Source organism: Eschrichtius robustus, chromosome 20 (genome assembly GCF_028021215.1).
Source record: "Eschrichtius robustus isolate mEscRob2 chromosome 20, mEscRob2.pri, whole genome shotgun sequence".
Classification (NCBI taxonomy): domain Eukaryota; kingdom Metazoa; phylum Chordata; class Mammalia; order Artiodactyla; family Eschrichtiidae; genus Eschrichtius; species Eschrichtius robustus.
This window is the reverse complement of record NC_090843.1, coordinates 37,501,904-37,790,261: the sequence shown is the minus strand read 5'-3', so window position 1 is coordinate 37,790,261 and position 288,358 is coordinate 37,501,904. Positions and strand designations below refer to the sequence as shown.

The 288,358-nt window shown below is 37.4% G+C and overlaps 1 non-coding gene across 1 annotated transcript; it reads right to left on the bottom strand.

The window, feature by feature from the left end:
• Positions 1-24,241: 24,241 nt before the first annotated feature.
• TRNAK-UUU (transfer RNA lysine (anticodon UUU)) lies at positions 24,242-24,313 on the bottom strand. Its single transcript has one exon. It is a non-coding gene; the product is annotated as a tRNA-Lys (tRNA).
• Positions 24,314-288,358: the final 264,045 nt, after the last annotated feature.

Genomic DNA, 288,358 nt, shown 5'->3' with positions numbered 1-288,358 from the left:
TTTTTGAAGGGCTGAATTCTTGGATTTGTTAATGTATCTCTTTTCACAGCTGTGCTGAAGGATATTTTATTTCTCTGATTCATTCTTACTATTAAAAAATATTTAGCCAATCGCCAAACATTGCATAAAACATGGCACCCTGCTTTTGGAAACTATTTCTTACAGATCTAGGAGTACACTGAAGTTATTAATATGAATCTTTTAGCATCCCCTCTTGAGAGCAGGTGAAAACAGACATCATTACTATCATCATTCTGTTAGGGACTAAACTGAATTAATAACATACCTAAGATTTGAAAACTGGCCATGTGCTAGACACCAAGGCACAGAGTATTGGTAACTTGCCCAAGGGCTCACAGTAAGTAGCAGATACATTTGATTCCAGTGTATGTAACCACTGTACTGTCCTGCTTCCACAGCCTTATGCCCATGAGTGCAGACTCCAGAAAACTTAAAAGAACTCTCCAAGCACAGGGTGTTGGAGACCTGAAGAAGAAAACCCAGGTGTGAGCAACAAGATATTTGATCCCTCTAAATTTCCATTTTTTTCTGTAAGCAGGAGAAATAGACTTTTCTGGATTACATTTTAAGTAACAAGTCAGACAGTCAATGCAATGTATTGATGCTGCCATGTGGAGTCTTCCATTAGGCACGTTCACAATGAGGTTACAGGTCAGAAAAAGGCAGTTCAGGGACCAGAGATGGACAGAGGCCTGGGGATCTGGACAGAGGCCTGGGGTACACCCTTGCTTTATATAAAGCTTGTCTTTTCTTTATAGAAAGCTGTGTTCCATGCTGCTCACATAGCTGTTTCCTGTCCTAATTAATTTTTGAGCTCTCTGTTGGATTTTAATTACAGACCTAATAATTCATGAGAAGAGTTGACAGATGTTGTAGGTTGGTCATCGCAATTGAATAGGCAGGTGATGGGTAGAAAGTCCTGAAAACTCTTCAGTAATCGACTCACAGACAAGTTGCTACTTGAAAGTAGGAAGCACAACCAGGAAGATCTTTAGTTACCTGGAGCAGCATTTTTAGAAGGAAAGAAACTGAGGTTGAAAACACAGATCCCAGTTTGGACTTGTGCTTTCCATTGGAGTGGGGAGGGTGAGTTGGGGGTGCTATAAAGAGAAGGAATGGGTTTGATATTGGGCTGAGGCACCCAGAAAGACTTTAGCAGAGTCCCTTGGGAAGATATAAACACAATGGAGGCAAAAGAGAATAAACAGACACCTTATTTTTAGCAGGGTTTGTTCTCCAACCTCAATACAAAACTCTACAGAGTGCTAAACTATAGAAAGTTCCCTTTTTGCCTCTAGTTAAGAGCCTAGAATCAAAGCTTGGAAAATGGCCAAATTGTTTTCCCCTAAGTCCACTTCCAATTTCAGAACTTCGTCCCATTGTCGAGAGAAAAAGCCATGCCAAGGGAGCCAGGGTGCAAAAAAGCCCCCTTGCCCCACTGCAAAAATATCCCTACTCCTGGCTTTGCCCTGGCCCAGCCCTAGTAAAAGGGGACATCAGAAGTGACAAGCTGGTCAGCCTCTTTCCATTTGGAAGCAGCCCTCGATGTTCCTGGTGCCTGAGGGAGATCTACAGAAAGTGGAGAAAGACCACATTAATAAGGTGACCTTTTAACACTTTTAAAAACTCTACCCATAAAAGCACAGCCCTCAGTCTAAGGATGTCATCCTGATCAGCGCTCCTGCCCCCTGAAGACTGAAGTGTCTTCCCCCTCACCGGCCTCATCCTTGGAAAGGTGTAAAATGAGGGTGGGGGACAAGCAAGGCGCCTTGAGTTGCCTGTAGAGGTCAATACCTGTCTCTGTAGGGAAGTCAAACCATCCAATTGCCATGTCCTTAAGGCAGGATTTCTGTCAACCAAAGCATCCTCTTAGGAATGAATTGGAATTACATAGAAAGGGATTAAGAGCATTCAAGAAGAACTTTCTAATTAGTAGAGTGGTGAGATTGTGGAATAAACAAAGATAACTAAAAATCTCTTTAACTCCTAAAAGGTAAAGATAAACAAATGCATTAAGTAGTTTTTCTAACATGCCCCCTACCTTTCCAACATAATTCGTACCAATCTTTTAAGACCCCACCCCACCCCACCCCCAATGTATTTCTAGCATATATTTGCATATTTGCATATTCATTATTATACCTATTCATGGGCAGAGAATGTAGTTTATTCTGCTATTAATTATTAGTTGCATTACTTAAATGTGTTGTTTAAAAAACTGTTAACCAAAACGACTGTTTCAATGGTATCAGATTTTTTTTCCTGAAAATTTTCAATAATGAGGTTTCTATAGGCAAAGTATGTAATTATAAACCCAAATATCACTAAGCAGATCCACATTTAATTGTCTCAAGTGAAATGGCTTCTTTCCCTTTAACCACCAGTATCCTCATTAGCAGAGCATTTCTTATACCCTCTCTTTATGACTTGTTATATCCATTGTTATTGCAAAATAAAGCTCAGAGTCTCTCATACAAAGTAGCTGCAATAGGTCAGCAAAAGCAGTTTTATCATATCAGGTGGATGACAGACTTTTTTCCTTCCTACTGGCATTGTGAGTTCATGGTCAACCCTATATAACCGATACTTGTCCTTGCAATGCAAATAGTGTTCCCCAAGTTTTCAATCTAATAGCCAAGTCATGTTATGAAAACACAAATTAAAAGACAATTCCTGCATCAGTTGTGCTTTTCACAACTGGCTGCACATTAAAATCACCTGGGCATCTTTTACACCGTGCATCTGCATATCAGATCAACAGAATCAGAATCTTGGGGGAATGGGGTCTCGGAATCTACATTTTCTAAAAGCTTCCCCCAGAATTCAGAGGTGCAGCTGGATTTGGAAACCACTGTATGTGAATACTTAATTCTTATAGCCTCTCAAAGTTTAGAAATCCTTCAAATTAAAAAATATTCATTTTTTTCGCCCAGTTAAGATTATTGCAGGTAATAGCTGCCTAATTAATAACTATGGAAGGAACATAATCTACTAATTCATATTCATAAAGTGATCATACAAGGATTAAATATTTCCCAATTAGCACTGAAATAAAGATGGCCAAGGAAGGTTGGTCAAGGATTTGATGACATGATGGACATGAAAGTATCACAACAAATTTGGCATATAATAGCTTAATAGATGCTCAATAATACATTTCTTCCTTTTAGATTTCCAACCCTTCTATTTTCCATAAATGCAGAGAACAAAAATATAAAGATATTTAAAAAGTCAAACATTACATAATGTTAGTTATAATTCTCTGGAATGTAATTGGAGCTAAATATAATATTTCTACTTTTACTGCTTCACTGACCATTTCCTTAGTCTCTAGCAAACTAGCCTCTCTATATTAGAAGTTAGTTCTTTTCTTTTTTTTTTTTTTGCGGCTGCAGGTCATGCTGGATGCAGGATCGTAGTCCCCCGCCTGACCAGGCTTTGAACCATGCCCCCTGCAGTGGAAGCTCTGAATCTTAATCACTGGACCACCAGGGAAGTTCAAGAAATTAGTTATTTTCTACCCGTCAATAAGACAGTCCCAATCCTCTGTTTTTCTTGATTATTAGCAACAGTTCAGACAAAAATCAATCCCTTTTTTCTCTTTGATCCCAAAGCACTTTGTACCTCTGCTGTAGAGTTATCACACATTGGCTTTTGTTTTAATTACCTAATTACCTGTGCATTCATTTTTCTATTTTGATTACTCTTCGTAAATGAATGGGTATCAGATTTTAGGTATAAACAACAATAGCAGCAAAACTGGTTCTTGTCCTCAGATGCTTATTTTTAGAATAGTTGGTGATGAGAAATGGGAGAAAGAAGCATTGGCTAGGGATTGAAGAGAACTTGGTCGTAATACCTACTCTGTCACCAATCGATGTATGATTTGAGACAAGCCACTGGACTTCCCTGGACCTTGATATTCCCAGCATACAATGAAAGGTTTGGCCTAAACTCTTCTCTAAAATACCTTATGGCTCAATAAGTCAATAATCCTAATTGAGGAGACAAGGTATGCACACATAAACAGACATAAGAATGCTTACAAAGTAATTTAGCAGTAAGTACACACAACTGCAGGCAGTGTATATTAAGCATTTAGGTGGGTCAACTGAGAGAGTGACCCCACTTGGGTAGGCCTACTCAAGAGAGATATTGACTTCTTGACTGAAGAGTCCTATGCCACTAAACTGTTTACAATAAAACGTTTAAAAAGAAACGTTCATCACACGAGGCTGGAACTACATGCATTGAAGTCTCCACATCAGATAAACAGATCAAGCGAAATTCTGCTTGGTGTCTGCTAGTGCCAGGCACTTTCATACTCATTATTTCACTTAATTTCAGATTAGTTCAGTAACTTGCTAGAGGTCACCCTGCTAGCAAATGGCAGAATGGAGATCCAAATGTAAATCTTCTGATTCCAAGTCCAGTGTTGTGCTGCTGTATCACTACTGCCTACCTTCCACTTGACCTCATCCATTGCATGCAAAAACCAGGTTTGACTCTAGACCTCAAAGAAGCCAGTCAACTGGCTAATATCTGTCTCCCCTAACCTTTGGCTTAAATAATGCTTTTACATTTTTTAAAATTAAGTAACACTTCTTGTAATTGCCTTGCCATTGTTTTTTCTGTTGATGACATTCCAGGAGCTGGCAGCTGCTGTTTCTACTGATTCCTGTGTATCAAATGGGACAAAAAAACCTCAATGCATATCTGACTTGCTTGAGCCTGTCCTTCAGTTCCCACCATATCCAGCTGATTCTTCCAACAGCGATTCCTTTACTGTGAAGCATTCTTCTCTATTTTGTGGTGGGGGAGAAAACATTATCATTAAGTTTCTTTGTAATGCTTTTCTCCTGTCCATATTGTTAGTCTTTACCATACACCCGCTCTGGCTTGGGCCACTGGAGTATTTCCTTGAGTTGCTACTAATAGATTAATGCATGGTGCTTTATTAAGATGTATGGATGTGTCACCCTAAGTGCCATGCTAAGCATCAGCTGCTCTGGAGGGCAGCTGCAGTTCTTCCCTTGAGCTCTCTGCAAAAAAATTAAATAATATCAGGCCATTCCACCAATGCCTGGAACAGCTTCCTGCATTTCTTCCTCCTGAATCCTCTATGGAAAATATTCCATACAATGAGATGAAAATAAACCAAGAGAGAAGTATATCTATCACGTGCAAGGCCAAATATCCTGTTTCAGAAAGCTCAGAAACAATAATGTGAAGTTACACTCTTTCTCAGTCAGAGGCAATTGCTGGTTTCAGATTGCACACGGCGAGCTGGAATCACCTCGCGGATGGCAGCCTTCATGAGCCTGCATTTGCAGCAGGTATTCACCAAGTTCACCCTTGAAAGCGTGATTCTTCTTTCAATACTGCTCATTAGAGAGTGTGCTACGGACCAGAGGGAACATGTCATGCACTCAGGTTGAAATAATCCTTAAAAATTATGTAAAGGGTGCTCCTACTAATTACTATATTTTGTTCATTGTGAGAAAGCAGAAATGTAACCAGTGGAATCCCTTTGGTTCAGATATCTATATTTTATAATCCTTAGGAGAAGTATATAACTTGGGGATTTTTGAAGCTGACAAAACGTTAGCTAAGAATGATTAACTCCTAAGTGTGTAATAGAAAATCCTACATTCAGTTTAATATACATTCTTTTACAGACGAGGAATTTTTGAGGTTCAGTAACTCATGGTTGATTACTTTTTAAAATAGAAAAACGTTTATTAGTAAATTCAGGTAGTGATTTTGTTTTTACTGTTGAATAAATGATAGTTTATGATTTCCTACATGTGACAATTCTATTTGGGATCCAGATTGTGTAAAATACTTTTCTACTACTAAACTTTAAAGGCAAATGTAATAAGTATTTCATATATGTTCTTTTATTAAAGTCAGGTTTAGGTATAACTTATATACAATAAAATTTATCCTGTTTTGGTATACGGTTCTATGAATTTTGACAGATACATTATATATATATGGTTATGTAACCACCATCACAATCAAGATATACAATACTTCCATCACCCCCAAAACGTCCTTCTAGCTGCTTTGTAGTCAATATCCCCGCATGAAGCCTTGGTAACTACTCATGTGTTTCTTTCACTATGGTTTTGCCTTTTCCAAAATGCCATATGCATGGAATCCACAGCTTGTACCTTTTAATCTGGTGTCTTTCACTCAACATAAAGCTTTTGAGCTTCCTCCTTGTTGTTGCATGTATCAATAGTTGTTCCCTTTTATTGCTAAATAATGTTCCATTGTATGGATACACCACACATTGTTGACTCATTCACAAAGTAATGGACATTCCCTCAATTCCCCCCACCCCCAGTTTTTGGCTATTACAAATAAAGCTGCTATGAACGTTCATGAACAAGCCTTTGTGTGAACATATATTTTTATTTCTCTCAGGTAATTACCTAGTAGTGGAATGGGTGGGTTATGTGGTAAGTGTATATTTAGCTTTTTAAGAAATCACCAAACTGTTTTCCATGGTGGTGGACCATTTTACATTCTCATTAACAGTATGTGAGAGTTGCATTTACTCCACATCCTCACCAACAAGTGCTATGCTCAGATTTGTTAATTTAATCATTCTAACAGGTGTGAAGTAATATCTCAAGTAAATTGTGGTTTTAATTTGAATTTTCCTAACAACTAATGAAGTTATTAGTTATTAGTAGGTACTCAACAAATCAAGATATTGAGCATCTTTCTATGTACTTATTTGCCGTCTGTATATCTTCTTTGAAGAAGTGTCTATTCAAATCTTTTCCATTTTTAATTGTGTTGTTTTTTATTATTGAGTTGTAAGGGTTCTTTTTTTAAATAAATACTTATTTTTTAAAATTAATTAATTAATTTATTTTTGGCTGCGTTGGGTCTTTGTTGCTGCACTGTGGGCTTTCTCTAGTTGCGGTGAGTGGGGGCTACTCTTCGTTGCGATGTGCGGGCTTCTCATTGTGGTGGCTTCCCTTGTTGTGGAGCACAGGCTCTGGGCACTTCAGTAGCTGTGGCTCATGGGCTTCAGTAGTTGTGGCTCGCGGGCTCTAGAGCACAGGCTCAGTAGTTGTGGTGCACGGGCTTAGTTGCTCCGCGGCATGTGGGATCTTCCCGGACCAGGGCTCGAACCATGTCCCCTGCATTGGCAGGCGGATTCTTAACCACTGCACTACTAGGGAAGTCCCAAGAGTTCTTCATATATTCTGGATATCAGTCTATTATCTGATATGCGTTTTACAAATATTTTCTCCCACTTTGTAGGTTTTCTTTTCATTTTCTTAGCAGTGTTCTCAAAGAGAAGTTTTTAATTTTGATGAAATCAGATTTTCTAAATCAATTTTTTTTTTAATACTTTATGCTTTTTGTGCCTATCTAAGAAATCTTTACCTCACCTTCTTTGATAAGGACAACAATTCTCTACAAAACCTGGAGATAAATTCTCCATGGCTTCAAAACTTTCCTAAAATTTATGTCTGTGTAAATGTCTTCAAAATAACTCTTTTACACAGAATAAATCTTTCTAGCTGCATTATTTTAGTTCACAGTGCTCTTTTCCTAATGAGAATTTCTCCATGTTGTTAGAGTCACCTTTAGGTTTTTTTCTTTTTTTTTTTTTTTTTCATCTTTTTTGGCCACGCTGCTTGGCATGTGTGAGGGATCGACCCACCCCCAACTCCACCCCCACCCCCACCCCCAGCCCCCCGCAGTGGAAGCACAACATCTTAACCACTGGACCGCCAAGGAAGTCCCACACCTTTAGGTATTTTTATGCATGTGATTCATCATTAGGTACTAAGGTATCTCATAGTTCTTTTGTTTGCCTAATACCATGAGCATATTATCGGTTGCAAGAAGTTATTAATTAATCTCCTAATACCATGAGCATATTATCGGTTGCAAGAAGTTATTTGATATTCTTTGACCTATATTTCTTTTTTATTACTCAACTATAAGTACGTTAGCTTGTAGTTTAATGACATGATGAAAAATCACAGGCATTTTCTTTTTAAATTTTGAATAAAGGCAGAATCAGGTCACAATGGAGAATGCTGTGTGTATGTATGTCCTCAAATGCTGATTTAGTTAAGTAAAAGGGTGAAATTTCACTGTTAGTAATAATTGTGTCATTGAATATATTCTTGCTTTTCTGCTTCAGTTTTGCAAGGAGGCTTTTCCTACAGCTTCACTTTTGACAAGGTGTATTTCATAAAATATTTCATAATTATATAGAGCTCTGCACAGAAGCAAAGCACAGATAACAGAATTAGAAACTTATCTCATTGGGTGTAACATATTATGCTCACCTCAGTCCTTAATCTTATTGTTGATTATGCCAGTTAAGAAGATCCATAGTTTTTTGACAAAAAAATATTTATTTTGATTTCTTCTCTACACAGGCAGTTACTTCCTCAGTTGTATCACTGTACGGTGCTTGGACCTCTATGTTATACTTCATTGTGCCTGTGTCTATTTCTTATGCTAGATATAAGTTCCTTGAGGACATGAACTATGCTTTATTCACTTTCATATCCCCAGAACCTAGCAGAGGACCTTCACTACAGGCACATCAATATTAAATTCATGTCTGAATTAGTGTAAACTAACAAAATTCTAATTTTCTATATTCATTTTTCTGGAAACAGAATGCAGTGGCTCTTGGAGATCAAAAGCTAGGTTTTGGAGTCAAATGGACTTGTGTTCAACTCTGTCACATCCTGACTATGCCACCCTGGAAAGATACTTCACCTCCTGTACATCGATTTTCTCATTTATAAAATGGAGATAATATTCAGCTTCAGGCTGTTTTAAGTGTTACATGAAATGAGGTCATACAAAGTGCATAGCATAGGTTATTCAATACTTGACAGCTGCTAATAGTGGTAGCATCAAAATGTATTTCTATGTCTGTGTTCACATGATCACAGTATTCTGTCTCATAGAAGTTTAAGATATTGAGTTTTATAGGCTACCATCAAATTGTAAAATTTTTTTGGAGTAAATTTGGCTTTTTGTAGTCTCTGAACCATTCAGAATTTCCCCCTCTTGTCTGAAATTCCACTTTGAGTGTCTCAGACCCTATGGCATCTATTGATGTTTGCTTAGCTTGAATTTTCTTAATGGTGTGTTATAGCTGAGTCTCATGTCAACTAAGGATTGTGACTTCCCAAGTGAAAAACTCACACAGTGGGTATGTATCTTTTCTTTATTCTACTCACAAATTTAAGGCTCTCATCTGGTTTCTGCTTTACTCAGAGAGGGTAGACTCACTACCAAGTACTGAAAAGAGGTCATAATCATCTAAAATGTTTGTAAAAATGTTCTTATAATTTAAAAATATTTTAAAGTTATCTGCCTACACCTGCATGCATCTAGGGTGCTCTAACTGAATGCATATGATACCTTTCATTCATTCACTCACTCATCTATTTTTCTGTTTAAACATTTCTTTTTTATTTATTTATTTATTTTTAGCTGTGTTGGGTCTTCGTTTCTGTGCGAGGGCTTTCTCTAGTTGCGGCGAACGGGGGCCACTCTTCATTGCGGTGCGTGGGCCTCTCACTATCGCGGCCTCTCTTGTTGCGGAGCACAGGCTCCAGACGCGCAGGCTCAGTAGTTATGGCTCACAGGCCCAGTTGCTCCACGGCATGTGGGATCTTCCCAGACCAGGGCTCGAACCCGTGTCCCCTGCATTGGCAGGCAGATTCTCAACCACTGCGCCACCAAGGAAGCCCCTAAACACTTCTTAAGTACCTACTACATACTAGGTACTGAACCCAGTCTTGGGAATTCTTAGTGGTATACAAAAGTGCTTCTTACAAGTGTCTTATATCATAAAATTCTAGTTTAAGTTCACCTAGAAAATCTGTATTTTCTGAAAAATAATAACATCTGATAGCATTTTTACATGTAGATAACTGAAAGGGCATAGTGTATATTTCAAAAGTTTAAAAAATTAATCTCCGGAGAGAGATGGATTTAAACTGGCTTCACAGGCACACAGTAGTTAAGTTCAGCCAGCCTTCAAGATTACCCCCGACCCCTTCCAATTTCACATCCCCTAACCCCCCATGGATATTAAGACATTGTGTCTGGGCCATCAATTTTCAGATTTCTTGTGAACTGAAGAATTCAACATGGCAGAGACAGTCTTCCCTAGAACAGTCTGTTTTTATAATTTCTCTAGTGGGTGTTCATGCCTATTATTAGTTTGGCTCAATAAAACTAAATATATATCTTGTTGCATCTGATAATTTAACACAAGAAAACCATGATTCCTGGAATCATTTGTGTTTTGTTTTCCACGAGCCTTTGTTGTTACCATCAGATGTCCCTACACAGAACAGCCAGGTTATCTTGACCTCAAGTGATACAATTTTGCCCCTATTTCTCCTCCTTTTTACTCTGTGACCCTTTTCTCTGCCTCCCATCTCCTTGAAAACTCCCACACACACTTACAAAACACAAACATCTGGGTCTTCAAATCTCCAATTTTTCTGAAGTCTTAGGCTAATGTTTCTGTTAGTTTGGCTTTGCTTCCTTGAAGCAGGATCATTCATTTGCCTGTATCCAGATCTATACATTATGTTTAGTGGACAAGAAATCACGCACACATGGCAGGACTTGGCAGGAGGCATCAACACAGATTAGCTCTAGCTGATCAAATAATAACCACAAGCCAACTCTGCTCTCTGCTCAATGAGTCTCAAGAGGGAAATCACAGGAATCTTTTCTATTTTTCAGAACAGCTTTCCCTTTCTTGTACTTTTAATAAAAAACATTTATTCCCTGGGCATCCTAGGGTAAAATTTAGTCCTAATCAGTAACAGTCATCATAGCATTAAACATTAAAGAGGAGAAATGCGATGGGGCTGTCAGAGTTCAGGGAATAATGGAGGGAGAACTAAGCTGGTATTAAAGCACCAGTTAAGCACTTCCTGAGCAAAATGTGGAGTTCAGGGAAAGCCAGAAAGAGCTAGATGGCTGGCAGGTTGGTCCTGAGAAGAAAAGTATTGGTGCACCCACTGAATCAACAAACAGAGCCTGAGAAGGAGGAGTTGTGAGTATTTTCTGGCAGAGAGAAAATGTTTTCTCAGTGATGGCCTGGAGGCCAGCAGTGGAAATTTCCACTCAAACATGAATATCTGAGAAGGGTCCTTGCTCTTTTTCTCTGCCACTTAACACATGGAACCTGCATGGGTGTTCAACAAGGCTGATTTGTGGCCTCTTTTGGAACCAAAGAAAAAGTGATGAAGGTTTTTGAACTCACAATCATTAGAATGTCTCCTTAGAACTGGAATGTTTGCTTAGCCCACAGCTTTACTGCTCTTTCAGGACACTGTGACCTCCTGCTTGGGTGTTAACCCCACCCCAGTAGTGGGGTGGGAAGGATGGAGCTGAGGGCCAGCAAGTGAAAGGAAATCAGAGGAGTCAGAGGCAGATCGGTATGCTAAAGTTTCCAACTAGGGTTGGTGGAGTGGATATATTTTATAGCAACTGCCAGGTACACTGAGACTAAGAGAATTTATGGGGTGGAGATTAACATTCTAGATAAGGGAATTTAGAAAGGTCCCTGGACCAATCAAGGGAGACAGGGTATAGGGATCAACTTAAAGGGAGCATGAAGCAGCATGGGAAAGCAAATGAATTGGCAATCCAGAGCAAATTGTCAGATATCATCTTCTAACTTTCTGCCCTTGCACGGAATATTTAAAGTTCAACTGGCAGATGCATTACTTCTACTCTTGACTTTGGCCTCATTGACCCCTCTTATGTCTTTAATTCCCTAGTGTCTGACCTCGTGGGGGTCTGGGCTATGTGGTAGTAAGTACTTAGGCTTAAGCACTGTACATACGGAGTTCAAATCCCACCTCTGACACTTAACAAGCTGTGTTACCTCAGTCAAGTTCATTCACCCCTTGGAGCCTCAACCTTTTTGTCTATGAAGTAGAGAAAATAATTCCTATCTTGCGAAGTGTTGTGAGAATTAAATGGTATGAGGCATGTAAAACCCCTATTATGAGGTCTGACATTGTGAGTAATATGCTATAATTATTAATATGGCTTCTTACCAAGAATCTGACAGCTTCTGACCTAGGTTTGTATCTTGCAAGAGCCCATTAATTTGTTGGCTTCTTTTTAGGAAGGGTCATCCCTGGCCGGTACCAGTTCCCTGGATATTCCTAGCCTAGCATCTTGGCATTCTGCAAGCCAGGAATTATTTGCCATTTCATGGGTTCCACCATGGAGTGCCCTTTAGTTGTCTTAGTCATCCCAACTTTTGGTCTGTCCCTGCGATATTGTGATTTACAATAAGAAATACATATTTGGCTTTCATCCCTGTTTCTGGCACAGAGCTCCTAAAAATCTTGAAATTTCATTAAGTGATGAGAGCCATAAAGGTGTCTTCTGTTATGTTAATGATTAGGTGACTTTTGGACTCCACCTAAGCAAGGGAACTGGTTGCCAGGAAACCCAACCAAGTGATTAGAGTGTTGGAATTTTCAGTCTCCCTCACCTCCACACACCTCTAGGGGAGGGGACAGGAGCTGGAGGTCAAATCAATTGCCAATGACCAGTGATTTAATCAATTGTGCCTTGTAATAAAGCCTCCATAAAAACCCAAAAGGACTGAGTTCAGAAAGCTTCCAGGTTGGTGAACACGTGGAGATGCAGGGAAAGTGGCAGGCCTAGAGAGGGTATGGAAGCTCGGCGCCCTTTCCCCATACTTGCCCTATGCATCTCTTCCATCTGGCTGTTCTTGAGTTATATTCTTTTATAGTAGACCAGTGATCTAGTAAGTGAAATGCTTCTATGAGTCCTGTAAGCCTTTCTAGCAAATTAATCAAATCCAAGGAAAGGGTTTTGGAACCTCTGTCTGTAGCTGGTTGATCAGAAACACAGGTGTAAACCTGATGTTGGCGGGGGAAGCAGTCTTGTAAGACTGAACCCTTAACCTGTGGGATCTGACACTTTCTCCAGGTAGATGGTATCCGAATTGAGTTGAATTGTAGGACACCAAGGTGGTGTCAGAGCATTGCTTTGTTGGTGCAGAGAAACCCCCCTACCCCTTCCACAGTGGAACTGGGTACAGAATTGTTAGTCCCTTTGCCTTTTGTTAATCTTAGTAAAAGATCAAAACTTCCTTCAGGATACCACCTAAGCAGATTCCTAATATTTCTTCTCCACTATTCAATGATTCCTCTACAGTTCAGGAACATGTTAGGCCTTACAGTTGGTCTTCTCTATCCCTGGGTTCCATATTCATTAATTCAACCATACATAGATCAAAAATATTTGGGAAAAAAGTTCCAGAAAGTTCCAAAAGTAAAACTTGAATTTTCTGCACACTGGCAACTATTTATATGGCATTTACATTTATTAGATGTTAAAAGTAATCTAGAGATGACTTAAGGTGTACGGGAGGATGTGCGTAGGTTATGTGCAAATACTACGCCATTTTATATAAGGGACTTGAGAATTCACAGAATTTGGTATCCTTGATGGGTCCTGGAACCAATCCCCTATGGATATCAGGGGTTGACTGTGTTCATATGGTGCTGGATGACCAAGAGTTAACTTAAGAGCTAGTGAAAACGTTCTGACATTACCTATTTTTAAACCTCAGCTGTTAAGTCCCAATACATATATATATATATTTTTCTGGGCATTAAGCATTTGGCTAAGTGTTTCAACATCAACTAAGATATAGGATACTGCACTTTGAATTCAGTATAAACAGCATATTTAAATAGCCAAGCACCATTTAATATTCCCAGGCATAGGTCATAAGAAATGATGTTTCTGCTTTTTTTTTTCCCTTTAGTAGTCTCCCTACATGAGAGAAACCAGGATCCGTAAACACAAATACTAAGGAACTCACTTTAAAACAAATAGTTGGTTGCAACAACTCTGATCTGGGAGGAATACCTGACCTTTGCTGGCATACAGTTTGCTTTGCCTGAGGAGATTCTATTTTTTAAGCTGATCATCTTCTTGGGTACATCTCCTTTTTTGAAAGCATATTCTTTACCCGCGGGGCTGTCAACTCCTTCCTTGTTCCTCCTGCCCTTGTTTTTCTTTCATGGCAAACTGAAAATATCCTACTTTAAGCACATGATTTCTAGTGTCATTACAGCTCACTCTGGTGGAGGCCAGATATGCCCTGAGAATGATGACCACGGGACAAGCTTGAGCCTGCCCTTTGACAAGGGACGCCACTCACTGGGCTTCTAGATTTTTTGGCCATGGTAGAGAGATCAGTGGCAACATTGCCACATTGTCCTCACCATTATAACTCTAATTTTTCCATTTTGTAAAATGTGAGAAGCTACACTTGTTCCAATATTATCATCCCTTTGAAATGAGATGTGTAAAAGTGAGAGAGAATTAAGATGAGATAAAAAATATCAAAGATTTGGTAATATAATAATGTAATGACAGCCATATAAGGTATATGCCTTTTAAATTGTTTCTTTCAATAATTCCTTTTTGTTTACAAACCAAGGCAGTATTGCCATGATTATAGGTACAGTCAGCACATTGAAGGGATATGAGCTAGAGAGAAAGATCTTTTGGAAAAGCAGTTTTTAAGGCCTGGAACACAGGACTAGATAATGGCCAATGATTCTATTAGATTGGGTCCATGTGTAGACACCCATGGCTATCAGGTGACAGACAGTGGTAATGGTACCAGATGCCTTCTACTCTATCAATCACTCTTTGATTCTATTTTTGTTTAACTTGAGAGGTTAGTTATAGGTGTTTGGGTTTAAACACTTTCCTCTTAAGAAAACAGGCCAGATCCCTTATGAAAAATATTTGGGTAGGAGCAAATATGGAAGTTGTATAGACAAAGTCATTCTTTATAGAATGGGTGGGATGAAGGAGCAAACTGGTCCTGTGTTGATCACCCATGCCAGGCACTTTCCATTCAGTATCTCATTTGCTACTCAAGCAAACTTGGAAACATTTAGGCATTTTATCAATAATAAAACAGACTCTCAGAGAGGTTAACTGACTTTGCCTAAGATCCCCTTGTGAGTAATTGGCAGAGATAAGATTTGAACCATGTCTGTCTACAGAGAGCACATACTCTCTCTGTTGAAAGCTACTGTATGTGGTAGATGCTGCAACAGAGGAGGAAATAAATGGAAATGGATGGCAAGACCTGGAGATGCCAACGTGGGCATCTGGGAAAACTTCCTGGAAGAAAGAGAGTTATAGTAAAGGCTTGAAGGATGGGTGGGACTTTGAGTGAAAGAGATGAGGGCCAGGGAGAAGTGGGAGAGAGGTAGGTCGTCGGCTTCAAAATGAGTGAATAAATGATGTGGAGGAAAATGGGTTGTTCAAAAATGACAGAAAATTCAGTGTGACTCAAATATAGGCTGTGGGGGATCAAAAAGAGTGTGCAATGAATGATAAGACTAAAAATGTGGGTGGAGGCTTTAATAACCCAGCCCTGTGTGTGATTACCTTCCAAGTGGCTTACACTGTAAGTGATGTAAGCTCAGAGGAGGAAAAGGCAATGTGAGCATTTGCTCCTTGAGTCATTTTTGTAGTGGAAATTCTATGCTGACAGTGTCTCTCCCTTGCTCTGTCTTCCTGAGTGATCTTTGAAAACACAGACCCTGGATCTGTGTGTAGCAGAGAGCTTAGCAAGTCACCTAGTGGATCAAGGAAAGTTCTGTCATTCCTCAAACCCAGGGTTATCTGTTCCCTCAGCCAGCATAGCTGCCAGAGACCCTGGAGAAGTCTGAAAGGGCTTACCCATTCATGGGCTTATCAGGCAGAGCAGCTCAGAGGCTGTTTGTGAGAAAGATAAGATAGCAGGTCTCCAAAGAGAAGGAGGAAAATGACAGAGCAAAGAAAAAATATGTGTATATATGTGAGTGTGTATACGCATACATGTGTACATGTACTTATGTGTATATGTATGTGTATACATATATGTATATATGTATCTGTCTGCCTATTATCTATCTATCTATCTATCTATCTATCTATCTATCTATCTATCTATCTATCATCTATCTATCTATCTCTCTAATCTCGTCTTCTTGGCTGGGCCTTCTCATTTAACTATGTATCTCTTTTAAGGAAAGGGATTCTTCACTAAAAGAAAATTGAGATTGGATTCAGGTGGGGAATTTCCTGACTCAACCAGGGCTGTTTTCAAAAAACAGTATATGTAGTCTCAAATGAATTTTCAGGGTAAAGTCTGAGCACATAAACAGATGTCTGTGTCAGGGGGTTTCAAGAAAAGTCAAGTAGCAGGCAGCCAGTTTGGTAGACAGGTATGGTAGACAGAAGGAGTGAAGGGGTCACAGCACATGGCACACACAGACAGGTTATTATTTTATTATCTGGTGAGAATTTTGTAGGTTCTAATTTAAGATATCCATGTGCCTGTGTGGCAGTGGGATAGAGCAGAAAGTAGATGGACTTAGTAGTCAGACTTAGGTTAAAATTAATTCATTTATTTAGCACATATTTATTAAGCATTTATTATGTGCTAAGCCCATGTTAGAAGCTGAGGATAGATTAGAACACAAGAGAAAAAATGTATCTCCTGCATGGAGCTTGTGTTACCAAGTCCAATCTTGCACTGCTCGCTGCACGACAGGCTGATAAATCAAGAGACGAGTTGTTGGGGCAGGAATAGCAATTTTATTTGGAAAGCCAGCAGACTGAGAAGGTGGTGGACTACTGTCCCAAAGAACCACCTTACCCAAGTCAGAATTCAGACTTCTTTTATACTAAAAAGGGGAGAGGGTGTGGTTGTTTGGTGCAAACTTCTTGGTATTGGAATCCTTTGTTCTTGCAGCAGCTGTCCACATAGGTCAGGTCACAATGTTCCTATAAACTTCCAACAAGACAAATGCCATTCTCTGTTCTGCAACTTTTTTTCTCTGTATGAATGGAAAAGTATTAGACCCTTAAAGGTCAGAGCCTTGAGAATGGGCTATCCTGTATATTTCAGGCTATAGGCAACATTCTCAACTCAAAGCAAAAGCTGTAGAATACAAAGGTTAAAGTAAAAGAAGCATCCAATATGGAGTCAGATTTGTTCTTCCCTATTATGCTGGCATTCCCTTCTGATCTATAGGTTCCCTGTCATCTACACAACACCATTCACAGAAAACCTTCTCCCAAGAGTAGTTTATTGTAAGAGTTGGCATAGTATGGCCTGCAGTCCAAATCTGGCCTGACGACCATTTTTGTACCGCTCAGGAGCTAAGAATTTCCTATTTGTAAATGGTTGGGGAAAGATCAAAAGAAGAAAAGTATTTTGTGATGTGAAAATTATATGAAATTCAATTTTTATTGTCTATGAATAAAGTTTTATTGGAATACAGCCTTGCCCATTTGCTTATATCTGTGGCTACTGTCACCCTCCAATGGCAGAGTTGAGTAGCTGTGTCAGAGACCATAAGGCCCACAAAGTCTGAAATACTGACCATCTGGCCTTTTGCAGACCCCTGGTCTAAAGTCTCTGCACTTCCTCATAACACATTTTCCTCCCAGTTCACTCTCCTCAGGCTCCTGTATCCGTCCATCCCATGTGACTGCTCTTGTCAAGGAAAACAATATTTTCCATGTTGCCAGGTCCAGGGATTTCCTGTTACTTATCTTTCAACAGCATTGTACACAGGTGGCAGCTCTCTTCTTGTAATACCTTTTCCTCCTGGCTTCCATGACCTGTATTCTCATTTCTTTTTACCTACTGCCCACTGTGCCAACACCCTGTTCTCAGTAAAGCTGAAAGTCTAGAAATGGCCGTTGTACTTATATAGCCTGTACTTGCCTCCCATGAGACATTCTAATGTTATAAACCCCCTCATGGAATTATGCCTACATCTGCCCACAACCACCTTCGGGCTTGTTCCCCACAAGCTCTGGCATCACCTTGCTGTCAGTTACATGGAAAGAGAAACTGCGGTGCATTTTAGGATCACTGGGTCTTGTGGTTGGTGACCACACCCAGATCTCCATTCCCTGTTCCTCTCAGGGCTATATGGTCTAGAGGAGAGATGTAGAGCAGAAAGTCCAGTAGTCGTCCTGCTACAACACAATTTTCCGTAATGTGAATTATCCAATATGTGATTGGTGAGGGAATGTCATCACAGGAGGAGGACACTATGTTAGGTCACATGTGATTTGTCCTAGGCAAACTGAACAAGGATAGTAGAAGAATTATAACCCTCAGCAGGGAAGAAAAAGACATTCAGTCGTCTGAGGCAAAGACAGAAGCTTTTTCAGCCCTATGTCAAGAAAATGAAACATGAGCACTTGTACAGGGGCATCCCTCCCCAGAGCGGGGCTCGCTCAGCCTTGAGCAGATTGCACTTCCCTCTGTTTAGTTCCACCTGCATTGTCTCAGGCCTACAAGTAACATTTTTACTTTTGGGGTGGAAGATATTTTAGTATCCCCCAGAGCATTCTCCATCCCTGCTGACCTGGGGGTTTGGGTTCTCCAAGTTATCTCCTGAGGTTCCAATTATTGTTATCAGTAGCGCTCAGGTTACAGTTACATAAGTCTTGAATAGTTTGCTCTAAAACCACAGGCAAATGCCATACTGATTAATGAATCACCTCTCGAAATGGTTAGGGAGTTCCAGAATCTCTGAACCTGATGACCTTGGGTTGATGAATAGGAGTGCTTTTACTGCAGAGCTGAGAAGACCCCAGATCCCTGTGTCCCACCACTGCCCTATGAGGTCCAGGGCAAAGAACTGACTTCTAACACCAGGTGCTCCTTGGATTCTTCCAGGTGAGCAGCAACCTCCTCTGCTTGCCTGCAGATTGTTCCTGATTATGTTCTCAAGACAGAGCCCTCAGGATTAGCCAGGGGCTTTGTCCTTTATTCGGTTGCCTTCTCTGGGAACAACCAGGTCATTTTGAGCTTTATTGTTTTCTTGTTTGGTTTGCTTATTTCATTTAGGAGGATTTCCTGGAGTTAATACCTCCTTCATATCCTTCTGTCATTTTTGGGAGTGGGTCTCCTTTCTCCCTGCACTGCACCTGTGGGAGGCAGATGCTGTCACAGCATCACCAAATACGGTTGCACCAGGTCTTAGTTGCGGCACGCAGGATCTTTAGTTTTGGCACGCAAACTCTTAGTGGTGGCATGTGGGATCTAGTGCCCTGACCAGGGATTGAACCTGGGCCCCCTGCATTGGGAGCACAGAGTCTTAGCCACTGGACCACCAGGGAAGTCCCTTTACTTCCTTTTCTGTTATGTAGGGAACTGAAGATTCTCTGTGAAATCATGTTACTCAGAAAACATGTCCAGTGGACTTCGGTCACTCACAGCACACGTGGTAATAAAGTGGTGCAGTGTGGAGAGGACTAATAATTGGGGCTTGAGGGAGAAAGGCAAGAAGACAGTGGCATCATCTCAAAGCCCAGAGACTTATCTCAAGTTATGATTTCAAGTGAGCTGCTTAACTCTGAGGTTTATTCTAGAAGAATCCTTAAAGGATCATGTAAAATTTTTAATGTGTTTAAAAGCATATGTTGAGTTCTCCCCAAAGAGCAATTTCATTAATTGCTGGGGTTACTACAAGGTAGAATCATAATCCTTTTCTTATATTACAGAGCATGCTTCAACCGAAGTATGCTCCTTGTATACTCTCATATTAAGGAATATTGTTTTTAAAAACAATAAACCAGAAATATTTTTGAGGATGCTTTTGACATAATTCTTTTCAAATATCATGAGGTTTCCAAATGAGACCAGATTATGATAATACTATCATTCACAGTTACCCAAAACGTTCACTTATTCTTTTTTGAAATAGTCAGATATTAATTAGTAATTCCTCATATTGGAGGGACACTATTATTCCAAACATGGTTACCTGGAATGCTTAAATGACAATCGTATTGATACGGTATCAACAAACGAAGATGATAGGGATTTGTCTCAATTAGGAAGAAACACAGACACCATGCTGTGTCATTATCAGCCGTGTCCTCAAGTTGGGAGTATGTGGTTCCTGGATTCTGTCTTTCCCTTCCTCCTGATAACTTCCTCAACACTTTCAAGACCCCCAAAATCCATCTCTGGCTCCCATTACCTCAAGAACAGTTAAAACGTTTTAATATGGCATCATGATACCAGGCCTTCCATGACCTGCCTCCCCTACTTCCTCTTCTCCAGCTCCCACTGCAGCCTCCCATACATTTTATGCACAAGCCATACAGGACTCTTGTGATTCAGTAAACAAGCTGTGCTATTTTTACGTCTGTGCTTTTGGGCATGTCTCTTGCTTTTTCCTGAATGCCCTTTAACTCCTTGCCTGTCTGGAGAATTCCTTCTCAGTGCTTAAACTTCAGTTCACTTGTCACCTTCTCAGTGAAGCCTTTTCCAACCATCCCTGTCCATTCCCTGCCTCCTGCCATGAAGCTATTATTTCCTTCTTTGCATCTCCCCAAGACCTTGTAAACATGACATAGCAATTAGCGAGTATTTATATGCTTGCCTTTCTTCTTTACTCGACTGTATGTTTCTTGAGAGCAGGGGTTGTATTTTACTAAGTTTGGTCTTCTTAGTGCCTAGAATAATATCCAACATATAGTTGGCACTCCGAAAATAGAAACTATTATTAAGGAATTAGAATAATTTTATCAAACGATACATATTTACTGAAATGCTCTATTTTCTGCACTGTGCTGGTGTCATTGGGGATATAAAAGAGGCAATTATTTCTCTACTCTTGGGGACTTTATGATTTAACCTGAAAGACAAGGCTGGCAGACTTGAAACAATTAGACATTGTTTGCCAAAGAGTGTGCTGCAGAACACTAATTGTGGGAGAGCTGCATCAGAAAGGGTTCTGTGGTCAATTAAATTTGAAATGTTGCAGATTATATCGTCCTTCAGAGATTTCAATGTACTTATGTACCCTAAAGGCTCTGAGAAAACTGATAAAGAATCCTGTGTAAATACCAAATCTCATGTGATCAGGAGCCTTTTCTGTGTGGGTAACACCTATTAACATCCTGTGCTTCCTAGGAATACACTGATTTAAAGAATAGAAGTAAGTGTTAAACTGCATTAAACTACAATTATGTGCAAAGTAGTGCAAAGAAAGGGACATCACTGTGGGTTTGAATAGGTAGGGAAAGATCCAGTATGAGTCTAATTTTGGGGAATTGAATTAAGGAATATTTTATAATCTAGGTCCTTTATGTTGCTTTTATTTTTCTGTTCCGCATGGTGAAAATAGTTACCCTCACCATTACCTGGGCAAAGTTAGATGGCTTCTCCTGCTGATAGTTGTGGAGACCCATCACACAGTGTACCAGGTGCTCTGTCTCCATCATTTCATTGCAACTCTGGGAGTTGATCATTTATAATCTATATTTCACAAATCAGAAACCTTTGGGTAGAAAGTGAATGTGACCTTCCTGTAGTCACAAAGCTAGTAAGTAGAAGAGCCAGGACTCAAAATCAGGTTTGATACCCAAACTCATACATTTAACCATTAGTTATGTATCGTGCTGCATCTCCCAAAAGATTGGGACCTTCCCAGGGAAGGAGCAACATGAAAACGTTTAGAGGCCACCGATTTTCCATCTTTTCCCTAAGTGAGTTTGATGGTTAGTTTTATGTGTCAACTTGGTTGGGCTACGGTGCCTAGGTATTTGGTCTTGCTTCTGTGAGGGTGTTTTTAGATGAGATTAACATTTAAATTGGTAAACTTTGAGTAAAGCAGATTGCCCTCTATAATGTGTGTGGATCTCATCTAATCAGTTGAAGGCCTGAATAGAACAGAAAACTGAGCTCCCCAAAGCAATAAGAAATTCTGCCAGCAGATGGCCTTTGGTCTTAAACCACAACATCAGTTCTTCCTGGGGCTCCAGTTTGCCAATCCACTTTGCGGATTTTGGACTTGCTGCTTCCATAACTGCATGAACCAATTCCTTAAAATAAATCACACACACATATACACATTCACGTACACACACACTCACACACACAACTTATTGGTCCTGTTTCTCTACAGAAACATAATACAGTAAGTCCCCTACATAAGAAACTTCAAGTTGTGAACTTTCAAAGATTCGAACATGCATGCCAGCCCCTGTATGCCAGCTGTTGTACTGTACTACTGTATTGTACTGTAAGATTTATTTTTGTATTCATTTTTTATGTATGTATTATTTGTGTGAAAAGTATTTTAAACCTATTACAGTGCAGTACTATATAGTCGATTGTGTTAGTTGGGTACCTAGGCTAACTTTGTTGGACTTATGAACAAATTGGACTTACAAATGTGCTCTCAGAATGGAACTTGTTCGTATGTAGGGGACTTACTATACAGAGAGGAAAGGAAACTATATAAACATCCTTTTGAGTTGCAGGTTCCACCCATGGAAATACTAACCCAAAGGAGAGGACAGGCACTTTTTCTGTAAGTGGATAAGTCTGCAGCAAATGTAGCTCCAGAGGCCATGATTCACCGTCCTATGCACTGGGCCATCCCGTGGACAATACAGCATTCAGAGCATACCTATTGCTCTGCACAGAGCTCTCCAGGTCTTGAACTTCAAATGGAAGTCATCTGCCTTCCTCGAAATTCTGCTTTCTTTTATGAAAGGCACATTTCCACAGAATTTCTTGATTCACTTGTGGTGAAATGCCAAGCATGTTAGGAACATCATTCACCATTTGTTCTGAGCCAAGGCTTGATGGTTGGTGTGGGTTCTAATTTTAGCTCTGCCACTTCTAACCATATGACTCTGGACAAGTTTGGATACCCTTTGTTTTTGTTTCAGGATCTACCCCATAGGGTTCTGTGAAGATTAGTTGAAACAATACATATAAGGTACCCTAAAATTAATACAAGGTAATCATCCAAATGCTAGTGATTATAATAATAGTTATTAGATCTTAACAAGAATTGGTTTTCCAGCCATGCTAGGTAGTCTATTCAAAGCTCTTTGGTTTACTGACCCCACACCCTCATTAATATAATTTTCTATTCAAGCATGACTCTGTAGTAATCCATACATCTGCAACTACACTCAGTACACTTTAGTTGCTGGACATACCCAAGTATGTATATTCTGCTCCTTCTCTCAGGAAGCTTGGAGTCTTTATTAAACCAGTAAGGACCAACTCCTAAGACTCCTTAGTTTCTAAGGAGTTTGGTGCTGCATTTCTAAGGCTACTAAAGCCTCTTACTTTCATAAAGATCTACATTACTGCTCAAGCCCAGAGTTGAGGCATTTACCTTGATCCCTCCCATTTCTTTACCCCTTATATCTAATCCAGTAGCAAAATCTCATCACTCTCATCTCATTGCTTGTATATGTGTTCTGAATCTACTCCTTCACATCACCACTGCTCACACTTGGGGAATTCAAGCTACAATAAAAATTGTATGTTTCCTTTTGCCCAACTTGACTGAAAAGGGAACATCTAAAACAAAGAATCGTTCACTGAAAGAAAACGCTGTGGAAATTTTGTTTATACAGATGCGGTGCTGTTTATGAAAGACTTTACTTTGATCTGATAAGAAACTGAAACTAAACAGAAGTTTTGACTATCCAGTTATTCAAGCTGAAGGTGGTTTCCAGTAAGACTAAATTTAACTGTTTTTCTCCCTGTCCCAAATGTTAGATTTCCTCTTTTGAGATTTTCTTTCATCTCCTATAAATCAAGTTTTATTGTCAAATTCTTTTTATCTGAGTTTGCCTTTAAGTACTTGCATTGTAACTTTTGTTCTTTTCTTGAAAAAAATGGGTAGAATCATGAAACCCTGAAAAGGTGTTGACTCCTAAAATGTATGTTGCTTTTGTTTATGTTGCATATGACATCATCGATGTACTTTCCCTCCACTTTTTGCTTCCTTTTTTTTTCTCCCAAACATACATGTTATGTTGAAAATTTTCTGAGTGGGGAGAAAGTAGTTCAACCTCTGTTTTTTCCAGCATCCATCAGTTTTAGAATAAAGAATTGACTCTGATGTTTGTGATTCAAAACCAATGTGGTTTATTTTTCCCACACACCCTAGTCTATGTCCCTGCCATTAGTCACCTGGATTACACTATTGCCACCTAACCAGTGTATTTGCCTCATTTGTGTTCCACCATTACCCAGTTTTCACCCAATTTGATATAAAAATACCAGAGTGGTATTTTTTTTTTTTTTTTTTTTGGCCGTATCTCTCAGCTTGTGGGATCTTAGTTCCCTGACCAGGGATTGAACCCAGGCCACGGCAGTAAAACCACCGAGTCCTAACCACTGGACCACCAGGGAATTCCCAGTGTGGTATTTTTAAAACTTAGATAATGCCAACTCCAGCTGAAAACTCTTGAGTCTTCCTACCAGGTCCAGTGGGTTCTGGCTCCTCCTATCCCTTTGACTCAGTCATGAGACTCTAGCCACACTGACCTCTCAATTCTTGGACTATCCCAAGCTGGTATGTACCTTGGGATTTTGAACCCTACTTTGTTTATACCTATTTCCTTCCCATCATTCATGTCTCATCTCATATATCACCTCTTCAGAGAGGCCTTCCCTGACCACCTACCCCAAGTGTGTCCACCCCAGTGCTCCCTATCACCTCACCCTGTTTTGTTTCCATCATGACATTTACCTCAATCTGAAATCAGTGAGTTTATTTATTTGATTTTATGGTATGTTCCTTCTGGTTTCTCAGTATGATTATAAACTTCTGAGGGCAATGATCTTGTTTGTCTGGTTTGCCACTGTATCCTGAACACCTAGAGTAGTCCCTGGAACATAGTAGTTGTTCAATAAATATTTGTTCAGTGAATAACTAGTTACCTAGCCATGTTTTCTAATTATATTTCGGTCATGGACACATGTGTGCCTCTTGATTGGTGGTTTGATATTAATTATAGGTTCATTTGAATATATCAAAACAAGTAATAACAAATATTGTTTGGGTACTCTTATTTTCATGTAATAGGTTGAATTAACCTTAAGTCTGGGCAGTCATAATATATTAGGATGTGTACTGATGAATAAGTCTAGCAGCATCATTTCTTGGACATCAGGGGAAATGCAGGAATGATAGCAGGGTCCAGCAGGGATGCCATTGACTAAAGCCTATAAATGTGTAGGCATCTGAAAATCAGGGAAGAGTATTTCCTATCCCTGCAGCCCTCACCCCTTTCACCACTCACATCTAAAGTATTCCTTAAACATTCTTCAGGACAATCTATCCTTCAGGGTATGGATGTTTCCAGCCTAGGAGAACAAAGGAAATAAGTGACAGATTTTGTCTAGTGGCTCTCCCCAATGTAGCTGGAATTTAATTTCAATAAAGCAGATGACTTCTTGGGAGGGTGAGCTGAGCTACTAATTCATGGGAAGGAAAAGAGGAGGTTAAATGTGGGGCTGTCAATCTGAGCAATGCCCTTGCAAGACAGATGATACCATCTTTCCTTTTCAATAGCCTTCCTGGAATCTAATTTGCATGAGTTGTGAGATAATGCTCAGCTCTGTCTCATTTGCAAATCTGGAAACATAGGGGACAGACACTGAGGCCTTCAACAGTAAATCCAGAAAGTGTAGCAAGGTTAACTCTTTTCATTTAGAGACAGAAATATTGTGCTGCTCACTTCCTGGATGAAAAAGAAGGACCTGAAAAATTTATGGGGATATCTACTTAAGTAAATACTATTACAGCCCCTGAAACAAAAGAGTCAGATGAAGAAATTTACTGTCTCCAAATTGAGGGTGTCTGCAGAATATCACCCCCTAATGAATGAATAAAATTCTTATCAAGAAAAAGAGCAATCAGCAGGGTGGACAGTCATGGCTTCAAGATATTTTTGGAATAGTCACCAAAAAAGGTTTTTGGATTTTTGTTTTGCATTTCCTGTTCCTCATTTGAACTGCTAGATCTATGGCCTTCATTGCCTCAAGTTATAGAGAATGAAAAAGAAAGCCAAGAAAAACTGGAATTTTTAACAAAAGAACAGTAAAGTTGGAAGTATATAAGATGAGTCAGAGCCAGGAATCAGGCCCCAAGAGCAGATGGGGACTTGATAGGTTGGGAGCTGGAAACAAGCTTGAGGAGGAGCATGCAACATGGGCTTAGATATTATAGGTCTCTTAAAAAGCACCTTGACTTACCCCCTCAAGATAATTTAGGCTGGGGAGAGCACTAAAAAGTAGCAGGTGTGTCTGAAGACCCTGCATGCTGTTTCCAGAATAGAATCTTGGAGAGAGGTGGCAAGATCATCCTTAAGGGAAAAAGCTGGAAGCCTGTTCAGATACTTATACCCACGTATTGCAAGGGTGAAACATATCTCTAAAATGTTTTAGCCAATCCACATATCTTAAGTACTTTAGATTTTCCCAAAGAGAGTTCCATATCTAGCATTCATTATGTTATTTAACATGTTACACATTTCAGCAATAAAAACCCATTTCTGCTACTTCCTGTGCCAATTAGCCAAACTTCAAGTGTTGATTAAATTATGAATATAGAAGTGCTTGTGGTTATTTCCTGTGGACCGAGGCTCTTCTGATATAATGTCAGCTGACCACCCTCATTGATATACAGGTTTTTCTGTGCTTTCTTTTTATCACGGCAGGGATGTATTAGCAGAGAGCATAGGGGAAAAATGTGTCTCTCATGGCTTTTGAGTTTCTTAAGTTTAGGTTCTATGAGTCATATTCAGATTGTTAGGGAAAAAGCATGACAAGTATCATCCTTTTCCTCAGTATAGAAAAAATTCTCCAGGTCTGGGGGAGGAGGACAAAGGGAGAGAGGGGAAGTGATGAGAGGAAACGCTTGTTAGGGCTGAAGTCAAGGGAGCCCCCTGAAGGGATTGTTGGGGAGTCAGTGTCCTCATACTTCACAGATTGTACTTGAGCAAGTAGTGTTTGCCCCCAGTGACCAGAGCCCATCAGTGGCGTGGATGATCATCCAGTCTCCCTGCTAGTGACCAGGGTGCATCACCTGTGTCTAGGGTCTCTGTTAGATTTACTTCATGTCTAGCGAGATCTCCTTACTTCATTAGCACAAGGTCTACTGACCACCCAGCAGAAAGATGCTTTTTGTGTTTGGAGACTGCTCTGTCCCTGTCCAACGTATCTGATGTGAACAGCCTACCACCTTCCTCCATCTTGTAAGGTCCCAAATCATTTGTAAGCCCCAGAGGAAAGCAGGATACGGCCCCAGAGGATGAAGGCAGATCCCTGTATCCATCATGGCAGTAATGGTGAGAAAGGGAGTGTTCCCACCTGAGTTTGTGTGGGATGAATTGGAAACAGCTAGAGATCTTCTCTGAAGCAAGAAAGTGATAAACTATCCCCACCCTGACCTAGATTGGCATGTTTAATTCTCTAAATTGGACAAATAAGAATTTAATTATTTGCTAGAAATGCACCTCAAATAGCTCAGGCTGTGACCTGTGGAATATATGCTGTGGACCACATAGCTACTTTTGTTTGACTAAGCTTCTCTTTGTAGGGCCATATGATCAGTCTTGAGCTGATCTTGCCTCACTTTTCCTTCACTGTTGGTCCCTACATTTTGGCCTGATCCTTGCTGGCAATTTGTGTGAACTAATTAATTATGACATACACAAAGCTCTAACTTTTCAAGAAGTTTCACCTTTTTTCCTCAAATAAAATTTACTTTAGTATTTACATTTGGCGAAAATAAATATCCCAGCTTTAACTGCATATAAGGAGAAAGCCTATCTTAGGAAAATATAGTTTTCTTAAGCCTTCATCTCTGGAAAGAAGAAGTAGTTTGGAATAGAATCCAAAGGAAAAGGATGAAGAAAGAGCTAATTGCTCAGGTTTAGGCATTAAAAGACCACGTAGGTAACTCAACAACAGCAAAAAAACAAAGAACTTGATAAAAATATGTGCAAAGGACTTGAATAGATATTTCTCTAAAGAAGATGTACAAGTGGCCAGTAAGCACATGAAAAGATGCTCAACATTGCTAATCATCAGGGAAATGCGAATCAATGAGATACCACCTCACACCCATTAGGATGGCTACTCTCAAAACACCAGAAAAAACATGTGTTGGTGAGGACGTGGAGAAATTGGAACACTTGTACACTGTTGGTAAGAATGTAAAATGGTGCAGACACTGTGGAAACAGTATGGCAGTTCCTTAAAAAATTCAAAACAAAATTACCATATGATCCAGCAACTCCACTTCTGGGGGTTTACCCAAAATAATTGAAGCAGAGTCTTGAAGACACATTTGTACACTGATGTTCATATCAGCATTTTTCACAATAGCTAAAGGGTGGAAGAAACCCAAGTGTCCATTGATGGATGAATGGAGAAAAAAAATGTGGTATATACATACAATGAATATTATTCGGGCTTAAAAAGGAAGGACATTCTGACACATGCTGCAACATGAATGAACTTTGAGGATGCTATGCTAAGTAAAATAAGTCAATCATAAAAAGACAAATGCTATATGATCCACTTATATGAGGTACCTAGACTAGTCGAATTCATAGAGACAGCATGTAGAATGGTGGTTGCCAGGAGGTGGAGGTAGGGGGCATGGAGAGTTATTATTTAATGAATATAGCATTTTAGTTTTGCAAGATAAAAAGAGTTCTAGAGATGGATGGTGGTGATAGTAGCACAACAGTGTGAATGTACTTAACACTACTGAACTGTATACTTAAAAATGGTGAAGGTGAGAAATTTTATGTTACGTGTATTTTACCACAATTAAAAAAACAAGACCATGTGAAGAGTAGGCCATAGAATTTTGCATGTTTTCTAGTCCATCTCATTGGGATAATAGAGCAGAAAGGTATTTGAGGCTGCAATCTGAGTCAAGAATAAAAGGTGAGAATTTTTATGAAGGGTTCTTGAATCACATATTTCACAGGAACTAGTAAGGAGAGAAGAGGCTATGTGATAACAAAATTACCTTTCAAATCTCTGTCAATTATTCAGAGAAAAAGTGTATCAATTAATTTATTTATCAAGTAATTTACCAATTAGTTAATTTACCAATTAATTACCAATTACTCATTGAACCTAATAGTTATCAATTACCAATAGGTACCAATTATTTATCAATTTGTACCAATTAATTTTCCAATTACAATTAATTACAAAAATGGCCAATTAATGAATTTACCAATGAATTTACTAATTATGCTAGATGTTCAACATGGGAGCATAGAGGGCCTCTACTCCATCCACATAGTCACTCAGGGACCCAGGCTGATGGAGGCTGCATCCTCTTATGATGTTCCTTTCTCATCATGGCTTCCAGGGTTGCTGAAGCAGGGGAAGAGAGTGCAAGGAGATAGCATGGAATGGTTTTAAGTGTCATGCTTAGAGTGATATACATTTGTTCTTCTAAATTTCATTGGCCAGAATCCACAGATATAGTACCACCTTAACTGCAGGTTGGGCAAGAAGTGAATTCTTCCTGCATGTCCAGGAAGAGGAAAATGAAATGGAGATTGGTAAATGTATAACATTGTTTCTGCCACAGGGAACTTTCCTAAATATCAGAAATTAATAAATGGATCTAACCATGAGTTGCACACTCATTAAAAAAACAAACCAATAATGAAGCTATAATTATCATTCCACTTTTATTATTTGTATATTTACTTCCAGTATCTATTAATCCTATACTTCCTCTTTCCAAAACTGACTTGAGAGGGCCTCCAATAAGACAGGAGTAGAGTAATACAGAATCAATAATGGAGAAGGTACAAAAATATTAGTTTTGAACTTCCTGGATGTCTTGGTAGAAAACCTCAATGACATCATTTTCTAAAAAAGTTTCTGTTTATTAGGGAATTTAATACTTTCCTTGCACTGATTTTGCTTTTGATATGTTTTATATAGAAAGCATTACACAATGTACTATTTTCAATAGCAATTTTGCAAAAGATGACAAATTTTTGGTCCTTTCAATAAGAAGACATAATATAAAACTGGGTTGTAAAGGCATTTTTATAGGGAACTAATAGAATAATCCTTGCACATAGTTCTTCTGGCTATTTGATTTGATTCAGAGATAAAGCTTAGAGGATTGAGGGAAATGAATATTTAACAAGTCTCTTAGCCTCTTTCTGTAGAATATCAGTTGTCTCAGGGAGAGTTTGTAGATTAGATGGATAGAATATATTATGAAGATCAGTGTCTCCTTTCTTAAGTACAAATATTCTGTGTTATTGATTGAAAGAGATCCATATACTTTAGAAGAAAATGCACAAGGGGAAGAGTTAACGTTTTGATAGGAAGACTAAGGAACCTGACTTGAATTTTTACTCTGAGTATAAATTTTAAAGTAGAGGGTTTAGAACTCAGCTTTTTAAAAATTTTAAAACACTGGTTAAGTTCTGAATTGACAGTGCCTGGAGCCCATTCCTGTGTGATCTATTTTTCACAGGGGTGATTTAACAAAGGCTTGGAAGAATCATTTGGAGTCCCTGACCTATTTTGAGATGACTGACCCATACACTGTTTCCATCTGTGTGATCAAAGGCTTCTGCAGCCTACTTCTGATGTGTTAAGCCAGCTGGTTATGTCTTCCTAGCTGCCCAAATGTAAAAGCACGCCACAGACCCTTGAATGGTCTTTTTAGTTAGGACTTTGGATCTTCCTTGCTTGTTCTTGATGTAATCTTTGTCTGATCTAATCCCCTTCTGACCTTACACTTTTGACTCCTTCCCTCAAATCTTCCATTTCTGGCATTGTGGATTCCTCCCCTCATTTTTTAAATTGCTTCTTTGGCATCTTATTTTCAGCTATCATCAGTATATTTTGACATGTGTGTATGTTCCTGCTTCTTTTCATACTGCCGTGGATTGGTTGCTACCCTCTAGTTTAAGGGTTTTGGAAACTCCTAGCACTGAGTCTTTGCTTATCATGTGGATCAGCCTTACCTCCTAAGGAGAGTGTTTGAACAAAGTTGTAGATAAATCAATTCTTACTTCTAAAAAGTTTAAAATTCTTATCAACATTCTCCATCAGGTAAACTTTGAGGGTACAAATACTCAGTGGTGTACCAGTTGAATCTATAACCTGACAATCCTTTATGAAGGCAATGAGTAGAGAGCTGCTCTGTTAAAAAGTATGGTTTATTGTACATCCATTCCCTAGGGACATATACCTGAGCCATTAATTAGATAAATTGTTTTGCAAGGATTTGAAAATACTTTCTTTAGGAATATTCTTTAATTTAAAGTGGTTGATCAGATACTCAATAATGAGTGGATTTAACATTTCACAATTAGGTAGAGGTTGAATTCTACATACATGCCTTATACAGATTGTAAATTTAGGACATTTAGAGTTAAAAATATTTGTGATTTTTTTTGAACCAGAAAATCACTAAGAGCTCTATGCTTCTGTGTTTATAAGCAGATTCTACAATATCTGGTATTTTGATCTATGTAGATAAGATTATATTAATGCACACCTTAACTTGGATCATAAAATTAACCAGATAACTCCTATGCATCTACATTGTTTTGATGTCTATCTGAGTAGTTTTCACCATCTGCGACTGGCTGAAATAGCTCTGGGTGGCTGGAAGGAAAGAACCATCCTATCTACTGGGCTGATCCTTCTGCTTCAATAGCCATGTCTTCTCCTTTTCTATTAGGTATTATGGGCACAGCTCTAGGGTTATTACTTACCTGGAGGGAAAAGTGATCGGGAAGAAATGAAGAATCAGCCCTTGTTCTTCAGAACAGGGCCCCACTCACAGAATGCTCATGTGTGGCCAGTGCCAAATGCTTCAGATTAGTCCTGTGGGACCCTTGAGTGTAAGCCCTGATGGCCACCAGAGCCAGGTAATCTAGAGGTGGCCCCTAGTGGCAGCCACAAAAATTAGGGTATCAGAGGAGGGTGCAAGTTCCTTTCTGGAGACATATTGAGTTGGATGAGGCAGAGGGAGAGTGGGAAGATGGTACTGTCAGTCCCCTGCCAGGAAAGTATTTCAGCAAATAAGCCTCCTTTCACAGGAAGTCTGGGCACTTTTCAACCAGGTGCCTCTGCACAGGGCCCTGGGATGGGTGAGTCTGAGTACAGGAGTTTTCGGAGCTGTTTCTCAGTTCACTAGAGTCTTGTGAGTCTCATGGACACCAGCCTTGTTGACTTTCAAAGCTAGATGTTTTGAAGGCTTATCTTTCAGGTGCAAGTCTCAAAAGTTGGGGTGCCCAATGTGAGGTTCAAATCCTTTGCTTCTCAGACAGAGGGTTCCCTCCACTTGTGAGTCATCTGCTGGGGGTAGGGTTTATGACAACATTGTGTCTCGGCCTCTCCTACCTGCTTGATTGTGGGTTTTTCTTCATTTGCCTGATGTGTAGTCATCACTCAGCTAGTTTGGGGTGTTTTTCAGAGGAAATTGTTCCACACGTAACTGTAGATTCTGTGTCCATGGGGGGAGGTAAGTTCAGGAACTTCCTACATCACCATCTTGAACGGGATGTAGTTCTTTAACTGAGGTGAGAAACGTGTCCTGAATACTCTGTGTTCCCAGATAAGCAATGGAAAGCTGACATTAACACCGTCCTACAAGGTTCACAAAGATTAATATGCTGCTGAATTATTTAAAAGGATCGACAGTTCTTTATCTTATCCATATGTATTGCTTGGTGATCCAGCAAACTTGGTGCAGTTATGATGAGAAGATATTTTAAAGATAAGGTTAATCAGAATGTCCTTCTTAGTTAAAAATCAGCTCAGTGCTAGATAAAAATGTGTACTCTGTGGGACAAGAATTGATCTCATGAATATATTCCACTCCTCTTCAATAATCTCTCAAAATAACTTTGTTTGAACTGCACCCCCTTCAGGAAGTGCTACTGCTTGTCAATGGATTAGTCACCAGGGATGGAAAGGTAGGAGTCAAAAGAACCAGACGTGGTCAGAAATACTCAGGATAAACAAATGAATGGGACTGGATTGGCTCCATGGTCCTGGGTTAAGCTGCAGCTTTACTGTATTGTTTTCTCCTCTAAAAGGGATGTCCATGAAACCCTGGGGTTGTGTGATGCAAGTTAAGCTGTTTGTTCTCAGCCTCTCAGAGGTAACCCATATAGGCAAAGTCTAGCTGATTTATTGTTTCAGTATCCAATCTTAGTGCTACCTTTTGTCATGGCCAGGCCCTAGTGTTGATTCTGAAACTTTGGTGGGTAGTAAACACCTGAAATGGTGGGAGAGAAAATCAACATGCTTCCCTTCTGGGGTAATTTAGGTTAGACTTTGCATCTGGATCACAGGAGATTAGCTATAAGATATTGGTGAGTGGATTTAGTACTTGGCAAAGGCAAATGCTTAAGAATCCTGGCTAGGGAGAGGCTGTGAGGAGTCTTCACTGGGTCTGTTGGCGGGTCCAGCTTTGACTTGCCATATGCTGCTTTTTAGCTGCAAGGCCTACTGGGAGCAGAGCTGGGTTGTCTCAAAGAACGTTGTGAGTCTGTAGAGTGTATGAAGAAAGTCATTCCAGAAAGAAGGGAGAGCATAATCAGAACCACAAGCATGAAAGCCTTTCTTTTTGGGGGGAGGGGTAGGGGCATCAAAAAGTAAACAGGATTCAGATTACAATGAACCTGTTTGTCATACTCAAGGAGGAATTTGAAATTTATTCTATGGATGTGTTTTAAAAACAGAAGCAACCTGATTACATTTGAGATAAGGATACATTTGACAGCAGTTTTGAGAGTCCTTGCCACTTCTCCTTGGGGGGAGGGGACTTTTGGGGATAGTAGAGTAGATTTGCCCAAGGCATAGACACTGGTGATCCAACAAGACCCCCACTAAGATCAGGAGATTTTTTTTTTTTTTTTTGTCATAAGACAATCAACATTTATTATCTCATACTGTTTATGTGGGTGAGGAATTGGAAGTAGCTTAGGCTGGTGGTTCTGACTCCGTGTCTCTCCTGAGGTTGAATATATATGTCAGTCAGGAATGCAGTTATCTGGAACTTTAAATGGGCCTGGAAGGTCTGCTTACTCTCATCTCCAAGTTAGTGAACCTCAGTTCCTTGCCACATGGATCTCTTCATAGGGCTACTTGAGTGTCTTTGTGAGATGGTAGTTAGCTTCAAGATCAGGAGATTTAAAAAATTTTTTTAGATTGTTTTTTGAAATAACTGTAGATTTACAGGAAATTGTAAAATAAATACAAAGATGTTAGTTGTTCTCAGTAGTAACATTTTACCAACTATATAGTACAAATATCAAACCTATGAAATTGACATTGGTACAATCTACAGAGCTTATTCAGAGTTTACCAAATCACATGTACATTTGTGTGTGTGTGTGTGTGTAGTTCTATGCAATTTTAACACATGTAGATTCTGTTACCATTACCCCAACCAAGATAAAAAACTGCTCCATCACCTCAAAAATTCCTCATAATACCCCTTTATAGTCACATCCATTGCTATCCTGCCTCTCTGCCACTCCCCACCCTCCATTCCTAGCCCTTGGAAAACACTAATCTGTTTTCCATTTCTGTCATTTTGAGAATGTTACAGAAAGGGAATCATACAGTTTCAAAATTGTTTCAAAACAATTTTGAAATTGTTTTTTGTCCCCCACTCAGCATAATGCCCTTAAAATTTATCCAAATTGTCTTCTGTATCAATAATCAGAGGATTTTAAAAGTCCACAAAAGTTTATTTTGTTCCTACAGTGTCTTAGTGGGTAACAATTTAAATATTTAAATAGAGGCCTTAAAATAGAGGCCAAAGAAAGTGAAATGGTGGCCAAGTGCTAAAGGAATTTGCATTCGGTTCTGAAGGATAATTATTACACGTGACATGTCTGAAGGGACTGAGTGACTTTTTCTCAGCCATGATAGTCATAGGTAGAGCTGCCACTGTTTATTTTCCCCTGTGATTTGTGGTTTTCCTGGTCGCCTGTCCATATGCAAAATGGAAGCTGAAGTAATATACCTCTATTTTCTTCAGTGCAGTGTTTTGGGAATCATGAAAAATCATAAAAGTCAGACAACCTGGCTTTGTGTCTAGGCTCTGCCTTACACCAAGTCTCAAACTCACTGGGTCTCATATTTTTCCTCTGTAATGTGAGGGATTTAAAATCTGCCTTCTCTACTCACAGTCATTAGTAGGATTAAATGAGATTATGTATTTTAAAGAAATATTTAAACTATCGAGATTATTTGAATGGAAGGATGGTTTTTAATATTGACATATCCTGGGAGATTAACCAAGATGGCGGAGTAGAAGGACGTGCTCTCACTCCCTCTTGCGAGAGCACCAGCATCACAACTGGCTGCTGGACAATCATTGACAGGAAGACCCTGGACTTCACCAAGGAGGATACCCCACGTCCAAGGACAGAGGAGAAGCCACAGTGAGACGATAGGAGGGGCGCAATCAGAGTAAAATCTAATCCCATAACTGCTGGGTGGGTGACTCACAGACTGGCGAACACTTATACCACAGAAGTCCACCCACTGGAGTGAAGGTTCTGAGCCCCACGTCAGGCTTCCCAACCTGGGGGTCCGGCAATGGGAGGAGGAATTCCTAGAGAATCAGACTTCAAAGCCTAGTGGGAATTGATTGCAGGACTTCGACAGGACTGGGGGAAACAGAGACCCCACTCTTGGAGGGCACACACAAAGTAGTGTGCGCATCGGGACCCAGGGGAAGGAGCAGTGACCCTGAGGGAGACTGAACCAGACCTACCTGCTGGTGTTGGGGGGTCTCCTGCAGAGGCGGGGGGTGGCTCTGTTTCACTGTGGGGACAAGGACTCTGGCAGCAGAGGTTCTGGGAAGTGCTCCTTGGCGTGAGCCCTCCCAGAGTCTGCCATTAACCCCACCAAAGAGCCCAGGTAGGCTCCAGTGTTGGGTTGCCTCAGGCAAAACAACCAACAGGGAGGGAACCCAGCCCCACCCATCAACAGTCAAGTGGATTAAAGTTTTACTGAGCTCTGACCACCACAGCAACAGTCAGCTCTACCCACCACCAGAGCCTCCCATCAAGCCTCTTAGATAGCCTCAACCACCAGAGGGCAGACAGCAGAAGCAAGAAAAACTACAATCCTGCAGCCTGTGGACCAAAAACCACAGTTACAGAAAGATAGAGAAGATGAAAAGGCAGAGGGCTATGTACCAGATGAAGGAACAAGAAAAAACCCCAGAAAAACAACTAAATGAAGTGGAGATAAGCAACCTTCCAGAAAAAGAATTCAGAATAATGATAGTGAAGATGATCCAGGACCTCGGAATAAGAATGGAGGCAAAGATTGAGAAGATGCAAGAAATGATTAACAAAGACCTAGAAGAATTAAAGAACAAACAAACAGAGATGAACAATACAATAACTGAAATGAAAACTACACAAGAAGGAATCAATAGCAGAATAACTGAGGCAGAAGAACGGATAAGTGACCTGGAAGACAGAATGGTGGAATTCACTGCTGCGGAACAGACTAAAGAAAAAAGAATGAAAAGAAATGAAGACAGCCTAAGAGACCTCTGGGACAACATTAAACGCAACAACATTCGCATTATAGGGGTCCCAGAAGGTGAAGAGAGAGAGAAAGGACCAGAGAAAATATTTGAAGAGATTATAGTCGAAAACTTCCCTAACATGGGAAAGGAAATAGCCACCCAAGTCCAGGAAGCACAGAGAGTCCCATACAGGATAAACCCAAGGAGAAACACGCCGAGACACATAGTAATCAAACTGGCAAAAATTAAAGACAAAGAAAAATTATTGAAAGCAGCAAGGGAAAAACGACAAATAACCTACAAGGGAACTCCCATAAGGTTAACAGCTGATTTCTCAGCAGAAACTCTACAAGCCAGAAGGGAGTGGCATGATATACTTAAAGTGATGAAAGGGAGGAAACTACAACCAAGATTACTCTACCCGGCAAGGATCTCATTTAGATTTGATGGAGAAATCAAAAGCTTTACAGACAAGCAAAAGCTAAGAGAATTCAGCACCACCAAACCAGCTCTACAACAAATGCTAAAGGAACTTCTCTAAGTGGGAAACACAAGAGAAGAAAAGGACCTACAAAAACAAACCCAAAACAATTAAGAAAATGGTCATAGGAACATATACATCGATAATTACCTTAAACGTGAATGGATTAAATGCCACAACCAAAAGACATAGACTGGCTGAATGGATACAAAAACGAGACCCATATATATGCTGTCTACAAGAGATCCACTTCAGACCTAAGGACACATACAGACTGAAAGTGAGGGGAAGGAAAAATATATTCCATGCAAATGGAAATCAAAAGAAAGCTGGAGTAGCTATACTCATATCAGATAAAATAGACTTTAAAATAAAGAATGTTACAAGAGACAAGGAAGGACACTACATAATGATCAAGGGATCAATCCAAGAAGAAGATATAACAATTATAAATATATATGCACCCAATATAGGAGCACCTCAATACATAAGGCAACTGCTAACAGCTATAAAAGAGGAAATTGACAGTAACACAATCATAGTGGGGGACTTTAACACCTCACTTACACCAATGGACAGATCATCCAAAATGAATATAAATAAGGAAACAGAAGCTTTAAATGACACAATAGACCAGATAGATTTAATTGATATTTATAGGACATTTTATCCAAAAACAGCAGATTACATGTTCTTCTCAAGTGCGCACGGAACATTCTCCAGGATAGATCACATCTTGGGTCACAAATCAAGCCTCAGTATATTTAAGAAAATTGAAATCATATCAAACATCTTTTCTGACCACAACGGTATGAGATTAGAAATGAATTACAGCGAAAAAAGCGTAAAAAAGACAAACACATGGAGGCTAAACACTACGTTACTAAATAACCAAGAGATCACTGAAGAAATCAAAGAGGAAATAAAAAAATACCTAGAGACAAATGACAATGAAAACACGACGACCCAAAACCTATGGGATGCAGCAAAAGCAGTTCTAAGAGGGAAGTTTATAGCTATACAAGCCTACCTAAAGAAACAAGAAAAATCTCAAGTAAACAATCTCACCTTACACCTAAAGAAACTAGAGAAAGAAGAACAAACAAAACCCAAAGTTAGCAGAAGGAAAGAAATCATAAAGATCAGAGTAGAAATAAATGAAATAGAAACAAAGAAAACAATAGCAAAGATCAATAAAACTAAAAGTTGGTTCTTTGAGAAGATAAACAAAATTGATAAGCCATTAGCCAGACTCATCAAGAAAAAGAGGGAGAGGACTCAAATCAATAAAATCAGAAATGAAAAAGGAGAAGTTACAACAGACACCGCAGAAATACAAAGCATCCTAAGAGACTACTACAAGCAACTTTATGCCAATAAAATGGACAACCTGGAAGAAATGGACAAATTTTTAGAAAGGTATAACCTTCCAAGACTGAACCAGGAAGAAATAGAAAATATGAACAGACCAATCACAAGTAATGAAATTGAAACTGTGATTAAAAATCTTCCAACAAACAAAAGTCCAGGACCAGATGGCTTCAGAGGTGAATTCTATCAAACATTTAGAGAAGAGCTAACACCTGTCCTTCTCAAACTCTTCCAAAAAATTGCAGAGGAAGGAAAACTCCCAAACTCATTCTATGAGGCCACCATCACCCTGATACCAAAACCAGACAAAGACACTACAAAAAAAGAAAATTACAGACCAATATCACTGATGAATATAGATGCAAAAATCCTCAACAAAATACTAGCAAACAGAATCCAACAACACATTAAAAGGATCATACACCATGATCAAGTGGGATTTATCCCAGGGATGCAAGGATTCTTCAATATACTCAAATCAATCAATGTGATACACCATATTAACAAATTGAAGAATAAAAACCATATGATCATCTCAATAGATGCAGAAAAAGCTTTTGACAAAATTCAACACCCATTTATGATAAAAACTCTCCAGAAAGTGGGCATAGAGGGAACCTACTTCAACATAATAAAGGCCATATATGACAAACCCACAGCAAACATCATTCTCAATGGTGAAAAACTGAAAGCATTTCCTCTAAGATCAGGAACAAGACAAGGATGTCCACTCTCACCACTATTATTCAACATAGTTTTGGAAGTCCTAGCCACGGCAATCAGAGAAGAAAAAGAAATAAAAGGAATACAAATTGGAAAAGAAGAAGTAAAACTGTCACTGTTTGCGGATGACATGATACTATACATAGAGAATCCTAAAACTGCCACCAGAAAACTGCTAGAGCTAATTAATGAATATGGTAAAGTTGCAGGATACAAAATGAATGCACAGAAATCTCTTGACTCCTATACACTAATGATGAAAAATCTGAAAGAGAAATTATGGAAACACTCCCATTTACCATTGCAACAAAAAGAATAAAATACCTAGGAATAAACCTACCTAGGGAGACAAAAGACCTGTATGCAGAAAACTATAAGACACTGATGAAAGAAATTCAAGATGATACCAACAGATGGAGAGATATACCATGTTCTGGGATTGGAAGAATCAATAATGTGAAAATGAGTATACTACCCAAAGCAATCTACAGATTCAATGCAATCCCTATCAAATTACCAATGGCATTTTTTACGGAGCTAGAACAAATCATCTTAAAATTTGTATGGAGACACAAAAGACCCCGAATAGCCAAAGCAGTCTTGAGGCAAAAAAGTGGAGCTGGAGGAATCAGACTCCCTGACTTCAGACTATACTACAAAGCTACAGTAATCAAGACAATATGGTCCTGGCACAAAAACAGAAACATAGATCAATGGAACAAGATAGAAAGCCCAGAGATTAACCCACGCACCTATGGTCAACTAATCTATGACAAAGGAGGCAAAGATATACAATGGAGAAAAGACAGTCTCTTCAATAAGTGGTGCTGGGAAAAGTGGACAGCTACATGTAAAAGAATGAAATTAGAAGACTGCCTAACACCATACACAAAAATAAACTCAAAATGGATTAGAGACCTAAATATAAGACTGGGCACTATAAAACTCTTAGGGGAAAACATAGGAAGAACACTCTTTGACATAAATCACAGCAAGATCTTTTTTGATCCACCTCCTAGAGTAATGGAAATAAAAACAAAAATAAACAAATGGGACCTAATGAAACTTCAAAGCTTTTGCACAGCAAAGGAAACCATAAACAAGACGAAAAGACAACCCTCAGAATGGGAGAAAATATTTGCAAACGAATCAATGGACAAAGGATTAATCTCCAAAATATATAAACAGCTCATTCAGCTCAATATTAAAGAAACAAACACCCCAATCCAAAAATGGGCAGAAGACCTAAATAGACATTTCTCCAAAGAAGACATACAGACGGCCACGAAGCACATGAAAAGATGCTCAACATCACTAATTATTAGAGACATGCAAATCAAAACTACAATGAGGTATCACCTCACTCCTGTTAGAATGGGCATCATCAGAAAATCTACAAACAACAAATGCTGGAGAGGGTGTGGAGAAAAGGGAACCCTCTTGCACTGTTGGTGGGAATGTAAATTGATACAGCCACTATGGAGAACAATATGGAGGTTCCCTAAAATCTAAAAATAGAATTACCATATGACCCAGCAATCCCACTACTGGGCATATACCCAGAGAAAACCGTAATTCAAAAAGACACATGCACCCGAATGTTCATTGCAGCAGTACTTACAATAGCCAGGTCATGGAAGCAACCTAAATGCCCATCAACAGACGAATGGATAAAGAAGTTGTGGTACATACATACAATGGAATATTACTCAGCCATAAAAAGGAACGAAATTGAGTCATTTGTTGCGAAGTGGATGGATCTAGAGACTGTCATACAGAGTGAAGTAAGTCAGAAAGAGAAAAACAAATATCGTATATTAATGCATGTATGTGGAACCTAGAAAAATGGTACAGATGAGCCAGTTTGCAGGGCAGAAGTTGAGACACAGATGTAGAGAATGGACATATGGACACCAAGGGGGGAAAACTGCGTTGGGGTGGGGATGGTGTTGTGCTGAACTGGGCGATTGGGATTGACATGTATACACTGATGTGTATAAAATTGATGCCTAATAAGAACCTGCAGTATAAGCAAACAAACAAACAGAACAACTAATACTAAACTTTCATTGGGTTATTTGTATGGAAATATGTTAATATAAATGTTTCAGACATTACATGAAATTTCTAAAAATCTTATATTTGTATTTGTATGGAAATATGTATGGAAATATGTTAATATAAATGTTTCAGACATTATATGAAATTTCTAAAAATCTTATATTTGTATTTGTATGGAAATATGTTAATATAAATGTTTCAGACATTACATGAAATTTCTAAAAATCTTATATGTTCTGGTATAATGTTATAAGTAATAATCCTAGTTATTACTTTAAAATGTATATCTCAAAAATAACAAAAAAAAAAATTGACATATCCTAATGAAGCGATTAAAAATTACTTTTCTATTCTAAAGCCACAGGTTTAAAACATGAGAGGCGGGGCTTCCCTGGTGGCGCAGTGGTTGAGAATCTGCCTGCTAATGCAAAGGACACGGGTTCGAGCCCTGGTCTGGGAAGATCCCACATGCCGCGGGGCAGCTAGGCCCGTGAGCCACAACTACTGAGCCTGCGCGTCTGGAGCTTGTGCTCTGCAACAAGAGAGGCCACGACAGTGAGAGGCCTGCGCACCGCGATAAGGAGTGGCCTCCACTTGCCACAACTAGAGGAAGCCCTCGCACAGAAATGAAGACCCAACACAGCCAAAAATAAATAAATAAATAAATAAATAAATAAATAAATAGATAAATAAATAAAACAAAAAAAACATGAGAGGCAATTTGGTGTAAGAAAGAGCAGGGCAATCAGATTCCAACGATTAAAATTTACCTAACCTTTCTCAGGCTCAGTTTTAGTTTTTAATCTAAAAATGTATTAATACCTATTTTAAAGTGTTGTTGTAGTGACAGAGGATAAATAATGTATAAATAATGTAAAAAGACCTTAGTTCATAGTAAGTATTTAGCAATGGTAGTTCTACCATTTTTACAAGTGCTACTATTTTTATTTTTAAATTTTTTTTAGTACCTGTGAATTGATTCCTTGGAAAATACCTGTTTATTTAACCCTGTCTGGATCAACACAACTACTGAAAATTTTGTTTCTTGCCTACATGTGTTACTTTTGTCACATGAAATGCCACAGCCCTGTGCTCCGGCTGGATAGGACGCTTGCTATAGTGAGAAGAGCCCGGGCTTCAAAGTAGAGAGATCTGAGATCAAACCCCAGCTCTGTTAACTCCTGCCTTGGGCAGGTCAAATAATCTACTATATGTTTCCTTATCTGTAAAATAGAATCTAATAACACTTTGCCTGTGGAGATATTTTTTAAGATTGTGAAAAGTACCTAATGAAATGGCTGGTGTATAACAGGTACAGGGTAATGACATGCATCCTCAAATCATACCCAGGAATGATTTTTTCCATCTTTCTTTATTCCATCTTTCTTTTTTCCATCTTTCTTTTTTCTGTCCTAGGGTGGAGAGGGCAAGTTATGCCTTATAACTGAGACTCTTGCTCTTATTGGTTAATTGAAGGGTGGTTGAGATCAGGAATTGAAAACTGGTGGCCCAAAGGCTGACTCTTCTCTATGAATGTGTCTTGTTTAATCAACAAATCTCTGTCTCTCTGTACCCACCCCCCCACCCCCACCCCCGCTCCCATCACTTGTTTTCAGTACTTTGAACTTGAATGTCTTTAGGAGAGCAAGAATCTTGTTCCACAGCTCACATCACTCCCTGTTGTCTGATACCAGATTGCTTCACACATTTACTTTACACACCTGGACATTGAAAGCATTTGAACTTGACACAGTTGAAATAGACCACCAATCCCAAAATGTGATCTATGGAATGTTAATAAATACTTAAAATAAAATTCATAGCAAAGTACTTTGGAAAATGGCAACCAAACAAATTAAACAGATGTCTTTACTATTGAACTTCACAAGTACCAATGAAGAGAGAAGTATAGAGTTCAGCATTTCCTAAATATATTTGAAACAGAATTCGTATCTTAGAGCATCTCTCAGGATTAGCAGCCATGCAACAGTCTACTTTGGCCTGAACAGAGCCTGCGTTTCCGCAGAGCTGGAACTCCCGGCGCGGGGTATCTTCCCTCCGCCGTCACGGAACTGCCCCGGAGCCCGAGGGGAGGGCGGACTCACTGAGGCTGCCGGCTCTGGAGGGGCCCCGGCGGCCAAAGCTGCGACAGTCGTGGGGATGGCGGGCCGGTTGTTTCAAGTAACTTAAAGACAAAATGGAAAAACAAGGAGGTTTGTGCCTGAGATCATGTTGATGTGAAACCAGGGATGGCCACCTTGTGCCAGATACATCAGAAATACATCTACACGTGGAACTGCTCCTATAGAACACCCACTGAACGCTGGCAGAAGACCTCAGACCTCCCAAAAGGCAAGAAACTCCCCACGTACCTGGGTAGGGCAAAAGAAAAAAGAAATAACAGAGACAAAAGAATAGGGGACCTGCACCAGTGGGAGGGAGCTGTGAAGGAGGAAAGGTTTCCACACACTAGGAAGCCCCTTCCTGGGTGGAGACTGCGGGTGCCAGAGGGGGGAAGCTTTGGAGCCACGGAGGAGAGCGCAGCAACAGGGGTGCGGAGGGCAAAGCAGAGAGATTCCCTCACAGAGGATCAGTGCCGGCCAGCACTCACCAGCCCAAGAGGCTTGTCTGCTCAGCCGCCGGGGCGGGCGGGGCTGGGAGCTGAGGCTTGGGTTTCGGAGGTCAGACCGCAGGGAGAGGACTGGAGTTGGCAGCGTGAACACAGCCTGAAGGGGGCTAGTGCACCACAGCTAGCCGGGACGGAGTCCGGGAAAAGGTCTGGAGCTGCCGAACAGGCAAGAGACTTTTTCTTGCCTCTTTGTTTTGCGGCAAGCAAGGAGAGGGGATTCAGAGCACCGCCTAAATGAGCTCCAGAGACAGGCGCGAGCCGCGGCTATCAGCACGGACCCCAGAGACGGGCATGAGAGGCTAAGGCTGCTGCTGCCGCCACCAAGAAGCCTGTGTGCAAGCACAGGTCACTCTCCACACCTCCCCTCCCGGGAGCCTGTGCAGCCCACCACTGCCAGGCTCCTGTGATCTAGGGACAACTTCCCTGGGAGAACACACGGCGCGCCTCAGGCTGCTGCAACTTCCCGCTGCCCTCTGCCGCCGCAGGCTCGCCCCGCCTCCTCTGTACACTTCCCTACCCCCGGCCTGAGTGAGCCAGAGCCCCCGAAGCAGCTGCTCCTTTAACCTCGTCCTGTGTGAGCGAAGAACAGACGCCCTCAGGTGACCTACATGCAGAGGCGGGTCCAAATCCAAAATTGAACCCAGGAGCTGTACGAACAAAGAAGAGAAAGGGAAATTTCTCCCAGCAGCCTCAGAAGCAGTGGATTAAAGCTCCACAAACAACTTGATGTACCTGCATCTGTTGAATACCTGAATAGACAACGGATCATCCCAAATTGAGGAGGTGGACTTTGGGAGCAGGATATATTATTTTTTCCTCTTTTCCTCTTTTTGTGAGTGTATGTGTATGCTTCTGGGTGACATTTTGTCTGTATAACTTTGCTTTCACCATTTGTCCTAGGGTTCGGTCCGTCCATTTTATTTTGTTTTTTTTTTAACTTAAAATTTTTTTTCTTAAAAAATTTTTTCTTAAAATTTTTTTTCTTATTTTTTATTTTAAAAAATTAAAAAAAATTTTCTTAATAATTGTTTTCTTATTTTTTATTTTAAAAAATTAAGAAAAATTTTTCTTAATAAATTTTTTCTTAATAATTTTTTTCCTATTTTTATTTTAATGGCTTTATTTTATCTTACTTTTTTATTTTATTTTATTTTATCCTCTTTCTTTCTTTCTTTCTTTATATTTTTTCTCCCTTTTATTCGGAGCCGTGTAGATGAAAGGCTCTTGGTGCTCCAGCCAGGCATCAGGGCTGTGCCTCTGAGGTGGGAGACCCAACTGCAGGACACTGGTCCACAAGAGACCTCCCAGTGCCACGTAATACCAAACAGCAAAAATCTCTCAGAGATCTCCATCTCAACATCAAGACCCAGCTTCACTCAACGACCAGCAAGCTACAGTGCTGGACACCCTATACCAAACAACTAGCAAGACAGGAACACAGCCTCATCTATTAGCAGAGAGGCTGCCTAAAATCATAATAAGGCCACAGACACCCCAAAACACACCACCAGACGTGGACGTGCCCACCAGAAAGACAAGATCCAGCCTCATCCACCAGGACACAGGCACTAGTCCCCTCCACCAGGAAGCCTACACAACCCACTGAACCAACCTTAGCCACTGGGGACAGATACAAAAAACAACAAGAAAAACGAACCTGCAGCCTGTGAAAAGAAGACCCCAAACACAGTAAGATGAGCAAAATGAGAAGACAGAAAAACACACAGCAGATGAAGGAGTAAGGAAAAAACACACCAGACCTAACAAATGAAGAGGAAATAGGCAGTCTACCTGAGAATGAATTCAGAATTATGATAGTAAAGATGGTCCAAAATCTTGGAAATAGAATAGACAAAATGCAAGAAACATTTACCAAGGAACTAGAAGAACTAAAGAGGAACCAAGCAATGATGAAAAATACAATAAATGAAATTAAAAATACTCTAGACGGGATCAATAGCAGAATAACTGAGGCAGAAGAACGCATAAGTGACCTGGAAGATAAAATAGTGGAAATAACTACTGCAGAGCAGAATAAAGAAAAAAGAATGAAAAGAACTGAGGACAGTCTCAGAGACCTCTGGTACAACATTAAACAAACCAACATTCAAATTATAGGGGTCTCAGAAGAAGAAGAGAAAAAGAAAGGGACTGAGAAAATATTTGAAGAGATTATAGTTGAAAACTTCCAAAATATGGGAAAGGAAATAGTTAATCAAGTCCTGGAAGCACAGAGAGTCCCATACAGGATAAATCCAAGGAGAAACATGCCAAGACACATATTAACCAAACTATCAAAAATTAAATATAAAGAAAACATATTAAAAGCAGCAAGGGAAAAACAACAAATAACACACAAGGGAATCCCCATAAGGTTAACAGCTGATCTTTCAGCAGAAACTCTGCAAGCCAGAAGGGAGTGGCAGGATATACTTAAGTGATGAAGGAGAAAAACCTACAACCAAGATTACTCTACCCAGCAAGGATCTCATTCAGATTTGATGGAGAAATTAAAACCTTTACAGACAAGCAAAAGCTGAGAGAGTTCAGCACCACCAAACCAGCTTTACAGCAAATGCTAAAGGAACTTCTCTAGGCAAGAAACACAAGAGAAGGAAAACACCTACAATAACAAACCCAAATCATTTAAGAAAATGGGAATAGGAACATACATATCGATAATTACCTTAAATGTAAATGGATTAAATGCTCCCACCAAAAGACACAGACTGGCTGAATGGATACAAAAACAAGACCCATATATATGCTGTCGACAAGAGACCCACTTCAGACCTAGGGACACATACAGACTGAAAGTGAGGGGATGGAAAAAGATATTCCATGCAAATGGAAATCAAAAGGAAGCTGGAGTAGCAATTCTCATATCAGACAAAATAGACTTTAAAATAAAGACTATTACAAGAGACAAAGAAGGACACGATATAATGATCAAGGGATCGATCCAAGAAGAATGTATAACAATTGTAAATATTTATGCACCCAACATAGGAGCACCTCAATACATAAGGCAAATACTAAGAGCCATAAAAGGGGAAATCGACAGTAACACAATCATAGTAGGGGACTTTAACACCCCACTTTCACCAATGGACAGATCATCCAAAATGAAAATAAATAAGGAAACACAAGCTTTAAATGATACATTAAACAAGATGGACTTAATTGATATTTACAGGACATTCCACCCAAAAACAACAGAATACACATTTTTCTCAAGTGCTCATGGAATATTCTCCAGGATAGATCATATCTTGGGTCACAAATCAAGCCTTGGTAAATTTAAGAAAATTGAAATCGTATCAAGTATCTTTTCCGACCACAACGCTATGAGACTAGATATCAATGACAGGAAAAGATCTGTAAAAAATACAAACACATGGAATCTACACAATAGACTACTTAATAACGAAGTGATCACTGCAGAAATCAAGGGGGAAATCAAAAAATATCTGGAAACAAATGACAATGGAAACACGATGACCCAAAACCTATGGGATGCAGCAAAAGCATTTCTAAGAGGGAAGTTTATAGCAATACAAGCTTACATCAAGAAACAGGAAACATCTCGAATAAACAGCCTAACCTTGCACCTAAAGCAATTATAGAAAGAAGAACAAAAAAAACCCCAAAGCTAGCAGAAGGAAAGAAATCATAAAGATCAGATCGGAAATAAATGAAAAAGAAATGAAGGAAACAATAGCAAAGATCAATAAAACTAAAAGCTGGTTCTTTGAGAAGATAAACAAAATTGATAAACCATTAGTCAGACTCATCAAGAGAAAATGGGAGAAGACTCAAATCAATAGAATTAGAAATGAAAAAGGAGAAGTAACCACTGACACTGCAGAAATACAAACGATCATGAGAGATTACTACAAGCAACTCTATGCCATTAAAATGGACAACCTGGAAGAAATGGACAGATTCTTAGAAATGCACAACCTGCCGAGACTGAACCTGGAAGAAATAGAAAATATGAACAGGCCAATCACAAGCACTGAAATTGAACCTGTGATTTAAAATCTTCCAACAAACAAAAGCCCAGGACCAGATGGCTTCACAGGTGAATTCTATCAAACATTTAGAGAAGAGCTAACACCTATCCTTCTCAAACTCTTCCAAAATATTGCAGAGGGACACTCCCCAACTCATTCTACGAGGCCACCATCACCCTGATACCCAAACCAGACAAAGATGTCACAAAGAAAGAAAACTACAGGCCAATATCACTGATGAACATAGATGCAAAAATCCTCAACAAAATACTAGCAAACAGAATCCAACAGCACATTAAAAGGATCATACACCATAATCAAGTGGGTTTATTCCAGGAATGCAAGGATTCTTGAATATACGCAAATCATTCAACGTAATACACCATATTAACAAGTTGAAGGAGAAAAACCATATGATCACCTCAATAGATGCAGAGAAAGCTTTCGACAAAATTCAACACCCATTTATGATAAAAGCCCTGCAGAAAGTAGGCATAGAGGGAACTTTCCGCAACATAATAAAGGCCATATATGAACAAACCCACAGCCAACATTGTCCTCAATAGTGAAAAGCTGAAACCATTTCCACTAAGATCAGGAACAAGACAAGTTTGCCCACTCTCACCACTATTATTCAACATAGTTTTGGAAGTGTTAGCCACAGCAATCAGAGAAGACAAAGAAATAAAAGGAATCCAAATCAGAAAAGAAGATGTAAAGCTGTCACTGTTTGCAGATGATATGATACTATACATAGAGAATCCTAAAGATGCTACCAGAAAACTACTAGAGGTAATCAATGAATTTGGTAAAGTAGCAGGATACAAAATTAATGCACAGAAATCTCTTACATTCCTATACACTAATGATGAAAAATCTGAACGTGAAATTAAGAAAACACTCCCATTTACCATTGCAACAAAAATAATAAAATACCTAGGAATAAACCTACCTAAGGAGACAAAAGACCTGTATGCAGAAAATTATAAGACACTGGCGAAAGAAATTAAAGATGATACAAATAGCTGTAGAGATATACCATGTTCTTGGATTGGAAGAATCAACATTGTGAAAATGACTCTACTACCCAAAGCAATCTACAGATTCAATGCAATCCCTATCAAACTATCACTGGCAGTTTTCACAGAACTAGAACAAAAAATTTCACAATTTGTATGGAAACACAAAAGACCCCAAATAGCCAAAGCAATCTTGAGAAAGAAAAGCAGAGCTGGAGGAATCAGGCTCCATGACTTCAGACTATACTACAAAGTTACAGTGATGAAGTCAGTTTGGTACTGGCACAAAAACAGAAATATAGATTAATGGAAAAGGATAGAAAGCCCAGAGATAAACCCACGCACATATGGTCACCTTATCTTTGATAAAGGAGGCAAGCATATACAGTGGAGAAAAGACAGTCTCTTCAATAAGTGGTGCTGGGAAAACTGGACAGGTACATGTAAAAGTATGAAATTAGAACACTCCCTAACACCATACTCAAAAATAAACTCAAAGTGGATTAAAGACCCAAGTGTAAGGCCAGACACTATCAAACTCTTAGAGGAAAACATAGGCAGAACACTCTATGACATAAATCACAGTAAGATCCTTTTTGACCCAGCTCCTAGAGAAATGGAAATAAAAACACAAATAAACAAATGGGACCTAATGAACCTTAAAAGCTTTTGCACAGCAAAGGAAACCATAAACAAGACCAAAAGACAACCCTCAGAATGGGAGAAAATATTTGCAAATGGAGCAACCGACAAAGGGTTAATCTCCAAGATTTACAAGCAGCTCATGCAGCTCAATAACAAAAAAGCAAACAACCCAGTCCAAAAATGGGCAGAAGACCTAAATAGACATTTCTCCATAGAAGATATACCGATTACCAACAAACACATGAAAGAATGCTCAACATCATTAATCATTAGAGCAATGCAAATCAAAACTACAATGAGCTATCATCTCACACCGGTCAGAATGGCCATCATCAAAAAATCTAGAAACAATAAATGCTGGAGAGGGTGTGGAGAAAAGGGAACACTCTTGCACTGTTGGTGGGAATGTAAATTGATACAGCCACTATTGAGAACAGTATGGAGTTTCCTCAAAAAAGTAAAAATTGAACTACCATACGACCCAGCAATCCCACTACTGGGCATATACCCTGAGAAAACCATAATTCAAAAAGAGTCATGTACCACAATGTTCATTGCAGCTCTATTTACAATAGCCAGGACATGGAAGCAACCTAAGTGTCCATCATCGGATGAATGGATAAAGAAGACTTGGCACACATATACAATGGAATATTACTCAGCTATAAAAAGAAACGAAATGGAGGTATTTGTAATGAGGTGGATGGAGTTAGAGTCTGTCATACAGAGTGAAATAAGTCAGAAAGAGAAAAACAAATACAGTATGCGAACACATATACATGGAATCTAAGGAAAAAAAAAAGGTCATGAAGAACCTAGTGGTAAGACGGGAATAAAGACACAGACCTACTAGAGAATGGACTTGAGGATATGGGGAGGGGGAAGGGTAAGGTGTGACAAAGAGAGAGAGTGGCATGGACATATATACACTACCAAACGTAAAATAGATAGCTAGTGGGAAGAAACCGCATAGCACAGGGAGATCAGCTCTGTACTTTGTGACCACCTAGAGGTGTGGGATAGGGCGGACAGGAGGGAGGAAGATGCAAGAGGGAAGAGATATGGGAACATATGTATACATATAACTGATTCACTTTGTTATAAAGCAGAAACTAACACACCATTGTAAAGCAATTATACTCCAATAAAGATGTTAAAAAACAAAAACAAAAACAAAAACAATCTACTTTGGGAAATTCCAGATGATCTAAGATTGTGCCAAATGATAAATTACTCCCAAATGACTGGGTTTAAGGATTTGAAATAAGTATTTATCTGAAATATGTGCAGAAGATACAAAGGAAACACACAAACATATTTACATACCAAATAGAAATGATACTGAATAGAATTGTCATCAAAGATCATAGTTTCAAAACTTACACATTTATGCAGCATCAATTAAGGAAAAACACCTGAGCCTTTTAAAGACAGCACTCTTTCCAACTAATTGATTTAATTATATTTTGAGAGCCTGAAGTTTAATATGACATTTCTTGAAATATAGCTCATTCTGGGCTAAAAGGAGGTATCAAGATATTCCATTGTTTTGATGTTTTCCCTTTTGAATATTGTTGGGGAAATTTTTTTTCTCACTTTATGAATTTAGAATGCTCCTGATAATTTGTGTTCCAATTCAGTACAATTTTAAGTGCATTAGATGAAGTTAAAGAAAATTAGGGAATTCTGTGTTAAATCAGAGTATCCTTTAATAGTGAGAATATCTTATTTAGATTTATTCATTAGTTTATTTTTTCCATTTTAATTTTGATTAGTGCAATATTTATAACAGATTCATCTACTAAAGACTATTTAACTGGTTTTCTTTCAGATAAAACTCAGTGAATACTGGTTACTGTGATTCAGATATTCTGGAAGTAAAATCTATTATCATCTGGTATGATAAGAATATGTGGCCTTCTGATTGATCACTCATTTCCAGTAAAATTAATTTAACTCCCAGATCATTTAACATGATTCTTTTTTTGTTGTTATTGTTGGTTTCTTCAGCTCTTTAGGTCTACCAGTGCCTCAGGGTCATAACTGTGGACATCAATTATCATTGTACAGACAACTGTATGTGATTCAAAGGGTAGATCTTTCTGGTCATTAAGACACCAAATGAACCTGTATTGCACTTGTTTACCCAATATTGGCCAGGTGAGTTCACTAGATGATACATACTTGACAACTAAAGGAAGATTTGAGCTTTCATCTTTTGACTCTTTTGCTATCCTTTGTCTCCATCTTCTATCTCTTTTTCTTTCCTTCCTTCTTTCTTTTTTCTCTTCCTTTTCCATTCTTCTTTCCATCTTTCTTTTTTCTTTCCTTTCTCATCATTATCATTTCTTAAGAATATATATTTATACATAGTAGCTCCAGTATTACTGAGATATTACTCTTTTACCCCCAGAGAATAGGGAACCTATTTTAGTTAGAGCTTATTAAATAATTTAGTTTTTAAAATCTCAAGATTCAACAGAACCTTAGAAATCATTTGGTATAATCTGGCAGTCATCCTAGCAGGCAGCCCTCCTACACAATTCCCAAGAAACTGAAGCCTCTGCTTAAATACTTTCATGGACAATCCTGTAACATTTTTTAAAAAAAAAATTATTCTTTTTTTAAAATAGATTTTATTTATTTATTTATTTATTTATTTATTTATTGGCTGCATTGGGTCTTCTGCCGCCGGCTCTCTCCAGCTACAGTGAGCGGGCGCCACTCTTCATGGCGGCGTGAGGGACCCTCACTGTGGTGGCCTCCCCCGCAGTGGAGCACAGGTTCCAGGCACGCAGGATCCCGTAGCTGTGGCACACAGGCTTCAGTAGTTGTGGCTCATGGGCTCTAGAGCACAGGCTCAGTAGTTGTGGCGCATGGGCCCAGCTGATCTGCAGCATGTGGGATCCTCCCAGACCAGGGCTCGAACCCGTGTACCCTGCATTGGCAGGCAGACTCCCAATCACTACACCACCAGGGAAGCCCCCATCCTGTAACACTTTTCAACATCACAAACTTCTGACTTTTGCCTTGTCATGGTCTGTGATGGTTTTGTCCAGAGCATCAGTGAGACAGTGCCTGTTTTTCTGGTCCTGGAGGCCAGAGATTTTTGTGGTAAATCTGCTTAAGATGATCAGGAATAGTAAGAACCAGAGAAATGGATCAAAACCATGGTTCTGAAAGACCCTGAGGGCTGGCTTATGGAAACCCCAGAAATCAATAGTTCCAAAGGACAGAAGAAGAGCTGACAATGGGACATAGGTTAAGGATCTGAATCTGAGAAAAAATGGAGTGTAAGAGAAACGTAACCAGAAATGAAGCAAGAGGGGTTCCTTGATGATTGCTTTAAGTGCCGTTGAAGTACCTGGAGCTTGTCACCTTCCACAGTCAGGAGTTGTGCATGGCTAAAGTGGGCATAAAGAGCAGGGGTGGAAGTGAATCACTGGTTATTTTTCCCTGTTGGTTTTCTTCACACTTCCAGAAAGAGCAGAATGGTCTACTACTTCCACCACATGGGACAGTGGACTTCTACAATGAATTGTTCTCTGAGACTAGACCAGCTTTCCACATATTTATATTATATTTATTTGTCTGTTAAAATTTCCTCACCAAATCCCATAGACTGGGAATCTGTGAACCTGGTGAATGTGGAGATGGGGTGAGTCTAGCTTGAGGGTCACAGATCATGGAGTTAAAATGGACCCAGAGACAACATCTAGGAATGAAGCTCAGAGACCCAACAAAAACTCAGTCTGAAGGGGATTGGTGGAGGCATAAATCAGGTAGATATTAAAGAGGCAAATTCTGAAAAAAATAAATACAGAACAGGCAGTTTTGTCTTGGGATATAAATGATAGATTCCAAAGGGAAGAAACCCTGAGATATAGTTCCAAGAATTTTTTAGAGGTCTTTTGGTGGTTGAAGAGGAGCAATTGGTGGGCTTTCACTACAACTTCTTTGCATACAACTTTTTCCTAACTCTGTCTACCCTATGCCCTGCCAAAGATAAGACTTGGCTGGAACTGCCCAGGATAAACCTGGTAGAAGACCCTATGATCTCAGCAGAAAGGAGAAACATGGGAAATGGATTCCTGAAATCAAACTTCTGGGTATAAAAGTTTTATTACTTAATGTTAAAACTTATTAAAGTTTACATACCTAAGAAACAAAAGCAAAAATGGTAACTCTTAATGGACGTGGGTGCTGGTACCCAATTTAGGCTCAAGGCAGTTTTATTTTATTTCAGTGACAAAAGATACATGACAAGGATTTGAATTAAAAGGTGCTGTGTATTTTGGAAAACCTTGATGTTGACATTACATATGAAACACAATTTTAATTGGCTGTGATAGAAAATTTAGATATTTCACTGGTCATTAGTGTAATTTGGGTTGGCAAATGCAGATCTAGAGTGCTTCAATGAAAAAAATGCAGGTGGAAACTGATTTATCCTGAGAAAGGATAAATCCTTTTAACTGATTTAACCTGGGAAAGACATTAGATTCTGCTTTTGAGATGCCCCATGATTTGGAGTATGTTGAGCTAAACTTGAATCCTCTGTTCCAAGGTAATAGTTGTTCATTCTGGAAGTCTGGTGTGGAATTACCATCTATGATGCAGTTCCCTAAAGAGCAATCCTGCCAAAATGGGACTAATAAATCATTAGGAAAAATATGTATCTATAGAATGAGAAAACTAATAAGGTTTCTTAATAGACTTTGAGACAAAATTTTAACACCTCTTGGGGACTGGTTAACTGCCTACTTTGTGCTCGGCACTCTTCTATATCAGGGATCAGCAAACTTTTTCTGTAAAGGACAGACAGCAAATGTTTCAGGCTTTGTGGGCCATCTGGTCTCTGTTGCAACTACTCCACTCTCTCCCTGTAGCACAAAAGCAGCCATAGACAATCTGTAGAAATGCAGGTGTCTGTGTTCTAATAAAACTTTATTTACAAAACAGGCAGTTGGCTGGATTTGGCTGCAGGCTGTAGTTTGCCAAACCCTGTTCTAGGTACTGAGTCCTAGATCAAAACTGGGTATTGATCAAAACAAATGAGGTTCTTATATGGAGCTTGCATTCTGGCACTAGGGTAGGGGTAGGGGAGCAGACAATAAAGAGAGAAACCAATAAGCAAGAAAAATATGACATTGTGGTAAGTGCTGTGCAGAGAACTAAAGCAGGATGCTGTGGCAGATGACTTCTTTAGTGTGGTTGGGATGAAAGGCGACTCTGAAGAATTGGCACTCAGGTTAAACTAAGTGACACTGCAAAGGGAACCGCTGGTGAAGAATTTACTAAGTTGGGATGAGCTTGGTATGTTTCAGGAACCAAAAGAAGGTCAGTGGGAACACAGTGGGTGAGAGAGAGAGAGAATTATTTCTTATGGAAATAACTCCAAAGAAAAATATATGCACAATGGTTTTCAGCTTGGATTTTTTTTTAATAGTGCAAAATTAGAAACACGATCAATTCCTTCATGGGAAGGAACGTATCTTATTTTTTCAATAACACAGAACTGGTACATAGGAGACTATCTGTTAATGTGGTCTAAACAATCTAGATTTCTGGCAAAAGGAAAATGACTGATTTGGTTACAGCTGACCCTTGAACAACACACAGGTTAGGCGATCCAACCTTCTGCACAGTTGAAAATCTGCATATAACTTAGAGTTGGCGCCCTCTGGACTGAGGTTCCTCTGTATCCCTGATGCTGAGTCCGAGAATTGAACCAACTGCAGATTGCATAGTATCATAGCATTTACTGTTCAAAAAAATCCACATGTAAGTGGACCCGCACAGTTCAAACCCATGTTGTTCAACTTCTGTTGAGCGCTTATCCAGGAGTAGCATTGAAGGGTCATAAGGTATATGTATGCTTAGCTTTGGTAGATACTATGGAACATTTTTCCAAGGCAGGGTCATAAGGTATATGTATGCTTAGCTTTGGTAGATACTATGGAACATTTTTCCAAAGTTGTCCCAATTTAGGTGCCTACCAGTAAGGTAAGAAAGTTCCATTGTTCCATATCCTTGCCAATATTTTAGCATTGTTGATCTTTCATTTCAGTCAATTCAGTGGGTATGTGGTAGTTTATTTTTGTTTAATTTTGTATTTTTTTGATAATTAATTAAGGTGAGTATTTTTTCATGTATTAGCTGGCTATTTTGATATCTGATTTTGTGAAATATCCATTCAAGTCTTTTTTGCATTTTAAAATTGAGGATTTCTCTCTTTTTCTTATTGATTTTTCAAGAGTTCTTTTTGTATTCTGTTACACACATACTTCTATCACTTGATTCTCTTTCGTACCATGTATCTTTTAAATGTCACCTGATGCTCTTTTATACTACAGTGACTTTTATGCATCCAAGTCAATATTCCATATTCAATCTTCTTTGGCTAACAACACTTGCTAATCCTGCTCCATATGTGCCACATACTGCCTCATGGTGAACTGTTCCCTTGTCTCTTTTTTTTTTTTTTTTAACTTTTTTTTTTATATTCGAGTATAACCAATTAACAATCTTGTGATAGTTTCAGGTGCACAGACATATATATGCATGCTTCCCTTCTCCCCCCAGACACCTTATCTTTTATTGTCAAGTACCTCAGCTTCTTCAAAATTCAGATGAAAACTTACCTCTTGGATGTCTTTGTGTATAAGCATCCATAATCTATAGTCACCTTAATACTGATTTTCTACTGTAAAGAAGGCTTATACGTTGCTTGTATTGGTCCTAAGTTTGTGTGTATATGTGTGTGTTTGTGTCTTAGCACATAGTTGATGCTCAATAAATGTGAATTTTGTTGTCTAAACTACAAGTAGTTGTAAATAAATATTTATATTATCATAAATTAATAATTATATAACTTAGATGTAATAAATTCTAAATAAATATTTATTTTCTTCTTTGAATAATTTCAGGAATTGCTTCACTTGATTGTCTTCATTTCTTTTTTAATCTCATCTGCAACTTCAGCCTTCTCAGCACCTGAAAATTAAAATGGGAAATTAAGTTGCGGAATTAAGAAGTCAGAGTTTATTGTTGAATAAAATGAAATAACCTCCCAAGAGTTTTATTTTTTAATATTTAATTTTGTAAACATTTTATAATTTTTTAAATACAACAAAAATGCATAATAATGATAGGGTGAATTTTTGTAATCATAACCCAACTCAAGAAATAAGCCATTTCCAGCACTCAGAGGCCCTCTGTGAGGCTCTGCTCCATCAGACTTTCTCTCCCTTCAGAGTATCTTCTATCATTAATTTTATGGTACTTAATCCCTTGAATTTTTAAAAAATTGTCTTACCATATATTCAAACATTCCTGAATACTATAGTTTTATTTTGCATGTTTTTGAACTTTATATAGTTTGAGTCCTACTGTAAGAATTCTTTTAACTTGCTTCTTTGGTTCAACATTGTTTGAAAGATGAATTCATGCTGTGTGTCAAATCAATTTATTTTTATTTTTGCACATATGCCATTGTGTGAATGGAATTTTATGAATTACTATGATTTACTTATCTGTCCTCCTGTTGATAGACTTTTGGATTATCTGCAGTTTGGGGTTACGGCAAAGAGCGGTGTTATCAACATTCTTAAACAGGGAGCTTGTGAACATTTATACGCATTTCTAGAGTAAATACTCAAAAGTGGTATTACTGGTCATATGGTATGTACATCTTTAACGTTCTTAGATAATGACAACACAACACCACACATCAGCTGACAAGTGGATTGAAGTTTTACTGAGCATGGCCCTGCCCACCAGAGGGACAAGACCCAGCTCTACCTACCACCAGTTCCTCCCATCAGGAAGCTTGCACAAGCTTCTTAAATAACCTCATCCACCAGAGGGCAGACAGCAGAAGCAAGAAGAACTACAATCCTGCAGCCTGCAGAATGAGAACCACAATGGCAGATAGTGAGATGAAATGAAAAGGCACAGGATTATGTCCCAGATGAAGGAACAAACTAAAACCCCAGAAAAACAACTAAGTGAAGTGGAGATAGTCAACCCTCCAGAAAAAGAATTCAGAATAATGATAGTGAAGATGATACAGGACCTCAGAAAAAGAATGGAGGCAAGGATAGAGAAGATTCAAGAAAGTTTAACAAAGACCTAGAAGAATTAAAGAACAAACAAACAGAGATGACCAATACAATAACTGAAATGAAAAATACACTAGAAAGAATCAATAGCAGAATAACTGAGGCAGAAGAATGGATAAGTGACCTGGAAGACAGAATGGTGGAAATCAATGCTGCAGAGCAGAATAAAGAAAAAAGAATGAAAAGAAATGAAGGACGTCTAAGAGACTTCTGGGACAACATTAAATGCACCAACATTCACATTATAGGGGTCCCAGAAGGAGAAGAGACAAAGGACCTGAGAAAATATTTGAAGAGATAATAGCTGAAAAATTCCCTAACATGGGAAAAGAAACAGTCACCCAAGTCCAGGAAGCACAGAGAGTCCCAGGCAGGATAAACCCAACAAGGAATACACAGAGACACATAGTAATCAAATTGACAAAAATGAAAGACAACGAAAAAATATTAAAAGCAACAAGGGAAAAATGACAAATAACATACAAGGGAACACCCATAAGGTTATCAGCTGATTTTCAGCAGAAATTCTGCAGGCCAGAGGGAGTGGCATGATATATTTAAAGTGGTAAAAAAGAAGAATCTACAACCAAGAATACTCTAGTCAGCAAGGCTCTCATTCAGATTTGATGAAGAAATCAAAAGCTTTACAGACAAGCAAAAGCTAAGAGAATTCAGCACCACCAGACCAGCTTTGCAACAAATGCTAAAGGAATTCCTCTAGGTGGACAGGAGATCAGCAACTTAAAACAACCTTGTATATATATAGACTGCTATATCGAAACCTCATGGGAACAACAAACCTAAAAACTACAATAGATACACACAAAAAAAGAAAAAGCAACCCAAACAAAACACTAAAAATGGTCATCAAACCACAGGAGAACAAAAGAGGAAGGGAAGAAAAAAGACCTACAAAAACAAACCCAAAACAATTAAGAAAATGGCAATAGGAACAAACATATGGATAATTACCTTAAATGTAAATGGATTAAGTGCTCCAACCAAAAGACAAAGACTGGCTGAATGGATACAAAAACAATACCTGTATATATGCTGTCTACAAGAGACCCACTTCAGACCTAGGGACACATACAGACAGAAAGTGAGGGGATGGAAGAAGGTATTCCATGCAAATGGAAATCAAAAGAAAGATGGAGTAACAATACTCATATCAGACAAAATAGACTTTAAAATAAAGATTGATATAAGAGAAAAAGAAGGACACTACATAATGATAAATGGATCAATCCAAGAAGATATAACAATTGTAAATATACATGCACCCAACATAGGAGCACCTAAATATATAAGGCAAATACTAACAGCCATAAAGGGAGAAATTGACAGTAACACAATAATAACGGGGGATTTAACACCCCACTTTCATCAATGGAGAGATCATCCAGACAGAAAATCAATACGGAAACATAGGCTTTAAATGACATGTTAGACCAGATGGACTTAATTGATATTTATAGAGCATTCCATCCAAAAGCAGCAGAATACTCATTCTTCTCAAGTGCACACAGAATCGTTCCCCAGGATTCACCACATGCTAGGCCACAATGTGCGCCTTGGTAAATTTAAGAAAATTGAAAACATATCAAGCATCTTTTCTGACCACAACACTATGAGATTAGAAATAAACCACAAGAAAAAAAAAACTGTAAAAAACACAAACACGTGGAGGTTAAACAATATGCTACTAAACAACCAGTGGATCACTGAAGAAATCAAGGAGGAAATCAAAAAATACCTAGAGACAAATGAAAATGAAAGCACAATGATCCAAAACCTATGGGATGCAGCAAAATCAGTTCTAAGATGGAAGTTAATAGCAATGCAATCTTACCTCAGGAAATGAGAAAAATCTCAAGTAAACAACCTAACCTTACACCTAAAGCAACTAGAGAAATAAGAACAAACAAAACCTAAAGTTAGTAGAATGAAAGAAATCATAAAGATCAGAGCAGAATAAATGAAATAGAGACAAAGAAAACAATGACAAGATCAATGAAACTAAAACGTGGTTCTTTGAAAAGATAAACAAAATTGATAAACCTTTAGCTAGACTCATCAAGAAAAAAAGGGAGAGGACTCAAATCAATAAAATTAGAAATGAAAAAGGAGAAGTTACAACTGGCACCACAGAAATACAAAGGATCATAAGAGACTACTACACGCAACTGTATGCCAATAAAATGGACAACCTGGAAGAAATGGACAAACCCTTAGAAAGGTACAATCCCCCAAGACTGAACCAGGAAGAAATAGAAAATATGAACAGATCAATCACAAGCACTGAAATTGAAACTGTGATTAAAAAACTCCCAACAAACAAAAGTCCAGGACCTGACGGCTTCACAGGCGAATTCTATCAATATCAAACACTTAGAGAAGAGCTAACACCTATCGTTCTGAAACTGTTCCGAAAAAAATTGCAGAGGAAGGAAAACTCCCAAACTCATTCTATGAGGCCACGATCACCCTGAAACCAAAACCAAAGATACCACAAAAAAAGAAAATTGCAGGCTAATATCACTGATGAACATAGACCCCAAAATCGTCAACAAAATACTAGCAATCCGAATCCAACAGTACATTAAAAGGACCATACCCCATGATCAAGTGGGATTTATCCCAGGGATGCAAGGATTTTTCAATATCTGCAAATCAATCAGTGTGATACACCACATCAACAAATTGAAGAATAAAAACCATATGATCATCTCAATAGATGCAGAAAAAGATTTTGACAAAATTCAACACCCATTTATGATAAAAACTCTCCAGAATGTGGGCATAGAGGGAACCTACCTCAACATAAGAAAGGCCATATATGACAAACCTACAGCTAGCATCATACTCAATGGTGAAAAGTTGAAAGCATTTCCTCTAAGATGAGGAACAAGAGAAGGATGTCCACTCTCACCACTATTATTCAACATAGTTTTGGAAGTCTTAGCTATGGCAGTCAGAGAAGAAAAAGAAAGAAAAGGAATCCAAATTGGAAAAGAAGTTAAACTCTCATTGTCTGCAGATGACATGATACTATACATAGAAAATCCTAAAGATGCTACCAGAAAACTACTAAAGCTCATCAATGAATTTGGTAAAGTTGCAGGTTACAAAATTAATACATAGAAATCTGTTGTATTTCTATACCTTAACAATGAAAGAACAGAAAGAGAAATTCAAGGAACAGTCCCATTTACCATCTCATCAAAAAGAATGAAATACCTAGGAATAAACCTGCCTAAGGAGACAAAAACCTGTACTCTGAAAACTATGACACTGATGAAAGAAATCACAGATGACATGAACAGATGGAAAGATACACCATGTTCTTGGATTGGAAGAATCAATACTGTGAAAATGCCTATACTACCCAAGGCAATCTACAGATTCAAAGCAATCCTTATCAAAGTACCAATGGCATTTTTCACAGAACTAGAACAAAAAATCTTAAAATTTGTGTGGAGACACAAAAGACCCCGAATAGCCAAAGAAATCTTGAGAAAGGAAAATGGAGATGGAGGAATCAGGCTCCTTGACTTCAGAATATACCACAAAGCTGTAGTCATCAAAACAGTATGGTACTTTCACAAAAATAGAAATATAGATCAGTGGAACAGGATAGGAAGCCCAGAAATAAACCCATCACCTGTGGTCAGTTAATCTACAACAAAGGAGGCAAGACTATACAATGAAGGAAAGACAGTCTCTTCAATAAATAGTGCTGTGAAAACTGGACAGCTACATGTAAAAAAATGAAATTAGAACATTTTTTAACACCATACACTAAAATAAGCTCAAAATGGATTAAAGACTTAAATGTTGAGACAGGGCACTATAAAAGTCTTAGAGGAAAACATAGGCATTACACTTTCTGACATAAATCACAGCAATATCTTTTTAGATCCATCTCCCAGAGTAATGGAAATAAAAACAAAAATAAACAAATGGGACCTAATTAATCTCAAAAGCTTTTGCACAGCAAAGGAAACCATAAACAAAACGAAAAGACAACCCCCAGATTGGGAGAAAAATATTTGCAAATGATGTGACCGACAAGATATTAGTCTCCAAAATTCACAAACAGCTCATGTGGCTTAACATCACCAAAACAAACAACCCAATCAAAAAATGGGCAGAAGACCTGAATAGACATTTCTCCAAAGAATAAATACAGATGGGGACTTCCGTGGCAGTCCAATGGTTAAGACTTTGCCTTCCAATGCAGGGAGTGTGGGTTTGATCCCTGGTGGGGAGCTAGGATCCCACATGCCTCACGGTGCTCCCCCCCCCCAAAAAAAACCCCAAAACATGAGACAGAAGCAATATTGGAGCAAATTCCATAAAGACTTTAAAAAAAATCGTCCACATTAAAAAAAAAAAAACCTTTGAAAACCTTTAAAAAAGAAAAAAGAAGACATACAGATGACCAAGAGGCACATGAAAAGATGTTCAACATTGCTAATTATTAGAGAAATGTACATCAAAACTACAATGAGGTATCACCTCACACCAGTCAAAATGGCTTTTATCAAAATATCCACAAACAATAAATGCTGGAGAGGGTGTGGAGAGAAGGAAACCCTCTTACACTGTTGGTGAGAATGTAAACTGGTATAGCCACTATGGAGAACAGTATGGAGGTTCCTTAAGAAACTAAAAACAGAGCTACCATATGATCCTGCAATCCCACTCCTGGGCATATATCCGGAGAAATACATGGTCTGAAAGGATACATGCACCCCAATGTTCATTGCAGCACTGTTTACAATAGCTAAGACATGGAAGTAACCCAAATGTTCATCAATAGAGGAATGGATAAAGAAGATGTGGTACATATATAGAATGGAATATTATTCAGCCATAAAAAAGAATGAAATCATGCCACCTGCAGCAACATGGATGGACCTAGAGGTTGTCATAGTGAGTGAAGTAAGTCAGAGAAAGACAAATATATGTTATCGCTTGTATGTGGAATCTAAAAAAATGATACAAATGAACTTATTTACTAAAGAGAAACAGGCTCACAGACTTAGGGAACAAACATATGGTTACGGGGGGAAGGGTGGGGAGAAGGGATAGTTAGGGAGTTTGGGATTGACATGTATACACTGTTGTATTTAAAATGGATAACCAACAAAGACCTACTGTATAGCACTGGGAACTCTGCTCAGTATTATGTAACAACCTAAATGGGAAAAGAATTTGAAAAAGAATAGGTACATGTATATGTATAACTGAATCTCTTTGCTGTACACCTGAAAATATCACAACTTTGTTAATCAACTATACTGCAATATAAAATAAAAAGTTTAAAAAAATCCAAAAAACAAAAAACAAAGATATCCACCCCATCGGCTGGCCAGGAACCAATAACAAAAAAACAAAAACAAAACCAAAAAACAAACAAACAAACAGAAGCCCTGAGAGTTCAAACACTGCCTCCACTACTGAACTGCTGTTGATTTTCAGCCCAGGTTCAATTTCACTACCTGGAAAATACATTAACACAGACACACAGAGTTGTAACAGAAAATAAATGAAGTATCAAATATAAAGTGTCTAGTGCAGTGCTTTGCACAAGATAGGTTCTTTTTTTTTTTTTAAACATCTTTATTGGAGTATAATTGCTTTACAATGGTGTGTTAGTTTCTGCTTTATAACAAAGTGAATCAGTTATACATATACATATGTTCCCATAGCTCTTCCCTCTTGCGTATCCCTCCCTCCCACCCTCCCTATCCCACCCCGCTAGGTGGTGACAAAGCACTGAGCTGATCTCCCTGTGCTATGCGGCTGCTTCCCACTAGCTATCTATTTTACATTTGGTAGTGTATATATGTCCATGCCACTCTCTCACCCTGTCGCATCTCACTCCTCCCACTCCCCATATCCTCAAGTCCATTCTCTAGTAGGTCTGTGTCTTTATTCCCATCTTGCCACTAGGTTCTTCATGACTTTTTTTTTTTTCCCCTTAGATTCCATATATATGTGTTAGCATACTGTATTTGTTTTTATCTTTCTGACTTACTTCACTCTGTATGACAGACTCTAACTCCATCCACCTCACTACAAATACCTCCATTTCATTTCTTTTTATGGCTGAGTAATATTCCATTGTATATATGTGCCATATCTTCTTTATCCATTCATCTGATGATGGACAATTAGGTTGCTTCCATGTCCTGGCTATTGTAAATAGAGCTGCAATGAACATTGTGGTACATGACTCCTTTTGAATTATGGTTCTCTCAGGGTATATGCCCAGTAGTGGGATTGCTGGGTCGTATGGTAGTTCTATTTTTAGTTTTTTAAGGAACCTCCATACTGTTCTCCATAATGGCTGTATCAATTTACATTCCCACCGACAGTACAAGAGTGTTCCCTTTCCTCCACACCCTCTCCAGCATTTATTGTTTCTAGATTTTTTGATGATGGCCATTCTGACCGGTGTGAGATGATAGCTCATTGTAGTTTTGATTTGCATTGCTCTAATGATTAATGATGTTGAGCATTCTTTCATGTGTCTGTTGGCAATCTGTATATCTTCTTTGGAGAAATGTCTATTTATGTCTTCTGCCCATTTTTGGATTGGGTTGTTTGTTTTTTTGATATTGAGCTGCATGAGCTGCTTGTAAATCTTGGAGATTAATCCTTTGTCAGTTGCTTCATTTGCAAATATTTTCTCCCATTCTGAGGGTGGTCTTTTGGTCTTCTTTATGGTTTCCTTTGCTGTGCAAAAGCTTTTAAGGTTCATTAGGTCCCATTTGTTTATTTGTGTTTTTATTTCCATTTCTCTAGGAGCTGGGTCAAAAAGGATCTTACTGTGATTTATGTCATAGAGTGTTCTGCCTATGTTTTCCTCTAAGAGTTTGATAGTGTCTGGCCTTACACTTAGGTCTTTAATCCATTTTGAGTTTATTTTTGTGCATGGTGTCAGGGAGTGTTCTAATTTCATACTTTTACATGTACCTGTCCAGTTTTCCCAGCACCACTTATTGAAGAGGCTGTCTTTTCTCCACTGTATATGCTTGCCTCCTTTATCAAAGATAAGGTGACCATATGTGTGTGGGTTTATGTCTGGGCTTTGTATCCTGTTCCATTGATCTATGTTTCTGTTTTTGTGCCAGTACCAAACTGTCTTGATTACTGTAGCTTTGTAGTATAGTCTGAAGTCAGGGAGCCTGATTCCTCCAGCTCTGTTTTTCTTTCTCTAGATTGCTTTGGCTAGTCGGGGTCTTTTGTGTTTCCATACAAATTGTGGAATTTTTTGTTCTAGTTCTGTGAAAAATGCCAGTGGTAGATTGATAGGGATTGCATTGCATTTGTAGATTGCTTTGGATAGTAGAGTCATTTTCACAATGTTGATTCTTCCAATCCAAGAACATGGTATATCTCTCCATCTATTTGTATCATCTTTAATTTCTTTCATCAGTGTCTTATAATTTTCTGCATACAGGTCTTTTGTCTCCTTAGGTAGGTTTATTCCTAGGTATTTTATTCTTTTTGTTGCAATGGTAAATGGGAGTGTTTTCTTAATTTCACGTTCAGATTTTTCATCATTAGTGTATAGGAATGCAAGAGATTTCTGTGCATTAATTTTGTATCCTGCTACTTTACCAGATTCATTGATTAGCTCTAGTAGTTTTCTGTTTGCATCTTTAGGATTCTCTATGTATAGCATCATGTCATCTGCAAACAGTGACAGCTTTACGTCTTCTTTTCCGATTTGGATTCCTTTTATTTCTTTTTCTTCTCTGATTGCTGTGGCTAACACTTCCAAAACTATGTTGAATAATAGTGGTGAGAGTGGGCAACCTTGTCTTGTTCCTGATCTTAGTGGAAATGGTTTCAGCTTTTCACTATTGAGGACAATGTTGGCTGTGGGTTTGTCATATACGGCCTTTATTATGTTGAGGAAAGTTCCCTCTATGCCTACTTTCTGCAGGGCTTTTATCATAAATGGGTGTTGAATTTTGTCGAAAGCTTTCTCTGCATCTATTGAGGTGATCATATGGTTTTTCTCCTTCAATTTGTTAATATAATGTATCACGTTGATTGATTTGCATATATTGAAGAATCCTTGCATTCCTGGAATAAAGCCACTTGATCATGGTGTATGATCCTTTTAATGTGCTGTTGGATTCTGTTTGCTAGCATTTTGTTGAGAATTTTTGCATCTATGTTCATCAGTGATATTGGTCTGTAGTTTTCTTTCTTTGTGACATCTTTGTCTGGTTTGGGTATCAGGGTGATGGTGGCCTCGTAGAATGAGTTGGGGAGTGTTCCTCCCTCTGCAATATTTTGGAAGAGTTTGAGAAGGATAGGTGTTAGCTCTTCTCTAAATGTTTGATAGAATTCGCCTGTGAAGCCATCTGGTCCTGGGCTTTTGTTTGTTGGAAGATTTTAAATCACAGTTTCAATTTCAGTGCTTGTGATTGGCCTGTTCATATTTTCTATTTCTTCCAGGTTCAGTCTCGGCAGGTTGTGCATTTCTAAGAATCTGTCCATTTCTTCCAGGTTGTCCATTTTAATGGCATAGAGTTGCTTGTAGTAATCTCTCATGATCGTTTGTATTTCTGCAGTGTCAGTTGTTACTTCTCCTTTTTCATTTCTAATTCTATTGATTTGAGTCTTCTCCCTTTTTCTCTTGATGAGTCTGGCTAATGGTTTATCAATTTTGTTTATCTTCTCAAAGAACCAGCTTTTAGTTTTATTGATCTTTGCTATTGTTTCCTTCATTTCTTTTTCATTTATTTCCGATCTGATCTTTATGATTTCTTTCCTTCTGCTAGCTTTGGGTTTTTTTTTGTTTTTCTTTCTCTAATTGCTTTAGGTGCAAGGTTAGGTTGTTTATTCAAGATGTTTCCTGTTTCTTGATGTAGGCTTGTATTGCTATAAACTTCCCTCTTAGAACTGCTTTTGCTGCATCCCATAGGTTTTGGGTTGTCGTGTCTCCATTGTCATTTGTTTCTAGGTATTTTTTGATTTCCCCTTTGATTTCTTCAGTGATCACTTCGTTATTAAGTAGTGTATTGTGTAGCCTCCATGTGTTTGTATTTTTTACAGATCTTTCCCTGTAATTGATATCTAGTCTCATAGCGTTGTGGTCAGAAAAGATACTTGATACAATTTCAATTTTCTTAAATTTACCAAGGCTTGATTTGTGACCCAAGATATGATCTATCCTGGAGAATGTTCCATGAGCACTGGAGAAAAATGTGTATTCTGTTGTTTTTGGGTGGAACGTCCTATAAATATCAATTAAGTCCATCTTTTTTAATGTATCATTTAAAGCTTGTGTTTCCTTATTTATTTTCATTTTGGATGATCTGTCCATTGGTGAAAGTGGGGTGTTAAAGTCCCCTACTATGATTTTGTTACTGTCGATTTCCCCTCTTATGGCTGTTAGTATTTGCCTTATGTATTGAGGTGCTCCTATGTTGGGTGCATAAATATTTACAATTGTTGTACATTCTTCTTGGATCGATCCCTTGATCATTATATAGTGTCCTTCTTTGTCTCTTGTAATAGTCTTTATTTTAAAGTCTATTTTGTCTGATATGAGAATTGCTACTCCAGCTTTCTTTTGATTTCCATTTGCATGGAATATCTTTTTCCATCCCCTCACTTTCAGTCTGTATGTGTCCCTAGGTCTGAAGTGGGCCTCTTGTAGACAGCATATATATGGGTCTTGCTTTTGTATCCATTCAGCCAGCCTGTGTCTTTTGGTGGGAGCATTTAATCCATTTACATTCAAGGTAATTATCGATATGTATGTTCCTATTCCCATTTTCTTAAATGTTTTGGGTTTGTTATTGTGGGTGTTTTCCTTCTCTTGTGTTTCTTGCCTATAGAAGTTCCTTTAGCATTTGTTGTAAACCTGGTTTGGTGGTGCTGAACTCTCTCAGCTTTTGCTTGTCTGTAAAGGTTTTAATTTCTCCATCAAATCTGAATGAGATCCTTGCTGGGTAGAGTAATCTTGGTTGTAGGTTTTTCTCCTTCATCACTTTAAGTATATCCTGCCACTCCCTTCTGGCTTGCAGAGTTTCTGCTGAAAGATCAGCTGTTAACCTTATGGGGATTCCCTTGTGTGTTATTTGTTTTTTTTTCCCTTGCTGTTTTTAATATGTTTTCTTTATATTTAATTTTTGTTTTCTTTTTAACATGAGTATCTTGAATCAGATGCGTATGTTTGATTGATTGATTGATTGATTGATTGATTGATTGATTTCGCTGTGATGGGTCTTCGTTTCTGTGCGAGGGCTTTCTCCAGTTGTGGCAAGCAGGGGCCACTCTTCATCGCGATGCGCGGGCCTCTCACTATCGCGGCCTCTCTTGTTGCGGAGCACAGGCTCCAGACGCGCCGGCTCAGTAGTTGTGGCTCACGGGCCTAGTTGCTCTGTGGCATGTGGGATCTTCCCAGACCAGGGCTCGAACCCGTGTCCCCTGCATTAGTAGGCAGATTCTCAACCACTGCGCCACCAGGGAAGCCCTATATTTAATTTTTGATAGTTTGATTAATATGTGTCTTGGCATGTTTCTCCTTGGATTTATCTTGTATGGGACTCTCTGTGCTTCCAGAACTTGATTAACTATTTCCTTTCCCATATTTTGGAAGTTTTCAACTATAATCTCTTCAAATATTTTCTCAGTCCCTTTCTTTTTCTCTTCTTCTCTGGGACCCCTATAATTCGAATGTTGGTGCGTTTAATGTTGTCCCAGAGGTCTCTGAGACTGTCCTCAGTTCTTTTCATTCTTTTTTCTTTATTCTGCTCTGCAGTAGTTATTTCCACTATTTTATCTTCCAGGTCACTTATGCGTTCTTCTGCCTCAGTTATTCTGCTATTGATCCCGTCTAGAGTATTTTTAATTTCATTTATTGTGTTTTTCATCATTGCTTGGTTCTTCTTTAGTTCTTCTAGGTCCTTGTTAAATGTTTCTTGCATTTTGTCTATTGTATTTCCAAGATTTTGGACCACCTTTACTATCATTATTCTGAATTCTTTTTCAGGTAGCCTGACTATTTCCTCTTCATTTGTTAGGTCTGGTGTGTTTTGACCCTGCTCCTTCATCTGCTGTGTGTTTTTCTGTCTTCTCATTTTGCTTATCTTACTGTGTTTGGGGTCTCCTTTTCACAGGCTGCAGGTTTGTAGTTCCCATTGTTTTTGGTATCTGTCCCCAGTGGCTAAGGTTGGTTCAGTGGGTTGCGTAGGCTTCCTGGTGGAGGGGACTAGTGCCTGTGTTCTGGTGGATGAGGCTGGATCTTGTCTTTCTGGTGGGCACGTCCACGTCTGGTGGTGTGTTTTGGGGTGTCTGTGGCCTTATTATGATTTTAGGCAGCCTCTCTGCTAATGGATGGGGCTGTGTTCCTGTCTTGCTAGTTGTTTGGCATAGGGTGTCCAGCACTGTAGCTTGTTGGTCATTGAGTGAAGCTGGGTCTTGATGTTGAGATGGAGATCTCAGAGATTTTCGCCATTTGGTATTACGTGGAGCTGGGAGGTCTCTTGTAGACCAGTGTCCTGAAGTTGGCTCTCCCACCTCAGAGGCACAGCCCTGATGCCTGGCTGGAGCATCAAGAGCCTTTCATCCACACGGCTCTGAATAAAAGGGAGAAAAAATAGAAAGAAAGAAAGAAAGAGGATAAAATAAAATAACACAAAGCTATTATAATAAAAAATAAGAAAAAAAATCATGAAGAAAAAGTTTATTAAGAAAAAAATTAAAAAAAATTTTAAAGATAAATTTATTATTTTTTTATAATAAAAATAAGAAAAAAATTATTAAGAAAAATATTTATTAAGAAAAATTTTTTTAAAATTTTTAAAATAAAAAATATGAAAAAACTTATTAAGAAAACATTTTAATATTTAAAAATAGAAAATAAGGAAAAAATTATTAAGAAAAAAAATTTTTTAAGTAAAAAAAAAAACGGATGGACCGAAACCTAGGACAAATGTTGAAAGCAAAGCTATACAGAAAAAATCTCACCCAGAAGTATACACATACACACTCACAAAAAAAGGAAAAGGGGAAAAATTAATATATCCTGCTCCCAAAGTCCATCTCCTGAATTTGGGATGATTCTTTGTCTATTCAGGTATTCCACAGATGCAGGCACATGAAGTTGTCTGTGGAGCTTTAATCCGCTGCTTCTGAGGATGCTGGGAGAGATCTCTCTTTCCCTTCTTTGTTCGTACAGCTCCCGGGGTTCAGCTTTGGATTTGGACCCACCTGTGCGTGTAGGTCGCCTGACGGCGTCTGTTCCCCGCCCAGACAGAATTGGGTTAAAGGAGCAGCTGCTTCGGGGGCTCTGGCTCACTAGGCTGGGGGGAGCGAGCAGTATGGATGCGGGGCGAGCCTGCGGCGGCAGAGGCCGGCGGGAAGTTGCAGCAGCCTGAGGAGCGCTGTGCGTTCTCCCAGGGAAGCTGTCTCTGGATCACGGGACCCTGGCAGTGGCGGGCTGCACAGGCTCCCGGGAGGGGAGGTGTGGAGAGTGACCTGTGCTCTCACACAGGCTCCTTGGTGGCGGCAGCAGCAGCCTTCGCGTCTCATGCCCGTCTCTGGGGTCCGCGCTGATAGCCGCGGCTCGTGCCGTCTCTGGAGCTCGTTTAGGCGGCGCTCTGAATCCCCTCTTCTTGCGCACCGCAAAACAAAGAGGCAAGAAAAAGTCTCTTGCCTGTTCGTCAGCTGCAGACTTTTTCCCGGACTCCCTCCCGACTAGCTGTGGTGCGCTAACCCCTTCAGGCTGTGTTCACGCCGCCAACCCCAGTCCTTTCCCTGCCACCCGACAGAAGCCCGAGTCTCAGCTCCCAGCCCCCGCCCGCCCCGGCGGGTGAGCAGACAAACCTCTCGGGCTGGTGAGTGCTGCTCAGCGCCGATCCTCTGTGCGGGAATCTCTCCGCTTTGCCCTCCGCACCCCTGTGGCTGCACTCTCCTCCACAGCTCCAAAGCTCCCCCCTCTACCACCAGTAGTCTCCACCCGCGAAGGGGCTTCCTAGTGTGTGGGAACCTTTCCTCCTTCACAGCTCCCTCCCACTGGTGCAGGTCCCGTCCCTATTCTTTTGTCTCTGTTATTTCTTTTTTCTTTTGCCCTACCCAAGTACGTGGGGAGTTTCTTGCCTTTTGAGAGGTTTGACGTCTTCTGCCAGAGTTCAGTGGGTGTTCTGTAGGAGCAGTTCCACGTGTAGATGTATTTCTAATGTATCTGTGGGAAGGAAGGTGATCTCTGCGTTTTACTCTTCCGCCATCTTGCCCAGACCCCCATCACAGAAGTCACATGATAGGTTCTTAAATGTTATTTTGTCTTTCTGTTGAAAAAGGAAAGTATTAACCTGTCTTAATGCTCACCCTCTATTTCCTGAAGTATATGAATAAGACTTTAAGATGTGTCTATTTCTAACCTGCCAAAATTTGTGGCTTTCATTTCTTCTGAGAAAAGTAATTTGCAATTTTGTGGAATGAATATTAATTCATAATTCCTACAGGATAACCAGTTTCTGGTGGACTGAAGAAGGACCCTCTCAAGGGAGAAAAAGATTAAACAGTACAGAACAAAGCATGGTGCTTGTGTTAGTCCTTTTGTGTGAACATGTGTGCCAGCATGGACCTACCCTTGCTTCCACAGTCCAAGAAAATTCCAGCTTCACCAGATTATAGTGTGTGCATATGTATGTATGTTTATAACACAGTTTTCTGTGCTTATCACATTGGAGTATGTGTGCCTGGAAGAAATGACACAAAGAGCTAAAGGATAAACACTGCCAATAACCAGCAAGCTTGGAGGAATTTCCTGAAACAGGTAATTTTTCGTTTCTTGGAAATTTTTGTTTGTAAATTAAAATAATCAGTGATAAGTTATTAGCAGCATGCAAATTTTGCATGGATTTTTTACAAACAGTGTTTTAGGGAAACTCTGTACCTGTAGTGGGCTACTTTGGGCTGTTCCCTAACTCCTCTGGGGGAACATATGAACTTTTGCATTAGAGAGATAAGAAAAGATTGAAAATTAACATAATCTGTGGAGTCTTCTTACATGCTCTTAGATCATCTACCATTCTCCTTTTGTGGCTTTATTTCCTAAAACCCTGACAAAACAGTACCTTCTTTTCTTCTTTGGCACAGACAAAGCTGGGGCTGGGGCGAGGGGTGAGGAGGAGGGCTCTGGTAGGGCTTGTTATCTCCCTTGCATGTTGTGGCAAATTCTACCCTAATTTCTAAGTCAATCTACAAAAGCGGAAGTAATTATAAACCCTCCAACAAAATCCTCACACATTCTTAAAAGCAAAGTCACAGGAAATCAGTGGAGCTAGATTCATATATTTTAATGAATTTTCTTTTCTCTGCCTAATTCATATACAGATATTTTACACTTCATATTCTAGTTTGAAACCATCTATCATCATTGTTAAGAGTTTAAATTCTGTATCCCACATTCTACAAGGTAAGATACTGTATTTCACCCTTGTGAAATGAGGGGTTTGGTCTGATTCTGTGATCCCTGTATTTTCTCCCACTTATCAAATTCCAGGATCCCACTCTGATTAAGTGCTTAGTGTGACAAGGGAAAACTGAGTTTAACATAAAGTTGGTTTGCTACAAAGACTCGGGTAATTAAGAAATCTTCATTAACTTGGACAGACCTTTTTAGCTAGCTATGTTTTGCCTTAATTATGGTAATAATAACAAAGTCAATGAACTTACTACCTTTCCATTAAGTGCCTCTAAATGTTTTATTCAGAAGAACAATGATTCTTGGGGGGTTATATATGTCTCTGCATGAAGAACCTTATCATTTGATTAGCTCACTTAAGTTCAAGGTGAAAACTAGGTATGGAAACATTAACATGGCTTTAATTCATTTATGTCATTATGAAAGCCTTTACAAAATACACTGTTAACTTTCTCATAATGATCTAGGCAGTCAGTGTTTTGGCATGTTTCCTTTTAACACTTGTTAGAGGTCAAGTGTCAATTGTATATTTTTCACTTTCTTATGTGTTCAAGCATATGTAAGGTGTTTTTTTAAAAAAAATTGCATGCAAAATTTACTATTCAGTGTATATAATTCTGCGCCCTTTTGACATGTGAATAAAGTTGTGTATCCAACACCATGGTCATGATACTGAACATTTCCATTACACAAAAATTCTCTTGTACTTCTTTGTAGTCAACTCTTTCCCCCAACTCTACCCTCTGGAAATCATGAATCTGTTTTCTGTGCCTATAGCTTTGCCTGATCAGAGTGTCATATGATAAAATACAATGTGTAGTCTTTTGAGACTTAGTCTTTGGCCCAACAAAATGCATTTGAGATTCATTCATGTCTGTGTGAATCAGTAAGTCACTCTTTTTCATTGCTGAGTAGTGTTCCACTGTGTGACTGCATTGCAGTTTGTTTATCCATTTGCAAGTTGAAAGACACTTCATTTATTACTGGTTTTTGGCAATTATGAATAAAGCTGGTCTAAACATTTGAATACATTTTGTGTGCATGGACATAAGTTTTCATATTTCTTGGGCAAATACCTAAGAGTGAGATTGCAGAGTAGTATGGTAAGCATATGTTTAATTATAATAAACCATTAAACTATTTTCCAAATTGGTTGCACCATTTTGCATTTCTACCAGTAATGTATGAGAATTCTTGACACTCCACATCCTCACCAGCATTTTGTTTTGTCAGCTTTTTATATTTTAGCCATTCTAATAGATGTATAATTGTCTTTCATTATATTTTTAATGATGCTGATCATCTTTTTACATGCTTATTTGCCATCCATACATTTTCTTTGGTGAAGTGTCTGTTCAGATCTTATGCACACAACAATGTACATTGTTTTCTTGTTATTGAATTTTGAGAGTTCTTCGTGGATTCTGTTTACAAGTTCTTTGTCAGATACGTGACTTGTAAATATTTTCTCCTAATCTGTGGCTGATATTTTTATTTAATAGTGTCCTTCCTAAGGCAAAGTTCTTACATTTTGATGAAGTCCAATTTATCATGATTTTCCACTTATGGATTACACTTTTGGTGTCATATCTAAGAATTCTTTACACAATCTAAGGCCACAAAGATCTCCTATGTTTTCTTCTAAACTTTTTATAGTTTTACATTTTACATTTAGATCTATTTTCTGTTAATTTTTCAATAAAAAGTAAAATATAGGTTGTGATTCATTTTTATTTCTGCATGTAGAAATCTAATTGTTCCAGCATCATTACTGAAAAAACTCTCCTTTCTCCATTAAATTGCCTTTGAAATTTTGTCAAAAATCAGTTGTTCATACATAAGTAGGCCATTTATGAACTCCCTATTCTGTCCTATTGATCTAAGTGGCTATCCATTCACTATACTCTTAATTAATGTAGCTTTACATTGTCTTGAAATTAGGTAATTTGAGCCTTCTTCATTCTTTTTTTAAATTTATTTGGTTATTTTAGTACCTTTGTCTTCCCATAAATTTTAGAATATTCTTGTCAAAAGTGTTGTGGTGTTCAGAGTGGTATTGTGTTGGCTCTACAGATCAGATTGGAGAGAACTGACAGCAGTATTGACTCTTCCAATTCATTGATATAGCATATTTCTTCATTTCTTCAGATCTTTTTTGCTTTTTCTTTCATCAGTGTTCTGTACTTTTTATCATATTGTCCTGCATGCATTTTGTTAGGTTGATACCTATGTATTTAATTTTTTTGGTGTTATTGTAAATGGTACTATTTCAAGTTTTGAATTCTAATTATTCATTGCTAATGTATAGAAATACTATTGATTTTTGTATATTGAGCTTGAATTCTGACACCTTGTTAAACTCACTTAATATTTCTAGAAGCTCATTTATAGATTCGTTTAGATTTTCTATGTAGACAATCACGTCATCTGGGAACAGAGGAAATTTTATTTCTTTTTTCTAATCTGTATGTCTTTTTAAAATTCCTCCCCCAAAGCACTGGTTGGGTGTTTCAGAATACTATTGAATAGGAATGGTGAAAGCATATCTTATTCTCAATTTTAGGATGAAAGCATTTAGTCTTTCACCATTAAGTATGATATTATCTGTAGTGTTCTTTTGTAAATGACTTTTATCAGGTTAAGGAAGTTCCTGTACATTCATAATTGCTGAGAGGTTTTTTATTTTTAAAATTATTTATGGATATGACTTTTCTCAATTGCCTTTATGCATCTATTGAAGTGATCATGTGGTTTTTTCTTCTTTAGTTGGCTAAGATGATTAATTATATTGATTAACTTTTGAATGTTGAAACAACCTTACATTTCTGGGATAAACCCAAATTGGTCATGATCCATTTCATATACTCTTTGATTTGATTTGCTAATATTTTAACTCTATTTTCATGGATTTTTGAATTTATATTTATGCACTATATTTTTTATTTTGGTAATGTCTTTGGGTTTGGTATCAAGGTAATGCTGGTCACAGAAAATGATTTTGGACATCTTCTCTCCTCTTTTATTTTATGGAAGTAATTGTGTAGAATTCATATACTCTCTTCCTTAAATCTCTTGTGGAATTGGCCAGTGAAAATCACCTAGGACTGGAGTATTTTTGTTAGAAGATTTTAAACCAGAAGTTCAATTTATAGGACTATTCCAGTTATCTAATTTTCTCAAATGAGTTTTGGTAGTTTGTATTTTCCAAGGAATTTGGACCATTTCATTTATGTTGTTGGGGTTATGGGCTGACTGCTGTTTGTAGCACATCCTTATTATTATTTTAATATCTGTGCTGTCTGTAGTGATGTATTGCTTTCATTCCTGATACTGGAAAATTCATCTTCACCCTTTTTTTTCTTGGTCAGTTTTTCTTTAATGATTATATGTTTTATTAATCTTACCAAAGAACCAGCTTTTGGTTTCATTGAATTTTCTCCATTATTTTTTATATTTTAGTTTCATTTATTTGTGCTTTTAGGAAAACTTAAGAGGAGAAAAAGAGTCTATTGTGTTTATCCAGATACATGCCATTGCTGTTGTTTTTCCTTTATTCTTGAAGTTCCAAGTTCCCTCTGGTTTCATTTCCCTTCCACCTGAAGAACTTCTTATTGCATTTACTTTAGAACTGATTTGCTGGTGAAAAATGTCTATTCAGCTGAAACTTCATACATTTTCTCCATTTGAAAGTGGCTTTATTTTGTCTTCATTTTTGAAGGGTATTTTTACTGGATATAGAATTCGCAGTTGACAGTTCTTTTTTTCAACACTCTAAAGATGTTCTTCCACTTTCTTGTGGCTTTAGAAATTTCTGAGGAGAAATTCATAATTCATTTGAATCACTTTTCTCCTTTTATGCAAGATGTCAATTTTCTCTAATTGTATTCAAGATTTTTTATTAAGTGTGAGACACCCAGGGTGCAGAAGTTTAGGAGCTGCTCACTCTGGTATGGTGAATGTACTGAGCTGGCACTTGCACAACCCTGAGAACTAGTGCCCTCCTCAATTTTGCTCCCTAGATGCCTACATTGCCTCACCCTCGTCACAGCCCTGTTTTACTCCCCAGCTCCTCAGGACTTCCTCTCTTACTTTCCCTGGCCAGAACGATGAGTGCTAGCCTCTTGCACTGTCTTATAGTTCCACACAACTAGGGCTGCCTGTGGTGTGATGAGGCAAGAGGACAGAGCGGAAAACTTAACAGGGACATCCCTGTATACTCTTTGGACCACAGACATCCTTTTCCCCATTTTCTCTGGCCAGAGAGATGGGTTTTCTCTCAGGGGTTCTGGTGCCCATACAACCATCCATGCTGTGATGACAATGCAGCTCTGTGACTCGGGCTGCCCTCCAGGCATGTCCAGGAGAGAAAAATGAAAGAGATGGAGATAGAGATAGATAGATAGATAGATAGATAGATAGATAGATAGATAGATAGATAGATATAGAGAGAGAACCCTCTACTTTGCAGGAGTGCCTTTTCTCAGTCCTTTAGCCAGAAAAAAGATGTTTCTTTCAGAGGTTTTGTTGGGCATTTCCACACCTCACTGCCTTGGGGTCAAAGAAGGGGGAAAAAAAGGAACAAAACAAGGAACTCAGAACACTCTGGTTGCTCTTTAAGTTTCCTAATAGTGTTTATTTTTCAAAATTCTCAGGTTCTTGCTTTTTGTATTCTGTGCAGTGTTTAGTTGTAAGCAGTGAGAGAGAAGCTGTGTGGTAAGTTTATTCCATCTTGGCACACACATGTACTCCTAAGGTAATTTTAAAGGTGGAAAACATATATAAAGATGAGTAAATTCCTGACAGACTAAGGAAGTGATGGCCATATTTTTCGAATCATTTATCAGTGTACATAGATTGACACTTTAAAATATATCTATGGAGGCAAATTACTCAAAACTGGGTTTGTTCTGGAAAATGTAGGAGGTGTGTTTAGCAGGTCTTTTCGATCTTAAGACTGGGATGGGTGTCTCTTCTTTACATTGTCAAAATACTGTGACATTGCTTTCTTAGTTTTTTTCTACACCGAATTGCAATAATCCATTTCCTTATCTTCCTCTCACATTAAACCATTCAGTTCTTGAGAAAAAGAGCTATATCTTATTCTCCTGGACATTCTTAGTATCTAGTAATAATGCCTGGTAATTGATAGTCATTGAATAAATATTTGCTGAATAAACGGATAAACCAAGCTATGGAAGGCTCATTCACAGCTTTTCCACATATAGATACTTACATATAAAGGATTCTTCACCCAGACATGTATTATTTACCCAGATGTTGTGAAGTCAACCTGTCCTTTGAGCTAACTCTGATGCTTTTCCACACATTTTTTTTTTTTTTCCAGATTCTCAGGGACTTATGTTCTCATGGTCAATTTTTACTTTGATATTTCAATCCAATTACAACTTACCTTCTTTGACACTGCTTTGGTTGCACAGTGAATCATACATGAGATTTAGCTTTTTTCTTTGTTTATTCCCCATATCCTTTATGCAAGGTGTGTGTGTGCACACTTGCGAGTGCGATCTTCAAGAAAGTACATGATGATGAAGGTTATCACCTTGTAGACAAAAAAACTGAGTAGTAGATGCTTTTAAGAGTCTGTCCACCACATTGCTACACAATTTCCTTTCCCCTCTCTAGTTTCAGTTTCCCTCACATCATTATACAGAACGATGTATCTTTTCATCCTTCTACAGAGTTTGGGTCTACTTTTGCATATCCAAAGACCCATTACTGGGCTCTGCTAAAATAAAGAGTAATCTAAACTCTTTAGTCCAACAGAAGGACTGGCAGAGGCTTTAAAACTTCAGTTTTCTTTTGCCTTTCTCTTAATGAGCATATAGACGTTTATTTTTCAAGTGGTATGATTTAAGCCATACTCTCTACCCTGCTTCCTTACTTTCTCAACAAACACAGAAGAAGTGAAAGTCAGCTTTGAGTTTCAAACGATAATTTAACTATACTGCTACACATCCTGATACACATACATGTTCATTTCCCAAAGACCAAAAAAAGGCATACCTCACTAAGAAGAGTAACCCTACCTGTTTACAAAAGAGCATGAGATTTCGAATTGGAAGACCTGGGCTTGAATCCTGGCAATACATCTTCCCACCTTATTTGAGATAAGTCTTTGTCACAAACTGTGGAGGGCTCATTTATATCTTTTCTACATAAAGATACTTATACATAAATCTGCATATTTTGGTCATCTATTTATTATCTTTTTGAGCTTCAGTTTTATCACCTGTAAAATGAGAATAGTTATATTTTTGGATGCAAAATTGCTGTAGGAATTAAACAAAATAATACATATACCAAGGCATTTTGTAAAATATTATTTGTCCTATAAATCTTAGTTATTATTGTCATTATTATGTATCTGAATTTTAGCGGTGATTATCTCAAGAGGAGTTGTTATTTACTTTTCAACATTGAAGCCAAAGGCTGTCACTCCCAATCAATTCTGAAGCAACTACTTTATGATGGAAGCACCTGGAAGTCAAGTGGTGGCTGAGGGGACTTCTCCATACACAGAGGGTGCCCTGTAATGTGAGGGCACTTCTTTCTATCATATCCCCGTACCTCACTTTCTCTCCTTACTGTACTCCAACATAGGTGAAGAGTTCCAGGTGGTAATGGAGAGGATTAGAGGTAGGGAGGAGAAGACAAAAAAATAAGTGTACAGGACCCTGTAAGTTACTGGCCTCTAGTTATATCCAGGAAATTTGATCTGGGCTGGTAAAGATTCTGTCATCCTTGTAGAACAAATAAGTCTAAAGCAAATATGTTTAGTAGCTTCCCTCATGTCTGTGTGCTCATTAGCTCAATGACCAAATCACCTTTGATGACAATTCTTGGTTGTTTTCAACTGTAGCTAAATTTGATCAAGTAATCTAGATATTACAGTTCAAAATTTATCTCCAGGAATGTTTGGAGTGCAGGCAAATTGTGAAATAGCCTCTTGTTGGGGAACTATAGCTATACCCTATGAACCATAGAACTTATATTAGCCACATCAAATCTCCTATGAGAACAGCACTGGGCCTTTTGGAATTTCTTTGGTTTGTACATGAATTTGATTAAATGAAAAGGAAAAATGTTCTGGAAAATTACTTGTAGTGATGAGCTACTAAGAAGCATATAACTGTGGCCAGATGCCTTGACATTATCGTTAAATAAATCTGTTGGAAGTTTAATGGTCATCTTTCAAATCCACTTACTGTGATAAATATTCACACTAAAGTCATTAGATTTGAAAGACTAGCTTGCATCACTCCTCACTTATTAAACCAATTTTTTGAAAAATTGAAAGGCAATTTTACAATAAAATAAAAGGAAGCTTAAACAATGAAATATAAGTCATTTACTATATATTATCCTAACCCAGTAATTGATTTCCTAGTTTTCAAATGCTCTTTCAATTCCATATGCATTTGTTATTTTGTAGTTGCTGTCTTGGTAGCCAGATTTATAATCTGTTTTTACTTAGCATTATGATATCATTAATACTTTCTATGATGCTCAGTAGTGTTCACATTGTCTATTTTAATAGCTGCTTGATAAGAATATAATATTACATTATTTCATTAACTTAATGTGCCATCATTTACATGGACATTTAAATAGTTTTCAAGTATTTGCTGCTATAGATATTAGGGCACTATCTTCATGGATTTAGCTTTTCATCGTTATTTTGTTCTATTATTTCTTTAGGATCCATTTTCTAGTAGATTGAAAGAATTATTGTACTATCTTACAATACCACAAGCACATAGGAGTATACCAAGGTCAATACAATATTGCCATTTTTCAGAGTGAATATTTTAAACTTTTGAATAGTTCAAATAATTTAATAGGTAAAAATTGTTATCTCAAGATTGACTTTATATTTTTATTAATAGTTAAGTTGAACATTTTCCATATATTTATTCATTAGGGTTTCCTTTTGTGTGACTGAATTGTTGCTATCCCTTGTCCATTTTCTCTATTGGTGGCTTGAGCTATTTTCTTGTAATATATATTAACAACTTGCTGCAAATATTTTCATAACTTTGGTTTTCCTTTTTAACTTATTTTTTTATGCAAATGCCTTTTAATTTTAGATGGTCAAGCAAGTCTTCAATTCTCTTTATGATTTCTTGTATTGCTTTAAATAGAGGAAATAATCATTTCTCCAAAGATCTGGTAAATAATATTTTGATTTTTTTCTATTTTCCTACACTAAAAAAATGTAATTTAACTCTTAATCCTTGAGTTTATTTTGAAGAGTTGTTACTCATTTATATACATCAAATTGGCAGCTTTAATAAAATAATATGCTATCATATTTCTATGTGCAAACATGGAGAAAGAGATAAAGTTGTTAAGCAAACATGAAGAAGAATAAAAAAAAATTTCCAAGGGCAGAGAGTTATTACAAACTGACAAATGTATAACTATTTCTTTTTTTCTTTTTAGAAATTTTAAAAGAATTTTTATTGGAGTATAGTTGCTTTACAATGTTGTATTAGTTTCAGCTGTACAGCAAAATGAATCAGTTGTGTGTATACGTATGTCCCCCTTTTTTAGATTTCCTTCCCATTTAGGTCACCACAGAGCACTGAGTAGAGTTCCCTGTGCTATACAGTAGGTTCTCATTAGTTATCTATTTTATAAATAGTAGTATATATATGTCAATCCCAATCTCCCATTTCATCCCACCCTCCCTTTCCCCCCTTGGTATTCATAAGTTTGTTCTCTACATCCGTGTCTCTATTTCTGCTTTGCATGGATAAAGAAGATGTTGTACATATATACAATGGAAAATTACTCAGCCATAAAAAGGAACGAAATAGTGCCATTTGCAGAGATATGGATAGACCTAAAGAGTGTCATACAGAGTGAAGTAAGTCAGAAAGAGAAAAATAAATATTGTACAATATCGCTTATTTGTGGAATCTAGAAAAATGGTACAGATGAACTTATTTGTAACTATTTCTTATTTCTTTACATGACCATATTGAGAAACTGATGAACACTTGAAAAAATTATATCCTATAAAATATTTCTCATTTTTCTATTTTCTGGAAGATTTTATGTTATGTTGAATTTATATGTATCTTGGAAGTTTGGTGGAAATATTCTGCAGTATTACCTGAGTGTGGATTTTTGTGTGAAAATTTCAAAATAGTTATGAAACTTCCTACTTCTTCCTGACTGTTTTGATGTTATTATTATTTTTTGCTAGTGCATTTTCATTTCATCTAAATTTTCAAAATGTTTGGCATACAGTTGTTCATAGTGCTTTCTTAGCATTTAAAATATCTCTTATGTAACTATATTTATTCCTCTTTTTGATCACATTTTAATTTGTTTCTTCTCTCTGTCTCTTTTTCTGAATTAATTTTCCAGAGAATTATCGAGCTTATCTCTTTAAAGAGTTGAATTTGTCTTTGGTGATGGTCTCTAATGACTTTGTTTTCTATTTCATTTATTTTCTACTTTTAACTTGATTACTTTTTTCCAATTTTATTATGCTTCACTCATTAATTTTAGCTTTTTAATTTTCTAATATAAGCTTATTTTAAAGCTAAAATTTCCCTCTAAAAACCACTTTAGCTATATTCTACAGATTTTGATACACAATATTTTCTTCTAAGTATTTTAACATTTCTATTATGATTTCTTTTTCAACTTTTCAGTTATTTAAAAGAGATATTTACAAATTTCCAAATGTATGGAAATTCTTAATTTTTCTTTTATTATTGATTTTGAATTTAATTGCATTGTGGTAGAAAAACATAATCTGTATGATATCAGTTCTTTGAAGTCTTTTGAGACTTGACTATGGTCTGTATTTGTAAATGCTAATTTTTGTAAATGTCCCTTGTATGCATGGAAAGAAGATACATTTTAAAATTGACAGGTACTGATTTATATATGTTCATTAATCAGTCATGTTATTTATGTTGTTCAAATCTTCAGTATCTGTTTTTATGTGCTTGGCATATTGGTAGTATGGGAGGTGGGTTGAAATATTCCACGATAAGGGTGGTTTTTAATTTTTTGTAATCTTTTGTTTTTGCTGGTATATTCTTTATTAGGATGATACATCTTTAGAATTGTTATATTTTCTGGGTGAGTTGATATTTTATCACTATTAGTGGTAATCACTGATAGAGATTTTCTCTTAAAGTTTATTTTGTGTTATATTAACATCTCTATGCAAACTTATTTTTAAGGTGTTTTCCTTTTTCTATCCTATTTTATTTTATGCCCTTCTTTGAAATAAAACAATTCAATCTGACAATCTGTCTTATAACTGACAAATTTAGTCCATTTAATCCATTGTAATTATTGATATATTAAGACTTCTTTATATCTTATTTTGTGCTTATTATTTTTACCATTTTCCTATGCTTTTTTTTTTTTCTGATGAACAGAACACATGATTTCAATATCCTTTCCAGCTCTAACATTCTATGATATTGTAAAGTAGATAAAACTAAATGAAAACCAGTGTGGTTCAAGCTGTATATTTAGTAGCCACCAATGTGAGGGAGAGAAGTCAGGAATTACTGCACTTGAAATCTTTCTTGAAGGATAGACTCTATCTGAATAAGCAGAAAGACAAAGATTAACAGTAGGAAACAAGATGAAGGATATACATTGCGAAAGAAGTTTACAACTTTGGGAGTAGATAATAAACAGGAGGTCAGGGAAGAGAGATGTTAGGTCATGTCTACCAGAAGAAAAAGACTTGCAACAGAAAAGGAAGGTGAAAGGGGAGAGGAAGACTGGGTGGAAAGCTGATTATAACAAGAAGCACAAGAAATATTACAAACATATCTTGTAGATGTTTACTCCAGAGATTGGAGAAACAGCTTCACATCTTGCAGTGGGCTGTCCATAGTCTCAGAGTGGTCATGCGAAAGAAGCTTTCCTGTCTTTTTGATACAGGAGAAGCAGGTTGGAAGTTAATTGTTTCTGGTAGCCTTGGGTGCAGGGAAACCACAGGTGTTATTTTTGACCATTGAAATCCTGTTTCCATAAGAATGGTGACACATATCATTGGAAGTGACATCCAAGTTGTCACAACACGCCAAGGTCCCCAAATGCTGTCAATCTGTGGACTTTTCCTTTGGGAGAGATGACCTTTTCTGAAATGTTTATTAGAAAGCTCAGAAAGTAAACTTGACTTCCTAGCACCATTCATAGTTTTTGTAAATGTAAGGGCAAAGGCTATCTTACACAGTGTCATAGAAAATGTTTGTAATTTTGGAGGAAGGGAATAGAAAATACTAGTAAATAAATCTCATTGTAAGAGAGCAAGATTTGTGTGCCCTCATTTACATTCCAGCTTAGGAAATGGTCTTTCATTGGATGATAAGAAAAAGGCAGAAGCTTGTTCATGACCCTTCTATTAAAACCAAATTTATGAGTAAAAGGGAAATAATTGAAAATTTTCAAGAATTGTGAGGGAAGAATTGAGGTGTGTGTACTGCAGCTTTCGCTCTTGCTATCTCTAAAAAATCTGCACTGCCCAATTGCTACTCTTATCCCAGGGAGCTGAATGATGATGATAAGATATCTCTCCCACATGAGCAATCTGAACAGTGTAATAAAATGTCACTTTGCTGAAGATTAGATGTCAGCAGGGGGTCAAAAAAGCAAATGCAAGAGTCAGTTCCACAAAAACTCCCCTACTTCTTGTACCAGCTAAAGGAAACATGCTATTAGGGCTGAAATTTGTGTAACCTTCTTTAGGCTGCATTTGGTGTTTTGTCATCAGTGTTTTTAAAAGGTCACAGTAAGGGAAGCTGAACAATTTTGTGATGCTCAGCTGTCAAAACTCTTTTCCATAAAGTCCCAATTATTAAGAGCATGCTACTGGCACAGAGGTAGACAGAATGATCAATGAACAGGCTAGATGACCCAGAACCTCAAATTTGTAAACACTTAATATACAGTTAAATCCTCATTTCACATCATATATCTAAAAAAGTGTTAGATTTTTTTTTTTAATAAATTTATTTATTTATTTATTTATTCATTTTTGGCTGTGTTGGGTCTTCATTTCTGTGCGAGGGCTTTCTCTAGTTGTGGCAAGCGGGGGCCACTCTTCATTGCGGTGCGCGGGCCTCTCACTATCGCGGCCTCTCCTGTTGCGGAGCACAGGCTCCAGACGCGCAGGCTCAGTAATTGTGGCTCACGGACCCAGTTGCTCTGTGGCATGTGGGATCTTCCCAGACCAGGGCTCGAACCCGCGTCCCCTGCATTGGCAGGCAGACTCTCAACCACTGCGCCACCAGGGAAGCCCAAAAAGTGTTAGATTTTAATATAATGAACTACACAGCATTATAAGAAACTGTCATTGATTACTCCCCTAATCTCTGCACTGGAATAAAGTTTGTAGGGTGAATGCAGGCAGTATAGAATACTTTGATTAAGAGCATGGCTCTGGAGTCAGCAACCTGTGATTTAATTCTAGCTAGCAATTTACTAGCTTTTTCACTTAGGCAAATTGCCTAATCTTTCCAAATTCACAGTTCTGCAATCTGTAAAATGGGAGTGACAGTAGAAACTATCTTGGGCAAATTACATTTCCTCATCTCAAATAGTAGTAAAATAATAAAGATCGTCACAGTATATAGTAACTGGAATAATAATAAAACCTAGTTTGTTTTTGCCAGGACAAAATGAAATAGTAAGTAAAACTATAGCATAATAATTGTCTCGTAATCACATCCTTTGTCATCTAGTATCATTGTTAATTTATGCATTGGAACAAAGAAGGGAAAGATATGGCTATGTAAAATAGCAACAATTTTATAAAAGAAACTTAAAGGGAAACAGCAAGCAAAAATATTTTTAAAAATCTGTCTAATATATAAACTTCCTTTGGATCCAATTTTTTTGGTATAATTTCTAGTGGGTCTATTGGCAATAAATTTTCGTGGCTTCCTTTTTTTTTTTCTGAAAGCATCTTTATTTTTTTCATTTTTGAAGGTTATTTTCACTGGATATAGAGCTCCAGGTTGACAATTCTATTCTTTCAGATCTTATGTATATCATTCTATTATTTTCTGGCCTAAATTGTTTTTGATATGAAGTCAACTGTCATTTTTTCATTATTCCCCTGCATGTAATGATTTTTTTCTCCTGGGGTTATTTTTAAGATCTTTATTTTTGTTTTCCAGAAGTTAAACTCTGATGAACATAGGTGTGATTTTCTTTGTATTTATCCTGATTGGAGTTCAATGATATTTTTGGATTTGCTAATATATTTTTGATCAATTTTAGAAAAAAGTTGGCCAAATTTTTTTCTACCCCATTCCCTCTCTTTCCTTCCAAGGCTTCAATTACATGAATATTAAAGTACTTGATACTGATTCAGATGTAACTGAAGTTTTGTTAGCTTTTTTCCCCCCAGTTTTTATTTCTCTTTATGCTTCAGTTTGGATGATTTTCATTGACTTGCCTTCAAGTTCACTGGTCTTTTTTTTTGTTGTGTGTAATTTGCTATCAATCTCATCCAATGATTTTTTTCAAAAAAAAAGTAAAATTTGATTTCAGATATTGTATTATTTAGTTCTTAGATTTACAGTTGCCCCTTGAAAACTTGGATTTGAACTGTGCAGGTCCACTTATACACAGATTTTTTCAATAAATATGTATTAAAGTACTACATGACCCACAGTTGGTTGAATCCAGGGATGCAGAACTGTGGATATGGTGGGCTGACTGTAAAGCTATATGTGGATTTTCAACTGTGTGGGGATTGGTGCCCCAACCCCTGTGTTATTCAAGGGTCAATTGTATTTTTTTATTATAATGTTGAAATCTCTTATTAAATTCTCAATATATACACTTATATCTATATCTTTTTATATAACTGTGTATTATTTTTATCAATATCTTAGTTATTTTAAAATCCTATCTGAAAATAGAAAATCTGGATTGTTCTGAGTATGTTTTTCTTGAATGACATTTCTCTTGACTGTTAGTTACATGTTCCTGTCTTTCCCCTGTGGTCCCTCCTTCCCCGCCAGGCTCGTAAATTTTCATTGACTACTGGATATTTTGAATGACACTTTATAGAGACTGGGTTCTGTTATATTCCACTAGAGGACGTTTAGTTTTGTTTTAGAAGGCAGTTAAATTACTGACTGCTCATCCTGAACCTGTGAAGGCTTAGTTCTATAATCTGCAAGACCAGGTCCCCTTTCTTGCCATAATTCCTAGGGCAAATTCTTTAGTTGTGAAATGTTTCCTTTACCCCTTAAGTGGTTTTTCTATGTTTCCATGAAAAGCTTGAGGCGTTTTCCAAGTTCCTCCAATTTTGAGGTCTAGAATTACACATTTTCCCCTTATTCATCTCTTTTAGGTTTCCAGCTACTGTTTTCACTCTGGTATCCTTGGCATCTCTCTCATGTATGTGCAGTTTGGAGAGTAGACAAGCATTTGAGGGGAAGCTCACATACAAAGTTGGGTCCTTATGGATTTCTTTTTTATCTGCAATTTTCCCCTTTAATTTCCAACCACTCTTGCAGTTCCAAACTCCTTTTCCTGATTCCTTAGGTCAAAACCAAACCAAACCAAAACAATCTGTGCCTTGCTTTGCAAGTTTTAGCCACTCCATGCTATGGAGTGCCCTCATGGAACAAATTATATAAACATATGTGATTTTCAGGAGTCAAATCCCTTCCATTTTCTGTTTGATTTTGGTTGCTTTCCTGTGCCTTCAAGCAGTTATTTAAAGAAATTTTGTCCAGAGTTTGTAATTGTTATTTGCAAGAGGGTTAGTCTGATATAGAAGTTCTTCCATTATTTACTGGAATCCTGCTTATAAATCATTACATATGTCCAAAATATTCAGAGGTGGAAGGATTTAGATAAAAAAAGAAAAAGTTCACTTGTAAAGAGTGCAGGAGAGTCAGACTTCAGGAGGACTGGCTCATGAAATACAGAACACAAAAAGCATTTTAGGGAATCAAAGTGCAAAACTGTATGGTTACCAAGTTTATGTTGGTCTTCTCATAGTGAAAGATGACAACTCTGTCACAATTATGAAATTCAGAAAGTTTATGACATGTTCTCAGACAGCAGCATAGCAAAAACCTAAGAAAATAATTTTGTTAGAGTCCAGATTTATAAGAAATATTCAAGGTTTTATTATTTTAGAGACCAGAATCAGTCAGGGTAACTTTTGCTTGTTTTTTTGTTTGTTTTTTATCTTAGAGTGAAAAGTGTTGGTTATTCTTATTTTCTTTTTTGAATGATATTTGGTTATTGAGACATAGAGATTTGATCTTTGAGAGACAGAGATTTTATGAGTCTGTCTCATTTCTCATCATTAGGCCATATGTAATATTCTTTTTAGGAAATTGAAAATATGCATCAAGTTCCTTAAAGCTGTTCATATTCTTTTGTCAATAATTCTAATATACAAAAAGCTCACACAAATTGTTGAGAAAAACATTAAAATTTGAATGGAAGAATAGGCATACATGAATCAGACAATTAACAGAGGAAATATAAATGAAAAACATGAGAAAATGTTCCAAATCATCAAACATCAAACAAATTTGAAGTAAAAAAATAACATCCAATTTTCCTGGTGTTACATTAATGAAGAATATAATACTTAATATTCACAAGGATACCATTAAATGGATAGTCTCATGTACTACTGGTATAAATATAACTTGACAAAACTTTTTTTTTTTTAATTAATTAATTAATTTATTATTGGCTGTGTTGGGTCTTCGTTTCTGTGCGAGGGCTTTCTCTAGTTGCGGCAAGTGGGGGCCACTCTTCATCACGGTGCGCAAGCCTCTTACTATCGCGGCCTCTCTTGTTGCAGAGAACAAGCTCCAGACGTGCAGGCTCAGTAATTGTGGCTCATGGGCCTAGTTGCTCCGCGGCATGTGGGATCTTCCCAGACCAGGGCTCGAACCCGTGTCCCCTGCATTGGCAGGCAGACTCTCAACCACTGCGCCACCAGGGAAGCCCCGACAAAACGTTTTGAAAACCATTTGTTTATATGTTTGAAAGCCTTAAATATTCATAAATTTTGACCCAGTTATTCTCTTTCCAAAGTGCTATTTTAAGAAAATAATCAAAATTCAGAAAAGAGATATATTTATATGGAAGTTAATTAAGAAATTTTTATTCAGTGCTAGTTAATTATATATATGCTAAAATGTTTGGAGATGAAGCTTATTGTTATCTACAGATAACTCCAAAATGCATCAAAATTTATTGATGGGTGTATAGAGGAAGAATAAATGAATGGATATATTCTAAGCTACATATAGTCAAACATTAATTAGTTAATGTTTAATTAATAGTAAACCTAGGTGGTTGGTATATTGTTGTTCACAGAATGATTCTTTCAACTTTTCTATATATTGAAAGTTTTTAAGTTAAAATGTTGGGATAGGGCTTCCCTGGTGGCACAGTGGTTAAGAATCTGCCTGCCAATGCAGGGGACACAGGTTGGAGCCCTGGTCCGGGAAGATCCCACATGCTGCAGAGCAGCTAAGCCTGTGCACCACAACTACTGAGCTTGCGCTCTGGAGCTCGCTAGCCACAACTACACTACTGAGTCCACGTGCCACAACTACTGAAGCCTGCATGCCTAGAGCCCATGTTCCACAACAAGAGAAGCCACCACAATGAGAAGCCTGCACACCACAACAAAGAGTAGACCCCGCTAGCCGCAACTAGAGAAAGCCTGCATGCAGCAACAAAGACCCAACACAGCCAAAAATAAATAAATAAATTTATAAAAAAAAAAGTTGGGATAAAGAAAAGAATAATTGATAACCACAAATATTTGAAAATAGTCTTATGTATAATTAATTATAGTGCATACAAATGATATATTAATGAAATAGTTATTCAAATAATGTTTTAAGTGAGTTTTTAACAAAGCTTGTTTAATGAGTTTAATATTAGGAGGGAAGTAGAGGATTCAGTGAACCCTTAATTAAAAATAAACTGTATATATTATCATTTTAAAAAAGCTAGCTAGAGAGAAAGGCATCGACATTTTAATGTTTTTAAAAAGTTCTGGATGCTAGTGTTATGCATGCCTACTTTCTTTGTGCCTTTTTCCATATTCCAGATGCTCTGTAGATCACATGTATTCGTTCTTCATTGTTGGTGTAACGTATTACTACAAAGGTAGTGGCCTAAAACAACATACATTTGTTATGTTTCAGTTATCTTACAGTTGTAGACTGTAGACTCTGAGTCTGATGTGGGTCACTATGGGCTAAAATTACTGGGCTGTGTCCCTTTCTGGAGAATCAAAGGGATAATTTATTTTCCCGTCTTTTCCAGCTTCTAGAGGCCACCCCCTAAAACTTGGCATGTGCCTCCTTCCTCCACCTTCAAAGTCAGCAAAGTTGCATCTCTCTGACTCTTCTCCCCTAGTCACATCCTTAGGTGTCATTATTCTGCCTACCACAGCGTGTATTACTCCTGTAAGCAAAAAAAAATATGTACTTAAAGTTAAAAACCACCTTAAATTATTTCTAAAGTAGTTCACTTACAGGACACAATCTTAAGAAATAATAACAAATATAATCCATGGTTTATATAGAAGATTATTCATTGCATTTTTAATAATAATGGTGAAAAATTACAAATAATTACAATTCCCCAAAACAGGTGACAATAAAATAGTTTCATATAGTAGTATACCTCTAGTTGTTATCCTATGCAGTCATTAAAAATGTTTATGACTATTTCTATCTGCTTGGGAAATTCTCAGTTAAAATGTTGTATATAAAAAGCAGAATAAAAAATTTATGTACAGTTTGATTTCTACAGTGGAAATGTAGAATATATTGGATAGATGTACGTGTAATCTTACTCTCTCTCTCAGATGTATATGTATGACAGAGATGGAAGGCAGCACAATACAGCAAAATGTTAACAGTGGTGTCTTTCTTGGTGGTGGGATTGCAGGTGATCAAGACTATCTCCCTCTTAGTTGTGTACTAGAAAATGAATTATTTTAAAAACATATACTTGAGTGTGTGTGTGTGTATACATGCATGTACAGTTGACCCTTGAACATCATAGGTTTGAACTATGCAGGTCCACCTCTATGGGGATTTTTTTCAGTAGTAAATACTACAGTACTATGCGATCCTCAGTTGGTTGAATCCAAGGATGCAAAGGGCCGACTATAAGTTATATGTGAATTTTCGACTGCATGGAGAATTAGCACCCCTAACCCTTACATTGTTCAAGGGTAAACTTTATGTATATATGTGTACATACACACACACACACACATATATATATATATATACCAAATAATATATCAAATAATTAAGGTGGGATTCTCACTGTTCATTTTCTAATGAGGTATTTAGCTTCCCAATAGAGATAGGACTTCTTATTTTCTACTTAAGAATGCTGTGATGTGTTTATCCATTTAGTTTACATTTATAGAGCTCCCATGATGTAAACTACATTGTGAGGGTCCAATAGAGCTGTTAGATTTGTCTTTATCAATTTATGTCTTTGATGAGCAAAGAAAATTCTATGTCTGTTTCTTCTCTCTGTTCTCTTTCTTCTTTTTTATCCTAAAAGTAAATTTTAAAACATTGATATGTTTCTAAACAGAAAGTAACTTTCACACTTCTCAAAATAGCTTTCTACTAGCACTTGAAATTCGGGTGTTTATTGGAATTTTCATAGGATGATCCCCTTAACAACTTCGGCAAGAACACTATATTTTTCAAATAGTTTCTAATGCAAGCCATAATAGCAAGAGGGTATTTCAGAACTCATTCTAAAAGAACTCTATCCCCATTAGAATGAAACACTGTATAACAGTTAAAGATGATGTTTAAAAAAGATTGATTTTATTTTTTGAAGAGAGTATGAAAAGAAAGAAGACAAACACAGAACCTCAGGTGCTTATAATCAAGATAATAAAACCACCCTGATACACATAAACTATTTAGATACTTATGATAATATTTTATTAATATACGTATTATTAACTATGACTGGCTCATCTCTGGGTGATGTAGCTTCATCTCACTAAGGCTGAAAGAGAAGGAGATGAGGCTGTGGGTGGGGAAGAGGAACCCTTTTAATTTATCACAGCTCAATGGATTATTTTAATCCCTTAATGAGGCGTGGGAGTCCTTGAGTTCACGTTGACTTCTTTCCCATATGTCTCCTCTGCTTTTTTCCCTATGTACATTTTAAATTGTTCTAATTTTCTATTGAAAGTATGAAACTCCAAGTGGCCAGTTAACAAGATTCCAACAATTTTTAGAGGAGCAGTTGAGAAGTAGGTTTTGGCATCTGAGAGATCTTTATTCAGATCCAAGCTCTGCTGTTCTGGGCACACGCTTCAAACTTAAATTTCTTCGTCAGTAACAATAGGAATAAAATAACAAAATAATTTAGTATTTTCTTGTGAAATAACAAGTAATAGTTATTTTTACTTGTAAAAGTAAATAAATTAATGAAAGTCTTAGAGTCCATTTACCTATTAGGTTCTGAGCTTTTTCTGAGAAACCAACCTTATGTGGTATGCAAATTTATTTCTTGGGAAGGATAGATATGGGAAGTGAAGCTGTCCATAAAAAAGGATATACATGTGTTCACAGAATTAAGGGTACTATTGATTAGCTGCAAGCATACTCAACAATTTCCAACTACCTGTCCATGTACTCCATGTTAATAGAGCAAGGGTCACACCTTGTCTGTTTTACTGTTGTCTGTATCCCTCTCCTCTCTAAGTCTATCACACCTAATTCCTTTTTGTAGATTTAGGCTTACTCCATCCAATACCAGAAGAAGTTTGATCTGAGGCAGAAGGAATCAACCAGTTCCCACCTCACAGTCTCAGCATAATTTCTTCTAGGTATTGATACATAGGCCTGGGATTGTGTTTTTATCTTTATTTCTTTTTTTTTCAAATCATTTTCCTGTAAGCCATCTATGACAAGGGGCTAATTTTTGACCTTACTTATCCTCCTGTAAACCAGAGTCCTTCTTCTGAAACTTTATCCAATGGCTGTAGCTCTTCTATTCTTAGATGGAACATCCTAATTCTACTTACCTGTTTGGACTTGAGAGTATTGTCTGCCTTGGATACTTTCCTGCTTTGTGCCGTTCACTTGTGGGCAAGCTCGTGCATGATACTAACTTTTCACTTGAATTGATATAGTAGAGCTTACTAAAGAATGTTTGTTAGCCAGACCAAACCTCCTGTGCTATTTTATTCTGAGTTCTTTGAACATATATTTATTGAACTTTCTCTGTATGCCAGGATCCCAGAATATGGAGTAGACTACTACTGAGAAATTCTGATCTATAGCACTGACTACTCACAGCAAGAATAAAACAACTACTTGTTAAAACTTGAATGGGGGAAGGGAGTCTCTAAGGGAAGGAGTGTGTTTGTGTGTGTTTGTGTGCAGGTACTATTTATCATGACCGACCACGGGGAGCCTCGCCAAAATATTTGGCATTGGCTGATGGCCAACATCTCATTTGCTTTCCCCATGAAACAAGAGGACCTTCATTCCTAGGCTGCTAGAGTGACACTTTCTGAGGTCAGCTCATGAGCCCAGTGCTGGGAAATGGCATTTAGCATACCTGGCATGTTCCTGAGGCAACAATTACCTACTGAGAGCAGTGGTGGAGGCAAATTGCTTCTCAGTTTTATGCGACGTTGACTCATCAACCCAGTGTATGCATTTCTTTATCTGGGACTTTGCTGAGGATTAGTCTGGACAGTGTATTGAGGCAAATCTGCCTATCAAAGCAATACTAGAGGGTTTTATTTATTTATTAAATCTTTTTTTCTTCTATCATAAAGAAAGTTAAAAGCAGGAGAAAAAGAAAAAGTACAATTAAAAATGTTGGTAAAAATTAGAAAAAAAAGAGAAAATGTAAACTGTCAGAGCAGTCCATTTTGTAGATATCTAGAACAATTTCAGCAGTCACTCCTTTGCCCTGGGAAGGGATTCATGTGTTATAGAGTGATGAGCTTCCTTATTCTCTTTCCTTCCATTTCCCTCTGGTTATGACTGCAAAGGAAGGATATTTTTGTGATCCATTCCACCATTTTAAGATATCAGGCTTTCTGAATTCTGTACCCGTTTGGTCCCATTCCCTTAAGGATTGTGTCACGTAAGCACCAGGACCTGAACCCTTACAGCACCCTCCTTAATCATTAATCCAAGAATCCAGGAAAAACTGTATTCCTATCACTCATGCACCAGAAGAGGAGGTTTTGGAAACTACTTCAAAAAAGTTTTGCGAACACTCTAAATAATAGTGGTTTTCAACATTTTCTTAGCTCTGGAGCCCTTTGTTAAAATTAAAGTTTTTAAAAATGTGGTGGAAATGGATGGAGACTTAACTCCTCACTTACTAAACTCTAGTCTGGGCCCTTCAAGTAGCTCCTTGAACAAGTGCCTTAAAGCCGTCTGAATATGTTAAATGTAACTCATGCTTATTGTGGAAAATTGGGAACGTTCAAAAAAGGAAATCACGTCACACAATAACTACCTTTAAACATATCATGTATGTGTGCCTGCCTATGTGTGTTTGCTTTTAAAGTTTTGAAAACACATAATTTTATATCCCATACTTTATTTGGATTTTAATATGAATAATATCTATTCTTCAAAAATACATTATTTAGTGTTATATCACGTGGCTCTGCCCTTTCCCTACTGTTGTATATATAGGTTTTTTTGCCCAAATTTTGTCTATTATTATGACTAGTATTATGACAGATGTCTTTTTTTTTTTTACCATCTTTATTGGAGTATAATTGCTTTACAATGGTGTGTTAGTTTCTGCTTTTTAACAAAATGAATCAGTTATACATATACATGTGTTCCCATATCTCTTCCCTCTTGCGTCTCCCTCCCTCCCACCCTCCCTATCCCACCCCTCTAGGTGGTCACAAAGCACCGAGCTGATCTCCCTGTGCTATGCGGCTGCTTCCCACTAGCTATCTATTTTACATTTGGTAGTGTATATATGTCCATGCCACTCTCTCACCCTGTCACATCTTACCCCTCCCACTCCCCATATCCTCAAGTCCATTCTCTAGTAGGTCTGTGTCTTTATTCCCGTCTTGCCACTAGGTTCTTCATGACCTTTTTTTTTTTCTTAGATTCCATATATATGTGTTAGCATACTGTATTTGTTTTTCTCTTTCTGACTTAATTCACTCTGTATGACAGACTCTAACTCCATCCACCTCATTACAAATACCTCCATTTCATTTCTTTTTATGGCTGAGTAATATTCCATTGTATATATGTGCCAAGTCTTCTTTATCCATTCATCCGATGATGGACAATTAGGTTGCTTCCATGTCCTGGCTATTGTAAATAGAGCTGCAATGAACATTTTGGTACATGACTCTTTTTGACCTATGGTTTTCTCAGGGTATATGCCCAGTAGTGGGATTGCTGGGTCGTATGGTAGTTCTATTTGTAGTTTTTTAAGGAACCTCCATACTGTTCTCCATAGTGGCTGTATCAATTTACATTCCCACCAACAGTGCAAGAGTGTTCCCTTTTCTCCACACCCTCTCCAGCATTTATCGTTTCTAGATTTTTTTATGATGGCCATTCTGACTGGTGTGAGATGATATCTCATTGTAGTTTTGATTTGCATTTCTCTAATGATTAATGATGTTGAGCATTCTTTCATGTGTCTGTTGGCAATCTGTATATCTTCTTTGGAGAAATGTCTATTTAGGTCTTCTGCCCATTTTTGGATTGGGTTGTTTGTTTTTTTGTTATTGAGCTGCATGAGGTGCTTGTAAATCTTGGAGATTAATCCTTTGTCAGTTGCTTCATTTGCAAATATTTTCTCCCATTCTGAGGGTTGTCTTTTGGTCTTGTTTATGGTTTCCTTTGCTGTGCAAAAGCTTTTAAGTTTCATTAGGTCCCATTTGTTTATTTGTGTTTTTATTTCCATTTCTCTAGGAGCTGGGTCAAAAAGGATCTTGCTGTGATTTATGTCGTAGAGTGTTCTGCCTATGTTTTCCTCTAAGAGTTTGATAGTGTCTGGCCTTATATTTAGGTCTTTAATCCATTTTGAGTTTATTTTTGTGTATGGTGTTAGGGAGTGTTCTAATTTCATACTTTTACATGTACCTGTCCAGTTTTCCCAGCACCACTTATTGAAGAGGCTGTCTTTTCTCCACTGTATATGCTTGCCTCCTTTATCAAAGATAAGGTGACCATATGTGCGTGGGTTTATGTCTGGGCTTTGTATCCTGTTCCATTGATCTATGTTTCTGTTTTTGTGCCAGTACCAAACTGTCTTGATTACTGTAGCTTTGTAGTATAGTCTGAAGTCAGGGAGCCTGATTCCTCCAGCTCCATTTTTCGTTCTCAAGATTGCTTTGACTATTCGGGGTCTTTTGTGTTTCCATACAAATTGTGAAATTTTTTGTTCTAGTTCTGTGAAAAATGCCAGTGGTAGTTTGATAGGGATTGCATTGAATCTGTAGATTGCTTTGGGTAGTAGAGTCATTTTCACAATGTTGATTCTTCCAATCCAAGAACATGGTATATCTCTCCATCTATTTGTATCATCTTTAATTTCTTTCATCAGTGTCTTATAATTTTCTGCATACAGGTCTTTTGTCTCCTTAGGTAGGTTTATTCCTAGGCATTTTATTCTTTTTGTTGCAATGGTAAACGGGAGTGTTTTCTTAATTTCACTTTCAGATTTTTCATCATTAGTGTATAGAAATGCAAGAGATTTCTGTGCATTAATTTTGTATCCTGCTACAGATGTCTTTTTGTATATGTCCCAAGGATAGATCATAGAAGTGAAAAAATCTGTGGTCTCAGTAAAAACTTTTTATGAGAAAGAAAGAGTAAACGAAGCCTCATGTGTGTCTGTATGTCCAGTGTTCTGGAGGGAGCCTCAGCAACCCCTCTGATTGGATATAGGCTTGATTGTTAAACCCAAGGAGTTTAACAGAAGCAGAAGTGAGCTGGTTGAGTAAGAAGGAAGTGCCCCTGCCTCTCTGCATGCTTCTCAGCCTTTTCCTTGCTTTTCCACAGAGAGGGTAATTAGTAAATCTGAGCGCTCAGAACAGGGCTTAGCAAAATTTTTTTTGTAAATGCCAAAGATAAATATTTCAGGCTTTGAAGGCCAGATGATATTTTTAGCCACTATTCGACTCTGCTGTCATAGAGTCAAAGTAGACATAGATAAGATGTAAGAAAATGGGCACATGCTCATGTAAATCTGTGTTTGCATAAAACTTTATTTACAAAGACAGACAAATAGAAGGTGAGTTGGATTTGGCCTGAAGTCTATAGTTTGCTGACCCATGACTTCAAGCCCGGGGTACTGATTGGAGGTTCACTAGTGGGCAGGTTCACTGTAAATATGAGTACAGGTTACTCAATCTGGTTACCACTTCTCCAGGCCTTGCAACTAGTAAACTGAGAAGGGCCAGCTAACAGGGTTGGCCATCTTCCTTTTTCTTTTTCCCCCTGAACACTGATCATTGTGCTGGGTCCTGGGGTGGTAAAAGTTGGAACCAAGCTTGCATGTGAGAAGCAGGTGACCCTGCATAGGGCTTAAAACTAAGCTGCGTGTTATAACCCAATGTTATCAGTACTTTTCTTTAAGGAGTATTTGGCAAAGCTCAGCTAAATACAAAGAGAGATTGTATAAATCATGTGCTATAATTTCTTCTGTGTGAAGCTCCCTTGGAAATCTTGCTTGGTAAGAGGGTAATAGGGCATGTTTGTGAATTCTTGGGTCCTCTGGTTAGATACCATCAAAAATTCACCCCTTAATTTTCATGGAAGCAATACCTTTTCTGCATGCACTGTTAACAGGACATTTCAGCACAACGGGCTATATTTTCTTCCCTGGCTAAAACTAAAAAATGTCACTCGAGTGTCCATCTGCATGTGCCTGTTGTTCAGAGAACAACATTTAGAGATGGCAGGAGGCCAGATGGACTAATCTGATTGCACGTGGAGCAGGGGCTTCTGGCCTGTCCCATGGGATCTTCTGTGAGGAAACTCTAATGAAAAATAGATTAGATTTTTACCAAGTGGAGCGTCGGGTGTCAAATGACTAAATTGTACCATTTCCCATCCTCATTACAACTACTGTCATAAGAATTGATTCACATTGTGTTATTTTCTTTTTTTGTCCTTATTGCAATTTTACCAGAAAAAAAATAAGACCCAGGAGTGCATTATCTGCATGGCCCTGGGAACCACCGGTCCTTGTAATTATGAGGTTTATTTTCTTGCTCAGGCAATCTGTATGTGGAAGTGTTTTATGAAAACTCATGTTCTCAGCTGGGAAAAACATGCCATGGGATGTGGAAGAGGGAGAACTTGTTCGAAGGAGAGAAAGTAGAGTCAGCAGCAGAAACTGAGGCATAATTTAAACATACAAAATGGTAGAGGTAGTGTGCTGGAGAAGCATTTTAAAAGGAAATAAGGATAACAACTAATAATAATAACCAAGGGAGCAAAAAGCAAAATGGCAAAAGGGTTCTGTAGTTATTTTTTTAAGATCAAAGTATTTGAATAATGCTACCTCCAAGGGAATAATTTCAAAAAAGATGAACATTGAGAAGGATGTGGAGACTTTCTAGTCCATTCTCTGCTTTGTGCAGAAGGGGACAGGGTTACAAAGCTCAGTATGATCAAAATGTGGACCTGACCCCAGATCTCTGACTCTTGAACTCTTGTCTTCCTTTCGTCTATAATTTTCTGTCTTGATGAGCAAATGGTTTTGGGTTCACTTCTCATTCAGATCTGAGCTTTGCGTTACTTTTCCTTGAGTGGAGATGGGTCAGCATTTTATTAGGTATTCTAAAGAGTACTAGTCTTAAGAGGTGATCCATGGAGGAAAAGAGTTTCTCGGTTAAATATATTTGGGAGATAGTTGGGAGAAGCTGCTCCCTACCTCGCTCTCTTGGATGGAAAGACTCACATTAAAGAGCCTGCTTAACTTTATTTAACCCAGAGTGTCGAGAAAGTAGTTTGCTCTGGAGCCCATTTTTGGTGTGTGTGTGTGTTAATAAGACATTACAGAAGACAATTTGGGAAACTGATTTGAATGGGACTGTTCCCGTACTCTTGCTCCATGAGGGGCTCCATGAGGCTTGGCCTCATTAAGAGTGCTAGTAGTAGCACTGATTTAAATTGCTGTTCCAGAAAGAAGAGTGAACTAATAATATTTATTGGGATTCCATGATGTGACTTGCAATGCTCTTTATTTTATAATCATTGTTTCCTTTTTGTCCGCTCATAACCCCATACAGTAGATTTTATATTCTTTACACAAGGAGCTTGAGATTCTGAGAGACAAAGTGGGGTTTCCAAGGTATCTCATAAATTAGTTGTACAAAAGAGATAACCAACCCAGGTTATTTTTCTCCAAAGATCAGACTCCTTGAAATAGACCGTAGAAGGCAAAAGCAGGTAATCATTTCCTGGTAGAGTGAGAAACATCCTAGATTTTCAGTGCTAAAACCAAGAGAATCTCAGGGAAACTGAGGGTGAAACGTTGGTCACTCTACGTTTCTTCCTCTTACCCCCCAGCATAAATATAGATGAGCCATCCCGGCACTCCTTTCTGCTGAGGCTGCGTATGGCCTCAGCATCTTTCTTGACACTGTGTTCCAGGCGGCCACTACCAGTCAACTGAAACAGGGTGTGTGTGGAGGGGTGGGAGGAGGGCTGAGGAGAGGGTATTTTTCATCTCCACCCTATATTACTTTGGCTCATATGAAACCTTTTGCCTCTCAGAAGCCTGAGTGCTAGGGGAGGGCGGCTGCTCTGGTTCTGTATTTCAGACTCTTAAGTTTTATCCACCACAGAATGAGTTAGCATTTAGTGATTTTTATTTCCCTTCAGGCTGGTAGCTTTCATTTGTGACCCAAATCCATCCTTCTCAGTTCCCTAACCCATTAAATCTGGACTAGTCTTGTTCTTGTATTTTGTTTTAGTCTCAGCTCTTGGTCCTCAGAAGGTGCCTTAAGCAAGTGATCTACTCACTTAATATCAAAGAGCGTGATTCTACCAATTTGAAATCAGAGTCAATTTACTGAAGCTTTATTTTGTGTGTGTGGAGTAGAAATATGTTTCTTCTCTCCTTAATCAACACAAAATATTAATTAGTTATATCATAGATCAAAATAAATATTAAAATGTGTGTGACAAACTAAATAACGAAGTCCTTCAAATCCCAGGTTATATGTTCCCTAAGAGAACATTTTCTGGTATTCAAAGCTAAAAACCAACCCTAATCCTCCAGTCCTATACAGTTTTTTTTTTAATAAATTTATTTATTCATTTGTGTTTTTTTGGGTTTTTTTGGGTTTTTTTGGCTGTGTTTGATCTTCATTGCTGTGCATGGGTTTTCTCTAGTTGAGGCAAGCAGTGGCTACTCTTCATGCGGTGCACGGGCTTCTCATTATCATGGCTTCTCTTGTAGCAGAGCACGGGCTCTAGAGCGCAGGCTCAGTAGTTGTGGCACAGGGGCTTAGCTGCTCCGCAGCATGTGGGATCTTCCCGGGCCAGGGATTGAACCCATGTCCCCTGCCTTGGCAGGTGGATTCTGAACCACTGTGCCACCAGGGAAGCCCCCCTACACAGTTTTTAAGTAAGCTTCTAAAATAGAGCATACATGACAAAAAGAAACAAATCATAAATGTACAGCTTGATGCATTTCACAAAGGGAACACATTTTTGTAATCATTACCCAGATTAAGAAATAAAATATTATCAGTACCCTGGAAGTCCTCCCTGTGCTCTCAGCCTCTGCCCTCCTCCCCAAATCAGCCACTCTCCTGATTTGAATCACTGTGGAATAGGTTTATTTGTTTCTGAGCTTTATATAAAGGGAGTCTTCTTTTGTGTCTGGCTTCTTTCATGTACTGTTATGCTTGTCACAGGCATTCAGGTTGTTGCGTGTAGCAATATTTCATTCTTCCTCATTACTGTATAGTATCTATTATTAGGTCACAGTGCATTTATGCATTCTACTGTTGAGGGGCATTTGTTTAAGTTCCAGTTTTGGCTAGTATAAACAGTGTCACAATGAACATTCTCTCACATGCCTTTTTGATGTACACATATAGCATTTCTATTGGGTGTGTACTTAGGAGTAGAATTGCTGAGTTATGATGGTGGGTCCATAGGTTCAGCTTTAGTAGATAATATCAAACAATTTTCCAAAGCAGTTGTGTTCATTTACACTCCTAGCAGCAATTATATGAGAGTCCCAAGCACTCCACAGCTTTCTCAACAGCTAGGAATTATTACAGTAAAGGAAGTATTTTTCTTCAGTGTTAGGAAAATCTTTGTGGAAGTTGATCCCCTCATTGATGCCTCTTGCTTATCTCCTTTTATCTCTTTTTCAGAAAATTCTCTACTGCTTTAAATCTCCCCTTTCTCATTCTGCATTTTCTTTCCTACTCTTGGTTAGAAACATTCTATCTGCCTTTGCAAAGAGGCCAAATGTAATGGTAACAAGAAAAATGAATCACTGGAATTTTAGACATCAGTATTGTGTGTGTATAATTTTTTTAAAGATTTCAGTTTTTAGAGCAGTTTTAGGTTCACAGCAAAATTGAGAGGAAGGTAAGAGAGATCCCATATACTCCCTGCTCCCACTCATGCATCGCCTCCCCATTAGCAACATCCTCCACCAGAGCACTACATGTGTTACATTTGATGAAACTACATCATTATCATCCAAAGTCCATAGTTTACATTAGGGTTCACACTTGGTGTTGAACTTTCTGTGGGTCTGGGCAAATGTGTAATAATGTGTCCACCATTATGGTATCATAGACAGTAATTTCACTACCCTGAAAATCCACTGTGTTCCATCTGTTCATCCTTTCCTCTCCCCAACCCCTGGCAACCACTGATCTTTTCATAGTTTTTGCCTTTTCCAGAATATTTTTTATATATATATATATATATATATATATATATATATAATATATATATATATATATATACATATTATATATATATATACATATTATATATATATATACATATTATATATATATATATAAAATATGTATATATATATATATATATATATATATATAGTCATATGATACGTAGCCTTTTCAGATTGGCTTCTTTCACTTAGTAACATGCATTTAAGTTTCCTCCATGTCTTTTCATGGCTTGTTAACCCCATTTCCTTTCAGTGCTGAATAATATCCCATTGTCTGGATGTACCACAGTTTATCCATTCACCTACTGAAGGACATCTTGATTGCCTCCAAGCTTCGGCAATTATGAATAAAGTTTCTGTGAACATTTGGGTGCAGGTTTTTTGTGTGGACTTAAGTTTTCAGCTCTTTGAGTACCAAGGAGCACAATTGCTAGATCCTATGGTAAGAGTACCTGCAAGACTTTTGATTGTCCTATCCATGGCCTGTTCCACTCACTTCCTGACCCCCCCATCTTTATACCAGATATTTCCACACAAATATTCTTCAAATCCTCTAAACTCAACAAATCTAACGTTGAAATCATTATCTGCCCAGCCCTATGCCTGACAAACTAGCTCAACTTCTGGATTCTTTCTTTTGTTTTTAATAACCTCCATTCTCCCATGGCTACCAGGCTTAGCAATGCCTAGTCATCTTCCTACCTCTCCCTTTCCCTCCGTACACCATTAGTAACCAAGTTCTCCAACTTCTTTCATTCCCAGTTCTCCTTTTCCACTGCCACTGTCCTACTTCAGTACCTCATTTTTTTAGCTTAAGCTATTACAATATCCTCTCCCTTGTTTCTAAGCTTCCAATTATTCCATTAATCTAATCCATTTTGTAAATTCCTATTTGCTAAATAATTCTTCATAAGTAATACTTTGATTTTATTGAAAAATTATCAGTTGTTTCCTAGTCCCTGGTGATTAAATTCAAAACTCACTCATATCTTGTCAGTCAAGACCCTCTATATTCTGGCTTCTACCTTCCTCTCTTGACTGATTTTTCTCTCTCCCTTGATATACTTTGTGACTTCCTGCCTTTGTGCTTAGCTCCACTTGTTCTATTTTAGAATGTTCCCCACACCTACATTTATCTCTTAGTTGTTCCTCAAAACCAGATGAATAGCTATGACTTTCCTAATTGTGTACTGATCATTCCATGTATAAATTGTCTCACTCTCCAACTAAACTACAATCTCTCTAATTGGAGCTCTCTCAAATTTGACTAATTATAAGAATCATCTGAGCTTTGTAAAGATATATAGATTCTTAGGTATACGGCAAGCCTGCTGAATCCTAATCTCTATGGAACATCAGGTAGGTGTGTGAAACATCATCTAATCATATAAAAGACACTGGTGTTCCTTTTCACATGTTGTCTATGGTGCCTTAATGTTTTTTTGTGTATAATATGATATTTTCTACTAGGTTACAAGACTGCTTAGGGCTCAGGACAGATCATTATCTCTGTATGCCTTGCATTTCTCAGCACAGTTATTTGCACACACTAGGTGCTTAATGAGTATAGACTGAATATCTGTTCTTGGCCTTGCCATCTCTTTCTAAAATGTCTTTTATCACACTCTGATCTCTTCTTTTGGCTGACAGGACCTATATTTCCAGGATCAGTCTTAGGTTCAAACATCTTCCAGAAAACTGGAAAAACAATTAATCCTGTGTCAATATCTCTTATGTCTGGGAAACCCTATGCCTGAATCAATGCAGGTACACTATTTTTGATGGGGAAAGGAGAATATTATTCACTCTAACAGAACTATGAGCCCAGAGTATGATATGAAAATCATGAGTATAAAATTATCTTCCCCATATGTGTGAAGACAGAAAGATATCGAAATGCCCTGGGTAGTTTGTTCTTACAGTTGCTCATGGTGATTTTTTCAAATTCAAATCCCTTCTAAGTTTTTCTGAAGAAAGATAAGGCCAAATTACCTGCTGGTGCCTACTCTTTCAGTACAATTACTTAAGAGAACACTTTGGGGCAGTTTTGTGCTTGATGATATTATGGTGCATTCACGATTTAACAATGGTGAGATGATTGTCATTTATGGGACCCATCCTCACTGCACAAGTGTTTCTGATTAGGATAAGACTGAAATTGTTGCTGATTAGAGTAACGCACTGCAGTTGGCTGTTAGTGCCCCATATCTCCTTAGAAAAAGGTGGCACCTGTAACAATCAATAATGCATGGGTTGAGAAAGCTCTGAGATGGCATTTCTGTTAAGTCCAGAAGGAAAGACAGAATCACTTTCTCAGCCTCCAAGTTTCTCATTTTACTCACATCAAAGGGTTTATATGGAACACCTGTGTTGTGCTTTTTACTCTGCCAGCTGTTGTGGGTTAGACAAGAGAAATATGTCATTATTCCTACCCTCAAGTAGTTTATGATTTTATTAGGTGAGACAAGACATTTAAACATATGCAATTAAAAGGCAATGCAAGGCAGTATGTGGACAGGTTGCAAAGCATGTTATGTATGGAGAGAATGGGATCAGATTTAGAAGAGAGAGAAGGAAATGGGCCATCCTTAAGGAGAGCTGGATTTAAGAATGGTCCTGATTTTATGTGAGAGTAAAATGAAATAAGTAAGTAAGGAACAAAACCACTGATAGAGCTGAATATCTTTCATCTTTTAGGCAGGGGGTTGAGCACTAAGTAGGAAATCTAAGAATTTTTAAGTGGACAACTTGGGTAATTCTTAATGTCTTGTATTCATTACCCTTGAAAGTGCCAGAACATAAACAACCTTTTTCTAATGGGGGTGTCTCATTTTGCATTTTAAAGTGATTTTATTTACAGCTGGTCTAATCATTATCTTCATCAGTGGCAGCCTTTGAGCCATTCATTTGCAGTCTTTGCATTCTGGTATTTTCCTGCTATTTCTCTTTGTGAGTGTACTTCTCTTTCTGCAGTGATCTATGGTGCTCAGGAAAGGATTTTTAAACTGACAGCCTGAAACATACCAGCACTGAGAGAGTTTATTAAACCCACAGCCAATGAACTTGGTTCAGCCAATGCCTTTAAAAGAATGAGTGTCTGAGAAACTGCAGGGCACTATATCGTTTTAGCACTGAAAAATGAGACGGAGATTTTGAACAGTGTGAAATGGACATTTTGTTCTGTAGTCGAAAATGTGTGTGAGAGAGGAAAGAGATTTTGCCAGTGGAAGAATGAAGAAAGTATGAACAGGGAAAAATTTATGTAAGTGGCAGTTTTCCAGGGACTCTTGGGAGTCTGTTCTCTCAAGGGTCAGGGCAAGGGAGCAGGATTCTTCTGGATAGAAACCAGAAATTCTGAAAAGGCAATCTTTGCTGCTTCTTTCTTTTCCTGTTTTAAGGGGAAAAAATGAAGCTTTAAATGAAGCCGAAAATGCCATGGATTATTTAGACACTCACTTTTCTGTAGGCATGGATTGTACCAGATGGTCCTGGAGACTTTGTCCAGCCCCTGATTTTGAGAGTCTCTGTCTCCTGAGAAAGCAGTTTGTGTTTAACTTAGACATAAAATATAAACTGTTGAATATTCTAGAACATTGGCCAATCAGCTCAAATAATAATGCAGTGAATTGTGCCCAGTATGTTACCTGGATTACAGCTCCCAATTCCTGCTTTCATCTGTCTGTTCAGTTTCACTTATTAAGCACCTATACATGACAGGAGACCAGGATACAATCAATGAGAGAGAGGCCCCTGACCTTAGGGAGCTTTGAGCCCAATAGGAAAATTACCAAATGTAATTTGTGGTGGAAACACAGACTTGGAGGTCAGAAAATGATTCCAGAACTGAGCTGAGTTTTGATGCCTTTTAAGAGTTAGCTAGGTAAAATGTGGAAAGGCCAATAGATTATGTATCACAGAGCTTTAATTAGAGAGTTAAATTCATATGATATCAGAATATTTTGTAAATTGCACTCGACTGTAATTGCTATACAAAAGTTACCTACATGTATATAATAATAATTATTATAAAAAACTGAAAGAAAATGCCCAAAGGAAAAATGATTCAGTTAGCCATGTATAGTTTGATTATGTCACATATATTCAAAACAACAATTTTATCTGTAATAAGCTAAACTCTGACCGAAAGGATACTGTGTTACATTGTCCTGGCCACTTACAAGAGACTCAGAAAGACTGAATACTAGCTCTACTGATACATATGTTCTCGAATGTTTAGTTGTTTCCTCTGGTTGCCTTTTGGGGTGAGGAGTGGAGCTGCTTGAATTAGTAAGTTTTAGTGGTTATCTGAAACAGGCGTATGAAGAGAAATTATATATTTTGTGGGCTTTTAACACGTGTTCTGGTGGCTTCAAATGTATAACATATTTCTTAATGTGTGACTTTGGTCACAACACTTATTGTACCCTCTCCATCTATTAAATCGGGGAAAATAACATCTTTTCTTCTTTATAGGTTTGCAGTGAGGATCAAAGCCATGTGTGTAAATGTCCTTCATAGACTAAAAACTTGCCACATTCTGTTTTGGGGTCAGAAGTATCAAGTTAAGCCCTCTCTGGAAAATTCTGACCTTTCAAACTATTCCACACTGCTCTTGATTTTCAGTTTTCCATCTTCTTACTTTATATATAAAATTAATAATTCTGGAATTCACTATATATGTATACAAACATGGAAGAGAGCTGGATTTTAGTTATACATTCTCAGAATGTTTTTTTTTTTTCTTTTTCCATCCTCTTATCAAGCCACCTTTCATATAAAATTAAATGACCACTTACGATTAACTGTTCAGGCCTAGCAGGCCACCTTCTCTTCTGAGAATTCTCCTATATAAATTGCTGCTCTGAGATCTCTCTCACTGTCATGTCATTAATTGCAGAGCTAATTTGTTTGCTCCCTTGCCCAAGTTTATTATCATTAAAGACTCTCTGTGGATTGTTGGAGAGTCTGGGAGCTGAATTGCTATAGGGAAAATGTTGTTAAGTGTGAAACCTGCATGAGCTTAGAGTCACCCAAACTCAGATCTGACAATACATCAGGAAAATATAAGGTGCAATTCTAGTTCAATGTCCTTCATGGGAATCATGATGTTTTTAAGCATGGAATGGATCTTAGGGAGAACTTACTTCAGCCATATCTCTTCCTCCTGTTCTGGAAATGATGCTGAAATGAATGAAGTGCTTTGGCCCAGGTTGCACTTCAAGCACCAGAACTCACGTCTCTCAGCTTAGAGCTCTTTCCATGACATGCTTCTCCTTCCCCTTTTTGGTATTGTAAATTTCAGGGCCTAGGTGCTTCATAGTCGGATGCAGGATTTGTCAGGGCTATACAGTGAGAGTGTTGCTTTTGGTTCATATTATTCAATTTAGGGTTTCATCCTAATAGGCAAGAAAATGGATTTTAATTTAATTTTTCAGTATCATAATCTTAAAAAATTGTTTAGATGAAAACATTTAGCTCTTTATGTGGGTATGGTGGGCTCTATTGACATAAGTTAATGTAGCTTATAAATTAAGTACACATATGTGGCGTAGGATTTAGAAAACCTGGATTCTATTTCTCCTCTCTCTACCATTTGGCTGTGAGACTATCAGCATTTCAGTGTTTCAGAATCTTAATTTACTGTTCTGCAAAATGAGAAGACAACTGTCTACTACATAAGATTGCCATCTGGTTTAAAATAATTTGTGAATGTGAAAGCTCATGTTGTCTGTAAGATATAATGCAAATACATTAATATTATTACTTAACTGTGTGCTCCAGAGCCCTCCAGCTTTGCTGCCTCCTATATGTGGTTGAATCAAGTCATATACAATCCCAGCACTAGGTAGCTCCATAGGAAGTATCAAGGGTCTTCCTTAAAGGTTTTTAATTCTGATCATCGATTATCTTCCTTGTTGAATTTTAGTCATATATGAATTCTAATCATTCAGAGCTTTGACTCTGGAAATGAACAATGTCAGGGAAAAGTCATTTATGTTAAAAAAAAATCACAAATTAAGAGAGATAACAAGGAAACTGAGACGATTAAATGATAGAAGGCTTAGTATTCTAAGCCTTAAAAGAAACTATAGTTTATTTTGAATGTTCATTTTGAAGCAGAATTTTTGTGACTTTCCCCCATGCTCCATGTCCCTGCTAATGTTAACAGATGTCCCACCTTCCAAAACAGAGAGGCAAGCTTGGCACCTCTTCTCAGCAACAAATTTAATTATGACTGCAAATATGATAATGGAGCAACCTTTCCAAGTTTTAATTGGATCTGCACTTGGCAGAAGCAACCTTCGTTTTTCCACCATATGGGTAACAGTGGTGAAAGGTGCTGTCTTGTGCCCTTGCTGTGAATTAGTCAACTCTTGATTATCTGCAGAGGAACCAGCCATGTAGTGGATCAGTCATGGCTCTTTTATAATCCCATCCAGTTCTCCCTGAACCTAATAGGTAGCTGGACTGCCTCACCACATTGTCACTTGGTTTAGTCTTGAGAACTGTAAACTTATTTTAATATTTATTTGGCAGAAAACCACATATTAATTCTATGTCAGCTTATTCATCACTCGTTGCCATCAGATTCCATTCTAAATGTAATATTCCCATGATCTTAGATGTGTACTGTGTTTTATGATTTGCAGAATATAGTACAAATTGTGTCATCCAGACACCAGTCCTATGGCTAGGAAGGGTAAACATTGCAGGTGAAGAAACTGACTTTCAGAAAGGTTGAGTGACACCTCCAGGGTCATCTTATAAGTAAGAAGTGTGACTTCAGCCTTATGTCTCTAAAGTCAGGCCTCTTGCTTCTGTATGACACTTTCCCCAAAAGGACAAGAGGGTTATTTAGATGATCTACTATTTGGAACTATGTATACTATAGTTTCCCTTTATTAGTGCAGGTAATGGAGAGTTTGAGCTTGAATAAAGATGGGAAAAGATGGATATGTAGGTAAAGAAGCAGGGAAATCTTGATATGGTTACGATATCCATTATCTTTCTAAACATTCCTCTCTGTCCCCCTTAGAACTATTGTCCTCTCGTAGTTTCAGGCAGGTCTATGGAGGTTCTTGGACATGAGGTACAAATGGAGAAGAAATAAGGTTTTTAGTATAAACAGTGCCCGAGGGCATTGAAATGGTTATCATGGACATGTAAAATTTTAATCCAACAACATATATATTGAGTAACGATTAGGTCCTTGCCAGGTACTTGATTAGGCTTCCGGGATAAAAAGATAACTAAAATATATTGTCTTTAAGACACTTATTGGCTAGAGGGAAAGGAAGACCCAAATGATTTTGACACCTAGTAAACATAAAGTTAAAAGGAAGTTTGAAGTGCTGTGGGAACCCAGAGGGTGGAAAAACTAATTCAGTGTGCTGGTGAATTTCAAGCCTTCCTGGCTTAATTTGCACATATGGGAGAGCTGAGACCTTTAATAATCATGAAATTTAAAAAAATCTCTTGAGTCAAATGAAGCTATAATTCCAAATTAAGGCTGAGTGTATAGAAATACTTAACCTTGTAACGTTAAGGCTAAATCTTTTATCATCAACTCTTTAGAGCCATATCTGGAAGGAGTCTTTTCGCTCATAGCGTGTATAGTCAGCATAAAAGCATGATGCAGAATAAAGCAGAGAAAGCGCTCTCAGTAGCAAAGCAGCATAGATCATTGTGTGAGAGGTGGGGTGCAAACCCAAATAACTGAAGGCCCTCGATTTAAAAATTTTGCTTTGATCACAGCAATGGTCCTGGATGATTTCAAGGCATGTTGAAATAACAATGTTCCAAGGCATCACACGGTTCCAGGGAGGGCTCTCAACCATGTGGTCCAGGCTGGGCTGCGGGGGTGGAAGGAATGAAGCCACTTTACAAAATGCTACGTGCTGTCTAGGTCCAGGGCAAGGAGGTGGTCTCTCCAATTTGTCAAAAACTCATTTTCAAGCCGCTAGGTCTCCTAGCAGCAGAATGGTTTCTGGAGCCTGCTTTCTCTTTCTTGGGCCAAAATAGGAGTATTTAGCCAGATGCAAAAGATGAAAAATAATGACATTAAAAAAGATTGGAGTGCTTAAAAATATGGACTTAATTAAGCATTTCTATCATTTGGGGTGGAGGGGTTCTGATTTGGAGGTACATGTAAGATACAACTTCTGTCTTTTCACTGCCTCTGGAACCATGGTCCTAATAGGCCACTCCTTGGCCTTTCTCTTGGTCAAGTGGGTAGATAACATGGAAATGATCCTCTATTTTTGTTTTTTTGCTAAATATTACTTAGTTAAAACATTCCTGCTCTGGTACAAAAAAGAAGTGTTGTACGTGTGTGTGTGTGTGTGTGTGTGTGTGTGTGTTTGTGCGTGTGCAGAATGCAGCAGAAATAGTGGACGTTGCAGTAATTCAGTTTATTTTTTAATTTAAAAATTTGTTTTAGTAATTCAGTTTAGAGTAATATTCTTTCCCCACAAGTAGCCATTAGGGTGGTATGGGTACAATGTGAAGTAATTTGGCAGAATGATATTCTGAAAAAGGACTGGATCTTAAGACAGAGAAGTGAATTTGAATCCCACTCCTGTTGCTTACTAGGTGGTGAAATGTCCTGCTCCTGCTGAGATTGTTTTCTCCCCTGTTCTCATTTTACAGAATCATAGTCTCTTTCAAAGCTTCCCCTAGTTACCTCTGGGAGTCCTCAGGTTTTGGGCACTTGCACACATGTGCTCAGGGACAAGTTTGACCATGTTCTTTGGCTCTGCTTTCTTGTTGAGTCTCCTGATGTGGCTCTGCAGCTGCCCCACCCCCACACTCATCACAGTACGGCTTCAGCAGGTTAGCTGTCATCCAGGGTGGGAGGGATTCAAAGTACACTGGGTTTGTGGCAGTGGAACATGGGTTTGGGGATGGGCTTGGTGTGATGAAAAATGGCTCTCACTCTGATTCTGTCTCACTTCATAAAATGTCCTGAAGAAGCACAATTTGTTCCCAGAATCTCACATATCCTTGATCAGACCTTACCTTGTAGCTTCTGGCCTTAATTTCTCTCTCTACAGGACTTTGAAACCAGTCCTTCTGGCCAGCAGGGAGATAGATGTCAAGCAATTCCCTCCCAAATCTAATTCTCCCCTCTATCTTTGACTCAAGCCTCCCTGTATTAAATTCTTCCCCCGCACTTCAACCCTGCACCATAAAGTCATACGAATAAATACCCAACAGTGTCACCAGCCTGCCAGATCCACAAACAGCTCAGCTCTGAATCTCAGGTTTGAATCTTTGCAACCCAAAGAAACAGAAAAGAAAACAGTCAAGCTCTGTTGGTAACTGGAAGGTTTCATGACTTAGTAGTCTGTTACAGTAATAATTCAAGAAAGTAGTAATTCTGATACGTATCAGATCCATTTCAATGACAGATGAATATAATGTACTTGGTCAGTGAAAACTGAGTTTTTATAAGTATATATTGGATTCATCCTGTTATAAGGACAGAACAACAAAATTATAATTTGGCAAATAATAATGCTTGGAAATATACAGTACCTTTTAAAACACTTCCAGAACCATCTTGCTTTTAAAAACTATTTTCTAAATGTTTATTTGAAATACACCTTGATTCAGGCATATCACTTACCATATCTTTATTGTACTTGACAATAAAAGTAATAAGTATAATAGATAACATTTATTAGATATTTACTGAGATCAGGCACAGTTCTAAACATTTTACATATATTAATACATTTAATCCTCTTTACAACCCTATGAGACGGCTATTGTTATTATTAAACTTTTACAGATGAGGAAACTGAGGATCAGAGAGGTTAAGTAGTTTGTCAAAGACAGCCAGTGAGTGGTGAAGCTGAGATTTTTTTAAACCTTGGCAGTTTATTAAGTTTCTTCATCTTTCGTCTATACTCCTTTTTCCTTTTATACTCTTTTATAAACTATTGCACTGCTTAGTAGGTATTTGTTTAGTTTATTTCTTTCCCCACTAGATGCTCCCTGATAGAAAGGGCTATAACTTAATGAAGCTCAGTGTTACACCTGGCACATGGTCAGGACTAAAACGTCTGCTGAACATAGAAAGGATTCATCAGTGAACCTCAGGACTATTTATCTATTTCTGTTTTGTGTATGGAAAAGGTTGTTAGAGAGAAATAACAAAGAACACATGGGCCATATTCTCATATTGTTCCCCACCAATTTGAGGAGAAAATCTCTTCCCAGATGAAGAGTGATGTGACAATCTGAAAGATGACACTAATACAAGACAACAAGCTGGTACAGCTAATGTGTGAGAAAGTCCCAAATGAATGACAAGTAAGGAAGGGGGAGCAGCCCTGGGATCTACCAAGTTGCTCAAAAACATAGAGTGAGTTAGCGTTCAATCAAGGACTAACACTGGAGTCTTTCATCTGCCAGGTTATCAGGTTACTAGCTGTTAGATAAAACAGTTGGATCAATGTGGGTCAGTTAGATCTGGGTGGATTAGAGCCCAAAACCTACAAGAGGATAAGAGGATAGAAAAGAACTAAAGTTACTGATTTCCAAATGCTTGAATGATCCAAATAGCAAATTCACTTGATTTATAAAACTCTGTAGCTTGTTAGTTCACTAAGTTATTCACTTATTCATTCATTCACTCACTCACTCACTCTCACTCACTCACCCATCACATTTATAATTAGTGCTTACTATGTTTTAGTCATGGATGTCTCTGGGTTTGAAAGAGAAAAGTAGAAAGCCCTAAGTTTCAGAATAACTTTTCTGGCTAGGCAACCATTTCTTGGCAGCAACGTGGCATTGTGGGAGGCATTTAAGAAACCGCTGCTGATTTTGGACATGAATCAGGTGGAATCAGGCACCTGACTAGTTTTATGAATTCAACTAGCATATTTTGAGTACCCACTATATTTAAGCATTGTGAGAATAAAGTGACAAAAAGTTCCTACAGTTAAGTGGCTTGCAGTGTATTTAATTAGGTTGTACAGAGGGTCTATAAACCAGGAGCTGTGGGAGTACATAGATGAAGAGGATCTTTTCATGTAATATAAGCTGAAGAATTGCCTAAGTTCATTAATGCCTTGGTTGAGTGTCTGTATCTAGTGCTCACAACTATCCATGTTCTGCTCTCCCTCCTGGGTACCAAAGCTTACCATTTCCAGATCCTTTTTGTAGTTAGCTACGACAATGTGATTGGGTGCTGTACAACAGAATGTGAGCAGAAGTGTTGTACATCTGCCCCCTCTGCCCATAAAATTCTCTCCTGGACTGTGCCTACTCTATTTCTTCATCAGCTGGTGGAAAGGAGAGGTCTCTATGAACCTAGAGTTGGGGGGAGTCATGAGATGCAAGAAGCTGGGATGAAAAATCACCTGCTGATGCATGATGGGGTGTGACATGAGTAAGAAATTGTGATAAGCCACGATAAGCCAGTGTGATTTGGGGGCTGTTGCTTGCAGCAGTTAGACTACCTGAATTATTCAGCATCAGTGCTTGACTTGCACAGTGCCAAATCCTAAAAGCCAGGACACTAAGTCCAGGCATAGGAGGGGCAAAAATAAAACCTGTAATCATGAACTGTGTTCAAATTTACAAAACACTTTCATGTACAGTAGTTAGTTTTGTCATTGTGTCACATAATAACCAAAGGAAACAGGGCAAGTAGTATTATGTCTGTTTTTTCAATAGGGAAACTAGGCTGTTTGTGTTAGTTAGGCTACTTGGAAATATAGGACTATCAAAATAAACTTTAGTTCAGTTAGGAAAATGCTGCTCTTTAGGACTATCATCTATGAACTAGGATTTTTTCCTAACACAGAGTTTTACTCAAAAATTTTTCACAGCCTCTGCCTTCCTGCTTTAACCAGATACATGAACATGGGATGAAGGGAGAAGAACATGAGAGAGGTGGGATCATCCCCCTATGGGGGACCCCATTGACTGTCCTGGGACTGCTGTGAACTCCAGGATCACAATTCCCATGGTAGCCTCCATAGTACGGCAGAACTGGGCCTTTTCCCTGCCTGGATCACTATAATTATTTGAGGGCATCCGGATTCTTTAAATATAGCTTCTGACAGAATACCCTTTCTCTTTTCACTCCTTATCCAGTACAGGCAATTCTATCCTCCCCAGAGCATCAAACCTTCCTGCAGCCTTTGGCATACCTTATCTTATTTTAGACTTTGTCGATGTAATTGTGCATTTTATTCTTTCTTATAAAAGGAGAATTTTCTCATGCAACATTTTTACATAGCCTACAGAGACTCTGTACTGGCAATAACTCACTTCAACTCCTCCCACTCAGGGGATTTTTCTAATTCAATTTAACTTCATTATTTTATGCAACTAATACACCTAGCATTTTACTAGGGATGGGGCATATAAAGAGACTACGGTATGATTCCCACTGTTAAGTGGATATTTTTCACAGGAATAGTTTTTTAAAATATTTAAACCAATCAGTATTAATATTCATTTGGAATGACCTTATAAATATATGTTATACACCTTCAATAGACACCTGATTATACTGCGTTGTTCTTGTGAGAATAGAACACATGACAGCAAAGGAGCTCTGAGGATGAAAGAGCAGATTCTACTCAGGCTTGTCTATGTCTGCAAGACTAGATAAACCTACTGTTGTGGGTCAGGTACTGTATTAGTCTAGACTCTTTTGGTAGCAAGTTATAGAAAATGCAATTCAAATTGGTTTGAGCCAAAATGAATTTATTGGCTCCTATGTCTGAAACATCTAGGCCATAAATCAGTGTATTAGTGGGATTAGAAACAAATCTTCCAGTTTCAGAGGTTGGAATTAGAACAAGTTCTTTTCCTTCTAGATAAACAGGCCTTTACACACACAGAAATAGAATCACTTAATGTAGATAAAACAAAAACAAGCTTTAGGGCAACTATCTATCTTTCTTAGATACAGTAGGAAACAAAATAAAGCATTCCAGCAAGAGGACAGTTAAAAGTTAACAGATTCTCACCAATATGGCCAAGTAGATGGTATAGATGTCCTGATAGCCTATGGTCCTAAATCTTCAAAATAGTTGGATCATAAGATGAGAAAACACTTGTCTAGTCAGTGACTTCCAGCAGGTATAGTAGCAGAAGGACAGGCTGGTGTGTGTCCTCCTACCCTGGGCTCCCAGAAGAGATGGACCCTCTTTTTTATAGCCTCATCTCTGTATGAGTTAGATAACTCAAGCACACCAGGTTTTGCCAAGGCATTTAGGCAATGGGGCTGAATGCAAAAAAATTATAAATCTTTTAAATATTTAATTAAAAACCACCTACACACTATCATTTTAAATGTAGCAGTTGTACCTGAATTCAAATTGCCATGGTATTGTCAAATTGGACTAGCCACCTTTGTATCAGTGGCCAAAATCTTTTAGTGATGCTATTGAACTATCTAGATATCAAAGAAAGAAATTCTTTTTACAAAGAATTTAAAGGGCTTCAATGTCTTGTACCAAGATAATACTCAGGCCTGGCTGGATCCAAGTTCTCAAACAAAGGGTCATTCTCCTCATTTCTCAGCTATCCTTTCCTCTGTGTTGATTCCTTCTCAGGCAGATTCTCTGTTTAATGTGCAGATTGCTGCTCCAGTGTTATGTTTCATCCCCTCATTAACCAATAGAAAGAGAGAGTCTTTCTTCCCCAAAATTGAAACAGAAGTCCTAGAGTTGAGTTACTGAATCCGCTTAGGTCATGAGCCTATCCTGAAATAATCACTTCCAATGAATCTCTAGGTTTTGATGATTCAGTTGGCCAGCCTGGGTCACATGCCTCCCAAGCCACATGGATTGGGATAACCAGGAGTTGTTGAATCAACCGCTGAGCATTACATTATAGGCTTCCCAGCTCAGAATCATGGGAGGGCCCTGCTCCTACTTTAGACCAGTTCCTCACTTCAGGAATTTTTACTTGTACCATTCTCCTTCCTAATACCTATTTCTTTTTGATTCAAAATTCTTCTGATTACAAGAAACAGAAAGCAAATTATGGCTACTAAGGCCACACACAAAAAACAGAAAACCCACAGACAATTATTGGAAGGATCCTTGGATATCTCACAGTATCAGGAAGAGTTAAGTATGCCGATGGAGGAGCAAGAAAGAAACAGTCCTTATTTCTCAGATGCAGGAGTTTATGGTATTTTCTCTAGAACAATGATATCAGTGTTACTCCACTCCAAAGACTTTCAATCTTTGTCTCTCAATTAAAAATGTCCAAATTCTCAGAAGAGAGCATTTGATTAGCCCATCTTGTGTCAAATGTAAACCTCTGGATCATTCAGCCATTGCTGGGAGACTGAGCCATGTAATACAACATGAAAAAAAAATACTATCACCTGTTTTTAAAGGTGAGAAAATTAGGTTCATGGAAATGAAATTTTCCGATGTTGCATAGCTAATAACAGCAGAGCCAGTATTTTCATTTAGTTCTGATTAAATGGTTTTTTAAATATTCTGTATGTAGTACCATGCCTGTTAAACTAAGTGTAATAGGATTCTAAGCCTATAATTGTTAAATGTGATGATTCTGTTTTTACATTTGTGTGCCCTCTTTGTGCTTTGTTAATTCTTTAGTTTTAATCGGGTCACACTTAAATATTCCAGTCTTTCCCAATGAGGCAATGTCCCTAGGGAGTGCATATGGCTGGCATCAGGATTAAGAGTAGGATGTGTTCATCAAAGGCAAAACTCCCTTGGACAACTGTCCTTCCTCTTTCAGTGATTCCTTCTCAGAGCTCTTCCCTTCTTACTTGTAGAATTTTGAGTTTAGTTTTTTTTTTAAGAAATAATTCTCTTATCACACTACCCTACCCCCCATGAACATCCGTGATTTGAAAATTCCAAACTCTAACAGTTTCTGCTCACAATATGTGGAAGGAAGAGTCAGAAGCACATTTCACAGTAAGCACAAAACGTGGCAAAACTAGACAGAAAAACACCCAGTGATGGCACAATTCTGTTAAGAGCAATGGGGCTCTTTCCTTTACCAGGCAGCAAAACTTATTTTAGAAGCATACCTATATATCTATAAAACAAATTTAATTCTATACAATGTGGTTTTGTGTGTTTATTTTTTAAGATGTGATTCTAAGGTTAACTTCTAACCCTCCTCACTAAAGAAAAGTTAAAGTGCTTATGGTGACCCTATTTGGCTTCTCTTCTTTCACTATTTTTTTTCATGGATGGGTTTCTCCTGATTTCAGGCAGCTCTTATCCCATACAGTTCATGCTGGGTTAGTCACTTCTTACTATTACAGAATATTACAGTACATAAGATTCAGGGTCTCTCAGATGACAGTTGTTCATATTTCACTATTAAGACACAAAGTCCTTGTCTTTGTCTACACATTCTGGAAGCTTCCCATTGCCACTGTACAATGTTTCAGTTTTCTGCTTGCTCTCTTTGATTTGTAGGACTGAATAAAACCATTTCCAAGTTGGGATAGCTTGAGGAAAGCTCCAATTCTACAGAAGTAAATTGACTCTGGCATAGCATCATCTAATATTCCTTTTTTCATTAAACTCCTTGATCCCCTTCTTTTCCCCCTGTCTCCTCTCTCCTCCTCCCCTGGTTATATGGATAAGTGGAGCGTTGTTGCTCTAAGAATTTCAGGCCAACATCAGTGTAGGCTACAAAAGCACATATGGACGTGGTCTGCAGACAGTACTGTGGAAGGCAAGAAACTTATCAGAATATGTTGAGGATAATACATACCTCTGATGTCTGACCCTATCCAGGGCAATCTGGCTCAAAGGAGAGTAGGGTCATGTTCATGAGATAACTTTCCTTTTCTGTACTGGGAAAGTCATCAGGCCAGCAAATAACAGATTAGCATCTTACAGTCTACAAAGCATTTCTACATGCATTAGCTCCTTTAATCCTCGCAACTCTGAGGTAAGTGTTATTATGATCCCCCTTTTCAGACAAGGCTCAGATTCAAAATTCAGAGCCAGAGTTGTGTCTGAATCAATATCTTTTAGCTCTGAATCTCCTCTCTTTCCCTCATGCTTCATAGCTGTACCAGAAAAGGGTGTAGTTTTTGTGCCTTTTTAACACAGAAACATACCTTGCATTGCCTTTTGTGTGAGTATGGTGAGGTACAGGTCTGTTAAATGATTCACTTAAAGAGGGACCCAACAGGCAAGAAGGGATCTACTTATAGGGCAAATGCAAGGAAATTTGCTTTAGATAAAGGATCAAGAATAAGCTGTAGAAGAAGATCAAATGATCAGGAATGGGGCAAAGAGGGGCTATTTTTTTCTGTAATCTAGGAATCCACGCAACTTGTACTTACTTTAATAAATAGAGGCAAATAAACTGCATTCTTCTGCATGAGAATAGTCTGTTTATTCAAAATTATGAAAATCAGTATTTTAAAAAGAATTGAAATATTACGTCTATTGAAAAAACTCTTGAAATTTTTTAGAATAAGTCAGCTAGCAGAGGTTATGACTAGCAAAGGCAAAACAGAAAAGAGGAGGATTTTTCTTGCCAAGAGAAACTGCTGCAGCAGCCAGAGAAGTCCCTTCACATGCACTGTGAAAGGAAGCCCAGTCTGTGCTTGTCTTAGGTGATAAAGGAGGAGGCTTGCTAAGGCCTTTTCTCCCTTTAAGGTTTTTGATTCTATAGAGGTGAAATAAATTCCGGACATTTAAAGACAAGCCTAAAATATAGAAAGCAGCCAAGGCTCCTTTTCTCAGTGTGAAAGTGTTGCTGACACACAGCTGGAGATTGATTTATCTTCACATTTAAGGAAAGCCTTTAAGAAACTACAACACATATGGACATTAGGCAGTTCCTTTCCCCTGCATAAAACAAAGCGATAAATGGTGTGTGAATTTTTTGTGGGTGTGTGTGTGTGTGAATTTTAAATACATAAATTCTCCAGTAAAAACACTAAAACATGTGAACTAAAATATCTGAGAATTGCTAGTGATTCCTCCATTTCAAATGTACGAGGTGACTCATAGGAGAGGATTGAGAAAATTTAGTTGAAATCTATTAGTCTCTTACTTCAATGCTAGTCTTACATGACCCTTTCCGTGCCTCACATTTATAAAATGCACTGTGATTTTCCTTTAGAAGACTAAGGTGGGTTGGATTTATTGTCAGTCTACCCCCTCTGCATGTCTATGATACCCAGCTCTTATTGTTGACAATTAAATTAGGATGATTTAAAGTCGACCAGATCAGAAGCAGACCTTTAATCTTTTTTTTTTTTTTTTAATTTTTAAATTTATTTTTGGCTGCGTTGGGTTTTCGTTGCTGCGCGTGGGCTTTCTCTAGTTGTGGCGAGTGGGGGCTACTCTTCATTGCTGTGCATGTGCTTCTCATTGAGGTGGCTTTTCTTGTTGTGGAGCACGAGGTCTAGGCACGTGGGCTTCAGTAGTTGTGGCACGTGGTCTCAGTAATTGTGGCTTGTGGCTCTAGAGCGCAGGCTCAGTAGTTGTGGTGCACGGGCTTAGCTGCTCTGCGGCATGTGGGATCTTCCCGGACCAGGGCTCGAACCCGTGTCCCCTGAATTGGCAGGCAGATTCTTAACCACTGTGGCACCACGGAAGCCCCAGACCCTTAATTTTTAAATCTTTGAATTTTATGGGAGTCAAGAAGACCAACTCAAGAGAAAGGTCCAGGAATATGTCAAAGTTTTATATGGCATCTGTCAACAATGCATCTACGGTAACCCAATTACCTCCAATTCACACACGTCTTCTTCTTTGGACATTTCAGTTTGATCCCCTTAGGAGTCTAAGTAGCCAGCTTGGCATCAACATCTAGACCAGGGGTTAGTAAATTAAATTCCTGGCCAAAATCAGCCCACTTCCTGCTTTTATGAATAAAGTTTTATTAGAACACAGCCAAGCCCATTTTTGTTGTCTATGGCTGCTCTCACACCACGATGGCAGAGTTGACTAGTTGTGATAGTTTGAGCCTAAAAAACCTAAAATCATTACTAACTGGCGCTGAACGTAAGTAGTTTGCTGACCCCTGGTCTAGTCCCATTCAGGCAAGTGTTATAGGGCTGCAAAAGGGATTTTTTTCCTTCCTGATTCTTTGATTTATAGAAAACTTAATTTTTTTCAATCAAGTATCTATTATTTGAAAATTCATCAGACCTGGCTGTAGACCAGATTCCATTCTTTACATTCAGATGACCATTAGACCTGGCAGACATTTCTCAGTCTGTGGTTCTCTAGTTTACCATTTAAAAATACTTTCAATAGAAAGTATATTTAATGGAAAGATTAAAAAGCCATTTCTTGTCTACTTAGCTAGCTTACAAATCTCCATACTCCCTGAAAATATCCGCAGAAATCTCCAAGTGATTTTTTCAGTGACTTGAAACCACCGTGTCCACTGCTCTCTGCCCCACCCCCCATCCCCACTCTAACCATGTCTTCAATGGTCAGAGTGCATGGTCCCAACAGAAATACGCAGGAGACACATAGGGCCCTTTCACGTAAAACAGCTTTAATTTTCACAGTTTTCCTTGCTGCAGGAATTGAGATTCCCATAAGGAAATAACACTCTCTCTAGTGGGTTTGAGTTGGATCCTGAAACTATAAAGTTTCCTCCGAACAGTCTGCTCATAAATCCTTTTAAGCATGTAGCCCTTAGCACAAGTTCCTACTAAATTAAATATCAAGCAGAGCTAGGAAAGAACTGGTAGGTACATTTGATTATTTTATAAGGTTGGGAGAGAGAAAGTGGCACAGGAGTTTGAAACTATGATTGCTGCTTTTCCCTTGTCACTTTTCTCATTTCCTGAAGAATCGTAAGAAGTTCCAAGCTCGTGCTCTCCTGGCCATGCGTGTTCAGTCTTGTCCTCAGGTCTGATACCAAGTGCCAAAAGTGCTTACCCAGAGGACATAGGGAATTCAGGGTAGTTTTCCTTTGTATTGTTGAGATTCTTCCTTTAAACAAGGAATATGCATCATTGGGGCACTCCACCACATCATCTGAGGCAATAAAACAATTCACTAGTGACTCAGCAACTTTTAATTTTCTCTCCCATATACCTCAAGTCTCAATAATTCTGCAAGCCAGAAGTGAAATTCTCCAAATTTCCCCTCCTCCTAATATTAAAGAGGAAGATAAAAATCATATTATCAAAAGAGAACTAGAAGCGTGAGTATATACCACAACACGAGGCACTTACGTTATTTGGACAATATGCAATCATTGAGTTCTAATCCTTGGGCTGCCTTTAATTAGTCATACAACCTGAGGGAGTCCTTTCATATCACTGGGTTCGTAAATGTAAAAAAGGAGAGAGATTAGGACATGATTTTTAAAGTCCTTCTGGCTTATATATTCAGATTAAACTCAAATTCTGAACTGTGAGGGCTGTCAATCTCAAACAGTTTTTTAGTGAATGGCAGTCTTGGAAAATTTACTGTCCTATGTCATCCTCTCTCTGGCCCTAAATAAACCTATTTAGAACTCGCACTGAGAAAGTACAAATCCTTGAATACCCTTGGTAAGATAAGTGGGCCTTCTGCTCGGAAGATTGTGCTTCTTGACCAAATGTGCATCTTTGGCAAGGGCCCAAGTAGAATGATGAGAAAAAGAGGAAGTAGCTGCCTTTCCCACCAGATCACCTGAAACCACTGTGACCCTTAGAGATGTGTTACAGATGGCCTCCACATACCAAAGGGAATTGCAGCATTTTACATATTGTCTCATCTAGAGCCAAGGGAATAGAGAATAAGCTATGCAACTTCCTTCCTAGGCCTATAAATTTATGATTTTCTTAAGTCTACAATTGAAACCTTGATAAGCACACGTTTTTATTGAAATGAATCTTGCCTTAAGAGCTGCAGATGGGACATACTTTATTAGGGACCTCTATATTAAGGATTACATGTAATCCTCCCTTAGTTTTTATAGAAAAAGATCTCGACAGTAACACTAATATTTGACCTTAATAACTGCACCTGGAGTCATTCACCAAGAATACCAGAGGAATTTTGCCAACAAATTTAGCTCTGCACATTAACAGTAAATCACATTCATCTGCACTTTTTAGGAGGTTCTAAAGCAACTAAGTTAGCCTTGATGAATTAGTTCTTTCTCTGAAACAGGGAATCACATAACTTATTATTAGCACATTTTATGGAAGCAACGCTAATCCAAATTGTTAGTAATTTAAGATGCATATTTCAAAAGTGCATGATTTAATTCAGTGGAATGAATGAAATTAAGAGTAAATTTCCTCCCACTTCTTGTCATGAAATACACGGAGATGTTATAATGCATAGGAAGCAGATTTGGTAATACAGCATGCTTGGGGACTTAGATCAAAAGATGTCTTTTTACCCTGGCATTCCACTCAGTGGTCCTATGTAGAAGTAGACTGCTGTCTGCCCCTGGAGACCAGTGATTCTTCTACACTCTTTCTTTCTAAGTCTACAAGCACTTAGAATGCATCATCCTTGAGACCATTCAGGAAAGAAATGTCTGTTGAGGAACAGGAAGAAAAAGAAAATCCACATTGTCCAAGCCCTAGAAAAAATGCACAAACACCTTTCTTCTTACACCTTGAACCCTGATATATGAGTAATGTGTTTAAGATCAGTCTTTTAGGAGGTCAGAATAAGACCTTTAACCCAAATGCCTCACCTACGAGAAAGTTGTCCATCTTCACTGCCCTGCCCTAGGTCAAGACCCTTAATATTTTCACCTGGAAATGTACTGCAATAGCACTGTTAACTGATTTCTTTGCAGCCAGTTTTGCCTCTGGCCCACATGCTTTCCACATTGTTAACGGAGTCATCTTGTTGAAATAGAATTTAGATCCAATCACTCCCATGCTTAAAAATCCATCAGTGTCTCCCATGACCCATAACCATCATGATAAAATCCAGATTAGTCAGTACTGGAGCCAGGCTCCTTCCGCATGATCTGGGCTAGATCTGTACCCCCAGAAGGATGCTCTGCTCCAGTCTACTCAATCTAAGTGCAGTCTTCCAAATGGTTCCGGGTTTTCATGCCCTTGATTTTTTTGTACATGCCATTCACTTCTCATTTAAGCTGAAACTGGAAGAATGAGAAATGACAGCCAAATTTGTTGGGCACTTAATTATGAGCCAGATAGAATTCTGAGGGTTTTCATTTATTAATGCATTCAGTACAGTCAGCAACAGCACGAGTAGGTACCCTTATTATCCTCACTTTATAAAGGAAGGACCTGAAGCACTTGCCTGAGTTTACACAGGGAGGAAGAGTCAGATCTGGGAATCCACACCACATGCTCATGACGGCAGTGCTCTGCTGCTTCCAGGTCTCAGGAAGCATTCACTCACCCTTCACCATGCAGATCAGAGGTGATTCTCTGGGAAGCTCCTATGATGCCCCTGATCTGAAGACAGTGTTGTGTATCTGTGCTTTGTATCCTGTCCCCCTGTTGTAACTTGTCACACAACTTGCTAAGTTCCGGGAGAGACAGGCATCTTGACAGTATCTCCTGCCTTTTTATGCTTAGTACTTCATAAATATTTGTGGAATGGAGAAAAACTCATTGTTTCCTACCATAAACTATTTCCTTTTGTTTCAAGATTTTCTATATTTCTAGTGAATAAGTTAGCCCCTAGCAGACAGGAGGTATTCAGTAAATGTTGGGTGATGAAATTAAAGAACAAATGAGTTTATGGGCTATTTCTTGGTGCCCATAGGAAGTAGGAGATCAGCTTCTATAACGGCAGTTCCCTTAGTTTTCTTTATCACTTTTTTGCCACTCCCTTAATTATAAATACCCCTACTCCACACATCTATGAACTGTAAAGAAAATATTCTCTTGTGTAGAAACTAGAAACTTCTCTTGTGTTACCTTTGACTTATAGGGTATAAGTATATTTTTAATTTCAACACAAAAATAAAAAATTACAACAGAATGTTTTCAAGACTGCTATTTGCTATAGCAATTAAAGTGAAGGGAACCCCTACTATATGCCAGGTCCTAGTGTAAACATTTTATATGATTTTATTTAATCATCATAGCATTTTTTAGGATAAACATTATTACTCCCATTTTGCAAATGAGAAAACTGAGGTGGAGAGTGATTAACTATCTTACCAGCAGTGACACTAAGAGTAATCTGCAGAGTATAAACCCAAACCCAGATCTGCCTGACTCCAAAGTATCTCTCCGATTTAAAGTCTATTCAGTGGCCTGGTGTCTGAGGCCAGGGGGTGCCTATGTAACTGGCTACCCTTTGGGATTACAAATTCAAGTAAATTCACCTATGTTACAAACCTATGCACTTCATTCTGCAGTGGCAGGCTCTGCATTGAGTTTGCAGTGTAGTAGGAAGAAGGCATCATTTCCTAGTGATAAAGAGAACAATTCTGGTGCTAGATTGCTGGTTTGAATCCCTGCTCGCTTGTTGTGTGTCTGGGCAAGTGGTTGAACTTCTCTGTACCCAGTTTTTCCACCTGAAAAACAGGTAATAACAATAAATGAAACAGTTTACAATAATAAAACCTACCTTCTGGGGTTGTTGGACTCTGGCTCCTGATCTCTGATTTAAGTTACAACTTCCCTGACAGCATTCCAGTGCCGGATAAGCCGGCATCTCCATGCCTCCTTGGTTTAGTGCTCTGTTGTCTGCTTTTTTCTGACTCTAATATGCCGTTCCTCATTCCAGGCTCTGCCGCAGGAGGGAAGCATGTGGTCATGAATGCAAACAATCCTTTTGCTAATGTATTTTCCCCAAGAAATGATGAAAATTTCTTGCTTCAGCTCTAACAGTCTTGCAGTTTATATATACACTCTGCTATATTAATTGTAGTCAATTACTTAAGGTTAGCACCTGAAATTCCCAGTAGTAGTAAAGAAGCTAGCCATTTGTAAGTCATCTGCAGTAATCTTTAGTAACCGATGATTAGACACTCATTAGCTCATTTGCTTAGTGTTGTTTTTACTTAGTAAGACAGTTAATGAGCTAATTACAAGAAAAAGAATGGTAATTAAATGACAATAAAAGGGTTTTATATGTAAGTAAACTACATTGTTTTAAATAACAACGTTTAAAACTAAAACAATGGGCTAAATGATTTAAGGTAATGTGATAAGAATTGTTCTATCCCTTATTACCGATTTTCATGGTGCATTAGTCTTGCTTGGTGTGCAAAAGACTAAGCAAATCTCAGGTTATCAGAGTTTTTCAACCTCGGCTCTATTGACATTTTGAGCCAGATAGTTCTTTGTTGTGGGGACTGTCTTATGCATCATTGGATGTTTAGCAGCATCCTATTCCTCTACCCACTAGATGTCAGTAGTACTCTCCCATTTGTGACAACAAAAATGTCTCCAGTCATTGCCAAATGTCCCCTGGGGGGCGAAAACGCCCTACTTGAGAAGCACTGGGTTATATTAAATATCTCTTCCTATTTTTTTTTTTTTTTCTTTTCCTCAAAGGTATTTTATTTTCACTACTTACCTGAAGCTGATTTTTTAATGCTCACTGTAACATCTATGGGCTCCACTAAGAATTAACTGATAAAGGGGCAAGAGCACTGAATTTGGTACCTGAAGCCTGACTCATAGTAAGTGTTCTACTTACACAGTGAGTAATGAAGCATTTTTGAATATTAGTTTCCTCATCTGTATAAGAAGGATAAGAGAATCATTTTTAGTTTTCAAATAGGGTTCTAAGAGTTTGAAGCCAAAAAATGCTTTGCAATATGACATTTAACCTTTGGTCCTAAGGATCTTCTAGAACCTTCCCTGACCCACTGTCTATTATTTTCTTTTATTGAAACATACTTATTGAGTGCTTTCTATATGCCAGGCACTGGGGATACAGAAGTGAACAAAACAGACAAATGTATGTTGTGTTAGAGTGAGAGATAGCACGAAGACAAATAAGCAGAGATTGGGGATGGAGAATTCAGTTTTTAGTAGGGTGGTCTGAGAAGTTCCAACTTAGAAGGAGCCAAGACTTGAAGGAGAAGGGGAAGTGAATCATGTGGATATCTGAGGGAAGAGTATTCAAGACAGAGGGAACAGTCAGTACAAAACCTGTTTCTTTTTTTCTTATACAAAATTTGAAAAGTTTATGAAACTAAATAGACATCGTTACTGATCTTGTTGCTTATAAAATTAAAATTGGGCATTTTGTTACAAGCATCTCAGAATTTTTCCTTTTAAAATTTATTAATGTACATTTTCAGGATACTTAAAATATGCATAATTATACCTTTATATTATAATATTGGGATAATTTGAAGAAATAAGTAATATCTTTGTATATTCCAACTAAGGATAGTGAAAGTAAAATTTTATTGAGAGTCAGTTAAAAAATAGACAAGCACTGTTGTGTTACTGTCTTTTAGTAACATTAATTAGTTGCTCTTGTCAATTTGAGTCTATTGACAAGAACTCGGCATGACATTAAGAAGTCTTACTATGACCTATACAATTTGAAATCCTCAGGATACCTATAAAAGCACCTCTCATTTTAATTAGAAAACCTAATAAAGTAGATAAATATTGGTTTTAGAATCTTAACCACACAATACAAATCAGTCATAACTGTAATAAAGACCATGTGCTCTTACTGCTAGATTTTCATATTCTTTGCAGGCCACAAAGTTCAAGGGCAGATCATAGATCTTCATTTCGTATTTGGAAGCATAGAGGTTGATTTTTTAAATTGATATTTCCATCAGTTAACACTATGGTTAATTGTATGTTGGGCTGACAAACTCAGTCATTATCGAGGTCTCATAGGCTATCCGTTCTGGAACTCTACCAGTCTACCAGTCTTTATGTCAGTGATTCTTGGATCATTTAGAATGTATTATTCTCTAGTAATTCTTCAGGAAAAGGCACAAAGAAACTATATAGTCCTCAAATCCTTGCATGCTTATAATAGTTTATATGTGGGCTTTATACTTAAAAGTCAGTTTGCTGGTGTGTAGAATTCTTGGCTCAGATTTTCTTTCCCTTAGTAACTTAACATGTTATTCCATTGTTATCTGGAATAACGCACTGGAGTAAAAATATGGTGACACATATTTTCCTTATAAGTGAATTGGTTGGTTTGCATGAATGTCTAAAGGATTTTTTTTTTTTTTTTTTTTTTTTCCTCAACAGTCCTGTAGCTTTACTAGAATAGATCTCAGTTTGGGTCCTTCTGTGTTGATTTTCCCAGATAGATTGTGTACCCTTACAGAATATAATGTCAACTCTTTTTTTTTTCTTTTAGTTAAAACTTATAGGAAAGTTTTATTCAGGTAAAGTTTGTGTATCTGTTCTGCTCCATTGCTTTGGTTTACTTCCTCAGGGATTCTATTAGAAGTTTTGTGTCAGATTGTAGTTTTCCAAAGATGGTCACACTCACCTACTTATTCCACCCACATGTTCTTCTCCCATTATGGCTGATACACTTCTCACCGAGAGGTGAGTCTCTGTTCCCTCTTCTTGAATCTGGATCATGCCTTGGAACTACCTTGACCAATGGATGATGAAAGAAGTGACACTATATAACTTCTGAGTCTAGGTCATAAGAATAATGCAGCCTCCTCCTGATTGTTTCTTGGGATACTTGCCCTTGGGACACTGCCCTCATGCTGTGAGGAGCCCAGGCCACCTGGAGAGGCCACATTCCAGTGCTCCAGCTGTTACCAACCAGGGTTCTTGGCCTCCTTAATCAATAGAAATTGATCAGAGGCCAGACAAGAAATTCAGGCAAGGCTTTATTGGGGCCCCTGCTGCAGCAGAGGGGAGCGAGAATGAACAACAGGTTCCCTTGCTGGCTTGCTCCCTGAGTGGGGGCAAGCTTGTTCCTTATATGGGGTGAGTGTAGGGGTATGTCCAGGGGTCACCACCCCTTAGGTGGTGGTGTGTGCAGGGGGCATGTGCAGGGGGCATGCACAGTACCTTGCTTTTGCTCCTGACCCCCTGCTTTTGCTCCAGGCTCTTCAAAAGTGGCAGTTTGGTTTTTGGTCTCTTTGTATCTTTTGGGTCCAGAATTTGCCCCAACTGCACATGCGTGCAGTTATTTTTAGTCCCATATAGTTGCTTTGTGTTTTCTTGCTTGAGGAGCGGTGTGTCCATGTGCAAGCATTGCAGCGCTGCAGCAATGGGTCCCAGGTCCCAGCCTGTCTCACAGCCCTAGCCAGGCTCTCAGAAAAGAACCAACAATGACTGCCAGGCATATGAGAGAACAAGGGTTTAGATGATTCCAGCCCCCAAGTCTTCCAGCTGAGGCCCCAGACATCATGGAGTAGGAATAATCTCTCCCACTTATGTTCTGTCTGACGCTCAGAAACCAAGAGAGTAATATATGGTTGTAGGTTTGGGGAATATTTGATACATAGCAACAGAAAGGTAACACAGGTGTGTTGGTTCTTCATTTTTTAAAAAATTTCTATATCTGCTACTTTTTTTCTTTTTCAACTTCCATGGTCTTTTGTGTTTATTCACTTCTGTGTTCCTTCTAGTTTAGTCATTTAGTCTTCATTTCTGAAATGATTTTTAGCAATGTATTTTAAAATTTTCTTGAGCTCTCTTCTCTTATTTCACCTATTTTTATGCTGTACTCTGTGTCTTATATCAAATTCATGTGCTTTATAGCTTATTTGAGGAAGTAGGTCACCGTTTTGATTCGTTTTGTGGACCTGTCTTTCTGGTGTATTTTCATTATTTGTAGTGGTATTAGGTTGTCCCTCTTGTCTATTTTGCTTATGAGAACTTTGTAGGTCATATTACCTCCATCCTTTTTGGTTGCTCACTTTTATGTGAAACTAGTTTTCCTGAATGTTTAGGAGAAAGGGTTGGGTTGAAGTGGTCATTCTGGTTTCCTGTCTCTTGAGCTCCTTCTTTTATTCTTTTTCTTGAAGTTGTTCTGAGAGCTGCCCCTCAGGGATGCCCCCGCCCTACCTCTATCGGTGTCTCTTTCTCCCTGTGTGCCCACCGTCCCTGCCCTGTCCAGTGGGGATTCTCCTTCCAGCAGCTTTTCCTCCGTGAGGGCCTTTGTCCTGGAAGGGGAGTTTATTAGTTTTGAGAGTTCTTAGGGGCATATTTTTCAGCACTTTCAGATCTCTCCACAGATTCCTTGTACCTGGATGGCTACAAGGAGGTGTTCAAACTCCTCCCAGGGTTTGCTGCTGTCCTCATTTGGCTTGCGATGTGTGCTGTCCAGTGTGCCCCTGTTAACAATTTTGGGGTTCCCTGTTCTCAGGTGTGTGTGATGCCCTTTGGCTTCATTCCACATAGATGCTGATATCACAAGGGCTTTTTGGCTCTAAGTGGTCATTCCCCACCTGTTTATATTCTGGGGTTCATAGGAGTACCTTTGTTACCTGGTGTTGTCATGGGTGTTGTCTGTGTGAGTTTTGTTTTGCTATTTTAGTTGCTTTATATGTTTTAATGGGGGAATTCAGGGAGAATCATCACCATTGCTATGGTTCCAGTATTCCATCTATGTATTTTAATCTCACTCTCTTGTATGTGTTTCTGAGGCCACCTCAGAGCTGCTTGTCTATAAAGAGAGGATATAACTGAATTTAGAGAAAAGTCTGTGGCATGCCACCTCTGCCTTCCTAACAGTCAGCCTCCAGGAAGGTGGCAGGCAATGGAGCCATTATTGGCTCCCATTAGAGTGCCCTGTACATGCAGAGTGCCCATTAGAGTGCCCATTAGAGTGCCCTGTACATGCAGAGTTTCTTTCCTTGACACAATTTCTTACAGTCAAAGCACTCTTTGTCGACATTTCCTCTCAAGACTTCAGAAACTTGACAACTATTTGGAATGTGAAGGGATGGGGTAGGAGGTGAAGTGAAGGAAAGGAAAATGGTGGGGATCATGCCAGCACTGGGTTCTTGCATCCCATTATTTTCACAAGAGAACATACTGATAAGTTTCTTCTCTATGTTGACTTTTGCCCAACAGTTTAGCCCTTAACAGCTGGAAATAGCAGATAAATAGAATAACTCCCATCAAGAACTGGTGGGGGGAAAAACCCTGGAGAAAATGAGTGGTAGATGTAATATGAGCCCTTGCCCTTAAGCCCCTATCTTATAGATTCTCCAAAGGCTGGTGGAGTTATCAGAGTCCTCAATTCAAAAATCTGCCCGAGTTTCCTGATCTTCCCAAGCGCATGCTGAGTAGTCAGCTGAAACCCAGCTGCTTTTGACTTCACCTTACATTTAAGGTATTAAGGGAGATTAGACTTAAATTACATTTGGGAAAAAATCTCTACTTTACTACTATGAAGCAAATAAATCTTTAGTGGTATTAGAACAGCACTATAAGGTTTCTTTCTGCCTTTTCTTCCCCCACCAAATCTTACTTTCTAAACAACATATTGCCGACTTAAGTGTAAACCAATCAGTAGCATATGGCTTAATCTTCTCTCAAATCCCCTTTGGGCTCAAGGAATTAATTGACAAACTTAGCAGCAAAAGCTTCCTTGTAGTATTTGGAACCCCAAACTCAGGCAGCATGCCTGGAATCACTTAGAGACTCCAATTTCAGTTAATGTCCTTTTCCCTATTAAAAAGTCTTAGAGGGCTAATGGGAATGCAGCCTTCATAGCTGACTACCTCAAGCTCCTGTGTTACACTTTCCCCTCTGCCTTTCTTTCTCTAAGATCTTATTAGGAAACAAGCATCTGTTAAGTTCAAACCAAAGGGCCTGTTGCTCTTGTGCAGTGAGGTGGTCAAGCAAGGGCAAATGCAGAAGCTGGGAAATTTGAGCTGTGCCGTTTCTTTCCTGTCTACTGTTTCAGAAGTCCCCTGAATTCTAAACATCCCGCAGAGAACTCAGAATGAGATAAAAGGGAGTAGTTCATGTTTAATAACCCAAGATTATTTCTTAAAGTTTCGCACTACAGGCAAATGTTAATTAAGATTCTTCTGTGTTTGCCAGGGCTTAAATAGGAAAGTCAGCTGGTATGCAGGAAAGACTATGGACTTTGGAGTATTGAAAGACTGGAGTTCCAATCTCCTCTCTGCCTCTCACTGGTTACCTGGCTGGTTACAAAACTGAGCTGAAGTGGCAGGTGCATGACGGGGGCTGTTGGGAACCCCAATCAGCTCCTGCCTGAGGTCTGGCTGGGGATGAGCTCTAAGGCTGGGAGAGTTTGGGCTAAGAAGGCAACATCAATTAAGACCACGCGCATTAGATTCTGACCAATGTTAGAGTTGCTTCAGACATGGGGAATGTGTATTAAGAACAATAGAAGTCAGACTATCAGGGACCCAAAGGCAATCTGCATTCTACTTTTTGGTAACCTCACTCCCACCACTTAAGACACAAATAATTGCCCTCAGACCTCTAAAATAATTCATTTTGCTCTTGCCTAATGGAGTACACTCTCCCTGTTAGCAGGAGAAAGGGGAGAAGCTGTTATCTATGCTGTGCATGTGGGGACTCAGAGACATGCTGGACTAGTCTTTTTGGCTACGGGTCTTAACCTCATAGTATCCACTTCTTCATCTGTAACATGGGCATGGTAACATGTACCTCATAGTATTGCAGTGAGAAGTCACTAAAATACTGTCTATAATATGCTTAATGCAGTAAATGCCACATCATAGGGGCTCATTGCTAGATCTCTTACAATCTGCTATCTCCTAGTTTATGAAGTGCTGTACATCAATGGCAAGGATTACCATATCCTGAAGGTGATAGGACAGGTGATTGTGAAGTTCAGGGGGTTCTGCTTGTGTGTAATTTGATTGAAAGTTTTAGGAGTTGGAATGAATCTTGGAAAGGTTATTCCCAAAAGCCCTTTAAAAGACATAGCTATCAAAAGCAAGGTGCCCCTGAAACCTCAAACTGCTGTTTTGTGACACTGTTACATGTGGGAATGGACCATCCCTTCCCCAAATAACCACAAATTCAATCAGTGTAATTACAGAAATCACAGCTGACTCATATTTCTTCTTCTGCTTTTTTATGTTGCCTTATTATGTCTGTCACTAGTTGCTTTATAGCTGTTTTATTACCCTCATAATGTTTTGAGACATCAAACTTCAAATAACTTTTTTTTTTTTAATTTTGGGGAAAAAAATGAAATAGAAAAAAACGTGGAGAATAATATTACTAACACCTATGTACCCACCACAGAAAATGAATAAATGTGAAATTGATAAATTTATTTTTACTTCTGATCTTTCTTTTAGGTTGAAGTCTCTATCTCACTAATCCTGTTCTCCTTACTCAGAGTCAGTCCTTAATATACCTTTTGTGTGAATCCTCCTAGCCCATGTTTTTGAAAATTTTTCACTATATACAAAAGCTTAAAACCTATGTGTATTTTGTATTTTTAAAAAATTATGTGAGTGTTTTGAAACTCCCTATTTCATTCAATGACATTTTAGAGAGTGAGCCACATTGATTGACACATGCAGATCTATTAATTCACAGTAACCACTGAATTATATTTTATTGTGTGACTGTGCCAGGAGACTGTTTATCTCTTATTGATGTCTATTGAGTATTTCTTAACTTTTTGCTATTTATTTCCCAAAATGCTTTAGTAGTTTAACAACATGTAAACTTACAAAGCTGCAAGATAAATAAAGCATTTTTTTTTTTGTAACATAACCAGGAACAAACCATCACTTTCAGGACAGAATTCTGTAAGATGAAGCTTTGCCCACTTGGAGCACCAGAATCTTGACTTTAATGAAATTGGTTCAATATGTTTGTTTTATATCTGTGGTTCTCAAATTTATTTTTTGTTAGAATCACCCAATTTATGTCTTTAAACAAACTCTCTAGCTTTTCCTTGGTTTATATTTCAGGAAACCCTGTCTTTAAAGACACGAGTTGGGTGTCTAGCATACAGAAATACAACTGAGTTTTTTAAATTGTGCTTTTATCCTGAAATTTTGCCAACCTCAGTAGTTCTGGTAGCTTGTTTGCAGACTCTGTATGACTTTCTACATATCATGGCATCTGCAAATAAAGACAATTCTAATTCTTCCATTCCAATCTAGGTGCCTTTATTTCTTGTCTTGACTTATTGCACCAAAGACAAATAAAATGAGTAAAGGGAGGGAGTAAAGATACCATTTGCCATATTCCTGGTCTCAGGGGGAAAACACTCCATATTTCAACACTAAATATGATGATAGCTGTAGGTTTTTCATAGATGACCTTTATCAGGTTGGAGGAAGTATCGTTTATTCCTAGTTTGCTGAGAGTTTTCATTAGGAATGGATGCTGGATTTTGTCAAATGTTTTTCTGCTTCTCTTCAGATGATCATGGTCTTTGTTTTTAACTTGTTAACATGGTTAATGACATTGATTTATCTTTAAATATTAAACCAATCATATTTATGGGATAAATTCACTTGGTCATTATGCATTTTTAAAAAAAAAATATTGTTAGATTTGATTTGCTAATACTTTGTTAAGGTTTTTTGTATTTTTCATGAGGGATATTGTTCTGCGGCTGTCTTTTCTTTTAATGTCTTTATTTCATTTTGGTATAAAGATAATTATGGCCTCATAAAATCAATTAGGAAGTGTTCTCATGTATTCAATTTTCTGGAACAGTTTGCGTAGAATTGTATGATTTTGTTTTAAAGTATTTTATAGAGTTCACGAGTGAAATCATCTGAACTTTGAATTCCTTTTGTGGAGACATTTTTAAACTGCAAATTCAATATGTTTAATAGGTGTAGGGCTCTACAGATTATCTAATTATTCTTGAAGGAGCTTTAGTTATGCTTATCTTTCAAGGAATTTGTCCATTTCATCTAATTCATCAGATTATTTAGACATAAAGTTTCTGACATTCCCTTATTACCCTTTTAATATCTGTTAGGATCTGTAGTTATATCTTCTCTTTCTTTCAGGTGTGTCTCCTCTCTTTGGGCTGGCTAGAGGTTTATTACTTTTATTTACTCAAAGAATAAGATCTTGGTTTTATTGATTCTCACAATTGCTTTTGTGTTTTCTGTTTCACTGATTTCTGCTTGATCTTTATTTCCTTTTCTCTGCTCACTTTGGGCTTAGTTTTGTCTACTCACTAATTTTGATATTTTGTTTTTATTTTTTTTAATTCCAAATACTTTCTAATTTCTCTTTTGATTTCTTCTTTTGGATTTATTTTGGAATGCAGTTACATTACATAGAAACTATTTAATATTTTCTAGCCTTGCTTTAAAATTTTTAAGGTGGAATTAGAGCAGCTGTTAGTCTACAGCTTAGCTTTCTCCATCTTTCACAGTGGAGAAAGATACCCTTCTGAATACCCAAATGTATGATGCATTACAAGGTTCTTCCACTCTGCCTGGTGGGAACACAAACTATTCTTGGTCCCATGTGGGCTCTGGAGACTGTTCCCTCTAGTCCTTTTGAATTGTTCTTTCCCTGACTTTTGGGTAGTGTTCTTAGTTGCGTACACTAAGTTCTCAGCTGGAGCCTGGAGGGGAACTCTCCACAGACCTCCAGAACTTTCTGTCTGTGCAGCTCTTCTCTTTTCTCTGGCACTTTGCTCTGAGAGCTCTTGCCACCTTGACTTGTCTGGACTCCCCCATTCAGCTTCTTGACTCATTGCTCTGGAAACTCTGCAGATGGTAAGCTGGAGCAATTGTAGGGCTCCCCTTATTTGTTTCTCTTCTCTCGAGAAGCATTACCCCGTGCTATCTAACATACAATGTCTGAAAATCTTTGTTTCACATATTTCACCCAGTTTTTAAATTATTTCAAGCAGGAGTCAATCTAGTGATTCTTACTTCATCTTGCCATGCAGTAATTTTTTAAAAAAAGTGAATATGACCCTAGATTTCCTTGCTGTACATACAGTATGCTGAGCAACTGAGGTACATACTCTCATACTACTTGGAACTGGTTAGACAACACCCAAAATATTATGTTTAATATCCATTTGAAGAAATTCATGAGTGACCTAGACTATAGCCCAAAGACTGTGATTAGAATGGAAATGTGTTTAGAGTGGGGGATGATGACTGTCTTCAGGAATCTATTCTCCAGGCAGCAGTCAGAAGTGATTCTGTTAAATCAGAAGTCCAATTATATTTCTAACCTTCTTAAGACCCTCCCATGATTTTTCATTATACGAGAATAAAATCTAAACTCCACACAAAAGCCTATAAGGCCCTGCATGATCTGGCAAGAGCTGCTTTTCTGAGTTTCTCTCCTAACAGTATATCCCACTCCCTCTGAGCGTCACTCATGCTGACTTTCTTGTTGTTCTTCAAGAATATTAGGCTTGTTGCTACCTTAGGGCCTTAATTCTTGCTGTCTCCTCCACCTGGACCATCTTTCTCCGTATGTCTCCAAGGTCAGCATTTTAAAAAATCATTCATATTAGTATTCATATGTTACCTCTTCAGAGAAGCCCTCTCTACTCTATTTAAATAGCCAATCCCCACCCTGCATTATGTTTTTCAGAGCACTCACCACTGTTTTTCTCTGATTATATTTTGTATTTATTTGTTTACTTATTTGTCACTATCTTTTGCCCCCAGCATGTAAGCTTCATGAGGGAAGGGACTTTATTTTTCCTGTTTGCCATTACATGCCGAGTCTCTAGAATGGTATCTGGCATAGTGTAGACATGCAATAAATTCTCATTTAACGTGTGAAGAAATGAAGACTAGATTTTTATGTGTGCTCCAGATTTAATTATATGCTCCAGAATATAATTATATTCTTCTAATTATACCAGAGATAGAAGAGAGAATGATCGTTATTGAGCACCCATTAAACACAAGTCACTTTACATACATCATCTCACTGAATAGGGACAAAATAAAAATCATTTTATAGACCTCAGATAAGGTTCAGAGGGTTACTTTTTTTGTCTAGTTAATAGAGGAGCAGAGATGTAAATCTCAGTCTGATTTTCTCCAAATGCCATCATCTTTCTATCATATTCCAGTACAGATCCTCAGCTTGATCAATAGAACACTAGTGAGTTCATTAACTTCATCTAAAGGAACCGGTCATGTAGGTCACATGGCATACTGTGGGAATGAGACAAGAGATGTTTTTGCTTTGTGGTGGTTGACTCAGTGCAGGTGAAATAACTGAGACCTGCATGGGTAAAGTATGTGCATATCCCCCCTCATTGTTTCTTGTCCCTCTTCTCTCTCTTTTTTTTCATCCTTTATACTCTGAAGACAGATTTAAAATCCCATCTTGAATTCCAAGAGACTGTCTACGGAGAAATCGGTACAGCTAGTAGGAGATATTTGTTGTTGATGTTTAAGACTTTTTTTTCCTGGAAGGCTCTCTAGTGAGGTAGAAAAGCCTTCTAAGAAGAATTACTCCTCAAAGTCTTCAGCTAAAACATTTGTAAAAATTGACAAGCACTGAATTTATCACTGGGGACAGCTGCAGCCCAGTGGATTTTCTTCAGGGTCATGGTTCTTAAGTGCAGAGCAAGTAACATGGCTACATTAGCACAACTTCTCATGTCCTGGATACACAAGTGCAGGAATGCTGTGGATTGATCTTATAGTCAGTGTGGCACCTCCAAATGGGCTGAGTGACCATCCCAGGAGCATTTGAGCAGAAAAATAATGAGGAAGAACGTTGCATAAATATATTGGGCTGGGTAGTGGATATTTGATGCTTGTTCAGCAACTCAGTATCCATTACCCCATCCACCACCTGTTGCTTTGTAATAGTATTGCAAGTAACTTTTGAGCAATAATTTCTCTGTGATTGTGTATCATCCATCCTGGTAGCACTGTACATCAGTATGGTCTCCTCTCCCCTATCCAAGGAGTGGGCATATGTTCTAATGTTGACTAATCAAGTCAATATTAGATAGTGATGTTAGTCAACATTGACTAATATCAGTCAATTAGTGATATTAGTCAACATTGACTAATGTCAGTCAATTAGTGATATTAGTCAACATTGACTAATATCACTATCTTGTGATATTGGAGGTGCTGTGAAGCATGGAAAAATACTTAGAGCTTCTTTATTCTAGCGAGAGCACTTTGATCAATGTCTCACCGAGAATTCCTTCTCAGCGTCTACTTCTCCAGCCTTTCCATGGACTATGTCGCTATTCAAGATCTTTCCAATAAATGATCATGTTCTCTTTAAGCTTGTCAGAGTTCATTTCTTATAATTTATGAAAATAAATAAAGAAAACCTCATATAAAATAGAGTCAGGAAGCCCTGAAGGGGGAGCTCTTACACACTCATTTCAGGAAGAAGGAAGATAAGAATTATTTTGACAAGTGAGGACATGAATCACATGGGAATTTTATTTCCTGCTTTTAAGAAAAAGAAGGAAGAACTCTCCTGCCCCAGCAACAAAGCTTTAACTCCTGAGTGCAGCCAATGAGAAAACATCAAAATCTCAAACTCTTGCTCTTCTCCAAGGAAATTTTGTTCAAAACAACCCTCCCCAGTTTCCTCCTAAAACCTAACAAAAACTGACCTTCCCTTTGTCCCTTTGGACTTGCCTATGTTTCACCATAGCTTGCTTGTCCTGAACTGCAATTTTCTGCTTTTCCCAAATAAATCCATTTTGCTGGTAAAATAACTACTGTTTTAGTTTTAAGGCTGACAAATCAAAGAAGCTGTCTGCAGTGGGTCTGTGAATATGTTTTGGATGTTGAAGGCATTTTCCTAATTATGGCACCCTGATTTTGACAGAGAAATGAATGGAACAGTGAAATAAGTTATTGTGGGTTAGCAAGGAGTTTCCTTATATGGTAGTTGGTAGACCCTTGAGTGATGCTTTGACCTTTCACTAAGCTAATGACTCTGGGTTATTGAAACTTTGTGTGTTTGTAGATCACAAAGCTTTGGGGTCTCCCTGAGGAAAAAGAAAGTATTGTCAAGGTGTCTCCACTTTCTTGCATTTTAATTTCATGTATCCTTTTACACTGATCGTTTGCTGATTTTGTAGCAAACTGAAGTGGTAGCAACCATGAACTAGATCTAAGTTATCATTCTCATACTCTTTGGAATTGAACTAGCCCTTTGTTATGTGACCTGGTTCAGCTTGTTTTCTCCTTGGCAATCAGCTTAAGACACGGCCTTGAGAATGGAGCTTTCATATTAAGAATGTGATTTATGCTATTTCTTCTTCAGCAAGAACACAGGGCACAGGAATCTACCTCAAATTCCAGGAAAGTTACAGACTTCCGGCAATACTTCCTTTACGGAAGTCATTTAGGGACATTCAGATTTCCAGCAAACCAGAAGTAATTTAAAAGCTCAGTACCCTGGGTTGTTTCTCATCAAATCTGGTCTAGGTGTCCCATTCCTTATAAGAACTGAACAGAAAAAGAAAAAAAGATTTTGTATTCTACCTTAATTCTGGGATACCTATTGCTTGAAACTAGATTTATATTTCAAAGTAAAATGGCTCTAGAAGGCAATGGAATCTAAGAAATGCAAATCAGAAACAAAGGAGCACGACTTGTAATTGCATTTCTGAAAGACTTCAGTGTAGTGTGTAGGATCTAGACTCAAAGATCTGGTAAAAGTGGGAACAAAAATGAATCAGGTTAGGTAGAGAGACACATTTGAGACATCATCAAGTGAAAAATATTACTAGATCTTTTCAGGTAACTGGCAGTAAGCAGTGGAGATTGCAATTATTACAAATATTTTTTCTTCCATCCATGCCCATTGTTTATTGGACCATGCTAATGCTATATAATAATATATTCAAAGACTCATAGAATTAAGAACACTCATTCTTGAATGGGGTAGGTGCTGTACTGATACTCAGTCAAGAGACATGGTGTGTGAATTTTCTTTATTTCTGCTCACTGCCCCTTTGAAGAGTGAGTAAATCCTCTTCTCAGATTTACAGCTCAAGGAGAGTTTGAGGTGCACAGCTTCCAGCCCAGCTTCCAGTTTCTATCAGAGATTTATCTGGTTTGGTCTTGCTATACTGAGTTGAGATCTGATCTTACTCCCCAGTGGCTGTTCATGATACTCTGAACTACGAGAGAACATATAAGCAACATCAGCAATAACACAAATGAATCCAGAGAAAAACAAAAAGCTTTATACTCTGGCTTCAGCCTGAAGATTCATGAGTGTTTTCTCTATTCCTTGCTGCCTCTGCTAATGGTTTGCTTGTGGGAATGTAAGGTAAACTGGAAGGCCACTGCTTTTCAACCCTCAAATTCTTTTTCTCTTTCTTCCTCCACTTTCCCCAAAGGATATCAGCCCCAATTTGGACATGGAAAGCTGTCTTCTTCAAATATAAGTACCTGGTCAGGAGCAAGGTAGGTGTTCAGTTTCTGGCTGGCAGCAACCGCAGGTGTCTGAGTAGGAGGGGTAGAGTGGGGTATAAAGAACAATGTGTTTTCTTGCTTTGTTTGAACAGGATTTCATTTGAGGAATCAAAGTATGAGTAAACCATCAGCCTTATTTTTTTTAGGTTTTCGAGACAGTTGTACGGTTTTGATGTTTCCTATGTGTCACAAGTGAATATCTATTCATTAAACAGAAAATCAGGAAAGTCTATTTCAGAGCCCATTAGCCAGAGAAAATCTAAAAGTGTTGGTCAGATTGAAGCAATGGGTATGACCGTCCTTTGGATATTAAAAAGAGAAACCCTATGAAAGGCCCTGGTTCCTCATTTCATCTTTATCCAAAAATATGCACATTTGGGCATGCCTATTATCTTCTGATTTCCAAAAATGGAGTTCAGGAAGGGACCTCTTGATTTTAAATATTAATACATGTATATGCAGTGATTTATTCCTGAGCACATGAGAATTTTTATAGTCTTTTATTCATAAATGGATTAGCTACATTTTACAATCACAAATTGATAACACTCTTCTCCTCAGAAAGCTTTGAGATGCTGTAGCTTCTCTCATGAGTCAGTGTATATCCAGTGTGTCATATGTACATTCATGTCTGCAAATATAATTAAGGAAATTCTGTTCCTTAAAAATGCTAGATCCCAAAACCTTACAGGAATATTTTTGATTATTCCCTTCTTTGCATTAGAGTCTCCACTATACCCCTTTTCAGGGTGAGAGTTAGCTACCTTTACGGGAAGCTTAATCCTTCTATTTTTTAGGCAAATGGGGTCAGAAATAATTTAAATCACCTCAAAGGACCACGTGTTAACTCTTGGGAAATGCTAATCCCTGAGTTTATGAACTGGCTTTTTGATAGTTATGTGAACCAACCCAGCATATTTATTTCTTTTCTTTTCCCAGAACTATTTTAAATATAAAATCTAAGTGATTCTTTGGTGGGGGCCTGGATAGAAAAAAATTAAGCTCTTTTTCATGTTGATTACTTTCTTTTCAGAATGACAGCATCATAGGTTCCAGCTTGACACCAGACGCAATAAGCAAGCTATAAAGTGCTCCCCTTCCCAGCTGCATTTCTTTAGCAGCCCTTCAGACAGCCTTTCTGCTGTTTAAAGGTGTTGGAGATTTTCTGTTGGATTGGCAACTCTGAGGCCTGGTGAGAGTGGAAGGGTAGAAAAAGCTAGTAAAAGGGAAGAGCTTTGTTTACCTGCATCAAACTAATTCTCCAAGGTTTAGTTTACTCACTGCACTTCAGAAAATGCAGTAAGAGAGAAAGAACTCCAAATCCCTTGATTGCCCATCTGTTTCACCTAAAAATCAGGCTATCCTCCCCTGGCCACTATAATATTTCACCTTGCCTTCTGACTTTAGGACTTCAGTTCACATAAAGTAGTCAAGAACAGTATTTATAACAGAAAAGCTTAATAAAACCAAAAGAGGCAGAAAATGGGTCACTGATGGACAGTTACTATTTGTTCATGGATTTTTTCTTTTCTGTTATTGTTGTTGGATTTTGTGTTTTGTTTTGTTTTTAGTTAGAGGGTAAAATTCAAGTCTTAGGAAGTATGTTGTGAAATCTGCTACAGTGGGACCATTAGACTCCTCCCCACAGACATGCTGCCTGAATGACTCACCCACATTTCCTAGATGGAAAACATGGAAAAAAATTATTGAAGCTAAAAGTGACTTTCACTTGGAATTAATCATTTTTTTAGTTACCCATTTTCTTTCTCCCTCTTTAGGATCAACATAAGAAGATAAGCAGGCTGGCTTTGTGGGCATGCAACATATGTAGTCACAAAGTCCCCATGCCCAGAAGGGCCTCTTGATTTGTTTAATGGTCTTCTGCCCCCTTCTTAAAATTCTTAACATTTGTTGTAAATTATGTAATTGGTCCTGAGGCTAAATTAGAGGTAATGCTTATTTTGATGGTGAACTAAGAATAATAACAGAAGCACCAGACTGGAAGGTCTCACCTAGGAGTTATCACTAATTAGCAGTCTAACCACTGGCAGTTAACCTTTTAATCTATCTGGTGAATTCTGTTAGTGAGTGGGCCTAGACTGGTAGTTTAAGGTACATGGTATATTCGCCTTGAGGTATCATGATTTTTGCTGCAGGGCAATGGGAGAGAGTGAGTGGACTGGCCTCTGGGTCCCTGTTCTTGCTTCAATGTGAAGAGTGGGTCTTTAATCTCTTCCATGTTCCAAAGATCTCTTCAGGGTCAAGATTCTATGAATAGTGTTCCCAGAGGTTAGGACTTGTGATTGGGGATGAGGTAAAAACAGAGAAACATAGAGGCCAGTGATTTTCCAGGATGAAAGATTTGGACTGGGAGGGGCCAGATGCCAAGAAAATTATGATGGCAAATTCAACTCCTCTTTATTTGCCAGCTGAAATACTATCTTCACGAGGAATTCTTCCTTGACTCACCTAGCTTCTTGTGACATTTCTTGCTTCTGAACTCCCATAGGCCTTAAGATCTTATCACTCATTTGACACAAACTTATGCTGCTTTAAATAATATTTTGGAATAAAAATGCTAATATTAGCATTGCAGTACCATATATATATATTTTTAAATAAATTTATTTATTTAATTTTTGGCTGTGTTGGGTCTTCGTTTCTGTGCGAGGACTTTCTCTAGTTGCGGCGAGCGGGGGCCACTCTTCATCGCGGTGAGCTGGCCTCTCACCGTCGCGGCCTCTCTTGTTGCGGAGCACAGGCTCCAGACGCGCAGGCTCAGTGGTCGTGGCTCACGGGCCCAGTTGCTCCGCGGCATGTGGGATCTTCCCAAACCAGGGCTCGAACCCGTGTCCCCTGCACTGGCAGGCAGAGTCTCAACCACTGCACCACCAGGGAAGCCTGCAGTACCATATTTTTTGTTTCTGGCAGAAAAAAAGTTTCATTTGTGTGGCCTGCCTCCCCAGCCAGTTATAACTTAGCACATGGTAATCTATCAAAAATAGTTCTGAATGCATTTATGGAATGGATAAATAGATTATCCTTGAAGAGAGACAAAATTAATTTGGAGTTCATGTTTTCCTCTCAAGACCTAGCAGGAGATTATATTCTGCTATATATTCATAACCACTGATACTGGTTATGAAGTGATTTAACAGTTGCTTCCCTGGAATGTTGCCTGGGGAAAGTTTTATGAAGGTACACAGAAAGTATCAGTATACTATAAAATAGCAAGTCTATATTCATTTTAATTGCCTGGAGGAAACTGATTTTTCTTACAAAATATCTCAAATAAATAAACAAATAAGAAAGAAATGTAAAAGAGAAGAAAAGAAAAAAAAGCATTTCCTTCCATTTCCTAGCACAGTGACTTATGTGTACAGAAAACCCTAATCCTTCAGAGGGAAGTTATCCAGATGGAAATTATCCTCTAAAACAGTCCCACCTTCAGTGCTCAGGCTGTAGACACACAGACCAGCAACATCACGAAACCACAGCCAGGATTTTGCAGATCATACTGGAAGAAAAGAAAATTTCCCTTAGAAATCATTTGATTCACATTCAGTCCTTAAAGACCATATTTTGACCGAACATATAAACCAAGAATTAAAGCTTAACACCCATATATACACTACCAAATGTAAAATAGATAGCTAGTGGGAAGCAGCCGCATAGCACAGGGAGATCAGCTCGGTGCTTTGTGACCACCTAGAGGGGTGGAATGGGGAGGGTGGGAGGGAGGGAGACACAAGAGGGAAGAGATATGGGAACATATGTATATGTATAACTGCTTCACTTTGTTATAAAGCAGAAACTAACACACCATCGTAAAGCAATTATACTCCAATAAAGATGTTAAAAAAAAAAAAAGTGCCAAAGGAATGAGTCAACCCACCGTACATTCCATAAAAGCTTCCCTAGGACCAAGAAAAATTTGACCGGAGCTAGGCAATTAGACACCACACTAATTAAGAATTAACAGTTCCAGTTCAAGATGGCCATAAAGGAGGAGCCTACACCCACCTCCTCCCACAGACATCCCGAATCTAGAGCTACATATGGAAAAACGTCCTTTGGAAAAAAAAAAAAAAAAAAAAACACAAAACAAACTAGCTGAGCAACTCCTACACATTGGGTGAAGAAGAAAAAACCACATCCAAGAAGGTAGGAGAGACTGAAACACAATATTGCCAGAAGCCTCACACCTGGTGCACGGTGACCCACAGTTGGGAGGGAAGTCAAATTCCTGAGCTTCTCTGTAAGAAGTGAAGTGATTTCACCCCCACATCTGGAACCCTAGCTTTTAAGACTTGCACCTGGGAAACAAGCCCCCAAAACATCTAGCTTTGAAGCCAACAAGACTATAGCAAACTGAGAAACATTCCATAAAGGGCTTGGGTGGACTCAGCCACCCTCCAACCCAGCACAGAGGCAGTTAACTGAAAAACACCCAGTCTCTGTGGAAGAGGCTTATCTTAAAGCATTGGCCTGAGAGGCAGGCATCTAATTTAACACACATCCAGGGGCCTACGGAAATACTCTCCAAAGACAGAGGCTGATGGGTGCCATCTTTGTGTTCTCCCTATATCTATGAGGTTTTCTTTTTTTTTTTTATTTAATTTTTTTTTGTTGGACAAAAATCTTTTATTTTAACTAGAGATCAAATAAGTATTACCTTAATAAAGACAGACAGGCAGCCAAGTTGTAAAAATAAAACAAAATGAAAAAAGTTTAGTATAAATAAATGTCTATTTTTCTTTGAGAATTTATCTTAGTAATAATTACTGAATGCATTAGTCATGGTGAAAATTATATTCTATTTTACATATACTTCTCTACTGGTACAGAAGAATGAAACTGGCTATGGTCACCACATGATACTGCTTTTGATAGTCCCAAGTTAGACGAGCCACTGGTTTTGTTATTGGCAGGAAATGTCCCATCATAATTGTGAAACTCCTGCTGAAAAAAAGAAACAATAGTGTTTGTAAAGCCACTGCAAAATAGAAATACTAAATAGAAAAAAAAAATCTTATAATTTGGTACCATCTGTTAATGATTTTCTTTTCAATTTCCACAAGACAAGAAATAATTTGATGCTAATTGTTTGAAGAGGTTGAGAGAGGTGTTAATGACCAGTGTCAATTAATTGTCTCTTGGTAAGAAAATCACACACATAATACTTTAGATAAGGGAGAAAATCTCATTGTAAAATTGTGCTGGATGAGAGGACAATTGTTCTACCAGGTTTAAGAGTTTTTGGTCTATGGAGATAGGATTCACTATTGCTATATTAGATGAATTTCTTTTAATAGACTTCAGTAAGTTAACTTAATCAATATGCATCTTATAGCAAAAGACACACTTTCCTTGCTATAGTATTTGGGGCATGGCTCTAGGGACCCCATTTACCTTTTTTTTTAAACATCTTTATTGGAGTATAATTGCTTTACAATGGTGTGTTAGTTTCTGCTTTATAACAAAGTGAATCAGCTATACATATACATATATCCCCATAGTTCTTCCCTCTTGCGTCTCCCTCCCATCCTCCCTATCCGACCCCTCTAGGTGGTCACAAAGCATGGAGCGGATCTCCCTGTGCTATGTGGCTGCTTCCCACTAGCTATCAATTTCACATTTGGTAGTGTATATATTTCCATGCCACTCTCTCACTTCGTCCCAGCTTACCCTTCCTCCTGCCCATGTCCTCAAGTCCATCCTCTACATCTGCGTCTTTATTCCTCTCCTGACCTAGGTTCTTCAGAACCAGTTTATTTTTGTTATTTTTTTTTTAGATTCCATATACATGTGTTAGCATAAGGTATTTGTTTTTCTCTTTCTGACTTACTTCACTCTGTATGACAGTCTCTAAGTCCATCCACCTCACTACAAATAACTCAATTTCGTTTCGTTTTATGGCTGAGTAATATTCCATTGTATATATGTGCCACATCTTCTTTATCCATTCATTTGTGGATGGACACTTAGGTTGTTTCCATGTACTGGCTTTTGTAAATAGAGCTGCAATGAACATTGTGGTACATGACTCTTTGAATTATGGTTTTCTCAGGGTATATGCACAGTAGTGGGATTGCTGGGTCGTATGGTAGTTCTATTTTTACTTTTTTAAGGAACCTCCATACTGTTCTCCATAGTGGCTGTATCAATTTACATTCCCACCAACAGTGCAAGAGGGTTCCCTTTTCTCCACACCCTCTCCAGCATTTATTGTTTGTAGAGTTTCTGATGATGGCCATTCTGACCGGTGTGAGGTGATACCTCATTGTAGTTTTGATTTGCATTTCTCTAATGATTAGTGATGTTGAGCATTCTTTCATGTGTTTGTTGGCAATCTGTATATCTTCTTTGGAGAAACGTCTATTTAGGTCTTCTGCCCATTTTTGGACTAGTTGTTTGTTTTTTTGATATTGAGCTGCATGAGCTGCTTGTAAATTTTGGAGATTAATCCTCTGTCAGTTGCTTCATTTGCAAATATTTTCTCCCACTCTGTGGGTTGTCTTTTTGTCTTGTTTATGGTTTCCTTTGCTGTGCAAAAGATTTTAAGTTTCATTAGGTCTCATTTGTTTATTTTTGTTTTTATTTCCATTTCTCTAGGAGGTGGGTCAAAAAGGATCTTGCTGTGATTTATGTCATAGAGTGTTCTGCCTATGTTTTCCTCTAAGAGTTTTATACTGTCTGCACTTACATTTAGGTCTTTAATCCATTTTGAGTTTATTTTTGAGTATGGTGTTAGGTAGTGTTCTAATTTCATTCTTTTACATGTAGCTGTCCAGTTTTCCAAGCACCACTTATTGAAGAGGCTGTCTTTTCTACATTGTATATTCTTGCTCCTTTATCAAAAATAAGGTGAGTATAGGTGCGTGGGTTTATCTCTGGGCTTTCTATCCTGCTCCATTGATCTATATTTCTGTTTTTGTGTCAGTACCATACTTTTTTGATTACTGTAGCTTTGTAGTATAGTCTGAAGTCCAGGAGCCTGATTCCTCCCACTCCGTTTTTCTTTCTCAAGATTGCATTGGCTAATAGGGGTCTTTTGTGTTTCCATACAAATTGTGAAAATTTTTGTTCTAGTTCTGTGAAAAATGCCATTGGTATTTTGATAGGGATTGCATTGAATCTGTAGATTGTTTTGGGTAATATAGTCATTTTCACAATGTTGGTCTTCCAATCGAGGAACATGGTATATCTCTCCGTCTGTTTGTGTCATCTTTAACTTCTTTCATCAGTGTCTTATAGTTTTCTGCATACAGGTCTTTTGTCTCCTTAGGTAGGTTTATTCCCAGGTTTTTTATTCTTTTTGTTGCAATGCTAAATGGGAGTGTTTCTTTAATTTCTCTTTCAGATTTGTCATCATTAGTGTATAGGAATGCAAGAGATTTCTGTGCATTAATTTTGTATCCTGCTACTTTACCAAATTCATTGATTAGCTCTAGTAGTTTTCTGGTAGCATCTTTAGGTTTCTCTATGTATAGTATCATGTCATCTACAAACAGTGACAGCTTTACGTCTTCTTTTCCGATTTGGATTCCTTTTATTTCTTTTTCTTCTCTGATTGCTGTGGCTAAAACTTCCAAAACTATGTTGAATAATAGTGGTGGGAGTGGGCAACCTTGTCTTGTTCCTGATCTTAGTGGAAATGGTTTCAGTTTTTCACCACTGAGAACGATGTTGGCTGTGGGTTTGTCATATATGGCCTTTATTATGTTGAGGTAAGTTCCTTCAATGCTTACTTTCTGGATGGTTTATATCATAAATGGTTGTTGAATTTTGTCAACACGTTTTCTGCATCTATTGAAATGATCATATGGTTTTTCTCCTTCAATTGGTTAATATGTTTTATCTCATTGATTGATTTGCGTATATTGAAGAATCCTTGCATTACTGGAATAAACCCCACTTGATCATGGTGTATGATCCTTTTAATGTGCTGTTGGATTCTGTTTGCTAGTATTTTGTTGAGGATTTTTGCATCTATGTTCATCAGTGATATTGGCCTGTAGTTTTCTTTCTTTGTGACATCTTTGTCTGGTTTTGGTATCAGGGTGATGGTGGCCTCTTAGAATGAGTTGGGGAGTGTTCCTCCCTCTGCTATATTTTGGAAGAGTTTGAGAAGGATAGGGGTTGGCTATTCTCTAAATGTTTGATAGAATTCACCTGTGAAGCCATCTGGTCCTGGGCTTTTGTTTGTTGGAAGATTTTTATTCACAGTCTTGTGATTGGTCTGTTTATATTTTCTATTTCTTCCTGGTTCAGTCTTGGAAGGTTGTGCTTTTCTAAGAATTTGTCCATTTCTTCCAGGTTGTCCGTTTTATTGGCATATAGTTGCTTGTAGTAATCTCTCATGATCCTTTGTATTTCTGCAGTGTCAGTTGTTACTTCTCCTTTTTCATTTCTAATTCTATTGATTTGAGTCTTCTCCCTTTTTTCTTGATGAGTCTGGCTAATGGTTTATCAATTTTGTTTATCTTCTCAAAGAACCACCTTTTAGTTTTATTGATCTTTGCTCTTGTTTCCTTCATTTCTTTTTCATTTACTTCTGATCTGATCTTTATGATTTCTTTCCTTCTGCTAACTTTGGGGGGTTTTGTTCTTCTTTCTCTAATTCCTTTAGGTGTAAGGTTAGGTTGTTTATTTGAGATGTTTCTTATTTCTTGAGGTAGGTTTGTATTGCTATAAACTTCCCTCTTAGAACTGCTTTTGCTTCATCCTATAGGTTTTGGATCATCGTGTTTTCATTGTCATTTGTCTCTAGGTATTTTTTGATTTCCTCTTTGATTTCTTCAGTGATCTCTTGGTTATTTAGTAGTGTATTGTTTAGCCTTCATGTATTTGTATTTTTTAAAGATTTTTTTCCTGTAATTGATATCTAGTCTCATAGCATTGTGGTCAGAAAAGATACTTGATAAGATTTCAATTCTCTTAAATTTACTGAGGCTTGATTTGTGACCCAATGTCTGTCGCTGTTAGACTGAGGAACAAGTCCTGAGAGCAGGTGAGGGGATTAAGAAGAGACGGGGTCAGAAGGGTGGTGTACAAGCACACACACACTTTATTTACCATCAAACCTCTTTTTATATATTGCAGTAGGCAATACATGTTTTTGTTAAAATCACCAGACAGATTCATCAGACAGTATTTCCTTAATGTTGAAGTTATAGTACAAAACATTCTGTGAACCAGAATATAAACATGCATGAGAACAGACTGTGACTACCGAAGCATGCCAAGGACAAACTATAGTTAGAGAAACCGCAAGCAACCTCACGGCCCAAGACTCATATCTTCTCTAATAACTCTTTCGGGTCCTGTCAAGAATTAAGCAGGACTTTGCCATGCTTTAAGCTGCAAAATCTGTGTCAGCTTGCAGCTGTTTCCTGACAACCCAAGATATGATCTATCCTGGAGAATGTTCCATGAGCACTTGAGAAGAAGTTGTATTCTGTTGTTTTTGGATGGAATGTCTTATAAATATCAATTAAGTCCATCTTGTTTAATATATCATTTAAAGCTCGTATTTCCTTATTTATTTTCATTTTGGATGATCTGTCCATTGGTGAAAGTGGGGTGTTAAAGTTCCCTATGATTGTGTTACTGTCAATTTCCCCTTTATGGCGGTTAGCATTTGCCATATGTATTGTGGTGTTCCTATGTTGGGTGCATATATATTTATAATTGTTATATCTTCTTCTTGGATTGATCCCTTGATCATTATGTAGTGTCCTCTTTTTCTGTTGTAATTGACTTTATTTTAAAGTCTATTTTGTCTGATATGAGAATTGCTACTCCAGCTTTCTTTTGATTTACATTTGCATGGAATATCTTTTTCCATCCCCTCACTTTCAGTCTGTATGTCTCACTAGGTCTGAAGTGGGTCTCTTGTAGACAGCATATATACGGGTCTTATTTTTGTATCCATTCAGGCAGTCTATGTCTTTTGGTTGGAGCATTTAATCCATTTATATTTAAGGCAGTTATCAGTATATATGTTCCTATTACCATTTTCTTAACTGTTTTGGGTTTGCTATTGTAGGTCTTTTCCTTCTCTTGTGTTTCCTGCCTAGAGAAGTTCCTTTAGCATTTGCTGTAAACCTGGTTTGGTGGTGCTGAATTCTCTTAGCTTTTGCTTGTCTGTAAAGGTTTTAATTTCTCCGTTGAATCTGAATGAGATCCTTGCTGGGTAGAGTAATCGTGGTTGTAGGTTTTCCCCTTTCATCACTTTAAATATGTCCTGCCACTCCCTTCTGGTTGCAGAGTTTCTGCTGAAAGATCAGCTGTTAACCTTATGGGGATTCCCTTGTATATTATTTGTTGTTTTTCCCTTGCTGCTTTTAATATTTTTTCTCTGTACTTAATTTTTGATAGTTTGATTAATATGTGTCTTGGTGTGTTTCTCCTTGGATTTATCCTGTATGGGACTCCCTGTACTTCCTGGACTTGATAGACTATTTTCTTTCCCATATTAGGGAAGTTTTCAACTATAATCTCTTCAAATATTTTCTCAGTCCCTTTCTTTTTCTCTTCCTCTTCTGGGACCCCTATAATTCGAATGTTGGTGCATTTAAATGTTTTCCCAGAGGTCTCTGAGACTGTCCTCAATCCTTTTTATTCTTTATTTCTTTATTCTGCTGTGTGGTAGTTATTTCCACTATTTTATCTTCCAGGTCACTTATCCGTTCTTCTGCCTCAGTTATTCTGGTATTGGTCCTTTCTAGAGAATTTTTAATTTCATTTATTGTGTTGTTCGTCATTGTTTGTTTGCTCTTTAGTTCTTCTAGTTCCTTGTTAAACATTTCTTGTATTTTCTCCGTTCTATTTCCAAGATTTTGGATCATCTTTACTAACATTACTCTGAATTCTTTTTCAGGTAGACTGCCTATTTCCTCTTCATTTGTTTGTTCTGGTGGGTTTTTACCTTGCTCCCTCATCTACTGTGTGTTTCTCTGTCTTCTCATTTTGCTTAACTTACTGTGTTTGGGGTCTCCTTTTTGCAGGCTGCAGGTTCGTAGTTCCCGTTGTTTTTGGTGTCTGTCCCCAGTGGCTAAGGTGGGTTCAGTGGGTTGTGTAAGCTTCCTGGTGGAGGGACTGGTGCTTGTGTTCTGGTGGATGAGGCTGGATCTTGTCTTTCTGGTGGGCAGGACCGCTTTCAGTGGTGTGTTTCGGTGTGTCTGTGACCTTATTATGATTTTAGGCAGCCTCTCTGCTAATGGGTGGGTTTGTGTTCCTGTCTTGCTAGTTGTTTGGCATAGGGTGTCCAGTACTGTAGCTTGCTTGTCGTTGAGTGGAGCTGGGTCTTAGCGTTGAGATGGAGATATCTGGGTGAGCTTTCACCGTGTGATATTACATGAAGCCGGGAGGTCTCTGGTGGACTAATGTCTTGAACTTGGCTCTCCCACCTCAGAGTCGCAGGCCTGACACCCAGCTGGAGCACAAAGACCCTGTCAGCCACACGGCTCAGAAGAAAAAGGTGAAAAAAAGAAAGAAAGAAAGAAGAGAGCAACCAAACCAAAAAACAAATCCACCAATGATAACAAGCACTGAAAACTATAGTAAAAAAAAAAAAGGACTGCGAGAACCCTAGGACAAATGGTAAAATCAAAGGTATACAGAGAAAATCACACAAAGAAGCATACACATACACAGTCACAAAAATAGAAAAAGGAAATAAATATATATATCTATATTTAAAAAGAAAGGAAGAGAGCAAGCAAATCAATAAACAAATCTACCAATGAGAATAAACTCTAAATACTTAACTAAGATAAACATAAGCGCAGAAAGAAATTAGATGCAGAAAGCAAACCCCAAGTCTACCGTTGTTCCCAAAGTCCACTGCCTCAATTTTGTGATGATTTGTTGTCTATTCAGGTATTCCAGAGATGCAGGGTACATCAAGTTGATTGTGGCGATTTCATCCGCTGCTTCTGAGGCTGCTGGGAGAGATTTCCCTTTCTCTTCTTTGTTCACCCAGCTCCTGGGGTTCAGCTTTGGATTTGGACCCGCCTCTGCATGTAGGTCACCTGATGGTGTCTTTTCTTTGCTCAGACAGTACGGGGTGAACATAGCAGCTGATTAGGGGGCTCTGGCTCACTCGGGTTGGGGGGAGGGAGGGGTACGGAATGTGGACGAGCCTGCGGCAGCAGAGGCCATCATGACATTGCAACAGCTTGAGGCACACCGTGTGTTCTCCCAGGGAAGTTGTCCCTGGATCACGGGGCCCTGGCAGTGGCAGGCTGTACAGGCTCCCAGGAGGGGAGGTGTGGATAGTGACTTGTGCTTGTGCACAGGTTTCTTGGTGGCTGCAGCAGCAGCCTTAGTGTTTTATGCCTGTCTCTGGTGTCCACGCTGATAGCCACAGCTCGCTTCTGTCTCTGGACCTCGTTTAGGAGGTGCTCTGAATCCTCCCTCCTCATGCATCCCAAAACAATGGTCTCTTGCCTCTTAGGCAGGTTCAGACTTTTTCCCGGACTCCCTCCCCACTAGCTGTGGCGCACTAGGCCCCTTCAGGCTGTGTTCACGCAGCCAACCCCAGTCCTCTCCCTGGGATCTGAACTCCGAAGCCCGAGCCTCAGCTCCCAGTCCCCACCCACACCAGCGGGTGAGCAGACAAGCCTCTCGGGCTGATGAATGCTGGTCCTCACTGATCCTCTGTGCAGGGATCTTTCCACTTTGCCCTCTGCACCCCTATTGCTTCGCTTTTCTCTGTGGCTCTGAAGCTTCCCCCCCACCACTCCCCATCTCCGCCAGTGAAGGGGCTTCCTAGAGTGTGGAAACTTTTCCTCCTTCACAGCTCCCTCCCAGAGGTGCAGGTCCCATCCCTATTCTTTTGTCTCTGTTTTTACTTTTTCCTTTTGCCCTACCCAGGTATGTGGGGAGTTTCTTGCCTTTTGGAAAGTCTGAGGGCTTCTGCCAACATTCAGTAAGTGTTCTGTAGGAGTTGTTCCACATGTAGATGTATTTCTGATGTATTTGTGGGGAGAAAGGTGATCTCCACGTCTTACTCCTCCACCATCTTGAAGGTCTCCCCTTTTTTAATTTTAGATTCCACATATAAATGAGATCACACAGTATTTGTCTTTCTCTGTCTGACTTGTTTTACTCAGCTTGATGCCTTCAAGTTTCACCCATATTGTCACAGTGGCAGAATTTTCTTCTTTCTGTGGCTGAATAATATTCCATTTTATATATATACCACATTTTCTTTATCCATTCATCCATCCATGGGCACTAAGGTTGTTTCCATGTCTTAGTTATTGTAAATAATACTGCAAGGAAAATGCAGGTTCAGATATCTCTTTGAGATAGTTATTTCATTTCCTTCAGATATATATCCAAAAGTAGAATTGCTGGATCATACAGTAATTCTATTTTTAATATTTTTGAGGAAACTCCAAATTTTTTTCCATAGTGTCTGTACCAAGGTATATTCCCACCAACAGTGCACAAGGGTTCCCTTTTCTCTACATCTTTTCCAGCATTTATCTCTTTTCTTTTAGAGAGTACCCATTTTAACAGGTTTTCATTTCTAACTGTGGTTTTCATTTCTGTTTCCCTGATGATTAGTGTAGTTGTGTACCTTTTGGCCATTTGCAAATCCTCTTTGGAGAAATGTCTATTCAAGTCCTTTGTCCATTTTAAAATCAGATTTTTTTTTTTTTTTTTGCTATCATGTTGTCTGAGTTCTTTATATATTTTGGATATTAACCCATTATGACATATATGATTTGCAAATATTTTCTCCCACTTCTCTCAGTTTTATGGAAGAGTTTGAGAGGATCATCTCTGGTTGTACAAGGTCAGGGGTTTGTTCCCTGGCAGGGCTGCAAACTGGGCTCCACAATCACTTCTGGTCAAATAGGGTCTCAGGCTGTGCTCCCAGACTGCATGGTGCTGCTGGCTGAGACTGTAGGTAGGACTTCATGATTGGAAGGGCCTTAGGCTGCACTTCGTGAGCAGGTAGGCTCCTGGCTGTGCCTGGCTGTTAGGTGAGGTCGCTGGCCAGGCTCTTTGGTTGAACAGGGTCACTGGCTGAGCTCCCTGCCTGGGCAAGGCACAGACTGTTTTCAGTAGTCTGGTGGGGCTGTAGGCTGGGCTTTGTGGCTTGGGTGGTACTGAGGCTTTGCAGGGTCACTGTTCAGGCTCCCTGGCTGTGCCGGGCCAGTGGCTATGCTCAACATTTGGGCAGGGCTGTGGGTTTGACATCCTGCACAAGTGGAGCTGTAGAATGGGATCTGTGGCTGCCCATGCGTGACAGGAGGCTATGCTCAGCAGCTGAACAGACCTGCAACTTTGATTGCTTGCTTAAGTTCTGTGGGTTTTGGCAATATTGAATTGACATGCATACTCTAAAATATCTCACTATGGTCAACACAGGCTCAGACAATGTTCCACAACCATTTCAGTTAAAATCTAAGTTAAAATACGAACTTATTTTAATAATTAAAATACTTGATCAAGATCCACACAGCAATTAGACATTGAATCTGGAATTCAAACCTCTTCTATGTCTGATTTTAAACCCTGTTTTACTCCCAGATGTTGAGATATAGTAGTGCATGGAGCATTAATGTGTTTTGTTTGGGTTTCACAGTGTTTTATTAAAAATGTTTTAAATTATATATACCTAGGATATATATATACATAGGATATATATATACGTAGGAGATATATATATATATATATATATATATATATATATATATATATATATATATATATATCCTTTACATAAATATATGGATTTTCAGATTTTGGAAGATGAAAAATAAAATGTCTGAGATGAAATACACACTGGGTGGGTTTAAGGGAAGATTAGATGGAGCAGAAAAATAGATTAATGAACTTGAAAACATATCCAGAATAGAACACAACAGAGAAAAAAGACTAAACAAAAAATAGAGTGTCAGCGAGCGAAGAGATGATGTCAAATGGCCGCATAATTATGAAACTGGAGTCCTTGGGGAGACACACTGGCCATTAACACTATAGCACTATAGCATGTAGCAAGGAACTGTGGAGGGGTGAGGCCACTACGTCTGGTTAGGTGCAGTACAACAGAGGGCCCACATTTGTGTCCATCCTTTAGCAAGGAGGCTTCAGTGGCCATGCCAAGGTTGCAGGTGCTACTTCCATGAGACTAAGCATGAAGGGAAGCTACATGTGGAGGGTCACAGGCTCAGGGCCTTTAAGGGCCTCTGTTTCAAAGAGAACCCAGTATGTAGTCAGCAATTACCACTTAATGGCATATAGTATGGGACCAAGGAAGAGGGCAGCTTCTTATCTGAGAATCCCATGGACAGCTTATGGCCATCATAGGTGGTCCAGAGACTCTGGGACACAGAAAGGAGTTTGCTAAAGTCTCTAGAATGAAGGAGTTTCTGGAGAGCCCTAAGGAGAGTACCTACTGTTTTGTAATTTGGATAGATTCTACAGACTTCCTTTGGAGGGAGCCCCATTCAAAGTGGGAAGATTTGCAAATAATGGCATTAATGGGCTTAAGTAAAAATTTGTATATGCTTCTAGAACCTCCAAAGCCTGAAAGATGTTGGGCTTGTTTTATAGCTGTAGATGCTGAAAGAGTCAATAGCTGTTTCCTGACAGCGTCAGGGATGGAGTGGCCTTTGGTTTACCAAATAATTTTAAGGAATTTAATTGAGGCTTTGAATCATGTTTGGGGCAATGGCTCATCCCCCTTTTTTGAGCTCTTTTATGAGTGTTTGTATGTACTAACAAGTGTATTAAATGAGTCATCTTGGAAGAGAATATTATCAATGTAATGTCATATCTGTGCCCCAGGAGAAAGCTGAATGCAGTTAAGATGTTGCCTGTAAAGATTATGTGTGATTAAAAAGCTGTTGAGGTACCCAATGGCTAGCTGGGTATAGGTCTATTATGTCACTTCAGAAATGATGGCAAACTGCAGTTGAGAGACTGTTGAAAAATGCACTGAACAGAACATAGCCAAATTGATAAATGATGAATATTTACCAGTTCCTGATTAGATAGAGTCAATAATTTCAATAATATGCCTTAATGGTGGGAACATGGCATTAAATTTGAAGTAATCTACTGCGAAGCACCATTCACTCCTACCAAGTTTAAGAATAGACCAAATTGAGCTGTTAAATGGAGAAGCAATGGGGATAATCATCCCTTATGAAATAGATGTCACTCTTTGAAAGCCCTGTTTTAATTTACTCTGGGCCATATTAATTGCACAGTCCCTACTGGGCTTACTTGTTTCCATTTACGTTAGCTGGCTGGATCCTGTAGGCGTTTATATACTATGCTGCTGGAAGCCGGCCATTTGTATGAGTTAAACACCCACCCCCCCCCGCAAACATACTAGCCTTCCTAAAGGAACCTCCATGTCACCTGTTTTTTTCAGATTCTCCATAGCAAACGGGATTCTTCTAGACACATGGCTGGCATGCATTCGATATGTTGAGTTTGAAACATACAGTTCCCTAACATCCTTCTGTGAAGTAAGCCAGTTTGGGAGACACTGTAATATAAAGGTCATAAAGGTTAGTATCTGAACTGGGTTTGGTTTTTGGCTTTTCCGCTTATTAACATTGCAAAAAGAGCAAGTCAGTTCCCTCCCTAAGCTTATTTATAAAATAGAGGTGTAATAACATGTATTCTAAAGTTACCACGTGTATTCAATGAAATCTAGTTTATTGACTACAAAGTGGTTAATCAATGTGTAGTCTCCAGGGCATCCCCCTTTCCACACTATTTCAAAGGAATGTTCTCATCTTAGACATTGTTGTAACCAATTAATTACATTTTGATTGCTTGTGGGATGTCCAGAAGGGGCCTCTCCTCTTTAGGCTGACTCTGTCAGAGCTGTTTATAACTTAGTCGGCTTTACTTATACTGTGTTTAGCTACCTTGATCAGTTATTTCTAGAATTTCCTCTGATTTTCAAGTGGATAGTTTGAAGTAGAAATCTGAACTTGCTTCTACCTTAGGAAATTCATCTCCTGTGACAGTGCATGTGGCAGATGGCATCCTCTGATCCTTCTGCTATACTCTGAAGGGTGAAGGTGGTTTGCAGTTTTTTCTTTCTTGATGATACTATTTCTTGTGAATGAAGAACTTGAAAATAGAATTCACTGCCTACTCTACTTCTGTTTAGAAAACTGTCCTTCAGCTTTGCTCATCTGCATCTGTCCTTTAAACCTTTCCACAGCCCACTTCTCTTCCTCCCCTAAGGCAGCTGTACTCCCGCTTTCCATCTGACAACACATCTCCCACACACCTTATATAATACTGGAAAAGAAGGGACCTTACACATCACTGAGTCTAATTTTTTGAATTATTATTTTTCAGACTAAATTTGCTCAATTTACCTTAGCCATAAGTGAAAAGAAGATTAGAACTCCATAAGCCAGCATTAAAGCAGGCATATATATCTAAATATTAGTCACTTAAATACAAATAATAGATGCAAACTATTATATATGGAATGGATAAACAACAAGGTCCTACTGTATAGTACAGAGAACTATATTCAATATCCTGTGACAAACCATAATGGAAGAGAAGAAAAAATATAAATACAAATAATACATGCCTGATGTAATAATTTAAACGTTATGAAAGTATTTAGATTAAAATTAATAGTGTTTTTTCTCAAGCTCCAATTCTGTCCTCTTCAATGTATCCACTGTTAAACATAAAATTCTTATCATTCTATATATTTTTATTTGTTTATGCAAGATTACATCAATTGTATACATATATAATTTTATTATAAAACCAGGATCACAGTATGTGTTACTCTGGAATTTTTTTCACTTCACTCTATTTCATGAATACTTTTTCAAGTCAGCACTCAAAAATATAACTCAGTTTTTAAAATGAATGCATTATATCCCATATTAAGAATGTACATCATTTACTCAACCATTCTTATATTGAGAGATGCTCCAATTTTCCCAGGATTTTGCTAATAGAATAATGTTTTTATACACATTCATATGTCTATATTTTATTTTTATTTTTAAAATAAATTCCTGGAGGTAGGATTGCTTGGTTAAAGGATGTCTGCATTATAAATTTTAATCCATATTGCCAGAAGGCTATTCAAAAATTGTTGCAAGTTAAGCCCTTCAACAATGCATGAGTAGACTTCTTTACTTACTTCCTTGCTTCATGAAATGTTGTTAAACTTTTCCAATTGGAAGGAAAACTTTTACCTTTAAAAATTTGTATTTATTTTGTGTTTTGTCAACTATTCTGTTTGAGAGTATTTTCATATTGGCCTTTTGCATGTCAGTTTTTGTGATTGCTTCTTCAGATACTTTTACTCATTTTTATTGGTTTATTTATCCTTTCTTAACCAGTTTGAAGGAGCTCTTTGTAAATTAATGATAATTATTCTTTGTCTTCATACATATTGCAAATAGTTTGTATTTTCCCAAGTTTATCTTTTATTCTTTGGTTTTGTATATAGTATCTTTTGCCATAAAAGCTTTTTTAAGTTTTACTGAATTAAATCATTTATAAAACACTCCCAGGCTTTCTGCTTTCCTTTAGAAAACTTTCACAAGGAGTGGGTATTTTAAATAGAAATGCATACAAGTTCTCATATTTTTTTCATTTTTAAGAACTCATTCAGACTTAAAAGCCTTAGGCTAGATTTTCAATGCACATGAAGAATTTTCTTACAGTGCGTTTTAATTTTTCTGGAAGCGTGTCCTCATGAATCACATCTTTAAATTGACTGTACCAGTTATGAATTTATTGCCTCTTAGCCTGAAATATACTCTTCTTCACTGTGCTTTGGATACTGGAGCTGGGCCCTGTAGACATTTCTTCTTTCCAGCTGGCACAATGTTTGTCTTTGATAATAAAGTGTGCTGGAGTGATTCTGCAAGGCCAGAGCAGGAAGAAGGGATTTCTTTTCCTTCTTCCAGTCTGCTGTGATAGCCACATGTTGGGGTGTGTGTGTGTGTGTGTGTGTGTGTGTGCACACACGTGCAGGTAATAGTGGGAAACATGCTCACCCCTGCAGCCCTCATGGTTTGTTTGCAGCCTTCACTCTTCAGCAAATATGTCCTCCATTCAACAGCTGTCTACCCCTGTAATCTAGCTGTAGTGGCTGCCCTTTGGCAAGCTGATTTTCCACTGTTGGCTGGGTGTTCCCGTAGCTGCAATACCTTTCCTTAGAGATCTGAGTCTCAGCTTGTGGGAAGGGCTGCTATAAGTTTCTAAATTCCTTTCTTGTTTGTTCTCCCTTAGTCCTAGGAATAGTGCTGCTTCCTGCCATTGCTGCTTCAATTGCTACTATGTCTTAGAATCCTCTCTTACTGCTTTTAGTATTAACCATTCTTTATTCATTAATAATTCTTTATATTAAATTTTCCTTGTTAAATTACTAGTGTGGTTTTTTTTTGTTTTTTTTAAATATAAATTTATTTATTTATTCATTTATTTAATTTTTGGCTGCATTGGGTCTTCGCTGCTGCACGCGGGCTTTCTCTAGTTGCAGTGAGCGGGGGCTACTCTTTGTTGTGGGGCGCAGGCTTCTCATTGTGGTGGCTTCTCTTGTTGCAGAGCACAGGCTCTAGGAGCGTGGGCTTCAGTAGTTTTGGCACACGGGCTTCAGTAGTTGTGGCTCGCAGGCTCTAGAGCGCAGGCTCAGTAGTTGCGGCGCACGGGCTTAGTTGCTCCACGGCATGTGGGATCTTCCCGGACCAGGGCTTGAACCCGTGTCCCCTGCATTGGCAGGCGGATTCTTAACCACTGTGCCACCAGGGAAGCCCTAGTGTGGTGTTTGTCTCCTGACTTGGTCCTATTTGAAATGTAAGCATAATTTTAAGGTTTCTGGGAGAAAATGTCTACTGTGCATCAATAAGGATTGGTATGTAGATTTACCTTAAAAGATGAAGTTACAAATGTTGACCACAGTGACAAATGAAGGCAACATGATAGGTAGATAAAACTCCCAAATATAGAACCTGTAGTAATTTCCCAATCTGTAGTAGTTTGTGTTTTGCCTTATAGTGTTTGCCATAACTATGGATCACCTGTGCTTTTATTTATTAATATTTTTCCTTCAACCAAACCATATTTAATTGTCTTTATTTTTAATACAGTTTTAGATTTACAGAAAAATTAAGCAGATGGTGCAGATCAACCCATTTTAACTTAAATAACTTGTTTAAAAATTAACTTTATAAAATGGTAGGTAGTAATAATATATATTTGCCATAAAGTGTCAACTGATAAAAAGTATTTAATTATTAAAATAAAGTGTTCACATATGAACTAAAATCATATCTTGTAACATTGTATGTTCTATGTTTGAGAAAGAGTAGACCAGAATATCTCTGAGGGAAGTCTCTGTCTCTAAGCTATGGGCACACTATGTTCATGCACTTTTTGTTTGTTTCAGGAGAGTGTGAAGATCAATTGTTCCAAATACTATCTTTTATAAACAACAAAAATACCTAACCATATATATATATATATATATATATATATATATACATTTGCATTTGTGTATGTATCCACAAATCTTTCTGAATATATGGCTAATATCTATGTCTGAAATATCTTAATCTATATACCATCATTTCCTTTTTCTTTGGAATTTGTTCACTTACTTGATGTACTGGCATAAATCAGACCCATCATTATCCCTCAGGTGTTCTTGACATTTTTATTTAAATCATAACCTTGAAAGGGCAAAAGCAAATTGCTTTCTCTATACTCTGTAACCCTATAGCAATCAAATAGTGCTATTCATGATTCATCAGCCATCAGGAAATGTTTTCAATGAAGATGATAAGGAAGAAATTTCAAGGATTTTCTATTGTTTATTGAGGTCAAACAAAGCACGTGGGGTTGCTGTTGCCACAGTAACAGATCTGTCTGCTCTACTTCATAGCTTTGTCTTTAATAATAAGAAACTGGGTTCTTTGTGTGTGTGTGTATGCATGAATGTTTGTGTACTTCTATTCCACTTTACATTAGATTTGTGACCTTTATTGTAAAGGCATATGCACATACAGATCCATTTAAGGACTAAACAGTCTATTTTTAGACTCCTTCTGAGGCATAGACTGTTCCCTCTTTTTACTAATAGCAATAATATTGCAATGAACATACATGTACATATCTCCTTGAACATGGAAAAAAATCTTTAGAGAGCTTAAAGTGAAATTTCTGAGTTAAGGTTAGTATTATATTATAAATGTACAAGGAATATATGTTTCTATTTTCCCACATTGTTTCCAAAAGTTAATTTCATGAATCTTATTAATTTCATTCAGTTAAATGAATGTGTGAAATTGTATCACATTTTAAATCTACATTTTCTCAGGACTTCCCTGGTGGCACAGTGGTTAAGACTCCTTGCTCCCAATGCAGGGGACCCGGGTTCAATCCCTGATCAGGGGACTAGATCCCACATGCATGCTGCAACTAAGAGTTCGCATGTCACAACTAAGGAGCCTGCAGGCCACAACTAAGGAGCACACCTGCTGCAACTAAGACCTGGTGCAACCAAATAAATAAAAATAAATAAATCTACATTTCTTATTTGGTAGTGAAATATAATATTTTTTCATATATTTATTGTCCATTTGTGTTTTTTTGTTTGTAAACTGCTATTACAATATCCTTTGCTCATTTTTATGATCTCATGTCAGCCTGAGGTATGTCTTTTCTATCTATTTATGGCAGTTCTATTTTTCCTACAAGGAAGTTCATCAGTAAGCCTACGCTGGGTTCTGCTGTATTAACAACCTTCAAATCTCAATGGCTCCATGCAACAAAGATTTATCTTTTTCACAGGAAGTCTACTGTGGGTTCAGATATCTCTTCAGGAAAGCTGTCCTCCACGTAAACACTCAGCAATCTAGACCACTCTGACTTTTCAGCACAAATTCTCCTCCACAGTTCCTGTGCAGGAAAAGAGAGCTGAAAGGTTTCACACTGGCAATTAAGTCCTTATGTCTAGAAATGACACAACTCATTGGCCAGAACCAGTCACATGCCTTAGCTTAATTGCAAGGGGCAGGGAAGTGTAATCCTCCTACATGCCTGAAAGGAGAACAGGGCCACTTAACGATGATCACTAGACATTGTTATCAAAGGAAGATTTAAACCATTGTGGGCATTTATTCTTCCTGATGAACTTTAAAATTATTTTAAGTTCTCTCCCCAGATAGCATTGGAATTTTAATTAATATTGCCATACGACTTCAGAGTAATTGGTGACAAAGAGGGAGGAGGAGAATTGACATCTTCCACTATTAAGCCTTTCTATTCATAAGCATCTTCGTGTCTCCAAATATTTAAACTTTTTATATCTTACAGGGAAGATTTACAGCTTTAGCCATATTTAGTGTCTCTAGTCTTTAGTTAATTTCTAGGCACTTTATATTCTATGTTGCAATTATAAACAAGGTTTTTTTTTTCTAATTGGTTGATTCTCATTTATAAAAGGACATTTAGGTGTATTTATTTTGTATATTACAACCTTAAGAACACTCCTTTTAGTTTGAATAGGTTTTAATGGATTCTTTTAGATTTTTCCAGGTAATAATATTGAATATAATATATTCAATAATAATATTGAAAACAACAATACTTTTACTTTTACCCAGTTCTTTCTCACGTCTATATATTTTTCATATAAATAAATATTATTTTTCTGTTTAAATAACAATAGTTTCAAATAGTAGTAATAATCACATGCAACATTACCTTGCTACTATAAAGAGAATGACTTTAGAATTTTACAATTAAGAATGACATTTATTACCAGCTTGAGCAAGTCTCACTCTTTACATGATTAAGGTACTAACTAAGATGATTAGGAATGGATATTAAGTTTTATCAATCATCTTTTCAGTATCAAGATAATCACATGATTCATCTATTTTGACCTACCAATATGATGAATTATATTTAAAAATTTTCCTATTAAGCTCCTTTGCATTATATAACAAAGCCAACTTGGTCATACTATATTATACTTTTAATTATGTTTATGGACTCATTTTACAATTATTTAGAATTTTCCTGTGTTTTTAAATAATAATTGGCCTAAACTTTAGTTCTCTTTGTGCTATGTTACGTCTTGCTGTCAAGATTATGCTAACTTTGTGTAATGAATTGCAGAGATACATTTTTTTTTTTTTTTTTTTACAATTATCACACTTTAAATTTATTTTTTTACTTATTTATGGCTGTGTTGGGTCTTCGTTTCTGTGCGAGGGCTTTCTCTAGTTGTGGCAAGCAGAGGCCACTCTTCATCGAGGTGCGCGGGCCTCTCACTATCGCGGCCTCTCTTGTTGCGGAGCACAGGCTCCAGACGCGCAGGCTCAGTAATTGTGGCTCACGGACCCAGTTGCTCCGCGGCATGTGGGATCTTCCCAGACCAGGGCTCGAACCCGTGTCCCCTGCATTGGCAGGCAGATTCTCAACCAGTGCGCCACCAGGGAAGCCCTCGAGATACATCTTTTTTATTTGCACTACAATAGTTTAAGTGGCATCTGGATTTTCTGATAATTAAAAATTTGCAAGCAATCACTTATAACAATCTTTGGTACTGGAATTCATTTTTGACTATATTTCTCAATTCCTTCTTCATTCATTTTTTTGTTAAAACATCTTTATTGGAGTATAATTGCTTTACAATGGTGTGTTAGTTTCTGCTTTATAACAAAGTGAATCAGTTATACATATACATATGTTCCCATATCTCTTCCCTCTTGCATCTCCCTCCCTCCCACCCTCCCTATCCCACCCCTCTAGGTGGTCACAAATCACGGAGCTGATCTCCCTGTGCTATGCGGTTGCTTCCCACTAGCTATCTATTTTACGTTGGGTAGTGTATATATGTCCATGCCACTCTCTCACTTTGTCACAGCTTACCCTTCCCCCTCCCCATATCCTCAAGTCCATTGTCTAGTAGGTCTATGTCTTTATTCCAGTCTTGCCACTAGGTTCTTCATGACTTTTTTTTTTTTTCCCCTTAGATTCCATATATATGTGTTAGCATAGTGTATTTGTTTTTCTCTTTCTGACTTACTTCACTCTGTATGACAGACTCTCACTCCATCCACTTCACTACAAATAACTCAATTTTGTTTCTTTTTATGGCTGAGTAATATTCCATTGTATATATGTGCCACATCTTCTTTATCCATTCATCCAATGATGGACACTTAGGTTGCTTCCATGTCCTGGCTATTGTAGATAGAGCTGCAATGAACATTTTGGTACATGACTCTTTATGAATTATGGTTTTCTCAGGGTATATGCCCAGTAGTGGGATTGCTGGGTCGTATGGTAGTTCTATTTTTAGTTTTTTAAGGAACCTCCATACTGTTCTCCATAGTGGCTGTATCAATTTACATTGCCACCAACAGTGCAAGAATGTTCCCTTTTCTCCACACCCTCTCCAGCATTTATTGTTTGCGATTTTCTGATGATGGCCATTCTGACTGGTGTGAGATGATATCTCATTGTAGTTTTGATTCACATTTCTCTAATGATTAATGATGTTGAGCATTCTTTCATGTGTTTGTTGGCAATCTGTATATCTTCTTTGGAGAAATGTCTATTTAGGTCTTCTGCCCATTTTTGGATTGGGTTGTTTGTTTTTTTGTTATTGAGCTGCATGAGCTGCTTGTAAATTTTGGAGATTAATCCTTTGTCAGTTGCTTCATTTGCAAATATTTTCTCCCATTCTGAGGGTTGTCTTTTGGTCATTTTTTTATTAAGTTTTCTTATCCTTCTTGGGACATTTTTGGTCATTTTTGTTTTCTTAGAAAATACCCATTTTATCATAATTTTCAAATACATAAGCACAGAATTGTAGACTATATTCAACTATTTAAAATATACCTCTGCATTGACGGTTACGTTCCTTTCTATACTACTTTTGGGGGTTTATATTCTCTTTATATCATAACCTTATTATTTCTTTCTTCCTGCCACTCTTAGTCTAATTTGATGTTAGTTTTTATAAATTACTGTGCTGAATGCTTAATTTATTTTTAATCTCATTTAATGATAACACCAATTATAGTGTAAAATTTCATCACAATAAATTAGTCCATATCTCATAAGTTTTGACATAAACTATTCCCTTTCCTATTGTTATATATTTTGTCTTATAAAATCAGCTTTAATTTCTGCTCTTGCCCAACTGTTATCTTAAAAAGTCTTTTCTATTTTTAAATAGTTGATTTTTTGGTTGGCAATTTTGTTTTTATTTCAAGTTTATTGCATTATTAATAAAGTCTTTTTATGTTTTTTCTTTTTTTTTACTTTGAAATATTTTGAAGTTTCTTTAGCTTGTTCTAGTATGTGCTGATTTTATTGTGTTCTAGGGAAATTTGAAGTATGTGTTGTTCCTAGGGTACAAGATTGCTATACATCCTTCTAATTTGTGTCCCTATTCCCATTGTTGACCCCATGCAATCCATGCTCCATGCTGCTGTTGGGGAGGATTAAGGAGGAGTGTTGAGTTATAATTAGGCACAAGGATAAGGATCAAATGTCTGTGGTTAACTGAGACATCAGAATTGCCTCAACATATCTCTTTTTTATTTCCTTGTACATGCCTTAGCGTTCTGCACTTTTCATTATATCCTGAATTCCCTTCATCATAGAATGTTTTACATATTAAAAAATAGTGGGTACTAGTTAAAGAGTTGGAGGCATGGTCCTTACTCTTCTTATATTTGTTAGGTTTGTTTTATTTGTTGAAATGTGCATTGAGACATTGGGGAGAACCTTTATACTTCTGAACTGTTTCCCTGATGCCACTGAAGTCAGTGCATTTTCATCAAAATTGGGCTGTTCTTAGTTATGATTGGCCAAGGATATCAGTTTCCTGAAGACAAACACTTGAGAATTAGGAGACTGGTACATAATTAACCATCAACAAATATTTTTTGAGTAGATAAGTTTGGGGGGGTACTTTTTTAATAAATAAAATTAAAATTTAAAGTTCAAGTGAAAGGCTCTTCATTGTAAGGCTCATAAATGGTAAGACTTGGATTTGAGCCTAGGTCTTCTGACATTGGGTCAGATTTTCCCAGTGAAGTGTTTCTTAAAATTTTGCAAATTTCTCTTGCAACCCAGACAAGAACAAGCATAAAGGTAAAATTCTGCAAAATCTGTTTTTTTTTGGGTTTTGCCAGTTTTGTCAGCAGAATATTGTCATTTGGGGTCTATCTCACATACATTAAGTTTTTGTAAAACAATTATACACACACACACACACACACACACACACGTGCATACCTATATGAAATATAAACAGTAATTAACTCAGTATTTTAAAACACAACAAAGGATTAACAAAGAATTACTGAATGGGAGAGAAATATATGCAGGTTACTAGTGAGTTAATCTATGCATGCTTATATAAGAAACAGCCAAAAAATAATGTAAAGTTTTGTTCAAGGATGAACTTTTATTCTGTTCTTACAGAAGAGTTGGTTAAACCAAAAGTAGGAAACAGCAAAAGGCAATGTCTTTCTTGGTTTTATTTGGATAGCTTTAAAAATATTATTCTCATTCTATATTTTCCATTGATTCTTTTCTGCATTCTGTGCTATGTATATCCTATACCAACTTTTTTTTACAACTTCTTTTTTAAAGGGTTCTTAGTACTAAAACTAGAGAATTTTCAATATTTTTTCTCAGTCTGTAATTGCTGAAAGTTCAGACTTTAGAGAGTCATCACTGATTGTATCCCTGGATCTTCCCTTCTCTATTCCTGTTTATAAAGAAGTTGAGGAGATTTTCTCTTCTCTCACATTCACAGCACACACACACACACACACACATTTCTAGAAGCTCTGTGTGGAGAAGCAGAATGTCTGCTTATTCACTGCTGCATATTTCTGCAGGCTCAACACAATGCCTGACACGGAGCCAGTGCTCAACATCTGTCCAAGGTCTCTCTGGCCTATGCTCTCTGTTTCTCTTTCTGAATCTTCTCTCTCTGATCTGGGCTAAAGCAGGAGGTGGGGATGAAAGTAAAGAGTGTTCAGGTTGGATACATCTTGAAAACAGCTTCCTTCTAGAACTCGTTGACTCTCTCTTATTTCCGTTGTATACTATTCAAAATCTCACATGTCTGCAACTGCACAGGGTTTTTCTATTAACCACTCATGTTTTCTGTATGAGAGCCAATGCTTCCATGTGGACACATTGTTTTAGTCTAATTTCTGATACGAAAACACAAAACAATATCACAGTTTGTTTTGAAAAATGGAAACTATCATATAAAATCCCATCACTCTATCACAATGTCCACTTTTGAGTATTCTTTGTTTTCCACATGTATCTCAGTCTTTCCAAAGTAGCCATCATCCTGCACATATTACTTTGTATACTCATTTAACACAACGTTGCAACATTTATTATTATTTTTTAATTGGCATATAATTGCTTTACAATATTGTGTTAGTTTCTGCCACACAGCCAAGTGAATCAGCCCTATGCATACACGCATCCCCTCCCTCTTGGACCTCCCTTCCCCTCCCCATCCCACACAACTAGACCATTACAGAGCACCGAGCTGAGCTCCTTGTGCCGTACAGCATGTTCCCACTAGCTATCTATCTTACACATGGTAGTATATTTATGTCAAACATAATCTCCCATTTCATCCCACCCACCCCTTCCCCACTGTGTCCACACGTCGGTTCTCCATGTCTGCCTTTCTATTCCTGCCCTGCAAATAGGTTCATCTGTACCATTTTTCTAGATTCTACATATATGCTTTAATATACTATATTTGTTTTTCTCTTTCTGACTTACTCCACTCTGTATGACAGACTCTAGGTCCATCCACGTCTCTACAAATGAACCAATTTCGTATCTTTTCATGGCTGAGTAATATTCCATTGTATATATGTACCACATCTTCTTTATCCATTCATCTGTCGATGGACATTTAGGTTGATTCCATGTCCTGGCTATTGCAAATAGTGCTGCAATGAACATTGGGGTACATGTGTCTTTTTGAATTATGGTTTTCTCAGGGTATATGCACGGTAGTGGGATTGCTGGGTCATATGGTATTTCTATTTTTAGTTTTTTAAGGAACCTCCTTACTGTTCTCCACAATGGCTGTATTAATTGCCCATTCCCACCAACAGTGCAAGAGGGTTCCCTTTTCTCCACACCCTCTCCAGCATTTATTGTTTGTAGATTTTCTGATGATGGCCATTCTGACCGCTGTGAGGTGATACCTCATTGTAGTTTTGATTTGCATTTCTCTAATAATTAGTGCTGTTGAGCATCTTTTCATGTGCCTCTTGGCCATCTGTATGTCTTCTTTGCTGAAATGTCTATTTAGGTCTTCTGCCCATTTTTGGATTGGGTTTTTTTTTTTTTTTTGATATTAAGCTGCATGAGCTGTTTGTATATTTTGGAGATTAATCCTTTGTCTGTTGCTTCATTTGCAAATATTTTCTCCCATTCCATGGGTTGGCTTTTCGTCTTGTTTATGGTATCCTTTGCTGTGCAAAATATTTTAAGTTTAATTAGGTCCCATTCACTTATTTTTGTTTTTATTTTCATTACTCTAGGAGGTGGGTCATAAAAGATCTTGCTGTGGTTTATGTCAAAGAGTGTTTTTCCTATGTTTTCCTCTAAGAGTTTTATAGTGTCTGGTCTTACATTTAGGTCTTTTATGTATTTATTTATTTTAAAAATATATTTTATTTATTTATTTATTTTTGGCTGTGTTGGGTCTTCCTTGCTGTGGCTTTCTCTAGTTGTGGCGAGCAGGGGCTACTTTTCACTGTGGTGCGTGGGCTCCTCATTGTGGTGGCTTGCTGTGGAGCATGGGCTCTAGGTGTGTGGGATTCAGTAGTTGTGGCTCACAGGCTCAGTAGTTGCGGCTCGTGGACTCTAGAGCGCAGGTTCAGTAGTTGTGGTGCACAGGCTTAGTTGCTCCATGGCATGTGGAATCTTCCCAGACTAGAGCTCGAACCCATATCCCCTGCACGGGCAGGTGGATTCTTAACCACCTTACCACCAGGGAAGCCCTACGTTTAGGTCTTTAATCCATTCTAATTTCATTATTTTACATATAAACCATGATCAAAGTGGGATTTATCCCAGGGATGCAAGGATTCTTCAGTATACACAAAACAATCAATGTAATACACCATATTAACAAATTAAAGAGTAAAAACCATATGATCATCTCAATAGATGCAGAAAAAGCTTTTGACAAAATTCAACACCCATTCATGATAAAAACTCTCCAGAAGGTGGGAACCTACCTCAACATAAGAAAGGCCATATATGACAAACCCACAGCAAACATCATTCTCAATGGTGAAAAACTGAAAGCATTTCCTTTTAGATGAGGTAGAAGACAAGGATGTCCACTCTTGCCACTATTATTCCACATAGTATTGGAAGTCCTAGCCACAGCAATCAGAGAAGAAAAAGAAATAAAAGGAATACAAATTGGAAAAGAAAAAGTAAAACTGTCACTGTTTGCAGATGACATGATGCTATACATAGAACATCATAAAGGTGCCACCAGAAAACTACTAGAACTAATCAATGAATTTGGTAAGGTTGCAGGATACAAAATTAATGCACAGAAATCTCTTGCATTCCTATACACTAACAATGAAAGATCAGTAAGAGAAATTAAGGAAACAATCCCATTTACCATTACAATAAAAAGAATAAAATACCTAGGAATAAACCTACCTAAGGAGGCAAAAGACCTGTACTCAGAAAACTATAAAACACTGATGAAAGAAATCAAAGATGACACAAATCGACAGAGAGATATACCATGCTCCTGGATTGGAAGAATCAGTATTGTGAAAATGACTATACTACCCAAAGTAATCTACAGGTTCAATGCAATCCCTATCAAATTACCAATCGCATTTTTCACAGAATTAGAACCAAAGATTATACAATTTGTATGGAAACACGAAAGACCCCGAATAGCCAAAGTAATCTTGAGAAAGAAAAATGGAGCTGGAGGAATCAGGCTCCCCGACTTCAGACTACACTGCAAAGCTACAGTAATCAAGACAGTATGGTACTGGCACAAAAACAGAAATATAGATCAGTGGAAAAGGATAGAAAGCCTAGAGATAAACCCACACACCTATGATTACCTAATCTATGACAAAGGAGACAAGAACATACAATGGAGACAAGACAGCCTCTTCAGTAAGTGGTGCTGAGAAAACTAGCAACATTTATTCTTGCATGTACATGGCAGTTATAAGTTTTTACCTTTAAGAATTTATAGTGTTACATCAAAATCAACATGGCTCTGAGCCTTGAAAGAAATGGAGAGGATATTTTCCTAATAAGTAAAATATTCAGTATACATATTGGGACAATATCACAAATTTAGTGTATGACTTAACTAGTTCTCCAACCCATGTTTTCCGACACCAAATCTAGAGCTTACTCCATTATACCACCTAATAGCTTCTCTGGATAAGAGGCATCAAAACACTTGCCTTCCAAACACCACTATATTTGTTTGCCCCTTTAGTTTGTAAGAGTTGTAGCACTTTATCTGCACAGAGTGAGGATATAGAAATGTCTCTGTTCTAGTGCTTAGTTGTTCCGATAATGGCTCCTGAATTTCCTTCAGGAGTGCCTGCTTTGCTTTCTACCTTTCACCTTTAGTCTCCCTAGGTAAGTTGGGTTGGTTAACCACCATCCAAAGTGGGCCATTTTTCTCAGGTGGTCATAGTTGGGAAATTCTCCTTAAACCAATCACTTGTGCCAAAGGCTTCAATACTCTTTTAGCTTGAAGCACATGATTTGCCTGTCACAGAATACTTTTTGAGTATTAGTTTAGCAAGATTTTTTGAGGCTTCTCATCCCTTGCATCCCACCTCCTACCTACCGGGTCATACAGCTTCCTTCATGGTGCTTATACAGCTCCAAGGATGCTCTGTCCTAGCACTGTAAAATGTCCTTGTGTAGCCACTTGAAGTCACATCCAGTTATTCCATCCAGAGGCAATGCTGTAGTCTTCCTTAAAAAAAATGTTTTTGTCTCAAAGTTCACAATATCTCCTGGTTCTCTCATAATTCCATCTTAATATTCCACTCTTCTGTATAATATGGCACACAATCACTAACACTTTCTGATTGTGGAGCAAAATTGCAATATTAGTAAGCTAAGCAAAAAAAATGCAAGTAGAATTCCTCTATAGAATAAAGGTCTACTAAAGATGACAAAAGAAAACAGAGTATATCTCCAATTTAAATACTCTGACAGTGAGCAAGAAAAGGAAATTTAAAACATAGCTTTTATTTGTGTAAGAGATTAGAGTCAGAATAGTTCCTGGAACAAAGCAGATGCTCAGTATATGTGCTGAACAAATGAATGAGTAAACAGCTAGTACATACAGCTTCCCTCCTTGTTCATTGATTCACAGAAGCCTTTAGCCATCAGTCCTAGAAAATGGGTTCTTTTCCTACTGAATGATCCTAACTTTCTTTTCTGAGAGATCTAAGCCCTAATTAGTTTTCTATTTATCTTTGCTGTTGGTTACAGTTTTATAGACGTTTCCTGGGCTCTAAAACCACTGTTCCAGCTCCAAGGAACAACAAAATCCTATCTCCCCTTTAGAATTAAGGTCGTTCCCATTGCATTGAAACCTTTATATTGTCACTTTCTGGATACCTTGTTAGGATGCTTTTTCTGGGCACTAAAACCTCTAAAGAAGCAAGGCCTAGGGGAATGGGTTTGGGGAGCAAAATATATTAAAATGAGTCAATAGATACACTTCTAATTAGATACACCTCCACATTCGTCAGCAGCTTGCTGACCTCTCCCTCACTTCTTATGCAGCTCCCATTTGGAGTTTCTACCAGAGTGTTCTCTGGGGCTAGGTGACATCATTCCTGCTCTTTGACTTACAGGCCAAGTAGGTGTACAAATGAGGCTAAGACCATACATGGCTTAGTTAACAGCACTTAGATGTGTCATTATATCCCTACCCCTTGCCATATTATACATCACTAATTGCAGGAAAGGAGTAGAGTAGGACAGAAAATCCTTATTCAATAATAAAAATTGAAAACATATGCCTTGATGCTCCAGTAGGTCATTCTTTGTATAAAAAAGGGAATCTAAAGATAATGATGACTTTTTCATTGTTTACTATTATATGCCTATCTTTACATAAATTCTGTTTTCAACACAGTTTTGCTTCTTTCTTTTTTTCCCCTTTCTCCCTTCCTTCCTTCCTTCCTTTCTTCTTACTATGTATGGGTCCTAATTTCTCTTTGCAGGGGTTGTAATTCCCGTTCTTCCTGCCATCACCCCTCTCACCTGTCTATGGTAAATACTCAATAACTATGTGCTTCTGTCAATGCTTTCAGGCTGATCTATCTCATTCTCCAAGTGGGGCTACATCATCTCCCAATAACTAGATGGGATGGAATAATTAAACGTCAGACTCGGGCCGTTAGAGAACTGTGTACCTAGACTGCATTATTTTGACTCTTTATAAACTGTCTTTACTGAGCTAGGTTTGGAATGACACCAAGGTTAGTATTGAGGGATGTTGTACAGAAAACAGCTGTGTGAATCTTGCAGCTGCATGTCTTGTAGGCATGGTATTGAGGCTTTACAGTCTGCTGTATTATATAGCTTCTTCTATGTAAGGATGCAGAAGAAATTCCGTTCATGTCCGAAGCCCAGAAAGGCTGGACTTCCCCTCAACAATATTGTAAATCTAGTAATTAATCTTAATATTGTCACTACTTTTTGCCCAGGGAAATCAGATATAAATATGCACCTCCTTTTGCGAAAATGTATCACCTGTTACAAATCTTGTATCAGTCTTATCTTTGACTTATTTTTTGACTTCGTTACCTTTTCACACCAATTAGCTCACTTATTTCAAGATTTTATATTATTCAATTGTTCACTTTTCTGTAAGCTGCCTCAAATTCTTCCCCATTTTTTTTGAATGAGTCAGATAAGCATCTATAATAAAGTTTTTATAAGCACCCATAAATAAATTTTAATATTCAGTAGTTGGTTCAATTAGTTTAAAAAACTTTATAAGAATAAAATTGAATTTAAAACTGATTATAAAACACTTTTGATGTTAAACTCTTAAAAAACATGAAAATTATATTGTTTTAAATGTATATCCTGTTAATCCAAACATATATATTTTTCTACCATTAATTGCTTCTGAATTAATTTTTCCAAGCCATGTATTTTTAAATTATTTTAACTTTTTATCATTGGATTATTATTGCATTTTCAAATTACTTATGGAGATTCATTCTGGAAATATACAGATGAGATTTTATGTTTCTTGTTCACTTTTGATTTTTTATATTTAGGAATTTTCACATCTATATCATCTGTACCTTGAGACGGAAACCTCTTCAAGTTCAGGGCCCAAAATGACTCTATTGTTTATTATTAGTCACTAATAAACTGCCTTCACTACTTACTACCTCTGTGACCTTGAACAAATGGCATCTCAGCTCTGAGCCTCAGTTTCCTCATTGAAAAAACGTGGATAATTATAATAACCATTTCATAATGTTGTTGTGGTTGATTTAAAGGGTTAATCACATCAGGAATTTGTAACTAGCGCTTTGGGTATATTAGTAATGGCAAAGTAGCTCCTTAGCTGACAACTCCCCAAATCTCTGTTGTTTTACAACATAGAAGTTTATTTTTCACTCCCTAAATGAGAGAGGGTACTCCACACAGTAATTCAGGGGCCCAGGCTGATGGAGCTCTGCCATCATCAACATGTAACTTTTAAGTTTTTACTGGGTGATCTATTATCTATCTGCCCTATCTATCTATCTATCTATCTATCTATCTATCTACCTATCGTCTATTTCAGGTGGCAGTGGTGGGATATATGCCTGGAGAGGAGAAGGGTTAATGGAGAATATCAGAAAAACATCACTTCTGCCCACATTCCATATGGTCTTCCTTATATTTGACTGTGACTGGGAAATGTAGTACCTATGTGGGCAGCTTCTTCCCAGCAGTAACTCTTCCCTTCAGAAGAGGAGCATGAATCTTTGATAGACAGCTTGATATGACTACCTCACAGATACATGGGAAGTAATTGGTACATGTTGGGTATTGTTTATATATCTTTATATACCACTCAACACAATGTATCATACTTACAATTTCCTTGTTAGACTCTCCAATTAGGCAGGAGTCCTTTGAAGTCACACAGGGACTATATCTTGCACAGAGTCCCTGATTGTTAGCAGAACTGAAGAACAATATAAGTTCTTAACAAATGTTTGGTGAATGGATGTCTGTGGATGGCACTCACTTAAGAAATAAATAAATATCTGATCTGTTGTTGAATATACAATCATAATCACCATTAGTATTAACTGAAAATTACAAATAGCTCCTCTACATTGGAAGTTTAAAGTTCCAAAAAAGTGAACTAGTCTCATTGCTTGGCTTCACTGAGTATCAACAATCTGAAGAAAAATAAGCCATCTGGGTGTGGATGGATTTGAAGACTAATAGATGCTGTCATGGCAGTTAATGACAACATGGTCACCCCTTTGAAGTATTGTATAATGGTTGCCACTGACTTCCCATTTCTCCACACCTTTTTTGGGAAATACTCAATAAACCTAGATGTGTAGTACAATTTATCAATGATTTTGTAATCTAAAATCAATATCTAGAGTTATGAGAATCTGCTTAGATTGACTAAGCTTTCCTCCACTGCTCCAGTTGTGTTAACACCTGCTTTTCCAATTAGATGACATTTAATCTAATGGGGAATGGGCTGTTGAACACAGTGTCACATTCCCTCACAATTTGGTCCTCATTACTTCTATTAAAATCACAAAAGAGGACTCCAGTAAGAGGTGAGTAACTTGTAATCTAACCTTTGCATTCTCAGAGCCTTATATCCATGTCTCTCATGACGTGCAATACTTTCTCTCCTCTAAGAAGGCGATATCTCAGAATGCTAGAGCTACAGAGGTAAAAATTGGCATGGATGGTTGTGTCACTATTCCTCTGGAACTTTCACATATCCTCCCCCTTTTTCTGGTTCTTCTGAGATCAGGACAAAAGGAGGGTTCTAGTTGGTAGGAGAAAAGTTTTTTTTTTCAGTTGTTTGTATTTCTCTTGTGGTTGTACATGCACTGTCTCATGGCAGGCATCCAGATATTGGCTCTTCTGTGGGTGTATCAATGAGTTCTCTAAAGGGCCCTATGGGTACATCTCTCATGAACAGACCCCTGATATGGATGCACCCTCTGGTTGGACCTGCTGATACCCCCCAAAAGCTTTTGCCTGTAGCAGAAATCCCTATAGCTTCTTACTACTTGCTTGTCCTATGCCAGCAGGGCATCCTCTTTGGTAGAAGCCCAACAAGACAATTCAAACATGGTTACTTGGCCCCTAGGACATACATCCTTATCCTGCCAAATCATGGAAGAGCAGTCTCCCCAAATTCTAATAGACCTCTTTTAAATGTGTAGACAAAGGCTGATCCAGCCAGCCTCTCACCTTCAGATTTCCCCAGTGACTGCTATTTGTGTTCATTTGTGCCCGCAAACTCCTGGGGATACATAGCAGGCTCTTCAAATATCTCTCCCCATAGCTTCACTTTGGCTCCACAGAGACTTGGGACAGGCCTATGAATTTTTCTTGCTCAAAGGGCATTAAACTAGTATTAACCTCACTTCTTTTCTGATATCACCTTAATCTTTAAGCTTTCTTTCTCTTGGCATGATAGAGGGGAGACACCACCCTTCCAAATCTTTTCCTAAGGGGGTAGGAAGAGAAAGAAAAAGAATTCTTCACTTGTATGAAAATTCTTCGACCAATTCTATTTAATAACCATTTGAATTTCTAGTCTTATAAGACGGAAGCAGAAGATGATGGAAGGTTTCATAGTCACTGATTTGATGTGTTTATGTTTTAGCACAGCATGGATTTGTCTTATATACAATAATTATCTGATAAAAATTGCCACAGATCAAGCCATTTCAGGGTCTTTAATTATTTTAAATTCCAAAATCCCATACCAAATTCAACTTTTCAGTTCCCCTGACTCTCTGCTATATTCTTATTTTTGTGTGTTTTTATGTTTTGCTGCACGCTTGGACCATTTTTCTTTTCTTACAAACCATGTCTTGTAAGTCTGTGTTTGGATTTAATTTTCTTGCATAACCCAAGGGATATATATCATGAAAATCTGTTGTTTTGCTACTAAGTGGTTCTGATTCTGAAAATAAATATAGTAACTTGTATAATTATGTGTATATTGGCTAGATTTTTCTGTGTTTATAAGTTAGGTATGTTGTCTTCTGAGGTTGAATGGCAACTATTACCACTTGTCTCTCCTGAATCAGTCAATTCATCATTAATTTCCTAGTCCATTGTGTCATTCATGGTGGTGCTTGGATATTTAGCCCTGCAGGGAGAAAAAAATAATCCAGAAATATGTTTTATTATTTTCTGTGTTAGAGTTTCAGCCAAAATCCTGAGATAATAGCAAATGTTCCATTTAATATACTGTTACTCTAATAGGAAAATTTAATGGCATATTTTCTTTTTTGTAAAGTATGAAAAAAAATCTTAACTAACCTACTTGAGACTTTTGACACATATTATCACTCACATGGCAGTTAGTTGATAACCATAAAGCTGAGTGAGATGCAGTTGCTGGGAGGTTGGGCTAAGTGTTCCTTTTCCCCACACCAGACTGACAGTACACACTTTCCAGCCTTCTCCTCAGCAAAACTGCAAATAGCCACACATCTTGAACCTTCAGAGTGACTTACAAATATTCAAAAATCTCCCATTGTTAAATAGTCAGATGCTGAGGGTCTGCTAAGTGGAAGTAATAGGTTGTTTCAAGGATTAAAAGCAATTAAAATTTTCTGACCCTGGCATCCTAAATATCTTCCCTGCTTGACTGAAACCTTTCTGAGGACTAGGGTTCACTTACTTATCTCTATCCTCTTCCACCATCCCAGTGGGGTTGAACATATGATCTTTAGAGTGTTGCCAACTTGGATTTTGCTCTGGAACTTAATGGGATCCTGAATCACCCTATGGTTCAGGAAACTAGCCAGTGGTTTGATTCCTTTGTCAGGATTTTCTCCCCTTTATAGAGAAATTCCTCAAAACCAGATGTCTATATTTGCTGTTTCCATTTCCTCTACTCTCAGTCTCTTTTGAACCCATATTAATTGGTGTTTTGTTCCCTCTTCCACTGAAAGAGCAATTCTATAGTCCTTGATGATCACCATGGTACCAAATCCAGTAGGTGACTATTATTCTTCATCATATTCGGTCTATCAACAACATTAGGAAGAGTTGATCATTCTCTTCTTCTTGAAACACTTTCTTCACTTTGCTTCCAGGAAGTACCCTGGCTGAGTTTTCCTTCTATTTTGCTTGTTACCCTTCCTCAATCTCCTCTGTTTGTTCTTCCTCATCTCCCTGAAGCGCATTCTTCAGACCTCTTCTCCTCTGGTTCTAGACTCACTCCCTAAGCTCTCTCTCCCAGTTTCAGGGTTTTAAAAGCCATATGAACTCCGAAAACTCCTAAATTTATATCTACAACCCACATGCCTCTCCCGAAATCATTCTCATACATCCAACTGCCTACTCAACACATCCCCCTTGATGTAAAGTTGTCATCTCAGACTTAATATGGCTAAAACATAACTCTTGATTTCTAAGCTCCCAATCTGCTCCTCCCACAGGGTTATCTTAGTGATTGGCAGCTCCATCCCAGTCACCCGAACCAAGAATCTTGGATTCAACTCGAGTTTCCTCTTTCTCTTGTAAAATTCTTTCAGTGGTACCTTCAAAACATATCCTGAATCCAATCATTTCTCAAGAACTTCTTTACTACCTATTTTATCTAAAACAATATTGTCATTCACTTGGATTATTATAACCTCCTAATTTCCCCTGTCCACCCCGACACTTGGCAAAAGTAAGCATTCCAATAATATGAATTAACTAAATTCATATTAAATTTGAATTCAGATTTTTGCTAAGGGAATGAATGAATCGTTGCTTATTGTTACTGGGTGGCTGTTTGGAGGTCATGTCCCCTAGGCTCGCCCTCAGGATTTGAGATCGCTTTGAGACTCCCTCACCAATCAACACATATGTGTGCACGTCTGTGTACACAGTTCTCACTTCTCTTATCTCTTAATAGGCTTTAAAGACTGCCTTTTAACTCTTGGTAAGGTTATTCCAGTAAGGCAGTGAATGCCCCGTTAGGTAGAGGAAGGTGAGCTCCACCTTAGAGCAAATTATGGGGCTAAGCTGGCAAGACATTCCAAAGGGTAGAAGTGAGAGCTTTTTTAATTTGAAGACGAAGATTCTTTTATAATAGATGATGGAGTAGGAAATTAACAATGAGTGGAATCTGGCAAAACTGCCTATCTAGGTGGGATCTTAAATCAGATATAATTGGCCTCTGACTTCCCAGTGACAGGAAAAACTTCAAGATCAATGACCACTGGTAGACATTTTCTTCCTAAAAAGAGCCCAAATCAGCATTTATGCTGCCTTGGTTTGTTTCTCACTCACTCTGACCCATTCCATTATTTATTGCCAGAGGTCTGAGGCTTGAATATTATCTCAGCCCTGATTTTCTCATTGCCCTACTTTTAGGCTTCATGCTATGTGGACTTGCTCTGCCTTTGGCTATTAGGTTCATCAAAAATGTTCAGTTTTCAATAACTTCTAGTTCTTTGTGCCAGGTGCCCTAGGGCCTTTGGATCCACAGCCAAATCACAAAAATGAACAAAAACAACTTTTCTACTTTCACTAATAGGAGTGCAAACTTCTCATCGCATTTTCAGCAGAATTGTCCTTTCATCAAAGTCTCTTATTTGGGGTGATTGGGTCTAAGATTTAATCAAAGGACATTTGGCTCAGACAGAAAGGTGTGGGATTGTTAACACTTCACTTCAACCCTGCTTTGAGTATTCAGATAATAATAATAATTATAGCTACAGTTAATACTGCTTACCTTGTGCTAGGCAATGTGTTGTAATTTTTACTTTTAACTCTACTGACAGCCTTATGAAATATGTACTATTTTTTAATCTCTTTTCTATATATGAAGATATGAGGTTTAGAAAGGTTAAGTGACTTGCCAAAAATCACAGAAGAGACAAATTGCAAAATGGATACTCACAAATGTACTCCTAATGCCAAAGGCTATTATTTTAAAAAACTTCACACTACTATCTCCCTTCGAACAAGGAGTAGTGACTATGAGGCAAGGCATGTTGCTTTCTCCTCTTTCTGTAAGAGAAAAGGCCCAACACGTGAGTCCTCTCCAATTATTTTCATTTCTGTCCTGAAAGAATAAGGTAACAGAGTCATTTAGATGCACCTTTGGTGCCCAAGTTGAGACAAATGATTTCCTAATGTCCCCTACTTGATAGAAGTTTAAGGAAGCTACTTGCTCAATTATGTCATTGAACAAAACATGAGATCAGGATATTTTCTGTCCTGGCAGATTCTGAAAAAAATGGAGCCAGAAACCTTTTGGAGGAAAAAAGCCACATTTGAGAAGCATTCTCTGGCATTATCCTGTCCCAAGGCATCCACTTTCTGTGACTTATTAAAAGTAGCTTTGACTCAAATGTTAATGTTTAAATTAGATTTTTAGTATATCAATTTCACTATTTTTTAGAAAAGGGCTGTAATTCTACCCCGGGCCTTTTTTAGCTACATTAATAAGGCCCAAACCTATATAAATAACTTTTGATTGTCTGAAAGTGAAAATACTTCATGAATCAGACTGACAAAAACAAGGAAACCCAAACTCATTTAAACCAATAATTGGATCATTCCTACTTTTGGCAATTCCTTATATATTTCCGAATAAATTAACATGATTACACTTGAGACCAGAGAACATCAATTTTCACTTTAAATTAAAGAGAAAGTGCTTTGATTGATCGTTTATCTGACCAGCAAGAGGTCTCTATAGACTCCAGGAACTCATTAATGTATTGAGCTTTGAAGTTTTTGATTTGGTAGAATATCTATGTTGAGTCAGTATTAAGTGGTATAATGCTCAAATTCCTTCTCAGCTAGTTAGCTCCATGGGTTAGAAAATGCTGCTAGCAAAGCCATTTATTCTTTGTAGAGTAGAGAAAGTTGCTGGTTCTGAACTATTGGTTGGATTCTTAACTCCAGCTTGTAAATATTTGCAGTGTTTCACAAGGCAGGAACCAGGGACAATCGAACCATGGCATTCATTAGGGCCTTTTGTACTTTGCTAAGCTTGATCTCATCACTAAAGGAAAACAAACAGTGTTGCTTTCCTTCTACCCCCAAGAATCTCATCTTGCTTGGTCAAATCCACACCACTTTTTAAAAGATAAAGCAGAAGGCTCCTTGGGTTATACCTAAGGGCATCAACATTGGGAGTGGCCTAGCCAGGGCAAATTACTTTATATCAAGGACCATTTTGTCAGTTACTCGATTGTATAGGAGAGACTCTTGTGACATCTGAGCAAGCATGGTTAGAGGAAAGAGTGGTTGAACTCTTGGCTTCCACCATCATGTGATTGTTTACTCAACATCTCCACTCAATAAATTCAGACAAGTCTCATATTTAACATGTAAAAATAGAACTCTGGTTTTCCCTTTGTGGACAGTTGAATGGTGCCCTTTCCAAAAGATATTTCTACCTGGAATCTGTGAATATGACTTTATTTGGAAAAAGAACTTTGCAGATGTAATTAGGTTAAGGATCTTGAGATGAGATATTCTGGATTATCCAGGGAGGTCCTAAATCTAATGACAAGTGTTTTTATAAGAGACAGAAGAGAAGATACACAGAGGAGGAGAAGGTCATGTGAAGACAAAGGCAGAGATTGTGGTCATACAGCTCTAAGCCAAGAAATGCCACCAGAAGCTGAAAAGGCAAGGGAAGATGCTCCCCTAGAGCCTTTGGAGGGAGTACGATCTTGCTGACACTTTGATTTTGGACTTCTGTGCTCTAGAACTATGAGAGAGACTAATTTCTGTTGTTTTAAGCCATCAAGTTTGTGGCACTTTGTTACAGTCTACTACCTCCCTCTTCAAATCTGCTTCAGCCCCAGCCTTCAGATGATAGTAGCTCTGGTCTTCCAGCTCAGGCCAAAAACCTGGCAGTAGGGGAGGTCATCCTTGACTCCTTTCCTCTCATCTAATCCATCAGCAAATCCTGTTCCTCTACCTTCAAAATATTCCAAGAAGTCAATTATTTCTTGTTATTTCCAATGCTACAGTCATCATCTCTTGCCTACCGTATTACAAAACCCTACTAACTCATCTCCCTGCTTTGATCGTGTCCTACTACAGTTCATTTTCAACAGAACAGCAGGAGGGAGACTTTAAAAACCAAATCAGATCATGACATTTCTCCATTTAAATAATGTCAGTGGTTTCCTATTTTACTGAGTAAAACCCAAAGTTCTTACAATGTCTCTAAAGCCCCAAGTCAACTGCTCCTTACCCTTAACTCGTTGTAAGAACTGCCCAAAACACCTTTTCAAAATGTGAAACTCCTCCCCTTAAACATGTCCCATTCCCCTTACCCTGATTAATCTCTCCCATGACACTTAACTTTCTAACTATGTGATTAACTTTTTAGTTAAGCATATTGACAGTCTTCTCCCATTAGAATGTAAGCACCATGAGGGCGGTGTTGTTTCTTTGGTTTTTTGTTTTTCCTATTTTTACCACTGCTGTATCCTAAGGTCCTAGAATAGTAGGCAGCAAATTCTTTCTACAAAGGGCCAGGGAGAAAATATTTTATGCTATGTGGTCCATATGGTCTTTGTTGCTGCTATTTAATTTTACCATTGTATCAATAGTATGAAAGCAGCCATAGACTGGGTGTGGCTATGGTCCGATAAAATTTTATTTGCAAAAATAGGCATTGGGCAGGATTTAGCCTGTGACCTATAGCTTGCCAATCTCTGTTCCAGAACAATATCTAGCACATAATATTTGTTGAGTGAGTCAATACATGAAACTCACAAAAGTGGGAGGATTATTAATCCTCTGGGAGCCTCATTATATTTAGCTATCAAATCAGGATATTAATGTAATTCTCCTAGGGGTGTTTTAAGGTTTAGATGAGAAAAGATATGTGAGAAAACCTGGATGAGTGTCATATGCATGAAATTAATAACAGGGCTTTCTCCCTCTGTCATGTAGAGAGTAGGAAAATGTAAAATGGGTTATTAAAAAGCATTGTCTTAGTGCACTTGCCTTCAACAGTAAACAGTTATTTCTCCCACTTCTGAAGGCTGGAAGTCTGAGATCAGGGTGCCAGCCTGGCCGGGTTCTTGGTTTGGGACCTCTTACTGGTTTACAGACCACCATCTTCTCATTGTATCCGCACAGGGCAGAGAGCAGAGAGTAAGGAAGCTCTCTCACTCTCTTATAAGGATGCTAATCCCTTCATGAGGGTTCCGTCCTCATGAAGCAAGCAAGGCTCCACCTCTTAATTCCATCATGTTGGAGATTAAAGTTTCAATATATGAATTTTAGGGGGACACAAACATTTATTTTATAGGAAGCATCTTGTATTTGTACATTATTTTAAATTCTGGGCATTTCACATGTATTACTTTAGTGGATCCTCACAGAAACCCTCTGATGGAGTTGGGACCCTCATACTCATAGAGCTTATGTGATTTCAAAATCCCTCAGTTGGGGGCAGGGCAGCATGAGAATCTTAGCTTGGGATCCTGATCTCTGATCATGTGCTATTCCCATCATGATGGCCTCAATCATTTAAAAGTGATTCTTCTTGAAAATAGTGCAGTTCTTCTAAAATATCAAGTAGTTCAGTTTTGTTCCAGTACCACAGTCTTCCCACCCCATGCCCCAGATCTGAGTTATATAGAACAAAGACTTAGAGGATTCTCTCTATGTGGTGCCTGCAACACATCTAGCTGTACTTATTTGCTAAATAGTTGCCACAGTGGGCTATATTTCTAAGATTTTTTTTCCCTTCACTGTTGATTCAGAGCAATGAGAAATAGAGGGGAATAATCAGCATAGGAAAAGCACCTTGTAAGATGCAGAGGGGGCACTGAGATATGGTAAGAGTGAAAATTTTGATTACATACAGAGCTCTGGCCAGAGGGAGTTGGAGGAAGTTTCTGCTGGGAATCCCCTTCTCCCACTTTTACTTGGCTGCACAGCCCATTTGGATACCAGGCATCAAGAATGTTCTTCCTACTCACTGCGGGGATTTCTGGGAAGTCAGCTTGTCAATATGGGGCAAGAAAAATCATCATGAGGCCTGATGGCACGGAACCAGGAAGACTGCCCCAAAGAATGTATCTGTGGCTGTGTTTCCCTCATCCTTTGTGTGCATCCCATTTCCACAAAGAGAAAGCAAACTCATCACTTTGCTTCTTAGTCTTTTTACTCCTCTGGACAACTGTCAAAAAAAAATCTAACCAATAAGACCTGTGTATTTCTATTTTGCAAGTATTATGTCTTAAGTATTATTTCTTAAGATCATTTCTCTCAACCCCTTTCTTGCTTTGTTCCTTTTTCAACCAAAAGAAATGCTAATTTCATTAGTTTTTGTAACCATAGTGGAGAGGTCCTTCATGATTCATGGATCATTGCTCCAACCCAGCCTCATTAATTTTCTGTGTCACATAAGTCATGAGGTCCATTAATCTCAGGATTATTGAAAAGAGGACGCAGTCACTTTTTAACATATTAATGCTGTTTAAATGGGCCTTTGTTTACTAATTTGGATTTAGTAAACGTAGTTAGGGTTGGGAAGAAAAAGATGAAAGGGACACTGTGACTAAAAAGACAGTGTTAGCCAGGAGCTACATTGGTAATAAGATCATTTGAACATATTTTGATAATGTGCAGGCGCCAAAAATATTTGAAAAGAGGGATGAAGAGAAAGGATAATATTGGAAATGGCAGGGGAATGATTTTCTACTGTATCTCAGCTCTGCCAACAAGGCAACCAGGGAAGAGAAGGGTTGAATAAACACAAAATTTTGGTTGCTGCACAAAATAGGATCAAAGAAAAGGGAAGAATAATCAGAGGTAATGATGGTAAATTGCTTTTTAGTTCAGAGATAATTGACCCACACTGAAGACATAATTACGGTACCTTGAGGAGATTAAAAGAAAGACAAAGGCAAAAGCATGGAGTGACAACAAACATGATTCAAGATCCTATAATTATGATGTTTTTATAACCACAATATTTTGATAGTAGCCTTTCAACCTACAAAATGCAGGAACAGCAGAAAACCAAGCAGATTCCATTTCAGTTGTCAGATACGTTTTCTTTTTTTAAATTTCTATTTCTTCTCCTTTTCAGTTTCTTCTAACAGCTGCCGGTACTTGAATGGTATCTGCTAGTAGTAAAGAGGTAGAAAAGTGGAGAGAAATGATGGTGTATTTAGATGAGAAGGGTGAGTCTGCAATGAGAATTCTCCACTTCTGCCTTTTCATCCAGCTCAAGCTAGGGTATTTTGGGCTCAGTCTGAAATTCTAGCAGCTTTCAGCTGGACTTTCTATTAGATGTGAATTTCCCAAAGTGTGACTTAGGCACATAAGATGAATTTAGGTCATGTGCGAACAATATTTTTGTTGTTGCATCAGTTATGGATTTGAATGAGCATTTAAAAAGTTATTCATCCCTTAAATCTGTGTTACCATGGTTGTTATTTGCTTAGGATGAGGCCAAGTAAACATAGCAAGTCAATTTAAAGGATAATACAATTAAATAATTGTATTAATGGTGCATGACTTTGGTACAAATCATGATAGAGGCTATCATAAATTACTGACATTTGCAAAATGCTGGTTAGTTCCTCCCTTTCCTTCTTCCCACGGAGCTGTCCCATCACTGCCCCATGGTGATACAGTGAGAGAGAGGTGGGATAGCAGTTCTGAAATACCATCAGAATGGAAATTGTACTGTTATATACTGACCACATTGGTGTTAGTCAAGGCAATCTGTAATCTCCAGAAATCTGGACTTGAATTATATAACGAGTCAACTACTCACTGTTGGCAGGTTAGCTTTTTTTTTTTAACATCTTTATTGGAGTATAATTGCTTTACAATGGTGTGTTAGTTTCTGCTTTATAACAAAGTGAATCAGTTATACATATACATATACCCCATATCTCCTCCCTCTTGCATCTCCCTCCCTTCCACCCTCCCTATCCCACCCTTCTAGGTGGTCACAAAGCACAGAGCTGATCTCTCTGTGCTATGCGGTTGCTTCCCACTAGCTATCTATTTTACGCAGGTTAGCTATTAATCTAGAGAGTATGCACAGAGAAACCAATAGATGCCACCAGAGCTGCATGGTGTAGCAGGGGTACATGTGTTTCCTGTCTCAATGTGTGTGTGTACGTGTGTGGTGACAGGTTGACTGCAGGCGGAATGTGCCTCAGTGTGGAACAGGTGGTGTGCTTTCCAGAACCAAGCAGACTCTTCAATCAAAATGGGATCTGTCAAGAATAACATACAGAACCCATTATAAGAAATTCAGTTTTTCCCAACTCAATTCTCTCCTTACCTAGCCTCTCCTATTACACAAATGAAGACACACACCTTTTCTTTGATCCAGGGCTCAATCCATCATTTTTGGAAGTGCAATTCACTGTTTGCTTAGTTTTTTAGGAGGCTAGTATTCACCACTCATTGTACTTTCTAACTGAACTTCTAAAAATCTTTTCAATTACACAAAAACTAGAACTGACACCCAAACTTCTTGCTCAGAAGGAAGTGAGACAACTTTTCTAAGTACACGAGGTGAGCCAAGTGGGTTGCAAAGTCTAGAACAAAAATGGTCTCCAGGTTGGGAAAAATAAGCATAAGAAATACAAGGAAAATTGGTTATGAATTCTTCTTAGATGGAAATATCTTACCAGGTAGACCTCAGAAATGCTATTTAAAATTTTTTCAAGATTAGGTACACAATCCTCACATACCATTCTCTTTATGGCAAAGGTTTCTGTTTTGAAAGTTGCCATCTACTGCTCTCTCTCATTTGGAACATCCTCCAGGACTTGGTGTTCAGCTCACCAAGTCTACCCTTTGCTCATGTCTCCTATTGTGAGTATTCGTCTTCCCTAAAACTCTTGCAGGACATTTTCCTCATCCAATTCCTACATAGTCACCTTTGGTAGGGGGCGTTATTCAGCCTACAACATGTGATTTTCAACTCATTTGCCTTTCAGAACTCATGTCATAGAAATGTTTAAGGTTGAACAAAGGAAAAAGTCACTGGAAGTTTATATTTAACTTCAATTAACCATTTTATTTAATGTCCTTGCAAATTACATAAATTCTTAAATATCTGTCATGTGTAGCACACCTATCTGTCTATCTATCTATCTACCTATCTACCTATCTATCTATATTTGTAGTGTGTGGTATACTGGGTACCAGTTTCTTCACTGCAGTTGTCAGTCATACCCATATTCAGTTATCATTAATTAACAACATTTAGAGTGTCTAACTTGACCTTTCACCTTGAGCATCTTCCTCTCCGTTCTCAGCTTCCATTTCAGGCTTGTGTAAAGGGCTCCCTTCCTCTCTATATCTTTGTCTCATAGAATTTCTCCAGATTCTTACCCTTGAACTCTCTTGCTATTTGCTTGACCAGTGTTATCAATCTTTTGCTTCAGATTCATTTCCTCCATCTTTTTTGACTTGATGCTTCATTTAAAAAATTATTTCTTCCTTACTCAGAATACAATCTTGACTCATCCACTTTGTTCCCATAAGAGTTTTTTTTTTTTTTTTTTTTCTTCCGTATAGTAATATCATTGGACGGGAAGGTGAATTTTGTCTAACAATAAACCTTTCCCTACAAGTATACAACATTTTAACTTATTAACTACACTGAACATGGCCCCACACAGAAACAGATACAACAGATCTCTGCCATACCCAGCAGTTTAGTTTACAGCCAACACCTGGCATTTGTGTTGACATTTTCAACCCACACCTCTCTGGCCAGACTGGATTGTGATACTCTTTAGTTTTAGCCTAGAAATGGCCTCTCAACACGGTGTTTGAGACAACCATCACTAATCGTCAAAGGGAAACTTATATGCATTCTTGGAATAAATCCATGGAAGGAAACTTGGTAGAATCATATGGGCATTTGTAGAAGGAAATAATATATCATGTAATAATTTCACTTGCCCCCTTACTTCACAGGGCATTTTCTGTAGTTTTAATAAGTATTATTTTTCAAGTACTTTGTAACCCAGGTGCAAGTGCCTAGGTACATTAGTCTGTTTGAGGTCTGTAGGGAAAAAGTCAATATTAAACCTTCTAAGCTTGACAGCTCCATTTCAGACATGCCTAATTTACCACACTTCAGCTTTAAGCAACCTGGGTCAGCATGAAGGCTGTGTTCTGCTCCTGTTTGACACCTTCTGAGCATCCATTGTCAGCTTTAACAAGCTGTGTATTGACATTATTCAGTATACCTTATCTGCCAAGATGCATTCTAGCCATTAAACTAGGGTGTACTTTTAAACTGGCAATGGGAATGACTAGTATAATGCTTACAGTGTCAAAACTTGAGCACACAATGTCACTCATTGGCTAATAGGTGTAGGGAAGATGCAAGATGCAACTTTTTAGTTTCCAGGAATTTTACAAGGAAAAGGTAAGGACCTCCAAATCTTTTAATCAGTTCTTTCTTTCAAAAGGAATTACTGGAAAAACAAACTATCTATCTATCTATCCATCTTTTATTTGTACTTATATACTTGTATATATGAATGTGTGTATATGTAGATATATATTGTGTGTGTATATATACATATATTTCTGCTATTCATTCTATTTCTGCACCTCCTCTTGTATTCAGTAGTGAGGGTTAGTTTCATATTATTTTTGAGTCATGGGTTATTCATGGAATCACTGCTCCTTAAGGTCATGTGTTCTATATCTCACTCTGCTGAACACCACTTGTATCTCCCACATACACCCCCTTCCGTAGTGTGCTTGGGCACCAGAAAATCACACTAGCCTTTACTCCCCATTTTTCTTGTTGTCCAAAACACCACTATGCAAGCCTTCATGGGTATAACCAACATTTTTAAAAGATTGGAGTCTAAAGGAAATTACAATATAATAAGGGAAGAACAGTCAATGGGAAATACAACTATTCCCATAGTGGAAAGCATCCAAGAATTTCAACTTTGGAGGGATAATGGTTGATTTTGAGTGTGGGGGATATCTTTGGAATGTTTTTTGTTCCTTACTCTGTGTCACTGTTCTCATATGCATCTCTTTCTGGGACCACCACCTTCTTCTACTTGCTGTGCTTCAGGCTACCCATGCTATTCCCTACCCACATGGAGGACATATGACAACGTTTTAATTATTTGTTTAAGTAATATTTAGAATAATGGTTCTGAGATCTCCAGCACAACAGAACCCCTGGCCCCTTTCACTTCAATCCCACTGAGTAATGTGTTAAAGAGTAATGGGGTCTGGAGGACTTTATTACTCAAAACCCACACAAAAGTACAGGATGGTGTAAGGCAATTCCCTTTGAGTATTTTCCACCAGTGGGAGTTGCAGATTCATTTCTTCATTATTTTGGTTGTCCAGTAGCTAACTATAAAATCAAACAAAGAGAAATACTTACCTTTCAAAAAGAAACAACTTTTAGTATAAGTATATTCTAAAGCAGAGGTAACAAACTCAGTTGCTTAGATGGCCAGGTAAGGAAATTGATTGATTGGGTAGGGTAGGGGTTGTGTCAAACTGAAGACTATGTATTTCTTTTAAAGGTGTATTTCATAGATATCAGGACCTCAGAAGTTGCTCAGTTCTGACTATGTATTTCTTTTAAAGGTGTATTTCATAGATATCAGGACCTCAGAAGTTGCTCAGTTCCAGGGAGTAACACATTTGTATCATATAAATACAACTCCATTGTATTAATTTTGCTTAGGTTACAAGCTAAGTGGTGCTCTTTGAATTTGTAAGACAACATGGCCCTGTGACATTATATTTGATTTTTAGTCTGTGGAAATTCAAGCTTATAGTTGTCAGGACTTTCTTTCTTTCTTCCTGAGAAAACACAATTCTATGTGTGAAATCTCCAATTTAATATTTTTGCAAGCAATTCAAATAAAAAACAACTCTGTGTAATCCAACAAAATGTCTGCTGGCCAAATTTGTACTATAAGCAAAGCTACTGCAGTCCATCCAAATCCTTAAGGCAAGAGAAACATTTTCCTAACTTCCCTAATAAGTTGAGAGATTGTTTTTCTTACAGTGGGGATAGTACTTCACATTTTAATCAGAATGACTGTACCCCATGTTTTGCCTGAGGCAGTCCTGGTTTATGGCAATAATCATGATATCCAGTTTCATTTAGCATTTGTCCTAGATTTTTCATTTTTTTGAGCATAATGTCATTATAGATAACTGCATTAAGATAAGCAGTGTGCCTTTGGTTGATTTCATTTCTACTTCTAGTTTCTGCCATCTTGAGTGTCAGATGCATGTGCAGTGAAAAGAGTTCTTACTTTAACATGTAGTTAAATATGAAAAATGGGCTAGTGATGACCTATTTCTCTTTTCTGACTCTTTCCAAATGTAAGGTAGCTAACACCCTAAATTCTTCCTTTGAATGATAGCATTAAGATGTTTGCTGGTGAACTCAAGTGCACTCTAGAGAAGCTAGGGACAGCTAACACTTACTTTTAGGCAGAAAAGGGAGAATTGTTTATTGCTGCTGTTTCTGCTGGCCAGTTGGTGAATTGCTGTGGGCCTGCCTTGAGATGCTAGACACACAAAGCACCAATCACAGACAGTGGGAAACTAGCAAAATTATAGGTTAGATATATGTGAAACATGTTTGAGAAATATTTATTGGAATGCTGTTGCTACAGTGATTTTTGTCATTTATTCTATGGTTTATCTACAACGATTTATTTACTTTACTGTTTCATTATGCATTTTTAAATTTTGTAATAAATTATTGCCACAATGAGTTAAAGCAAAAAAGTGTATATTTAATAAGAGATTAGAAATGAATTTTTGCTTCTTAAGAACACTTTAATGAATGTGAAGCTTTCATAAAATTTTATTGACAATTATTATTCACTAAAGAGGTTGTCATGATATTGATGACCGCAGGAAAACCAGGAGTCAAAAATATACTAAATAAATAAAATATTAAAGAAGCATCATCATCTATTTTGAAAGTTAGTAGTTACTTTAAGAATACTATCTCGTTGGCAATGACTAAAAACATACAGCTACAGAAAGTGCACTTACATTTCATCTTGTGAAGAATGACCTTTCATTTAGATCAAATGATGGCTTCAAATTAATTTCTTTTATTGTTGATTACAACTTTCCTTGTGAGCATAATAAAAGTAGAGTAATTGTTGCTAATATGGTAATTTCATTAGCAGAAGAACTTTGTAAAGATTTAAATGATACCAGTTTTTTTTTCCCTCAGGGTAAACAAATAATTCAAGTAGAAAATAAATTTAGATAAATTCAACAATAGTGAATTATTAAGTCCCAATTAATGGAATCAAAATCATTCTGTCGAAATTACAACATCTGACAGTATTGTGAATACTATTATAAATTTAGTTAAATATGTCAACATTTAATATAAAATATTTATTATGTGGAGAAAAGAGGAATATAGATTTTGGTGGAGTATGGTGGTAAAAATAATGTTCTTATTAAAATCAGAGGCCATGGAGCAGAAATGTACTTGAAGTTGGTTGTGGTACACACATTATTTATAATTGCATCTAAACCAAACATATTATTTTACCGATCAAAATGGAAGCTGTAGAGATCAAAATAACAAATGTTGTCATATATATCCACTTAGAATAAATAAACTACAACTTTTTTTTTGGTAATGAAGACGGTATTAAATTTTAAAAAATACTTCAGCATGGCAGTACATGCTTACTGCTCTTAGTTATCCAGCATTAGTCAGAAATGTTGGATTTGTGATGAGAAACTTTAGAAAATAAACTAAATGTTTTATGATGCTTTTTTTTAAAAAGTAACTCCTTTAATTTTGATTGCATTTTGTTCAAAATTAATTGGAAATCTTTAATCAAAATATTTAACACATGAATGCCAAAAAACTGTAGCTTTTGAAGTACTTAGCAAGCTTGCAAACAGGAAGACAGTGAATTTGGTCTCTCAAAAAGGAAAGGAGAAACTGAACAAATAAAACAATAAAAACCTAGATTGTAACTTTGCTATTCAAACTGTGGTCCTAGGCAGCATTGGCATCACCTGGGAACTTGTTAGAAATGCAGACTCTCACCCACCCCAGAATTACTGAATCAGAATCTTTGTTTTAACATGATTCATGGGGCTTTTGTATTTACATTATAATTTGATAAACACTGGTGTAAAAGGTTTCATTTAGATATTTGGTAATTACACTTCGGAATACCTTGACAAATAAGAAGAATACTTTGATGACACTTTTTTATTAATTGGAAAAATTATTATTCTCTGCTAGGATGACATGAAATTGAAAAAGCCTATGAAGCTGGCATAATTTGGCAAAATATACAAAATAATCATAGAGAAAAAATCATAAATAGAGATTTGATGATTTTTTATTAAAGAAAATATCTAAATGGAAGCAAAAGTAAGAGTATCCATAAAAATATTTGTTCTGAAATATTTACACATTAAAAAAACCAAAGAATTAGGATTGAGAAAAACATCCATTTATGAGAAATTGCTCTGAGCTTGTCAGATACCTCAGTGTCTCTGGGAATGATTTTCTCAATTAAAGACATTTTGGTCTACAGAGAAGGGTCAACTGGAGGTGTCAACAATTTTAAATCTATTACATATAAAATGCAATGTTGAGGGTGATGTGTGACATTTAATTTTAAAAATTAAAAAATAACATTTTGAAAAAAACAACTTTAAGAAGAATACTAGTGATAAGAGATTAGAGGTAGATATGGCTAAGAAAGTAAATTAAATTAATCCATACCAAAATAAGTATTCTACTTATGTTATTTATACTTTTTTGCTATAACATCAATAATCAAACAGTAAAGTTTCATAATAATCAGTACAATACTGTTTTATTTGCAGCTACATGGATATATATTATTGTAATTTAGAGAAAGAATTTTATTTTGAAAATAATTTTTAATTCAATTATTTTAAGGTCCAGCAATATATTTGATAGTCAATAAATTATTTCAAAAATTATATAATTTTAAATTATCCCTCAAAAGTGTTTGGACAGTATATCATAATGCAGACCTGTGTTAGTTTCTTTCCATTTGTTTCTTTCACCTTACCCTTTCCAAATTATTCCTCTGCTGACCTGTTTAAAGAAAAAAAAAAGGTAGCTTTAAATTACCTATTTTCTTAAGTGTGAAAAATCTGGTTAAAGCCTTGAAATTGTCACTTATAAGGGCTCAACTAAATTAAATTATCAGGCAAGAACAATAATCCTCTTCAGTTTTGAGGGGTGGGAAAAAGAATAAAGATGGGTAGTTTCAGAACTGCAGTTACATCTAAATTCATTTAAAATGATTTTAGTAACTATGCATTTACATTGACATTATGCCTAATACGGCTATTATACCACATTAATATGTAGTACCTGCTATCACTACTGTCACTATCCAGGTCCAAATCACCATCTATTACAGGGATTATTGAGGTAGCCTTCAAATAATACATCTCCTCTTGCCCTATTACAGTTAAATGTTAATATAACAGCCACACTTTTTAAAGTCCACTTTATAACACTTTTCTGCTCAAACTTCTGGTGGCTTCCAAATTCATTCACAATAAAAGCCCAAGTTCTTACAAAGTCCTATAAGCCCCCTCATGTTTGCTTTCATCTGGATTGTACATACCACAGTGAATGTAATAATGTGATGACTTACATTTTATTTGGTCTTATTTCAGAGATACTTGATTAGGATTTCTCTACGTAGGGACATCGTCTTTGCCACAACTACCGTTGTTGCTCCACATCTCACGCTCTGCTATCTTTTCTCTCTCCCACCATGAGACTCATCCCACTCAGTCTCTAATTCTACCTGCTCCTCTTTTAGAGAGAGTTCCATTTAGCCAACTAGGCTTCCCCTAGAGTTCTGGAAAATACATTTTTTCTTTCCTATTTTACTGCATGAGATTATTAGCCAGTGATCTATTTCTCCGGTAGATTGATTTTTGACAAGCATTTGTTCCCAGTTAGACTTCATCTTTCTAATTTAGGACTTGCCTTTCTGGCTACCAATCAATGGCTATTAGAGCAATACAGATCTGCTTGAATATGAGAATGAGCAAAATGCACTAAGGCAGTAGTTTTGCTGAGTTCCAAAAATCATCCAATATCTATTCAAAGCCCACAATGTCTTTTGTTCTGACCTTCTCAATTAACTCTGTTGTGAATCATCCATGTGTATATTTGAGAATTGATTCTGCTACAAAGATAGTTTTCCAAGAACGATATAGCTTGTGGCAGTCTCTCTATATTTTGATCTCTAAAAGAAACTATTTTCTGTACCATGCATTTGGACAATAGAATATACACTGCATTTTCTAATGTATAATTGTTTCACTCATTTAATAGTGCATTTCTACTAGGTGCTGAGCACACTTAAGTTTCAGAGCTATTTTCAGGGCACCATTAGTCAAATGGCAAATTTGTACCAATTTAAAAAAAGGCAGCCTTTGTCTTAGAAGACATAGTTCTGTGTCAGGTTGCATAGTTTGATGAGCAGAGCATGGGTTATTTCAAACTTTCTCTTACTTCCTTGGCTGGGCATCTTTGGGCAGTGAAAAACTTGCACCACAGTATGTGACAGTTCTAGAGATGAAAGACATTTCCTTTGTCCTTGAGGAATTTCAGTATGGTTGGAAATTTCTGGAGGAGCTGGCCTCTTGTTTGATCTTTTTTATTCCCACTTATACCTACAAGAAAGACCTGAACACATAGTAAGCTCCTGATAAATACTTATAGGGGTGAAATATCTAACTTACTAGAAATAATGGGATAGTATAGTCTAAAAATCAGCATGTGTGTTTTCACCAGCTTTTTTCTAGCTGTTGTGAAACTTTTAATTTAGACTGAAAGGGGAATATAAAAAAATTAGAAAGAGCATGAGAGAGAGGGAGAAAGAGGAAGATGAAACAAGTATCCTTACTTGATGAATTGAATTGCAAATGGGTTTTTGTTGTCAATATTAAAATAATATATAATTTCATTTGGAGAACACAGTAACTCTTTGATTGCTTTCAGAGATATAAATCCCTGTGCATATAATAATGAAATACATTCTTTGAAATATGGGTGATGATAAAGATTCTTTTATTTCAGACGTCTATTCAGCCTCTTTTCACCTCTCTCTGCAGAGCAGCAGTTATTCTCGTTAGCAGAGATGTCAGAGGATCCATTTGAATTTTACGGATATCTTTTTAACACCCTACTCAACCAACCCTGGACAGATCCTTGTCTATCAATTATACAAAAAGAGATGTCACTTGGAGTAAAACCAATATCTCAGAACAGAGACAAACCAATTCCAGTTCCTGACATCTTCTCTCCTTTAGTGAGACTTAAGAACAGTTCTCTTGAGTAACTTTATCACTTGTTTATCATCCTTATATTTGCAATTGAAACACACTGGTGTACCAGAATGTCCATGACTTCCCGGTGAACGTAGTACCTGTTCATACCAGCTTTTCTCTAGGGGGCTTGTGGCAGTCATGAGAATGCTCCTTGCACACTATCAATTATGGGAGGTGTAATTGAACAGCAGCCCCAGCTGCTGTGTTCTGAAATCTACGGCCACATTTGTACCTAGTCCATGCTTCCCATGGCTGCTTCCAGCCAATGACTGAGCTTGGCCGGGATACTAAGGCAGACCCATTCCTGGGAGATTTGGGACTGCTCTGATGGATACTTTGGCTCAAGCACTCTCTCAAGACCTTGTCAAACCTTCTTCTGAGAACATGGTGGTCTAGAACACTTCTATCAAACATTGGGGCATCAGACTGGCATCATGGTCTGATGGCTCACCCAGCATTTCCCATATCATTTTTCTATTTTTTCTCATACAGGTATTTCCCTAATAACTCCTTGTAAATTTAATCCCATCTTGGCACCCAGTTCTTGGATAGCCTGGAATAACACAGAACCTGACTCTTAGCAGCATATGCCCAGAATTCTACTTGGAAAAAAGGCATAGAGTCAACTGCCTTTGTTCTACCTCAGGTAGAATGTTGGTAACTCATTGAATGATAATCCCCATTTTCATAGTTTAATCTCATTTCTTCATCTGTTGCTTTTCACCCATTTAAACTAACCCCTGAGTCATAGCTGTACTCTAGAAAACCACATCTGTTCATACCTGTCTGTGGGGTCATTTGGTCACTGACTCTGTATGTGAGGCCCTAAATTCAAGTCCATGTGGTTGAACTTCCTAACTGCAGTCTGTCACGTGACCTTAATCTTGTCTCTATCCTTGACTGGGATGAAACTGTAGGTTTGCCTCAGGGACCACAGAATTTCTGCTCAAAGGTAAATTTGTTAAAGGAGGAAAATAAAACTTCTATAATATTTTAAAATGGAAACCTTTACTAAAATCTTTATATACCACTTTATTCTTATGTTCCAGGCACTCTGCTAATTAATATGCATGCATTATCTCTACTAATCCATATTAACCCCTTTAGGCTGGCATGATTACTGCTCCATTTTACAGATAATCAGCCTACCAGAGGTCTCACGCTAATGAGTGGTGGATCCAGGGAATGTGACCAGAGAATTTTGTTCTTGATTTTAATGTCTATATGCCATTTCTTCACCATTAAAAGCTGTGTGACCTTGACTAATTCACTTGTGGTAAGCCTATTACACACATGTAAGAGGAAGGTAATAATACTACTGACCCTTTATTGAGTTTCTCTTTTTTTTTGTCATTTTAGGTAATGTATTATCTTAGTTCTCATTACAGTCCTAGAAGGTAGGCATTGTTCTTGTACCTATTGCTGTGTAACAAAACATTGCAAAACTTAGTGGTATAAAACAATAATATTTTATTATTTCTCATTATTCTGGGCATGTACAATCTGGGTGGTTCTTTTCCTGGTCTCACTGGAAATAATTCATGTGGTTGCTGTCATCTAATGGCTCCACTGGGACTGGAGTTTCCAAGAGGGCCTCAGTCACATATCTGGCAGTTGAAGGGACAGAGGCTTTTCAGTTCTTCTACCTGTAGCCTTTTAACCTTCACTAAGCTAGACTGACCTTCACAGCATCATGGCCTAAGGATTCCAAGGAAGTGAAATTGAAAAGTATAAAATAACTTAAAGCTTAGGTATCACACTTGTAAATATTGCTTTTGCTGGTCAGGGTAAGTCACAAGGCCAGTCCTGATGAGAAGAGCAGCAATGCCACATTCCAAACTGGACATTATTACATACATTGGGAGTCATTATTACTATAAACCTCATTTTAAAGGTGACAAACTAAATAGAAAAGTCAGAATTAAAATCCAGATCTGTATTCTCACCTCTTTGGTCTGCCATGCTATCAGTAGTACCTCCTTCTCCACAGTTTTGGTATTAGGACTAGATGAGACTGATACTAGGGAAGCAGTCTGCAAACTCAACTGTGTCATTCAGAGTCCTCTCAGGTCTATGTATTGAGTTTTTATTCTAGCACATATTTATTAAATGTAAGACACTGTTTCAGGGCATGGAGTTATAACCCAATGATAAAGTAGGATTGGAACTTGAACATGGATCCTCTGAATACCAATTCATTACTCTTTTTATCATATCAAGGGATGATAAATGCATGGAACTTATGCTGCCACTACCATTCTCCCATGTCCCTGGTACCATTAACTGATCAAAGTTAACAGTCAAGATGAAAGATTTTTAATATATAAAATGGGGAAATAGTAGTCTCAAATAGTGCTGGGGAAACTGGATATTCATATGCAAAAGAATTAAACTGCACCCTTATCTCACACCTCTCACCCAAAATAACAGGAAATAGATTAAGAACTTAAATTTAAGACCTGAAACCATAAAACTCCTAGAAGAAAACATAAGGATTATGCTCCTTGTCATCGGTCTTGGCAATGATTTTTTGGATTTGACACCAAAAGCAAAGGCAACAAGAACAAAAATAAACAACTGAGACTACATCAAATTAAAAAACTTCTGCACAGCAAAGGAAACCAGCAATAAAATGAAAAGGCGACCTATGGAATGAAATAAAATATTTGCAAGCCATATATCTGATAAGTGGTTAACAATCAAAATGTACAAAGAAGTCACACAACTCAATAGAAAAAAAAATATGATTAAAAAATAGGCAGAGGAATGGAACAGACATTTTTCCAAAGAAGACATATGAATGGTCATCAGGCACATGAAAAGGTTCTCAACAGCGCTAATCATCAAGGAAATGCAAATCAGAGCCATAATAAGATATTACCTCATACCTGTCAGAATGGCTATCATCTTCCACAATATATGAAAATCAAAGCATCATGCTGTACACCTTAAATGTATACAGTGATATATGTCAATAATTAATAAAACTGGAAAAATAACATCATATAAAAAGGAATGACTATTCTCAGAAAGATAAGAGATAACAAGTGTTGGCAAGGTTGTGGAGAAAAGGGAAGCCAGGTGCACTGATGGTGAAAATGTAAATTGATGCAGCCACTGTGGAAAACATCATGGAGGTTTCTCAAAAATTGAAAATAGAACTGCTGTATGATCCAGCAATCCTACTTCCATGTATGTATCCAAAAGAAATGAAAACACTATCTCAGAGAGATATCTGCACTCCCAAGTTCATTGCAGCGTATTCACAAGAGCCAAGATATAGAAACAATCTAAGTGTTCATCAATGGATGAATGGATAAAGAAGTTGTGGTATATTACATACAATGGAATATTATTCAGCCGTGAGAAAGAATAAAATCCTGCCATTTGCAACAACATGGATGGGCCTTGAAGGCACTATGTTGAGTGAAATAAACCAGACACAGAAAGACAAATACTGTGTGGTATCACTTATATATGTAATCTATTTTTAAAAGCCAAACTCATAGATACAGAGAGTAGAAAAGTAGTTTGCTAGGAGATGAGGGATAGGGGACATAGAGATTGGTAAAAGGATACAAACTTTCAGCTATAAAATGAGTAAGATCTGAGGGTCTAACGTACAGTGTGGTGACTATAGTTGATAACACTGTATTATATAATTGAAACTTGCTAAGAGACTGGAAATTAAATGTTTTTCCCTCCCTCCCTCCTTATCTATCTATCTACCTATCTATCTATCTAAATATGTGAGGTGATGGATGTGTTAATTAATTAGATGGGAGGAATCGTTTCACAATGTATACTTATATCAAACCATCACAATGTACACTTTAAATATCTTACAATTTTATTTGTCAATTATACCTCAATAAAGCTGGAAAAAATAAAGATTGGTCCTACTTGAAATTTATCTATCTTTTCAGATAACACACAGGCAGATATACAGTAAAATCATTGGTCATTTTCTTCTTAAAGGATGGAACTGCCCAACTCAGGTTCCTAAAATATCTAAGACAGGGTACTTTGCAGTCAAAAGAACACTTTCTTTTTTTTTCCCTTTTTAAATTAGGTATTTCCTTTCCTGGTGAACTGGGCATGGAAATACTTGGGTCCTCTTTACCACTATTCCACAAATCCTTTTCTGATGGTTCCTTCTTTTCCTCAGCCCCCACCTTCCTTTTTTCATCATTTCCTCTCTTTCTCTCTCTTTTCTTCTTCTTCCATCTTTCTCTGTCTCTGCCAAAGGCATAATTAGCACATCTTGCATTTAGAAATGAAATCCTGCAGAGTGCACTGTTATACTACGAATAATGACTACACCCTAATTGCAGTAAAATTGCCATTTGGAATAAGAAGTTTAATGCTCTGCACATCTGCAATGAATAAATCAAAGGAAACCATTGTTGATTTTGTTTCATGATTCCTGCAACAAATACCAATTTTGATCAAAGCAGTTGCTTAAATGTTTCCTTTTCAGCAGTACCTCACTGCAATAATGAATGCAAGCATTAGAATGATGGCCACTGTTTTTCACCATGCAAATGGAGACATTTCTCTGAGTTCCAGAGATCTGTTTGTATACAGTCGCTGCTGACTTCAAACAATTTAAGAATGCTGAAATCATAAAGGCGTCTGAAAGAAAATTAAAATTCTCATTGGTCAGAAAGTTTATCTGGACAAAATGGACCTCATATGTGAGTATTTATATGATAAACTGGATGTAACTAATCAGGAAATCTAAATTTAGTCACAAATCTATTTTTAATCTATGATTTTTTTGTCTGAATGAATGTGAAAATTTACTTCCCTTACTATTGTTTTGAAATTGTAGAAATTGAAGTGAATTCTGAGGATCGTTTTGTCTAGTTTCCTGTTTCTAGAACTTCATTCAAAAAACTTTTATTAAGCCTCTATCATATATCAGATCCTGGTAGTTACAGGGACATTTCAGGATGAATAGAATACAGTATCCATTTTTACTAACTATACCACGTAAGTCAGGAGGGTATTTCTACTTATAGGCATCTTTAGGAATAAAAATTCCATGAACTCTTCACGTTATCCAAATGATCAAAGCAAGCAATTCTACTTCACTTATATTTCTATGCAACTCTAATTATTACTAGAGGATTAGAGGGGAAAAGAAACCCTTAGCTCTCAGCTTATACACAAAGAAATTAATTGTTATTTTCCTTTGCAACCAAGGAAAATAGCCTACTGAACTAGTGGAAAGAATTAAAATGCATTTGTTTCACAGTTGCTTGGCATGAAATCTATTTGGCATAAATTCAATTAGTCATTTATTTGAGAGAAATGCATTTCCATCTGTGGCCATGTCAGCTGAATCAGCTACTGGGAGTCCACTTACTGTGATGCTCCATCTATAATTATTTTTGTTTTTTCAACCCAGGTGGGATTTAACATACTCCAGTTAGTTGCTATATAGTTTTACGGTTATTTGTTTGCTTTTCCCCCAAAGATCTTAGTATTTTGTACTCTCTAAAATAAATAAATGTTGTGTATACTTTTACCTAATCTAAAATCACACACACATGAAACTATCATAGTGGTTTAAGCAATGAATTCGATGTGTATCGCAAAGTGAAGCATGAGTAAAAATGAAAAAAGTGGAACCTAATTGTCCAGTTTACGGAATAGTCAGGGAATGCTGCCCACTGGTCCTTTTTGTGGCAGATGCGCTGGCAGCAAGAATAGAACTACCATTTAATTTGCTTTTTTTTTTTTAAACATTTTTATTGGAGTATAATTGCTTTACAATGGTGTGTTAGTTTCTGGTTTATAACAAAGTGAATCAGTTATACATATACATATGTCCCCGTATCTCTTCCCTCTTGCATCTCCCTCCATCCCACCCTCCTTATCCCACCCCTCTAGGTGGTCACAAAGCACGGAGCTGATCTCCCTGTGCTATGCGGTTGCTTCCCAATAGCTATCTATTTCATGTTTGGTAGTGTATATATGTCCATGCCACTCTCTCACTTTGTCACAGCTTACCCTTCCCCCTCCCCATATCCTCAAGTCCATTCTCTAGGAAGTCTGTCTTTGTTCCCGTTTGCCCTTAGGTTCTTCATGACCATTTTTTTTTAGATTCCATATATATGTGTTAGCATACGGTATTTGTTTTTCTCTTTCTGACTTACTTCACTCTGTATGACAGACTCTAGGTCCATCCACCTCACTACAAATAACTCAATTTCATTTCTTCTTATGGCTGAGTAATATTCCATTGTATATATGTGCCACATCCTCTTTATCCATTCATCTGTTGATGGACACTTAGGTTGATTCCATGTCCTGACTATTGTAAATAGAGCTGCAATGAACATTTTGGTACATGACTCTTTTTGAATTATGGTTTTCTCAGGGTATATGCCCGGTAGTGGGATTGCAGGGTCGTATGGTAGTTCTATTTTGAGTTTTTTTAAGGAACCTCCATACTGTTCTCCATAGTGGCTGTATCAATTTACATTCCCACCAACAGTGCAAGAGGGTCCCATTTTCTCCACACCCTCTCCAGCAATTATTGTTTGTAGATTTTTTGATGATGGCCATTTTGACTGGTGTGAGATGATATCTCATTGTAGTTTTGATTTGCATTTCTCTAATGATTAATGATGTTGAGCATTCTTTCATGTGTTTGTTGCCAATCTGTATATCTTCTTTGGAGAAATGTCTATTTAGGTCTTCTGCCCATTTTGGATTGGGTTGTTTGTTTTTTTGATATTGAGCTGCATGAGCTGCTTGTAAATTTTGGAGATTAGTCCTTTGTTAGTTGCTTAATTTGCAAATATTATCTCCCATTCAGAGGGTTGCCTTCTCATCTTGTTTATGGTTTCCTTTGCTGTGCAAAAGCTTTGAAGTTACATTACGTCCCATTTGTTTATTTTTGTTTTTATTTCCCTTCCTCTAGGACGTGGGTCAAAAAGGATCTTGCTGTGATTTATGTCATCGAGTGTTCTGCCTATGTTTTCCTCTAAGAGTTTGATAGTGTCTGGCCTTACATTTAGGTCTTTAATCTATTTTGAGTTTATTTTTGTGTATGGTGTTAGGGAGTGTTCTAATTTCATTCTTTTACATGTAGCTGTCCAGTTTTCCCAGCACTACTTATTGAAGAGGCTGTCTTTTCTCCACTTTATATTCTTGCCTCCTTTATCAAAGATAAGGTGACCATATGTGTGTGGGTTTATCTCTGGGCTTTCTATCCTGTTCCATTGATCTATATTTTTGTTTTTGTATCAGTACCATACTGCCTTGATTACTGTTGTTTTGTAGTATAGTCTGAAGTCAGGGAGCCTGATTCCTCCAGCTCCGTTTTTCTTTCTCAAGATTGCTCTGGCTATTCGGGGTCTTTTGTGTTTCCATACAAATTGTGAAATTTTTTGTTCTAGTTCTGTGAAAAATGCCATTGCTACTTTGATAGGGATTGCACTGAATCTGTAGATTGCTTTGGGTAGTAGAGTCATTTTCACAATGTTGATTCTTCCAATCAAAGAACATGGTATATCTCTCCATCTATTTGTGTCATCTTTAATTTCTTTCACCAGTGTCTTATAATTTTCTGCATACAGGTCTTTTGTCTCCTTAGGTAGGTTTATTCCTAGATATTTTATTCTTTTTGTTGCAATGGCAAATGTGAGTGTTTTCTTAATTTCACTTTCAGATTTTTCATCGTTATTGTCTAGGAATGCAAGAGATTTCTGTGCATTAATTTTGTATCCTGCTACTTTACCAAATTCATTGATTAGCTCTAGTAGTTTTCTGGTAGCATATTTAGGATTCTCTCTGTATAGAATCATGTCATCTGCAAACAGTGACAGCTTTACGTCTTCTTTTTGGATTTGGATTCCTTTTATTTCTTTTTCTTCTGTGATTGCTGTGGCTAAAACTTCCAAAACTATGTTGGATAATAGTGGTGAGAGTGGGCAAACTTGTCTTGTTCCTAATCTTAGTGGAAATGGTTTCAGTTTTTCACCATTGAGGATGATGTTGGCTGTGGGTTTGTCATATATGACCTTTATTATATTAAGGAAAGTTCCCTCTGTGCCTACTTTCTGGAGGGTTTTTATCATAAACGGGTGTTGAATTTTGTCAAAAGCTTTCTCTGCATCTATTGAGATGATCATATGGTTTTTCTCCTTCAATTTGTTAATACGGTGTATCACATTGATTGATTTGCGTATCTTGAAGAATCCTTGCATTACTGGGATAAAACCCACTTGATCATGGTGTATGATCCTTTTAATGTGCTGTTGGATTCTGTTCGCTAGTATTTTGTTGAGGATTTTTGCATCTATGTTCATCAGTGATATTGGCCTGTAGTTTTCTTTCTTTGTGACATCTTTGTCTGGTTTTGGTATCAGGGTGATTGTGGCCTCGTAGAATGAGTTTGGGGGTGTTCCTCCCTCTGCTATAATTTGGAAGAGTTTGAGAAGGATAGGTGTTAGCTCTTCTCTGAATATTTGATAGAATTCGCCTGTGAAGCCATCTGGTCCTGGGCTTTTGTTTGTTGGAAGGTTTTTAATCACAGTTTCAATTTCAGTGCTTGTGATTGATCTGTTCATATTTTCTATTTCCTCCTGGTTCAATCTCGGAAGGTTGTGCATTTCTAAGAATTTGTCCATTTCTTCCAGGTTGTCCATTTCATTGTCTTATAGTTGCTTGTAGTAATCTCTCATGATCCTTTATATTTCTGCAGTATCAGTTGTTACTTCTCCTTTTTCATTTCTAATTCTACTGATTTGATTCTTCTCCCTTTTTGTCTTGATGAGTCTGGCTAATGGTTTATCAATTTTGTTTATCTTCTCAAAGAACCAGCTTTTAGTTTTATTGATCTTTGTTATCATTTCCTTCATTTCTTTTTCATTTATTTCTGACCTGGTCTTTATGATTTCTTTCCTTCTGCTATCTTTGGGGTTTTTTTGTTCTTCTTTCTCTAATTGCTTTAGGTGTAAGGTTAGGTTGTTTGAGATGTTTCTTGTTTCTTAAGGTAGGATTGTATTGCTATAAACTTCCCTCTTAGAACTGATTTACCTGCAGCCATAGGTTTTGGGTCGTCACGTTTTCATTATCAGTTGTTTCTAAGTATTTTTTGATTTCCTCTTTGATTTCTTCAGTGATCTCTTGGTTATTAAGTAGTGTATTGTTTAGCCTCCATGTGTTTGTATTTTTTACAGATTTTTTCCTGTAACTGATATCTAGTCTCATAGCGTTGTAATCGGAAAAGATACTTGATACCATTTCAATTTTCTTAAATTTACCAAGGGTTGATTTGTGACCCAAGATATTATCTATCCTGGAGAATGTTCCTTGAGCCCTTGAGAAGAATGTGTGTTCTGTTGTTTTTGGATGGAATGTCATAAATATCAATTAAGTCCATCTTGTCTTATGTATAATTTAAAACTTCTGTTTCCTTATTTATTTTCATTTTGGATGATCTGTCCATTGGTGAAAGTAGGGTGTTAAAGTCCTCTACTATGATTGTGTTACTGTCGATTACCCCTATGATGGCTGTTAGTATTTGCCTTATGTACTGAGGTACTCCTATGTTGGGTGCATAAATATTTACAATTGTTATATCTTCTTCCCTTGATCGTTATGTAGTGTCCTTCTTTGTCTCTTGTAATAGTCTTTGTGTTAAAGTCTATTTTGTCTGATATGAGAATTGCTACTCCAGCTTTCTTTTGATTTCCATTTGCATAGAATATCTTTTTCCATCCCCTCACTTTCAGTCTGTATGTGTCCCTAGGTCTGCGGTGGTTCTGTTGTAGACAGCATATATACAGGTCTTGGTTTTGTATCCTTTCAGCCAATCTATGTCTTTTGGCTGGGGTATTTAATCCATTTACATTTAAGGTAATTATCAATATGTATGTTCCTATTCCCATTTTCTTAATTGTTTTGGGCTTGTTATTGTAGGTGTTTTCCTTCTTTTGTGTTTCTTGCCTAGAGAAGTTCCTTTAGCATTTGTTGTAAACCTGGTTTGGTGGTGCTGAATTCTCTTAGCTTTTGCTTGTCTGTAAAGCTTTTAATTTCTCCATCAAATCTGAATGAGATCCTTGCCAGGTACAGTAATCTTGGTTGTAGGCTTTTCTCCTTCATCACTTTAAATATGTCCTGCCACTCCCTTCTGGCTTGTAGAGTTTCTGCTGAAAGATCAGCTGTTAACCTTATGGGGATTCCCTTGTGTGTTATTTGTTGTTTTTCCCTTGCTGCTTTTAATATGTTTTCTTTATATTTAATTTTTGATAGTTTGATTAATATGTGTCTTGGCATGTGTCTCCTTGGATTTATCCTGTATGGGACTCTCTGTGCTTCCAGGACTTGATTAACTATTTCCTTTCCCATATTAGGGAAGTTTTCAACTATAATCTCTTCAAATATTTTCTCAGTCCCTTTCTTTTTCTCTTCTTCTTCTGAGACCCCTATAATTCGAATGTTTGTGTGTTTAATGTTGTCCCAGAGGTCTCTGAGACTGTCCTCAGTTGTTTTCATTATTTTTTCTTTATTCTGCATTGTAGTAGTTTTTTCCACTATTTTATCTTCCAGGTCATTTATCCGTTCTTCTGCCTCAGTTATTTTGCTATTGATCCCGTCTAGAGAATTTTAAATTTCATTTATTGTGTTGTTCATCACTGTTTGTTTGCTCTTTAGTTCTTCTAAGTCCTTGTTAAACGTTTCTTGTATTTTCTCCATTCTATTTCCAAGATTTTGGATCATTTTTACTATCATTATTCTGAAATCTTTTTCAGGTAGACTGAATATTTCCTCTTCATGTGTTAGGTCTGGTTGGTTTTTGCCTTGCTCCTTCATCTGCTGCATTTTTCTCTGTCTTCTCATGTTGCTTAACTTACTGTGTTTGGGGTCTCCTTTTCGCAGTCTGCAGATTCATGGTTCCCGTTGTTTTTGGTGTCTGTCCCCAGTGGCTAAGGTTGGTTCAGTGGGTTGTGTAGGCTTCCTGGTGGAGGGGACTAGTACCTGTGTTCTGGTGGATGAGGCTGGATCTTGTTTTTCTGGTGGGCAGGTCCACATCTGGTGGTGTGTTTTGGGGTGTCTGTGGCCTTATTATGGGTTTAGGCAGCCTCTCTGCTAATGGATGGGGTTGTGTTCCTGTCTTGCTAGTTGTTTGGCATAGGGTGTCCAGCACTGTAGCTTGCTGGCCATTGAGTGGAGCTGGGTCTTGGCATTGAGATGGAGATCTCTAGGATATTTTCACCATTTGATATTACGTGTAGCTGGGAGGTGTCTTGTGGACCAGTGTCCGGAACTTGGCTCTTCCACCTCAGAGGCACAGCCCTGACGCCTGGCTGGAGCACCAAGATCCTGTCATCCACATGGCTCAGAATAAAATGGAGAAAAAAAAAGAAAGAAAGAAAGAAGAAGATAAAATAAAATAAAATAAAATAACGTAAAATAAAATAAAATAGTCATTAAAATGAAAAATAATTATTAAAAAATTATTTTTAAGTAATAAAAAAATTAAAAAAAAGAAAGAAAGAAAGAAGAGAGCAACAAAACTAAAAAACAAATCCACCAATGATAACAAGTGCTGAAGACTATACTTAAAATTAAAAAAAAAAAAAAAAGGGACAGACAGATCCCTAGGACAAATGGTGAAAGCAAAGCTATACAGACAAAATCACACACAGAAGCATACACATACACACCACAAAAAGAGAAAAAGGGAAAAAAAAATATATATATATATCATTGCTCCCAAAATCCACCTCCTCAATTTGGGATGATTCGTTGTCTATTCAGGTATTCCAGAGATGCAGGGTACATCAAGTTGACTGTGGAGATTTAATCTGCTGCTCCTGAGGCTGCTAGGAGAGATTTCCCTTTCTCTTCTTTGTTCGCACAGCTCCCAGGGTTCAGCTTTGGATTTGGCCCCACCTCTGCCTGTAGGTCACCTGAGGGCATCTGTTCTTCACTCACACAGGACGGGGTTAAAGGAGCAGCTGATTTGGGGGCTCTGGCTCACTCAGGCCAGGGGGAGAGAGGGGTACGGATGCCGGGCGAGCCTGTGGTGGCAGAGGCCAGCGTGACGTTGCACCAGCCTGAGGTGCGCTGTGTGTTCTCCCGGGGAAGTTGTCCCTGGATCACAGGACCCTGGCAGTGGCGGGCTGCACAGGCTCCCGGGAGGGGTGGTGTGGATAGTGACCTGTGCTTGCACACAGGCTTCTTGGTGGCAGCAGCAGCAGCCTTAGCATCCCATGCCCATCTCTGGGGTCCGCGCTGATAGCCACGGCTCACACCCGTCTCTGGAGCTCCTTTAAGTGGTGCTCTGAATCCCCTCTCCTCGCGCACCAGGAAACAAAGAGGCAAGAAAAAGTCTCTTGCCTCTTCAGCAGCTCCAGACCTTTTCCTGGACTCCCTCCCAGCTAGCCGGGGTGCACTAGCCCACTTCAGGCTGTGTTCACGCAGCCAACCCCAGTCCTCTCCCTGGGATCCGACCTCCAAAGCCAGAGCTTCAGCTCCCAGCCTCCACCCATCCCGGTGGGTGAGCAGACAAGCCTCTCGAGCTGGTGAGTGCTGGTTGGCACCGATCCTCTGTGCGGGAATCTCTCTGCTTTGCCCTCCGCACCCCTGTGGCTGTTCCTTCCTCCATGACTCCGAAGCTTCGCCCCTCCGCCCCCTGCAGTCTCTGCACGCGAAGGGGCTTCCTAGTGTGTGGAAACCTTTCCTCCTTCACAGCTCCCTCCCACTGGTGCAGATCCCGTCCTTATTCTTTTGTCTCTGTTTTTTCTTTTTTCTTTTGCCCTACCCAGGTACGTGGGGAGTTTCTTGCCTTTTGGGAGGTCTGAGGTCTTCTGCCAGCGTTCAGTAGGTGTTCTGTAGGAGTTGTTCCACATGTAGATGTATTTCTGATGTATTTGTGGGGAGGAAGGTGATCTCCAAGTCTTACTCTTCCACCATCTTGAAGCTCCCCGGTCTAATTTGCATTTTATAAATTTCAAAGTAACTGAAAATATACCTCAAAGAAGTGTATCTCTGTGAAGTTTTCAGCCAGTATAATGCACAAAGAGAAACACAGGGTCACAAAAGTTCTCATGTACTCTAAATTGAAGCATAGAATCAGACAAACAGGAAGGTGAGTCAAAATTATCTGTCTTACATGGGTAGTACAAGCCACTCAAATCCCTACAGTTCTGTCTTTTTGAAGGTATTTGAGACCACAAGAGAGTCTGCCCAACCCCCTTTTCTTTTCCACTTACCCATCACACATGGGCTCCATTATTCAGCATGCTTGCCTTCTTAAAGACTGATCAGATTACCAATGCACAGGCTTTCTCTGTTATAACTGGTGCCACCTCCATTGATACATATGATCATATTAATGTTCCCTTCATTGTTGGTCAAAGGAACAAATTCACCCACCATTGAGAGGTGGTGATGTAAAAAGAAATTCAAATAAATATAAATGTGCAATCTGATATACGTGACTCAATCCACTTAGAAAGTGTATCTTTATGTTTTTGAGAAGTGGTAAATGTTTATTTTCTCTTCTTTTTCTCCTGCAACATCTATTGGCTTATGCTTGGCATCCTTTGTAATGCACCTGTGTAGGAAATGAAAATTTCAATAGAGAAGGGAGAAAGGTGGGCAGGAATAGGGAAGAAATGGGAAAGGCATTTAAAATGTTATCAATTTATGAATGCCAGCGTTTCATCTTGTTATACAAAAAAGTAAATGCATGTGTGAGTGTGTCTGTGTATATTGTCTTCGATTCACTTGCTCTTCTAATTAGGTAAACACAAGATTATTTTTAAATTGTGTGTCACAGCCAAAAGCACAATTGATGTTTAAAGTACAGGCTTAGTTCTGTATGACTCCCTCTGTCCCTCTTCCTTCTTGCTCTCTGAGCAAACACCCATTCTTCTGGAAGAATAGTTCCTCAGGGAGTAGATTTATTCCCTCTCTTCTATGTCCTTTGAGTACTTTGAATCCTCTCAAATTGCTGCCTTTTTTAGGGCTTTGTATAAGGATCAAGGATTCTCAGTGAGTCCTCTAGGGATATGTACATACAAACCAGATAAGTGCCCTTTCCAGGTCACCACTTGGCCAGTAAGTTGGTCTGATTGCTTTTGGTGCTGCATGTTGGGAGTCCTTGAATAGTATGGCAACAAATTAAGGATGCAGAAGAGTTGTTGGTGGCAGGGGAAGAGGCAGGTACTACTCTTGACTCCCGCCTTAAAAAAAAACCTCCTTGTCCCCACAGGGAATTGTTGGTTGTAAACCTTGGCACCCTTAAGTTTTTCTTTTATATGGGAGTAGGCAACATCTGTACTTTAAGCACTTTATAGAATAACTATAAAATAAAAGAGAGCCTAAAATTAATAAAATACATAATGTGAAGGCATAGCAGGCATATTAGAATGTGTCACCTTAATCCTCACAATATCCCTATAACCTCATTTTACAGATCAGGGAACTGAGCCACAAAAAGTTTAAGTACCTCACCCAAGTTCACACAGTAAGTTGTAGAGCTGGGATTTGATCTAAGAGTCAAATATTCACTACCCAAGAGAGAATCTTATAAGCCTGAAGCCAAAAAAGCAGTAAAAGTAAACTGATATAAATACATAAATATTTAAAACCTGTATTCATCAAAAATTATAAACAAAATTGGAAATCAACAAACTGGAGAAAAATGCCATTGCACTGTATGGCAATATGTTTTGTAAAGGAGTAAAGTGCATTTTAATATTTGATTTGTACTGAAAAAGAGGAAGCTAAATTCTATTTCTTTTGCATATTTAGAAAATAAAAGAATCAACTTCTAATGATTAGAGTTAATATCATTTAAAAGGAATTAAAATTTGGTGGTTCTAGAGATTATGTAGGGAGACCTATAAGAAGATATAAAATAGAGAAAGCTAGCATATTAGAATAAGGAGAGACTAAGGATATTAAATGAAGCCAGAAATTAAACAAAAAAATTCAGACCATAGACTATTTTATCCTTGTAAATGGGCTACGAACAGCCTTCTCAAAATATTTATATCATTACAGCAATGACTTTCAAAAAGCTTGTTCCCACACAGTCCCTGTATATAGCTGATAGCATCTCAACAGAACACAATTCCATAAATGCACATCTACATTGTATAGGAATGAATATGAAAATTCTTTTAGGTACAAGGTAAATGAACAAAATCAGTAATAATTACAAACAACTCAACCATTTACAGAATGTAATGGATGAAAAAAATCCTTATTTCACAATTGCAATGAAGAAGATAAAAACACAGCAATAATTTTAACTTAGACTACATGGCATCTATATCAAGGAAATCTATAAACACTACTGAGAGACGTTAAAAAAAGACTAAACTCTAACCAACATTGTAAATTAACTATGATTCAATAAAAAAGGGTTATAAAATAAATAAATAAATACTAAGAAAAAAAAGACTAAACTATGGAAAGTCAATCTAAATTAATAGAAAGTTCCAATATGATAAATTAACATGTCAATAAATGTATTTGTTAAAATATAGTTCTCATTAAGGTGTTTGTATATATATATATATACACACACCTTAATTCAACATTTTATCATATATACATAAGATTTTGGTAATTTGTCTAAGTGATTCTAAAGTTAAATTGAAGAATACATATATATCACTATCTGGGAGAGAATTTTATCAACCTAAAGCCAATAAAGCAGTAAAAAATCAATTAATAAAAATACATAATTATTTAAAACATATATACATAAAACATTTATAAACAAAATGGGAATATCAACAAACTGGATAAAATATACCAAAAATATAATTGTGATAAATTGTAAAAATAGGCATTGAAGAAAAGGGAAGCTGGATCCACCAGTTCCAGTGTCTCACTGATTGAGGATTGCCCTTGGGAAGGTTGAATCCATGGCACTTTGGGGCGACCGCAAGCTCCCATGAACCTGGAGAGAGTCTTCAAGCAGAAAAACAGAGATGCTGATGATGGAGATGGGAAGCTGTCAGCCTGTCTGGGAGCTGTCCATGTGACTGCAGGTGAACTCAGGGAGGGTGGAGGCAATATGGGGCAGGGGAAATTCAGCAGTATCTCTACAAAGGAGAAGTGTCTTGATTATAGAATTTAATGAAAAATGCTGGAGAAAAACTGTATGTATGGAGAACAATGACCATTATGTAAGAAAAGTGCATAGGTTAAAGACTGGAAGGAAGCATGGCAAAACATTAAAAGTGAATGTCTTGGATTCTAGAACTATCACCAAATTTCATTTATAATTGTAGTAGCAATAATATAGAAATAAAGAGTTGTCATAATTATTGTTGTTAATTTTGTTTCGTTTAGAGCAGGTGTTGGCAACTACAACTCAGTTTCTATTTTTGCAAAAAGAGTTTTATTGGATGCATAGCCACACCCATTCATTTACATATTTTCTATGGCTGATTTTGCTACAACTAAAGAGTTGAGTCGTTGCCACAAAGACTGAAAACCTAATATATTTATTTTCTGAATTTTTTTTTTAATAAATTTATTTATTTATTTTATTTTTTGGCTGTGTTGGGTCTTCGTTTCTGTGCGAGGGCTTTCTCTAGCTGCAGCAAGCGGGGGCCACTCTTCATCGCGGTGCGCGGGCCTCTCACTATTGAGGCCTCTCTTGTTGCGGAGCACAGGATCCAGACGCTCAGGCTCAGTAGTTGTGGCTCACGGGCCCAGCTTCTCTGCAGCATGTGGGATCTTCCCAGACCAGGGCTCGAACCCGTGTCCCCTGCATTGGCAGGCGGATTCTCAACCACTGCACCACCAGGGAAGCCCCTATTTTCTGAATTTTTAAAGAAAAGTTTTGCTGATCCCTAGTTTAGAACAATATACTGAACTAATAAGATAATTTGAGCACAATTTGAATATTTAGGGGGAAAGAAAATGGACAGGGCTGTAAAGTACTGTATTTATGTAATGCACATTGTGACATAAATTTAAGAAGCACAAAGGTAGGGACATAAACTACTCATAATAGCCTCTCAGGTAATAATCAAATTCAACTATTCTATCCTATATTTTGGCTGTTAATCTTTTCTAGCACAGACTGGGAAAATTTGAGAACATCAACCATTCCTCTTGAAAGAGTTCAATCAGTGCTTGAGTTTCAAATCAATACCATCTTGAAATTATGTGAAGATAATGAAGTGGCCCACTAGCAAATTGCCTTTAAAATTGGGTTTGAAAAGCTTCAATTAAATGGCTTCATTAAGAAAAGTGAGACCCTAAATACCCAATAAAAGGGAGCAGGACTCTTTTGAGCAATGGGTAATTCCAGGACTGAGGCAGAGAACATACAAGGTGAACCTAGGAATATTTTAGTGCCTGAAAGTAAGAAAGTGTTCAAAAACTATTGAGAACATGTCAAGTGGATACAAGAGCTAAACTGATGAGTCTGGCTAAATTTGAGACAATTTGAGCATAAAAAATAATGATGGCAATGGAGTATAATACAAGTAAAAAAAATACATGAACTTATAACAATACCAAAAAATGGGAGAGGGGGATGGATGCTTTTCTTCATAGAAGAATGCCAGCTAGTACATGTGGGAGAAATGATAGTTAGAATATAACCATTTAGATACCACCAATATAATAATTCAGGCAAGGATCATCAAGGATGCTAAAATTACTTGGTGAAATAGGGAGCAGCATATTTCATGGTCTCAAAATATCACCCTAGTGATTGCTTGTTAAATGACAGAGAAAGGGTACTTTCATAATGAAAATATTGGGCACTAATCTGACCTGAATCAAATATTTAAACTTGGGCCCTCATTAATAGAACAAATGTGACTCAGGAATTTACACAACATCACCTATGCAGTATTCTTACCAAAAATGTTTACTCTGAATTTAATCATGAAAAATCAGGCAAATCCAGAATATGGGACATTGTACTAGTCAACTGACCAAAATTATTAGGAGATTGTTCTAGGTTGAAGGAGATTATTTTGGTTTAATAGGAACCAAATGCAGTACATGTACTCTGGATTCTGGACAGGGGGAAAAACAGATATAAAGGACATTTGGGAAAATTTGAAGATGAATTTTATATTAGACAACATTATTAAATCCATGTTAAATTTCTTGACATTGTAATAACATTGTGGTTATATAGGATAATGCTCTTGTTCATAGGAGATAGACGCTGAGGTATTTAGAGGTGAAGTGTCATGGTTTCTTCTATGTACTGCACATAGTTCAGAAAGCAGAGGGGAGTGAGGAAATGTAGCAAAAATGCTAACTAATATTTATTCAAAATTATCTTTATTTAAATTACTTTTTATTATTTAAATTGCATTTGTTTTGTTTTGTAATAACATTATTGCAAACATTTATCGTACAACTACTACGTCTAAAGACCTTTGCTAAGTATTAGATCACTAAGAGGCATAAACCGTAGAATCCAGTTCTCAAGAAGGCATCTATTTGCATGGCAAACATTTCCCAATTACTATATGTTAGATGCTAAATAGATAACTCCAGAAATAGGTACTGGAAGAGTTCAGAGGAGAAAGCAGTTTCTTGAGCTGAACTAATTTGATACGCTACAAGTAGTAAGTGAGTCCTGAAGGAATTACCACCATTTACTATGCTTAAAACTCGAACTAAAAACTTATACTCACCTTTCATGGTAAAATCTCTGAAATCCAAATTCTGATGAGCTCACCCTTACAAAATTCCAAATGTATTGTTTTATTCCTAAAATCTTCTATCATACTTTCTCTGATCAAATATAGAAAGAATAAAAGTAAAGAGTGAGTCATCTAATCCACTGGTGTCTGGATAATCCTCACAAATGGACTTATTTCCCATCTGGTAAGAGATATGCAGCAGGTTGTTCTGACACTTTGTTGGATCTTAGCAACATTTCCTCCCGTCTGTGCTTTCCCTTTATCACGAGAGACTAGAAGCCTACAAACTGCATTTCTCTGATTCCCTTGCCATCTGGCTTCTAATTAGGTTCTTCCAATAGAAGACACTGAAGGCATATTGGAGGGCTGGAGAAAAGAAGTCAGTCCCCCTGGTTGATTCCTCAGACAACAGAAGTCCAGGCTCTTGAGGTCCTGCTCAGGTAGAGTTCCACATGGTGCAGTGGCAGCAAAGACACAGCAGCCTCCACAGCACGGGGCTACCTGCTCTGGTTCTGGTAGGGGTGGCATGGCAGCTGTAGACACCAATGCCTCAGTAGCATAGCCCTGTGGCCTTGAGCTCCGACAGTGTCTGTGATGATAATAGCTGAGTATGTCTTTGGACTTACAGCAGCAACAACAGAAGAGCAGTGTCTTAGCTTTCTGCCAAGTAGCAGAAATGGGGTTCCAATAATGGCAGTGGATGCTCCAGCAACCTCAGTGACACAGCAGGGGCTTTGGGTACCACAATTTACCCTTTTGCTCCTTCAGTCCTATTAGAAAATAGAGGCTTCCTATCATTACCGATATCTGAACAAACTAAACTTTTATTTTTCTCCTCTAGTCAGTCCAACACTTTGGAAATGCTGTATTAAATTCTCCCTACTTGGAATTCCCAGAGCCATTCCTGCTTCGTTTTTGATTTGGACTGAACATTGACTGACACATCAGTGACTTTAAGGATTTGTGTATAATTGGGCTTCAGGACTTGGGGTCCTGGGAGCAGCAGATTTTAGGTTTAATCTAATACATTTAGCTTTATGACTGCCTCTTAAATGTGTTTAAGAAATTGAAATTTGATTCACTCATTTAGATGGTCTCCTGATACCTTTTCTGCTGATGGCAGCAACAGCATGAGGTATCAGGAAAGCTTTGAAGCATGGGAGCAGCAGAAGTGGTGGTGGTTGATTTTGCTGGATGATACCTGTATAACTTTGGGAATTACTCCTGACAACATGTATTTAGCACCTCCAAAGTGCCAATACTGAACTACATGACTTCACATGTGTTACCTCATTTGTCCTCCCCGGCCCCGTGCCAAAAAGCCCCTCAAATCCCTAGTCTAATGAGTATTATCATTTCCTCCTTAGGAGAAAGATATTTTGGCCACCCGCATTAGAATATCTTGGGGTGCCTATTAACAATCAGGTTCCAGGAACTTACACTACACTTACTAATCAAGAATCTCTGTGGGTGGCACCTGGGTGTCCTAGGTGATTCTTATGCATCCCCCAAATTTGAGAAGCACCATCAGATAGAAGTAACTTGCTCAAGGTCAGAGTATTAGAGATAACATTTGAACTTGTTGGTCTGACTTGAAATCCGACGTTTATCCCACTCACCCCACTTACATAGTCCCATCATCTAAGGGAAGGAATTGTTGAGCAAAGATGAGAGGCCACATTCTCTCAACTATTATATTAATGTTCTACATTTGATGAATATTTTGAGGTTCTGAGGTATGTTCATCCAGCTTTCCCATTTAACAAAGCATAATATGATTTGATTAAACAGAGGCTTTTTCTTCAAATTTATTCCGAGTACTGTTTCATATTTCTCCTCTCTTGGCAAGTGATGAAACAGCTCAAATTATCTGTCATTAAATATATTATGAGAATATACCCCATGTCAATTTACTACATTTACTGGTTCTGAAATGGAGGGCAATTTACCTCTGTCTTCTTTATTTCTCCAACAACCTGCTTGTTATTTGTTGTTTTGACTTTTCTTCTAGTATCTCATCTAATTTAACAACCTTGATTCATTTCAATTCAGCAGGCATTTATTGTCAGCCTATGTTTTTCACACTGTCTTAGGCCCTGTGGGAGATAAAGACTCTGCCCCCAGTAGAGCGTGTTCTCCAAAGCTCCTCTTGGCGTGGCCTCATATCCATGCTATGCTGCTTTCGGAGTGAAATCAATAAAAATCACCCTTTCATCTTTAAAATTATCCAGATTGACAGCATATGGCTCAGCTATTTCTCAATTAAGAGGTCATTGAGGGCTTCCCTGGTGGCGCAGTGGTTAAGTATCCACCTGCCAATGCAGGGGATACAGGTTCGATCCCTGGTCCGGGAAGATCCCACATGCCACGGAGCAACTAAGCCCGTGCGGCACAACTGCTGAGTCTGTGCTCTAGAGCCCGCGAGCCACAACTACTGAAGCCTGCGCGCTGAGAGCCTGTGTTCTGCAACGAGAGGAGCCACCACAACGAGAAGCCCATGCACCGCAACGAAGAGTAGCCCCCACTTGCCGCAACTAAAGAAAGCCCGCGCGCAACGAAGCAGCCAAAAAAAAAAAAAAAAAAAAGAGGTCAGTGAAAATGTCATAAAATATGCTAGGCAAGGAAGTTGAAGTTTCCAATGTTAAATGTAATTGATGTTGAAGATGTTGCAAAACAAATTTCTTAAGACATATTTCCCAGGAGTGGGACCCCAAGCTGATTCACTTCGCTTTCCAGTGTGTTAAGGTAAGCAGTCTTTTCCGAATCAGAAATTCCCATTTTAAAGGAAAGCCTCATTTTGAAGGAAGAGATTTCAACAGTACCTTACCTTCTAGAGCTGTTGGGATGATTAAAAGAGGTTTTGCATTAAAAATGCTCAGGATAGTTTCCACCTAAAAGTAAGAGCTCAGTTAAGTGTGAGTGAGTTACTTTAAAATTGAGGGCTGTGCTTGATAGGAAGCATTTTTAAAATGCAGGAACAAACTTATAAAACATTTAGTACACTTTTCAACACACATTTATGGAATGTGCTTATGGGAGAGAATAAAAATAAGACCTGGTTTTAACTTACTATCAAGTTGCTTACCATCTAGATTTATACAAATATATACATAAATATTACCTAAAGCATTATTTTTAATGATCGTAAATGAGGACATGTCCAAATAGTGATGATGATGATAAAGATGATGATGATGATAAACAAAACAAGGACAATATATTTTTATATGGCTTTATAGCTTAAAGTGCTTTCACAAACATTTTCTCACTTAATCCTCACAATAATTGTGTGAGACAAATATTCTTTAATTGAGATAACTGAGCATTGATGAATTGATTTGTCTGTGGTTCAGAGCTTTGAGGGGACAGAGCTAGGACAAAAATCCAGTTTATTCCAAGGTTAAATCTGGACAAATAATATGAGAGAGAGGTATGAACTGTCCCTTGGATTTTAAGGGACAGTTCTAAGAAAAAAATGGAGTCCATTTGTTCAGATTAAAGAGTTAGGCTTTTTAATTTGCCAAAGGATGTACATACAAAGAAGTGATCTTGTTCTCTGGGCTTTTTACATCATATAACAAATCATCCTACACTGCCTGTTAATAAACCAACATAAAATTCCTAACTCATATTCAAGTGTGATTGATGGTTGTGTGATATTATTATGAAAACAGTAAGTTAATATCATTAATTAGTCCATAATATCTCAACTCAGTCTACTAATTGGAAAATGAGCTTGGAAATGTTGGTCAAAAATAAATTACACCAATACAGTTATACAGTTGTGGACCTAGTTAAAAGAATTAAACATTTAAATCATTATATTTTCTAATTAAGCATCATCCTAGGACACCCTTAGAGAAAACACTGAAAGGAAGGAAACGCTGTTTGACTTTCAAGCCAATAGTATTTAAACTATGGCTAGGAAAGAGGGAGGGAGGGAGGGAAAGGGGGGAGAGAGAGAGAGAGAGGAAGAGATAGAGGTAGATTGAGGAGGGGATGGAGGGAGAGGGAGAGAAGGAAAGAGAGAGAAAATATTTAGCTTTTAAAGTCATATTCCATGATGCCTATGATGTAGATGTTTACGACTGAGTTTCTGGAGAAAACATACAACTAAATAATAGTACCATGGCTTTTACTTTAAACTAGTAGAGAACTTCTGTAAAAATATTACAGAGAATAGATGGCATTTTTAATTCTCCCCTATGTTTAGCCTACCTGAAACAATAGAAGAATAAACAGTTAACCTCCCTTCACAATAAAATTAAGAAATAATTATAAATTCACCAACTATGAAGACAATTTGCCAATAATGGACACAGCAGCTAAAAACTGATATATGATTCAAATGTAAGTTAAAACCCATGTGATCCAGCCTTCGAGCAGTATCTCAGTCTAGCAGCCAGAAACAATTAAAAATTAATTCATTACTAAACTATTTTCTTTCAGAAAAGTCTAGCTCTTCCATTTGTAATCTGAATTTCTTTAATCCCTTCTAAACTCTTAGAAGACTTCAGTTCTACAGTTGGCCCCTCTCTTTCCTGCATCCCCATCTCTAATGGGATAAATCTAGTAAGCATATGAACAAGTTAGTGCTAACATCTTAATATGCTCTTGATCCCACAACCCTCTCCAACTGTGCCTCATTTCTTCACTTTTCTCCTAGAAACATTATTTTCTTAGTTCTCCTCACACCCCATCTTTACTGAGATATAATTGGCATATGACATCATGTAAGTTTAAAGTGTACAAGGTGATAATTTGATACACATATATTGTGAAATGTTTACAACAATAAGGTCAGTTAACACATTCTTCACATAGTTACCATTTTGTTATTGTTGTTATGGTGAGAATATTAAAGCTCTACTTTCAAAGCAACTTTCAAGAAAATAATACATATTGTTAACTATAGTCACCATGCTGTACAGTATTGGTAACTATAGCCACCATGCTGCACCTGGAACTTAATCATCTTATAATTGAAAATGTTTACCCTTTGACTAATATTTCCCCATTCCCTCCAATCCTCATCCCCTAGCAACCACAGTTCTACAATCTGCTTCTATGAGTTCAACTTTTTTAGATTCCACAGATAAGTGCGATCATACAGTGTTTGTCTTTGTGTGACTTGTTTCACTTAGCATAATGTGCTCAAATTCCATCCATATTGTCACAAATGGCAGGATTTCCTTCCTTTTTATGGATGAATAATATTTCATTGTGTATATATTACTGTTACTGAAACGCAAGTCCATGTGCCCAGTGCACAGTGAGGCCAAACAATACCAAAACGTCAGAGTTTGGAACAGAGAAAAATTTATTGCAGGGCCATGCAAGGAGATGGGTGGCTCATGCCTTAAAAACCCCAAACTCCCTGAGAGCTTTCAGCAAAGCCCTTTTATAGGAAAAGTGAGAGAGGGGAGTGGTTAGTTGTTGCAAACTTCTTGATGTCAGATCCTTTGTTCTTGAGTTCAGGTCATGGTCAGGTAATGATGTTCCTGTAAATCTTCACCAAGCAAATGTTATTCTCTGTTCTGACAAGAAAGGGCAAGGTTCCAAGGCACAACTTTCACCCTCTGAGGTCCAGATCCTGGCTGAAGAGGCAGATCTCAGCTGGCGGCTCCCTCAGGGCCAGGTCCCCAGACCCTGCCCAGCCACCATCACTGAGGGAGCCAGGTGCCCAGGACCCAACCAGCCCGGGTCCCACAGACTGCATCCTATGCAAACTGCCGCTGTCATTAGCTCGCAGAGGCAGGGATGGGGGATAGGTTCACTGCACCCTCAAGGCCTGGGCCCGGCCAGTGGGCGGCCTCGGCGAGGGCTCTGGAGCCCTGCAGGACACAGCCCCCAGCCTGTTCCCTGGGCCCCACTAGCTCACCCACTGGCCCGAGGCCAGGTGAGCTGGAGGGCTCCAGGGAGAAGGCCGGGATCTGTCTCTTACCTCACTCTCTGCCTGACAACCACCACTCCACCGACCGTTGGCTGAACAGGCCCACAAACTGTTGCTCACTGACAGTTGCTTGCTTGGGGGAGAGGCCCACTGCAGCACCAACCAATGGCTGAGCAATGATTAGTGGTCTTGAGGTAACCATTACCTGGTAACGGTGTGCGGGGTATCGGCGCACAGCAACAGCTGCCTGCTAAGGGCTGTACATGGCTGTGCTCTATTATATTACCACATCTTCTTTATCCATTCACCCATCAACAGGCATTTAGGTTGTTTTGATGCCTTGGCTATTATGAATAAAGCTGCAATGAACATGGGGGTAAAGATATCTCTTTGAGATAGTGATTTCACTTCTTTGGAATATATACCCAGACATGGGATTGCTGGATCATATGGTAGTTTTATTTTCAATTTTTGAGGAACCTCCATATTGCTTTCCATAGTGGCTGCACCAATTTACATTCCCACCAATAGTGCACCATAGTCTAGTCAGCACTTTTTATCTCTTGTGCTTTTGATGATAGCCGTTCTAACAGGTGTTAAGTGATATCTTATTATGGCTTTGATTTGCATTTCCCCAAGGATTAGTGATGCTGAGCACCTTTCCATATACCTGTTGGCTATTTGTATGTCTTCTCTGGAAAAAATGTCTATTCAGTTCCTCTGCCCATATTTTAATAGGATCTTTTTTTTTTTTTTTTTTTTTTTTTTACTATTGAGTTGTGTGAGTTCTTTATATATTTTGGATATTAATCCTTATAAGATATATGGTTTGCAAACATTTTTCCCATTCTGTAAGTTGCCTTTTTGTTTTGTTGATGGTTTCTTTTGCTGTGCAGAAGCTTTTAGTTTGATGCAGTCCCAGTTGTTTATTTTTATTTTTGTTGCCTTTGCTTTTGGTGTCAAATCCAAAAAACCATTGCCAAGACCAATGTAAAGTAGCTTACCCTATGGTCTCTTCTAGGAATTTTATGGTTTTAGGTCTTAAAGTCCTTAATCCATTTCCAGTTAATTTTTGTGAGTGGTATGAGTTAGTGTCCAATTTAATTCTTTTGCATGTGAATATCCAGTTTTCCCAGCACCGCTTGTTGAAGAGACTATCCTATCTGCATTGATTATTCTTGGCTACCCTGTCAAATGTTATTTGAACATATATGCATGGGTTTATTTTGAGGCTCTTGTTTCCGTTCCATTGGTCTATGTGTCTTTTTCTATGCCAGTACCATACTGTTTTGATTAGTATAGCTTCATAATACAATTTGAAATTGGGAAGCTTGATATCTCTAGATTTGTCTTTCTCAAGATTGCTTTGGCTATTTGGGGTCTTTTTTGATTCCACACAAATTTTAGGATTGTTTTTTCTATATCTGTGAAAAATGCCATTGGAATTTTGATAGAAATGGCATTGAATCTATAGATGGCTTTGAGTAGTATGACATTTTAATAATATTTACTTTCTGATCCATGAACATGAGATTTTTTTTGTGGAGTCTTTAGGACTTTCTATATGCAAGATCATGTCATCAGCAAACAGACAATTTTACTTGTTCCTTTTCAGTTTAAATGACTTTTACTTCTTTTTCTTTCCTAATTCCTCTGACTAGGACTTCCAGTACTATGTTGAATAGGAGTGGTGAGAGTAGACACCCTTTTCTTTTGATCTTAGAGGAAAAGGTTTCAACATTTTACCATTTAGTATGATGTTAGCTGTGGGTTTGTCATACAATAGATGGCCTTTATTATGTAGGAGTACATTCCTTCCATATCCAATTTTTTGAGAATTTTATCATGAAAACATGTTGAATTTTGTCAAATATTTTTTTCCTGCATCTATTGACATGATTATATGATTTTTGTCTTTCATTCTATTAATGTGGTGCATTATATTTATTGATTCATGTATGTTGAACCATCCTTGCATCCAAGGATAAATCCCCCTTAATGAACTCTTGAATTTGGCTTGCTAGTATTTTGTTGAGAATTTTTGCATCTATATCCATCAGGGATATTGGCCTGTAGTTTTCTTTTTTTGTAGTATCCTTATCTGGTTTTGGTGTCAGGATAGTGCTGGCCTTGTAAAATAAGTTTGGGAGTTTCCCTCCTCTTCAGTTTTTGGAAACAGTTTGAGAAGGGTAAGTATTAATTCTTTAAGTTTCTGGTAGAATTCACCTGTGAGACCATCTGATCCTGGACTTTTCTTTGTTCGTATGCTCCTGGATTGATCCCATTAAAGGGCAGGGGTGGGGGACACATGGTGTAGGAAAGAGAGGGTAACTGTAGGACTGAAGTTTTCAAAGAAGATAGAGGGGATTAGAGAAGTTCAGATTACAAACAGAGGAGCTAGACTTTTCTGAAAGAAAAAAGTTTAATTGAATTAATTATTGATTGTTTCTGGATGCTGGACTGAGATGCTACTTCAAGGCTGGGCCACATGGACTTGAGCTTCACCATCTGGCCTCTGCTCCCTCTCCCACTCACCTTGTGCTACTCTGCCCTCACCTCTTTGTCCACCCGGCCACACTGAGACATTCCTCATACCAGTTCACTACTCAGATGAGGCAAGTTATTTCCTGTTTTAGGGTTCATGCCCTCTGACAGGAACACCCCTTACCTAGCTTTACAAAAGGAAGCTTTCTTTAATCCTTCAGGCTGCAGTTCAAATGTTACTTTTTCCAAGAGTACTTCATTGACCCCCTCAACTGCCCTCCATCTCATCACTTCCATCTTACCATCTTGTTTATTTCCTTTCTAGAATTTACCACAAGCTGAAGCTAGTGTTGTTTGTTTGAATGTTTGTTTATTTATTAACTATCTTCACCAACTAGAATGTGAGCTTGAGGAAGGAAACTTGATGAATATGTTTACTGCTCTACCCTGCAGTGTCTAATATATAGAAGATACGTATAGAAGATAATAGATATTTGACAAACAAGTAAATGGAAGAAAAACACATCCTTTGTGACACTTTGTAAAATCACCTTTGCTGGTTTCTCTCCTCCCATTTTCTTCCTTCTGTTACCACATTTTCAGTCTGGCTGATTTCTTCTATTCTCTTGTTGCTCATTATGGACATGTAGAAATTGGTCTAGCAAAAATCAGACTCTACTCAAAGTGCAGGAAATCAGGGGTCGGGGTGGACCTGTGTTTGGAAGGGAGCTTGAACATGTTAATCAATTGACTCCCTTCATAGACTCATATTTTTTTAAACCTAAACAATGGTAAAAAATTCCTAAATACAGTGAGCTTGTCCTAAAAGCTCTAAAGAAAGAGTCTCTTACTAGGAATGAGGATGATCAGAGTGTGAGTCGGCCTAAGGAGAAGCAGGAAACACATCCTTAGGATTCCAGTTTCATACCATTAGAAATACATGCCATCTTCCCTTTTCTTGAGATAGCTTCTGATCCAAGATACATGAACTGGGGTGAGGCAGAGTAGAAGAGAGGGAGAAGCAGCAATCAGCTTTTTATTATAAGTTCCCTTCAGATTCAGCTAAACAGAGATAAATAACACTAAACTACAAAGAGGGCCTGGGAGCTTTGAATAATCTTCTTAACTCTAAAAGTGGGAATTTTGAAAACTGAGGAATGATATTCCCCTAAGAAAGAGGACACTGTTCTAAGCTCATCCATGACCCCAACTGCTATTTTTAGCAAATAATAGGAGCAGAGAGAAATGCCTACATTCAGGGATAAATAATAATCTACACATAAGATGGGAATATATCTCATTACTATAAACAGTAACAGGGGAAGGACTGACCAAAGCCAAGAGAAAAGAGAAAGAAATGAGGTAAAAAGATTTAATAGAAGGAGGGAATTCATCATTATCTTTAGATGATGTAGTGGGATGAATAATGACAACCCTCTGTGTTACTTTACTTGGCAAAAGGGACTTTGCAGACATGAGTAAGTTAAGGATTATGAGATGCAGAGATTATATTAGATTACCCAGGTGGGCCTAAGTAATCACAAGGGTCCTTAAAAGAGGGATGCAATACAGGTAAGGAAAACATGTAAAGATGGAAGTAGAGGCCAGAGAAGAAGAAAGATGCTATACTGTCGGCTTTGAAGATGGAGGAAAGGGCCATGAGCACGGAATGTTGGTGGCCTCTAGAAGCTGGAAAAGGCAAGGAAACAAATCCTTCCCTTGAGCCCTCAAAAGGAATGCAGCCCTGTGGGCTTCTGTGCTCCAGAACTGCTAAAATTTTTGTTGCTTTAAGCCACTAAGTTTACGGTAATTGGTTACAGGGGAAATAGGAAACTAATACAGATGATGTGTTTATAAACCTGGAAAGCCCAAGATGATTAATTTTCAGACTCTCTTAGAGATGAAAAAGTTCATTAAAATATTTCTACTTATAAATCAATGTGCAGAAATCAATAGCTTTTCTATATATCAAAAGTAGCCACTTAGAAAATATAATGAACGATCTGATTTACTACATCCACAGGGGGAAAAAAAAGTTCCTTGAAATAAACAGTCTAGAAATGGGATACCTCAGTGGTTCTTAATCTTAGCTGCATATTATTATAATAATCTGGGAGAATTAAAAAATCCTGATGTTCAGACTGTACCCCAGACAAATAAATCGGAATTTCTAGGGGAGAGTCTTGACATTGATATGTTCCTAAAAGCTCCCCAGAGATTTCAATGTGCAGCCAGATTTAAGAACCATTGGTAAACTGTATTTTGGCTTGGGGGTAGGGGTTGCATGGAGTTATAGTCAATTAGGATAGAATAGTCAAGCCCACACTTGAGGATTGAGCATCTGGACTGAGATGCTGATCATAGCAATAAAAGGAGATGAATTCAATAGGTGCTTTGCAGGCAACACTGAAAGGACTTGGCAACAAATTCAATGTGGAAAATGAAGAAGAAGGCTAATTCAATGATTATTCAAAGGCTTCACAATGGGCAGAATTTTATGTCACTAATTCAAACAACTATGTATGGGGATAGATGTCCAGATTGAAGGAAGAAAACATGCTGACATGTGGAAACTGAAGCGACGGTGAGGAAAACACGTTCATTCTTTAAGCAACTGACAATAGGCATTTGAGATCTCAGGAAAATTGGCAAGCCTAGAGACAAAAATTTGGGCATCACTAGCTCAGACATGAAACAGCAAGAGAGAGAGAAAAACAGCTTCACAGGAAAGCCGGTAAGAAAAGAAAGAGGAAACATAACCAAAAGAGAAAAATGAGTAGAAATAATAGAAGGTATGCTACTGCTACATAGAAGTGCTGTAACTAAAAGAAAATATGATTTTGGAAAGAGGTGTTTTTCAGGTTCAAAAATCAAAAATTAAAATAAATTTTAAAAAGGAAAGGAGGCTAGGGAAAGTCCTTTGGATCCACCACTAGCCAAGCTACAAGTTAAGTGACATTAAGAATAGATGAGAATGTGAAATCTATCTACTGAAAGTACAAAGCATATTTGGAAATATTGATGATTTTAGCCAATTGAATCTAAGTTAAGAGAAATGATGCTCCTTCCTAATTGACCAATTAAATTCAATAAATATGTATTGAGCATGAAACACAGTGCTTAGTGCTATGGAAAATACTGAATTTTGAAAGCATCATTCACGATGCCATAAAGCACTTATATTTTGGAATGCGATATTTCAGTTGCTTTGATGGATATTTTGGTGGCTTTGTAGGTCACTAGTCACTTTGAATAAATGTCAGTGGGAAAGTGCTGGCATGTGCCAAAAGCCCAAATGTAATCAAAATTCTGTCTCATCTGTTGCATCCTAAAACTACCTCAAGACATGCAATATTTATTTTCTTTGAAATAACAACTTTTTTGACCATAGTTTAAAAATGCACTTTTAGTATTTCTGATGATGTTTTCTGTGGGCATGTCTAACAAATTTACACTCTTGGCAGATAAAATTAGGGCTAGAAAGATTAGATGACTTGGCTAGGGTCAAGTAGCATTTGGGAAGAGAAAGATCAGATTCCCAGACCTTTTAATTGGCCTAAAAATGGTTCTTTTATTTTGGTAATACATAAAGAAATACATAACATTCAGAGACCCCATCCCAATTTACAATGGTCCAAACCCAGTAAAAGTTTATTTTTTCTCATGAGAAAGCCAAAGGTAGGTATGCTTGGTCAGTAGGAATCTGACCTCCCTGTTGATGACTCAGGGACCCAGGCTCCTTCCAAATTGTGACTTCCCCATTCTGCAGGTCCTATGGTCATGCTATCTTCTGTATTCAGTTGATGGAAGGGGAAGCAGAGTGGTAAGCAGGCACACCCATTTCCAAAAAGCCTTGCCTGGAAAGTGATATAAATCACTTCTTACCACATTCCTTTGATGATAATTATTTACATGGCCACAACTCGATGCAAGGTGGGCTTTGTGAGAGAATGGATTTTAAGAATAAAGGGCAGCTTCTCCCATACGTTACAAATGAGACTTTAAAAATCAATAATTTAATTCAACATTTTAATAGTAATTCTGAGTCGACACATCTAGAAGCTAGTTGCTAAGGGAGATCACTGCATGATCACTAAGCCCCTCTGGTTGTTTGGTTTCATTTTACAAATATAATGAAACCTGATTTTTTTTTTAGTGGCACTTCTAGCCTAGTATCTAATTTATTGATATGCACAATTACTCACTGTTTGAATACAGTATACAAACATAGTAACATAAATTCTGCAAGTGTCATATCACTACTGTAATTACTTGTCATGTTCTCACCTTTTCCTTGGCCTGTCAATGCTTTAATCATGCAAGAGAGATATTTGTGTTGAACTTTTATGTAAGCAGTTTCATTAACAGTAATAAAATACATCTCTCATCCGATTTGTTTTGGATAGGGGAGGACCAGCATGGATTTTCTATAGCTGGTAAAGTGCAGGTCTGAAGGACAAGTGGCAGAGACCGACACTGAGGCTATTGAACAAGCGTCTGTGTATCTGTGCTGTCATTGGCCCCGGGTGCTTGGCTCTGCAGTTCTGCATTGTGACACAGTAGATGCCAATTTTAATAAGGAAAAGAAAGACAAGTAGTGCTAATGTGCAAATATCTGAAGCATTCTAGTGGAGCTGAGCTGATTAAATTGCTTATTATACTGAAGACTGAAGCAGAAGGAAGAGAGAAGCAAGAAATGTTCCCCAAAGCAGATCTCATCATAGACTTACAGCCTCCAGGTAGAATATATATCCCGAGTACTTTTTCCAAGCAGGAGTAGATACTGCTGGGTTTTATCCTTGCATGTCGGCAACTGCAGAGTGAGGGGGGATACTCATGGTTGCTCCCCACGGGTGGGGGAAAAAAATATTCATTATGATTCCCCTTTTCACTGCATCTATGCTGATGTATTTAATTTAGCAGAATGAAATGAGTTGAAAGGAAAATAGAAATTGTGATAAAAATATTTTGGTATTACATGACAGCCTTTATTTTCAGAGAATTGTAGCCTCTCAGGAACTCTGAACTTGATTTCTTCTCTCAGTCAGAGAATGTGACTGTGAGGGCTGGAAAGGAAATATTTTGAGCATATCCTTTGGCCTACTAGATTCCTTGTCCATAAAATGAAAATAATAGTGTTGAGAAAGTTCATGGAGAAGAGTTATAATAGAGAAGAGGATGAGCAATATTGAATTTCCAGTTTTAAGGTAGAACCTGAGGCCAGCTATAATCTGATTTTTCTTATTTTTCCAGGGGTTTAAAAAAAAATTTCTCCTTAACATTCTGCATTTCATTGTGCTTTAGAGCGTATTCCAGTCATCAACTTGTTGCCCCTCAGTTCCAAATCCACCTTTCTTTGTCTTTAGTAATACCTGGCAACCCTGGGCTGGTATATTGTATACATTCCTCCTTTGCCAGCTGGAACAAAGCTAGCGCTTGTCAGTAGAGGGCGATGGAGGAACGCTGCAAGATGAAGGGGGTGTTCATTGATTCTGGTGCTTTTCTTACTCCTATGGCAGTGGGCAGCTTGTCAGTGAATCTCAGCACAGCCACCACCCTGAAGAGCTTCTCAGGAAGTCCCGCTGGTACTTACGCAGGCACTTCCTACTTGCTAACATTGACCAGTATCACCTCAGCAAACATCTTCCCACTCCAAGGAGCCACAGTCACACTGCTCCAAGGAGATCTGGCTCTTAGCCTTGGGGGAGGCAGGACCTTTCCATTGTTCCTTCCTCGAGTGCTCTCTCAGCCTAAGGTAGTGGCTGTTTCTTAGGTTTGCCGTTCATTTATTCTTTAGCATTTACTTTCCCCCTATTAATAGTTAATCCCCTTTCACGTGATCAAAGTTCTTGTTATTAGTTTTTTTTCTGTGCAAATCACTCATGTAACTTTTGTCTTCTGACAGACCCTGACAGTTACAGAGTGCTTCTAGAATTTTCTTTTGTGACTAGGGTTGTCTGAGCAGGGACTTTGGGATGTGCTTAGGATACTGGGAAAAGCACATGCAGTTGGTTCTAAATTCTATCCTTGTCACCAAGATGCCTTGGTACCTGGATCTAGTGGCAGGACCGTTTGATGTTGATGAATGGGTCTTATGCATTATTAAATATTAAGAACCTATCAGGAGGAGGTTAAGATAAAAAACCCCACTGGATAAGATGGCAGGGGAAAATTTTATATCTAGGCTTGCACTTCTCAACTCTCTTGTCAAATGTCCCTGCTGCTCTATGTCTTGTGGTGCATAGCGACAGGAAGAAAGTGAAATGGGGATAGAGAAAGATGTTGCAATGAATATATTTTGTTCCTTCTTTTTGAGTTGAGCCTGTTCATCCCATTATCTCCTTCCATTGAACTGGTGAACACTCCAAACAATCTGAAATACAGAGTGTTCCCTGTCGTCACTGTTTATCCTGATGACAACTAGGTGACCCAAGTCATGTAATTTGCCCTCAAGATTGAGCATTACAGCAAAGATAGTGCAGTATCTGAAATGTATAGCAGAGTGATTTTTGTAAATGACATGACATAGTGACATTCTATCTTTTCAGGGTATTGCAAGCAAAAAAAGTCAAATACCAAAGAATGGATTTACTAAGAAGTATAGATCACATTTGTGAGGAAAGCATAAAACTATTATCTATTTCTGTATAAAAATTATCCCAAATCTTAGCAGCTTAAATCTGTAACAATTATTAATTACCTAACAGTTTCCGAGGGCCAGGAATTTTGGAGAAGCTCAGCTGGATGTTTCTGGCTTGGGGTTTCTTATGAGGTTACATTTAAGATGTTGGCTGGGGTCATAGTTATTTAAAGGCTTCACTGGGGTTAAAAGATCTGATTCCAAGATGGCTCATTGCATGACTGGCAAGTTGATGTAGGTTGTTGACAGGAGGCCACAGTTCCTCATTAACTGGACCTCTCCATAGGCTACTGTAGTGTCCTCACAACATGATGACTGGCTTCCCTCAGAATGAGTAATCCAAGAGAGAGCAAAGATAAAGCCTTTGAAGTTACATACTGTCACCTCTGCTGTATTCTGGGGTCACTCAGAACAACCTTGGTAAAATGTGGGAGAGAGCTGTACCAAGGCATTAGTTCCAGGAGGTGCAGATCATTAGCGACATATCTTAGAGGGTGGTTACCACTGGTATTTAAAGAAGAGATGAACACATTAAGAAAATTACAATGTTTCTGGATGGGAAGACCAATACTCTTCAAAATGTCAATTCTCCTTATATTCATATATTAAGTTAATGCTATTCCAATCAAATTGTTTCTTTTTGGTCAAAGATTTTGACAAATTGGATATACTAGTTCATCTGGAAAAGTAAATGCATTAGACATATAGTTTTTAAATTCTGAAAAAAGGATAATTCGGTGGGCATTTGCTCTATTAAGCTGTTAAGTTTTTAAAAAGGTACAGTAATTAAAACATTGTATGGATCAGGACATGCTGGACATTAAAACATGCTGGATCAGGAATGATTTAATAACCTGGTTAAAACTGTAATAAGGGGTCTGACTCTGTTTCTGATGTTTGCAGACAGTTTGAAGCCCCACCAATCTCTTCTCTCCTTCTGCCTTACATGTAGGCAAACTGATAAGAGAGCCCAGGTGTTCCCTTCTTTGGCATCAGCATGAAGTTGAAACCACAGAAGATTCTGCCTGTCCATGGGAAACCCTCACCCTGGCCCCATCCCTAACCACCATAAAAACCATCGTTATGTACTGAATTGCATCCCCTCTACCAAATTTGTGTATTAATATCCTAAACCCTACTACCTCAGAATGTGAACTTGCTTGGAGACAGGTTTTTTTTACAGAGGTAATCAAGTTAAAATAAGGTTATTAGAGTGGGTTTTAATCTACCATGACTGGTGTCCCTATAAGAAGGAGAAATTTAGACTCAGACAGACAGAGAGAATGCCATGTGAAGATGAATATGGCCATCCACAAGCCCAGGAGAGAGGCCTGGAACAGATCCTGCCCTCAAGGCCCTCAGAAGAAACTCACCCTGCCGACATCTTGATCTCAGACTTCTAGCCTCCAGAAATATGACACAATACATTTCTGTTGTTTAAGCCAAAGGTCCCCAACCTTTTTGGCACCAGGGACCGGTTTCGTGGAAGACAAGTTTTCCACGGACCAGGGGGGTGTGGGGGGATGGTTTCGGGATGATTCAAGCACATTACATTTATTGTGCACTTTATTTCTATTATTATTACATTGTAATATATAATGAAATAATTATATAACTCACCATACTGCTGACAGGAGGCGGAGCTCAGGAGGTAATGCAAGTGATGGGAAGCAGCTGTAAATACAGATGAGGCTTCACTCACTCACCTGCCGCTCACCTCCTGCTGTATGGCCTGGTTCCTAACAGGCCACGGACCAACAGCAGTCCATGGCCTAGGGGTTGGGGACCCCTGGTTTAAGCCACCCAGTGTGTGATGCTTTGTTACAGCACACGTAGCAAACTAATACAGACTTACTGCCAGCACCATTTCCCTGTTCCTGAGGCCATCGTTGGACCTGCTTTGGACCCTATTGTGCTCTCTCCAGAAAGCTTCATTGTGTAAATAGTAAATCTTTTCCTATCCTCTTGAGGAGTGTGTGTGTGTGTTTGTTATCATCAGTCTCAGCTTATGAATCACGTTTTGGATGTATGTTGCAGGGAGGGTCTTCCCACTTCTGAAATGACCACAGCAGGAGTCCAATTAAAGGCTCACATGTTGGCAGAGGCAGCATAATAGAGTGGTTTAGAACTTGCCCCAGAGCCAGATGCCTAGGTTCAAATCCAGTTCTACCAGTTACTAACTCCATGACTTTGAGTAATTCAGTAATCCTTATAGGCTGCAGTTTTCTGGTCTTTATAATGGGAATAATAAGAGTAATACTCCATAGGGTTGTTTGGAAATAAAGTAGTTTAACTTTAAGTGTTAAAAAAGTACCTGGCATATAGTTAGCATTTAAATGAATTTGTTAAATAATATATACACTACCAAATGTAAAATAGATAGCTAGTGGGAAGCAGCTTCATCGCACAGGGAGATCAGCTCAGTGTTTTGTGACCACCTACAGGAGTGGGATAGGGAGGGTGGGAGGGAGATGCAAGAGGGAGGGGATATGGGGATATATGCATACATATAGCTGATTCACTTTGTTATACAGCAGAAATTAACACACCATTGTAAAGCAATTATACTCCAATAAAGATGTTAAAAGAAAAAAAAAGTTAGCATTTAATTGAATTTGTTAAATAAATCTATGAAAATTTAATGAATGATAAATGAAACATTTCAAATCAGTAAATAAAAAAAGGATTATTTAATGTTTATTTTTTTAACAAATTTCACATTGTATATACCTCCTTATACAAAAACAAGTTCCAGATGGATTCAATGTGTAATATTAAAAATAAAACCGTAAAAGTAATAGAAGAGAGCAGGTAAATATTTTTATTCATATAGTTCCATTCTTTCATAAATAATACATGTGTATGAAATATGTATGAAACTAAATGTATGGAAGTAAAGCAATAGATATGTATTGTTTTATATTGTCAGGGGATGTGGTAAACTGGCTAGATGCTCTCAAGTCCTGTTTCCTTTTCTTGGAGATGCAGAGAGCCTAAATTTCTCAGTCTCCTTTATATCTGACTGGGATCTTGTGACTATGTTCTGGTCAATGGGATCTGTGAAAAAGGGATATAGACTATTTGAAGGCCTGACCACAAATGTTTGTGCAGTCTCCCATAGTCTTTCATTCTCCTGTTTATCTGCCTACAAGCAAAGGACTCTGGCAAGGCAAAAGCTACACAATGAGCAACCATTTCAAGCAGAGCCACTCAGAACTGTATTGTTCTGTGACGTGAATGAGAAATAAACTTTCATGGTGGTAAGCCACTGATATTTTGGGGTTGTTTGGAACAGCAAGTAGCATTACATAGTCTAACTAATTTGGGGGTGTGGCGGGGGTCCATTCAAATACAGGGAAAAATGTTGCCTTATAGAACCAATCTTTGTTAAAGCAAAACAGAGTAAAATAGTAATTAATTGCAGAAACACTACTGCAAGGTTAAAGATAGCTATGTTGTTGAAGCTGACCTTGGCTAGTAGGGAGTACAAACATACAATAATTAAAATGGAATGTTTATGACCTAATGTCATAAACACTGAATGTCTAAATATCTGAGTTCATTATTGGCAAGTTGGTTTGGGGACAGCAGTGTAGTATAGGGAACTCCAGCTTGTGTGAAAATTAAGCATATGAAGGTCAAGGGCTATCTATAATTTTAGTTGGGGAAGACCCCAATTCAGAAGCCATCAAAGAATAGACTGCAAGATTTTACCATACAATATTTTTAAAGCCTGCATGGCAAAATCATCATAGCAAGATTAAAAAATAACTGACAAACTGGGAAAATAATTACATAGTATATAACTAGGTATTTTAGTAGATAAAAATGCTTATAAATAGCTAAGAAAAAATTAATAGCTTAATGGAAAAGTTGATAAAAAAACAAGAAAAAGTATTTCACATACACTTACATACAAAAATGCTATTGACCAACAAACATGGGCTAAAATGTTTACTCTCATTTAGTATCAAAGAAATATAAATTTAAATAATAAACTGAAGATTAAAAATGAATAAAGCTCAGTGTTGACATGGATGTTGGGAAGTAAGCACTCCATACATATATTTTTGGAGGTCTGGTTGTAACTATCCAATATTTTTGGAGGGCAATTTGTGCATATCCTTTCATCTGTCAGGTTTACTTCTACCATTTACACATTTATTTTAAGGAACCCAGTAATTATGTGTAAAATTGTTTACAATAGTGAAAACTAGAAACAAATCAGGTGATTAAATAAGTTATGGGGGATTCTTACAAGAGACTGTCATTCAAATGTCAAACAAAATGAGGTAGGTATTTGTGACTTGATGTAGAAATGGTCCCATAATACATTGTTCACAGATTGGGGAGGGGCACAAGCAGGCTACAAAACATTTTGGAAATAAATATATATATATGATGTACATATATTTCGTCTCCCTTTCTTTCTAGAGTTGCTTTCCTATAATGTTTTGGGAGTGGGATTCTTATCTTCCATTCACTCCTGAGGTATCAGGATACAACAGTGCTTCTCCACTGTTACCTGGCTCATGCCTTCTTTCCAATCTGTTTTGAAGTATCGTCCCCACTTGGGGATCACAATGTTTCTCCAGTATGATATTGTTGCCATCACATGCTGGCCTCAACATAGGGGCAGTGTTGGAAAAGAACTGAATGTTCCACACTAAGAACAATACTGTTAAAAGAAATTCAAAGAAGAAAATGACAGCATTTAAGTCAGTGTAGAGAAAGAAGGTAGTACACACTTGTCATTATGTGTGTTAAACGGAACAAGGAAAGGGGCATTTGCTTCTCGACAAACTGGCTTGAAATGTCCTTCCTACAGGAGAGTGAAAAGAGAGGTGGAATGTTTTCCAGGGGAGGGCTCAATCCTTTACCTGAGGTCTCTCCAGCCTCCCTGGCTGGGTTGGTTCCAACATCTCCTCCCCTCTGCTAAAACCTACTTTGACTCTTGGCAAGAGTGTCATTAGTGGAGGGGAGACAAACTTGGTCTGACAGATTTTAGAGTTAATGGTACCGTTAAAATAGCTGTCAAAGTAAACCCTGCCAGAATTCATGGCACTCATGAAATAAAGAGAGTAATTTGTTCAAAATCTTATTATCCCAGGAGCATGTATATTAGGAAAAGGAAGATGAGGTGCTGCTTAATGTTCCTTGTAACTGAGTATATCTCTTCCCCTAATTCTAACTCATGGCCTTAGGGAGTTGACTTTCAACTGAAATGGGCAGCAGGATGTTCTTTATGGGGAAAAATAAATCATAAAAAAATATGTTTTTTTGTTTCCTCAGTTTTTCCTTATGGGAAGCCACACACATATGTTTAGAGAACACTACGATGCTCTTGTAGAACTAAGTCAACTACTAGTCTTGGCTCTGTGTTAGACTAGGCATGACTCGGTGGTTAGTGATGTACTGCCTAGTTAGGGTACATTGATGGAAAGAGAAATCACACAATAGAGGATGCTGCTGGGTGATGCCTTTCAATCACTGGAGCTGTTGTATGATAAATATTGTATTCAACAGTATGTATTATTCATGCTTTCTGCAAAATGTCTGCAAACTAATCTCTGACAAGCACAGATGACAGGAAATACTTAATGCAGGGCATTGGCAGCTTGTAGACATGCTGAAATTCAGTGTAGGCAGAAGCTCCCTTACAGACAGAGAGATGAAGCGCTTCACAAATGGGATAATAATAGTCCTCAGTGCCCAGTGCATTTTTATTTATCCAAGAAACTGAAATGCTTCCCAAAGGTTGTCCTATTCCTCAGTGTTTAAATCTGAGCAGAGAGAGTTTAAATGCTTTTCCACCATCTGCCAGCAAATCTAATGTAAGTGAGAGTCCTGACATTATATGCACAAACTCTCCAGTAGGCACCTGGCAATTTCTGTGCCCCCCTAACCTACATCAGAGGAGTTATGGGGGTATTTAAGTGTTGATTATAAATGTCAAGATGTTTGTAGGCGTGGATTTGAAATGGTCTAGGTGACATAGAATATTTGTAGAAGTCATGCCCTGAGCAGCAAAAGTGAAAATGAAAATGTGTTTCCCTGAGAAATAGGAGAGATGGGGAGGGTGTCAGGGAAGGATGAGGCTTGTCATCAGACCAGATCTTTGAGACCTAAAATTTTATCAGCTCTGAATTCACACCCAAAGGGGAGCCGAGAACTGAACAGGAAGGATTCAAGTACTTATACACTCTAGGGCTCTGAAAACTATTGAAAAAAATCAGAAGACAAATATCATTGATTCAGAGGGCTGGAAAAACACTGGGGATTGTCTCCCTTAAGCCACTGCCCCCTTTTCCTTTTACAAATGAAGAAATGGAAATCTCATAAGCCATAGTGATAAAGCGACTTACCTAAAATCATCCTATGGGTTAGCACGGAACCAGGAAAGAACCAATCCAGTTCTCTCTTTCTGCTTCTTGGACATTTATAGGAGTTAAGGAGACTAGATTGTTTTTAAGCCAACTCTTCCTTGGAAATATAGAGAGGAGGTATCAAAGCTATCATTTCTTTGAACATTCTTTCAGACCTACTCTCTATCTCTTCTCCTTCTGGAATTCCAATAACAAGAATATTGGATTTTTCATCATTGTCCCACAGGTTTCCAAAGGTTCTACTCATTTTTTTTCCTGTCTCTTTTCTCTGTTGTTCTGATTGGATATGCTCTTTTATCTGTCCTCAGTTCACTGGTTCTATCCTTTGTCATCTCCACCCTATTATTCAGTTCATTCAATGAGTTTTTTTAAATTTATGTTATCATATTTTTCACTTCTATAATTTCCATTAGATTCTTCTTTGTAACTCCTATTTATTAAAATTGAGTTTTGCTATATTTAGCTTGCTTCAGAGAATTTATAATTAACTGTTTAAGTGTTTTTATGATGGCCGCTTTAAAATTCTGGCCACATAATTCCAACATCTAATTTGTCTCAGCCTTGGCATCAGTCGATTGTCTTTTCTCCTCCAAGTTGTGATTTTCCTAGTTCTTGGTATGATGAGTTTTTATCTACTGTAGTCTGGACATTTTGCCTATAACCTCAGGACACTCTGGGTCCTATTTAAATCTTTTATTTAACAGACAGTCACACCATTTAAGGTTTAAGCATGCAACTCCAGGCCTACTTTTATGGGCTGTGTCTCCAATGAGAGTTCCATAGTCAGAGTTTTTGCCATGTCATTTTGTCCTGTTTAGTGTATCTGGTGCCCCTGGGGCTCCATTGTTCCCTGCTGGTGCTGCCTGAGGGGACAGTAGGGACTTCTCCAGGTTGTGCCCCTTAGGTGTCTCTCAGTTGAAAAAGGGAGTCTCAGGACCACGGACAAAGGGGCTTCCTGGGCTCGACCACTTGTGGTGGTGGGAAAGGGGGATCCCCTTGCTAATGACTGGCTGCTGCTTCTTAGCTGGGCTCCCTAATGAGAAGTGGTGCCCAACTCTTCTGGTGCATGCAGGGGACTCCCGTTTGATACTAGAAGAGGAACGAGCCTGCCTGGACTGCCTTCTGTTGCTCAGTCAGGGGTCAATAACTCTCGTGCTTGGTTGCTTTCTTCTGTTGGGATGCACTGGTAGGGTGTCCTAAGACTGTTGTTGTGTTGTTCCTACAGTCATGGGGCTCCAAACAAGTTTGTCTTCCTCTAACCGCCTTTCAGAACTCTCCTTTGGTCACCACTGGCTTTATTTCCAGGGGTTATTGTATTTAATGGGGAAGGAAAAACAGGTCTATGCCAACATGTCTGGATCAAAATCTGCTAGTTTCATTTTTATTACCATTTTATTCTTACTTATGGTGTGTGTGTGTGTGTGTGCGTGTGTGTGTGCATGCATGTGAAAATTAGCAACAAGAAGAAGAGAAGCTGGGTGGAGTTGTGGTGACCTAAAGAACGGTATTATCCCTTTGGCCTTAGTCTGTCAGATCCTCAGGTAAACTCCACTACATTTGCTACAGTAAACCTAGAAAGCATAACTGAGTCACTGTTTTTGGGGATTGGGGTGTGGGGGAAGTGGTGACAACCCTGCAATGAAACAGTCACTCTGTGAGAATGTGATATGATTTCAGAGACTTTTGAACCCAGACATCAAAGAAGTTCAGAAATGAGACCATAGTGTTTCCTTATAACCAGAACTCTACCTTTCTCATATGAAGACTTCTGATAATTTTACGAAAGGGCTTGCAGTCACTTCTTTGTCCTGTATCATTCAAGGTTTCAAAAAAAAAAGTGTTTCAAGCGGGAAGTCAGATCTAGAGAGGTTTCACCCTAAAATTTAATATCTTTTTGGAATAATCTTATATTTACAGAAAAGTTGAAAGTACAGTAAAAAGAGCTCCCCTTTTCTCCAAACGATTTGAGGGAAAATTGCTATCACCTGCAAATGCTGCAGTATGTATTCCCTACACAAGAATATTTTCCTATATAACTAAATATAATTATAAAAATTAGGAATTTAGGGCTTCCCTGGTGGCGCAGTGGTTGAGAATCCGCCTGCCAATGCAGGGGACACGGGTTCGAGCCCTGGTCTGGGAAGATCCCATATGCCGTGGAGCCACTAGTCCCGTGAGCCACAATTACTGAGCCTGCGCATCTGGAGCCTGTGCTCCGCAACAAGAGAGGCCGCGATAATGAGAGGCCCGCGCACCGCGATGAAGAGTGGCCCCCACTTGCCGCAACTAGAGAAAGCCCTCGCACAGAAACGAAGACCCAACACAGCCATAAATAATAAATAAGTAAATTAAAAAAAAAAAATAGGAATTTATCACTGATACATTGCAACCATCATATTCTCAGCCCTTTTTCAAGTTTTGCCATTTGTCCCAATAATATCTTTTCTGGCAAAAGGATTCAGTGCAGAATACTGCATCGCATTTGGTTGTCAGGTCTCTTTTGCCTTCAGTTGGGAGCACTTCCTAAGTCTTCCCTTAACTTTGGAGACCTTGACTCTTTTGAAAAGGCCAGGCAGGGGCAGCTTCACGTGTGTGTGACCTGTGTAGTCATACAGGACCCCATGCTTAGAAAGACCCTGTACTTTGTTTAGTGTTCTAATGTTACTTCTTAAAAGTGTTGATAAGTTTTGCACAAGTGTCCCTGCCTTTTCAGTGCGCACTGGGTTCCACAAATCACGTAGCTGGTCCTGAGTCTAGTTGTTTTACTGAATGTCCCTCAGCTTGTCTGATACTTTCTTAGGATTAGATTCAGGTTATACACCTTTGGTAGAATATCATAGACATGATACAGCATTCTTACTGCCTCCTTTCAGGTGGCACAACATTTTAATTTGTCACATTACTGACGATATTAACTTTGATGACTTAAGTTGGTGTCTGCCAGGATTCTTCAATTTGTAATTAATATGTATTTTGTGGGGGATATTTTGAGACTATGTAAATATACCATTCTTCATTACACTCTCAATTTATTTGTTGCTTTTTTTATATCAGTGTGGACTTGTAGATTCCAGTTTTACTCAATGATTATAATCAATTATTATTATTATTTTAATAGTCAAACTGTCTCAGATTTGACCAGTGGTGCCCCTGTAAAATGACTCTATGTCCTTTTGAGAAATCTGCATTATTTTGGGGGTGTTGTCTTATTTTCAGGTATAAGAAGATATTCCAGGCTCAGCTTGTATCTTCCCAGCCATCTTTCCAAAAAGTCCTGATGTCTATAGGTGGAGAATGGTATTTAAAATCATGATCTGGATGTTAAGTATGCTTCTTGGTATTGAGTGTTACTGTCAGTAGACAGAGCTAGGGACAAACACACACACCCACACCATATCTATACATACATGCATGCATACATACATACACATACACACATTTATCTATCATCTCTCTATCTATATCTATCTATCTATCTATCTATCATCTATCATCTATCCATCCATCTATCCATTTTGAAAACCATGAGTTCACACTGATATCTACAACTCAAATCCTACACCACAAAATGCATTCCAGTTTTCTCTCTTTCCATACTTGTAACTCCCTTCTCTGACAAAGAGAAACTTTGCTCTCATTATCTTTAATATATTCACTTATTTGATCTATTCCTTAATCTCCTGTTGCCGCTGCCTGCTACACACCCCTCTCCCCCTTCACTAGGATGCCATCAGTTTGTCCCCTGTGTGGGTGCTTCCTCTCTTTACTGGGGTCCCAAATCCTGGACCACTGTTGCTGCATCCCCCATGTGGATCCCCTCCTTTCCTCACTTTGGTTTCAACACCCATACCAGGGTCTACCTTATTCTGCTTCCAACATGATGCCTACCTGTTGAATTCTACCTAATAGCATTTTTTTGGATCTCGAGGTCTTTACTCTGAGTGAAAAAAGGGAACTCTCAAAGGTTACATACTATAAAATTCTATCCATATAACACTTTTGAAATGTGATAATTATATAGATGGAAAACGTATTACTGGTCGCCATGGTTTAGGGATGATGCATAAAGAGGGTGGATGTGCCTATAGATAGGTAGCATAAGATAGAACTTTGTGAGGATAGAACAGTTCTGAATCTTGATTTTGGTGGTGGTTACAGAAATCTACATGTGTGATAAAATGACATAGAACTATACACACCAACATTGTACTAATGTCCTTTTCCTTTTTTTAATATATATGTATTTATTGGAGTATAATTGCTTTACAATGTTGTGTTAGTTTCTGCTATTTGACTGAATTGTTTTGGAAGGAAAAGAAGGGGAAGGAAAAGAAAAAGAGGAGGAGACTTAAGTTCAATCTTAATGAAAATCCCAATTATTTTCAAGTTCTGTTTCACTTCAAAATGTTACTAGCAGCCAAATATAAAAGAAATTTGTTATTTAAATTTTGAAAATTCCATTTTAATGCAGGAAAAGTTAATCCTCTTTCCAGCATCTTAGGTCTTTAAGAGAATTAAGGTTTGTTTCTCCTCATTTTCTACTTCTTATAGGAAATTTGGACAAAGACATTTCAGGTTGGTTTCTTCTGAGTTCTACTACTCGACAAGTTACAAAGTAAAAAAGTTCTGTCATAAAATCAACGTCCAATGACAAATCAAGAAATTTTCAAAGAATGAAAACATAAGTAAATGCATATTTAGTCTGTATCTGAGAATAAATGGCTAGTCCAAGTTTCTTATATCTATTCAGGAGTATTGAGTTTGTTGATCACACCCTACCAAGCTTAGTACTACTCTTAGTAGGATATAAAAGAGTCTCATTACTTTCCTCTCCATTAGAAAATACTGTCTGGCTTCTCTGCCTGACTTCTATAAACTGCCTAATCCCAAGAAGGGTATTATAATTTAACTGACTCTCTACCTTACCTTAAGAAGTCATCAGGGGGCTTCCCTGGTGGCACAGTGGTTGAGAATCTGCCTGCTAATGCAGGGGACACGGGTTTGAGCCCTGGTCTGGGAGGATCCCACATGCCACGGAGCAACTGGGCCTGTGAGCCACAACTACTGAGCCTGCGCGTCTGGAGCCTGTGCTCTGCAACAAGAGAGGCTGCGATAGTGAGAGGCCGCGATAGTGAGAGGCCTGCACACCGTGATGAAGAGTGGCCCCCGCTTGCCACAACTAGAGAAAGCCCTAGCACAGAAACGAAGACCCAACATAGCAATCAATCAATCAATAAATAAAATCTTAAAAAAAAAAAAAAAAGAAGTCATCAGGATTAATCTCATCATGATGTGTGTGCCCATCCATAATTACCAGGCCAACAATAATACTCTCAATATAAGAGAAACTGAAATACATGTAATTTATATATATATTTATATATATTATATATTTATGACTTATAAATACATATCTTATATGTATAAATTTAAAATTTACAGATATTTATAGACATTTCAGTTTCTCTTATATTGAGTGTGCTGATTTAAAAGAAGAGAATATCCAGTCTCCAGGAGGTTGATTGTGATTCCATCTGTGTAACTGCTAAATTTGAGGCTACAGAGTAATACTGACTTCATATGAATAAGAATTAGTACAGACTTCTCTGATTCCACTGGGCAACATCTGCCCGCATATACACATGTAAACACATGGCTCACATGCTACTCTACTTGTTAGAAAGGCAGCGTGGTGGCATGCAGGAGAAGCTGGAGGTGACAAAGGAGTGAGTACCCGGAGGAGTATTGATTTTTTTCAGTGCTGGCCTTGGTTGTCTCTGATGAATTCCAGGTTGCTCTACAAAATAAAAGAATAGTTTTAGAACAGCTATAACTGAATACAAAATAGAGTTGAAGGTGAATCATTTATATGTTTGTTCAAAAGACTCTCCCTTTCTGAAGTGAGCCTGTGTGGATTCGTATGGCACAGGTGAGAACTACACACCCATTTGTTTTATGGCTAACCACTCACCACTCCTCCAGTACCCTTCACATATTGGATTTCTCTTGAGGACTCAGCCCAGAAACACTGTTATTCCTTGAGGAAAGACACAAAGGAATGTAAATGCAAAGTTTCATGGTATTAATAATACCATCAGACTGCTTGCAAGGAAGCAGCTGTCATGCAGGTTAAAATATTACACAATATGTTCAGAATTAAAATTTGGAATTAATTTTAATAAATGAATTAATGTTTTAAAAACTATTCAAAAGGTCTAGAATGAGAATATATAAAAGCACTTATTATTGCAAGATGCATAATTAGGTAATAATGCATATCCTGAAATGTCTTAGTTATAGCAGTGCTCTATAAACTTTGTGTTGTTACCCCAAAAGACCCATTAAAATGAATAAAGGTTTGTCTTTTTCGACTCTGTTGGTACTATTGAATTCAGAGTAAAATTAAAGTGTATTGGAATGGGGGAAGAGAAACAGGAACCTGAAAAACCCTGAAATGCAACAGTCTGTCCTAAGGGGATTTGGGTAGAAGTACCTAGAACAGTGCTGGCTCTTGATAAATATTTGTTGAATAAATGGATGGAATATGAAAAAAATTAAAGCATTACATTCTACTGTGGTGAATCTAAGCAACAGATGGAAAACAATCAATTTAAGGGGCATATTTTCCCTTAAATCATGATTAATCTTATCTAACATGGAATCACTTAAGTAAGTATCATTTTAATAGTTTATATTTGGGTTTGTTTAAATTTAATGAAATTCATTTCATTAAACTTTCTAGAGCCTCAATATATTTTGTCTACCAAGTGAATGAGGTGAGAACACAGAAACTCACATTGATCCTGTACCTTTCCAGTATAAAATTATCGTATTTTAAATAAAGATTTGTGTAAAAGATACTAACCATAATGCACTGTGATTGTTGCTGGTGAGGATGTGGCTGTGTAGGATATAGACATGAGTTAGCTTAGCTCCTTCCTTCAATGATCTCACACTCTGGTTTCAGAAACAAACAAAAAATTTGTTACTATAATATAGAGTTGAACAAACATTTTGGAGAGGTAAAAGCCACATGTTGTAGGGAGAATAAAGAGAAAGGGATCAAGTCCAGTTTCATGGATCAGGATGTATGTCAAGGTGATGGTGCTAAAGCATGCATAGGATTTTGATGGATAAAGAGAGCAATGAGAAACAGACAATTTTCATCTGGAACAGACATAATCATTTAGAGATGAAAAGGAAACCCAGAGAATATTCTTCCAGTTTGGATGGGACACAAGATACATACAAAGAAGTAAGTTCAAAATGTAGCTTGAAGTCACACTGTGGAAACCTTAACAGTCAAATTAGAATTCAACTTGATACAGTAGGCAAAAAATAAGGACATTCATCTGTTATGGACACTTAGGCTGACTGCATATCTTGGCTATTGTAAGAATGCTGCAGTGAACATTGGATGCATGTAACTTTTTGAATTAATGTTTTCATTTTCTTCAGGTATATACCCAGGAGTGGAATTGCTGGATTATGTGGTAGTTCTATTTTTTATTCTTTGAGAAACCTCCATACTGTTTTCCACAGTGGCTGCGCCAATTTACATTCCCACCAACATTGTACATGAGTTCCCTTTTCTCCACATCCTTGCCAACATTTGTTATTTGTGCTCTTTTTGATGACAGAAGATGTGGCATATATATACAATGGAATACTACTCAGCCATAAAAAAGTATGAAATATTGCCATATGCAGCACCATGGATGGACCTAGATAATATCATACTAAGAGAAGTAAGTCAGACAGAGAAAGATGAATACTATATGACATCACTTATATGTGGAATCTAAAAAGTAATACAAATGAATCTATATACAAAATAGAAACAGACCAACAGACATAGAAAACAAACTTATAGTTACAAAGGAGAAAGGGGGGGAGGGATAAATTAGGAGTATGGGATTAATAGATACAAACTACTCTATGTAAAATAGATAAGCAACAGGGATTTACTGTATAACAAAGGAAACAATATTCAATATATTATAATAACCTATAATGGAAAATAATCTGAAATATATATATATATATATATATATATATATATAACTGAATCACTTTGCTGTTCACCTAAAACTAACACAATATTGTAAATCAACTATACTTCAATTTAAAAAAAATCATTCCCAAGATTGAATGTCAAGGAAAAAATCTACTCCAGAGTACAAAGTAGAGGAAACAGATCTTAGAATAAAGGGAAAAATAATCTGTGGAAAAGACATAATTTGGAATATCTGAGTTTAAAATTTGGCCTTGTCTTTCTTTGATTTGTTTTATCATTGGAGGAATTTCTTTAACTTCTTTGGGCATCAGGTTGATTATTTTTAAAGTAATAATTACTCTCCTTCTTATAATGCTTATTATTCTTCAATGCCAAGACTTATTTTACAGTCAATTAAAAATGTTCATAAAGAAAATACTGGAAGACTTCTCAAAACAATTGCTGAAAATATGCTCCATGGTATTGCCCAAACTTCTTGTGTGGGAAGCCATGGATGAAATGATTCTCAACATGCAGTGCTAGCTTGTCTCTCTCTCCTCTGATGACTGGCTAGAACTCCTTCCACATTCAAGCAGAACCCAGTATACTCCCCGTTGTTGAAATTTTCTCTGGACTCATTTATAGTGCTTTTACTAGCATTCTAAAGTCGTTGCACCATTATTAAACTTAAATTATACCCCTCTACTTAAAAATAAAATGACATAGCATGGCTGAATGGATTTTAAAAAAACAAGATTCATATTTATGCTGACTATAAGAAACTCACTTCAGATTCAAAGACATACACAGACTAAAAGTGAGGGGTTGCAAAAAGATATTCAATGAAAATGGAAACAAACAAATAAAAAGCTGGGGTAGTTTTCCTTAAATCAGAAAAAAAGACATTAAAACAAAGACTGCAACAAGAGACAAAGAAGGACATTACATAATGATAATGGGTTCAATCCAACAAGAAGATATAACATTTGTAAATATATATGCACCCAATACAGGAGCACTTAAATATATAAAGCAACTATTAGCAAACATACAGGGAGAACTTGACAGTAACACAATAATAGTAGGAAACCTTAACACCCCACTTCAATGGACACATTATTCAGAGAGAAAATCAATAACAAAACACTGGCCTTAAATGACACATTAGATCAGATGAACTTAGTAGATATACACAGAATATTCCACCCTAAAACAGCAGAGTGCACATTCATTTCAAGTGCACATGGAATATTCTCTATGATAGATCACATGTTAGGCCAAAAAACAAGTCTCAATTAATATAAGAAGACTGAAATCATATCAAGCAACTTTTCTGACCACAAATGTATGAAACAGTTATAAGAAGAAAACTTGAAAAAACACAATCATGTAGAGATAAATGGCATGCTACTAAACAACCAATGGATCAATGAAGAAATTTAAAAGAAACCTTTAGACAAAGGAAAATGGAAACACAGCTTTCCAAAATCTATGGGAAAAGCAGTTCTAAGAGGGAAGTTTATAAGATACAGGCTTACCTCAAGGAACAAGAAAAATCTCAAACAATCTAACCTTATACCTAAAGGAACTAGAAAAAGAAAAAATAAACAACACACAAAGTTAGTGGAAAGAAGGGAATAATAAAGATTACAGCAGAGATAAATGAAATAGAGACCAAAGAAAACAGTACAAAAGATTAATGAAACTAAGAGCTGGGTTCTTTGAAAAGATAATAAAATTGATAAACCTTCAACCAGACTCTTCAGAAAAAAAAAGAGACCTCCCCCAAAATCAGAAATAAAAAAGGAGAATTTACAACTAACACCACAGAAATAAAAAGGACCATAAAAATTACTATGAACAATTATATACTGCTTGGACAACCTAGAAGAAATGGACAAATTCCTACAAATGTAAAATCTCCCAAGACTGAATCAGGAAGAAATTGAAAATATGAGCAGATCAATTACTAGTAATGAAATTGAATCAGTAAGAAAAAAAACTTCCAACAAAAAAAAGTCCAGGACCAGATGGATTCACATGTGAATTCTATCACATATTTAAGAAAGAGATAACACCTATCCTTCTCAAACTACTTCAAAAATTGAAGAGGAAGGTATTGCTTCCAAACTCATTCTACAAGTCCAGCAATACCTTAATATAACATACTCCACAATCAAGTGGGGTTTATTCCAGGGATGCAAGGATGGTTCAATCAATAAATGTGATATAACATACTAACAAAAGAAAGGATAAAAATCACACAAAAAATCTCAATATATGCAGACAAAGCTTTTGAAAAATTCAGCACTCATTTATCATAAAAACTCTCAACAAAGTGAGTATAGAGGGAACATATCTAAACATAATAAAGGTCATATATGATAGGCCTATAGCAACATCATACTCAACAGTGAAAAAGTGAAAACATTTCCTCTAAGATCAGGAAGAAGACAAGGATGACCACTCTTGCCACTTTTATTCAGCACAGTATTGGAAATCCTAGCCAATCAGACAATAAAAAGAAATAAAAGGAATCCAAATTGGAAAGGAAGCAGTAAAATTCTCACTGTTTGCAGGTGACATGATACTATATATAGAAAATCCTATAGACAACACAAAAAACTGTTAGAACAAGTAGCTTTAATATAATAAAGAACAATAATAATAATAAATACATTCAGTAAATTTGCAGGATACAAAATTGATATACAAAAACCTGTTTTATTTCTATACACTAATAATGAACTATCAGAAAGAGAAATTAAAAAGAAAACAATTCTATTTACAACGTACCAAAAAGAATAAAATTGCTAGAAATACATTTAACCAAGGAGATGAAGAACCTGTACTCTAAAAACTATAACATATTGATGAAAGAAATTGAAGATGACACAAATAATGGAAAGATATACCATGCTCATGAATTGGAAGAATTAATATTTTTAAAATGTCCATACTACAGAAGGGGATCTACAGATTCAATGCAATCCCAATCAAAATATCAATGACATTTTTCACAGAACTAGAAAAAATAATCCTAAAATTTGTATGAAACCAAAAAAGGTCCCAAAGAGCCAAAGCCAATTTCATGTTGAATATAATACAGACAAATTATATTCATTAATTTAAAAAAATATTCATTTAACTCAGCGGAAAAATAGAAGATGACTTTGCTATGCACTTTTTGAGGATAAGCCTTATTTCAATACTTGAAATAAGAAAAGAGTGTTAGGCTCTGAGTGAGCAATAGTAAAATTTGACATAAATTTCATCTAAACCAAGAAAGGATGCTTTACAAAGGATTCTTAGTGGCTGATAGTTCTAATATCTTGGTGAGATAATAATATTTTTTTGTTGCTTGACTTGTATGCATGCCTTAGGCTGTAAGGAATATAAAACAATCTCTAAGTTATGACTTTAAGCAGATTTCTCTAAATGTTGTTTATGGTGCAATTTCCTAGTAGTTTTCTCAAAGTAAGGTCCATGGGTTGATGAATGATCATCTCTAGGAGGAGTGGATTTCTGCTTCCAGTAGCAAAATACCTTTGCTCCCATGGTAACATGAGGCAAAAACAGATAATATAAGGATCATGCTTTTTTAAAAAAAGATCAGGTTACAAAGTAGAGAAGGATGCCTTGATGAACTGAATTCTTGGGAGGGGTTCTTTACAGATGAGCAGAAAGTTTCATACCTGAGGGAAAGTGTCTGGTTTAGATATGTCCAAGTGGAGCAATTGATCTGATTTACATGAGATTTTTCAGGGATGAGGAGAAACCAGCTGAGTATTTAAATGAGAGTATTGTGCAATAAATTGAAATCTATACATATTCAGACTCAGTCTGAAAATAGCATTGCTACACCATCTTCCCACCAAAATTTTATGCATAGAGAATGTATAGACAAGGGGTTAGAGGGCAGATTTTTGTGTGTGTGTGTGTGCAGCCTTGCACGTTTTCACAGTATTTAGATTCTATAGCTCTTGTGCATTTGAATCAAATGATGAATCAAAACTATCTGAAAATGTGGCCAAGTACCCCTCCCATTTCAAACACTGTCAAAATCAAAGGGATTGATCCCTGATCTTCCTAGCTGTTGCAGGAAGTTGTCGGTGGGGCTAATGGGGTAAAGTTAATGTATTTAAAACTGCAGCTCAGCCCCAACTAAACTCAACTTTTGAAGTAATGTGAATGCCCAGCCATCCAGCATATCCTTCAGACATTCATTTTCTGAAAACAAAACAAAATGATATGATATTTCAATTCCCATTCTTCTTCTATATACAATGTCCAGAATACAGTTAAAAATTACTAGGTATGTGAAGAAGTAAGCCTGGGCCTGGACCCCACCTAGATCAGCTAAATCAGACCCTGTGGAATAACTAGTTGGAAGAGAATGCTTAAATGGAAGAGGTTTCATGTAACATAAAAGAAGGAATATAATAGGTGTGAAAGAACAAAGATTGCTTTCTGTCATGAATGCTGGGGAGGTGAAATGATTTAAGAAAGGAAGTGAGAAGCATCATATGTTGCATAAGAGAAGGTATAAACCAGATGAAATCATATTGGTTTCTTTATTCCTTAAAAATAGTCTCCTCTTTTGTCCACCAGAAGTAGAATTTATTAAAACTCACAACTCAATCCATGGAAGTTCAAATTTGCTGTTACAAGTTTATAAGAATAACTTTATATTTCAAAAGTTGCTTTTCTTAAAAGCTTTATGCTTGTAAGACAAGAAATTTCTAATCAAAAAAGAGAAAGCACAAATTATATCTTGCGGCTAATTGTACTTTATCAAGCTATTAATTTTAATCAGAAAGCCAATATGGTAGGCTACAAGGAATGGAGAATTAACCATATGCTCATTGATAAATTAGAAGAGAAAATTCTATGTGAAAAAGCAATGAATCTTTTCTCTGTTATCCTATTTAAACAGATGTTCTGCCTAATCTGCATTCACTTTACTTACTATCTTATCTTTGACCTTTTCTTTGAAGGTATTCATGGAAGAGAATGTCAGTATTTACCTACCTGTTGTGTTTCCATCTGTCTAAGCAGCTCATGGGTACACACAAATTATATTTTCTTTGTATGACTTTGAATGACAGAACATAACCAAGACTTCATAGACATAGAATGGTCAAATATTATCTCTTTAGTCCCAGGATAAACTATAATATCATCTTACATCTGAATAGTTTATGTTAGGAACAGGTGCTTTCAAACACTTCAAACTAGAAATCCTGATTTCCAGATTCCTCAGAGGCCTCTCAAAACAAATTTTTGTTGGCCTGCACATTTGGCCATTTTGTTATTAATTTTCTCTGCTTGGACAGGTGGGCTAGGGTAGAAAGAGCAACAATAATTATTTGTGATATGTGTTGATTATTTTAACTGCCCAGTCAAATAAGCTCTCATGTTTACAGTCTCAGGTGTTCATTGATGGTCTGGGGTTAAAAGCTCAATCTGAAAAGAGCTTGGGGTATTTGGGATTTGTTTCATTGTTCGAATGGCTTGGTACTTTTCCAAGTGTACAGGGACCTGAAACAGATAAAAGTATCTCTGATAAGTTGTCTTCCCATATATCTTAAATAAAAATGTATTTCTTGCCCATAAGGGGCTTTAGATATCAGTTTCTTAGTTGGAATAGGGGAGGAGACATTGCAGATATAAATTGTTCAAACAAGAGACCTTAAAAGGTCAAGGATTCTCTTAAAGGTGATATCTTGGTATTCTGGACAAGAAAATATATTAACATTATGAAAATATTTCCAAGATGGTCTAATGATATAGCTCATGGCATAAATAAATTTAAGTTCTTAACACATACCTTATCTCTGACAAGTATACTGGGGATAGAGACTTTCTCCATCAGAAAAGGCCAAAATAAATTTGGGCTGGTGTTTATTGATACCATTTTTACATAATTTGGGCATAATCTTCTTGAAGTCTGATTTACTTTATAAAAGTGATACAATGAAATAAATCCCTGACATCTTCCCATCCTAATGCATCTGTCTCTGAAAAAACTAGCATTGATAGCAATGCATAAGAAATTATATCACAACTCAGTGTCTTAAAACAACAAACATCTCACGTATTCTGAGGACTCTGGGAACATCTTAGATTGTAATGGTTCATAGTCTCTCATAAGTTTCACTCAAGATGTTGGCTGGAACTTCTGTCATCTGAAGGCATGGCTGGAGCTGAAGGGCTCACTTCTAAGACAGAAATTTTAGAACTGAAAAATATAATACATGAAATAAAAAGCTCACTGGATGGACTCTATAGCAGACTGGAGAAGACAGAGATTGATAGAATCTGTCTAAAAAATATGACCCAATTATATGATATCTTTAAGAAACTGACTTATAATAATGTAGGTAGGTTGAACATAAAAGAATGGAAAAAGATACACAATGCAAACACTAATTAGAAGAAACCTGGAATAGCTATACTAATATACTTTTTCTCCCACAAAGTAGATTTCAGAGCAAAGAAAATTACTGGGACAAAGAGGGGCATCAAATAATGATAAAAGGTCAATTTACAAGAGGATATAACAATCCTAAATGTATGAGTACTAAACAACAGGGCCTCAAAATTCATGAAACAAATGATAGAACAAAGGAAAAATAGACAAATCTACAATTGTTTTGGGGACTTCAACATCCCTGTGTCAATAACTGGTAGAACTATTAGTAAATCAGCAAAGATACAGAAGAACTAAACACCAAAAACTATAGGATGTAACTAGTATTTAAGGTACATACCATCCAACATCGGCATACACATTTTTTTCAAGTGCCTATGGAATATTTACTAAGACAGATCACTTCCTGGGCTATCAAAAAAAAAAAAAAAAAAAGAAAACCTTAAATTAAAAAAGTGAAATAATTAAAAAATGTTCTCTTACAATAATGGACTCAAACTAGAAATCTATACCAGAAAGATAAAAGAAAAATCCTAAAAGCCCTAAATTTGGAAATTAAAAGGCATACTTCTAAATGTTCCATAGGTCAAACAAGATGTCTCAAAGGAAATCAATTCAATAGGTCTGGAGTAGATTCAACAATTTGCATTTCTTATAAGTTTCTGGTTGACACTTATGCTGCTGGTCTACTGTAGGTGTAGGGGTGGAGCAGTGGGGGACCACATTTTGAAAACCGCTGAGATAGAGCATTGGAAATGCAGAGTTCCTATTCCAGAGGTATTTATGCTGCGCACACAGACCACTATGCCAGGTCAAGCACTCCTCTTTATGGAATGATAAGAGCTTATGATCATGTGCTTCCTACTTGTAAATTTTTCTCTAATAAAGCTTAATTTACATTTATACCCCCATGACACTAGTGAACACCATGCCCCTTTGCCTGGCATCCTAGTTACTTAACATGTTTGTTACCTGTTCAGCCCCTGAAGACCTGCTTGTTACTCCTGTTTAGACAGTGTAACTGAATGATGGCACATAGAATGTATAGTGTAATATTAGCCCTTACTTGATATGTTTGAAGTGAGAAAACCAGCAAACATATAATTTGCTCCTACCTCAGCACCATAGTCACAATTAAGCTAACTTCTACTTAAATTTACGGTGGTGCCTGGTTTGGGTGGTTCAAATAGCTAGATGGGTAACTGAGAGTGATGGAGTATTGATTGCACAATCCCCATGCAGTTGAGCCTTTTCTTAAGAAAAAGGAAAAGAAGAAAAAAGAAAAAGAAAAAGAAAAAAAAAGAAGAAAGGAAAGAAAACAACAACCAAAAATCCTGTTTGTTAAAATTATAAGCAAATATGCAGCTATTCACGAGTGTCTTGTATACCTTTAAAATTTAATAAAAGGCTCTGTGTAAGACAGGTACCAATCTACAAATGGCACAGATCAATTCAATAAATGGTTATTATGTCCCTATGTGTGGCAGACATTACATTTAAAATGTATATTCTGGTCTATGATAGCCATACTATATTCACTAATTTTATAATGCTTTTATTTCAAATATTTTGATCCATGGAAAAATAATAATCTTGTATAATTTAGTAAATCATGTTCTATGGTTAGCTGGATCAAATCAGTTTTAGCTGCAGGGAAAAAGATCTCAGATTATGATTTTTAAAACTATTTTATGATTTTTAAAACATCTACAAGAATAAAAATTAACAGTGATTTAAGTTCTTTTTATCAATGTTAACAAATCACTAGTTATAACCAATAGAAGAGCAAGAATTAAATAAGTAAAAACCAAATGAAGTTGAAATTGAGAGGAGAAATTTTTTACCCAAACCTTGTTTCCTTGTATCACATTTAAATAGAAACCTTAAACTCTTCTTTTCTGTTGAGGTTTTAGGGCCTCCAAACTTCTTGCCCATGACTAGCCAATGAGAGCAGAAAAATACAGGCTTCAGTCTATAAGTCAGAAACATTTAAATTCCTGCTTGCACCTATGGGTTTTTAAGAACAAATGTAGCTACAGCTATGTTCAGGAGTAGAACCAGTGATGATGACTGCCAAAACAGGATTCTGAGAATGTCTTTTTAAAAGTCTTGTCAATTAATTTTAATGACAATAAGTATAGAAATTAACTGACTTCATTAAGTGACTCCCTCTGCTAAACGAATAACTTAATCAGTGTTGGCCAACTATTAGGTTTACTCTTTAAGAAACACATACGTAATACACACACATGTAGTCCATTTAATTACACATTAAGATAATTTTCAATTTCATGACAGAGAATACTGTTTTCCACTTCTTAGACATAAGTTTTAGTTTCATTTTTTTTTCTGGCATTATTGGAATAAGACTGAATGAATGCATCTGTTTTTCCTTTAGCTAACAATCATTAAGCACCCACACTGTTTAGGCACTGGATCTTAATTACCCTGCAGCCCTTTTTCCATATAAACCGTGCAGGTTACATCATCCAAGAGGATGATGTAAGGCTTCATCATCTTGCTCATCACATTAGCACCTACTAGACGGATTTTCCAAGAGTGCATTGGAGCCTGTAACTCAGTGACCAGGATAAGATTAAGTGTTAAAGTTTTCTGAAACCTTGATGGCTAGAAGGGAAGGTGGTTGGGACTACTATTTTAAAGTCTGAGGAAGTTTTTCTTTATCACTAAAGAAAGAGGTTTAAATTTGTTTAAATAAACTTTTAAAAAATGTTAGGATAGTTTAAGAGTTATAGAAAAAATTATGATGATAGTACAGAGAGTTCCCATATACCCTATACCCAGTTCCCTTATTATTAATAGTTACATTTGTAGTTCATTTGTTACAATTAATGAACAAATATTGATACATTATCATTATCAAAAGTCCATATTTTATTGACTCCTCAGCTTTTACCTAATTTCCTTATAATGTTCCAGAATCTCATCTAGGAAACCATATTATAATTAATTGTCATGTCTCCTCAGGTTCTTCTTGGCTGTTGCAGTTTCTCATGTCTTCCTTGTTTTTGCTAACCTTGATGGTTTTCAGAAGAAGTGATCAGATATTTTGTAGAATAGCTCTCAGTTGAGATTTGTCTGATGTTTTTCTCATGATTAGACTGGAGTTACAGGTATTGGAGAGGAATAATCACAGGGGTAAAATGCCATTCTCACCACATCATATTAAGGGGACATACTATCAACATGATTTATCACTGTTGATATTATCCTGGTCAAACTTTGCAATATTTAACAATTTTGTCCATTTTAAAGTTATTCTCCACCCCCACCCCCCTTTTTCTATACTGTACTCTTATGAAGCCAGTCACTATGCACAACCCACACTTAAGGAGTGGAAAGTTATGTTCCATCATTTAAAGAATGAGTATGTGGAATTTCTCTGCATGGGATATTTGTCTATTCTCCCCCATTTATTTATTTATTCAATCGTTTATTTACATCAGTATGGACTAATGGGTACTTATTTTATTCTTTGTGTTATAATCCTATACTACTTTAATTGTCCTGCTTTAGAGATTGAGAGCTCTTTCATTTGGCTCTTTGACATAACATAATTCCTGTCCTTGTGTGTGTGTGTGTTTGTGTGTGTGTGCATGTGTATTTAATTCGACTTTCTTACTTTTTCTTACTTTTCTTATTTTCTGCCCCTATCTTAGAATTAGCCACTTCTCCAAAGAGTCTTGGTTACTTTTTTAGAGAATGACATTGGACATCAAGATCTTGATTCTAGGTATGCTTGTTGCTGCTAGAGAGTCATTGTTTCTAGACTCTCTCTGCTGACAGAGAAAGGAAATATATATATGTTTGTGTACTAACTGGTATACATGCATGTATTTGTAGATATCTCTATATGTAACCATCTATATCTATGTTAACTAAACATGAGCTCATATTGATGTCTCAATCTCTGATCCATTAACACATGGAATATTCTTGCCTTTTCTCCTTGCTTTTCTGTAATCCCTGACTCTGACACTGATATTCTGAATCTTTTCATCTGCTAACCATTTACTTGTTTAATTCTAGTGTACACATACAGCGGTTTCAGAATTGTTAACCCGTACCTCTGGGAACCAACTTTATCAATTAGAATATAGCGCTCACTACAACGCCTTTTTAAATCTAGTCTTACAGACTACGTTATTTTCCTGCCTGATTGATCTGTCAATTACTGATTGACACAGGACTGTTGATGTCTCCAACTATAATAGTGTGTTTTTCCATTTCTCCTTCAGTTCTATTAGTTTTTACCTCACATATTTTGAGATTCTATTGTTAGGAGGATGACCATTTAGGACTGTTATGTCTGCTTATAAAATTGACCCCTTTATAATATGTAATACTCCTCTTTATCCCTAATACACTCCCTTGTTCCAAAGTCTGCTTTGTCTGAAATCACCAATCTTTTAATTAGTGTTTGCATGGTGTAGCTTTCTCCAACCTTTTTACATTTAATGTACTTGAGTAACTGTATTAAAATGGGTTTGGTATAGACAATATACAGTTGATGTTTGTTTTAAAATTCAGTCTGACGATCTCTGATCTGGTGATTTTAAACCATTTACATTTAAAGACGTTCCAGAAATTGATAAAGATGTATTAATATCCATCATATATTTAACTGTTTTGTGGTTAACTTAAATGCATATATAACTGCATTTATTATTTGTTTCTTTTTATTTCTGTTTTCCCCCTGTTTTTCCTCTAGAGTCAAAAAACACCAAAACCCAACTGGATAAGATTGAGAAATTAGATTAATTTCTTTGGCTCAGGTGAGTTTGTGTTGTTTTCATCTCTTGATGAAAAAGTGTCATTCAATCATACTTTCTCTTTCATTTATGATGTGCAGAGGAGAGGAGCAATATAGTGTTATTTGAAAATGGACTTAGGTAAAGATGTACATTGTTAACTTTAGAACAATCACTAAAAATTTTTAAGAGAAGTATAATTGACACACTGAGAGGAGATAAAATGAAATAGTATAAAATGTTCAATTAAAACTAGAGAAGTTGTGTTGTTTGCATGGTGGTCATATCCTCATCCGTATTAAAATACAGTTGAATTAATTTGCATATTTGATGGTAAGAAAACTCAGATCCCCAAAGAACACGAAGTGACTTCTCAGCTACAATCTTTAGTCCACCCAAAGGGAAGTCCTTCAGGATCATTCACTTTTAGTAGGCAAACGTTTTTATTTGCTGCCAAGTGAGTGGCCCTGAGGCTGTGCAGCTCCTCTATCAAGGACAGGCAGAACAGAAACTAGAAAGGGTAGATTAAAGAAAAAGGGAAAAGTTAATAGAGGTTACCAATATAATTGATACAAATGAGATTGAAAGGGTTTCAGGATTTCCATTATGCCAAAAAGATAGAAAAGTTCAGCTATTATTTTATTTCCTGCTGTGATCTGAAATAAAAAGGTTAAAAGTGACCTTCACTAAATTAGGATAGTTTTGTATTGCCACTGGGAATACTAAAAAAAATTTAACAACATGTTTTGATTTCATGTTGTTTGAAATATGCCAGGCAAAGAAAATTAGGTAAACCAAACAAGCTGAGATATTTGTAGATTGTTTTATAGGCTAACATTTGCCAGCTGTCTATGGTGTAGAAAGCATGAGATGGGTGTGTCGATTTCCCACAGGGTCTGTTTTATTGGAAGCCATTGCTCTACATACTCAGAATGTCTGTGCTTGAACTCCTTGGCCTTTTCATGTCCAATGACATGATACTGGCTCATTCTTAAGAGTGGTTCATGGCGATGCAGCCAGAGAGCTGAGGTTCTATCCCTGGAACATTGTGCTTGCTCCTCTACTTCTCAGGCAGCATCCACTGGTGTATTTCATGAATGGCAACGTTAGCATTCCTCTCACCCTGCTCTGGTGTCCTGTTGAAACTTTTCAGAGACTTGTTTCCAGTAGCAATTTAGAATTTTCCCTATTACACTGATTAATTTATTATTTCATCTAGAACTTGGAAAATGGATAAATCAAAACTGTGAGCTTTGAGCCCTACTTTGTATAAGAAAGAACTTATTTTTTAATAATATTGCACATGTGTTGTTTTTTTTTTTTTGGCTGTGTTGGGTCTTCGTTTCTGTGCGAGGGCTTTCTCTAGTTGCGGCCAGCGGGGGCCACTCTTCATCGTGGTGCGTGGGCCTCTCACTATCGCAGCCTCTCTTGTTGTGGAGCACAGGCTCCAGACGCGCAGGCTCAGTAGTTGTGGCTCACGGGCCCAGTTGCTCCGCGGCATGTGGGATCTTCCCAGACCAGGGCTCAAACCCGTGTCCCCTGCATTGGCAGGCAGATTCTCAACCACTGCACCACCAGGGAAGCCCCATTGCATATGTTTTTATGTCTGACTTCACATATTTTCTAATCAAGAAAGATCACTCAAATAAAGGTTTATATGGATTATGAAAGGGCTCCATTACATCACACAAATTAACACTATTTACAAAATTCTTTCTAAATATTTTGGCAAAAATTTTTGTTACCAGGGAGAAAATTTACCTATATATCTCCCTAAGCTAAGTGTTCTCTCTCTCTCTCGCTCTTCCTCCCCTTCTTTCTTCTCTCCCTGTCACTCTCCTTTCTATGCTCTTCAACATTATTCTATTGTTTATAAGAGCTAAGCATCTTCGTTGTCTTGATTTTTTCCCTAGATCTCATTTATGTATCATTTAAGCAGCAGTTATATAGGTTATATGGTAATATGTTGTCAATATGGAGCTTAGTTTAAGATGGTGATTCCAGGTCTTATTTTCCTGAATTCTGTTTACCAGATGCACTTTTTATATTCTCTCTACCCATCATTCTTTGAACACTTTTACTATATTTGGGATATTTCCAGTCAAATTCAATCTTTCAGGTTTCATTAAGTTCCTTTGTATCTAGTTCCCAGGCATATGTCCTAGACTTCACCTGATGATGCCTGCCTGCTGTGGATTGAATTGTGTCCTCTTCAAATCCACATGTGGAAGCCCTAATCCCCAATGTGACTGTATTTGGAGATAGAGTCTTTAAAAAGTAGTTAAAGTTAAGTGAGGTCATGAGGGTGGGGCCCTAATCCTATAGGACTGGTGGCCTATCAGTTTTCTCATCTCTTTTTTTATTGATTAGTGTGTCATTTTGATATATTAACAAAACTTGTCTTGTGTCTGTAATAGGTGTTTCAAACTTTTTTTCAAGTTTATTGTTTGCCTTTTAATTCTTTAGTGTTTATTCAGAAATTTTCTCTTTTTATAGCATAAACATTCAACCCTTTCCTTTAATGTTTCAATATTTCTTTGCATGCTCTGAAAAACTTTATTCTTGAAGATTTTAAAATTACTTCTTAAAATGTTTTATAGAAGTTTTAAATTATTATTTTTATATTTAAATTGTGAACCATGATGGATTCAGAAAAAAAATAGATGCAGGATTTTACTTTTACTAATGATTGAATAATTGTCCCATGTATAGAATAATCTATTTTTCCCCCACCAATGTAAAATGCCACATCTATCGCACTCAGTTTCCTTAAGTTTTTGTGCCCATTTTGGACAACCATTCCACTATGTTGATCCGTCTGTTTAATCCTGTGTCTGTATCTTCTCTGAGTGTTTCTCTTACTTTTTAACTCTAAGGACACTAGACTTTTCCTCAGAACAATGTTTCCCTGAAGCACTCTGAAGTGCTTTTCTCTCCTATGCTCCTCATGTCACAGAACTAGGGGGTAGAAGGTTTTCATGCTCCTCATTACTGCTTTCAGACTATTCTCCATTTTTTTCCTCTCTAAAGATACCCAAATTTAAGTCTGAAGTCTTCAAACTGATCTTTGAGTCACTCCCATTCAATCTTTGAAGATCTTAATTCTCTCTCCCTGTTGGTTTTAATATAATCTTGGTGGCTTCCATATCTATGTAGATGATCTCTGTGTCTGAACTTTCTCTTCTCTAGTGAGCTTATCCCACTAATTCCCACAATCATGTACTGGTCCTCTTCGTTTCCGCAATAGCAACATTCCTTAATCCTCACTTCTCAGTTTCTGGATTCCTTTCCTCCAGTGATCTTCTTTTGCAGGTACATAAGTCAGTATTTCCACAGCCATGTGCTAGCCTTGTTAGTACCAGAACTACTGACCTCTTCATTATCTCAATTTAAATATTCCACTCTTCAACTAGCACCTCCTATTTTTCTAGCTCACTCCCTCTTGTCCCCCATCTCTAACATTCCTTCACACACTTGTGCTTAAAACCCATCAGTCATACCACCTTTTTACTGTCTCTCACCCTACTCCATACTGCATCTTCTTATCCCAATATTGGAATCTCTCCCTTGCATGCATTCTCTCTTTATCATACTGACTTGCTAAACTGATTAACTCCAACTCTCCATGGATTCTGCCCCTGCACAGGATTGAACCCAGCTGGGGAAAGCACATAGCCATTCTAACCATTAAAAGGTCTCCTTTTTTAATTCATGATTGTGGTTTCATGTAGGTTTTTAATACTGCCTAGCAGACAGACTATATTTCCTTGGTCTATTCAGTCTCTCACTCCCTTAGATGACCATTTCACCCATTCTTTTCTCTCCTCAAATCCCCCCAAGACCTTTTCCTACATCCTCACTCTCAGCTAAGAACCTTGTTTCATATTTCACTGAGAAAACAGAAGCAGCCAAAAAGAAATTCCCAAGCTTCCACCACCTCCTCAGTTCAGCTGCCTGCACCATTTCCTTTGCTTTCTCTTCTGGTTCTATGGATTTCCATCCATGTTCCTAATCAAAGCCAAGTCTTCAACTTGTGTGCACCCTTTGTTCATTCCTTCCTAGTGTCCCTTATTAGTTTCAGTTCATCTCCTCAGTCTCTAAGTATTTTAGTGCCCATGGCTATAACTTTTGGATCTCTTTTCTCTTTTTCTATCCACAGTCACCATTTGGTGATCTCACCTGATTTCTTGGCTTTTAATATTATCTACTTTTACATAACTCCCAAATTTATGTCTCCAACCCAGAACTTTCTTCCAGACATCAGATTTGTATATCCAACTATCTCTATGAGGATAGATGTTATAGACTGATACATCCTCTGAAGTTCATGTGTTGAAGCCCTAATCCCTTTGTTACCTACTCTAATGGCTGAGGCATGTCTGTAGAATTCTAGGAATTTCATGAATCACCATTTGAAAGTCATAACTGTAATCAGTAAAGGATTTTTGACTAGGTAAGGAAGACAGCTTAGTCTCCTAGAACTTTCAAAACTTACCAATGCTAAAATGCTTATATTTTAAAAATAAACTTAGGTTTCATCATTTAGTAACTTTGAATGCCATTTCTTGCTGAGACGAGTACTAGAGTTTGGCAAATTATTTTGCATAGACTTTCCCAATTCACTTTCCTAGGATTCTGGGAGAGTTAGAAATTATTGAAGGGTATTAAGCCTTTAAGTTAAGTCCAAGATATGGCCAGTGACAAAAACTTTATATACAACCTATTTTTTTTTAAAAGAATGTCTAATTCTATTCCACTCTATTTATATCCAAAATAGAGAAAGCTTCAGGGGAAAGTGTCAAACCACAGTATAAAGCCAACTCAAGTAGTTACAAAGAAAAGGGTTTTCTGCATGTGTTGAAAGTTATTTTGACATTTCTATAAATAAGCTCATCTCACATTTCTGTGCACTTCCTTCACTTAATAAGAATTTTAAAAGTCTATTAGCAGAGTTTGCTCTTTTATACATTATCTAAATTTCAGTTAACTTATTTTATACTTTTAGATGAAAACTGGGTGGAAATATTGTTACTGAATTTCTACACTCATTAAAATAGTTTAAAGTGTAACTCTATCTCTTTGAAAAAGCAACTTGCCACTAAGGTGTCTATTTGAAAATATGTTTGATTAATTTTATACAGCTGCCCAATATCAATTGTCAAGGGTGCAGGCTGAAATCTGCAATAAGACTGAAATCATGTAAACCAGAACATATTTATTCTGTTTGAAATTATTAGAATTTCATGATTAGACAACATGACAGAATTATCTGGTAATGTTCCAGGAGTCTATCTGATTGTTTCATAGAAAATAAGGAGCTAAGGAAAGAGAAACTTACAATCATAGGTGTTTCTAATGTCTGCAGTAATTTTCTAATTTAGAGTAGAGGAGACTATTTTCATGGTGTAAGCAAATGGGTTCTGTGTGTGTTGGAGTAAACAATCCTTTCATCAATTTTAAAATAAAAAGAGAAACAATACAGCAAAAAGATAAATGAAAGAAATGTGTGCACCATCTATCTAATCACCTCAGTTACTTCATATTTTTCTCCTGTAGTTAATGAGTATTTATTAAGTACCCACCACATCTCAGGAAGTATGACAGGTGCTGGGAATATAGCAAAAATCCAGGACAGGATTTCCCTCTGCATTCATGAAGCCTAAAGGGTGAGAAAAACACAAAGTGAACAATTACAAGTATGATGAATTCCATCTGGGAGGTGTGTGCACAAAGATCTAATTTGGCCTATGAAGACTTCCTTGAAAATTGAATTTTACTGAAGCTTGAAAAAATGAAGCACAGGAGTCTGAGGAGAAAGGAAGGGAATATTCCAGAGTTTTACCTGCAACAGGAGAGAAATTTTCTTATTCCAGATACATAGAAAGTTCCAATGTAACTGCATACAATAAAGGGAATAAGAGTGTATGAGGTAAGCCTAGAGGAACTACCAGGAATCAGGGACTCATGTTATTTGATCCAAATCCATAGAATAATTCTAAGTGGAGAGGGGTAAGCATGACAAGATTTGCATTTTAAAAGATTCCTTTAACTGTTTGAGTAAAGAATAATGATTCCCAAAAGAGAACGGCAGCAGAGAAAGAGAGAGGTGGTTGAGTTTTGAGCTTTTTAGGAATCAGCCTCCATTAGATTTAGTAATGATTAAGCAGAGGTGAGAAGTGGAGGAGAAGAGGACAGGTGTGAATCTTAGGTTTCTTGTGTGGGCAAGTAGGTAGGCCAATTAATGGGATGAGGAAGACAGAGGAAGAACAGATTTGGGGGCTGAGAAACAAAGAATTCACATGCGTGGTTCTAAAGCTCAAATGACAGTTTGAATCTGGAGATTTACATTTGGAGACCACAAGTGTTTAGATGGCATGGAAAATAATAAGAGTGGATAAGTTTGCCTGGGGAAGAAAAAAATGAAATGAGGAAGTGTGTGGGGTTTTTCAAAAGTATGGTGGGGATAAGCAGCATGAAAGCCTGAGGTAGGAAACAGGTGTGGGAAAGGGGAGCTTTATGTAGAGGAGACCGAGACTAGGAATTGAGAAATGTTGGTAGAGTAAACTATGTGGAGGGGTTTATTTTTGTGATTTTCTCAGGAAAATGATGACCGTAATACCTAGCTTTTTTTTTTCATATTCTCCTCTGACATTATAAATTCATGTTTACTGTCAAGTAGCTGAAATAACCTCTAAAGTTAGATGTACCTGCCTTTCTTTGCATGGTAGTGTGGAGGACTGAGGGTCATGATGACAACGACAAGTATGAACTGCCCCAAATGCACACAGTTGACATTAAAAGATAAAAGTCACATGTGCACAAAGATAATCAGGGAGTACAGTGTTAGGATCAGACAAGACTGAATGCACGGTAGAGCTTTAAAGGAGACAAACTGGGGCACTTTCTGATGAAAAAGATGTAATCCACAAAGAACATATGAGTGTCACAAGTCTTTGTATAGCTACTAAAATACCATCACAATACATAAAACAAAAAAACAAAAACAAGCAAAAACAAAAATAGGACAAGAAATTAACATAACACATCTCTCAGCCAGCTATGGATAAAATAGACAAAAAAATGAATATGGCTAAGGAGGATAAATAAGAGGATAAATAAGTCAATGATATAAATCTATATTCCAGATTCTATGATGCTAACAGAGAATGTCCCTTCAATTTAATCAACCCAGAGTGTTCGTACACATGCACACACACAGACATGCACACTCATACACACATATTATTTTGCTTTTTGGGGAGCTATACATGTATATTTCTCTTTATATATGTTTATACATATGTAAATCATTGTTCTGTTTAGTTTATATATACACGTCTTTATCCTAAAAAGCATAATCACTTCCAAAAGTTATTGATTTGATCATAAGCTATATAATAAAGGTTATATTCTCTAAGCTGAGTACATTGAAACTAGAAATTACTAATAAAATAGAAAAGTAACACAAAAACAACTACTTAGAAATATAAGGCACACAAAATAACTGGTTAAAATGTGAATTAAAGTAGTCTAAAATGTAAAAATAATAAAAACATAAATCACGTTATAAATAATATTGCTGAAAATTGTACTCAGAAAAACTCATTTCTTAGACGCTTGTGTTATTAAATAATATAATACAAAAAGAATTAATTATTAACTGAAACTAAGTTGGAAGAAAGATTTTTAAAAACTTAAGGAAAACTAAATGAGGAAATAAAGATAAAAGAAGAGGTTAGTGAGATAGAAAACAGAAAATAAATAGAACAAAGGACTAAATCTAAAAGCTGGTTCTTTGCAGGGCATGACAAACTACTTTCTGACCTATTGTAAACTGACCTATGACAATTTAGTTCTTTTTAATACACAAAGGTAGCTTCCAAAATAGTAAAATACGGTAGATAAAAGTAGCTTCTAAAACCTCATTACCAGTTATTGATGACAAGTCTCAGACTAAAATTTGTCATGAATATCAACATTTTTTTTTTTTAATTTTACATATGAAACAGAACATTTCAAACATTTGGCACTATATATGATTTCATGTGCACTTGCATTTATCGGGTGAAGTGATCTATATATGTCTGTTATATCTAGTTGATTTATAGTGCTGTTCACATCCTCTATTTTCCTATTTAACTTTGGTATAGATATTCTATCAATTATTTAAGAAATCTCCAACTGTTAATGTGAAGCTGTCTATTTCCCCCTTCAGTTCTGTAGTTTTTGCTTCATACATTTTGGAGACCTGTTGTTTGGTGCTTATGTTTGGATTATTATACCTTCTTGATGAATTGACCCTTTTATCAATATATGGTATGCTTCTTTGTCTCTTATAAGAGTTTTTTACTTGAAGTCTATTTTGTCTGATATTAGTATAGCTACCCCAGCTCTCTTTTGCTTGTATTTGCATGAAATATCATTTTCTATCCTTTCACTTTTAATCTATTTGTGTCATTGGATCTAAAATGAGTCTCTTATAGACAAAATACAGTTTTTTTAATCCAGTCTGCCAATCTCTGACTTTTGATTGGAGAATTTAATCCATTTACTTTTAAAGCAATTGCTGACAGGAAGGACTTACTTCTGCCATTTTGATATTTGTTTTCAGTATGTCACACCTTTTTTGTCCTTCATTTTCTTCATTATTGCCTTCTTTTGTGCCTTCTTTTAGTTGATTCTTTGTAGTGTACCACTTTGATTCACTCTCAATTCCTTTTGTGTATATATTTTTAGATATTTTCTTAGTGTTTTCCATAGGAATTACAGTTACCATACTAAATTTATAACAATTTATTTTTAATTGATATTATCATTGCTTCAATAGTATACAAAACTCTTCTACAATACAGCTCTATCCCCCCTTTATACTGTTATTGTCACAAATATATCTTTATACATTTTGTATTCAACAACATAGGCTTATAATAATTGTTCCATGCATTTGTCTTTTAAATAATGTAGGAAATAAGAGGAGGAATTGCAAATCAAAAGTATAATAATACAATTTTTATATTTACTTATAGAGTTACCTTTACTGGAGTTCTCTATTTCTTCATATGGCTTTGAATTACAGTGTATTTCAGCCTGAATGACGTCCTTTAGCATTTCTTGTAGGCCAGGGCCAGTCAGCTTTTGATGGACTCCCTCAGCTTTTGTTTATGCAGGGATTCTTGATTTCTCCTTCATTCTTCATGTATAATTTTGTTGAGTATGGAATTCTTGGTAGAGAGTTTTTTTTTTTTTTTTTTTTCCCCTTGTAGCACTTAAAAAAACATCATGCCGCTCTTTTCTGGCCTATTCAAGTCTTTTGCCCTTTAAAAAGTTAGATTGTTTGATTTTTGTTGTTTAGCTGTAGGAGTTCTTTACATATTTGGATATTAACCCCTCTTCAGATATATGACTTGCAAATATTTCCTCCCATTTCATAGGTTTTCTTTTCTCTGTGTTGATTGTGTCCTTTGCTGCACAGAACATTTTAAGTTTTTTTTAGTCCAATTTATCTATTTTTCTCTTGTTACCTGTGCTTTGGATATTATATTCAGAAATCATTGCCAAATCTGATGTAATAAGCTTTCTTTTTATGTTTTTTCCTAAGAATTTTAGTTTTATCTCTTATATTTAGGTCTTTTATCCATTTTGAATTAACTTTTGTATATGGTGTAAGGTAAAGATCCAACTACATTCTTTTCCTTGCAGATATCCAGTTTTCCCAGCATCATTTGTTGAAAAGACAGTCCTATTCCCTTTGAATGATCTTGGTACCCATTTTAAAAAGCATTTGACTATATATGACAGGTATACTTCTGGGCTCTTTATTCCTTGGTCTATATGTCTGTCTTTATGTTAATTTCAAACCTGCTTGGATTTCTGTAGCTTTGAAGTAAGTTTTGAAATCAGGAAGTGTAAAAACTCCAACTTTGCTCTTCTTTTTCAAGATTGTTTGGGCTGTTTTGGATTCCATATGGATTTTAAAATGGATTTTTCTATTCCTGCAAAAAAAAAAAAAATCACCCTTGAGATTTTGACAGAGGTTGCATTGAATCTATAGGTTGCTTTGGGTAGTATTGACATCTTAATAATATTGTCTTCCAATCCATGAACATGGGGTGTATTTTCATTTACTTGGGTCTTATTTGATTTTTTTAGGCAACATTTTGTAATTTTCAGCTTACAAGTTTTTGCATCCTTGGTTTAGCTTATTCCTAAGTATTTTATTCTTTTTGATGCTATTGTTAAGATTTGGTTTCTTAATGTCCTTTTTGGATTGGTCATTGTTACTGTTTAAAAATGAAACTGATGCTGGCCGTCTTTGAAGATGATCTCTCAGGGAGGGCAATATTTTAAATATGTTGTAGCTAATCTATATGTATTGAGTGTAACCCATCTCTCCAGGAAGAGTCCACTATAACATTTATTGTACAGATAAATAACTCATTAATTTTATTGGTGAAAATTCATTTCTGATATTAACTATGCTAATTTACAAAGCTTCTGGTGTAACTGATATATCAATAGCTGAAGCACTTATATTAATCACATTTGAAACATAGACTTCCTGAATAGTATGCTAGCTGGGTCATGAATTTATAATTAGGCCTATGGTTTCTTTTTACCTTAAGTGTAACTTAGACTAATACATACATAGTATCATACTGTCTATGTTGATGTATATTGAAAGTAAATTGCCAATTCTAATTAAGAAAAAAATGAGAGTAAGCAGAAACACAGAGTTAGAACTGAAAAGTGAACCATTCACAGATACAGAGAACATTTTTAAAAATATGAGAGAACACTTTTTATCACATTATGCAAATGAATTTAAAACTTGGGAAAAATACTATTTTTAAAGGAAAATATATATCATCAAAACTGTCTTTAAGTAGTAAGAGAAAATAGGACAATAGCCATGGAAATACCTGAGAAAGTTATTGGAGAACTATCTTCTAAAATGAAAAGAGAAGAAAATAATGAACAACTAGCCTTATATGTTTCACTGGTTAATTCTCCAGAGAATTCATTAATCTGATGTGATTTGTCAGGTTCAGGGGCATGGAGAAAAAAGATAGACATCAAAATTCTTTTTATTTTTTGGAAGACAGTCAATTTAATACAGGATGCATAAAAAGAAAAATACATATAGAATTTAATTTATTAATCTTGATGAAAATATTCTAAATTAATAAATAAGTTCATAGAGTCTAGCTGTAAATTAAAAGAATACTGTGGCATGACAAAACAGCGTTCATTATACAAATATAAGGATGGTGAAAATAACAATCTATTAATTAAAAGCATAACAGAAATAAAACCTTGTGATCATTTCAAAAAGTGTCAGTCTCATGTTTAATTTGAAATACTAGAAACATTTCTATTAAATTTACAAACAAGACAAGGAGCCCACAGTCACTTTTAACACTGAGTGGAAAAACTAGCTTATTTTCATTAGATAAGAACACAAAATAAGAGATATGAATAGCAGCAAAGAGGGAGTAAAACCTTTACTTTCAGTTGACAAAACCAAAGAGAATTGATTAAAAACTATTTTGAAACAATAAGTATACTGACTAGTTTGAAAGTAATATATAAAAATATTACTTTCCTATAAACAAATGTAGTTTATACCTGGAGAAGTGAGTCTTCAAGCTTTTAGTGGATGAAACCGCTTCTGCTTCTTGGATTGGGAAGGTGGAATTTTGAAATATGCCTTTTTACCTCTTCTGAAAACACTTTAGAGGATCCCTTTGGTTACCTTAATTAAGGTAAAAACCCCTAACTGTTGAGAAAGGCTGTAGCAGAACTCCATATGGCCTGGCAAAAGGCCTCCCTAAACACTCCTCCATACTGAGTGCTGGTTCATGGGAATAAGCTGGGTACATTTTTATAATAGTCATGTAACCTGTTGGGAGGAACCCAACTATATTGAGACCCCAATTTTTTTTTTTCTTTTGAAGCACAGTGTCATTAGAACTTACTGATGGAGTCAGAGTGTTGTGAATTCTTAATGGAAGTGACAGCTTAGCCTAATGTGAGTATAACTTTTGAGAAAAGCGTCTAGACCAGAGTCAGGGTGTAACACCCAGGTCTAGACTAGAGGCTCATAAGGAAAGGCTGGTTCTAACACAGCAAGGGGCTGAGACTAAAATCCCTAAGCTGACCCAGACATCAGACCACAGTAGCCCTGATTTGGGAATAACTGAGATTGCGAATGAAAATGTAAATGTGTAGCTCAATCTTGGAATCACCTAGTAGATACACATCTGCAAGCATTTCTAGTAGATACACATCAATAGGACCAGCTTTCAACAAAAGGGCACTTTGAAGAGGCAGGAGCAATGGCAGTGGGGGTCTAATTGTACTCTCTAGTTTCCCTCCACCTGGCATCTGAAGGGAAAACAGATGTCTAAGTAAACCACCTGTATACCTAGATATTTCAATGGGGAAACTTCAAGAGGGAGAGAAGGATATTTCCTGCCAAGATGGGCAATGACAGCAATATACTGGAAAAATAACAACAGGGAATAACATTTTTAAGGTTATTGTCTTGCTGGATACATAAACAATACCCAGTGGATCATGGCATATTTATTCAGTGGGATATATATTAAAAAGATGAGGTAAAAAGGATAAGGCAGTTTTTTACATAAATATTTGGAAGGGAATTAGAAGTATGTATCAAGGAAAGAAACACATCTATAAGAGGATTCCATTTGAGGAAAGTCTGATCTCATCCCCTGCATGACCATACACACATACATATGAATAAACACACATTTGCTTATTGATAGACTACATGAATATATTCATTCTCAACACTGTTTACCATGATTTCCTCTAAAGAATGGAAATTGAGTAGCAAATAGGAATTTTATTTTTTATTCTCTATATTTCTAAGCTCTTCACATTTCTGTATAATAGCATGTGTTAGTTTTATGATAAAAGCAATGGATAATTTTTAAATATATTTTTTAAAATCTGAGAGTAGTCAGTAATGCTCAACTAGTATGAAAACTTAGTAATGGAAAGCATTCAGTATATTTATCAGAATGGAAGTCTTATTAAAAATTATTTCCTCTTAGTAGGAAAATGTACTCAGTTTAACAATTCTAGCAATGCCTATCATAATTTAGTAAGCATTTATTAATTTAATTTTAAAAATAAAGAATTTACAAGTCCAAAAATTTTGAATTGCACATATGTCTAATATTGTTCAGAGGGAAACATAACTTCATGGGATTTTAGAAAGGAAGGTTAGCAGTTGCTTCAAAGATCATTTCAGTTTATGGAAGAGCATATCAAAGTGAATTTGATAGATTTTCTTATTGATTAAGACAGCCAACAAATAGATGCCTGAGAGGATAGACTTTTGAGGAAAAGGACTCATGATAGAAAATGAATAATGATAGTAAATTAATAGTGGTATAAATTCTTATAAATCCTATTAAATCAGTACAGCAAAAGTCTTATCTAAATAGCTGAGGTACCTTGAGGTTTAAATAACATTATAAGTTGCTAGATTGACCAAAATTCTGTGGCAATGAGAAGAATTTTAAATAAAATTGTGTCTATCTATTTGATTTCCTTTGAGTCAGAAGTTACAGTAGTATTTCCCACTAAGAATCAATCTTTGGAGGAAGACAGCTTTTATTCAAGACCTTTGGAGAAAATAGATGGTGGTATGAGATGCTGATACAGTAGATTCTCATTATCATGATAGTTATATTCTATAAAGTTACCATGAGCACTGGATTAATTAATACTGAACCACTTCTCCCATATTGAAATATAGGGTTAAGTTCTTTCAAGTCTTTGGTCCTATTTTTTGTGAATTGATCAATACATAACTTGGTTTTGTGTGTGTGTCTGTGTCAAGACACCTTACTTAACATATATTGTGGATTCACAAACACTAAACTTCCAGTCAACAGCATCATGACTCATGTCTTAACTAATGTGTATATTTTCTCCATAGGGCACATCAAAGCCTCCTTGGATTTAGAAACACTAGGCAGCACTTTGGCACTGTGCTTGGGGGTCATTTTAAACAGTAAAATCACCAATAAAAAGCACAAAAATGCAAAAATAAAAAAAAAAAAAACCAAAAACATGCCACTGAATAGAAAACAGAAAGGATACTTGCTAACACTATGAGACCTGAAACAAGAAGGTAGAGTTTTACCATGTTCAGCCTCAGCTTGGAATGAACATGTTGGAAGACAAATTTTCTGCTGTGCTGGGAATATCCAAAATTGACCACAAAGGCACCATGGATATTGACTCAGAAGTTATAAATAATTGTTAGTGAGTGGGCAAATTTGCAAAAATCAAATCAGCAAATAATTAGGATGGACTGTATCTTCCAACCAAGATCCATGGTTAAAATCTAGATAACAACTTGAAGTCCAAGTTGTCATGCTTTAATCTGTAAGCTTTAAGTATGTATTTTCCTATTTTCTTTCCTCTTTCTTTGGAGTCAAATTAACTTTCATTTTATTATTCATAAAGCCCTTATTCTTTGTATTGATTTTTGCCTCCTTAGTCATTTCACCTATAAGTAAAACACCTGGCTAGATTTTAATTATGTGTTAATAAAAGACTGAAATTAACCAACATTTGGGTTTGTATACATTTTCCTTTGGGACCCTTATAGCTTCTTTCCCTTTGTGCCACTTGGTATGGATCTTGTTTTCCTAAATAACTTGACTTGACAATTAAGAGGCTTTTTAGATTGCGTATACTACAATGGGTCAGACAGCAAGAAATATAAAATTTAGAAATCTAAAATTTTCATACCTGGTTAGAGAGGTTCCTATCTCTACCAAGAACAGGGTCCTGATGTGGGAGGTCGCTTTTGTAACTGAACCTTCACAGACACAGAACTTGAAAAAGGACTAGGGAATAGAAGGTACCTATTTGGAGGCTGCTAACTTCCACAGACCTCACAAGTCAGATATGCTGGTTAAATTCAACTTAAAGCTCTTTTGATTTAGACTTACCTAATGCTCTCTTTATTATAAATTTCATTCAAAACTATTTGATAGCCATATATATATATGGAAAATACATCATTAGTTGACTTTAGATGACTGTCATTCGATTGTGGTACAAAAGTCAACTGGTTATATTACCTGCAAACTAGAAATGGATTTGTCAATTTAGTAGATGGAATACCTGCCTTTAGGATAGTCCCTGATATCACTCGGGTTACTTTTAAATCCATGTTTGCCTTTGCTGAAGAAGAGATAATTAGATTCTTAATTCAAAACAGAAAACAAATAAATTAACCTGAGCCTTGATTTGAAGACTGAAACTCCAGACTCTTAAGGGGAATTCTGGATCACTTTCTTTTATCCTCAAGCTTCTTTACTTCATGCTTTATAAATAGCCCAGGGAGTAGAGGACTCCAATGGGTTATGATTCAAAGAATGTGTGAGGAACAAGACAATGCCACCAAGACTATAGAACTCCTCACTAGAGAGGGTCATGAAATTGATCAGGTGTCAGTTTAGAACAGAAGCTCTTTGGATATAATTTGTCCTCTCACTGGGGAACATATGCTATTTTAAAGGAAGAATGTTATGCTTATACTTCTCCAGGATCTTTAATATTATAAAAATTACCCACAAAGCAAATAGTAAAGAAATTATATAATATAGCTAATAACCCCATTTCTGGCCTGGGTTTTTTCAGATTAGGGCTTGGATATTTCCTCTTGACTTACTTAGAGCATTCTTAGCTCCTGGTTGAGAATTACACTGCATACAAACTCTGATCATAATCCTTCTCTTAGTATTCATTTGTTATGTTCAGCTCTCTGATCTCCATGGTCTTAAATGCTGATGCATTGCTGTTATCCCCTAGCCACTGTCCCACCAAATGATCCAACAAAGGAGTACAGGAAAACCTGATACTTTTTAGAAGTTAAAATGGCCATCCACTAAAACTTCATGTGCAATCATGACAACTCACACAGTGGTGAAATTAGGATTGCCTTTGTTCCCATATTTAATGGTATATCCATCAGGGTATCCTGAAGAGTAACCACAAGGGGGGTCTGAGAACTGAAACCATTTACAACGGCAGAGCTAATTTACTATCCCAGGAAATTCCTGCCCAGGAAGACGAAGTTGAAAATAACTTTTTGTTGTTTCAGGAGCTTACTGCAAATCCATTTGTCCAAATAATAGACTAATCAACCAGCTCTTGTCAGCATAAATACCCCCTCTTCAGGACAATAGATAGTTCAACCAGGCGCGTCAAACCTCAGGCCTCCCCTTTGTGTCCACCTGTCCTGTACTATGTCACAGATTTGCTCTATCCCTATCATTCCCCACACCGAAAGACACACCTTAAAACAGACTGTCCCCCACCAGGACTTCTCTGGCGGTCCAATGGTTAAGACTCTGCCCTTCCACTGCAGAGGGCGTGGGTTCGATCCCTGGTCCCTGGTTGGGGAACAAAGATCCCACATGCCACATGGCCAAAAAACAAAACAAAAACAAAAACAAAAACAAATAAACAAGAAAACAGACTCCTTCCCAAACCTTATAAATGCCTTGCCTTCCCCCCCGCCCCCGCCTCCACCAAGACAGGACTAAGACTCTGTTCTTGTTTCCTTTAGTGAAGATAAGCAAAAATTCCAGTTCTGCTTAATCATCAGAGTTTACTTTGTTGGTATTTTTGGAGAGTTGGCAGCTTGCAAATGAGAAACTGAGACACACAGAGAAACTTACTTACCAAATACCACATAGCTAGTAAGGGTTACTTCAGAGGCTGTAAAAGGGTAGATGCAGGCAGTAGATTAATTTTGTTTGGTTTCATTCATTTAAAAAGTTGGAATTAGTAGCTAACACTTAGAAACTTGAAGATTTCATATAAAATCTGAATTTCTGACTTTTTTCAAATATTGAATTTGGTAAGCTGTGCCTGCTTTTTTCTGCATGGTAATAATTATTAGGTCCTTCAGATGTAATGAACCCTTGTTGGTTCACCACAGTCCCTGCCATTTGCTATTGTTTATTTCTGGCCAACTCGCTTACTTCAGGGTTCAAATAGTAAATGTTTTTGGCTTCAAGGACCATATGGTCACTGTCTCACTTTCTCAACTCTGTTGTTGTAACAGGAAAATAGTAAAAGACAATGCATAGATGAATGAGTGTGGCTGTGTTCCAGTAAAACTTTATTTATGAAAACAGTCCTGAAGGCATCATTGTGACCTCTGAGTTGTGTAATATGCCTAGCCACAGTTGGCATTTGAATTTGGAACCACTGTTATGAAGGAACTTGGTCTGGCTTCGAGGAAGTGCCCATGGATTCTGAGGAAAAAGAAGCTGCAAGGTAAAATTAAAAATGTATCAGAAAGGTTTAAAACAAATTTATTGTTGGACTTCCCTCTCCTAAAAAATAACCCAAGAAAGGAAATCTATTGTCCTGACGGCTGGAGAGAAAAGTGAGTACAAGAGGTCAAAGTGGGTGAGCCTGGCTTTATGTGTTGCTGACGTGGAAAACCAGCAGTTTAAGGAATATTCAAGTTGCATTTCTAAGTGTTGTATACATATGCACAGCTGGTTGCTTCTAAATATGCATGAGAAAATATAGAATTGTTTAAAATTAATGTTAAATTTGGATGTAGCTAGGAAAATAGACTTGCTTTAGATAGCAAACTTTCTTGGCACATATAAATTATGTCTAGATTTGTGAAACTTCAGTTTTTGATGACTTTTTTTTTTGCAACAACTCTTCTAGCAACAAATTTGGGACCCAGAGCAACACGAAGTTTTATCTGAAAATACCGTATATTGAAACTTTGTTTAAATATCAAACTTATTGCAATCATCATAACCAAAAAAAAAAGATTTATTGTTACTCTGATCCTGTAAGACATTATAAAATTCTGTGAAATTTGCCTAAATAAAATAGAAATCTAGATAGTGAACATCAAGATATAAATTTTTAAAAATTTGTTAATTAACACTTCACTAATTCACTCTTGAAAATTCTGAGAACAGCTGGGATGAAATCATATTTGACTATGTATGAAAACGACTTGGCAGGAAATGCTTGTGCATTTACAAGTCTATGTACAATCCTCTTTAATTGCACTGGCAATTTTGTCAGTCTTCTTAAATAAGAGGCACATTTTTTTGCTATTTCAATTTCTTCACCAATTTCCCTTGTAGGCTCTTGAAAAGTAGTTTCTATTTCCATCATTCTATTGAAACTTTTCTCAAGAAGGCCATTTTCTAAATTTCTTATTTACACATTTGTTAACCTTTTTTTCATTTTTCATTTTCCAAGACCTCTCTGCTGGGTACTTGAAGTTTTTACCACCTTAACATTTTACAACCAGAATGTTGCTGTTATTCTTTTATCATTTCAATGTCTCTTTCTGCTGACTCTATTGTTCCTCCTATAACCTAGTGAGTGAAGTATTCTTCTAGTGTCTATCTTTGGCTGCGGTCTTGGTTCTTTCTTATTCTTGTCCTTGGAAATATCAAAGACTTCAAACCCTCTATGCCGACAGTAAAACAAAATGATACAGCCCTTTTTTACCGAATGATGTTTTCCCTGTTTGCACTACAGAAGGTAAATATAATTTATAGGTTACCTGTTTGAAATTATTTTGTGTAGAGACCTTACTGTTCATATATTTGTTTATCTAGGGTCTAATAGGACTAGGCTTTATCTAAAGATGCACTTTTTTTTTTATCCCTGAAAAGATTATAAAGATGTTTATCACAGCCTTTGGGGCTGATGACCTAGAAATTCCTGCAGAGCATCAGATGCTGACTGCAGGAGTGTTCCTTTGTTAATCCGCCCATTTGGGACTCAGGTAGTTAAGAACTGTAGATGATTTTAACTTCAGTCAGAGAGTGATGTGAAATACAGCTTTTACATCGTATTTAATAGAGAATGATATAGTTTTTTTTTTTTAACATTGCGTTTAATAAGGAATAAAAAGACATGTCAATTTAAAAGATTAAAATCTGAAAAATGTTACTGAGTCCAAGCTCGTACTCCTCACCACAATAAATGGAGAGAGAAGTTGTTGGGGCAAGAAATAGTGACTTTATTCAGAAAGCCAGCAGACCTAGAAGTTGGTGTCTTAAAGAACCATCTTACCTCAGTTAGAATTCAGGCTTCTTTTACACTTAAAGGGGTGGGGGTCTGGCTGGTTGTTGCAGACTTCTTGGTTCTTCCAAGACCCCAGAGGGGATGTGATAATCCTTTGTTCTTGCAGCTGTCCATGTAGGTCTGGTCACTATGTTCCTGTAAACCTTCAACAAGACAAATGTTATTTTCTGTTCTGCAGCTTTTTATCTCTATGTGACTGAAAAAGTGTTATGGCTTTAAAGGTCAAGCCTGGGAGGCAGAGCCTTGAGAAAGGGCTACTATGTATATTTCGGGCTATAGGCAACATTCCTTTACAAAGGTGCAGAGCTAGCATGACTAAGCACAGACAACAGAGCACTAAGGTTAGAGCTAAAGGAGTAGATCCAATATGGAGTTGGGTTTGTTCGTCTTGTTACATTACTATGAGGCATAAACCTTATCTCCTCCCTGCAATTAGGTCAATTACTCCTACTAATATAGTAAGTCCAATATTTTACTGCTAATATACTGAGCCCCGAATGACCAGATGGCAGGTATAATATTAGGTCTAGTGAAATCCTTACTTTGGTCCTAGTAGAATGTTACTCCAGGAACCATGGCTGCTAATGAACCTATAGTAGTGATGACAAATTTAAGATTATTTAAAAATCAAAATGGAGTAACTATGGTTCAGGCATCCAAAATGGAGCCAGGTGGCCATTGTAGATAGGGTTTCAGACATGTTCCTACATTTCTGAGAACTTGAATTTTCTCTGAACTGTGTCAAACTCAAGGACACCATTAGTCCTTTTTCAAAACAGTATCTGCTAGTAGCTGCTAGCTGCAACCTTGTAGTTTCAAAGTCCCCCCACCTTTGCAACTATGTATTATTTCTGACCCCAACCAAACCTTGCTTAACAAGCACCCTTACTTCTTGCCATCTCCAATCCTAATTCTCGACAATTTATGTAACCTTGTGGGGTTTTGCCTTATAAAGCTCCCTCATTTTGTAGTCCAGTGGAACACAATTCAAGTGTTTTTTTGGATTCGTGCTTCCCAGGCTGTAATACTAACAACCCCCAAATAAACACTTTTTTTTTTTTTTTGCCTCAACCAGGTCTCTGTTCTTGGAATTCTTGGTTAACAGATGCATTGCCAATATAACAGTCTCATCGTAACTAAAAGCCAACTCACCCATTTTTTTCCAAAATCCTATCTCCGTATCACCTCCCCATAACTATAACACAACTATTCGTTTTTTCCAAACAAAGCGGAGAATAATAGTAACAAAAGCACTTAATAAATGCATGCTCTTTTCTGGGCACTGTTCTAAGTACTTACTTCTGACCATAACCCTTTGAGGTGGGGACTATTTTTATTCCTACTTAACAAATGACATATAAGTTGAAGTGATATGCCCCAAATAAAATGGGTATTAAATGATGGAGCTGAGATATGAACCCAGCCAGTCTTACTCCAGACCCATGCATGCTATTAACCATTCTATTATATAAACTCTCAAAACTTGAGATTACCTTGGAAGACCACTAAGTGAGTTGGAAAGGTCATGTGGATACTATCTAGATCAACTTGAGTTAAACTCTATCTCCATCATTTTTGTGCTGTGTGACTTCAAGAAACCTCGTTAACCTTCTTAAACTTCAGGTTCATTATCTGTTAAATGCAACTAATTATTCCAGCTTTATGGGTATCTTTAAAATCAGAATTAAATCAGGTAATATTTTTAAAGTACTTTAAACAAGGGTCTTGGAACATAAACCACTTAATTAGTTGCCAAGTTCTGTTGAATATTTAAGTCTTTAAATTCTCTTTCATATTCACTTATTCCTTTCAACCACTATCCTCATCACAAATGAAATAAAGCATATCTTTAATTGTTCTTCATTCTGGACAATACAGACTCCATATTCTGACATTCAATTTTTCTCATCGTCTGGTCTTCAATTATTGCACCACCCTAGAGTTCCCCCAGTGAACCCACTATTCTATTTGGACTAGTCTTTCCACCACTGTCTAAGTGTGCTTTTGTTATTTCCACCTCAAAGCCTAGTTCCCATTGTGACCCCTGTTTCCTGCATCCTGGAAACTGTAGTGTATACAAGACATTAGGGAGAAAGAAGAGTGTTTTTCTCCTAATTTCTAGTTATAAACCTTTTGTTGGGGACTTGGAAGTTCTTACTATGGTTTCAGATTTTAGAAGAAAAGCCACTGAGAAACTAAATCAACCAAGGTGTTAATTAGGTTTTAATATCTAGTAAACAAGTTGGTTCTATTTCTCACATCAGAATCTACAGATCTTCTTCAGCTTAAAGCCATTTTAAGACACAAAGCTGTAATGGAAGGGAAGAGAATGGCAGAGTAGAATACCAGACAGTATTCTTTCACACCTCAGTCTTTATTTTAAGTTAAACACACAGAAAAATAATGGCGTGGATTATGCAAGGAAATGAAAGAATGCAACTGTATATAAATATATTCCCACAATTCAAATTTTCACAAGTTGAGATTAGCCTTCCTCCCAATTAAATAAATGCTCCTGATTTGTTGTGGTATGAATGGTGAGAGGGTGGGGGGAGCTGATAGCCATGTCCTGGCAGAGGGGGCATAAAGCAGTGGTTCATGGAAATATTAGATCTGTTCAAAATATTAAGGCAAATTCAGACATTAAGACAAAACAACGCAAAACAAAATGAACACACAAACAAAAACCCACAGCTGGGTCTGTGTAGGTGTAGCTTGCTTCAGAAATATTCACAAGTTGTGCAAATTTGGGAATAACTAAATATTAATCAATCTAATCACCATGTTTTGAATTTTCTTGTTTTAAATTAATTTTTATTGGCATATAGTTGATTTACAATGTTGTGTTAGTTTCTGCTGTACAGCAGAGTGAATCAGTTATATATATACACATATCCAGTCTTTTTTAGATTATTTTCCCATATAGGTCATTACAGAGTACTGAGTAGAGTTCCCTGTGCTATACAGTAGGTTCTTATTAGTTATCTATTTTATATATAATAGTGTGTATGTGTCAATCCCAATCTCCCAATTTATCCCTCCTCCCTCTCCCCCTTGGTAACCATAAGTTTGTTTTCTACATCTGCAAATCTATTTCGGTTTTGTTGAAAAACTTAAGATATCAAGACATTCGGATGTAATCTTTTTAAAGGCCAGTCTTTCCATAAAGCAAAGTCGTTGTGCAGAATTTTCTATGCACAAGTGTAGGTTTCTAGTTATTGGCTCTGCTCCAAGAAAGTTACTGTAGTTCAAGAATCTGTCACTTTTTTCAGAGTGATGTCAAATTGGAAGTTTGGCCACTTCAAAAAGAAAATGTACTTGAACCTGAGCAGGGTTCTCCCCACTTGTGGGGAGAGGCTATAAGCAACCAATGTATTCATAGTGGAAACATCACCTTTCAGTGACCCAGGGTGAGGCAAACATTATTGCTCAGGCTTTTTCTTCTCTCTCCAAGTTCTTTCTTCACTGTATTACAAAGCAGAATAACATTACCTATAACAGCAGATTGCCAGGAATGATAGAATCTAGCAAATGGAGAACTGAGTGTTTGGTAATTATGTTAACTTCAAAGTCAAAAAGTTATAGCAAATGAGTATGATATGAAGTCTCCTATCCAGTCCCACTTTAAAGCTGGAATTAAAATTGATGTTTCTAAAAGCACAAGTACTGAGAGTATGGATTACAGAAAATGATGTCTGAGATGAAGTTTTTATGTTTAAAGAATATGACTGCTACTAAGGACCATGTAAATACATTTTTATAGTCAGGTAGTTAATTTAGTGTAGATATGGCTGCTGTGAGACTCTTTGAACTATTCACATCTGAGAATCAGAAGAGATTTTAAAACAGTGGACACAAGTCCAAGTCCTGATCCTAAGACCTCTTAGCTGCAGGGATATTGGACAAGTTATTATGCTTCTTTAAGCCTCAGGTTTCCAAGGGAGTAATAATATTGCCTGCTTTACAGGGTTACGGGGAATGTTTAAATTGTAAAGTATGTAGAAAGGGGTTTTGTAAACTCTAAGGAATATTATTAGATTTTTCATGAATAAAATAGTTTAGGACTTATTTTAGATACATCATCACCAAGTAGCAGTAAATGTCTTGATTGCATTTGTAATCTCTTGCTTAGAGAAGATTCTCTTACTTGCTCCCTTGCTTCTAGTTTGCCCCGTTCCAGTTCATCCCTTACTCTGCTCTCAGGGTAGTCTCTCTTTCCCATCCCCTATTCTGCCTCCTCCTTCTCATCCTAACTTCCCTGCTTTTACCATCTCCTTCTCCCTCTTCTTCCCTTTCTTTCTTCTCTTTCTCCGTCTAATATGAATACATAGACGGTTAAAGAGAATAATATAATGAAGACTTGTGTTTCCCTACTTAGTTTAATCAATTCTTAACATTTTGTCATATTTTCCCCAGAATTTTAATGAAATTAAACATTTCAGTTGAATCCTTCTGTATACTTCCCTGGATCCCACTTTCCTCAGAGGTAACTATTACCATGTCCTGGTTAAGAGCAGGGTTAAAATTCCAGCATTTTATTGTTTACTAGCTATATAACAAGGACAAATTATTAATCTCCATGTCCCTCAGTTTTCTTATCTATAAACTTGGAATAATAATGGTATATATCTTATAAGGTTGTTATGGTGATTAAATGATAGAATTAAATATCTGTAAATCATTTGCAGAAACACATGACACTAATTCCACTCTCAAAACAATGTTATAAACTAACACAACAATGTAAAGCAATTATACTCCAATAAAGATGTTAAAAAAGGGACTTCCCTGGTGGCGCAGTGGTTAAGAATCTGCCTGCCAATTCAGGGGACACGGGTTCTAGCCCTGGTCTGGGAAGATCCCACATGCCATGGTGCAACTAAGCCTGTGCGCCGCAAGTAAGCCCGTGCGCCAGTACTACTGAGCCTGAGTACCACAACTACTGAGTCCACACACCTAGAGCTGGTGCTCCACAGCAAAAGAAGCCACCGCAATGAGAAGCCCATGCACCACACTGAAAAGTAGCCCCCACTTGCTGCAACTAGAGAAAACCTGTGCGCAGCAACGAAGACTCAACGCAGCCATAAATAAATAAATAAATAAATTTATTTTAAAAAAAGATGTTTAAAAAATGTTATAATTACTTACTGGTAGCTGATGAGGTAGAAGTATCATGAATTTTGGTATTTATCATTCCCGTACATGCTTTTGCATATTACTACATATTTATGTATTCTACATAGTAAAAATATTCATGTTTTAAAAGTGTATATAGGGCTTTCCTGGTGGCACAGTGGTTGAGAATCTGCCTGCCAGTGCAGGGGACACGGGTTCGAGCCCTGGTTTGGGAAGATCCCACATGCCGCGGAGCAACTGGACCCGTGAGCCACAATTACTGAGCCTGCGCGTCTGGAGCCTGTGCTCCACAACAAGAGAGGCCACGATAGTGAGAGGCCCATGCACCGCGATGAAGAGTGGCCCCCGCTTGCTGCAACTAGAGAAAGCCCTTGCACAGAAAAAAACGAAGACCCAACACAGCCATTAATAAATAAATAAATAAATAAATAAATAAATAAATAAATAAATAATTAAAAAAAAAACCTGTATATAATTGGTATCACATATACGTATCATCTTACAATGTACTTATTTTGTTTAACTGTAGGTTTTTGAGATTTTTTTCATGTTGTTAAGTACATTTTCAGTTCGTTTGTTTTAATTGCTTTATACTGCTTAAGAGATTACATAAATGCACCACAATTCATTTATTGTCCTGTAAATGGATATTTGAGATGTTTTTAATATTTTTGCTGATGCAAATCAGATTACAAAAGAATAGCATTTTTTGTGAAGCATTTATTCCATGTATTAACATTGTCTTAAGGGCTACACTCACAGGTGGAGATGCTGGGTAAGAGGACATACACCTTTTCTGCTCCATGAGTATGACCAAGTTGTCCTTGGTGGTGGTTGTAGCAACATTTACTCTCTCCAGTAATATGTGAGAATTCCTGTTTTTTCAAAAATAGGAGGAATTGTTATACTTCTAAAATTTTATCCATTAGAATGGATATTAAGTGGAACTTACTTACTTCATTGTGGATTTAATTTGCATTTGCCAAATTACCAGTGAAGATGAGAGTATTTTTAAATGTTTATTGCCCACTTTGGGTTCCTTTTCTGTGAAATGCCTATCCAAATCTTTTGTCCATTTGCCTTTTGGGTTGTCTTCTTACTGATTTGTAGTTCTTCATAATTCTGGATACTAGTCCTTTGTCAGTTACATGTATCTCAAATGTATCTCTCACAGACACTGCCTTGTCTTTTAGATTTATTTTCAGGGCTTTTGTTTGAACAGAGGTTTGACATTTTACTGTAGTCAAATTTATCAGTGTTTTTCCTTTTCATTTCTTAGAAACGTATACCCTTCCCTAAGGTCTTAAATACATTCGTCTATATATTCTTTGGACATTTAAAGATTTTTCTTTTCATACTTTGTTCTTTAATCTACCTGAAATTTATTTTTGTCTAAATATTAATGTGAATCCAATTTCCTTCTTTTTCCTACTTGATTAACCAGTTGTTCAAACACCATCTATTAAAAAATTCACACTTTCTTCCCAAATACTCTAAAACATAATTATGATAATGACAATGCTGTAAAATATATATTTGAAATATATTTATAATATATGCACACACAGGTGTATATCACATATACATATACTATATATACACATAATATATACACATATATATGCAAATATATATTTATATGTGTGTAGATATATACATGAAACCTAACCTATCACCTACATACTTAAAACCCTTCACTGTCTCCCTTCTTGTTTAAAAGATGAAATTAAAATTTCTCAACAGTGGAGATAAGTTTCTCCATGATTGTTTCCTTCTTTCCTATAATTCTTAATCTCTTGTCATTGATATCTATGCCCCTTACACTTCAGCTGAAAAGAATAATCTGTAGGTTTTGAACTTGTCTTGCTGTTTTACAGCTTCAAACTTATTTGCATGACATTCGCATACCTGGAGTTCCTGATCCTTCAACGTACACTTGGCATATGCCTTTCTAGTCTTTGAGATTCGGTCTGAGTCCTTTTACTCTGTGAAACCCACTCAAGCAGCCTTAATGATTTCCCCCTTTTCACTTAGCACATTTTCAATGCAATTATTTTTTAACTTGCCACACACATATATACACATCTTATTCAGTGCGAGGGTTTGTCTTGAGGCAAGAGTGCCTGGAACCCATGCATATGTTTCCATAAAAGCCTGTATGCACAACAAGTATTATAATTATATTTGTCAATCCTCCTACTACACTGGAAGCACTTTTATTTTTGAATCAGCACAGTGCTTGATACCTGATAAGTTCTCATTAATATTTGTTGAATGAATGAATAAATGCATTTTTATAGGCTGTGCATTAAAAATGTGAAATGTCCTTAGGATGTTGTTTCTAGTTAGCCACTTTATAGGAGAATAGAAATTTCATATTTGACTTTAAAACTGTAGGATTTATGACTTAGACTAGATTTTCTTGAGAAATAACATCAGATCCAAATTGGAATTTAAGCTCTGAGATCTGGTTATCTTATGAAGTATCAGGTGAGGCAAATGAATGATTAAGTCTTTCACAGTCAAACAGAAGTGAAGCTTCACAACATGGGCAGATTTCCTAATAAATCTGACAGATATTCTTAATATTTAGAGCCAGTTTATGTGTATACTCAAAGAGCTCCCAGCATTAATGACCTTTGCTACAAACTTTCTAGCTTGTCATCTGCTACAATGATTTTGTCAGTTTTTAGTTTTTTGTTTGTTTTGGTTTGTTATTTTGAGCAAGACAGAGCAAGGAGAGAAAACTGGAAATCCAGGAAAAGATAATCTGGTGGCACTGTATGAAAAATCATAAATAGTATCTATATAGCACTGAAGGAATTTCTCATCTCTGGTCTCCAGCTGCCTCATCAAATGAAATGAAGAGCCTGGATTTGTCAGTCTCTAGCATTCTCTATTTTTAAATATTCTATAATTTTAGGATGAAAAGTATTATGTTGAGTCAGTTTCCTGACCCTGGAATGTTTATGCGTAGTTTGAATGACCAGGTCAAGATGTTCACCTGTGGATTCAAGCATGTGGTGGGGATTCAAACATGTGGTGGGGATTCAGGCTTAAGTGATTTGTTAAATCTCTTCTCTCATTTGAAAGAGGGACAGAGAGCTGTAGTAGTGGGTGATAAGCAAACAGCAACTATTTTACTCTGCTCTTCATAGTACCCCCTGGGAGTATCAACAGAACTCCCATCAGTTATTTAGCACTTTAGGCTACCCCAAAAGTAGAAGTTGGTGATGCTATTCAATTACTATCATAAAAATCAAGAGCTCCTGGATTATAAGGAAGCCTTTTTTGATAAGAGTAGGCTTGATCTTTCAAACATAAAATAAGCATCATATACTTGAGATTAAATTTAGAAGGCTGGGCTAAAAAGGCAAATTAAGTACAAAGAACTAAGTAGATTTTCTATACTGATATTTGTGGGGGGGAAAAGGACCAAGTGTATATCAAAGAAGTGATTGACTTCTAATGCACTACAGTCTAGGCAGTATTTACCTTTTTATACAGGATGAAAGGGGACATGTTGATGGGAAAAATATTTTCATCCTTATAATTGAATTTATTATCAGATTGAAAAGATGCATGTACCTTAACACTTAGCTTGGTCTGTTGGATCACAAAAAAAACTGTCTTAGGTAGGACCCCCTGGAAATGACTCCTGAGATAAGAATTCCTGTACAAGGGAATTATTGGGAGAGTGCTCACAGGAGAAGGGGAGTAAGGGAAGAGCAGGGTAAGAAGAACTAAGCAAGAGGTGGTGTCAGCTGGAGACTAGCTTCCATCTGATCCCTTGGGGAAAGTCTGGAGCACAGATTGCACCCCGGAGTATGCCCGATCTTGAGGCAAGGGGAATATACTTTTCCTAACTTCAATCAGTTATTGGTCAAGATCTGGGAGTATACACAGAATGTATCAAGGAGGGAGTTCCCCTTTAAACAAATTATCTAATTCTCTAGAGAAAAGGGGAGCTGTAAATTGTCATCAGCCAGCACTTTCAGCAGACAGGGGTTTGGTGGGGTCTCAACAGCATCCTCTTCTCTGACAAATCTTTCCCAGATGATGATCATGACTTTTTTGTGTTCCAGTCCTACCCTATATGTAATTTAGTTCTTGTCATAAAATTTTGTTATCTGTTTAGTTATGCTTCTGCCATCAACTGTGAGAGTCTTACATGAGGAAATATGCTTTCAATCTCATGCCCCAGAATTCAACACAAGTGCTCTTTTGGGGGGGAAATAAAATTATTTTCTTTCTAATTGTTTCTCCTAGGAATTCCAAAACCCTAGGTATTAGTTTCCACCCTAAATTTTAAGTCACTAAAAATGTGTGTCCTGTGAACTCTCTGAACTCGTTTGAATAGATGATTATAATGTTTCACATTTTATTTTTTTAACTCTTGGCTATGGTTCATTGTATTAAAAATATGTTAATTGTATCCCATGGCAGCCATTAAGAAAAATATACATGGGATTTGTTTTGTTTTGTTTTTTTTTACATCCCATCTGTTATTGAGCACTTGGTAAAATGGCAGGATTCCAGTAAGACTGTCATAGTCCTCTAGGTTTTCATGTGCTCTATGTCACCCAAAACTCCTTGGCCTACTTTTTCACCATATGGAATTCATGCCACATTCTTCTGATATTAGTGGAATGTGTGATTGAGATATATTTGCCCTGTTGCCAATATTCTAATGTGAACTCAATCTGAAGTCAGGCAGGAGCTGGTCTTTTCTGCCTGGTGCCTCATAAACCACCCATATCAAAACTGAACCAACTAATTAGGGCCATAATTTGTGTATGGCCAACTAAAGAGTTTTTAATGGCTCATAACATATTTGTCAGCTCTAAGAACAATTCAGTGAAAACCAGATGGCCCATAGTATTCTCCTTTTGTTGGTACAACCTACCTGTTTTCTACAGCTCACAGTCGAGATTAGCTCCTCTTGGTACTATAGTATTTTTTAAATTGTAATTTTCTTTCATTGTCAACATTACAACATGAACCATAAAGTAGGAGCCAAGTAGTTAAGATAAAGTGACAACCCTCGTGCCAATACGTCACTACAGGGAATTTTTGAAAGAAAGGTGATCAACAAGTTCCCTTTCCAATGATTTATTTTGGATGTGGTAATGTAGGGAAAAAAATTAATAACCTGATAAAAATGGTCAAAGAATATGAGTGTTCAACATACAGAAGAAGAGCTATAAATCACTAATATGTGTATAAAAGAGTCAATTTTTCCAATATTCAAAGATATTTTATTCATGAAAATTGGGAGCATGCACTAAATGCTATTTTGCAATATTTTTTCTAGGTCACTAACAATCTATCACCAAAAAGGGTACACTTGTTCTCTATCAATTAACAGCACCACATTTGTTGTCACTTTATTATTTGTGTTCATTAAAATGAAACATTTGATGCAAGAAGTGCCCATCGTTATTTGGTATTAATAATAGCTATTATTTGTTGAAAACTTCCTACGTGATAGACATTATACTTTGTGCTTATACAAACATTATTTTACGTAAACCTTATAACAATTTTATTGTTTTACATATAAGAAAAATAAGGCTTATTTATTTAAGCTTAATAAGGCTTATGAAGAAAAATAAAGTTATTCTGAGATTTTTTTCGAAAATGATATAGTTGAAAATGGTGAAGCTCGGATTTTAAACTCTGTTATGTCTGTCTTCAAAGCACCTACATTAAGTCAGCTACATATGAACCTTCAAACTGTGAACTTTCAAAGATGCAAACGTGCATTCACATGTCCAGTCACATAAGTTAGTTCACATGTCTGGCATACATTGTCATGTGCGTGCATCCTCTACAAGTGGTTGTGCTTTTGTGTACTTTACTGTACAATACTGTAGCTGTGCAACACGAGGAGCTTACTAATGAAGACCTGATGGAATTGGAGGCCCAGAGAAAGGACAAAGAGAGACAAGAGGAAGAAGTAGCTAAAAAACCAAAGAGATTCATGACACAGGAAATGGCAAGGGGATTTTCTTTATTTGAGGAGGCACTGTTAGTTTTTGAGGCATAGGACCCAAACATAGAACAGTACACAAAGTTTGAAGCAGCCATTCAGAATGCAATCCAGGGCTACCGTGTCATCAATGATGAGAAAAAAAGAGCTACTACCCAGACATCACTGGATTGTTTTTTCAAGAGGATAGATAGAATTTAATCCAGCAAGAAACCAGAACCTGTGCCAACAGTGTCAGCCATGAGTGAAATTGCAGCTTGCCCTCCATCTCCTATTGCTGACGATCCTTCAGCTCTACCATCTCCCACCTCCTCTCCCTCCTCCAGTCAGTAACTCTTCTTGCCTGTTCACTCGATGCCAGCCACTCTATGCCAGCTGTTGTACTGTACTACTGTACCTTTCAAGGTACTGTACTGTAAGATTAAAAATGTTTTCTTTATTTTTTGTGTTTTTTGTTTTTTATGTATTATTCGTGTGAAAAGTATTATAAACCTATTACAGCACAGTACTATATAGCCGACTGTGTTAGCTGAGTATCTAGGCTAACTTTGTTGGATTTACGAACAAATTGGACTTACAAACGCACTCTCAGAATGGAACTCATCCATATGTAGGGGACTTACTGTACTCTTTACAAGAAACTAAGCTCCCTCCTTAATTTGAGATGAGATTGCTTTTTGTTGAGTACATTTTTTGACTCTATATAAGGATATTGCTCTAAATTCATTCAGTTTGCTGAGTCAAGTGACCTATTGTCTCTACTAGAAATAAAGGGAGAGATTGAGAAAGAGGAGAGCAGTGGCCAAAGACAGAGAGGTGAGGTTCTGAATGAGAGAAAATTTGTCCTTGACTACTGTACCTGAGTTGGGTCATGGTGTTCTCCTATTGAACATAAATAAATTCACAGGACCCAGTATCAGAAAAGGTCACTCTGACCATCCTGGAACAAGTCAAAACAGTACCACTCTGTCATCTGAGTCACAGACAAAAACAACACTGTCCAAACTACAGCAATGATCAAACATCTCCCTGTTCAGCTAATATGAGTGACTGCTGCTTCTTTATCTATGGTTTTGCTCTGCTCCATCCCCCTTACCTTTTAGATAAAAGTTGGTAAAATATTGTGATGGTTAATTTTAAGTGTCAACTTGACTGGTTACAGGGGCTCAGATTAAACATTATTTCTGGATGTTTCTGTGAGGATATCTATAGATGAGATTAGCATTTGAATTGGTGGACACTGTAAAGCAGATTGCCCTCCCCAGTATGGATGGGCACCATTCAATCTGTTTCTCTGGAGAAGTTTGACTAATACAGATAACCAATCAGATTTTTTTCCCATTTTCTGACAGCTCCTAATACACAGCAAAACTATATGGTCTTAAACCCCCCCTCCCCAAACCACCTAACACATGCACAAATCCTACAACAAGCCCCTTCTAGTACTCTCTTTCTGAGACACCTTACAGTTTCCATGCTGTGTTCTCTTTCTTGCTGCAATGAGCCAAAAAAAAAAAAAACTTTCCTTGACTACAGGTGTGTTGTTATTTGTCCTTAGTGGGAAGGTATTGAAAAGCTCCTTTTCTAATGAAGCTCTTGGATTTAAGTATGGCTTTGATACAGCTGCCCTCTTTGATTAGCTCTCAAGGAAAGACTTCTGGTTTGACTAGAGGTTAGCAAACTTTTTCTATAAGAGGCTAGTTATTATTTTCATCTTTTCCCACCATACAACCTCTGTTGCAACTACTCATCTCTGCCCTTATAGCACAAAAGTAGCATAGACAGTATGTAAACAAATGAGTGTGATAGGGATAGAGTAGGATAATTAAATAGTCAGTTTAGAAATCCCACTAGGGGATTAAAAACAGAAAGGGAATTTTAAGGGAGTTTGGGAGACTGTTGTAAGCTAATGACCGCTCAAGAAAAGAATCTAGTAACCAAGCAACAATCTATACTACCTTGAAGGAAGACCAGGTGCATCCAATTGCCAGACACAAGCCACAAACCCAGATATTTAAAACACAAGACAATAACTATGGGGTCTGAATCTTGTTGCATGAATTCAGAGAGTTAATAGTCCTTGAAGAGTATCATTTCTGCATGTAGCCAAGACAGAAATATAGGTGAAAGGGAAAAATAGCTAGGTGAAAGGGGACATTATACTGAAACCTGAGATAAATTACCATATTTTAGTATACATTACCACCCTTTTGTTAATATGCAGATGATTTAAATAACACCATGACAGTCCTGGTTAAACCATATAGGGCCAAAGGAGGAACTAATGATGTAGCCTTGACATCTGCCCAAGAATGAGGAAGAAAGTGGTCTTCTCCCCTCCCCACTTTTTCTTTGATTATAAGAGCATGGCCCTCTCTGTTCTTGGGGCTGTTGCACTTCCTTGCCAGCCCACTCGTATCGCTGACAAGCATCCTATGTTAATAAACTCACTCTTTGCCTGCTGCTTTGCCTCACGCTGGATTTTTTCTGTGACGAGACAAAAGAACCTGAGCTTCAGTAAGTCCTGACACCAGGTGAGCAGTTTTAATCAAAAGACAGTGGGTTTGAGTCCCCTCCTAGTCAGGGATCATGGGTTCAAGTTCCAATCTGAGGTGTGAGTCCCACCGAGAAGGAGTGCTATTTCAAGTGCGGCTGAATTTGGCCTGCCCAATGGCTGTGTTTAGATCCCTGGGTTTGGCTGGTTTGACTGGGGTAACTGTTAGACTCACACTGACACATTTTCTCTCAAGAACTACTCTTTCAATTGTCTTTATTTTCTTAATTAGAACCTGATTATTCTGTATAAACTTCTCCCCTTATGATTGTCATATAAAATGTCCTTTCATATAGGTAGAATTCTAAATTATATAACATCTATAGGATTAGCTTTGCACATTTGAGTGGTTCCACAGTGTTCCCTGCAAAATGAATCAATGTAGTCATTTGATTAAAAAATATTTTTAAGCCACAACTCTGCCCTGCATACTCTTTTAGGCACAGAAGGTAGGAAGATAATCATCTCCTTTAGGAACTCAGAGTATAGCTGGAAATTCAACCACACAGACAATTAATTATGAAGAATAAATTTTAAAAGGCTAAAAGTTTGAACCAAATGCTAACAGAAACCCAGAGAGGGAATGAACAATTCTGTTAGCCTAAGAGTGAAGAAGGAAGTTAGGAATTTACAGGTTTTGAAACCAGAAAGATCTGGGTTCTGGCCAAACCCTGACTCAGCTACTGATTTGCTGTGAATTTGGGCAACTTATTTAATCTCTTTTCTTCCTCTGTTTAAGGATGTTAGTACCCATTTTAGAAGATTGTTATGAGAATTGGAGATATTTAACATAAGGCCACCTATGCAACTCAGCAAGGAGTTATAGTAGACATTACTACTATTCACCAATATTCAGTTGTCTGCTACCTTAGATACATTGAGTTGTTTTTCTCCATTCCATTAAAGTTAAGCCTAGCTATGTGGCTCTCTATAGCCAGTGGAATATTGTGGGCATGTGATATATATCACTTCTGAGTGGAAGTTTAAAATTTTCTGTACTCTTCTTCTTAGTGATAATGATGAAAGCTGTGTTGAAATGGAAGTGCTATAAAATCAAAGTAACCTGGAATGTTAAGCCAATACTTAGAGAGAAACCCATACCTGCGGTGGGTTTTATGCCAGTGGAAAAAATGAACTTTTTTTGTTAAGTTTTTAGGGTCACTGCTGGCTGCAGCATATTCTAACCATTTTGATTAATACAATAGTAGATACTTTAAAAAATTGTACTTATTATTATTAGGCAGAGATGCAGGAGAGGAGGGACAGTGGAATAAATGAGAACTTGGATTCACACAATTGAATCAAATTAAAGGGAAGAGATTATAGAAATATTTTTGTTCCTTAACTCCTTCTCCATAGAAGAATTAGGAAAAAATGTAAGGAAGTATTAACTTTCATGATATATATTTCAAGTGACTTGGAAATTTAAGAAGTGCTATATGCTTGAATATTTGAGAAGGTAATACTTGAAAGGTCACAGGGAATATTTAGAGTAGCACTGTCTAATATAACATAAGCCAAAAATGTGGTCATTTGTATAACTTAAAATTTTCCAGTAGCCACAAAATAAATATTAAAAAGAGACAGAAAAAAATAATTTAATGATATATTTTATTTAACTTTATCTAAGACATTATAACTTTAACATGTGATCAACATAAAATATCAACAATATATCTTCCATTCATATTTTCATATTAAGTCTTTGAAATCTTGTGTATACTGTGCACTTCATGGCAGATATCAATTTGGGCTACTTACCTTTCAAGTGCTCCATAGCCACATGTCACTAGTGACTCTCATATTGGATGGCGCAGATTTAGAGACTGGGTAAGGAGAGATGTAGGGAGAAGAGGAAAGATGTAGAAATAAACACAGTCTACAAATACACTTGTACATTCTAGTGAGTGAATGGGGAAAGTTCTCTTACTTTTCTGGGTCTTAGTTTACTCCCCTATAAAATGGTGGTGATACTTAATGAGGTATTTTAAGGATCACACAATATTGTGCATATAAAAATACCTCATAAGGCACACCAACACAACATTGTAAATCAACTATACTCCAATAAAATTAATTAATAAAAATATAACAATTAACTTTTAAAAATCTGTATTTTCCAAAATTAAAAAAAAAAGAATAGAATCTAAAAAAAAAATATGTTCTCAATAAATGGTATAGACATTCATTCATTTATCAGACAAGTGTTTATTTAAGGTCTAATGCTGTGTTGGTCACTGTTGAGGGGAACATGAAGTGAGTGCCCTGACTTCAGTCAGCTCTCTGTATCAAACATTTACAAAATGAAATTGAATAGGTAGAGAAGATACTGGACAATTCAGTGAGATAATAAAGGGGGATATATGGTGTGGGGAAATGGGTTCATGACACCTGGTTTCAAGATCCATCTTTGCCAATGACTGGCTGTGAGACATTCAGCAGGTCCCTTACACTTTATGCGCTTGCTTACTACTCTGTAAAACTGGACATAACAAATAGTAATTTTACAGGATTGTTCTAGTGTCTAAATGAGGATATATGAGGGAAAGTAATTTATCATCTGTGAAGAGTTACAGAAATTTGAGAAAGTATTAAGAGCTTTCATGGAGGGATTTTAAGTTTGTCAGTATTATCATTTATCCACAATCCAAGCAAACACAAAATGTGAGTGTTCCTGAGTTGAGGGATTTCTTCTGTCCTATGACTTGTCACATGTGCTTTTTCTTTTTCTTTTACATCTTTATTGGAGTATAATTGCTTTACAATGTGGTGTTAGTTTCTGCTGTATAACAAAGTGAATCAGCTATATGTATACCTATATCCCCATATCCCCATATCCCCTCCCTCTTGCACCTCCCTCCAACCCTTCTTATCTCACCCCTCTAGGTGGTCACAAAGAACCGAGCTGATCTCCCTGTGCTGTGCAGCTTCTTCCCACTAGCTATCTATTTTACATTAGGTAGTATATATGTGTCAATGCTACTCTCTCACTTCATCCCAGCTTACCCTTCCCCCCCAACCCATGTCCTCAAGTCCATTTTCTACATCTGCATCTTTATTCCTGTCCTGTCCCTAGGTTCATCAGAATCATTTTTTTTATTTTTTTGTAGATTCCATATAGATGTGTTAGCATATGGCATTGGTTTTCTCTTTCTGACTTACTTAACTCTGTATGACAGACTCTACGTCCAACCACCTCACTACAAATAACTCAATTTTGCTTCTTCTTATGGCCGAGTAATATGCCACTGTATATATGTGCCACATCCTCTTTATCCTTTCATCTGTGGATGGACACTTAGGTTGCTTCCATGTCCTGGCTCTTATAAATAGTGCTGCAATGAACATTGGGATATGTCTCTTTTTGAATTATGGTTTCCTGA